The sequence below is a fragment of the Polypterus senegalus genome, chromosome 12, assembly GCF_016835505.1.
Source record: "Polypterus senegalus isolate Bchr_013 chromosome 12, ASM1683550v1, whole genome shotgun sequence".
Taxonomy (NCBI): domain Eukaryota; kingdom Metazoa; phylum Chordata; class Cladistia; order Polypteriformes; family Polypteridae; genus Polypterus; species Polypterus senegalus.
Genome location: NC_053165.1, coordinates 115,295,122 through 115,583,479, shown reverse-complemented (window position 1 = coordinate 115,583,479; position 288,358 = coordinate 115,295,122).

Below are 288,358 nucleotides of genomic sequence, written 5' to 3'. Positions count from 1 at the left end.
TGTTCACTTGTGTGTGTGAGGTGCCATGGAGAGGCTACAAGTATGGGCACCATCATGAAAGGGATTGAAGTGAAAATTGGATGGTTATATGCTATAGTATATTCCAGCAAAGCGGCCAGATATCTCTCTATTGATGGAGTTGCCTGACCCAATGCCAAATAGAAGCTATATGTCTTTAAAGTTTACAGAAGGCAAGGGTGAAGGGACACTTGTGATAATCCAGGTCAGCTCCATGGTCCCTGGAAGCTAAAACTCAGATCCGTTGGTAACGTAACCAGGATGAGCAGGCCAAATGAGGACACACCATAGTCCATATATGGTTGTTTCAGGGTGGCATCCAGACAGAGTTCATGGCACGTTCACATATGCACATTTAAAAGATTGTTGTGATTTATAAACTGTAAATTGCATAGAAATTAAAGCAAATACCTCAGGAACCTCCACAGTAGCTAGGAAGGAAGATAGTATCCTCATTGGCACACCTAACAGAGGCACACTTAATTTGGCCAGGTCTCTAATGTCATTTGCTGACTACAGGGGAAGCAGTCCTTAAAAATGAAACTGGACACACAATTATAAATCAAAAAATACTATAGCAAATGTCTCCAAAAGAGAAAAGTAACAGTCAACCTTTAGAAAATGAAAGATTTTTTCAAAATTCTCTGTAATCCATAATTGCTCAAAAGAGCACAAAGGCCACAAATGGATATACCTGAAGGCAGTCCAATAGCAAACAAGTTCCAAAATAAAATCCAATAGTCGTGGTCAAAAACAGCAGAAGTCAAACATTCAATAATCAATATATCAAGAAAGCAATAGTTGGAAACAGAACAGAACTCACCAACATCAAGCGTACAAGGCAATGACCCACATTAAATCTGTAGCTTTCAAACATAGGGATAGACCGGTGGCCCCACCTGTCAGGGGACCACCTATAAAGCACAAGGGATCTGATAGAACACATCATAACACAAGAAACACAACTAAATAATAATGCAAAATTAGACACACCACATAAATCACTATAATAAACATATAGAAAATACTTGAAATGAATCAAAGAGGGCGTAAAAAGGGAACTCAGATATAGAGAATACAGAACATAAAAAAGCAGAACAATGACAAGACTAAAAATACAGATACAAAAATAAAATAAAGGAAATATACTTAAGCGTAAGATCATGGTTTTTACTTATCAAGCATCTGAGATTTACTCCTAGGAACTGCACTAAAAGTCAGACTAGGATAAGAATTTGTCCTGCCTCAGAGTAGGACTGTGACAGTGTGGGCTGGCTCCTTGCTCCCTCTTCATTTTTAGGAGACTCTTGTATCCAACACCATCAGTACTGTAACTGAGAAGAGCTTGGCAGATGAGGACAAACACACATGAAGCAAGGGCATGGTGAAAAGTGCACAAGTGCTTTTATTTAAATAGTCAAATAAAAGTGTTCAAAAAGTGCAGTGCTCTATATGTTCCATAAATAAATAATCCATAAAAACAAAGGTGAGGTGAAGGTTCAAATTCAAATAAATAAATCCATTAAAATCAGAGGTTAAAACACAGGCAGGGAACTTCTGTAAAAACACTAGCCACGGTGCTCCTTTAAAACTGACTTCTCCTTGTCTAACCCCTTTACAGATCTTGCACACAATGGAGAAGTCTACCAGTAGACACAGACAACTTTTGTTCCATGGGGAGACAATGAGCCCTGTTTCGCTCCTACCACTGGCAGTCCGTCGATTCCTCCTGGCACGAGCGCCCTGTCCTCCCATAGCTTTCAGTCTGTCGGCTCTTCCCAGCAAGAGCACATTCCTAAGTCCAATGGTCGCTCCTGCTACTTGCGTTCAGCCTCCTTTGAGCACTGGCCATACACGCTCCTCCCTGGGGATCCATACCAGTCTGTCTGCTTCCTTTCCACACACGGGCTCTCTCTTGCACTCCTGTCCCTCTTCTTCTCCCTTTAACCTCAATTCTCTTTTCTTTAGTTCGTTCCTTTTTCTCTCCCCTCTCAACTTGCATTTCCTTTTTTAAACGTGGGGACATGACACAGCAGCGTCAATTGGGGTGCTTCTGATCCTGCACCTGTGCACTAAGTGCAGTGACATCCACTCCCACATCGGACACGGGAACTGATCTCGCTATGCTACCATACCTCCCCATACAAAGACGTGAATATAGCAATTATTTATTTAAAACACCAATCAGCTGCGGACCTCACTTTACCACAAGGACATGAGGAACTGATACGAAGCATCCTGCTCTTACGCCAAGCTAGGGTTATGAGTTTGTGTTTGAAAATGAATAAAGTCATAATTTTATGGCAGCTCATGCCACCAAGCAGTACTCGTGATGCCTTTTTGTAGTTTTTTGATACCAATTCTATCATAAAGATAACAATAATAATATAAAAAGAAGAATACTGTAGGGTATTGTGCTGTAAATGCACATAAATTTTGCAATTTTGAAAACGACATCATAAATAATACTGTAACAAGCACTGAGATAGAAAAACCAACACACCAAAGCCCAATAATGGGCACTTTTATAAAATAATTATTTACAGTTCTGCCTTCAGAAGAATTGTCTTCCTGTTGTTAATGGCCACAGGAAGTACCTCGTAAAGTACCAGTTATACTGATACTAGCCACAGCTATAAGTCGTACTCTCTTTTCCAGTATACTGTGGTATTCTGTGCCACTCAAGTCAGGTCAAGTTGGGGATCATGCACTGGTACAGTGCGTTGCCACATTCACCACACAACGAAACAGCTCGGGATCCCGGTTGGCAACCCCCCAGGCAGACACACGGTCTAGTCCCTCCTTCTGGAACTTACCTACTATTTGCTGCAGCCAGGTGTTACGTGAGTGACCCCTTGGCCTGGTCTAGCCTCTCTGGTCCCCAACAATGAGGATACTACGAGCTGGATTATCCTTCAAGGAATCGCGCCACATGGCCGTAGTGCCGTAACTGACACTCCCTCACAATGCAGGCAATATGCCTCATTCAGGACTCAATGAGCAACTGCTCATTCGAGACAAAGTCAAACCAGTGGTACGCTAGGATTTTTAAGAGACACAGTACTGAAGGATTCCAGTCTGCATCTCAGGTCACTGGATAGTGTCCATGTCTCGCAACCATATAGCAAGACAGAAAGCACCAGGACTCTAAAGAGTTGGACCTTCGTTCTTTTGCATTGATATCAGGAGCACCACACACCCCTTTCCAGTGACCTCATAACCCCCAGTGCTCTCCCAATCTGTCTATTGACTTCATAGGAAGAGTCACCAGAGACATAAATGTCACTGCCAAGGTAAGTAAACCTCTCAACAAGGTCGACACTCTCACCGCAAACAGATACACTGCTGATGGCTGTGCCTAAGAGGTCACTAAAGGCCTTGATCCTTGTATTTATCCAAGACACTTGCAAGCCCAGACACTCAGACTGTGCCTCTGATTCCCCCTTATTTTCTACAGAGCTTGCAAACAGTAATGTGAATGTCCCAGGACTTCAGAGCTTACCATGACATTTCATTGCCAGTCCTTCCTTGTTTATTTTAAGGATACTACAATACAGCTTGCATCCATGATCACCTGTGTATTGATAATGTGATATCACTTGCGATTCATATATGGTACTCGGATACTCATCCACACTTGGGACAATGATCTCTATATGTGATTTGCATGAATGTGGTTATTTTTAACATTATTTCACTTAGATCATTGGGAAATGTATGAATCTACGTATTACTTCATGTGTTTAAAGGGCATTCAAAGTTCCAACACTTGAATAGTAACTGGTTGTGACATACCAGAATCATGCTTATTGCAAAGGTGAATTTTAATTGAAACATTACCAACACTTTTATTTTGGCAAACAGCACATGTCTTCTATGCGCAGATGGAGTGATCACCTAATGTTGAAGATTTTTTATGAATACTATTACATCTCAGTAAAACCGATATGAGTTCATTGTTGTCCAGCATTTACAAATCATTTTGACTTTCCCAGGATGTGTGTGGCAATATCTTCCTGAATGCCATCTTCTGGCATAGTTAGGTAAGACAGCCTAAATCCTGATGAAGATTAGGAAAACTGATGAAATGTTTTTACTCCTATTCATAACAGCAGGACCAAATTTGCGTCACTCTGAGCTAGATTTCCTACTCTGAGACTCTTGACAAATATGGGCATCGACCTTGGCAGAAACATAACACATGTATTCCCATTCAGCAACTAGAGAACAGGACCCAAGAGTGATTATTTGCTGCCAGCTCACATCTGCAGGGCTGATTTTTGCCACAGTTTCTCTGGGTCTATGTAGGTACCTTAAGCTCTCTCACATTCCTCGGAGGTGCTAGTTAGGTTTACTTTTCATTGTTTCAGAATGAGTGGGTGTGTCCTGTGATGAATTAATGTCCTACCCAAGATTATACTATACATTTAGATTAGGCTTTACCTTTAGAGTTGCTCTAAATGATTACAAAGTAGATGGATGTTTTTTAAAAAAATGCCCCCATGTCTATCCCATCTTCCTTTTTTTACCCTAATTGTCACTATCAATGTCAAAGAAAAGCACAGCACTTCTTGTTGAATATTACTACAGCTAGGACTTGTTTTCCTGAATTTCATTCTCCTGCCGCCAAGTGGTTACTGTAGCCCTGTTTCAAATTACATGTTTGACATTCCCTCAATTATGGCACTTATCATGGTTAATCATTCACTTATCACTAATACACACTTAATCAATTAGGTCTACAGCATCAATGACAGCAATGTTCATGTCTTTTGACATTTACCATGTGTTAGGCTGAAATGTGAATATTAGTAAAAAAAAGGGCTGCAGAAAAAATGTTAGAAAAAGTTCAGTTCTTCAAATGTGGAATTTAGCTCTTGATGTTTACCCAAGAGCTATTCTGGGACACAATAACAACTTAGTCTTCAGGTTTGCTGAGTTTAAGGAGCTCCTGTAACACAAGAGAAAAGTTCAATTCAATTTATTCTTCTACAATATAGTGTTCTTCACTGTGTATTAACTCAGAGTTCTGTAACAAGTATACAAGTACAATGCAAATTAAATCATTTACATACATAAAAATACAAATTAGTTTAAACATAAAACAAGTAAAGCACAGCAAATTGAATTTGTTTAACATAACCCATACAAGTCCATTAACATTACAACTGAAATAAATCTTTATCTTTACAAGTTTGTAATTGTTTAGTATTATTTTTGTACATGTATTGGGCATTTGTATTGTTCTGTTGGTGACATCATTTCTCCACCATTTTGAAATCATTATTGGTCATCAGTCCCTACTGTTTGTTTCTGTCTTTGCACGGCAGGGGCATGTTGCTTATGGTTGCTATACCTGAGGAACCCATCAGCATTTATGGACTGAAGATTAAAGAAGAACCATCAATTGCTAGCATGAATTAAGGGCAAAGAAAAAAAAAACTATCATTAGGAAATGTTGCCGTGTTATCCATGATTACGACTTTGTTTTGGTGATTTGCTTTTGGTGCATGGCTTTGACAATTTTGTTTGTTCTGATCCAGCAAGACATTCGATTGTGCTTCTGTCAGATCCTTCTGTCATTATTTGTCTCCAGATCCTTCTTTCTCTCTTACCATGAACTCCAACTATGTGCACAGTGCTCATAACAAAAGTGCAAAGCAAAGAAACAAACACTCCAGTGGATAGGAAAGGAAACCTTTTGGTGGGGTCCACAATCAATTATAATGGACATAGTTACAGTCAAGGTCAGATGAGTTACATTTTTCATGACCTAAGCTCTGTGGCCTCTCACCCCTTGCAGCAGAATTCTAGAATTTTATATACATTCATGCTAAGCAGTCTAATAAGCAGATCAAATTATTTCATCCTTGGCTTCCAAGGCTGCTAATATCTCTGGTGTCTATTCCCCTGGGCAGGAATAGCAGCTTGGCACAAGAGTGCTACAGCAGAATAATGAGGAGAGAAACAAACTAGAGGGGAGTCAGTAACAGTTCATAATAATGATCATGCTGGCGTTTTTGTGCAAATGACTAACATACAGAGTTCTAATATGAATAGCTAATCATCTGCTCTAATCAGAGTATGCCAGACTAAAGTAGTGAGTCTTCAACCTTTATTTAAATGGTGAGACCAAAGGGACATCTTTTATAAAAGCAGGCAATCATTACACAGCTTTGGAGGTCTGCAGTTAAAAGCCTGACCTCCCACTGTTTTTTTTTTTAGTAATTCTTGGAAATTTTAGTAGACAAGCATCTTCACGTCATAATGTGTACTCCCAACTTCTGAACTCATAAGTAAGAAGGTCTGAGCCATTTAAAGTTGTATATAGAAAAGGGAGTTTGAAATCAGTTCAAAACATGTCGAGTGTAAATTCCGAGGACAGGAGTTTCTATATAAGGTCATCCTTCCTAGTTAAAGCAAGGATTCTTGCAACTCTGTTTTGAAATCACAGAAAGCTACAAAAATATTGGAATAAAGTGTCACAAACACAATGTACTAGTCAGCTCTAACTCCATATTTCGTCCTAATTGGCACAGTGTTTCAGATGGAAAAAGCAGGTTTTAGGAAGTGCTGTAATTTATTTTAGAGGCATCATAGATAATGGCTAAATTGTGTGCTGATTCAATAAAAGTGATATTAAGGCTTCCTGAGTTAAAAACTGACAGGATTTTGTTGCTTTCTTTATCTTTTTTGCCAGTTCATAATGTTTTTTTTTTTTTCATTTCAAAGACAAGTAGTTATCATCTATGTACTCTTTATACTTACTGATACAATGAATTACCAAAACATTATGAAAAATGTCATTTGGTCTGATGGAACGATACAGCGCAGTATTGCCTGCATACGAGTGGAAGCAGATATGTTGGACATTTTTTGGAAAATGATGTGCAAAAGAGAGTTACTTAGGGCAGGATGGATTACAGCATTTGTTGATATATTCATTTTTCAAACTTGATTACCAGGGCAGGTTGACAGTGCTGCTGGACCCTATCCGAGCAACCAAGGGGAGCTGACAGGAACAACCCCTGAACCTATCACAGGCCAATTTAGAATCACTAATTCATCTAACATGTATGACTTTAGATGTGTAAACTCTGCACAGCTAGCATCCAGGACGTGAACCACAGACTCTGAGGCATCAGCACGAACACTGCATCAACATAATGTGTATTTGTTAATTATTTAAATATTTAAATTAGTTGTGGTGGGTGTGGCAACATACTGTATCAGTGCTCCCAACCTGTGGCCTTAAAAAATGGGAGGAAAAAAAATGTCCCTTTTTGAGATTTATTTTAGTAACATAGTGCATCTCTTGGGGAATACAGCCCCCCTGGTAACCTTAACCCTTAAACTGACACATACTTGGGGGATAATGCACCCCTGGACGTCGAATACTTTTTTGCTCCACTTTTTAAATAAACGTCACAATTCACAAAGAAAGTTTGAAATTTTAATGGAACACACATTTTATTTCATGCAAAGAGCATCACATTTACTGCAACACTGATCATTTTACACACTGCCAATAAACTGTAACAACTATTAAACAACTACTGGAACAGTCTATTATTATATGTACAACTGATGCCATGGATGAAACTCAGTAAATCACCAAGCCAACTGTGCTTGAACTAGCTGCACACAAGCACACAGAGGTAAATGCTGATGCTTGCATTCTACCCTATAGCAGCGGCTGAATCACAGGGACAATGATGCTGCAGTTCTGCCGGCTGCTCAATGAATATACAGCACTGACTGATCAGCTCCGGCATGCTGGCAAGTTGCACTGGGAAACAACTTTAGCTGGTTGCGCCGTTCCATGAATGTACGTCAACTAATGTATGTCGCCGAATATACTCGGCATTGGCGTGCTGGCAAATTGCAGTGGAAACCGACTTTAGCCGGTTGCGGTGTTCAACGATTGTATGTTTCCGAATATACTCGGCTCCGGCATGCTGGCAAATTGTATTGGGAACTGACTATAGCCAGTTCCGGGGGTTTAAGGGTTAAATTCCACCTATGGGTCTGAGTACTATTCACTGAGGGAGACCATTTTTTTATATACTGGAACTAATTTGGAAAGTATGAAATAAACCACACAAGCACAGTGCCTGGAAACCCAATGTATTGTTAAATCTAAGAATAGAATATTCAATGGTGTTGAACACGGCTCTTAAATGTAATAACATACTAACTAGTATTTATGTTCATCAGAAGAAATTACAATGTCATTCATAGCACAAATTAGCACTGCTTGGAATAATCAGCATCTTTCGTAAAGTATTGTAGCTTTTATCTTTAAGGAAATTAGCACTGCTTCTCTTCTGTGTCCAGTGCAAAAGCCAAATTGTAGTGAGGATGGTAGGGCTGAATCTGAGCACTACTTTTTCAGATACTTTAGAGAGAAAAGATTCATTTCTAGAATGGATTTTAATGCTTAAGTATATTTGGAGTCTAGTGCTATTTTTTTTCAATGGCCTGACACTTTTAATGGACTAGGAACCATGCCAGTTATTTGATAATTAGGTTGATTAGGTCAAGTGATGACCCTAAACTTGCTTAGTATGGGTGCATACATGGATGCATCCTACTATAGAACAGCAGCATATCAAGTTGCCAAGTCGACATCCATTCTCAAAAGACAGGCTCTAGATTTCCAACATCATACAACTGAAATGTTCCAAATGCATGATTGTAATTATAGTAGTTGGGTGTGTTTAAGGCAATTAATGATAACGTAATTTACACCTGTAATATGTGATCACAATTTCACCATCACAGGTTTTTTAGACAAATGATTCTGACTACAGTTGACAATTTATTGTGACTTAGATGTGGCACAGATAAAGTGCTGCTTCTGTTTGCGAGACAACTTCTCCACATCCCAATGCATAATACATGATCTCTTTCTTTTTACTGTGGGTCAGTAGCTGTTGTAAGGAAGGGAAAAAAGAAGAAAAACAAAGCAGCAGGATATAAGTAGGTAGATAGACAATTTATTTTCTGGATAGATGAACCCTAGTTTAAAGAAGCATTTACCATCTGAATAAAAAGGCGGATTGGAGGCCTGCGAGTAAAGACGTGAGTAAACAGTACAGGCAGCAGAGTGAGCAGCACAACAGGGCCGATGGAGATAAATCCCTTTTTCATGTCACATTGACCTTTTGAACAAAGATGAAATCAGTCTCGGTTTAAAACAAATAGCCACATTTCATCTGCAGTTACCCTTCAGACCGAGCGGCATGACCTTTGAACTTAATCTTCTATCCGAAACCATTTTCATACACCACCTCTCCCCCTACTTGCTGATAAGAAAGCCCAGTGCATGAGTAGAACCTGATTAGAAATATATTTTATTTTGGTCTCCTTAAGTCTAAACAAACAGTAATTTCCTTCATATGTTCATGTTCATTTACCAAATAAGCACTGCATTTAAACTTTGGAATAATCAGCATCTTTTTGTAAAGTACTTTAGTTTTTTCTTCAAGGTAAAAAAAAAATCCTAACATGTAAATGAAACCAATTACATTACAGGACATGGTAATTTAAATGCAAAAATAATAATGGAATTAAATGAAATTATTAATACATCCAAAAGTGTGTATGTTAACTGCTTCTCTTTAGAGTTGGCAATCCACAACAAATTTGTCCCGATTAATTTAAAAAATTATGTGACCTTAATGTATTTAGTAACATAATGAGTTGTAGACGTATGAAATATAATGAAATGAAAATCAGTTACTTCAATGAAAATGAGAATGGAATTGTTTAATAATAGAGCAAAAACACTTAAACACACTCAAAGGGAGTAGGAGAAAAAGAAGAAGGAGCAAGGAAGGAGCTTTTCTTTCTCTGGAGATTATTATACTCTCAGGTTGGTTCAACATGAGAGGCAAAATGATGCTGAGACAAGGATTCAGAAGCTTGTATAGGAAAAACTAAATAACAAAAAAAAATAAATAAATAAAAACAAGATATTTCCAAACGTGTGGGAGATTAGACCAGTCAGGTCACCTGAAAGGGTAATTATCGTAAAATGTCAGGTTAACTCTGAAGGCCTCCGCTCAGCCAACTGAGAGCAGATTAGCCCAGATGGAGACATTTTCAACACGAGCCCCCGGTCGGCCAATCGGGAGGCTGCTGGGATTATCCAAGCACCTTGTCTCATCTTCCTGCCCGTGCGCACACACAAAAAAAGGTCATTTCACACTCATTTCCTCCTGCTCTCCTTCTCCCTCTGTTCTTCTCCTTAAGATGTGTCATTTTAAATATATTTGCACAGACACACAGGAAATCAGGATCCTTTTTATCAGTCACTTAAATATTCAGGACCCAAAAGACATTTTATTTATCCGCTGTGTGGATCAGAAGAACAAGCTTTCATTCTCTCCTTCTTTCTTTCTTGAGCAGTTTGGGAAGGTTTGGGAAGGGCTGTGCATCCTGTTGAAAAAATGAAAAGAGCTCTCATGTGCAGTAGGCATATTTTGTTACTTCACACATTTAGGGAGAATATATTTACAAAGTATTTATCCAACGCTATTACTTCTTATGCAGTCAAGCAAAATGACACCTTTTATTGGCTAACTAAAAAATGTACAATATGCAAGCTTTTGAGGCAACTCAGGGCCTTTCTTCGGTTTATATATTGATTCTGATCATTTTTAGAAAACCGTGCACTGTGAAAAACTGAATTATTAAAAGATCTCTTTCCTTAAGTGTTGTAAATTGAACGAATATGCTTTAGACAATATATCAATTGTTTCACCCACCTTTTTATTCAGATCAATTGTAAACTTTGCGTGTTTGCAAGAATGCAGATAAAAGAAGAATGCTCCACTTGTAGTGAGGTCATCAGTGGAGCCCCTCAGGGGTCTGTTAATTCTTTTGATTTACATTAATCACATTGATTTCACTATACTTAGAAAACTTGTGAAATTTACACATGATACTAAAATTGGAGCAATGGTAGCCACTGAGGAGGGAGCAGAAACAATTCAGAATTATTTGGACAAGCTTCAGGATTGGGCAAACAAATGGAAAGTGCACTTTAATGTAGAAAAGTACAAAGTGGTGCACAAAATTTAAGGGTTTATGTTGACAGTCTATTGCATTTTTTGAGCAGGCTACTGGAATAGTTGACAGAAGCAAAGCATCATTTACTTAGACTTTCAAAACAGTTTTAATATGGTCCTACACCACAGATTAATTGTGAAACTAAAAGCTGTTGGCTTCAGAGATAATCTACAAAACTGGATAGCAAGTTGGTTAACTGGTAGGAGTCAAGAATACAAATAAGAGAAGAATGAAACATGGATTGAGGTCATCGGTGGAGTCCCCCAGGCGTCTTTCCTGTCATTAATTTATATTAATGACATACAGTCTGGTGAAGTTAATACATTTGTGAAATTTGCAGAAGTTACTAAAAGTGGAGGGATAACAGATATTGAAGAAGCAACAAAAAAAATTCAAAACAATAATTCTGAACAACATACAGAACTGAGCAAATACTTGGAAAGTACAGTTTAAAGTAGAAAAGTACACAGTTCTACAAATGGGCAAAAGGAACATCAATTATAAATACACAAAGAAAGACTGTCCAACAGAAAGCAATCTCCGAAAAAAAGATTTAGGGGTTTGCACAGTGTCCTTATCATCAAATCAATATGAAGAAGTGATTAAAAAGGCAAATAAAATATTAGGTTATAGCATTACAAACTGTTCACTATAAATCAAGGGACATTATTTTCATACTATATAATGGACAAGTGACACTGCATCTGAAGAATTGTGCTCAGTTTTCGTCATCATGTTGCAAGACAGACATACCAGCACTTGAAGCTGTGCAGAGAAGAGCGGCCAAGTGCAAACCAGGACTTAAGGACATGTGGTACTCTGACGGACTCAGAAACCCATTTAGTCTCAAGCAAAATTCTCAAAGGCATTAATAAAGCAGATCTAGCAGAATTCTTTCAACTTAACAGTGAAATACGTATGCTGGGCCACCAGTGGAAATTAAAGTGAAATACATTTATGACTGAAGCAGAAAAGAATTAGTTTACACAAAGAATTGTGAGAATCTGGAGAAAACTACCAAGAGATGTAGTTGAAGGAAACAACCTTGACAGCCTTTAAGAAGTATTGGGATGAGTTATTGGAAAAGCTTACCTATCAGCTAAACAAGAAAGCTGGATGGACTGAATGGTCTCCTCTTGTCTGTCAAAGACCTTATGGTCTAAGGTTGGATTTTCTCATCAGTCTGAGGGTTCTTCTGGTCCCACCAGACTATTAAGCATAACTAGCAATGGACTGGGGCTCCATAAATGGCAAATGCCTTCACATTATGAAAGGTGTGTTAAGCTTTCACTTTTTAATCTTTGTTAGAGTTTCTTGTTACCATTAAACATTTAAAGTCTGGTGATTTAAAATATATTTTGTTTGCACTGTAATTATAGGGTACAATCCATCCACCCCTCATTGACCTTGCCTAATCCATTTTGGTCACACAGGACAGAGCCTAACCAGACTGCCATTAGCACAAAGTAGGAATAAACTGTGCATCACCCACCACAGCAGAGCATACCTCTAAACTATAAAGTCTCCTTTTAACCTACCATGAGCATCTTTTGAATGTGGGAGAAAAAATAATACATATTTATTTATATATACATATATATATGTATTCTATAATTACTGTTTTCTAAAATGCATTATACTGGGGAAGTTCTCCATTCATCTCAAAATGTATGCATAAGTCAATTATGAGGAAAGCAAACGTAAAAACTGCTGTATTATGATTTTTGTCATGAAACATATGTAAGGTACAAAAGAATAAATAATTCCTAATGTAAGGCATATATGTAAAACAACTGCCTTTTCTTTCCTTCCAAAGATTATTTTAGGCATTAAGGAAGTTTACAATTGTCAAAGTTTGTAGAGCAACCTAACATATGTTTCAAAAATTATTACTTTTTTACTCAACTTTGCGAATCTCTGTGCTAAAAGCTTAAAATATCAGAAAGAAATAGTTAGAAAAAACTAATTAACATCCTTGAAGGGTCTTATTAATTTCAAATGCTCCACATGACATGCAATATATGTCTAAACCCACAGATTAAAAAATGGTTTTATTTTCTTTCAAGAAAGATTCCATTAAAGGTTAAGAAAATAAGCCCAAGAAGAAAAAAAAAAAGTTTTTCACAGCAAAAAAAGCAGCATTTGCCAAACCTCCCAAGCTGTAAGATGTGTTCAGAGAGAAATGAATTTATTACAGTTCTAATTCAATAAATATAAATATTACGGAAGGTGACCTTTCCTGTTGTGTGAAAATAAATCTGAGAATCCACTGTCCAAAATAATGTGGGAAACAATTTTTTGTATGTTTGTTTAAATGTAATTTTCTCTGTAGAAATCACATTAGTTTGTTGCTGACTGTTTAACCTTTTGAGGGTAACAAGATGTTCAGTTTCATCGGACATCTCTGCTACTCCATTATTCACTGAGGGAAAATGGTACAATAATAAAGCCGTTTTCCTTCTTTCATTGACAGAGCTTTCTATTAAAATCAATAACTAATAGTTACATTGTAACACTTGTATTATGCAACATATAATTTTTAATCTAAATTCTGTTCGCCACTGGTTGCCAATGTCTTGTTTTTCACTCGTCAGATTTAGGTCACACAGGTTAAACATGCCTGTTTTGTTATGAATTCAAAAAAAATTAACAGTTGTTTTCTTTTCTGTTCTTGCTAACCTTTTCTTCAAGTCCTTTTAGTTTCAATGTTCATTCCAACTAATAAGATATTTGCTGAAATTCATATAAGATAAGATCTTGTCTTTCAACTTTATGTGGAGCATCAATGTACTGTAATTTTCAATGGAATCAGCTTTTCTTTGTAGTTATTCTATAGTTACTATGGTAAATTACTTTTCAGACTTTCTGATTATTGTCCCTGAGGAGGGGAGTGGTTTGAACAAATTGACTTGCTTGGTTTTTACTTTTATTCTTTCAATTTATAATTTAATGCACATTCTACCTAAACTCAGTATTTGTCTAGTGTCACGCATGTGAGTTTGGGAAATAGCTTAAGAACCCTGTGGATGGTAGTTATTCGTACTGCTTGCTAATGCCTTCCCTCTTCCCACCTCTGCAGAACAGAAGACTGACAGACATTTCACCTGTGATGTCACTTCCATTTTCTGCCCTATTGGATCCGTGTCTTCCTGCCTGGAAGCCATATGACCAGGTGTTAGTTCTGTTTGGAGCCAAACATAAAAGATGTATTTCTTTTCTTTGTGCAAACCTTCAGTTATACAGGTTACTAGGGTGGTGCCCCAACCCTCTCACATTGTTGTGTCTCCTTTTACAATAGATAGATAGATTGATAAGAACCACACTATTTGATAGATAGATAGATAGATAGATAGATAGATAGATAGATAGATAGATAGATAGATAGATAGATAGATAGATAGATAGATAGATAGATAGATAGATAGATATTTGTGACACTATTAAATGTATAGATAGATACTTTTCACATCATAATCTCTGATTTTTATAAGGCAGTAAGCATTCCTTCTTCACTACCTTGTACTCTAAAACATTTTATACCTACAGTACTGTAATAAAATCTACTTTGAAAACAAACCATCTCCTTTCTCAATGAAATAAATGTTTGCACCTTCTGCAAGTGACATGCAGCATGTACTGCATGTGTATCTCTCAATGCTGAAACCCAGCACTAGCCTCAGATGTCCTTATTTTAGGATTATGAATTGTTCACATGTAATAAATTCAACATTAAATTGTTTCAATAATTTTTTTTATGAGTTGTAGTTCTCATTATCCTTTTGTGGAAGTGACAGCTTCACCAAAAAGCTGCTTTTACAATATACACACCAAGATGGAATGAAGGAAAGCTGTAGCCCATTGAAGCCAAATATGCACATGTTGGGCCTCAGTCATTCTGCATTCATGTCTACATCTCATGCACACATTTTACTAAATCCTAACACTTCTTAGAGTGCCATATTCAGATTGGGTATGAGCTGTATTAAATAATATTCAAAGGCATTAACGTGATACATTCATTGTTTGATTAGGAGTAAGGTAGGGGTCAACTGTATTTGCTCTTTCCAAGTCAATTTAGTTTTTATGTATTTACTTGACTGCTTTATATTTGCTATAATCTTTGTAACAGATTTGTTCAACTGTGTGAATTAATTTTTTATACATTTATGTTGGTCATTGCTATAATGTATAATGTACTATTAACATTGATTGATTCATAATTTTATACAAGCATTTTTTATGCTTTTCAATGAATAATAATGGTCAGTTCTACCTATTGATTTTAGTTTAAAATATAAATATTTTGGCACATAAACTGTTAAAGCATTAAAAATAGTATAGTTCAAAAGCACTTTCTAAATGTACAGTGACATTCTTATTTAAAATGTTACATACAGCAGCTCTAATAATGAACCTCTCATCATTAGGTTTTTTCCAATATGGAATAAGTAAGCTGTCAGTGTTTATTAAAAATCCCAGTCAATATTAATAGAGTTGATGATGTTTTTCATCAAGCAATAATCCAAAAATAATGAATAAACCTTGAATCTTAATGTCAAAATATCACCTTGAAGAAAACACTATGCTAAAAAATAAAATCAATCTGGAGCACAGGGTCTTTTTGCCAGAAGCATTGCATTTTCTTTAAATAACATTTCTACAGTTCTGTTCAAGCCACCTGCCATTCCTTTATGGAGTGTGCAATACAAACAATACACAAAATGAAATGCAATCTGTTTCGATAGAGGAGCTGTGATGACCTCCGCCAGCCGCCAGTGTTCCGCTCCTGTGATGTTCGCAGTATTCAGACACCTTCACTCGTCCAAAAAAACAACCCCTTTATTTATTCAGAATAACCTGTTAATAAAAACTCAATCTACTGGTCCATGGAGAAGCCTTTTGTATTTTGATAAAATATGATTTTTATACCTTGAGGGTCAACACCCTCATGTGTGCTTGTGCATTTAGTCTGCCAGGAAGCCAATTAGTGGAAATGTGAGTTCTATGGTTCAGAACCAATGTATATCTATGAATCTGGTTTGATGTGATTTTTTTTTCCTTTCTAAGGCGTAACTCTGCAGCCTTATGAGATTAAAAGTACAAGGATCAGATTCTGGTTGCTTTAATCGAGCACCTTGCTATCAACCTTATAATTTTCTGCCTTCATGCACAGCCACTTTCAACGAATTTAAATTAGAATGACTCTGATAATTTCACTTCATAGCTTGGGTAATTGTTATTGGACTCAATTATCTTTTTCAAGATTGGGTAGCTTGTGTTTTGTGTGTGTGTGTGTTTGAGGTGTGTGTGTGGCATGTCTATATCTGTGTGTTTGATTGTTTTTGTTTTTTTTCCTATTTGAGTATTTTTTTCCTTCTGTCTTCTATCCTATTTACAATTTGGTATTCTTCTTTAGTGTTTTCTTCCTGTTTCTTTTAAACCTACATTGCTCCTGGACTATGAATTAGGGATAAAGTATGATGTTTAAAAATTTGCTTGATTAGTTTTCAAGCTGAATTTTATAATGTTTCCTTTACAATTTAGTGTTAAATAGTATGTTCAATAATGATTGCACACACAAATGTAAATTATTTTGGTAATTTAAAATTATATAAAGTTTCTGAAACCCAAGAATGTAAAACATGTAAAATATGCACATTCTTATCAAGATAATGTTTATCTCAACAGTACAGAAGAATGGATATGTTGATATTTGATGTGAAAACTAAGAAGAGTTTAGCAAGTATAAAACACAAAAGTATGTTGCTTTTTCTATGTATTTTAATTTAATTTAACAGTTCTAAAGGCATACAACAAAAACTATATATGTGGTTCAGTGGGTAATTATTATCACTGGGAGAGATAGTATATATATTTATTTATTACAAGATAAAATGTTACAAATATATTCAAATTAACATATTTAGAAGCAATCTGTTAATGAGTAAATATAATTTACAATCCATTGACTCATTACTCGACACACAGTATTTTTCAATATACTTAATCATATTTTAAAAAGTACATTCAAAACTGGAGGTGCATCCATCTTGAACAGACTCCATGAATTTTCAACGAAGCCCCAACTAACTTTTTTTTTGGAATTTTTGGAATATTTCAATGTACTGGGTTTCCCTTTGAGGTTCACCATACCCTTTGTAATTGTCTGTTTTCTTATTTTAATGGCATAGTCGGCAGGATCAATCAGGGAAAAGAGAGAACCCCAGGAAGTCACAGACTTGCTCCAGAAGATGGCTGCTCTTCCGGTTTTGATGGCTCCTAGGAGGAAGAGACGGGTCCAGGTGGAATGACCCCAGAAGTGACGTCATGGTTGGAAACACATCAATCTTCCTTTCTGCAGAGGGGAGAGGAGAAGAGAAATTGTTATTGCTTAGTGCCCTTGTGTGTTCCTGGGGAGTAATACAATCAACCAAGCCCTTAAGTTGTTCCCCAAGCATGCACGTCATCCATCCACCCATCTATCCATTCAAGTCTCCACCATTTCTATTTTCTGACAAGCAGCTCCATTGATAATTATGCTTCATTTATAAATTTTACTGATATTTTTGTTTTCAAAGATTTAACAGAGGAACATTCTCTATAGGATTCAAATTTATTTTGTAGGTGCAGTGGGTTGCAGTGCTGCCTTATACATGTCTAACATCCTGGGTTTAAATCTTGTCATTCTTTACATGTTAATGTAGAGTCTGCATGTTCTTTCCATGTCTGCATAACGTTCCTTCCAGATACTCCCATTTTCCCAAACGTGAGCAGGTTAGGGTAATTGATAACAGTCTGGCTGCAGTGTGAGCATGAGTGTGCATGTATGCTTGATTGAACCCTGTGATGGAGTGATGGCCTGTGTAGGGTGATTTCCTACCTTGTGCCCTATGCTGTAGCACCTCCATTAAAGTGAATGAAGCAGTCTTAAGATTGAGATTTTTAAAGTCATACTTGCATTTATACATACAGGCTAACAAAAGAGCTACCGCTGAAGTTGAATTTACAGTAAATATGTTAGTTTTGATAAAATACTAATGTAATTCAGATTTGACTTCTTAACAATATAATAAAATGTCCAGTGCATTTTTTAATAATTCTGGCCCAGTTGTTTTGAATGCATTTCACATAAATAACATCTCCATTCGAAATGTTTTTGCATTTTGGTATGTATGGAGTTGAGTTTGCATGTTTACTCTGTAATCTTGAGAATTAGACTGGTGTGCAATATTTAGACTTTTTTTGTGAATAAGAGACAGTCCTGTGTTTCTCAGGGAGAAATGAGCTTACATGAGACTTAGTCTAGAAAATACCCAATAAAATGGATTGGTTGGGTGAAATATGTTTTGTTTTCCAAAAAAGCTCATAGAATTCCTCCATGTATTAATGCAAAGGTTATCATTGATTATCACTTTGTTTGAATTGTACAGCAGTTGATATATTTTTATTTGCACTGTCCTGATTTAGTTTGGTAATGATTAAACTTAAAGCTACCCAGGAGAATGGTCATTAAAACATATAATTGTGTAATTGATGTGATAATTACTTCTGTTTGCATAAGGCTTGGGTTTCTAGCATAGCTGACACAAAGACAACAATTTGTTAATAGCTAAAGAAGTCAGGTGTACAGTTTGCATCTTAGTTTTAAGTAAATACAAAGACATTGTGTATGTAAATCTGTCTTTTATCAACTGCATAAATCTATTCTTAACTAGCTTCCACCTTTGCCCTCACGCTTTTATCAGCTGTTCCTGTTTTTGCATCAGAAAGCAATCGAGAAGGAGAATTATTATTTTCTGAATGAAAAGAGTGTAGTGTCGTTGTAAAATATTTATCTTAATTACATCTGTACTGCTGTAAAATTAATGTATGTACCTGATACAGCTTTAATTTTCACATATCCCTATAAGACAAAAATATAATTTGGGAATCTTTCACTCGACAGTGATTTGAAAAAATGCAGTTAATGATCCTCATCATGATGTGGAAATCCACCCTACTCATCTGAAAGTAGTGGTATTGTAGTCAAATATATGATTGAATCATAGTAGAAAATAACCCTTTAAATTCAAAATACATACAGTAAGATTCATTAAAAGAAATGCAAACTGCATTTTAAATGTTGTTGTTAAGACTGAACTACCAAACACATCTACCTCTGTCATTTTCTTTTTTCTAAATGGCACACTTTGCTTTCTTCTTTGTTATCTGTCTTTCCAGATTGTTTCAATCCTTTACATATTTATTATTTTGTATTGGGCTGATGCCTGTATCTAACATGACTTACAAAATCCAGGTATACTACAACATCTTTGCCTGGGTAGTGACTTCCTTAGGGTATCTCAGGATCTTACAAGGTGCATTGAACTGACAACACTGGGGTTTAAAGCCCAGTGCACTAGCCGCTGTGTAACACTGCTAACCCTTACTTTTAAAAGATAAACACTGAGCTGACAACTGTATTGCCAGTTTTGATATATACACTGTATATACTCATCTTGTCAGCTTGCCCTCATTATAATGTAGTGTAGCTATGATTTTACTATTTCCTTCCCAGGACACCCACCAACATCTCCCCAGTCCCCCAGGGCTCCTTTCATGTGGCTACTGGTACTGTCATCTGCTTTATGTACTGTTACTGCACATTCACACCACTGGCTCTGTCTGACATCACTCATTTGTAGTCAAAAGGTAACACCATCTGTGCTCAGTTTCCCCAACAATCCAAGCCAAGATCCTTCAGGAGGCTCACTGGTGACCACATATGTACTGAATGCACAAAATGGCAGCAGTCAGAAATAAAAAAAAAAGAATCAGGAAATAAAGAATGGAATCATGAATTAGCCAAAGTCAAAAACCAAGAATTAAATAATGTAGAAAACAAGCTTTATATGCAAAAAAAAACCCAACTTTACCCAGGAGGTGAGGCAAGAGAATCAAAAACGAAAGAACTAACCCAAATGCACAATATGTGAAAAGGACAGAAAATGAGTCATAACTAGAGATCAGAAAATAACACTATGGGCTTTGGAGCTGTATCCACAAACTTGGACAAACCAGGAAGTGTTATACAATTGTGGCAATGACGTCACACATCACACACATTAGGTTGGCAAGCCTAGAAACCTTCTGGTAACTAAGAAAACACAAGTCATACAATAGCAGCACTCACATCAAAAACAAAATGTTGCCACGGGAGAGCATTATCCACTTTCAACTTAGTTACAACATATTTAACTTATAAAAAAAAATTAAAACCACTGGATTTGTAAAGTTCTAAACTCCCCATAATGATATTTAAACAATTCTTTGAGGCCAAGAAAAACTATAAAAATTTAAAAACAGAAGTCCAATCATGACATACCCAGGCCCGTGGATTTAAGCAGCAGAGATGGGCCTTTAAAGAACTTGCTGGTTAAAGGCTCTATGTCCATGCCCCCCTTTCTATGCTCTACACCAGAATGAATGGAGAAAAGGGTTGCTCATGAAAATTTAAGTACTAATGATGATGTGTCACAAAAACGAGACATAAACAGATAAAGGTTTGAGGCAGCCACCCGTATAATATGGTATCCGGCTGCAAAAGTCGTTTTTATCAGATAAACAGCACTGAAGTGCATACAACTGAGTCTAGAACAAGACTGAGGTAAAAGGGAAAAGGGGCAGGCTTTTAACGGGGAAGACAGGAAGTGAGGTCATAAGGATCGGGCACGTGTTCTTCATTCATTGGATCGAGCCCGGACGTGACGTCAGAGGGGCCGGAGCTGGTAAGGTCTAGTTCCATTGGCTCGGTCCCGGAAGTGACATCAAGAGAGCCAGGTGGAATCTCCCGGGAATGGTCTACAGGAAAGGGAGAAAAAGAGTCAGTGCACTCTGCCACATCCCGGCATGCCTCAGAACTGCCTTCACTCAAGCCCTTTAGCTGCCTCCCATGCACACATGTGTGACAGCTGATTTTGTTTGTGGTGAAACACAATTTGCTTCACAAACTTTCAAACTTATGGAAATTGTTTTGCTTATTACTATTTAAATTGTAATATCAGTTCTAAAGGCTATTCAGGACATTGCAAAAAATCTAAACAAATGCTAACATGTCAGTCTAATGCTAAATGGTGAAAGAGGTAAGCATGGATGTCCTCATTAATGAAGTTTGGGAAAAATTAATTCTTTCACTCATAACTACACCAAAAGCCCTACTCCTTCAATCCTTCCCCAAAAGCAATGATCCATGCAGTTTAACTTTTAACACTGTTTTAACACACAAATCAGGTAAAATCACAACAAGGGTCTCTGGTTCACTTTAATGAAGGCAGGAATAGACAATCCTCTTATCCATGCTGAATTCCTCAGGCTGTCCAGATAAATAAATGTACTGTTCTGCTGAAACCACAAATAGCCGGGTATCATCCAACAAAGGTCAAGCCAGTGTGTAATGGCCTTGGCATACCCTTTTCCCAATGTTATGTTCTAAAAAAGTTAATCTTATTGCTAAACACACGCATTGATTACACACAGGTAAGTAACTTCTGTTCCCTGAAGTTTTTAGCAATTCACTCTTCCTTTTGTTTATGGCAGGTTATTTCTTTCAAATTATTTAATTTAATGACTGACTTTGGCCTTAACTTCCATCCATCCATTATCCAACCTGCTATATCCTAACTACAGGGTCACGGGGGTCTGCTAGCGCCAATCTCAGCCAACACAAGGCAGGAAACGAACCCCAGGCAGGGCACCAGCCCACCGCAGGGCACACACCAAGCACACATTAAGGACAATTTAGAATCACCAATGCACCTAACCTGCATATCTTTGGACTGTGGGAGGAAACCAGAGTACCCAGAGGAAACCCATGCAGACACAGGGAGAACATGCAAACTCCACGCAGGGAGGACCCAGGAAGTGAACCCAGGTCTCCTAACAGCAAGGCAGCAGCGCTACACTGCGTCATCGTGCTGCCCTGGCCTTAACTTACTTAATAATAATAATAATCATAATAATAATAATAATAATAATAATAAAGTTGCACTTACAAAGTGCCTTTCACAAACCTAAGGTCGTTTTACACACAGAGTAAAAAAAAATATCGCACAGAGGACAAAAGTTTGTAGAAGAGGAAAGGTTTGAGTTGAGATTTAAAGGCGGAGGAAGAGGAGCAATCTCAGAGAGATTGAGGAAGAGAGTTCCAGAGTTGAGGGGCCATAACACTGAAGGACCTGCCTCCCAGGGTAAAGAGTCTAGTGTGTGGGACAATAAGGAGATTACTATTCGAGGACCTGAGAGAGCAACAAGGAGTGTAAGGAGCTAGGAGCTGAGTGTGGTAGAGAGGGGCAAGGTTATGTAGGGCTTTGAAGGTGAGAAGCAGAATCTTGAATTTAATTCTTGATGGAACAGGTAACCAGTGCAGTTGGGAAAGAACAGGTAAGATGTGAGCAAAATGCTTTGTGTGGGTGAGGACTCTTGCTGCCGAGTTCTGAATGTACTGTAGCTTCTATATAGATTTTGCAGGGAGACCAATGAAGAGGGAATTACAGTAATCAATACAAGATATTATGAAACAATGAACCAGAGTTTGATCATCATTAAAGGACAGAAATGGACGTAGGTGGGCAATGTTATGGAGATAACAGAATTAAACTTTGGAATGAGACCTAATGAGACTTCTGCTCTTCTGCTTTCTGCTGTGATTTCAGCCATATGAACAACTGTATTTTTGTTAAAAACAGTATATACTACTGTATTTATACCATGTTTATAGCAAATTAAACAGCAAATCATAATGACATACTAATCACTGAATGTTTTAACTCAAACCTAGATGCAGTACTGCTTTATAAAAGGTTTTATCCTCAGACGGACCTACAGTAAAATCAATTTAGTAGTAATGAAGCAATTCTGTATTTCCACCCACGAAACTTGTAACATATTTTTTAAGCATACTTGTATTTCATTTGACTGATTTGTTGGTGGCCTCACATAAGGCCTCCTGGTGTTTACTTGTCCTCTCATGATTCATTGTCAGATTCTTTTCCAATATTCTGTTGAAAATAAGAGCCATGTTACTTCATTTTCCCGATCACCAAATTTTATTAGTCTGAAGAAAATCATAAGAAGTTTCTGAAGGATGGCAGCATAGTCTAAAATCAAAGGTCGTCTTAATTGTTACCGTGCAGTATAATGGAATCTCATAGAGTATGTGTGCTTACATTCAGAAATGACTTTTTATCTTTTTATGAAAATAAATAAGTAATTGGTTCCATCTAAAGAACACAGGAAACACATCACCTGAGGCAGCTTTAATTTTAGATGATGTAAATCTACATTTGTGGTGATGTAAATGTTTGTGGAAAGGAGCAGAGTTTAGAAATGATAGAGCACCGAGCAACACAGCATTGATGCAGCCCTGGGGGTGATCTGTGGCATGGCTTGTTTAGTATAATTACAAAATTACTTTAATGAATATCAGTCTGATGTTATTTTTGACACTAATCACTGAGTCAAAAAAGAGCATCGGGTTCTTATCACAATAACTCTTTGTGCTTTAATATCATCCATTTTCTGCAATGGGCCATATAGACCTGTTCAAAGATGCTTCCTGACTTGTGTTCAGTGCTGAAAAGTAGGCTGCATGAACCTGTAGTGGAGTAAGTGGTTTTAGAAAATGAATAAGTAATTCAGGTAAATTGATTTGTATTTGGTTTAAAATAAAATTAAGCTATATACTTTAACATGTTCTTGTTTATCATGGCGCTGGAGAGTTGAGACAAGTTACATACTGGGACATGAAAATTTAAGAATTTTGATGTGCTCAGTATACATGACAATCCGATTACTACTACTACTACAACTATGAATCCCTCTTTTTGAAATAGCCATTTCAGTCTGTCTGTCCGTGTGTCAGTCACATGAATCAACTTGGTATGGTGTGATTCAATTTTGATTAAATTTGGCGCATTAATTATTCAAAGAAATTTTTTGAGACTATTCAATTTCTGTTGAGATATCTCAAACAAAATCTCCCATTGAATCTGCAAACTCGCATGTCTTAAAACAGAGAAACATTCTTCACAACTTCAGTTTCAATTTTATCTTAAGAGTGATTACACCAACTTGTATTTTTTCCTCTTCTTCACCTCCAGTAGTCACTAGTGACAGCAAACAGATCCCCATTACAAGTTAATATAACACCAACTGACATCATGCATGGGGTAGGAAGTTACTCTCTGTTATGAGCTGCTTACGCACACAGGGGTGGGTGGCCAATCCTCTGGCAGCAAGTCCAACTGGCTTGGAACGTGGAAAACTCTGCATTAGCAAATTGTTTCTACTTTATGATGTCTTCCAGGCTGATTCAGCACAAATGGAAGAGAACCAATGCATTAGCATCTCACTCCTTCCAATGCTTTAAGTCATATCAGATAAGTTAAATGATCTTCCTAACAATAAAATGTATAAAATGCAAGCAATTAAAATAAAAGGTTATCTTAATGAAGTCTATGAATGAAGTACCCTATGGCATGTAAGATCAATCATTACATAGAGTAAATAAATCAACTATTGCTTAGATTTTACTGTACACTAAACCAGCCTAATTATAATGATTTACTACAGTTTACAATCAGAGTGCCACATTTACCTGGTATCCATAATGGTCAGATGCTGTGATAAACTTTGCCCTTCACTTTTGTTCTTCCTCAAAATTTTGTCATAACGTCCCATTTCCAAGAAAATTACTATGACCAGACATGCTCAAGAAAAAAAGGAATTAATTAAAAAAGAATTACATAAGGTTTTTAATTAATTTATTTAGGTTATGTTAATTGGCAATTGCAGTTTGTCACTGTGTATGAATATGATGCATTTGTGTGTGAGTGTGAGTTGTCCCTGTGATGGAGGAAACTCCTTTCCAGGCCAGTATTCAGCAATTTGCCCAATCCTAGTTGGACAGCCTGTAGCCCCTGGACCAGTAAAACGGATTAAGAAGGTTCCAGAACCTTTGTACTGAACTCAGTCCTCTGAGAACTACAGATTTCACAGTCCTCGAACATGTGTGAATGTAACCCCATATGTACAGTCTAATTTGTTGATAAAATGGGCTCTCATTAAACTGAAAAAAAATGTTCTTGGATTAACTTTATTGACCACTTTGTCTTTTACACAGAGGAGGTTTAATTCCCTGATCTGTCAAAGTGGGACATGCATTTCAGTCCCATAATGTACTTTCTTGCTCTTTGCAGCACATCTGCATACCTTTGCATACCACTTCTTTTTATTAAATGCACATATCAGAAGTGTCATTTCAGTTTTAAAAATATATTTTTAATTTTACACACATAAAGTGATTGAACTGTAGTATGTTGTAGTAACCCTTTGTACCTGTTGTATAACCTTTTGACTAAACTTAAATCTACTGTGAGACCTTTCCCATCAAAGAGTCCTTGCCATGGTCGTTCCCAGATATTGAGGGTATCTTTGTATTCCGTTTAACAAAACACCAGATGAAGTTAGCCATGCAAACCTCCTGGTCAAGGGCAAATTCCAGTTGAGTCCTGTTGATATCATTGGAAAAGTGAAGAAACCTAGAAATGTGAAAGCACTGTGTTTAGAATTAGAACAATTTTGCAGAAATTTAATTAAGCATAGATATATGTTAATGTGTATTTCTTAAATTCTAAAAGGTTTGCATTTGAATTTTGGTACCCAATTTAAGTTTTTAAGGTTTTCTAATCTAATGTATCAAAAAATGAGTGAGGGTGGCAGTTGTCAGTTTTTCCAATTTGTTTTGGTTATGAAGAATGGAAAGATGGCTATTTACACAGCAGAAATAATATGCAATGACATTAGTTATTATGAAAAATTTTGCATTAAAACATTTAGAATGATTGGCTTATATGTCCTACATTTTAATTAAAACAGAATTTTATTGAAAACATTGTAGGTGATTAAAAACTTCACTTGTGGATACCTTCATACAGTACAGTGTATTTAGGGTCTTTATACTTCTCTGACGTATACAGCGGGACAGACTTAAAAAGCTGATAGAATACTTGATTGGCTTTATAATTATTTTAACATGTATTAAAACACTACTCCTTGAGTCATATTTTTCCAACCAAACATTTAACTGGAGCATCTCGCAAAAATCTTCATGTAACAATGACAGACTGGTTTTGTGAACAAGTTTTTCTTCATACTAACACTTCCAAAACCTGAAATCTTGTACAAGATAAATTTATTATTAATTAATTAATATTAATATGGTGGAGGTTTATTACTGTATTTGAAATCAAGAACCACTACTTTTGGGAATGATTTATTTTGCCCTAAAGAAAGAATTGTGTTTTTGACGGAAATATAAAAAAATAAATTTGAAAACATCCTGTATCAATTTAAACCATTTTACATATGAAACCTACATTTCCATTGCCTGACCCTGAAGTGGATTAATGAGGACTGAGAATATTTTGTTGTGCAACATTTCCGGATCTATCTGAGCTGTCCCAACCTTGTCACAGAGTTTAACTTTGATAATTTTCCCCCTGCCAAGGCCAAAGAGCAGTTGCTGCTGAAAAAGAACATCACAGGCAATAATGCAAAGAATGTCCTGCTCTTCCTCCGAAGGGTTAATTCAATCACACTGAAGCTCTTTGCTCTGTTGCCTGCTCTCCCATCACACTTTGGGCTCAGTCGTGCATCCCTTCATTCATGGCACCTTTGGCTTCTCAATAGAAGCCAATTTGTTAGAATCTTTCACAGGTCAGGGACTGTCTGAAAGCAAGGAGGGAGCTTTGGCCACCAGAAAAATAAAGCCATCTTCTCACGGGCAAATTAAATGTCTGCCACTCTTTATGACCAAAGCTATATAATATATAAATATCTGTTTCTTCCTATCTGGAGAGTGCACTTGAGATATTGTCACCCAGCCCAGTTAACACAGGTTAATAGATTGATTCCGGTGACACGACTCATAATGAACAGTAAATTGTTTTATCTCTTAAGTCTTATTTGGTCAGCCAGGAAAACATATGAGGTAATATGGCTGGGACTAAATGGAGCGTATAATAGATCTCTCGCTAAAGCATAAGGATAGAGGTGACGGCAGTGCTATGATTAATGAAAATAATAATGGTCTTGAAATTGAAATTTTTCTAATTTTTCCTCTCTCTTGTTCCCTCTATGTCAAATATATCCTCTATGTTCAGGTAGATGATGATTTGTGCCTGATTGTTGGGGTCAAGCTTTTCTTTCCATTATCAGCTTCTTGATGCAGAGAAGGAAAGAAAGAAAGAAAGAAAGAAAGAAAGAAAGAAAGAAAGAAAAATACAGTCCATATACCATTTTCACAGTTTTAAATTTTTAAATGTCCAACTAGTCACTTTGTTCTTAGAATGTATAATAATGCCTTAGAAGTGTTGCATCTGTTAATTGAAAAACACTCATCCAGCCTTTCAATATGTCCAGAACATTTATATGCCATAGATGTGACATACACTACATGTCAGATCTAATATAAATATGTAAAACTCAAGTGTGAAAACCCCATTAAAGGGCACAGTCAACCAGCCTAAAGCCTTAAACTGAGCTGGTTGATTCTGCTTTCTAAGATATTTCCAATTAAAAGTGTTATTTTAGGTCAAGAGAGAGTGGGGTGAGGTGTACAATACCTTAATCACTAGTTATGCTATACAATGAAAAACCATGACCAATAGTTTAAGAAATAAATGTTATGCAAAAAACATTAAAGATTAAATAATCTGAAATATTTAAACTGAAGATGTTGGTTGTACATTGTACTGCATTGTATTATTTATTTATATGTTTTCTTTTCAGCATTGAATGAGCCTGGCTTATGGTTCTCTCTTTCTCTTCCCTGGATTGCCAGCAGAATGCCCTTAAGTAATGCAGATTTTGTGTTTTCTTAAGTGTGTGTTTGTTTTTCTGGCACAAATAAAACTCTTGAATCTTTTATCTTAAGAAGTATTCCTGTTTAATTATCACAGATTTAGGTCACATATCAATTTATCAGTTTATTGTGCCTCTACATATAGTATTTACCCACTTGAAAGTTTTCACATCTTATTGTTATACAACATTGTATCACAATGGATTTAATTTGGCTTTTTTAATACTGATGGACAGGAAAAGACTCATTCATGTCAAAGTGAAAACAGATCACTAACAAATTTTCTAATTTAATTACAAATGTAAAACACAAAAAACTTAATTCACACCTTTCAAGTCAGTTGGCAGCTATGACAGCCTTAAGTCAGTGTGCCCAGCTTTCTATCAGGTCGGCACATCTGGACACTACACTTTGTTCCTCATTCTTCTTTGCAAAACTGCTCAGAAACTTTGTCAGGTAGCATGGGGCTCACAAGTGAAAAGCCTTTTTCAAGTCCAGCCACTTCTTGTCAATTAGACTGAGATCTGGACTCTGACTCGGCCACTCCAGGTCATTAATATTATTGTTTTGAAGCCATCCCTGTGTAGCAATATATTTGGAGTCATTTTCTTCCTGGAAAACATATCTTCTCCCAAGGTACAGGTTTTCTGCAGGCTACATCAGGTTTTCTCTGAGCATTTCCCTATATTTTGCTGAATTCATTTTACCTTCACAAGCTTTTCAGGGCCTGCTGCAGAGAAGCATCCTCACAGCATGATGCTGCCACCACCGTGCTTCACAGTGGGGATGGTCTGTTTCTGATAATATATAGTGTTCAAACACAGAGTTTTGTCTTAATACCAAAAAAGTCAATTTTGGTCTCCTCAGACAATAGAATCTTCTTCCAGCTGACAGCAGAATTTCCCATGTGCCTTCTGTCAAGGCTTTTTTTTTTAACAGAGTCTTTGTTTTTGCCGTTCTCCCATAAACCTACAACCTGTGATACATGCAGGCAACAACAGTTGTCGTCTGCACAGGCTTTCCAATCTCTGCCAGTGTAGCTTGTAAATCTTTATGAATTGTCATTGGTTTCTTGGTGGTCTCTTCACTTAGTGTTTGTGAATGGCCTGCTTTACACAGATTTACAGCTATGCCATACTCTTTCCACTTCTTAATGATTGCTTTAACTGGACTCCAGAACATTTTCAGTCACGTGAATATTTTGTTGTTTCCATCTTGCTTTTCAATCATCTTTTCATGGAGTTGCTTGGAGTGTTCTTTTATCTTCACTGTGTAGGTTAGGCCACCATACTGACTCACCACTAGTTGGACCTTCCACATAAGGTGCATTTATACTACAGTCATTTGAAACCACAGACAGATGAACTCCATTGAACTAATCACATGACCTCTAAAACCAATTGGCTGCACCAGTGATGACTTTGGTGTGTCAAGAGAGTGAATACTAATTTGATCAATTATTTTATGTTTTATATTTAACATTAAAGAGTACTTTTCTGATGATTAGTGTCAAAAAGCAAAATTAAATCAACTGTGATTAAATAATTTATAACAACAACACATCATAAACAACTTATTAAGAGGGTGAATACTTTCTGTAGGTATTGTATCATAATATTCAAACATGCTTAATCCAATTCAGTTCCTAGAAGACCAAGTCTGTTCTGAAAGCTTTGACCATAAAGCATTAACTAGCCCTGAAGATGACATTGGTCAGTCACAGGCAAACTCACAAAAAGACAAATTGAAGATGGAGCCAATTTAAAATTGCTACACATCTGTCACAAAAAAAATGTGGGAGTGTCTAAATTGCTCTGACATGGATTGTACAGGCAGGGAAAGACAAGACTGTTGCACCATCCTTAACTAAACCCCTTTTGTTTTCCACCATAGGACAATGTGGGCATTGCTCATTCTGCCAGGCCTTTGTAGCATACCAGCCCTGTTAAGGCAGCAGATTTAACAGAAACCCATCGGGGCCTTCCCCCACTTACATTCCAAACGTAGTGACTGAACCCTAGCTATTACCAGCATCTGCCTGGACTTCATCTGATAACAAAGGTGTAAATCAGTGTTGAACTGGCATCTTTCCAGAGGCCCCTTTGCAGACTTTCAGGCTAGAAGTTGCAAAATGAACTCAAGCAAGAACACAGACCTATAATTCAAGGAATGATAACTGGGATTGACAGAATAACTAGCCTATGAGAAGACACTGCCTTTCTAATTGGAAGTGACTTTAATCCAATCACAAGGTGATTGAATTTCTTCCTAAAACATAGCTGCACACATACTCCTGGGGAAAACACTCTGACACTCTTGCTGATTCTTGAGGAGAATTCTGAGGAAACTCTCAGGAGAGCACTCTGTCCCCACTCTCTAAAATGGTCTTCTAAAATCTCTCTGAAACTAAAGGCAGATAGGCCTGCCTTTGGGAAACTAACAATATCCTTTCTCTTTGTGGACCAGTCTGCCAAGTCAACACTGTGTGCAATTAGCTGGAAAAGGCTGAGAAATAGTCTTTACTTCAAGAATGGAACTTCAGTATCTAAATTCTTGTGCCAAAAAGAGTAATGACTTTCCCTATGAGGTTGCAGATGCCACAAAGGGCCTAACTGAGGAAAGAGCTATGCACACTACAGACAAAGGATCATACAGCAAAGAGGAAGAGCTCACTTCAACACAAGAAAAATCCTCCACTTGAACCTGGAGCAGCAACAAACCAATAACTTAAAGACATGGTATTGTAAAATTAAAATTTATTTGTGCCAAGATAAATTAGAACCCTAAAAAGCAAGTAAACAGTAAACCTCTCAGTGTTACAGTAAATATTTATCTGTGTAGCCTGTCTATATATATATATATATATATATATATATATATATATATATATATATATATATATATTAGCAAAATACCAGGCAGCGGAGAAGTAGTGTGTTAAAGAAGTTATGAAAAGAAAAGGAAACATTTTAAAAATAACGTAACATGATTGTCAATGTAATTGTTTTGTCACTGTTATGAGTGTTGCTGTCATATATATATATATATATATATATATATATATATATATATATATATATATACACACACACACATATAAACATATATACATATGTTTATATGTATATATTGTGGTCCCCGGCCGGGCAGAGGAGGGCTTGTGCCTCCTCCAGACCGCAAGGGGGCATCCGTCCTGGTTATGTTGGGGGCCACCGCCAGGCGGCACCCCGGTGCTGGAATATCCCGTGTGGTCCCCGGCCGGGGCTGGAGCCCAGCCAGGACGCCCAGGAGGACCAGAGGAGGGCTTGTGCCTCCTCCAGACCGCAAGGGGGCAATCGCCCTGGTTGTATTGGGGGCCAGGCGGCGCCCAGGTGCCTGAGGAACCCTGGAGCCCAGCACTTCCGCCACACCAGGAAGTGCTGGGGGGAAGAGAACAGGGGAAACCCGGACGGCTTCCGGGTGCACAGCCGGCAGTTCCGCCACACAGGGGTGTGTCCAAGGGGGAGTGCCAGGAAACAGCTGGAGCCCATCCGGGTTCCTACTTAAGGGGCCGCCTCCCTCCAGTCATTAGTGGATGTCGGGTGGAAGAGGACAGAGCTGGAGAGAGGACGGGAGGTGGTCGAGAGAGAGGCACAGTGACTGAGAGTGTGGCCTGGATAGTTGGGGGAACGGTGCGAGAGGCACTGGGGTGCGTGAGCACAGTATTGTAAATATTATTATAAATAAATAGTGTGTGGTGGAACTATGTTGTCCGTCTGCCTGTGTCCGGGTCCCAGTCCACACTATATATATATATATATATATATATATATATATATATATATATATATATATATCTATATATATATATATATATATATATACACATACATATACACACATATATATATATATATACATATACACATACATACATACATACATACACACACACACACACACACACACACACACACATATATATATATATATATATATATATAATGGAAACCGTTCCCCCAAACACAGACAGACTGACACCAGGATGTCCTAAACACACTCCTTTATTTTATCTTTGAGCACCACAATACCTTCTCTCACCAACTCTCTTGCTTTCTTCCTCTTTCTCTTTCTGTTCTTCTTTCTCTTCTTCTTTCTCTCTTTCTTTCTTTCTTTCTCTTTGACCTCCTTCCTCCTCCTCACAAGCTTCGTCTCCTTCCTCCCAACTCTGGCTCGTCTACTAGAAGGAGGCGGCCCCTTTTATCATGACCCGGATGAGCCCCAGGTGCTCCCCTTGACGTCATTTCCTGGTGTGGCGGAAGTCTTAGGAAAGCACCTGGAAGCACTCTGGGTCTTCTTGGAATTATTTCCGGCAGCACTTCCTGGTGTGGCAGAAGTGCTGCCATCCAGGATTCCCTCACTGTCCGGGCACCCCCTGGCAGTGCCCACGTCCTCTCACAAGTGTCCCAGGTCACTCCTTGTGGCCCCCAAATAGGCCCGGGCGGCTGCCCTCTCGTGGCCGAGGAGTAATAGTGTCCACATCGGGGACTATCCAGGCGTCCCGGCCGGGTTGTGGCCCCTGGCATCCTCGCTTTGCTCTTACTTTTTTACTGTTCATTTAATCATGGCTAGTCGCGAAAAAATTAGAACATGGAAGGAGGATTACACTGAGTATGGCTTTACCAAAACAATTATTGATGGCGAATAAAGTATCAATTATTCATAAAGTTTCAATTGGTAATCTGTTTTTCTGCGTTAACCTCATATTATTTCATAGTTGTTCTCAGACCAAGGGGGTGCGAGGGTATAGTGAATCGGGAAGTGCTGATATATATATATATATATATATATTGAATATATTGAAATAGTTTTACTCTCAAATAATGCAAACAGTACGCGGCACGTGTTTCGCCCCAATTCTGGGCTCATGACACATACACACTCACTGCACCCCCTCTCGGGAATCGAACCTTGGACGTCAGCGCTAGAGGCGAAGCCTGTCATATATATATATATGCCTCTCTATATATATATATAAATACTCTCCTGTAGCCACAATAAATGCCTTTATTTTATAGAGAAAGCAGGGATGAACAAGTTCCTTTCCGCTGCAGGCACAGCCGCGACACACATAAAAAACATCAATAATAACTCATACACGTGCAGTATTATTTAGGAAAATCGCAACATTTTACTCACCAAAAATTTCGGATCATTTGTAAACAAAATCCATCGTCCTCTGTTTCCTCAAAAACAGTTCAATTACTCTGTTGTACAGATTATCCGAGCGCTTCAGTTCCATCAAAACGTCACTTTCTATCACCATCAAAGCTAATTCTGAAACGTGACCCCGCCCTATGGTATTCCTGGCATAAGTTTGATTTCGCTTTAGGGCTGAAAATGTCCGCTCGACAGAAGCAGCGTACACAGGAATGCTTACTGCCAAATACCAATGTGAACAGCCGCCCCATGCTCTAATTCAGATTTTTCTGATGAAGGAAGTCAAGGAGATCAGTGGGAGATTCTCCTGCAAAATCATCCATGGCATACATTATAGTCAGTTTTGTTTTTAGCCAAGACAGATTCAATTTTTTTGTATTCCCGAAACATTTGGGGCTCGAGGAGCGTGACAAACATCAGATTTTCATGGTCTTGAAATCTGGTCTGTGTCTGGCAAATACTATTGTCCAGAATCCTGCCATGGAGTTGGCCGTAGTGCACGCGACGACAATCTTTCGCTCGGAGCGGTTGTGGTGCATTCAATGGCCTCGTAGAGTTCCTCATATCGGCTTCTATCCAATCAATGGGTCTGAATACAGTGACATTGCCGTACACCTGCTAAAGGGCCCTACTGACACCAACTTAAAATCTGATTGGTTGAAGCAACAGGTTAATCGACATTCATTCTGTGTTAGAATGCCTCCACAACAGATTGTGAAAGCCTCTCTGCATCCCCTGCGATCGAGGAGGGATTACTATATATATATATTTATGCAGTTATCATATTTCTATAATCCTTACATTTATCAATAAGTTAAATATTAAAATGAGTGGGCTGTAGCTGCCACACTTCTTCCTGGTCGAAACATCTATAGTCATAGACTGAGGATAGGCTGGGCAATAAGGACACATAACACAATAAGAAATGGTGCAAAGTGACATGTGCTTTTATTACAAAGAGTGTTCATCAATAAAATGCAATGCAGTCTTCTTTGAATAAACAAATAATCAAATAAAAACAAGTGCTCATTATGGGAGATAAAAAAAGAGTCCAATAAATAATCCAAAGGAATACTAAAATTTAAGAATAAAATCCTTAAGGTAGTTCCTCATCTGCTCAACCCTTTGGGTCTTGCAACAGAGGCATTGACAGCTGCACTCCCCCTCTCTGGTTCTTATCCAAGCTACCATCCTTTGGCATCCATCAGGAGGCTTGGAGCCGGGCCTCCATGTTCCACATGCCCTCCTCAGTACCTGCAGGAACCCAAGCTTACTCCCTTCTCCTCCATTGCAGTCAGTGGGGAACAATCCACCCCTTGGCCGCTGTTCCTCTTACTCCGTCACAGGGTTACTGCCTTTTCAACGCAGTGCTGGCTTATACTCCCAGTTTTTCCCTTTTTTGTACTCTCCTCTTCTACCATCTAAGACTCCTTTTTATACTTCTGTGTGCAGCTACATTAATTGCAAACCCCAGAGTGCTAACAAGGAATCCAACTGAACTGCATGTCTAGCCAATCTCACTATAAACACCCAAGGGCTGCCCTGTTTTTATTTAAAACTTGCACAATGCCATGGTCCCCTAACATGCCTCTGTCCCTGTTATTGGCAAGGATATTAGTAAGTGATTATGTGAAGAGTATCTAATGGGCCATTGCTCCCATCTTTTGTTTTGTTTAGTGCCCTTGTGGGGAAACTTTTTATTGCCAGCTGAACAGGGTGCTAGCAAACATCCTGAATTGCTGATGTTGTCTTTTGATTGTCTCCTATCGTAATTATGTGGAAGGAAAATAGAGTACCTATAAAAAAACAAACTGATAGCAACTGGGCTTTCCATGTGAAATCCATATTGTCAATCTGCAGATGCTGGTCTGAAAAAATGTTTGTCCAGTGCATTTTTTGGGCTAAAAGGTTTGCAGACTGGAAGGGGAGAGATGTAATTTTCAGAAGAGTTTCACCACGTCAGTGTCGTTACAGTTGCAGAAGGAAGAAACAAACTGGTAAGTGGAATGCAACCACCAATTACTTTCATCTAGATCAGACCTGCTTTGGTTCTGTAAAGTATCCCGCACTTGAGAATATGTAATTCATACATTCCTTTCTTATTTAACTGTTAACATTTATACCTTACAAGAAAAAATAATATCTGGTTGAATGTTTGAAATTGTTATTGGACAGTTTTATTCCATGAAATCATGGAATGGGGCTGTGAACACAACTTAAAAGAGCGTCTACCTATGGTGCCTGCTGCTGCTTTGTGTTAAATGATCATAGTCACGTTATTCATAATATTGCTATAGCTATGAAAAATCCAAGTGAATATGACTCCTAATGACTTTTCTCTCCAGACTGAATTCTGTTTCTTGTCATTTTTTGATTATGTTTTTCCATTTTATTCCAATTTAAGAAACTGCCCACCAAAATTCTGACGCTGACCAAGATCAATTAGCACACCTGCTTTCTTTCAGCTCAACTATACTTGCTACCTGTATATTAATCAGCTATATTTAAAGTTCTCCTTCTAAATTTGAAACATATTAATTTTGATAGTCCCAGATTAACTGTCATCATTGCTTGCATCTTAAAGACCTCTCAGACAACTGGAAACATTTGACACCAGCCTTCTTGCAATTCCACAAAAATTACTTTACAATTCTTTGTGAATGCCTATTTAACCTTGTGTCTAATATTCTCTGAAGCCCTTTACTTTGACTTCTTTGTAAATCCCTGATGGTGGATCACACAATACATTATTGGTTGCCAGAAAAAGGGGTAAGCAAAACTGTGCTGGGAAGTCTTCACTCAGTTGTTAAATTTGACATGCCCAGTTTTCAGGCGTGTAAACTGACATGGTCCTGACATGAGATCAGTACCTACAACTGGAAATCTTGATATTTCCTTCAACTATAAAGTCACCTGATGTGGGATCGGCTTAATTATATTCTTATTCCATTCTTCTGCAACAATAGTGCTAATTCCCATATTGCCACTGCCTGTTATCTCAGGGTGTCCATCTACTTCATTGTACTGATCTTTTGTTATTTGCATATGTGCAGCTTAAGACAATAACTGTAACTTATATATGAATGATATTTTATTTACTGTATCCTTGCTTGTATGTAAAGTATGTTCTGATGGTATACTCCATAAATGTGGTTATGTAATAAAAGAATTGATTGATGCATGTGCAAGAGTTGACTGCTGAGCAATCAAAATTAATCCTCTGTTCATGTGATGTTGTAGAAATGGCCTTTCAAACAAATAGGAAAGGCCAAGTAAAGGAGATGTGCATCTATGAAATTCATCTGTTGCCATTAGAGAAGAGCTTTTAATTTATATCATTGGACACTGAACGATTAATCAAAATAGAAATGTACCATTAATACACTACCAGCCGTTTGTCAGGTCAATTGCCTCCTGGTAGCTAGTCCTCTACTCTTTAAGCTAGGACACTTCTATTTGCAAAACTGCCTTGAACTTTCTGACAGACATTCTGAAATATATTCATAATCTATCATTGCATGTTTTATCTTCTGATCACATATGCATGTACTTGTTGCTTTTAAAGTCTGGAGTGAGTATAATATTTCTTTATATTTGTTCTTTTCAAAATTGAAAGTATGGAAGGTTAACCACTGCTACAGCAGCAAGTCATGGATTTTTTTGAAAAGCTTAAAAAAATCAGTTTGGTCATAATGAAGGAGTGTTGTGTCACAGAATCAGATAGGACAGTGGTTGAAATTGGGGAGTTCAGTACATTGCCACTTGGTATCTATTACGATTGGTTGCAGTGATTGTGTGTTTTTTGCTGAAATAGGCATGTAAATTGACTCAGAGCATCGTGAAGAATCCTAAGACTAAAATAGAAGGATTTTCAAATTAATTCCTTATTACAGAGAATCCCTCAACCCATTTCCATTACTAACTTTACTGTAAGTGTGTCAAACATATAGCATTAGCTGCACGGATGGGCCAGGTTCAATGCTAGAAGAGGCTTTGTAGGAATGTCATTACACTTATAGTGCCACCTTAAGGCCAGTGACAAAATAACCATAATAAGAACACTAATCAGTCATGATGCAAAGAATAATTTTCCACTTCACACGTGTTGAAGAATTTTCAGCATGCAAGTCAATAATCAGCCTCTTCCAGAAGACTTCCAGTAAAAGTGAACAGAAGTAAATGCAGCATGTAGCTGAGGTGCACTGGCACTTATCTTCAGCAGATGCTATTAGAATGTGCAGGAGTTTGGAAGATTTAAAATTATGGAGGGCTGCAATTCAAATGTCCCTGGGTTGAGCAAGTCAGAAGTTATGGCGATGTAGCCTGTCCAAAGTTCAGAGATGATTGGATCTGAAATAAAAGTGGGTGTGGTAACAAGTTTTTATAACCTTAAGATAATACTGTTAACACAAAAATGTGTAATAAAAAGGAAAAGCAAGAACATAATAACATAACATAATACTAAGTAGAAATAAAATAAATATGGTACATGAAAAAATAATATGTAATTGGCAGGTTGTGTAAGTGCAAAATGCATAGAATTCACAGACCACAGAGACACATTTAATATTGAATATTGGTTGAATATGGCTACCTACATTAGGAAATGTCAAAATAATTAATGTCTGGTCTGCACTGTTATCTGACAGATCTACTGCTATGGGTTAGAACACTATGCCTTGTTATTGTCTGCATGGAGTGCCCTTTATCCCCTTGGCTACACACGTTTTTCTCCAGGTCCTGTGGTTTTCATTTTACATTCCAGAGATATCCATCCATCCTTTTTTCAAATTGGCTTATCCTTAGCAGTGTCGAGGGCAAGGCTGGATCAAGACCCCCACAGGCCTCTGGAGGACTTTATTTCTTAACAGCGAGTTGATTATACTTTTAACTTAGCTGCACGCGGACACCAAGTCGCTTAATGCAGTGCAAAATTTATCACTTTTGATTTTGGCCCGGTCCTCTTTGATCATTTTGACTCACGAAGGCAAGAATAATTCCTGGACAGGGTGCGGGTTCAAAAAACTCTCACAGTGACATACACTAGGGCAGCGTTTCTCAACTTTTAAGTATTTGCGACCCGAGTTTTAATAACAGTTTTAATCGTGCCCCCTTAACCTTTTTTTTGAAAAGAGCCCACTAATACCAATTTGTTCTTTAATAATAATTTAATAAATGATATATCATAGATGCATATTTTATTATACCTACTTAACTTTTATCGACATTTATCTAACTCTATATTTATTTTTCTAGTATCAGAATGTAGTTTAAGTTAATTTGTTTTGGTTTCAATAGATGTATTTTTCATATTTTTGATTTTTGTTTTCTTTTTTTCACATCTTCGTGCCCCCCGTTTGTTGACCCCCTAGGGGGGTCCACCCTACAGTTTGAGAACCACCGCACTAGGACCAATTTATCAATACCAGTTCACCAAACCTGCTTGTCTTTGGACTGTGGGATGAAACAAAACGATTCTATTCTTTAAGGATTCTAAATTAGGCCTGTATATATGTGTACATAAGTAGGCCCTACAATGGACTGGTTTCCTTCACAGGTTTGCTACCAGCCTTGCTTGTGTTTCTGCAGACATTGGCTCAAACCCAGGCTACTGCATCCATGAGGCAAAAAGCTTGGAGGTAGACAGTCATCAATTAAGGACATCATTTTAAAGTAGTAATGAGTCAGTTTAAAGTAATGAGTAAAATAGGCAAGTTTTAATACACGTACAGTTTTGTGAAACAAACTCTAAAATTCACTTTCCTGTCAATTTTGTAATTGTGAAACACAAAATTCAATATAGAGTTTGTCACACACATGCGCATGGGGGACAGTTTACAGGCTCAAACAGTGTTATTCATCAGCAAGACCAGGGGTTGGTACTCTCAAATGATCCTCTCTTCTCTTGTTCCCCTGCAGTTCAGCTGAAGGCCCCGCCTCTCAGTGACATCACCACCACTCCACCCACTAACATCACTTCTGGTAAACCCTGATGACATCACTTCTGATATCCAGAATTCACTTTCTTGCCACATCACTTCATGTTCGGGATGCCCTAACTCCACCTCTTCCTCCTGTCCACCATACTAATAGAATAGAAGCACCCTGTTAGTTCAGTTCACTTGTAAACTCTGATCTGTAATGACATGCTTCTTTTATTTTGCTGATTTTTTCATATACCGGGTTGACATCCCCAAACTTTTGTCTTGTCTGCTGCCTTATTTTTTACCACAACTTTTTTCTTTGTTTTGAATTTTCTTTGGGGTGGAAAACAGAGAATATTGCTCCCAAAGGCCTTGTTTAAACTTCAATGTTTACTTGCGTTCTTTTCTTCAGTTGTGTAAAGCATGGAATCCATACCACACAAGAAAATTATGTTTATAGCTCAAGTATGTTTTTTTTTTTAATATGTATTCTCCATGTATTGCATGCTTACACACTTTACACATGCTTACAAAATGCACCGTTGTGCACATTGCTATGTTTTCTCCACAGTAAAACTCAGTGCATTTAAAGTCGCCTCTCCAAATCCACCCTAACCCACCTCCAAGAACTTACCTACTAGCCACCTCAACTGAGCTGAGAATAAAAAAATACCTATTGATTTATTTTTTTAATCTATATGTACATACTAAATGAAAACATTTCCAGACATAAGCTAGACAACTTTATTCTTCTATTAACAGGGGATGATCTACTATGAAATTAATGAAACTTAAGCTTCAGAGCCTTTAATTTTCATCCCCTAAAAATTCAAAAACTTAAAGGCATAGGAAATTTTTATTCACATGACTTTGACATATGAAATAATTAAGTACTGAAATGTTATTCAAAATCTAGGATGTGTGGTGATGTGTCATGAAGCAACCCATCTGAAAAACATAACATAAGTTATCCAGACCTCATTGATACTTGTAAAGGGGCCCCAAAACATTTCAAACTACAGGGCCCTAAAAGTACAGGTCTGCCACTGTGTATGAATGGTACAAATGCAACTTATTTTGTGAATTAAAGTGAAAAACTGAGTTTTGATGTGAATCTAATTTTGCTGAAATAATTTTGCTCATCTCTGCATGGTGGCTTTCCAAAAGAGAAATAATTGGTCAACGAGGGATGCTACCGAGACTGAGACAACAGCCAAGACCTTTCATTATAAAAATATGAAAAACTTATAAAAACTTCATATTTTTTCTAGAGATAAATCATTTATTTCAAGGTAACAGGTCCTAAAACACAAGTTAGAACACCACCTTCAAACACGAGCTCTGGTAAGACTGAGGAGATTAGAAGGTTTAGTGTGTGACTTGGTGTAGGACAGAGTGCCATAGGTTTATGTTATTATGTAAGAAAGACATAAATTGTCTCCAATTATTTCAGAATTCAGCAGCCAGAATCTTAAATCTAAAAATTTGAGCACATCTCACCAGTTTTAGCGTTGTTACATTGGTTACTTGTATCATTCTGAATTTACTTCTACTGGTATATAAAGCCTTAAATAATCTATCCCCCTACACTCCTTGTTATAACCTTGGATTTTCAGATGGAGGTCTGCTTATAATTGCAAGAGCTAAACTTAAAAGTGGTGAGGCATTGTTTTGCTCTTATGTATGTAAAATCTGGAATACTTTACCAATAGAAATTCACTAAGCTAATACTGTGGAACATTTTGAAAAAACTGCTAAAAACACATTATTTTAATCTAGCTTTTTCGTGGATACATTTTAGTTGTATTCCTGATAGACTGTAGGGGCATAGAATCATCATTATTTTTCAGGGATCTGCAATCTATACTAATCTGTACTCTTCTCGGCTATATTTTCCGGTTCATCCCCGATGGCGATCTTTACCACCACCACCTGATCAAAGCATCGTGCAGCCCCCTGTGCTAATGACGGGTGTCCCAGTTGTCCACAAGACAAACACTATCAAATATTATAATGTAAAGCTTGAAAACAATGAAGATTAATTTAAGAACATGCATGTTAGGTAGAATGCTCAGTGGGGGCCTTGTGGTCTTTTTGGCCTTGGAACCCCTGTAGATTTTGCTTTGTTCTCCAGCCTAACTGGAGATTTTTTTGGTTCTTTTCTTTGTCCTCCCGGCCATCTGACCTTATCTTTTTTTGGTTACTTATTCTTTAATATCATTGCCTAATCTTATTTGTTTTTCTTTTCTTGTAACTTTTCTCTTTGATGTCTTGTAATTAACATTGAGCTACATTGTTTGTATGAAAATTTTCTATAAAAGTAAATGCTGTTGTTGTTGTTATTGAACTTTGAAATTCATTCTGGAACAGATGGGACCTGTTATTGCATTACAGGTTACATTTAAACAGGAGGGACACCAATGAATTGGAAAAGTGTACAACTGTGTTAGTTGACAATTTTTTAAACTAGGGAATGGGGGACATTGGGAGTTTAGGACATGCCAAGTTTAGAACTGTTCATGAAGGAATAAATAATAGAGGAACAAATATGCAAGTTCATTTGGAAAGTTCTTAATGTTAAAAAAATTAAAGTGAAATACAGTAAGTAATGCATAAAATACTTGCCCTAATGCTAAGACTATTAAGAATACAGTAAGTGAGTGGATATGTATGTAGCTGCACATAACTATGATATAATTGAAACAGCGGAAATCTGGCTAAATATTAGAGATGGGCAGGTGTATAGCATATATGGGTACACATTATTTATGAAAGACAGGAAAAAACAAAGAACAACAGAGATCTAGGCTTTATATTAATAGTGTGTTTTAGACCCCTAATACAGAGTAAAGTTAGAATCATTATGTTTTTAATCTATACTAATATAAGGCAAAGCCCTCACTCACTCACTGACTCACTCACTCACTCACTCACTCATCACTAATTCTCCAACTTCCCGTGTAGATAGAAGGCTGAAATTTGACAGGCTTATTCCTTACAGCTTACTTACAAAATTTAAGCATGTTTCATTTCAAAATTCTACACCTGACGGTCATAACGGTCGACAACATCCGCCATGTTGAACTTTCTTATTTATGGCCCCATCTTCACGAAATTTGGTAGGCGGCTTCCCTGCGCTAACCGAAACTGATGTACGTACTTATTTCGATGGTATGATGCCACTGTCGGCCGCCATATTGAACTTTCCAACGTCACTAATTTTCCAACTTCCCATGTAGGTAGAAGGCTGACCCCATCTTCACGAAATTTGGTAGGTGGCTTCCCTGCGCTAACCAAAACCGATGTACGTATTGTGGAGGATGGCCGGTCGTTTATCCCGGCCAATACCCCCAAGCCGCCAGGTGGAGTCCTCCTTGCAGCATGGAGGTCTCCAGAAGACCAGCAGGGCATCATGGACAATGGAGTTTTTATGCACCGCCCTGCTGGATGCCATGGGGGCCACAAGAGGGAGCTGCAGGGAGAACCGAAGAATCTTCGTGCCCTATGACCCGGAAGTTCGTCATAGGAAGAGCGACGGGCTTCCGGGTTGAAGAAAAGAACTTTTGAGAATTGAGAATCACATGGACTGGGGATTGAGAATACTTCCGGGTCAGGGAATATAAAAGGACTGTGGGAGCTCCCAGACAGGACCTGAGCTGGGTGGAAGGATGGCAACGCGTCTGGGAGCTGGAGGATTGTTTATTGTGTATTATTGTGATTTATATGAGTATTGTGGTGGAGAGTGTGCTTTGTGCACTGTGGAAGAGTAATAAAGTCGATTTGAGGACTTTTACCTGGTGTCTGGAGTTGTAGACAGGGGTTCAAGGGAACGAGAGCACCCCCTATCTACCACAGTATTTATTTCGGTGGTATGACGCCACTGTCGGCCGCCATATTGAACTTTCCAACATCACTAATTCTCCAACTTCCCGTGTAGGTAGAAGGCTGAAATTTGGCAGGCTCATTCCTTACAGCTTACTTACAAAAGTTAAGCAGGTTTCATTTCGAAATTCTACACGTAATGATCATAACGGTTGACAATGTTTGCCATGTTGAATTTTCTTATTTATGGCCCCATCTTCACGAAATTTGGTAGGCGGCTTCCCTGCGCTAACCGAAACCAATGTACGTACTTATTTCGGTGGTATGACGTCACTGTCAGCCGCCATATTGAACTTTCCAACGTCACTAATTCTCCAACTTCCCGTGTAGGTAGAAGGCTGAAATTTGGCAGGCTCATTCCTTACAGCTTACTTACAAAAGTTAAGCAGGTTTCATTTAGAAATTCTACGTGTAACGGTCATAATGGTCAACAACGTCCGCCATGTTAAACTTTCTTATTCATGGCCCCATCTTCACGAAATTTGGTAGGCGGCTTCCCTGTGCTAACTGAAACCAATGTACGTACTTATTTTGGTGGTATGACGCCACTGTCAGCAGCCATATTGAACTTTCCAACATCACTAATTCTCCAACTTCCCATGTAGGTAGAAGGCTGAAATTTGGTACTTATTTCGGTGGTATGATGCCACTGTCGGCCGCCATATTGAACTTTTCAATGGTCTTTGTTACTTATGGGCCCATCTTGAAGAAATTTGGTACACGGGTTCCCAACGCTAACTGAATCCTACTTACGTACATATATATGTCCAAAGCCTGCAGCTCGGTCACTGTGTGAGGCGGCATTGGGTCCCTCATCCCAACACCTCCCACGTTGTTGGCTGCCTGCCTATATAAGGCCGTCTGTCACTCCAGTCTCTACATTCCCTTCCTTGCTTCGCCACGGGATTCACGTCTCCCTGCTGATAACTACAGCCTTTTTATTTAGTCCACGGCTTCTCCGCTGTTTTATTGTTTGTTTATTATGATTATAGTTATTGTGTAGGTATTTTAGACTTACTTTACATTGTTCAGGTACCCATTTCCTTTATCATTCCAACCGTACCCCCATTACCATGTCTATCGAGGTGATCACCATCAATCAAAGAACTGTCACCTAGCGAGTGGTTTCCATGCCCGGAGATGGCACCTGCCTTTTCCATTCTCTTTATTACATATTGCACGGCCATATCAGGCTCACTCTTGATATCCGGAGGAACATTGTGTCTTATGTATTGAATGACTGGGACAGGTTCAAGGTGTGGACCGATGACGGTACAGGAGATAATTATACTACACAGGAGCACTAGAAGAGTGAAATGCTTAAGCCCTTCACCTGTGGTTCTGCATGTGAATTGATGGCTTCCGCTGAATTGTTCGTTTGTCGCTTTCAAGTGTACCGAAATGGCGAAATAATTTACACTTTTCGACAACCGTCAATGCCTCTTAAACATCTTAGATTCACAGGTGACGATTTCAGTAGTGGACACTTTGATGTTTATGGATGTTTAAACTCTCAAAAGCTGGATGTGAAGTTATCGATGAAACCGCTTGTATGCTTACAACGCTTGACAGTTGCCGAATGTCACTTCAACACAAGTCCTGCAAATAGCGTTGTCATTGAAGCAAACCATGAAACTCAAACCGATTATGACAGCAGCAATCCAAGCTGTGAGATTTGAAACAAGATTACTGTTCACATAGCCAACTGTACATTGCATGCTCAAGAGTAAGCTCAGCGCACAGCTTGGTCATATTACAACAGGAGGGCCGATCTGACAATATGGTATACAAAGAGATCCTTAACAAATAATTATTGGCATATTTTTCCTCAGTTTAAAAAGGTTTAATTTTCTTCTTAAGAAAAATTTTAAGGCAGTACTTCGCCGCTGCGAAGCGCGGGTATTTTGCTAGTAACATTATAAAAGCAAGTTAAGTGGAGGATATTAAAGCCATGGGCAAGTCTCACAAATAGGGTAGAACAAAAACACAAGTTTTTAGATATAGTCAATAACAGTTGTTTAACACAGTAAATGAAAGCACTAATGTGGGATTGGGGGGTAGCCTGTTTATATTTAGCATTCTGTAATAAACATCCCAACTGACTGGAAAACGGCATTAGTCGTCCCTATCTGGAAAGGGAAGGGAAGGATTGCAGCAACTACACGGGGATAACACTGCTCTCTGTGCCGGGTAAGGTCCTTGCTAGGATCGTCTTCAATAGGATCTGTGAACAATTGCTCACCTACCATCGACCGGAACAGCATCAACACCAAAGAAGTCTACCATCAACCGCATCCGGCACTGAGGGTTCTCATGGAGTGCAAACTCGAATATCAGCAGAGTTTCTTTGCAGCCTTTGTCGATTTTCACAAAGCGTTCGACTCAGTTGATCCCCTCAAGGTTCCTGGATATCATGGCCGGCCTATACACTGGTACTGTGAGTGCTTTGCAGAATGGAGGCAGAACCTCTGTATTTTTTCCCAGTTAATTCTGGGGTTTGTCAGGGGTGTGTTCTTGCTCCTACTCAATGCTCAATGCTTGTATGGACTGGGTGTTGGGCAAGGTCATGGGGTCCAGCGGCTGTGGGGCATCTGTTAGTGAAGAAAGATTCACGGATCTTGACTTTGCTGACGATGCTGTGATCTTCGCAGAGTCAATGGAGGCTCTGATCGGGGCGCTCGAGAGACTGATAAAGAGCCTGAGTGTCTGGCCTTGCGAGTGTCCTGGACAAAAACCAAGATCCAGACCATTAATGACCTCTTGGGCACAGCCATCAGCAGTGTGTCTGTTTGCAGAGAGAGTGTCGATCCATGTCAAGAGCTTTACTTACCTTGGCAGTGACATTCATGTCTCTGGTGACTCTTCCTATGAAGTCAATAGATGGATTGGGAGAGCATGGGGGGGGTCATGCGGTTGCTGGAAGGGGTGTGTGGCGCTCCCGATATCTATGCAAAAGGACGAAGGTCCAAGTCTTTACTGTCCTGGTGCTTATTGTCTTGCTATATGGTTGTGAGACATGGACGCTATCCAGTGACATGAGATGAAGACTGGACTCCTTTGGTGCTGTGTCTCTCCGGAAAATCCTTGGGTACCATTGGTTTGACTTTGTGTCGAATGAGCGGTTGCTCATGTAGTCCCGAATGAGGCACATTGCCTGCATTGTGAGGAATCATCAGTTACGGCACTACAGCCATGTGGTGCGTTTCCCAGGGGGTGATCAGGCTCGTAAGATCCTCATAGCTGAGGACCCGAGTGACTGGACCAGGCCAAAGGGTCGCCCACGTAACACCTGGCTGCGGCAGATAGAGGGTCATTTCCTGAAGGTGGGACTGGACCGCGTGTCTGATTTGGGTGTTGCAAACCGTGATCCTGAGTTGTTTCGTCGTGTAGTGGGTGCGGCAACGCACTGTACCAGTGCATGTTCCCCAACTTGAACTTGACTTGACTTGCAATAAACAGGATAGAATTCAGGGGTGCCCCAAATCCCAATGCAAACACAATGCAGTTCTAGATATGGAACCATCTCCTATGGCAGGGAAGTCCATCCATCCATTAGGGCAGCCTTGTCCTGTTGCGACATCCTTCCCTCTCTTGCTGGGATGCCTTTCTGTTCACACAGGGCAGCCATCTGGGTAAGGGATCTTTCCAACTCCTTGCCAGGATTCCTGTCTATCCCATATGTCACAAACAGGAGTAATATGTGATTGAACTTTCAGGATCTAGTGCTCATAATATAAAATGTTTTACAGTATATCTGCAGAACACATATTCATCAACTAAAACAATTAAGAGTTTAGATGCCTTATTTTGAGAAAAAAAAACAGTAACTAGTGAACCATGTAGAAATCCTAACAAGGGAAAATTCTAAGATCATAACCCCATTATATGACTTATCAAGAAAGCTTCCATCAGTTTTCTAACGTGAATATCCAGGTCATTGAGATGTTGCCTGTCCTGGATCCATATGGCGTAAATGAGTCACACACCCCAGATAGGTGTGCCAGTGTCTCGCAGGGCCCTCTCACACACCACATGTACTGATCTAATTACAAGAAGAACTTCCAGTTAGGTTCCAGTTCTATAATAATATCAAAAGAACAAATTAACTTTATTAAAGGCAGCTATCTTTTGTCTAATTTTCACTGCTTGTTGGATGTACTACACACCCCATTAGCAACTGAGCTTGCAGAAGTTTTACTGACTGTAGATGCAGAAAAAGCTTCTAAAACAGGAGTATGAGGATATCTTTGTACTGTTTTCTACAAATACAGGTTTGGTCCAGATATTGTTGGCTGGATCAAGTTTCTTTACTTAAGCCCAGAAGCCACTGAGCAATAAAACAATATAAATTCTGATTATTTTCTATTAGAACGTTGAACCCGACAAGGCTATCATCTATCTTCAGTGCTATTTGCAATTGCAATTGAATTGCAGGTCACTTCACTTCTAAAAAAGGGAATTATATGGGAAGGAATGGTACAAAAATATCTCTCTATGTGGATGAGATTGTTCTCCTTATCAGTGGTCCAAATGTATCATCTTAATAAATACATTAAATAACAGATCTTTGGATTTAACATTAGAAACAAGTGTGATTTTTTCCAGTAAATGTATAGGAGGTAATCACATATTAGAAGGCCATACTCTGATTGCATCAGAACATTTCAGGTATTGGGGGTTACAGTTACAAGGAAAGTTTAAGATTTTGTTAAACACAGTATGATTGGATGGTCAGCTCTTCAGCTTTCTCTAATTGGTGGAGTTACAGTAATATATGTAGCACAAATATCCTCGTCATATTTATTTTCTTCATTTGGATTATTCTTTAATTGTTAACAAATCCTTTCTTAAACAGCTTGACTCAGTTATAATCTAATTTATACAGAAGGCGAAAAAGCCAACACATTAAAAAGTCAACATTAGAATGATTGAAGTTAGATGTGAAATTAGATGGTGGCTTGATGCTAGTTGACTTACTACTGCTATTAGGTTGCAATTATTTGCAATTTGAGACAATGGAAAAAAGAAGAATGTGCTGAACAGACACCTACTTTGTTTGATCTGGAAAAGAAAATCTCATACAGTCTTCTCTGTGTGTTCTTCACTGTGCTCTGATCACTAATAGTTATCACCAGTTTACTATTAATCAGATTGTGCTTCATTCACTTAAAATATTTACCCAATGTAGAAAACACTTAAGGAAAAGACACTGCTGCTCCATTACAGGATAAATTTTGAATTTGAGCCAATTACACATGTTGAAATCATAGAAAACACATTTCAACCTTCAGATATCTTTCCATTGGTAATGTGTTTGTACTTTTTAATCAACTGTGGTGTAAATATGGTTTCTGTCAAAACACTTATTTTTCTATTTACAAATTTGACACTTTGTAAAAAAGATTTTGCCTAGCTTAACTAATCCTCCACCACTGCTCATACTCAAAAATATTTTAACTGATAATGAGAAAAATAATGGCAGCATTTCTGGACTGTAGAATAGACTTTAGAATTTGATAATTCATCATGTCAATTCTTCAAAAATTAGAACTTCCAACTTAGTTGGAAATTTCACATTTCACACACCTCTCTAAATTGACTTTTTAAAAATTTATTAGGAATGGGACCCTAATTGTGAATAGTGAATGTGTGTCCGGTTGGGCAAAATTTTTGGAACCATTCAAAATGAAAACCCTTTTTTTCTTATCTTAGAGCATTGCAAATCCACCTATAGCAGCATTCATAGCAGTGGTTCTTTAACTTTTTTTCCAAGGCAATTTTGCCATTTTTGTGTTTTTGAGAAACAAAATCGCCCCCGACAGTCATCCTTGCCCCTTCAAGAACTGCCACCTATAATTTATTCCTATTGAAGAATCACTGCCGACAGGTGTTGGGGTCCCCCTTAGAAAATGGCTGACACTGATTAAAGCCAAAACTTACCACGATGACCTATCACAAGACAACTATGCCAATCGTACGCGACTCTTTCACATTGATTACAATTGTGAAACCCATAATTTAAGAACCTTTAGTTTATGGTTATTTTTTTCAGACAGGTTTAGGTTTACTGATAATAAATTGAGCTTTATTTCCTACATCACACTGTTAACGCATTAATTAAGCAGAAAAAAACATCTAATTTTCTCTTCATGGAACTGTGCAGGACATCTTTATGTTACCATATTCACTTCAGAAGAGGTCATCCACCTGCAGCTACACATGTTCAGGGCCAGTGCTTGGATGGAAGACCATCTTGGGAAAGCTTGGGCTGCTGTTGGAAGAGGTGTTGGTGAAGCCAGCAGGGGGTGCTTACCCAATGGTCTGACTGTGGATCCCAATGCCCAAGTGCAGTAACAAGGGGCACTGTAAAAATAGCACCGCCCTTCGGATGAGACATAAAACCTCTCTAATTAGCTTTCTCTCTCTCACCCCTTCACAACCTCACCATCTTATGTGTGGTGAGCATACTGGCGCAAAAATGGCTGCCTTCACATCATCGAGGTCGGTGCTGCACATTAGTGGTAGCTGAAGTGGCTCCCCACTCACTTGTGCTTTGAGTAGTGAGAAAAGTGCTATATAAATGTAAAGAGTTATTATTATTATTTAAAAAAGACTGCTGGGCTCCTGTATGTGTCTCTGTTAAACTCCTACTGTTTTAATTAATATCAGGTGGTATAACATAGTGGGCCTCTTCTTTATTACTAATTACCGCTCAGTCCTGAGTAAGTGTAGTTTATGGTTACAAATTATAATTGTTTTTGGTATATATGGAATTGATTATGTTTATGATTGAACAGACTTTTAAATCTCATAACTTTGTTTCAATGAAACTTATTGTATGCCTGATTGTCATACTTATTTTCTAATGCATATTTTTGGAACAAGTAAAACATGAATTTATTTAATTAAAAAAATATCTGACAATTAACCATAAGATTTGTGTACCCACAGCAGCTGTAATGTAGCAATGGGAAGAATATGAAAAGTCAGGAAGAGCTGTTGAAGTACCACTGTGAAACTCAAGAAAGCTTTTTTTTTTTTTGTTAAAATATAAAGAAAGAAAGCTTTTTTTTTTCTTTTTTTTTTATTAAACAAGCAAGAAATGTGGACTTTAGGTCGAGCAGTGTGCGGACTGTCAGCAGTAATATTGTCCAGTATGACTGTGTCCCTTACAGGTCAGGATACACTCTATGATAGAGTCACAGAAAATTTGACATTGGAGCTTATAATCACAAAGTGAAAATGTCTTTCAATTGGCAAACGTAGTTTCAATATGATTTACTGAGTCTGTAGTTTATAATGCCTGTCTTTTTGTAGAATGACCAATGTAGAATTCACACATCGTCCAATCCTTCCTGTCAAATTTAAGATCTGAAACACTATTTTACAGCCCATTAAAAACAGAAAAAGACTGCCTTATAGGAAACTGTATTTAAAGTTCTGACAGGGACATGCTGCTTTGAGAATTTTTCATATTTTTACACCTTTTTGAAGTTGACCCAGACGACTGTGTTCTCCCAGATTTGCACAGCACACAATTTATCTTTCAGAACTCAGCTCAAAAAGAAAAAAGAGAATGAGCAGAGCACCACGCAGTTTGCAGCTTCAGTAATCCCTCTGAGCTATTACTCATGCATTTACTTTCCCACTGACCTCTTAGGCTGTAAATGACAATAAGCGGTTGACGTAAGCACATGTTACTTGCATGATCACTTTAGGAAAGGAAACTTTGAAAACCCATCCTTTTTAGTGGCCCCTTGTGATTTGAATGGTTTTATTAGGCCCATATTAGGAGGTTTTGCTGTCCACTAGTGTTGTACATATCAGCCTTCACTTGCAATTTATTCTTTTGTTGAATTAAAGGTGAAGCCTTTCTTTTTATCTCTCTCTCTACTGGCTATAGTAAAATGACAGCCTATAAAAGTAACGCAGATTAAAGTAAAAATGTAAGTTGATATGAACTGTGGTTTGGTGTCAATGTTTTGTTTATTTGCCATTTAATGTCAGAAGTCATTCAGAAATGATATAAACGGATAAACTGAGCCTTTTGCATATTTACTGTAAATATATTTGTTATGTTATCCTATATCATATCGTAACTTAACATGTATTTACTGTGCATTCAGAAAGCATTCACACCCCTTCACTTTTTAAAATTTTGCTGTGCTGCAGCCTTATGCTAAAATCCTGTAGATATGTTTTCCCCAACTTTAAGCAACATTCAGTACCCCCGAATGACAAAGCAAAAACAGAGTATCAGGAATATTTACAAATTAATTAAAAATAAAAAACTGAAATATCACTTTGACAGAAGTTTTCAGACCCTTTAGTCAGTACTTTGTTGAAGCACTTTAGGCACTAATTCCAGCCTGGAGTCTTCTTGGATATGGCGAGGAGAGTTTCGCATATCTGGATTTTTCTCAAGCTCTTTCAGGCTGGGTTGAGTCTGTCAGTAGATAGCTGTTTTTCAGGTAACACCAGAGGTGTTTTATTGGGTTCAAGTCCTGGTTCCTGCTGGGCCACTTATGAATATTCACGGAGTTGTCAATAAGCCCCTTCTGTGTTGCCTTTTTTTTCTGTGCTTAGGGTCCCTGTCCTGTTAGACGGTGAGGTCCAGACTGCTCTGGAGCAGGTCTTGTTTAAAGATATCTCTGTACTTTGCTCCATTCAGCTTTCCCTCATCCTTGACTACTCTCCAAGCCCTGGCCACTAACAAACTACCTCACAGCACAATGCTGCCACCACCATGTTTCACCATTTGGATGGTATTGCGCTGTCAATGAGCAATGCCTGTTTTCCTCCAGGCATGATGCTTAGAAATGAAGCCAAAGAGTTCATTCTTGGTTTAGTCAGACCAGAGAATCTTGCTTCTTGCAGTGTGAGAGTCCTTTAGGTCCATTTGTGCAAACTCCTCTTTTACTGAGGAGTGCTTTCTATCTGGCCACTTTGCCATGAAGCCCAGGTCAGTAGAGTGCTGCAGTGACGGTTGACCTTGTGAAAAAATTACAGGTTCTCTGTTGCTTAGCCAGATCTATCTTACAAAGGCTCTTCCCCTCAATTGCTCAGTTTGGATGGGATGCCTTGCTTTAGAAGGTGTTGTAGTTGTCCTAAACGTCTTCCATTTAAGAATTCTGGAGGCTCAGGTGGGCTCTTGATGACTTGTGACCCTTTAATTGAAAATGTAAATGAATATGTGGCTGATAATAAACCGACAGGCTAGTGCATTGAGAAAGAAAGAAAGAAAGAAAGAAAAAGTTCATTAGGGTTAAGTTATTTTACAGTTTGGTTCATCCTCACGTTTTAGAGTTTAGTAGTTCTTTATTTTATTCAAGTCCTGTGAATTATCCTCATGTATAAATAAAACCAATATCAGGATTCAATTCTGTCTGCTCAGCCCTCTGATGCTGTTCAAATTGCCAACACTTCACACAATCATAATGATGTAGAAAAAGTTTATTAAAACCACTCTTTTGTTTTTTATTGCAAAAAAAAAAAATCTTGTATTTTTCCTAAACGAAATCTTCATGTGAAAAACATAACAATTCAAAATCCATCCTGGTCTTCACATAAGGATATTATGACTTTCTGTTACTTACATTATGAAAGCTTTGTGTGGGAAGGAAGGAAACAAAACTGTTATAAAACCTGAACTGTTTTCTATCTTTTAAAAAGAGTTACAAATGCTGATTATCTTTACAAACTCTGTGCAGGTTTTTGCTGTTTATTAAAGCTTTTTGTGAGTTGAGCTGTGGGAACACATATATGAGTCAGATCCTTGGGTCAATATAATACTAGCCTTTAAAACAAAGGCAAAAATGCTGAAACTTTGTAAGGACTCCTGGGACTTGATTTCTTCTTTCTGTGATAAAATTTTAAACTACTTTGAATTAAATGCAACTTTAGTTAAACTTCCATTACCTATATTTGAAAAGAATCCTAAATGGTATCATTTTTCTCTTCCAAAAATATTGAATTCTTTATGGAAATAAAGCTAGAACAGTCTATTGCCTTTTGAATTCCAAGTGACAGTAAAGATGGATAAACAGTTTTCTACTTCCATCAGATTTGTCTTCTCTTTGCACTGATGTGTACTTTGGAGTAACAGAAGCTAGCATCTTTTTTGATTTTTGCATTTAAAACTTAGTTGTCTTGTATTCATTTTGAAGTATGATAGTTGCTCCTTTATTTGCAGAAATGGCAGATGTTAAATATACCAGAAGATACACAACATTAAACCACCAGATGCAAGTATTTCTCTTTTTTATGTTTTAGAGTAAGTGGCTCAATGGCTAAGCAGCACATAACAAAGACCTTTTAGAAATAAAAATATTTATAGGATTGCACGGTACTGGATTGTCTGGTACTGATGCCTCACAGTTTTAGAGCTCTAAATCCAAGTCCAGGCACTTTCTTCATGGAGTCAACACATCGTATCTGCTTTCTTGTGTACTTTGTTTTCTTTCATGTACCAAAGAGGTATATGGTAGGTTAGCTGTCTATAATAAAACGGCCTCATATGTGACACTTCATGTGTTAAGAATATGAAAATCCTTGCATTCTCGTTAGTAACTTTTTTTTTGCCTTATATAAATTTTGTGATTTCAATATTTAGAAAGGCGGATTTGTAAGCTTCCTTTCCTCCTCTAAGCTTCCATTCCTGCTTTCCTCCAGGCATGATGATCAGAAATGAAGCCAAAGAATTCAATCTTTGCAGAGTAACTTAGGAGCCTTTTTGTAAACTTTTCATTTACTGAGGAGTGCCTTCTGTCTGGCCACTTTGCCAAGAAGCCCAGGTCAGTAGAGTGCTGCAGTGACGGTTGTCCTTCTGAAAAATTTACAGGTTCTCTGTAGTATAGCCAGATCTATATTTCAGAGGCTCTTTCCCCCAATTGCTCAGTTTGGACGGGACACGTCACTCTAGAAAGTTTTGTAGTTGTCCTAAACTTCTACCATTTAAGAATTATGGAAGCTCAGATGGGCTCTTGTTTGAGTTCATGTCCATGTTTTTGTTTTTATGTAACATGTTTGAGAAAGAAATTTAATTTTCCTTTCCTTCATTAATTTGCATTTACTTCTTTGGCTGATGCCTTCATCCAATGTTACTTACAATATCTGAGATACAATTGTTAACATTTCTTTTATTTTTTCCAGTTGGAGCACAGACAAGTGAAGTGACTCAATCATGGTCACGCAGAGTCATTAACGGGATTTGAATGCCACAAAGCACCGTCAGTACTTTGTTTATTTGAACTGTTAACAAATGTTTGCATACCGCTTTAGGTACTGATTTTCTACTAATGACTAATAACTTTCTATTTCTCGATTCTATTCTCAGTCTTACTGTTTTGGCTCCAGTTTATGGCTCATGGCAATTTTTGTTTGAAAACAACTATGTCCTTGAGTTTTTGATCACAAATTTAAGCTTATGTAGAATCCTGAATGTCCCAGTTTCTGTCTCAAAAACACACACATCTCCCGGTCTGTTGCTACTAACATCTAGCAGTTGCTGTCTCTCATTTTCTCAACAGACTATTTGAAGAGGGTAGGTAGAAATTAAAATGCAGGTGGAAATGATTTGTGCCACAGTCAACCTGAGCCATTCGTAGTACTTGTGTCTGATGGAAAAACATGAATCAGTGCCTGGCTGGGGGTGTTTAGTGCCTTACACCCTGTGGAACAGAAATATCCTCTGGTACCCTTGAGCCTGTACTAAATTAAACAGAGTGATGGATGTATATATTATTACTTTGTATTCACCCTAATACTATAAATTCCTTTAAACCACTCATGCAATAAGAATTACAGTATATAGCAAGTTCATAGCAATGTCCCCAAAAGCATTTACCTCAACTCAATGTACTCGAATAAAGCACATCAACTATAAACATATTATGAGGGGTAGTAGTATAGTACACAAAAATAAAAATGCGTATAATACAAATCCCAATGCTGAACACAACAATGACACAATTCAATATATATTCAGAAATATGTTTATATCATATCTTCAGATTGCATGCAGTAACAATATGTCTCCAGTGATTAAATGTGTGGTTAAGACTTTGGACTTCAAACCCTAAGGCTTCTGACATCTTGTGACCATTAACGAGTTATTTCACCTGTCTGTGCCCCAATTGAAAAAAAAAAATTATAATAATAATCTCTCAGATTTTGGAAGTCACCTTGGATAAAGGCATCAGCCTGATAATGAATGTCTCTGTCACTCTGTACAAATAACTTTGTTTATTTATTATTTGGCTTTAAAATACTGCTTATGGTTTACAGAGCCTTAAATAATCTCACTCCATCTTATGTTTCGGAATGCCTTTCCACTTTACATTCTAAAACCTTAGATCTTCAATGAGTGTCTGCTAATAATTCCAAGAGCTAAACTTAAAAGAAGTGGTGAGATAGCCTAAATCTGAAATAGTTTACCGATAGAAATTTGTCAGGCTGATATGGTGGAGTACTTTAAAAAACTGCTAAAAAAACATTATTTTAACATGGCTTTCTCATAGCTTCATTTTAATGTAACCCTGATATTCTGTATATGCATTTAATATTTTTTTCTTTGCTCCGAAATCTGTACTAACCCCTACTTTCTCTGCAGCTCTTATTCCAGTTTTCTGTGGTGGCCACCACCACCTGTTCAAAGCACTGTTATGTCCCTACATCGATGGATTGAAGGCCAGTGGTCCACATGACCATCATAGTCTAATTCTTCCACGTGAAGCCTGAAAACCATGAGGAATGATTTAGATCATTTATGTTAGGTAGAATACTTATAGGGGGCTGGGTGGTCTTGTGGCCTTGGAACCCCTGCAGATTTTGTTTTTTTCTGAAGCCGTCTGGAATTTTTTTTCTGTCCTTCCTGGCCATTGGACCATTGGCCACTGTTAATTAGTATTGCTTAATTTTATTTTATTTTTTTTTATTTTTTCTTTCTTCATCTTATAAAGCACTTTGAGCTACATCATTTGTATGAAAATGTGCTATATACTGTAAATAAATGTTATTGTTGTTGTTATTTATCATAAAAACTGGAGGTCCCCAAACAAAGAGAAGAGTAAATTAGCAAACAAAGGCAACATAAAACACAAATCTGTGGCACTCTTTACACCAAGTTGAGGGTGAACTAGTTGGGCGGCTCACCCACTTTAACACTCCTCAATAGCAACCAAATGTCAACCTAATCTTCCTTTCTATCCCACTCTTTTTTTCCCCACATCTCTCTCACCATTTCCCTGCCCGTAAGCATTTACCATTTCAACACCTAACTCTTGACTCAGTAACCTTTAAACTCAACTTTGGGGGTTATTTATAAAGTCAGTAATACTCCTACAAGATGTCTGGGCCAATCAGCCTACTTGCCATTCCAAAAACTGCATTCACCTGAATCCATTATTCTATTCTGGACTGCACATTGCTTGATAATGTCTCATGTGGTTCTTCACTAGCTTGACCAGAAGTGACCCTGGGAGATCTGGATCTCAAGTCAGATGTTCAAGTTGTCCTAAAGTTAGATAGAGAGTTGGGACTAAGGGTTACTGGTGGGATAAAGATGCCTGGGTTATGATAAGAATGTGATAAAGGGAATACTATAGAGTACTTGAGAGCTAGTAAGGAACAAAAGTTCAGAACTGTGTAGCTAGACCCAGAGGTTGCAAGGCTTCTTATTTTATCTAAAACTTTTATACTTTATCTTACCTCCTTTCCACACTCTTTTATTATTATTATTACAAAATATTTCAATACATTTAAGTACATGACATTATTCTGGTAATCATGAGACCAAAAAAAAAGTTGCTACTGTGAAAAACAGGCATTAATAAATTACACCTAGTTAAAACCACTCATGTCTGTTTGAAAAGAGGATGTTAAAATCAGCCATAAATTTAACTGGAAGCCAATCAGAAATGTTAAAAATTGGCACTATATGGTTGTAAATCTTAGGAAGGTTTTTTTAGTAATAGGCTTTATGACCATTTCTGCAGTAACAAATCAATAAATCAAAAGTTGTTTTTTCCAGTAGAATTTGTAATGGACCAATCAATGGGAGGATGGGGACTATGTGCCCTGTCAACAGTTTGCAGCCGAATGGAGATAAAAGACATAACCAACACCTTTCATGACAAACTAGACACTAATATAAATGTCCCATTTCAAAGAAGACTTGAGAGGCCAGTCATGCTTCTACATGTTGCAGGGTATAGTGAGCAGCAAGTGGTGCAAGGATGAAATTGAGACTGAGAGCCTGCTGCTGTAAAACAGGCACCCTTGGATATATATATATATATATACTTCCTGGCTTATGTTTATTTTCCTTATTTTTTTTTGTCATTTTTTAATTATCACATTTCATATTTTTTTGTTTTTATGTAATTTCTGATACTATTGTTTTGTGTCAAATTGTTTAATTGTTATGTATTGTGTGTTTTTGCTGTTTGCTTGTGTTCTCTGGGTGAGAGTCAAGGCTGCCACTACGTCACTACTAAGGTACCATCCTCAGCCTTTATAATTCAAGCAGAGGCATAGGACTCTCAGAGGTGCAATGATGGTAATGGAGTGTAATTCTTTACTAGGTATTATCTATAAAATGCATTTACTTATTGGGCAGATACCTTTATCCAAGACAACGTACAACATTTATGATGCAATTGGTTACACATCTTTTGGTTTGGAGCAAATGCTGGTAGAGTGACTTGTGCATGGTCACATGGTGCCAGTAGGGGTGTTTGAACCCACAACCTCAGGGTTTGAAATCCACCACTACACCACACTGCCTACAATTTTTATGACTTTCTGATTTTTGCTTTATTCTGGTTAGTGGATGGCAGATTTGCTATTGTTTGCCTTTGGCTGTTCTTTAAAGCAGATACTTTCTGCCTTATGTTGTCTTTTTTCCCTGTTTTATTCTCTCTCTCTCTTTTTTGTTAATGAACACTTTATTTATAAATATTTTGTATTCATAGCTGTCTTATCAAACTATAGGTTTCTGGTCAACCTATCCCCTGAAGTCCATGTTTGCGTAGTATATTGAATATTTGAATATTTTACCTGTTTTTTTTTTTACTTTTTAATCCAGTGCCCTGTTTTCTGCCTGTGCATGTTGAAAGCCTGCCAGCCTGTCATCCCTTTTTTAGATTACTAGATTGGTTTTGGGGACTTGAAACTATAAAGTTCAAATCTTTGGTGTTTGCCTGCAGAGTAATCAATGGATCAGCACCTGTATACATGGAGACACTGGTGTGGTCCAATGCACCTTCTCAATCACTCTGGCCAGCTGATGAAAGCATCTTGTGATGCCAAGCAGTTCAGGAGCTTCATCTATAGCTCCAAGCTGGTGGAACGAGCTTCCCACCTCCATTAGAAATTCTGACTTCCTCAGTGTGTTTAAGAAACATTTGAAAACTCTCATGTTTGGTGAATTTTGGCTGTTTTGTAACCTAGGACTTGTAACTTGCCTGTGTTTTGCTCTGAGCTCTTCATTTTTGATAATCAATTTCATAACCTCTCTTGTTCCCAAACAGTTCCCCAGACTGATGTTTACTCAGTTACTTTGAAGTCTTCTAAAAGTCGATTTAGATAAAAGTGTCTGTTAAACAATTCAATGTAAATGTCAGAAGTCCACTATGGAAGAATGAGGACTGCCCCTTCCAGTCACATGACCACGGCAGACTATAATACAGTCGGACCTCGCTAAGTCGACCTTCCCTAAGTCAAAAACCTCCCTATGTCGAATTACTCGTTAGTCCCCGGCCGAATTCCCATAAGACCAATGTATTTTAGATCTCCTCAACTCGAAAGCTCCATTAGTCGAATTTTCTATGGCCTTTGGGTTATTATTCTGAGGCTACATTTCAGAACACATGGTCCGGAAAATCAAGAAAAGGGACGCAAAGTCTTATCTTAATGCATTCTACAAGGGGTTAAGAGACTCTCTGAGGGTAGAACATCTATTTTGAGACAAAAAATGTCAGAAAACTAAAGGGAGTGGCTGGAATAATCCGCGTCCCTTCGGTGCTCCATGGGTCATAACTAACCGTGTGGTATCTGGAATTTCCAAATTGTCTCAAGAAAGACGTTTTTAACCCATTTTCCCTTCACCTTTGTCAGTTTCTTGTCGGGAGGAGCCTTGAAAAGTGTTTGTGTCTGTGTGCTTCTCCATAGTCTCCCGCATGGTACGTGCCCTGAAAATGGCAACTGGTAAGCGTAAGCTTAAAACGTTGTCAATCACGGAAAAAGTTACCATCATCAGTGCCGTCGTAAAGGGCAACAAGAAGAAAGTGTAAATTGCAAAGCAATTCGGCATTCCCACAAGTACGCTCTCCACTTTTCTGAAAGAAAAAGAAAAGATTTTGAAACTGTACAGTGAGAAGTCATGTAGCCATCAGAAGAGGATGAGGGAATGTGAGTATCCCGTCATTGAACAATGCATTTTGAAGTGGTTTGTGCAAGCGAGGGATAGGAACGTTCCTATTGATGGGAAGCTTTTGCAAGCAAAAGCAGAAGAATTTGCCAAAGAGTTGGGCCATTCAGAATTTAAAGCCAGCAATGGTTTACTGGACAAATTCAAGAAAAGACATGGAATTGTGCTTAATAGGCTATGTAGCGAAAGTGTGCAAGTGCCAGAAGAAGATTGTAGTCATTGGATACAGAAACTGACAGAAATTGTTCAAGATTGCAGTCCTAATGACGTCTTCAATGCAGACGAAACTGGTTTATTCTTCAAATGCACTCCAGACAAAACAATGACTTTCAAAGGTAAACCTTGCCACGGCAGAAAGAAAAGTAAGGAGCACGTGACTGGAATAGAAAAATTGCCCACATTGTTGATTGGGAAATCATTGAAACCCAGATGCTTCAAAAATGTGAAATCACTACCTATGCATTACAAGACCAATAAGAAAGCTTGGATGACATCAGAGCTTTTCTCCAAGTGGCTGAAGAAAGTGGATGCAGCGATAGTCCGGAAGAAAAGAAGAATCATTCTTTTCATCGACAATTGCACAGCACATAACCATATCCCTGTCATGAAAGCTGTGACAATCAAATTTTTGCTGCCGAACACGACATCTAAGCTTCAACCTCTCGACCAGGGTATCATTAACAATTTCAAGTTGCGATAACACAAACTCGTTGTAAGAAAATTGGTGCGGGATATTGAAGATAAACGCCCACTAGGAATTGACCTGCTAGAAGCGATGCGAATGGCCCGGAGAGCTTGGGATGAAGTTCCGGAGGAAACAATCAAGAATTGCTTCAAAAAAGCAGGTTTTGGACATCAAACTGTTGACGATTCAGAGGAGCACTTGGAGGGAATGTCAATGGAAACAGACAACGCAGAAGGGTCCATGGTTCTGACAGCTACTGGCGCCAATAAGGAAGTGTCCTTTTAAGATTTTCTAGAAGTTGACAGTGCGGTGAATGTTTGTGGAGAACTAACGGACGCTGACATTATTGCTAGCGTGGAAAACAGGGGAACAAAAGGAAAATGAGAGTGGGGATGAGGAAGAATACGGCAGCAATGTCAATACTCAGCCTGTCCCCAGCCGAAAAGAAGCAACGCAAGCTATTGACATACTGCGCAGATTCTTGGAATCTACGCTGGATCTTGAGGAAAATGTGTTTCGGTCCATTAACGAGATTGAGGAGATTGTCAAGCGAGATACATCGGCACATCGACGTCAAACGAAGTTAGCAGACTTTTTTCTCTAAAGATAACCTGTTTCATTGCACTGTTCGATAGTACATACTGTAGATGCATGTACCGGTATGTAGCCTACATGTATATGTATAAAATGTCAATATAATAAACGGTTATATAATAATTAAGCCGGAAAAATAATGTCCTTGATTAACCCGCACCTATTATTCTGTTTTCCATAACTCGAAAACTCCGTAAGTCAAATTTTTTTCGGGTCCCTTTTAGTTCGATTTAGCGAGGTCTGACTGTAGTGGTTGAGTGAGGAGTAGGAAGGAGGGGTTCACCACTAAAACTGAGTCTCTGTTGGAGGAAATCCCTACTCTGCTAACTGGGGGAAGACAACCTCCTACTCAATTCTCTCTGATTAACTGACCGTAAGAGCATTTACATTAGTGAGAAAATAAAAAAACAAGTTGGCAATGAAAAGAACTGATAAGACAGCATCTCTGAAGTTAAAAATAAATTTGCTGATCATCCCCTAACAGGCACAAGGATTAAAGTCAGGCCAGATCCATTTCAGCCTCCCCAGATTTAAGGGTAGTAAATGGGGAAAGATAAGAGGTTTTTTCTTTTAATTTATTACTATGTCCATGCTATCCACTACACATATTGCTATATTCTCTTCACTCTTTGTAGATAATTTAATGAAGTTTTCCTGGTGTTGTCATGTCAAAGGTTTTTAAGAGCAAAGATCCTAAATTGTCTGCATATTTGCCTTGTGGCCTCTCTCCCATAGACGTCTTCACCACTGAAGTCCTCTTTAGCACTTGTTTATTATTCAGTGCAGCATGAGTTGAGCATTTTCAGCTCTTGTATTAATCTTCACAGACGACAAAGGCAATTGTCCACTGCCATTTACACATGTAATGTGGAGGAGAGGCAACAGAGAAGGAAAAGAGACAGACAAGCATTTGGATGAGCCATTTGTGGGTTTGTACCCCAGCCAAGGTTTAATGAGGAAAAACATGGAGGAACACAGATAAATGGTTTTAATTCCAGTTTACAAGTTTAAAACATCACATTGAGGTTAGTAAAAAATTTTCTCGAAGATCTGAAAAGCAGAGCCACAGGCCACAAATACAAAACCTAACTGCTACAGGCAAGCAATTCAAGAAGAAAAAAAAATCCATCTTAAGGTAAAGTAATCATCTGTCAGCTATTTCAGATTTACCAAACAAGGTGGAATGAGAGTGCCTCCCCCCACCAAAAATAAATTAAAAAGAACACAAAAGCTTGTAGTAGGTTTGCGTATATTAATCATCATCTAATATTACGTGTATTCAATTGGAGTGTGATAAATTGGAGCCTGGGGTTGACACTATTATACAGAAATTAATAACAATTAGACTTGTCTTTCAGTTACAAATTGTTGGCTGTCCTTGTTAAGTACCTCTTGTGTAACTATGCCAGCCCAAAAGATTTTTATACTTGGCAAAGCAGCTGCAGGGAAAATAAGAGGCTTTGTAATAATTTGTAATAGAAAAACATTCGACACTGAGCTGGCTTTTTGTACTATTATCCGTTTTTTATGAAAAGAATATAAAGGGTGAAAAATACATGATGCTTTTGCTAACATGGACAGATTCCCTTTGTTTTTTATTGCAAAAAATATTGCCGCTGAAATTCCTGCAGAGAGAAGAACATGGAACTGTTCTTCATTATGCTGCTCCATATTGAGATTTGAAAAGAATAAAAAAAAGCCAACAGCGCCGGCTTTGCAGTTTGCAGTTTGTCAAAGGGCAACACCTAGTAGAGTGCAGACTGGCTGCCAGCCCAGCTGGCCACCCTGACATATCCTGACTTTTACCATCCAGCATGTCAAAAATACTTTTGTTTAAAAGCACTGAAAACTCTAATTTAATATACTGAAAGCCCCTTTATGGAATTTGTTCCCATCATTATTTTAAAAAGTGCCTCCACGACGTGCTTTTTTTTTCCTTCCTGTTAACGGAAAACTGAGTTTAAAACATATCAGGAAAAAGCAGGCAAGAAAAGTCTTCTTATTGACAGGCACTGAAGAACTGCTATCTCAGCGAAGGCGGCCTGTCACTCAGGCTGCTTACTCCACTTTAATTCCCTTTCAACAACACACTCTTGCCAAGAAGCTTGCTGATATATATGGTGCAACACATTTGAGAGTTAGAATCATTTTCAGAAGCGCAGCAATTTTCTCAAACATTTCTAATTTATTATGTCAACACTCTGGTAAACTTATTATGACTCCTGTGGACACTTATGAATTGTGATGTGCACTTCTTAACACAAAGAACGGAAAAGTAAAAAATAAAAACACATTTTTAGTGAAAAGACAAACCTCACTTTATTATATGCCAAATTTCCCTCAAGGACGAATAAAGTTCTATCTATCTATCTATCTATCTATCTATCTATCTATCTATCTATCTATCTATCTATCTATCTATCTATCTATCTATCTATCTATCTATCTATCTATCTATCTATATTGCACAGGATGAGTTCTGTTTCATCAAGCACTCATCCTCTTGGGTTCAAGTTCTGCACCTGTCTATGAGATGTTTTCCCTTGGCCACTGTTGATTTTGTTCTCCCATGACCCAAAGCATGTATTAGGTTAATTTGTCGCTCTCTATTGGCCCCCCTCTTTTTTAGTGTAGGTGGTGCCTTGTCAAGCACAGGTTCCTAACTGGAGAGGTACTGGCCCCTGCCAACCTGAATTGGATTATGGCAAATTAAAAATGTTATGTCATCTTTCAATACCTTTATGAATGCTGCACCCTGCAACAACTGCTTCCATATATTTTTTTCCATTTTGCATTTCACAGGATTTCCAGTTTATATTCCACAGGATTACACAGTTCATCAGGTCTGAAGTTAAGCTTTCCTGTGCATCACCTTGCACCAATCTTACCTTGGGGCATCTTGCAGTTTATGACTCTGGGTAAGCCAGGGTTAGTGAGTGTGGTCTTTGGAAGGAACTGCAGGACCTGTTAGGGTGCCAATCCGGTTGTTCCCATTTAAGTGAAACAAAATATCAGCTCAGTGGTGCCAAACAAATCAGGGTCCTTGCTTCAGGAACCTTTCTTGGCTTATAAAGCCTCTCAAAGGCACAGGTGGGAAAGGAGTTACATCCTGTGGTGCATTCTCTTAACGAGAAATGCCTCCTTCCACAGGATATGTAGTACCAGAATGGGCAGAATCACTTGCCATCACAGGGCATCTTTTCAGCACTGTGGAGGGAACAAAGAGGATAAGGTTGGCACCAGTGTCCGATTTCAGCCCAGGGTGGAAGTACGTACTTCAGAAGAGCCCAGAGGATGATCCACTGACATGCATGTGTGACAACAGACACAGACAAAATGAAAGATGGCAAAAAGAAAATGACAGTTCTTTAATTAAAAAGAAGTGATATTAAAAATATCAAAATTAATGTTCTGTGTAAAACATTCATGCAAGTCACTTAAATCATTTCCCATGTTGAATGAGTACAAATATTATAAAATAAGGCTCAAAAAGTAGAATGATAAACAACAATAACTCAAATCCTCTAGCTTCTTCATTCTACAGGATATTTATGAAAACAAAAGGGTTTCCAAAATGAAAAAGTTGTTTAAACAAAAATAAACCAATGTCCAGCTTGCCAGATAATCCCTACTCTCACCATTAAGGGTTTAAGTTTCTGACACCATGCGCTCAACTTCTCTTGTTCAGAAGGGCTCCAAGGTTCCATCCTCTGACAACAGACTCAAAGCAAAACGATAAAGTCTACTGTCAATTTTTCCATTTTATATGACTGCTGGATTTTGACCTCCAATCCTTGGTGCCACATCCTAAGCCCCTTCCAATGAGCGCACAATCCTTCACAGTTGGATCAGGAAGGAACTCTATATATCTTTGAACGTATGCTTGCACATGCGTGCATATCCACTAATATTCAAACTTCAGTCGCTCTCTGGTAAGTATATGTGCTCTTGGTACAGTGAAGTATGTGCAAACTATAAATGTACTGTAACTAGCGCCGTGGAGCTGTGAAGCAATAGATCAAAACACCAAACCACCCTAATGTACAAACTCAGCCATCCATTTAATCCAATTTCAGTGTCATTGTGGTAGGATCATATCTCAACAGCACTTGGGAAAGTGCCAATCCTGGATAAATTGTCTGTCAATCACATAACATGCTCACTCACTATGTAAATTAATATTTACCAATTTGGGATGTAGAAGAAAATAGGGAAAAAATGAAGTCAATTTGGCAGCTTATGCAATCCTCATCCAGAGTGTAACCAAATTATAAGATTCAGAGATCCAGGTAGGAGCATCCACATGGTAACCAATTCATACTGGGCCAATTTAAAAGCTACCAGTTAGGCATGACATACATGTGTTTGAACTGTGTGATGGAACCAAACTACTTGGTGTACAAACTCTATGCAGATTCCAGCCCAGGCATCAAATGCATCTACTGGAGACGTGAGGCAGCAGCATCAAATCACTGCACCACCAAGCTTCCCATCACGCATTTAATTCCATTTACTTCATTTTTGATTGGCACTCCTAACAAAACAAGGTTCACCCAAGATGATAAAAAAATAAAGAATCTCATTGGCATTTAGGAATCTGAATATGCAATATTTTAGACAGACAGACAGACAGACAGATAGATAGATAGATAGATAGATAGATAGATAATGCTTTATTTGTCCGAAGCAGAATTTTAACTTTTAAAGAAGCTCAAAAAATATAGTTAAGCTCCTCAAGCCTCCAATGAAGACTTTGCCATCAATGATTACTTCTCCAATTAAAAAATAAAGTCAGATCTTTGAAGTCTGAAATGAATATTTTACGTGTTGAAAACAAACCCTTCATGTTTCCAATTTGTGCTTCAAGCGTCAATGAAGCCAATCAGCATAACCCAAAAGCACTTTAACATTCTAACAAATCCCCGACAACTCCAGCTTAAACATCCAAATTAGGAGCAAGAAATTGTTTCCCGTTTCCAACACCCATTTCAAGATTCTAATTGCAGGATTCTGCCGAGTTCTTTAACGTTCAAATGCCTACTTCAAGAATTTGAGATTCTAATGAGCTTTTCAAAGCTTTTCAAGAATCCTTCAAGGGCTATCCGACTCTGATAAGCACTCTCAGATGGCGGAGTCTTTTAGGATAATACAGAGCGCACAGAGACTCCAACAAGCCCCTCCAGATTTCAGAAAAGAAAGCATCAAAAGTCTCAGTTTGGGTCTTTCAGATACTTTAAATGATTAATGACTGTTATGCTGCAGTATTATGATGCCATAAACACCCCCAGCTACTCAATATGCACAAATCATAAAAAGGATTAATTTTATTGGTTATTTTCATTATAAGAAAAACAAAAGTCATTCTTTTAATGTTGAATTTCTCAGCAAGTGACTTTGATTCTATTAACTGGGCTCACCAGCAGATAGCACCACAGCTTTACAATCTCTAGACATTGTGGCCTCCTCCTGGACACAAAAAGAATCCTCTGGCTGTGTTCTGACAATTAAAAAGGGTAAGAAAAGGCATTTAAGGAATGGATGTACACCTAATAACATGGTATTACATGTCATTATGTTTCTGTGAATAATCAGGATGAATTCTGCACTTGTGACTGAAATGAGAGACTGCAGCAGATGAGCAGTTTTCTGACCTAATAGAGCTGTGACCGGCCCGTCACCCAAGTCCGCGCTGATGCTGCCTTCATGAGAGCCCGAGACCTTCTCCTGCAGCTCACTGTGGCAAGGTGATAAATTACTGTTCTTAACTAACATTGATTACTTTGTGCTTCTCCACTTCATGTGACAATTGTTCAGTCACTCTGAATAGACCTTAATAGCACATTAGGAGTAAAAGAGAAAAAAAAAGCAGGCAGCATGCATTTGGTGATTAAGACTGCTTGTTGCTTAATAAAGACAAACTATTTTTTCTTCTTTCTGCTATCATATGTGGCCAGAATTAAACAAAATTAGGCCATTGTTTCTCATATGATTACTAACCCCTGGGTAATTTCAACAAAGTATTACTGCTAATAATTGTATTTATATCAAATAAAACGATTTTGGTGACATGCTTTAAGTGATGAAATGTGGCATGTCACAAGAGATGAAAAGAAAGTTGAAATTGCATCTAATATAAAAAAATTAATGAAAGTCTCAACTAATAAAGCACTGAGTATATTACAGTAGATGCCTGGTATAGTCATTAGCTGAGTGTATAATCTAGGGTTCAAGTCCTGGGCTCAGTTGTTGTGTGATAATTTTGCATGCTCTCTCAGGATTTTCTGTGTATTTGAGTACAGGTACTATGATTTTTCTTCCATATCCCCAACTTTGTGCACATTTGCTTCATTGTTAATTCCAAGCTGATTCCCTGTGGTTGTGGTTGTGTTTTTCATTCAATAGACTCTTGTGCCACCCAGGTTTGGTTCCTGCTTTGCTCTTGGGGCTTTTAGAATAGGCTCCAGCCACCAGTGACACTGATTTGGGTAAAGTGTGTTTAAGAATATCACAGTAGATGGACTGTGTATTTTGCCCATTGCTGCTGAAGTTGCTTTGTATCCAACCATCCAATATCTTAACCAGCTTGTTAAAACATGCGGTCAGCTCAGCCCATAAATATTAACAACACATGCATAGCCAATTTAGAGATAACCAATCAACTTGTGCAAATTATGGGATGGGTCAGATAAAGGTATGTGAGTACTGAGAAAATATGCAAACTCCACACTAACAGTGTTCAGGCCAGCTTTTGAATCCAGGACTCTGGAGCTGAGAGGAAGCAGTAGTGATAGGAATTTGATTCACTTTACTGAAACGATTCTTTTGAACTACCTGTTTATGTCAATTGATTCTTTTGATTTGTCACAAATATGTAATTAAGTAATTAATACCATTTGTGTGTGCGTATACTGTATATATATGTGTGTGAAGAGGGGGTGCTCACATTGTGTAGAGGGGGGCTGAACACACCCCAAGGAGACACGGTCACTCCTTCGAAACCCCCTCTTAAATGGTGATACAATGGGAAGCAAATACAGTTTTTTTTTTTACCTCCTCTTTGCTCGATTAGCTGCTGGCTTGCTGCTGTGCCGTGTGATCTGCATCTCGCGCAGCGCTTCAAACATTTAAAAGCCTGTACAGCAGCTGTCCTACTCTTTGTCTTTTATTTCTGGCCTCGGGCGTGGTTAAATCTCTTGGCACTCTTGGTTAAATCTAACAACATCTATATATATATATATATATATATATATATATATATATATATATATATATATATATATATATATATATATATATATATATATTATTGAAAAGCACACAACAAGATGAGGATAAGGTCCTTTCAGGGAGGAGCCCAGAAATGAACTGATCTCAAAATGGACACATTTCTAGTCATATGGGTTTCAGACAGGAAGGAGCAGGTCCAGGGGGGCTGATAACAAAACTGATGTCAGTGACAGAACGGCCATTAATGCTACCCATTCTGCAGAGGGAAGAAAAGAGAAGGCATTGGAACACAGTTCAGTTGGTTTTTACTGTCACCCAGAGAACTTCAGCAATTTCCCAAGCACATTCATGGATATAAAGAGAGAATGACTATTAGTGGGTGTTGTAGCACCCCAAACCCTCAACCATAATGACACAAGCCCTGGGTTTAAATAAAAGTTTTATTATAATAGGGTACCTCTACAACATGCTTTTTCATAATAATAATCACAAGCACAACTCTCTTTTTTTCTCTTTTTCTTCTCCTTCCACTACTCCAGGGGATATTTGTCTGTCTTCCACCCAACTCCAACTCCCCTGGACGAGGTAGAGTGGCTCCTTTTATCTAAATACGTCCAGTGTGAGGTTATTGCCCATACTAAGCAGTTCTGGGTCAGATGTAAGTCCGTGAAAGTAGGGATTACACCTTACAGCACCTCCTGGCCCACAGAACCCAACAAGGCTATCCCTTGAGTCTACAATTCCCAGCATGCCTTGTGGGTATCCACAATTCCCAGCATGCCTTGTGGGTGGCTGTAAAGGTTATGTCAACTCATTCCCAATCTCCCTAATCCACTTGGCATCTGGGCATCCTGGTCAGATAAGGAAATAGAGTCCATCCTGGCAGGAATGCCCTGCATGCCATCCAGTACTACATAAATAAATTGTTTCAAGATTCAAAGAATGAAAACACATTTAAGATCCATAATTACATTTCATTACAGCATTACAAGTGAATGAGAACTTATTGGATAATGATTGGTTGATTTTAAACTCTTAATCCACCTGTTTTTATTTTATATGGTGCATTTCATAGCAGCCCATCAAAAGATTTTTTCAAGGTGTAAAGGATAGCTCAGCCACAGACAGACACGACAACGCAATGTCCACCACACACATGTTTATTTACACAAATATTATATTTACAGTGCAGTCCTTGGTTCCTTCGGCTGCCTCCACTCCTGTCCCACAAGCTTCGTCTTTCTTCCACCCAACTCCAGCTCCCTGATTGGAGTGAGGTGGCCTCTTTTATCCCATCCTGGATGTGCTCCAGGTGCCTGACGATGTACTTCTGGCAGCACTCCCCAGTGTGGCGAAAGTGCTGCCCTTGCACCCGGAAGCACTCCGGGCATAAACCATCCCTGGTCTGTCAGCACTTCCTGGTGTCCCGGAAGTGCTGTCCCCCAGGGAGCAAGGACCGGCCGAGTGCCCTGGGAAAAGAAGCGCAGCTCTCCCAGTTTCTCCTTCCTCCAGGCATCCCGATGGGGCAGGGTTCTTGGCCATCTATCACAAAGGTAATAATAATAATAAAAATAATAATAATTCATTACATTTATATAGTATTTAAAGCATTTAAAGCAAGGATAGATAGATAGATAGATAGATAGATAGATAGATAGATAGATAGATAGATAGATAGATAGATAGATAGATAGATAGATAGATAGATAGAACTTTATTTTTCTCTAGGGCAGGAAATGTGGCTTTTTACAGACATTCTTTAAATAAATAAACAAACACACCTTTTTGTGAACAAAGAAAAAAATTAAAAAGAAAGAATACTTATGACTTGTCTAAAGTTCAAACATAAAATACAAAAATATTCAATAAATAATGATGGGATAAACTTAAGACTGCATAACAAAGGATTAATTTGTGAGCTGTTGTAGATCTTTTGCTGGATTTGTAGATTTTGGTGCTGGTTGACACTGGTATAGCAAAGTCGGGTTTAGAAATAACACTAAAACAATAATGAACAATAATACTACTAAATACAGTCAATTGTGAATTGATTGAACAGTGCTCAAGGAAAGATGTTAAACATTTAGAGACACAAACAACAAACAGGAAAGATGCATTTGGTAACAAATCCCATCCCATTTAGTCACTCTTGTTTGATCAAGATGACTATTGTCAGACAGCATGACTTAGTGACGAAGGTTTTGAACTAGAAAGTACGAAGCTGTCAGTTCTGGCTTCAACACTAAGTCACAGAGTGACACTGAGCCATCCTCTTGACCTGCCAATGTTGCTTTTGTACAAATGTCGAAACCATTGATCTTTTGTAACTTGTATGTTGTGCTAAATAAAAAACAACCCTCCATTTCATGAACCTGCATGCTCAGTTCCAGCAGTTGTTCTTAGACTCAGCCCTGATAGGCTGAAGGGGTTGCAGGAGCTCACACCATCAGATGCCAGCTATTGCTACTCATTTAACATCCTTTTATGGGTTTTATTATTTAGGTCTTTATTTTACTGTAGGGTTTTTATTTTAAGGTCACAGATCTTAATCACTTCTTTATTCATACACAGTGTCTTCACATTTTTAATTGATTCTTATGTTCTCAACTATCTATCAATTAACAATGCAAAATTAACACAAGTGAACCAACTGTCCACTACCCAGTGTATTTTCATTGTAAAGTACATTATTTAAATGTTTGGGAAGAAGTAAGAGTTAAAACTGAAGAATGGAGGAGGACTAATCATACACTTACCATACTTTACAATTTTGAATCTTCAGTTAACCTAAACTGCATGTTCAGGGACAGGGGAGGAAAACTGAAACTCGCTGAAAAAAATCCAAACAGACATGGGCTGAACATAGTTGGTGATTCTAAACTGGCATCTGAGTGTGTGTGGCTGTTTTCATGAGTTGGCTACTGCTTTGCTCCTGATGTAAGACAAAGTAGACTCCACTCCTGCTGCATCCTCAGTCTGGATTAACTGGTTCTGAAGTATTTTGTTACATTACTACTGTATGACTTGTCTGCTATTTACAGAGCGTTGTTGCCTCCAATTGTATGTTTAGAAAGGATCTACGATAGCACAAAAGGAAAATATTATTTTGAGAAATAAAAAGAAAACAATTGCACTGTCCATACTAATGCATTAAGTTCTAGTAAAATACCTATGGATGCCTCATGGTGCTTGAACCCTGCATCACCAAGGTGTCTTCTATTTGGAGCTTGTATGTTCTCCTTTTGCTTCTTCCAGCACCTTGTCTTTCTTCCTAAAGTCCACTAGTATGTTTTCTAAAATTTAACCAGTGCTGGTGCAGCTGTTCAGGACTGGTTTTTGCCAACCTGCTGTTGATGCCAGTATTGAGCCAAGGTCTCTACAATCATCTACTTGAAAAGTGGGTTTAGAAAATGAATGGATGTATAAGATGATTATTATTGCATGGATCAAAAACTGTTGTGGTATTTTTTATAATATATAACATATGTGGCAGATGGCCGGGGTCCATGCCCGGCGGGGACGCCCCTTCACTGTTTATTCAGGGGGAGCAGCCATGGATTGTGCAACACCTCCCCCTGGATGCTAGTTGGCCACCCAGCTGGGTTGGAGTGGTGCCTCGGTTTCCCGCAGGGCTCCATGGGAATTAGAGTTGGGTGCAGCCCTGTTGGGTCCTGCAGGCACCGCCAGGGGGTGCTGCAGCTGGGACTTCTGAGCCCGTATGGGCAGCGTAATCACCACACCCAGACTATAAAAGGGCCCAGCAACTACCACTCAATGGCCAGAGTCGGGAGGAGGAGGACTATGCTTGGAGGAGGAGGAGGAGTGGTGGTGCAAAGGAGAAGAGGGTTTTGGGTACTTTATTTGTACTAGGGACTGTGTTGTGCCTGTGGGGATTACGGGGAAGATGTGCCCCACAGGTGAAGAAAAATAAAAGTTTTTTTTATTTTTATACGTGCCTCCGGTGTGAGTCTGTGTTGGGTCAGGCACCCATATAGCACCTTTCTTACACATAATTGATTGAGGTCTGTGTTCATACAACTGCTTAGAAACATTTATTACTTGGTAATAACAGTGAAAGTTACAATACATTTTTATTCCTCATTGCCTCCAAAATATCAGAGCAAAAGAACAAAAGAGGTTTTGAATTCTGTTAGTGAATGTGCTGCCCAAGTCTTTAACCACCACCCTGCTAGGCCCAGCCATGCGATGAGGTCATCAAGGGTTAAACCACATGAGCAGGAAACAAAGAGTGGGTCGGGAAGTGTGAGGAAAGGGTGAAAGTGTGGGCCTTGCTGACACTGAGTCCTCCCAAGGCTTCCCTTTAATGGACGGCCAAGCAAGGATCCTCAATCATCCGCAGGCCAAACCACAATGATTAAGACAAGCTCTGTACAAGTGAGTGTGAGACAGTGATTAACAGCAAATTTGTATGTTTTTCCCCACAGTTCAGGGCCTAAAGGACTTTTGTAAGTCCTCCTGTTTGCTCTGAACTAGTAATTGCAAGAGAAAAAGTGAACATTTCCTGTCAGCTGCTAACAATTAGCATTCATTCTTTGTTTATTTTATTTATCTTTTATAGTCATTCTTTAAACAGTGTGTTTGTTCTTCAGCAGACAATGCCTCCCACTGCTTGAACAGGGTAGCATTTTTTTTTTTGCCATTACTCCAAAAAATGATATCAATAACACAATACATTCACAACCATCTGATTTAAGACAATAATATTTAAATAGAATACATCCAACTTTCATCAAATACTTCATCAATAAGTTAATGTATTAAACCCAGTTGAAATCTCCCTTTGTCTTAGAAGGTGTCTTTCAAGTGTTGCTGTTTCTAAATACATCCTAAGAACAGTTAGTTGGTATCTCTAATATAAACTGGTGGCACACAGTGTTGTATAAAGTACCCAGCAACCACCCTTGCGCTTGAAAGTGACAGAAGTAAAAGTTAAAGTTGCCCCTGAGAAAACTACTCTAGTAGAAGTGTTGTAGTATCAGATATTACATATCAAGAGTACAAGTAAATGTAGGATCTTTTCCTGCTTTATATCTTGTCAAAAAAAGTCCTTATAAGCTTAAAATAATTCTTTTTGTGTGTGAGTCATATTACAATCACTAAAGTATGGGCTAAGTCATAGCAATTTACACCAGCTACATTCAGTCGAGTGGACGGACATCTTAAAGAGTGTATCCTAATTCATTGGATAGGTGCTAAAAGGAGAGGCGTGAAGGGTTATTCCCACTTTAAGAAAGAGCTAATCCATCCCGGAAAACCCCTTTGTAAAGTGAATTTTCGTAATACTAACACCCAAATACTTTACATGGAAAACATTTTTAAGCATTCCCTGGCCACAAAAATGTCCCTACGTTTTTGTTCAAATTAAACTACGTGAAGCTTGGCAGTATTAGCTTTATTAATAATAACATTATTCATCAAAGCAAACATTAACAAGGCATTGTTAGACTAGATTATTTCTAGTTTCACATTCAAATGTTTAGCCTTTGGATTTTTTTGGACTTTTCCAACTAGCTAACAATACATTTTGGAGCTGTGATCCCGACGATAATGCAGGAAGACATGTGAGCCAGACACTTGACATCGTGAGTAAACCTTAGCATGTGAACACACAAGCGCATCTCACTGGAGCCTGCTGATTGGCCCCTTCCTTGTTTGTCATGGGAACAGCATCTGAATGTGGCAGTATCACTTGTGGAAATAACAGAGATTTTATTTGTGCATCTGTCTTCAACATCCAGCCCCGCCCTGTTCTGCAGAATAGATGGAATGAAATCTTTATTTGATGTTACAGTTGTATACAACAAAATTTGCTTTGACATCTCTCATAAAAGCAGCAATATTTTAAATGAAAATAACTCTAACTGTAGCAGACATGTATACAAAAGTAAGAGCAAGAAAATACTAACTAGCAATAAATTGATAAATCATTTCAGCCATATGGGGCTGTGTGTATAAAATAGCAGTCCAGGCTAGGGTTTAAATCAAATCTTATCAATTGGACATGGTGGTGATGGATGTCACTGCTCCTTGTTAAAAACAATTTTCCAGTCTGTTTGTATGAGATTGGATCACCCTATACTGGCTACCAGATGGTAGTGGGCAAAACAGGTAGGGTCTAGGGTGTGTAGTGTGTCTGCTAATGCTGCTGTCCTTCTTCAGTCAGGTAACATAGATATTGTCCAAATGTGTGAGATCCGTCCTGATGAATCCTTTCATCACATGATGCAGACTCTCCCACTCAGCGGCATTGTAACATGCATACCACATAGTCACATATTGGGAGAGGATGCTCTCGATTGTGTTGTGCTAGAAGTTCACCAGGACTTTGTTGAGAAAGTTGGGTCTGTTTCAGTCCCTGTTGAACATTTTTCACCAGGTGATAGGTGTTCAGGGACAATTACGGCTGTTTTGTTATATAAATTCCAAGGAACTTGGCACTCTGTACACATTCCACTACTTCTCCTTATGGAGGGGGAGATGGTCTGTCTTCTTCATTCATCTGAAGTCTACAATGATCTCCTTTGTTTCTGTGGTATTTCAACAAAGGTTGTTGTCCTTATACCACTCAGCCAGGTATTCCACCTCATTGCTGTAGACCACTTCTTCCTCGTCTGAAATTAATCCACTTATTGTGGTGACATCAGTGAATACAGCTACTGTATTGGACAAGTAAATGGAGTGTAGTCATGAGAAAAGAGATTTAAGAGCAGTGGAGCACAGCTCTGTGGGGATCCCATGTTCAGGATGAGAGTAGATGTGTGGTTTCCGACTGTGATGCACTGTGGTCTGTTCAACAGGAAACGGAAAGAAGTATATAGACCCTGGTTGTCCAATTTATTGACAAACAAGATGTACTTGGAATGACTATGTAGATAATCAAGTTTTAGTGAGAACATCATACATTTGAAAATCATCCCATAATTTTTCCTAAAGCAGTTGTTGCTAAAGTTGGGGAAGCTTTAGATAAGTGAGCAAAGCTTTGTGTGAATTTGCATAGCCCATTTATTTTCTGGTTTAACATTACAAAAATGCATGTGTTTATCAAAAAATGTAAGAGTGAAAGTAGTCATTTGTGTTTGAAAATGCATTGAAGTAAAAGCAATCAGAGAATTTTATACTCGAAAAGTTGAAATATTTGCAAGACATACTCAAGTACAGTAATTCTAGTTCAAGTACTGTATTTCTACTTTGTTAATACAACACTTTTGGCACCCAATTCAACCTTGGTTCTTACTTGGCACAGGCACCAGCCGCTCATACGTTTGAAAAAGGATGGCTACAAGGCTCTACAACCTCTAGATTTTTTTGGTTTGTAAAATCGATAAACTCCCAGTCCTTGTGACTCTGAAATGGATTGAGGGAGTTTATTGCATATGTATGCATGCTTGTACAGTGTCACACATAATATGCACTACAGTTGTTCCTTTCCCCATATTCCTGAAGAAACAAAGGTGTTGGTTTTACAGATTGCACAAGAGTTACAAACTATAAGGTTTTCTGTCTGTTTTTCCTATGATATATGATTTTTTGTGATTGTCACAATTTATGCTATCCATCCATACATCCATTTTCCTAACAAACTTATCCAGGACAGGTTCAAGGTACAGTTGGAGCCTATCCCAGCATTTTTAAACCCACTTAGTTTAACAATTGTGCAACATATCCTATAATTACAGGGCATAAGATGGGTACCCACTCTGGTGGGGTTGACAGTCCATCACAGAGTAAACACTAAATGTATTTCTCGTTATTATTTACATGTTCTGCTCCAAGAGGCCACATAATGACCTTGTATGTATTTTGTTTCGGGCAACTTTTTTCACCTGTTTGTTTTTGTGCAGAGTAAATTTAAATCTCAAGGGTGAATAGAGCAGCCAAAAATAAAAACTACTTAAAATAGGAGCTGGCTGAGGGACTGACCAGTACTTTTGAATTTGGTCCATTTTACTCTGTCTGGTTTTCTCCTAAATTCTGATAAGTTTCCTAACCTCATGATATGCAATGAGACTACCTTAGTAAGGAAAGCCTTGGTCAATTTATGATTCATGTCAACTCATCAGTTAAAGCAATAAAAAGATTAAAGAGTAAAGAAATGAACCAGTTGTTTTATCCATTTTTCCGCACAGGCAGGCAGGATAGCCTTTATCACTAAAGCACTTGTCTCAGAAACACAGGCTTGCCAGTTCAGTGTTCATCAATGACTCACAGTGTGACTCTCAGCAAATCACTTAGGTCCAGAATTATGAGAAAACTGGATCACCTTCTTTTTTAAAATAAGAAGTATTTGTTTCATTCTAGTAATAAAAGTGCTATGTTGAAAAAGTGTCAAGATAAGAGGAAAGTTGGTTGTCTTCAATAAATCAATTAGTGCTTTTTGTGGACTTTGCATTTATGTAAGCATACATTGTGCAAAGACCAAGTCATGACCCTCAAAAAGGTCAGCCTTCAATGTTTTAAATAAGAGAGAAAAGACATTAAAAAACACTTGGCATACTAGGATTTATTAAGCGTGGCCACATTCTTGAGAATGGGGGATGAAAGCACAGAGGTTAAAGTTTTGAAAAGAAGATGCCTAAGACAGTTAATTATTATTGGGGGAATAATTGCTAGAATTGTGAGTAAACCAACAAATGAAAAATATTAAAAGGCGCCAGAAAGTAAAAACTTGTAGAACACCCTGGAAAGATACAGACAATCCCTTAGAAAATAGAATTGTCTGTTTTTGGTTTGCATTCTGCGTCTGGCATTTGATCCACAGGTCAGTGTACCATTCATCCATCCATTTTCTGAACCCATTTGGTCTTTTACCATTGATTGTTTATGTCAGTCAGTCAGTCAGTCAGTCATTTCCCAACCTGCTGTATCCTAACACAGGGTCACGGGGGTCTGCTGCAGCCAATCCCAGCCAACACAGGGCACAATCAATCAATCAATCAATCAACATTTATTTATATAGCACATATTCATACAAAAAAATGTAGCTCAAAGTGCTTTACAAAATTAATAGAAAAATAGACACATTAAAAAATAAACATAAGTCAACATTAATTAACATAGAATAAGTAAGGTCCGATGGCCAGGGTGGACAGAAAAAACAAAAAAAACTCCAAAGGCTGGAGAAAAAAATAAAATCTGTAGGGGTTCCAGACCAAGAGACCGCCCAGTCCCCTCTGGGCAATCTACCTAACATAAGTCAAACAGTCCTCTTTGTATTTAGGGTTTTCATGGAAGGACCTGATGATGATGGTCACGTAGACTTTTGGCTTTCAGTCCATCAATGTTGGAGAATCAGGATGCTTTGAGTAGGTGCTGGTGGCGCAGGTCGCCACCACAAAGAAACCGGAAAAAGAAACAGAAGAGAGAGTTGGGGTCAGTACGGATTTTAGAGCCACTATGAATAGTTATTATGATGAATTGAACATGCAGAGTATCAGTATTAAGTTAAAGTGAAGTTAGGAGAAGGCCATGTTAAAGTAATGTGTTTTCAGCAGTGTTTTAAAGTGCTCTACTGTATTTGCCTGGCGAATTCCTATTGGCAGGCTATTCCAGATTTTAGGTGCATAACAGCAGAAGGCCGCCTCACCACTTCTTTTAAGTTTAGCTTTTGGAATTCTAAGGAGACACTCATTTGAAGATCTAAGGTTACGATTTGGAATATAACGTTTCAGGCATTCCGATATATAAGATGGAACGAGATTATTTAAGGCTTTATAAACCATAAGCAGTATTTTAAAGTCAATCCTGAATGACACAGGCAACCATTGTAGTGGCATCAAAACTGGAGAAATGTGTTCGGATTTTCTTTTCCCAGTTAGGATTCTAGCAGCTGCATTCTGCACTCGTTGCAAATGATTTATGTCTTTTTTGGGTAGTCCTGAGAGGAGTGCGTTACAGTAATCTAGTCGACTGAAAACAAAAGCGTGTTTTCAAGGCAGGAACAAATCCCTGGGCAGGGTGCCAGCCCACCGCAGGACACACACACACACCAAGCACACACTAGGGGCAATTTAGGATCGCCAATGCACCTAACCTGCATGTCTTTGGACTGTTGGAGGAAACCGGAGCACCTGGAGGAAACCCACACAGACACAGGGAGAAAATGCAAACTCCACGCAGGGAGGACCCAGGAAGCGAACCCAGGTGGCATGATGATATTGAATGCCAGGTATAAATGCAATACAATACATCCATCCATTATCCATCCTGCTATATCCTAACTACAGGGTCATGGGGGTCTGCTGGAGCCAATCCCAGCCAACACAGGCCACAAGGCAGGAAACAAACCCCAGGCAGGGTGCCAGCACACCGCAGGCAATACAATACAATACAATTTATTTTTGTATAGCCCAAAATCACCCAAGAAGTGCCACAATGGGCTTTAATTGGCTCTACCTTTTGAAGCTTTTAGGTTGAGTTCTTTCACAGGGGCACTTTGGAGCAGCTCTTGCTCTTGTTATACTTCAGCTCATAAAATAAGATTTTAAATGAGAGGAACAGAAGGGCAAAATTCCACTGGAAGTTTAAAAAAGAAAGGGAGGGTGTGTGTGAACGATAGCAAATGTGAGTGTCATAAAAGGGCCATGGACTGTCATGAATATGGGATCCTTGGAGAGGATGAAGCTCGAAGCCCCAGTATGCACACAAGGCTCACACTTACACCCGCTCTCCCGTCTCTCGTCAGTGCAGGAAATGTTTGTCTTCTTTAACATGTTACTCACTGCCTGGAAAAAAACTCAACTTTTGGAGAGTGTCCCAGAACTCCTGCCAAAAATGCGTGGGAATCATCAGGATGGGAAAAAAGTATTAAAAAATGTTTTTCAACTGTTAGTGGTAAATGGAAAAATACAATAATTATTAAATGATTAATTTTTTTGCAAAAGGGAATGAAAATGTTGCATTACTCTAAAGAAACAATAAATATGTACATAAAGCAGAGAGTGATCCTTTTCTAGTTATTCCAACTAAAATACATTCTTGTTATAAAACAGCCAAAATAAACTGGATATTTTGATTGGCCTTTGTGGTGCATTTTTTGATTATTTTCTAAATTAAATGAATCACTCCATACACAACTCTTGTTCCGCTGCAGAGACCCATTCTTTGAAAGACTAACTGTGGCAGTGACAGAAATCATATTATTTTTATATTCCATCAGCAAAGTCCATCTGAACTTGTTTGAATGCCCAGATGCAGTAGGAAATGAACGACTGACCATTGAAAATGGAGTATTCAAAGGTTTCAAGATGTGTTGCTGTCATTGTATTACTTTGACCAACAATACACCTCCCAGTTACGAGTGGGAAGCGCACTATAAAGGCTGAGGAAAATCCAAAGTCCCTTGAGGTTCATTGAATGCACTGGCATTGGTGAGTCCTCAGGTATTTATTGCTTCTCTTGTGATTTTTGCTCATCACTGCAATTGACTGTCCTAATCCCTATAAAGGCTGAGGAAAACCCACAGTTATAAAGATTCTGCATTTTCCCTCTCATTCCAAGCCTAGGTTTGATGGTAAAGAATCCCAAGTCCTTGTTTCACTTCTCTTCAGTGATTAAGTGGTTATTAGATTAGTTCACAAAAAATAGCAAATGGTTGTGAGGCCCCCAAAGGACCTACAAAATCAGGCAATAATCTTCACTGCCCTGCCTGAAGCTAGCAACCTGAGCCCATACACTACAGGCAGGCTTTGTTCTGCCCAGGTCCCCAAAATGGGCAACAAGCTCTTAAAGTTTAGATTATTTTAATGATTGAATTCATAACTCAGTTTCTATTAACCCATGATGTTAGGTTAAATGATATAGTGCGGATGCAGTTTCCAAAGTATGCCTCATACTTTTCATCCAAAACAATTTAGTACCAAAATGTAACAAAATAGTTCAAAATATTTTTATTATGATTATTTATTTGCCTAAAACGAATTGGGTCACTAACAACCCAAATGTGGTAAAGCATATGTATTTATACTTGTACATTTTAAATGATGCATTTGTAAACAATGCTTGAATAAAAAATACTTTTTGCATGATTTCTTTGTATCTATATATGTTTATTAAAGTTGAGTTCCTATCTTGTTGCTTATTGTTTATGTAGGTATGTACAAGTTTAGAGAATGCAATGACAAGTAAGTATATCTTGCCTGAAGAAGGGGGCTTAGCTGCATTGAAAGCCTGCATATTGTCCATCCATCCATTATCCAACCCACTATATTCTAACTACAGGGTCTTCTGGAGCCAATCCCAGCCAGGAAACAAACCCTGGCCAGAGCGCCAGCCCATCGCAGGGCACACACACATCCCAAGCACACACTAGGGACAATTTAGGATCACCAATTCACCTAACCTGCATCTTTGGACTGTGGGAGGAAACCGGAGCACCCGGAGAAAACCCACACAGACACGGGGAGAACATGCAAACTCCATGCAGGGAGGACCCAGGAAGCGAACCCAGGTGTCCTTACTGTGAGGCAGCAGCACTACCACTGCTCCACCATGCTGCCCCTTGCATATTATAATCTGTTCAATTAGCCAATAAAAGGTGTAATTTTTCTTGACTTTTTACTGCATTTATAATGGCTGTCACAGAACAACACCCTACTACTACAAGTTTAGAGAAATAAAAAATAAGGGAAGAAATGTCACAACACTTATCAGTACTGCAAGCCCTTGAAACAGTCTGCCATTAATGTCAGATGACAAGTCAGAGTGACTCAGAAGAAAGAAATAGAGAAACAAACAATGAACAACAGAGTGAGACTGTGCAGAGTGGCACTTCTGATGTATCAGATCATGGTTCCATATATGTGCACTTTTACTTGACTGCAAAAAAGTTGACTGCTGCAGTGTCTGCAAGGAGTCATGTGGTTTGTGGTAATTGTACTGAGTAGCACAATATAACTGTGTAATTTGTTTTTTATGGGTTTTAAGGTAATATTAAAAAGTAGCTATGCTTACCTATCGAAGAGAGGTAACAGAATAAGCTGAAAATACTTGATACCCTCAGCGTTCCTCCTACACCTTGCCTCAGTATCCTCCTGCGTCTCAACCTGTCTTGCCCGGCTCTTCATCTCTCTGTTGAGTTCCCATGAAACCTGCTTCTCAGACTCATTTCAAGTCTCCTCGCTGTCCTTTTCTCCATGTTTTGAGTACTAGCAGTGGTAGAAGGGCTCCTATTATCCACTGTGAAAACATCACTTATATTTTTTGCAAATACTTCCCATCCTTAAAGAGTGTCTCATTAGTATTATGCACCCAATGCTGCACAGTAAGTTTTTTTACTTTTGTCTCATTGAAATGCTCCATATTAACTTCTTTTTTGTAAGAATATTAAAAAAGTCATAGTCAAGAATTGGACTTCATACTGCTAAAGAATTGTGTCATCATCTCTACCACTGAGCGACCAAAAACAAACTGATCCATCAGACCAAAGCCAAACTGACCAATCAGAATGCTTGGAGGGACTGAACACACACACACACACACACACACACAAAAAGACAATAGTGTTTTATTATATACTAGCTGCAGTTTTACTATATTGGTGTTCTTGCATAGGCGTCAACTAAGTGGGCCATGATAGCTCATATCTTGTCTGAGACAAACATCTAGTCGAGTGCATCTGTGGCACAAATTGAGCGGGACAGGCTATCTCAGGCAAACATACAGAAGGTCGTTGTGTACAAGTACAATACGCATGTACCACAAAGATTAGTTTGTCTGCTTGGGTTGAATGAGAAGTGAAGTGCATGCAAGGGCTGAAAAAGTTTAAAAGGGCATGCATGTGCCATCTCACCAAGAGCAAGTCATATTTGTATAAGCTTCTACATCTTCCATAGAATTCACAACAACTCCCCTGACTGTGGTTGAGCATGAGCAGAGCGGTTCGCGCCATACACATGCCTGCAAACGCACACGCGCACACACACACACCTTCATAGTGAGAACTGAGGTGCATGCAAGCACTGGAAAAAAGTTAAAGTGCATGCATTGTGCCATCTAGTAGCTGTGGTTGAGTGTGACCAGAGTTGACTACTTCATATACTGTACACCCACACACACACACACACGCTCAAACACACAAACACACACAGAGATCTTTCATTTATATATATATCTATTAGTTTAAAAAGATGTAAGGGATTTGGAAGATAGGGGGTAAAAATAAATAGGAAGAAGATAGACAATGAATATGTTAGCAAAATAGTGATGGAAACCCAAGTACATGGAAAGAGATAGTAAGGGAGGCCAAAACAGAGGTAGACGGATAAAGTTAATGAATATCTTAAGGAAAAGGGCTTGACTGGCAAGGAGGTGTAGGACTGAGCAGGATAGAGAAGGGTGATCATGCAAATCAAAATGGGAAAAGACAAAGAGGTTTAAAAAGATGTTTCTTGTCAAGGGAAGAAGTATTCAATCAAATTTTGCAATGTTATTGTTATTTGTGGCTTGATTGCTATATATGTTGTGACAGATGTCCGGGGACATTGCCCCACTGGGACGCCAAAAAAGATGGGAAGGACCGGGAGAGGGACAGTATTTTCTCCTGAATGTGAGAGGCCAGCCTTCCTGGGTTCCATGGGGCCACAGAGCCGGGACGCTCAACCCTGTGGGAGGATGTGGCCACCGCCAGGGAGTGCCTGGACAGCTCCAGAGCGGATGTCGACAGCACTTCCTCCACAACAGGGTGCAGTGTGAGTTGGGTGGTGGCCAAAGGTGGGGACCTTGGCGGTCCAAATCTACAGCTACAGAAGCTTGCTCTTCGGACGTGGAATATCGCCTCTCTGAAGGGGAAAAAGCCTGAGCTAGTGCTCGAGGTCGAGAGGTTCTGGCTAGATATAGTTGGACTCACCTCGATGCACAGCTTGGACTCTGGAACCAATCTCCTTGAGAGGGGCTGGACTCTCTACCACTCTGGAGTTGGGTGTGGGCATATTTATTGTCCCCCGACTTGGAGCCTGTTCATTGGGGGTATGGGTCCTAACTGTTATTTGCGCGTATGTGGTGTCCCTGGAGGGGTGCTAGAGGGCATATCTTCTGGGGACTCCCTTGTTCTGCCGGGAGACTTTAATGCTCACGTGGGCAATGTCAATGAGACCTGGAAGGGTGTGACTCGGAGGAATGACCAAACCGATCTGAACCCAGCTGGTGTTTGGTTATTGGACTTCTGTGCTCATCACGGATTGTCCATAACGAACACCATGTTCAAGCATAGGGGTGTTCATATGTGCACTTGGGACCAGGACACCCTAGGCCTCAGTTCGATGGTCGACTTTGTGATTGTGTCGTCGAACCTGCGGCCACATGTCTTGGACACTCGGGTGAAGAGAGGGGCGGAGCTGTCAACTGATCACCACCTGGTGGTGAGTTTGCTTCGATGGTTGGGGAGGATGCCGGTCAGGCCTGGTAGGCCCAAACGTGTTGTGAGGGTCTGCTGGGAACGTCTGGCAGAGTCCTTGGTCAGAAGCAGCTTTAACTCAAGGGAGTTGAGTTAAACCCAAGGGAGGTGGGGCACATTGAGTCCAAAAGGGCCATGTTCCGTGCCTCTATTATTGAGGCGGCTGACCGGAGCTGTTGCTGTAAGGTGGTCGGTGCCTGTCGTGGAAGCAATCCCCGGACCCGTTGGTGGACACCGGCAGTGAGGGATGCCGTCAAGCTGAAGAAGGAGTCTTACAGGACCCTTTTGTACTGTCAGTGAGCCCTGTGAAGAATTCTCTTCCTATCTGCCTACAATGTTATCAATACTGCTACATCTGTCATCCCTTTAGTTTAGGGTCAATGTCAAATGTATTGTAAGGGGTGCTTACTGTGTTACAGTACAGTAACATTTTTACTTACACATCTGACTAACATGCAGCAGGTCCCAACTCTCCCTCACCTTGATTCATAATTGTTACTAATAGTCTTACCTTTCCTTAACATAATGTAAGTGTTTTGGAAAGGTTTTACTGTATAGATAAATCATATTCTGAAAATGAGTGGATCAATATAAAAGTGGATGAGAATTATTCTGTCCTTATTTCAGGACATATTACCATCAACTGAAAATGCTAACTAAATTATGATTTAAAGAAACTAAGCTAAGAAACTTTTGTTTTCCAATTAAATTTCACTGTGCACACAGGGTTCCTGTTTTCAGACTTAGAGACTTTAGCATGTTGAAAAAGTTTGTTATCCCCTCCAAAAAAACTCATGTAGTGAAATCTAATTTTCAGTTTTTTACTAGTTAAACAGAAAAAATATGGAATGACTAGAGTTTTCATTTTATTTTATATATGCTTTCCGGTAACCTCAGAGAAAAAAAGTAGTTTAATTGTGGTTCTTTTTAGACAGCAGAGTGGGGCAAGGCCTAGTAGGCTGCTACAACTTAACTCCAGTGAGCTAGGTTTGATTCTTGGCACAGTCATGGTGTGCCAAATTTGCACGCACTTTCAGTGTCCACGTGGCTTTTTGCAGTTTCCTCTATATTCAAATGACATGCAGATTAGGCTGATCAGTTTTAACCCTGCAATGGAAAATGCAATTGACTGATGCTACTTACAATGTTGGGTACCTCTTTCAAATCCCCTGATGCTTCCAAGAAAGATATTATTAAACCTGCAGTACAATAAGTAAAATCAAAAAATAAATGATCTAATTTAACATCATGGAGGGCTAGTAATATAGGCTGTAACTGGTTCTGGATGGGTCACCGGTCCATCACAGGGCTCATTCACATGGGGAAATTTAGAATATGCCCTGAGAAGAATATGCACAATTCATGAAGCTAACAGGATGCAGAGACTACTGTGCCACAATGTCACCCCATTGTTCTTATTAATATTAATATTATTACATAAGAGATAAGAAGCAAATGCTTTAATTAGATTTCTTTTATTTAAAACATTACAAAGAGTTTTGCTTTACACATTCCGAACCAGATTTTACCAGTAGCATATCAGGGACATTGCAGACACCCTACATATCATATACATTTTTCACTGTGATGAAAAGTGAATTAGAGCAGCTTTACTTCAAAAATTTTTCAGAAGATACTTGTGGAGATCCAGAAGATAGGAAGCTTCTCACACATTTTCACTTGAAAATTGGACCCAACTTATGATGGATCCAACAGGGACCATTTACTGCAGTTATTAGCTGGCTACTGGGGATAGATGAGCTGAATGGTTTCCTGCAATTTGTAATCATTCTTATTTTTGTTTTTTTTTTATTTTCTGAATACTGTGAACCATACTAATAGCACCTTAGTCAGCAAACCCCATACTGGAATTAATGCAAAACTACAAGAGGAAGCAGTACTGCCTTCAATCATTCTGGCGGACAGATGCTCAGCCATGTTTAACAGCCACCACATGAGGCACCGCCAAATAATGTGGCCTTCTGGAAGTCATTAGAATAATTTCCAACACTGAGACCAAACTGCACCCAATACTGCTGCCACCCATAAAGCTGATTAAGGACATGGATGGAAGGGAAGGGGGTCTCTTCCCTTTCGCCTTTTCAGTGAAATGATCAGTAAAAAGTGGAAACTTTATTAATAAGTCTAGGCTTTAATTGATTAATTAGAAACCATAATAACATTCACTTTTGTCTATAAAATCATTTACACTCAACTACTAATGATATACAAAAGAGAGTTGATGTACTTTATAATAATTATTCAAATAAATTGTACAAGCGATGGTTGAAACTACAACAATTTATATTAACAAATACATAAACAAGTCAATCATATCACAAAGTAGTTTAAAGTGCTTAAATTACAAAAGAAAATTCTAAGTCTTTATATCAGTCCCCTGGGAAAAAAAATTAAAAGTGAACTGGAGAAATCCATCTCAATACATAAGTTGTTTCAGAGGTGTTTTATCATGAGCTAATGGAACAATATTGGACAAAACTGGCAGCACTGTGAGAATTATGTTTTTTGATTTCTCCAGTGCCTGCAACACCGTCCAGTCATGTTATAGGTAAACTAAGAGATATACAGGTCGATGAGCTTGTGGTGCTCTGGATAATGGACTATGTATTGAGCTAACTGCAGTTTGTGAGACTCGAGGACTGTGTTTCTGATATGGACATGAGCAGCACTGGAGCACCACAAGGGACAGGCTTGTCTCCTTTTCTCTTCACATTGTACACCTCAGATTATAAATATAACACCAGGTCATGTCACCAGCAGAAATTCTCAGATGACCCCACACTTATGGGGTGTATTGCTAAATTGGCAGAGTTGAGGAGTCAGATGGAGAAATTTGTTTCTTGGTGCAAAGTGAATTGTCTGCAGCTTAACATGTAAAAAAAAACAAGGAACGGGTTACTGACTTTTACCACACCAAAGAGCCAGTCGCTATTCATGGAGTGGATGTAGAGGTGGTATACTCATACACACACTTGGTGGTCCACATTAATGACAGATTGCACTGGTCTTGGAACACAGTGGAACTATATGCAAAAAGGGCAGAGGAGGCTCTTCGTCCTTAGGAGACTGTGTTCCTTTAATGTGAGAAGTGACATCCTTCACATCTTCTATAACTCTGTGATGAGTTTCTACACTTTGGTGTTACTGGGCTGGTAACATCACCTGAAAAAAGACCTACCAAATTAACAAGTTAATTAAAAGGGTAGGCTTAGTTATGGGTACAGACTGTCATAGCAAAGGAGAGAATAAACACAAAACTGAGTGCCATTATGAACAATGCTGCACATCCTCTCTCTGTCACACCAACATTGAGGACTTTCACCAAACAAATTTTTCAGCAGAAGTGTGTCAGGAAATGCTACAGGGACACCTTTATAGCAATACACCTGCATTATACTTCAATGTGAATGTAACTACCAAGTCAGAAATCTTATATTATGTTTTGTGTATGTATTATTCTATTTATTTAAGTATTTAAAGTGCTTCTGTAAAAAGTCAAACTTCCATCTGGGGATAGGTAAAGTTCTATCTATCTATCTATCTAGCTATCTATTGTCACACACGTGTGAGTAGGAGGCAGCTAAAGGGTCAGAGTAATTGTAATAAAACATCCGATCAAGGGGAGGCAGAGTGCTCTGACTGTCTTTCTCAGTTCCCTACAGACCATTCCCGTGAAATCCTGCAAGGTTCCGGCGCCTCAGAAGACATTACTTCCGGAGCCGGCCCCTTTGCTGATGTCACTTCCGAAGCCGACCCCTTTGCTGACGTGACTTCCAGTCCAGACAACATCACTTCTGGTTCCGGCCATTTTAGTGACGTCATTTCCTCTACGGGCCTTTAAAGCCTTCATCTTTGGCTATTGTAATCAATTCTGTTTTGGACTCTGTTCTATGCACATCGTGCTACTTATTTCAACCTTTTTGCAGCCGAGAAAAACAATATATGGATGGCTGTCCCAAACCTTTATGATGTCTTGTACATAGAAAAAGAAAATTAAACAATAAATAGTCATAGTTTCATCTATAAAACACCTCATGTTGAAATGTAGAAAATAGACCTTGAAATAGAAGAATTTTGTACAAGAAAGGTACGAAAGGTAAGACAAATTATGTGAAAATTATATTAATAATTAATAAAGTATCTATCTATCTATCTATCTATCTATCTATCTATCTATCTATCTATCTATCTATCTATCTATCTATCTAAAACTTTTGCAAGGAAATTAATTAGCAGCTCGTTGATCTATAGTTTTCCACAGTTCTTCAAATCATGCCACCATTGGATGAACATGGTTGTTCTATGCTAAAATTCGGAATAGTCCTAATCACAGACATAATTTTGTTAACAAATATTGGGGTATACTAGTATCATTACAAGGAATTAATTCACAACATCTGCCTCAGCTAATTTTGCAATGAAGTGTATGTGCCTTCATATTGATTTTAAAGCTACTGCAGACATTAATAATCTTCATTCTGTATATGGAACATTCTTTGAATAAATCAAGGGCATGGGTGTTTGCATGCCACATGCTTTTGTACTTTACAAAATGTTGATGGCACAGCATTTCAAAAAGTGTGGAGGTATTTTCCCCATGTGAATTAGACATTCTTTCAATTTTAGTATTTTACACATAATCACTTAATAATTATAATCTACATTTTGAGATCTTTGTGTCCTATTTTTGCACTTTTTTGAATTTATGGATTGTTTTTTTATCCCTCAGATTATTTTATCATTTTTGACTTCAGCATTATCTTTTTGTTAGTTTTTCTTACGGACATCAATGGCATTTGCCTGTTATGCATGTTCACGGCTATGCTCAGTGGTATCATTGGGGGTGGCATCAGAGGCTATAGACCCATATTTACTATGCCCAGACCCTGATCTTTTTTTAGAAATGTACAAGAAGCCCCTGATCTTTTTGTCTATCCATTTTGATTGTGTATATTAGGCAGACAATCGCAAAACTTCAAGGAAGATACCACTCTTCGATTCTTTAATGGAGTAACCTGAGTAAGACTGCATGCAAAAATCAAAGAGGAGACCAAGTCCTCAACTGTGGAAGATGTAACAACACACCTGGCTGTGCTGTTTATGCCAGCAATGCATGTTCCTATTCAAATAATAAGATATTGTCATTTTATTGATTAATTTGTTATTTAGTTTCCAGGACTTGAGAAATGTTTGTACAGTACCATCCCTCTTAAGTGGTCTCGCATTAACCGGTCGACAGATTAACCGGCCTGTTAAAATAAAATATTTTTTTTTTTAAAGCCTGGGTTCTTCTTTATATTATATGTATGCACTTCCTTCTTTCCTGGAAGGTGAGAGGTATTTTAAAATCAGCAAACAACAAAACAGTATTCAAATTAAATAAAGTGCAGTGTATCAAAAGTCTTATTTAAATAAATAATCCATTAAAATGAGTTAATTAATGGAGGTTAAAATCCATTAGTAAAAAAACAAATCCTTTAAAAACAACGCAAACAAGGTTTAAACAATGGCTGGAAGCAGTCTGTTTAAATCCAAAACATGGCGCCTTCTTCATTCTACCTGATGGCTCCCCTGCTTCTCCCACCTGGCTTGCAACAGGGGAGTCGCACTACCTGCAGGTGCAGCTGCCTTCCACACCGGTCCGGTAGCCCACCAATCCCTGGCTATGTCGGGCTCCACCGGACCGAGACTTGATATCTTTCCCCAGAGGCCAGGGTGCTCACGCTGGGGCTAAACCAGCCCAAAGCCTCCACAACTGCCGCTGCCTTTCGACAGGCAGTCGTCTTCAATACCGGTCACTCCAGCTCCATGATCGCTCAGCTGGAGCAACTGCTTTCTTCAGCATTGTTCCTCGGGAACGATCGACCACACATACCACGCCAACTCGCTAAGCTGCAAGTGTGCCGATTATTTATTTAAAAAGTGGCCTTTTTGACTTGAGCTGTGGACCCACTACACCACACTGTGCGAAATCATGGATGAAGCCTTGTGGATATGGTTTCTTCAGGAACGTCGAAGAGGTACAGTACATACCTTAGAAATATTTTTCTACATGAAAATAGGTATGCGTTGGATTAACCAGCCAAAACAGCAACCGGCCATGGGTCCAGTTCGAGGTAGCCGGTTAAGAGGCATTGTACTGTATTAAGAACAGTGTATTTTTTCTCATGGTTTTGTTTTCTGCCTTGATTTTCATTTAACACTTGGTATTTTATTTTTCCATTATACCGTGTAATGTTTTATTGATGGTCGCAGCTGTTATGAAAGTACTTTAGGTTACTAATATCCAGCAACCCAATCCATAGAACATAGTCTCAGAATTTAAGCTACATGTTGACATTGCCATGATGATACTTAAACCAGCATCATGCATTATTCATTAGAATGTTAGAACAATCTGGATGAGAACAGGTCATTCAGCACAACAAAGCTTGCCAGTCCTATCTACTTAATTCTTCTAAAAAAACATCAAGTCTAGTTTTGAAAGTCCCTAAAATCTTACTGTCTATCACGCTACTTGGTAGGTTAATCCAAGGGTCTATGGTTCTTTCTAACGTTTGTCTGAAATTTTCCCTTAACAAGTTTCCAACTGTGTCCCTATGTTCTTGATGAACTCATTTTAAAATAACAGTCTTGATCCACTGGACTAATTCCCTTCATAATTTTGAACACTTCAATCATGTATCTTCTTAATCTTATTTTGCTGTCCAGGCTTGTGGATATTTTGTGTAATAAACCTTCAATAATGTTCTATTTGAAATTATCTGTTGCTAAATGTTTGACTAGGAAATTTCATGTGTCGGTTTAGCTTTGGCACATGAATATTCCTGATATTTAAGTTCAAGTTCAATTTCAAAGTTTATTGTCATGTGCACAGTAAGTAATTACGTTTCCGTGTACAATGAAATTCTTTCTTTGCTGTCCACACCAAATGACAAATCCAACATATAAAGATAAACATATATAATAAGTAGCAGATAGATAATAAGTAACAGAGGCAGTATAAAGTATAAAAAACAGAATAGAAATATAAAATGCAATGTGCAGGTAGATGTGTGATGGACAAGTCAAAAACAGTTGTATGAGGTTGACGAAATGAGGCGAACCATGGTTATAAACTCCAGTCAGTTATTTAGGAGTCTAATGGCTTTGGGAAAGAAAGAGTTCTTTAGCCTGGAAGTCCTGCATTTTATACCTCTGTATCTTCTGCCTGAGGGTAGAAGTGTGAACAGTTTGTGGTGGGATCAAGGTAGTTCTCCTGCGGCCTCTGCAGTTGTAGATGCTCTGCAGAGAGGGCAGTGGGGTCCTGGTGATCTTCTCTGTAGTCTTTACCACTCTCTACAGGCGTTTGCCGTACCACATGGTGATGCAGCTGGTCAAGATGCTCTCAACAATGCAGCTGTAAAAGTTGCAGAGGATCTTAGTCAACCTACCAAACTTCCTCAGTCTCCTCAGAAAGCACAGCCGCTGTTAAGCCCTCTTGACCAACTGTGTGTTGTTAAGTGTTCAAGTGAGGTCCTCACTGATGTAGACGCCCAGGTATTTAATGCTGATCATCATCTCCACTTCAAGCCCTCAGATGAACAGTGGCCAGTGAGGTCTCCTCTCCTTCCTCATGTCTACTATTATCTCCTTCGTCTTGTCTATGTCGAGGGTGCGGTTGTTGCCCTCACACCATGACGCCAGACTGTCCACCTCCCTCTTGTAGGCCACCTTATCCCCACCAGTGATGCGTCCAATCACTGCGGTGTCATCTGCGAACTTTAGGATGATGTTATCTTTGTGGGAGGCGACACAGTCATGGGTGAACAGGGTGTAGAATATAGGGCTGAGGACGTATCCCTGTGAGGTGCCTGTGTTTGTGATAATGGTGGCTTAATTCCTATTACCAATCCTGATGGACTGGGGCCTGCCAGTCAGAAAGTCTAGGAGCCAGTCACATGGGTGGGGTGCAGACCAAGTGCAGACAGTTTATGGGTGAGTTTATGGGGGATAACCGTGTTAAAGGCAGAGCTGTAGTCAACAAAGAGCATCCTGATGTAGGAGTCTTTGTTCTCCAGATAGGAGATTGAATAATGTATTGCGGCCGCAATGGCATCTGAGGTGGACCTGTTGGGCCGGTAGGCATAGTGCAGGGGGTCCAGAGTGTCCAGTATGCTGCTCTGAATGTGGGCCAGCACCACTCTCTCAAAACACTTCATAATGATTGGAGTGAGTGCTACTGGCCTGCAATCATTCAGGCAGGTGTGTGGGCTTTTTTTTAGCAAGGGAGACAATGATCGTAGTCTTAAAGCAGAACGTAACGATGTACTGACTGTGGGAAAGGAACATCAGCCAGCTCGTTGGCATATGCTTTGAGAGCCCACCCAGGGATGTTGTCTGGTCCTGCTGCCTTACAGGGGTTGATCTTCCTTAGTGCTTTGTGTACCTGACCTGAAGAGACCTTTGGGGGAGGGGAGGGGGGTTGTGTGGTCCAGGTGTGTGTGTGCCTCCACTCTGTGCTGTTGCTGGATGTCTCAAAACGGGTGTAGAAAGTGTTGAGATCATCCAAGTGACTGTTGGACTCCTGCTTTGTATTTCTGAGTTAAGACTCATCTCCTGGTACATTTTGATCACCTTTAACTGTCCGTTTCCATCTTGTGCAGTGCAGTCACAGTATGTTTCATCATTGCATTTTCACTGCTTTAGCTGGCTGCACAGCATTATCTTAATATATTTATTGGACTCATTCAAATTTAGGACTAAAATTAACTTATTTATAGAAAATTTGGCTTAATTCTTGACCACGAGTGTTTGATTTATTCTTTTTGATTTTGGCACACATTTTCCTCATTTCTCATTCAGTATTCTAAAATGCTACCCGTCTTGATGACTTTTTTATTCTGTCATGTTTTTTATTTTTTTATTTTTTATCATTAGTGAAAGCTAACATATTTTTCTAAAAGAATGTTAGTATTGAGTTTGTGGTTAATCTGCTTGTTTTCTCCTTTCTCTAGGTTGCATTGATTCTTTGATCTCGCTCCAACATCATAAAAGTAATGTCTGACAATGCCTTCAAGAGCAGATAAACTTAAATTTAAGCACAAAGGAGATTCTACTTTGCCAATACTTGTTCAACAAAGAATAAGCCAAAAAAATATGTCCTCCTTCTTGATGACACTTTAATGAACACTTTAGGATTTAAACAGGTCAGAAAATATGTGCATGGTATGACATTCAGGTGCATTTGGGGATTTAGTGAACTGATGTGATAATTGGAGCATGTTAGATTTCTTAAGTTACTTCATCAAGGAGTTAGTCATCACATTTTTGTCTATTATACTGTATATTTTTATAACAATGAGTCATGTTCAAAAGTAATAGAGCTAATAGAAAGAAATATAATGCGTTAGTAGATTATATTAAATACATGCTTTGTAATTTCACTTTACAATGTTATGTAGTTACAAATTTCATTGAAATTGCAGTGTGGTGGCTCAATATTTTTAACAGACACCAGATTCCATTTTTGCTTTTTTCTTGTTTTTTTTACTTTTGTGGTTAATTTAAGCCACTGCATAAGCAGCTTGCACATGAGCCACTCTGGGTGTTTGACTAATTTGCTTTGGTAATCCATGTTAAGGTGAGAAACAGCTGTCAGATGAGTAAACAATGAAAAGCTGAAATATGTACATGTTGAAATGGTCCCTCTTAAAGTAACTCTTGAAATTGTAAACTAATCCATAATTGAAGTCACATAGAAAGTTTAGCTGTTTTAAGACAGATGAGTTCACAAAATCTCCTAATGCTTTTTAAATGAAGATTTAAAATTTTCAAAAATGTGTACAGTGCACTCTATTCAAAATACATCAATGAAAATTCAACTTCTGTGAGAAATTTCCTTGAAGAACAAGTGTGCCAAATGTCAGTAATATCAGCTCACTGGAAACTAAGTTGCTTCATGCAGACCACAGATGGAGAGATAGACAACTATGGCAACTGCAGTAGGTGCTTTTCACATTATATGGGAATATGCCTAAGTAGAAAGTGTTATTGTAGTAACATTCATTATTTTATCCCAAAATTGCCCCATTCTTCTGTCTATAGGAAAGAAATTTGAATAGCCCTGGCCTATACCTTCAGAGTGCTTGAATCCCCATAGGCCCAGCCAGTGTATATCTTATAACAATAAGGCAGAACAACAATGAAGGGTTGGGAAGCCACAAGGGTATGTCCTGTATATTGCGGAAAGAAAAATAAATAAATAATTGAAGTTAGCAATTTAAACAGGCCTCATAGGCCATTACAAAGGAATGAATGCTTCTGGCACACCACAGTTGTCACTCAGACGTGGGTTACACAAATTAACACCTACTTCAAGTGAAAGTGTTACTATTATCCCATGTGAGGCAGAAGGGGCAGAACTTCTGGGAGGAGGGCTGAGTAGATGATATCACTAGTCCTGAGCTGGATCAGTCCTGGAGGTAAAAGAGGAGTTGCTGAGAACTCCCTCTAATGCTCAGGAGTGGTTATTACCTCTAGCTTTGAAGTTGTATCCTGTTTGCACATGTTTGACAAACGGTACACCCATAACTACAAACTCCCCTTCAGATAAAGAGAAAAGGAGAAAACATAACCAACGGATCCAAGAAGAGACTTGTGAATAGTTATAAGCCATTAAACTAAAGAGCAGTAAGGATGTACCTACTGTGTTTTCTTGTTCCAGATCACTTAGCAACTACAGGAATCATTCATTCACTGGTATCACAAAACATTCAAGATGCTGAGCAGATTGCGATCCAAGAGATTGAGCTGTAAGCATTACCCAGCAATAGGAGGAACAAGATGGAATTAATAAGCAACCAATTAGGAATGCTAAGCTTTCCTTGCACACTTCAAACTCAGCATTCCCCATTCATATCCCCTTAGGAGACCAGAAAGTCACAAGTGCCAAAGGCAACATTTATACTGGACTGCAATAAACATAAATGACTTTCTAACGCCACACGGGGGGCAAAAAGGAAAAAATGTCTGCATTAAAGTAGGAACAAAAAAAAAAAGAATTTGGTCATTAGGAGGCCCCAGCAGGCTTTCTTTTAATGAGAGCTTCCAGCCCCAACAATGCACTCTAATCCTAACCTGTTCTATTGGCATCCACCAGTGAAATGACCTATTGAAAGCAATAATCATTCCACAAGCAAAGGAAAAAAACTACAAGGGTTCAATCAGATGGGATAACAAGGGCAGGTGTTGTGGATCATTAGAAGTAAAATCGGACAACTTCTTATTTGGAGATGAGTTTCTCTACTAAGGTGAAGAGGGCAATCAAGAGGGAAGGGGGAGCTTATTTAACACTTCCGGTGATAATGTTGTGCAAATGTCTTCCTCTGTTGGTAGTAGACTTTTCCAGCTCTTTGATGGATATCATATTAATGCTTTAGCTGCATAATTCAATTCAATTCATTCTTATTACATGCAGTTCTACTTAGGAGCCCAGCATGTTGCATAATAGTAATAAATAAAGTCTGAAAAATAAAATGCACATAAACATGAAACAAAATGTAGTAACATTGACATACAATCCTTGCATTGTACTGTATATACAAATATATATATTGTATATACATATATACATATATCTATATCTTGTCACACACTTGCGAGTAGGAGGCAGCTAAAGGGCTCGAGTAATTGTAATAAAACATCCAACCAGGGGGCGGCGGAGTGCGCTGACTGTCTTTCTCAGTTCCCTACAGACCTTTCCCGGGAAATCCTGCAAGGCGCCTCTGATGATGTCACTTCCGAAGCCGGCCCCTCTGATGGCGTCACTTCCGAAGCCAGCCCCTTTGATGACATCAGTTCCTCTCAAGGCCTTTAAAGTCTCTTAGGCTACTATAGCCAGTTCTGTTTTGGACTCTCTGATATGCACATCCTTTGTTTGAAAAGAAAACCCTTTTGCAGCTGGGAAGAACAATATACGGGTGGCTGCCCCAAACCTTTATAATGTCTTGGACTCGTTTTTATGACAATCTATATCTATATATATATATATATAGTGACAGATAGGGGGCACTATCGCTCCCTTGAACCTCTGTCCAAGACTCCAGACACCAGGAAAAAGTCCAAATGTTGACCTCCACTATATTCATAAACAAATCACAATACTAACAATAAACTAATCCTCCACTCCCAGACGCATTGCCACCCTTCCACACAGCTCAGCTCGCCGTCTGGGAGCTCCCACAGTCCTTTTATACACCCTGACCCAGAAGTGTTCCCAATCCCCAGTCCATGTGATTCTTTATCACTTCCGGGTCAGGTACAAGTCCTTTTCTGCACCCCGGAAGTACGTCACTTCTGTTGTCGCTCTTCCTATGACGCACTTCCGAGTTATAGTGCACAAATGATTCTTCGGTCCTCCCTGCAGCTCCCTCTTGCGGCCCCTGTGGTATCCAGCAGGGTCATGTATAAAAACTACATAGTCCATGATTCCCTGCTGGTCTTCGGGGCACCTCCATACTGCAGGGAGGGCTCCATCTGGCAGCCTGGGGTTATTGGCCGGGATGACAAGCTGGCCATAAACCACAATATATGCACATATAAGTATACAATGTCCATTTTCCAACTACGCTTGGTCAGCAGAATTCTGCAAAAAGTATACTATGGACAAATAATGACACTTTTATTTGGAGAGAAGATGGCTAAAAAGAGATCCATCGTTTGTGAAAGCGCACCCATCATAAGGCAGACCAAATGCCAACATGGACACAGAAAAGAGGAATGTATTTCAGGTTTTTCTTCAATGGTGCTCTTCAATGAGAACAGGCTCAGATCGCATGCTCATAAACCTAACACAACATTTTGAAATCTGCTTAATCTGATTCAGGGTCTGCTTGCAGTTATGTATTTCCATTTATTAAGAATAAATGACTACATCACAAAACATCTAAACACATCAACATACTCTCAATAACAGAAACAATTCACAGCATTAAGCACCATTAACATAATTATTGTGATATAGTAATAGTGGCCAATGCCTTTAAATGGTGGATGTGATGACAATGCTGTTCAACACACTGTTATTCTATTGTTCAGGGTTCTGGGGACCGGGGCCCACACTCTGCCCTGGAAGCAGCACCGGACAGTCTGTGTACTAGTGGATATATCCCAATTAAAAAAATGCATTCAGGGACATTCTTTGGCTGTGGTCTCCTTGCCTCCTCCGGGGTCTTTATGCTTTATTGCATTCAGCGCACTTCACCTTTCATCTTAGCATGTGGTCGATGCGAAAAAGTGCCGTGCTGCCTCGCTGCCATTTCTGATTTATTTATCTATTTTTTCTATTTTTAGTGCATCTTCTGTGAGCAAATGATAGAAAGAAATTAAACAGATTTCATTTAAGGACTATTTAAACCGCACAGCTGGAGTAGAAAGCGCACAGAGGTTGAGAAACTTTGTTCGGGGTCAGGCATACTGTTCAGGCAAGGGCTGAGACAGAAAGCATTTGGAACATATGGTGCTGCCTTGTGTGAAAGACGAAGTGAAGAATACTGAGGCGGAAGGACAGCATGGTGATGCAGTGGCCTCACAACTCTAGGGACCTGTGTTTAATTCTGGGTTCACTCACACCATGTGGGAGAAGTTGGGGTGCTTCTCTAATCACAAAGTTATTTTAACTGGCATCATGTAGTGTGGGAAAGTGAGATTGTTCCCTGAGATGCATTGTTATCCCACACACATTTGGTTCCATCTGCTGTACTTCTGAATGATTCTGATCTCTACCCTCATCTGATAAGCACAAGGAGATAAGTGACCTGCCTTTGGTCAGACTTCATCAGAAATGTTGTATGTCATTAGACAAAGAACATTCTGCAAAAAATGTAATATTAATCAGTATATTATTGTCCTATAAGTTTGTAACATATTCTGAGTACCCATGATCTACAGGGTTTAAGATAACCAATCAATAAATCCACTAATCCTGTCAATGTAAACTGTAATTAATACCCAGTGTTAGCATCCAGTTTTAAAATCTGATCCAGTGGAAGCTGAACTCAGTGTTCTCAGGTTAAATATTTCTCTTTGATGTTATATAAATACAACAGGCTGCCAAACATTTCCAGACTAATGAAACAATGTCAAATATGGGGCGGGGGTGCATCTGTGTCATTTGCCTCTGCATCTTTCTGGCATTCAAGAGCACTGTCTTTATTTCAGCCTTTTAAACATTGTACATTTTCAAATTCTTTAGGAAGGAATTTGAAGATACCACAAAATGTTACTGAGTGTGGCCCAAAGGAAAGACGTGTACAACTGGCTGAGTGGGAACGGCTTACCCTTCAGCTCTCACTTTTCATTTTGTAAAACTTTCCATCATTTATTTTAATCTGTCCTTAATAGATGACCTATTTTTACACTGAGAAGCATTCTCACAAGTTTGGTTCAAGCCCAGAGGCTAGAGAGCTGTGTGCTCACAAGAATATGGTTTTTAATTTCCTAGAGTCTGAATTTTCAGTGAGTAGTTTTAATGCTTTTTTATTCTAATTTATGAGCATATTCGATTTATGTTTCATTATTGATTATTGAGGCTGATAATTTAGAGCAGCTCTGGACTGTAACCTGCCCCTCCACCATTGGGATCAAAATAGAAACTAACACTGGCACCACTCCATCATACAGCAAGTGCTGAGGAAAAAGCTGAGTGAAGAGACGGAACCTTACTGAGCTAACATAGAAAACAAACTCACTCAGAATAACATGAAATATATCTATGGATGGTCTGGCCATAATTACTGGACTCAAGCAAGCCAATGCTCAGGTGCTAGAAGGGGATGTGGACAAAGCTAATGCCCACAACCATTTTTTAAATGCATTCCACCACCATCATCTTCTTCCAATGGTCAGTCTACACCTCCATCATCCCTACTTCTTCAACAACTCCTCCCACATCAACTGGTGTAAATAGTATTGAGTCCACCTTTGGCCATCAGTATGAGCTATCCATAACTGATGACTAAGTCAGGAGACAGCCGAGGAGGCCACACACAGTAAAAGCCACAGAAGTAGTCAGTCATTGAGTACTTACAGCCTGTACTGAATAATGCGTGATAAACCCAACTTCCTGTTCAGTACAGTACTAAAGTGCCTGAAAGTGCTACTGGTGTGAAAAACATTATGTATTGTTCCAGCTCCAAAGAAGGCAAGCACTTCTTCACCTAATGATTATGGCCTAGAATCTCTTAAATCTCACCTCATGAAGACATTTGAAAGACTGGATTTGATGTGTCCCCTTGTGAAAGACCAAGCCATTGGACCCACTGAAGCTTGCCTGATGGACTGATTGAAGTGGAAGATGTAATTATCTCCACAAAGCTTCTTTCCACCTGGACAATGGTGAGGGAACTGTGAGAATAATATTTTTGGATTCCTATGGTGTCCCAGATAGTGGATAAAGGACTGTGTCACTGATGAGGATATAAGCAACACTGAGCACTACAAGGAACAGCCCTGTCTCTTTTCTTCTTCATTCTGTACACCTCAAACTAGAAATTTAACACCAGATCATGTTACTCACAGAAATTCTCAAATGATTCTGCACCAATGGGGTGTATGAGACAGGGTATAGGTGTCAGTTGGGGAACTGTGTTTCTTGGTACAAAGAGAATTGTCTTCATCAACAAAACTTGGAACTGATTATAGACTTTTGTCACATCAAAGAGCCTCTATGTCCTGTCACTATGCAGGAGATGGATGTGGGGTGCTGCACTGCTTCAAGTACTTTAGGATCCAGATCAGTGACAAGTTGGACTGGTCAGAGGAACAGATGAACAATATAAGAAAGTGCAGAGCAGGCTCTTTTCTTAGGGGACCGTGTTCCTTTACATATTCTACAACTTTGTGATGACCAGCGCACTCTTCTGTGCTGTGGTGTACTGGTCCAGTCACATCACCTGAAGAGTCTCATTGAATCAACACACCGATTAGGAAGACAAGGCTCAGTTATGGAATCTGCTCTCAACCTGTTGGTGGTAGTGGTGGAGAAGATAATAAAGACAAAACTGATGGCCATTATGAACAATGCTGCACATTCTCTCTCACACCACACCATCATTGAGCACTTTCAGCCAAAGAATTATATAGCAGGTGTGTCAAGAAACTCTACTTCATAACTTCAGCAATATACCTTTATAATACCACATGCTGACTGATCTTTTGTCAGACATTTTCTTCTTTTTAGTAGTTCTACTGTTTGTGTTTGAGGAAGGTTGTTGTTGTTTGTTATAATATTTCTTGAGCCTGTGTAACAAGCTGTTTTCCCTTCTTCAAACAAATAAAATACTATCTACTGTATGTACTGTATCTGTCTATCTGTTGGGGGGCACATTGACACACAAATAAATAGGCAGCACGAGGCCAAAAAGTAAGACACAAGACTGGATTTGGTGCAAGTCTATGTAAGGAACATACATACAGCAGCAGTCATTCATTCATCTGTCCATTTTTAAAGCCATTTATCACCTGAAGGGTTATGGGAAACTGGCACCTATTGCCAAAGAAGTAGGCCACACTGGATAGGGAACCAATCCAAATAGGGCACAGAGAGTAATATACAACTACACTAATTCATCCATGCATCTAGCCATTTTGACTTATTATTGAGTTCAGGATTGCAGGGTAGTGTTGCCGATTGTGACAGCTGGCAACCAATGGATGGAAGAGTAGCCCCTTCAGGACAGACTCATAGCCACACTCATTCATCTATTGAGCCAGAAAATCTTTAATCCTGTTAAAGGTAGTAGGGAGCAAGTGCATAATACGACAAGACCAACCATGGATAGAATGGGAGTTCAGCAGAGGGCACAGTTATTTATATTAGGTGAAATTAGTGTTGTCAATAAGCCAGCATATGTGTTTATTCCAAAACATTACCATATATTGCACTGTATTTCCTATTGTTGAAATTGTTAACGCAACATTTACTTTATAGTAGACATATCCACTCTTAAATTGTATTATCTCCAACAATTATCCTCTTCTATTAACATCTTTATTCTTCTTTATTCCAATAATTACAGAGAATCACATTTCCATGAAACAGTTTCCCAGTTTGTGCTCTTTCTGTTTTCTTACTACTGTTGGAGATCATACGGAGCTATATAAAAGCTTTGCCTTTGTGGAAGCATTTATTTCACACCTGTTTTTGGTCATTTCCTGCGTCGATATTTGGTACAACACAGAGAACACATACATCTTTCAATTAAAAGAGGTAATAGAAACGACAAGAGTGCTTTACTGCATCCATTTAATTGACTACCTTTGTGCATTTGAAAAAAGGGAATTGATTAAGCATAATTTTTAAGTGTTCAGTGGCTTACAGACCTATATTTGTCTTAATTACAGAGCTATAAACAAATCCCATGATGTGGCAATTCCAATAGTTCATTAACGTCAACGGAAATAAATAAATAAAACCACAGAACAAGCATTTAAAATGTGCTGTAGCAAGGCTGTCTGCTGTCTAAAGCTTAAAACAAAAAGGTAATGGCTGGGCAACTTCAGACTTCTGGCTTTGAATTCAAACCCAGCACTTATTTTCACCCTAGCCCACACTGTTGGTGTCGAGTTTGCATGTTCTCCCAATGGGTGGGTTTTTAATTCCATTTTTCTTACATTACAAGAATGAACTGACAACCCACCCAGGACTGGTTTCTGATTTCATCTAATGCTGTCCAGATAGACACCAACTTTCTGAGACCCTGAGGTGGATAAATGGGATAAAAAGTTGGTGGATATATTAAATAAAATATAAGGAATGTGTAAAACATAAGGCAAAATTACAAATACACGAGTTAGGAATTTTTCAGCAACACTGTTATTACCTTCCTGCATAAACCTTATTGAAACTGGTTGGTAAACATACAGTATATGGTGATGCCTGACATCTAAGAGTGCTGTCTGGAGCTGAGCAAACTTCTGCAACACCAAGCCCCCAGAATGTAACAAAAAAACATCCATCCATCTTCCTAACCCACTTATCCAATGCAGGGTGGCAGGGCAGCTGTAGCCTGTCCAACCAATCATAGGGAGAAAGCCCATTCTATGATCTCAAAAGGACCTGCAGAAATGCTGCATTGTGCTTTGTATCAGGTGTAGAGTTCTCAGCAGAATACATTTAATTCCTAGCAAAGAATAAATACAAATTCAGATTGACAAGTTGTTTGAACTAATTGCTACTTTTGGATATTCACATCATTTGTAAATGGACACATAGAAAAGAAACTAAGAATTGCTTTACTTATAATCATAAAGACACTAAGTACATCAAGATATCCATTATTCTATCCTTCCCATGAAACCGCTTTTGCATTACAGGTGTCACAGTCTTGACAGCTTTGGGATGTGGAAGATTAACTGGAGATTAACTCCATCCATCTTCCAACCCTCTGAATCCGAACACAGGGTCACGGGGGTCCGCTGGAGCCAATCCCAGCCAACACAGGAACCAATCCCAGCCAGGGTGCCAACCCACAGCAGGACACACACAAACATACCCACACACCAAGGCCAATTTAGAATCACCAATCCACAATGTCTTTGGACTGTGGGAGGAAACCAGAGCGCCCGGAGGAAACCCACGCAGACACAGGGAGAACATGCAAACTCCACGCAGGGAGTACCCGGGAAGTGAACCCAGGTCTCCTTACTGCGAGGCAGCAGCGCCACCATGCCACTGGAGATTAACTCATCTGTGGAAAATATGCAAACTCCATTAGATGCACACAATGCCATATATACTATACAGTGCCTTAAAAAAGTTTGGACTGCTTTATTATTATTATTATTATTATTATTAATGTGATGCTACTGATAATAATAATAACAATAATAATAATAATAATAATTCTTTGCATTTATATAGCATTTTTCTATTATTGCATTAACTTGAATGTTTTCAGGTCATCAGTTAGTATCTAATGTTAGATAAACAGCAACTGAGTGAACACATTGTATATTCTTACTCATTTCATTTATTGAATTCACAAAGTTATCTAACATGGATGTCACTGTGTGTAAGTATTTGATCCATTTAATTTAATAACTGGCTGCACCCTTTTAGTTACAATGAGCACATCCAGCTGCTTACATTAATGCCATATGAATCCTTGGAGCACGGTGGAGGAATTTTAGCCCATTTCCTTGCAGAACCTCTTTAAATCAGAAACAATGGTAGGTTTTCAAGTATGAAGTCCTCATTTCAGGTCCTGCTACAGCATTATTAATAGTTTTGGTCTGAACTCTAATTTTACTTCTTTTCAGGTATAGACTGTTTTTTGTGTTTTGGATCTTTGTATTGCTGTTTGACCTAATTCTCTGTCTACTTCAGCTCATGGACAGACGGCTGGATAATTGGGTGGGGTTGGGTGCTTTCAAGCAAACACTGCCCTCAGAATGACTCACATACACATAAATAGGTTGGTAAAAATCGATTTATTAAAATTTAAAAGGTCTCAGGGAAGCACAGGTGCAGGGTATACATCAAAGAAAACAATAATCACCAAACCACTGTGGAGCCTGACTCCATAATACACAATACTTTGTCCTCCCTTGTCTACCTTACTCCTCCTCTTTCTTGTCTCGCTGATAATGCTTGTCTTCCTTTATCTTTTATGCTTTGCCAGGCAAACTCTTGCCTCCACATCACTCCTGACTCTAATCTCATCTGGCTGAGGGAAGGAGACTTCTTTTAAATTGTAGCCCTTAAGTACTTTTGGGGTCACTGCCAACTGGAGGAGAAATGGTTCTGGGTCATCCTTGAACCTCTGTGAGATGTACAGCTGTCTACTTAAAGGGCCAGGGCACCTGTAGTTGGCTGCAGTCTAGGAGTAGGTGGCCTCTTATCCTCCTTTGGACACCTTTCTTATATCTTTGCACAGTGAATGAGAGAATGTACCCTTTTCATGTCCCATTAGAAAATCAGTCCTAACCACGTCCTGGATGGCACATTGGTGTCCTATCTAGGCAGAGGTCCACACAGATAAGAGGAAGAAACCCTTACAGCACATTTTCACACTCTAAGTCTTTTGTAATACAGAGGAGAATGCAGGGTTCCATTCAGGTCCAGAGATGTCCCCACATGATCACACTACAGCTACCATGTTTAACTGCTGGTACAATGCAATTATAGTGGAGGGCTGTATTGGTTTCATACCAGACATAATGGGACTTGTGTCATTCAAAGAACTTCACTTTTACTTCATCTGTCCATAGAATATGCCCCCATAAGGCCTGGGGATCATTCACATTTTCCTAGTAACTGGGAAATGATTATTTACAGTGTGTTTTTCTTGGTTAGCAGTAGTTATAGCCTTGCTATTCTCCAGTGATGCCCATTTTTGCCAAATGTTTTTCTGATTGTGTAATCAGAAAGTTTTTTGAAAGACCTTTCGTGACTCTCTGGATGATTTTGTGCTGTGCCTTTGGAGTAATGATGGCAGGCCAGCTCCTCCTGGGAAGATCTGATACTTTTTCAAGTGTTTTACATTTGGAGAGTATGGGTCTCATTTTGGTTCGGTGGAGTCACTGAGCTTTAGGGCTCTTTCCCAACTTTTTATTTCTGAAATCTTGTTGAAGCTTTGGGCTGGAAACTTGAATTGAACAGTAAGATTTGTCGCAAATAAGATTATATTGAGCAGGGATGCCTGTAATCAGCCTTGATGGTGTTCAATCAACTGACCTAAATTGTTGCTTTTTTTGATTAATCTAACCAGGGGGTTTGCACAGATATACTGTAATGTATATAATCTAATATTATTTTAATTTAATATTTGATTTTTGCTGAAGACCTGAAAAAAATCAAGAACATTTTGCAATACCAAATAACACTGGCATGTAAAAAGAAAATTCACTTCCTTCAACAATTTTAGGTGTTCTTTATAGATTTGAGGGTAGTGAATTCAGATCTGGTAACAGAATTGCTTTATCACATCCAGTTTTTGAGATTAAATTATATTAGATAAAGTTTATTAATCCCATGGGGAAATTCGAGATGAATTTCAGATAGAGATTTAAAATAAAAAGCACTATTTTAGAGTAAAAACATAATATATTTTAAAAATTATCATTTAGACTTAAAAAAATATTACAAATATTATTGTTTAAATATAACTATTACTTATAGTAAGTAGTTATCTGGCACATTGTTTTCCTCTTGTTAGTCCCTGAAGGTGTTTCACAGCGAATTGACCAACAGAAGTCTGCTAACATACAGTAGACTCACTCGACTGTGTTTTATATTCTATCTACCTGTATCAATAGCTTCTAAAACCAGTGACTTCTGCTGTCCCAGTAAACAAAGGTCGTGGATTCTTTTACCATTTGCTTACCTGTTATTTGGATCAAACCCAACTTTACCTATTTTTGTAGTACTAGGGTGTTGTACCGTGTTAGCCATTATGAATGTAGTGAGAAGTCAAGTAAAAGTACACCTTTTATTGGCTAACTAAAAGAGATTACAATATGCACACTTTCAAGGCAAGTCAGACCCCTTCTTCAGGCAAGATGTAAACCATTTAACCTCGTTACTGTTATGTTTACCCCAGGAAAAATGAGGCAAAAACATTAATTTTTTTTCAACAAGAAATAATGTTATTAAGTTAAACAGAAACATGCAAGTACAAAAACTTCAACATAAATAGAAATGATATGTCTAGTGTCAACTGCAGTAATGATTCAGAGTTAGTGAACATCCTTTATGTAAAACAGTCACTAATGCACAGCCTAATGGTGCACTCAGAACAGTAAAAGAGTGTTTCTTTACATACTTATAATATTTTTCTGCTGCTTGTACATGAGAAAGTAGAATATCAGTACCTGACATGCACGATTGATGCACCCCTTGTGTTGTGCATTGCAGTACAAAGCTTAGTGACTTCCCCATTCCCCCAGACATGAACATTGAGAGTTGCCATATTGTAAACAGTGCTTAGGGGGATAATACCTTGCTTGTCTTTGCACTTGATTATAATTATTTTGATTTTCATTACACAGGTACTGTTGCATCATAGTGAATCCTCACATGACCAAATTCATTGGGCATATCATGGGGGTTTAGTTGTGCAGGGCCATATCATTTATCAGTTTCACTTTCTGTGTCGATATCTGAATACTGATTTACATCATCATCGCTATCGCTCCATTTGAGCAATTGCTCAGTTTCATTTCATTCTAAAATATTGTTTTACATGCTTTTGATTTGCCATTGTGTTTCAGCCCCGCTCCACTCATTATTATTGTTCAGTAATGATAAAATGACAGAACGCATAGATATCTTCATGGTTTTGCTTTGCAGCATGACATTAGTTCATCTTCAAAACTGCCCTAAGAGTTATCTGGGCATAACACTTGTAAAGCATATCATTACATGTTACCCCAAGCCTGACTCAGGTTTAACTGTAATTGCAAGGAATTCCGAGCCCAAGTCTTGCTTGTGGTTAACGTCAAGAAGATTAAACAACAACTTTCTCTTTTAAGGACAATACAATTCTTCTTTGTATTCTTCTAATAGTAAATTTCAGGCTATTTTGAAGGAATAAGAACTGAAAAAAAGTACTGATTGCAAACAAAACATGTATGGCAAATATTTGATTCTAGGTTGTTCCTATTTTAAATAACATTAAGAATAAGGAAGACTGTCATTGTTTTAGCTCAAAATATACTTTAAATATTATTTGGAGCATGAAAATTACTAAAACAAATATAACTTAATTAGAACAACAAATTTGTTTTTCAAAATACCATTTTTCATTACATCTGTGGAACTTGTGGTAGAGACATTCCGATTCCAGAAATGGATTCAACCCACCTAAATCTATAAAGTGCACCAAGTTTCTTGCAAGTTTCCAAAAATGCAGATATGATAGTTGACAATACCACTAATTATTTAAAAGAAAACAAACCCCTATTGCTTCTCTGGGCCACCCTACATTTAAGATTAATCTCATGTCTAAGTAGTTGGGTGGCAAGTTAAAACAGTAAGCATTCATTCGTCACTTCTTTACTTTGTGTTTACTGATGTGCTTATTAAAAAGAGCTGTTAAGTCCCAGCCCAGAACTAGAAGACATCCAAGTAAGCAGCCACAGCGTCAGGAATGGCTCCTGTAACTCATGGGTTCATCCTCCTATACTCACCCTGCCAAACTCATGTATGCTTTTGGTAATGAATACCCCAATAATGGCCACAATACTGCAAAGCAGAGGGCAATATACACTGACAGGCCTTCTTGGCACCACTTATCAGACTGGGAAGTTCTTCTTCCAAATCATCACATGTTCATTCTATTGCTCTGATGCTACTTCTGTCCTGTGCCTCCCTGAGACCTCTGTAATTATTTATATAAACAAATGATAAACCACTTACTCGTATGATTTCAGCTCTCTTCTTGGCACTTTGTTGGATGAAATGCTGGTCTTGATCTAGCATCCCTTTACAATTTATACATATGGTACAATAGAATGGTGTCACAAGTTAACACAGCTGCCTCACAGATTAAGTGTTCACAATTCCTGCCTAGGTATTGTCAATATGAGTTTTTTTTTTTTTTTCAGAAATTCCAGTTTTTCTCCTTCATTAAAAATCGTTGTGTTGGATTAATTGGCTCTGTGTGGGGGTATTCATGGAATTGCTGGCACCCTATCCATGGTGGGCTCTTATCTTGTCTCTGCCAGGAAAAACTGCCGCCTCCTAAATTGGATTAGGCTGGTATGGAAATGAAAATGTACATTATATTTATAGTGTGAGTGACTGCCATACTGACAAGTTGGAGTTAGAATTAGAAAGAGATAGTGCCAAGAGTAATGAGGGTCAAAAACCTTGTGATGATTCTGTGCCTCATTAGTTTAGAGAGTGAAATGGAAGTTTAAATGTGTGTAATAAAAGATAATGGAAGTTGTGCAGGAGGCCCAGAAGTGTTTCCATAGACTGGTTCACGGGCCTACAGGGAATCTGCATTTAGAGATATTGGGACTTTAACACCTGCATTAATTCAAGAAACTTTTGTGTGGTCTCCTCTTAACTCAGCCATGGGAATCAGAGATGCAGGAATACCTGGGCCTGCCAGAGGACCACTGAGAAGCCAGCCAAAGGACTTTCTGGATAGATTACTGAACACACTAGTGGTCAGAGAATTGAGTAGAACGTAATACCGAGATGAATTACGAAGCCAGCTTGTCCTGATTGTCCTGTTGAAGTGGCTTCACTGGCATGGATGTAGTGCTACCAGTGTACTCAGAGAGAGCAGACAGATTACAGAGGTGATTTTTCATGGCTTGTGGCATGGTATTGGTGCAGAAGGCATTATATTATATATAGTAAGAGCCTATAAACTATAGCTCTAGGTGCAGGGTGGCAGATATCTGTCTATTGAGTTGTACATCCTCTATTTATCCCTCCTATGTATGTCTTTTGGATAAAAAAATAATTAGTTTACAGGTTAGAGCGACTCACAGGAGCACCATTACATTACGTATTCATCAAGTACCACCATCATATTTCATACAGTTTATTCATTTGAATTTCATCAATAAACACACTGTTCAGTGGTCTATTACTACTTATTGTATGCTTCTTTTTCCACACCGTCCAAAGTTGACAATTCAATTTACTGTCATATCTAATGTGCACAATAAGAAACATTTAAATGGTCACACTTGTAGTCCAATGTGTAGCTGTCAAAACGAAGATATATTGTCATGCTCAAGGATGGAAGAAAGATGTATTCTTTACAGCACTTGTCCTGCAGCCTTTCTCAGCAAGACAAGGAATGAACCTCCACCCGGGTCCAGCCGAAAGGTTACAAAGGTCAGGCTTTTGTATTTATTGTAACACTTAGCATCTTTGTTCAGAGCCAGACTTGAAAGTGCCTTTATAGTCACTGAACACTGTTGTGCCATTCTGACAGTGGAAATCAGATGACAAGCATTCATTTAAGAAAGCAAAGTACAATCAGGTTTAATAAACTTCAGCGATAACTTTCAAATATAACTTTTGACAGTGGAAGAAGGCTTTGTGTTCAAGGCTGATTATACTGTACCTTTAAGAAAATGTTCTTATTTATTAGAAGCATGACGAAAGAAAATTTTGTTAAGGTCTATGATAAATACAGTATATACATGGATAAATACTTTTCAAAACCATCTGTTTGTCTCTAACAAGTACAGTAGTTTTTAGTCTTAAATGATGACCTCTACAATCTACCCCGAAAGATAATCTCATTAATAGTTTTCTTCATATGGCACATAGCTCAACCACACTTGAAATATAAAAAATGTTTTCTTTAATAAAAAAACGAGAAAACTACCTTTTGATAATTTTTTTCTTTCTACAGGCTTGTTTAATTTTATTTTTCTCCACATAATTCATGCATTTAGTTACCAGATAACTTTACACATTTCTTCATCTAAACGAGATGAGTTTATGAGTTCTATACTCATTTTCTTATACCACATGTAACCTGGATTAAAGTTTCCAAAATAAGAAAAAAATTGTGATACACCACATGATGTACAAAAAGCCACATCCTTTAGTCACAAGATGTAAATTGTGTCTTATGAATATTATTAATGTCTGTCATAGAATTCTTATTGTAAAATTATGTTTACTTGTAAGTGTATTTCATCCACCTTGGGCTTGTAGGTTAAATTCTGGTTCAACACCAACCTTGACTTTATACAGAAATGGATTCAATTCATGCCATCAGGAAGATGATGGTGATCATGCAAGAAGAAGACTACAAGAGAAGCCAACAAGAGATCTCTGATAAATCTAAAGGAGTTACAAGCTACAGCAGTTCCATTTGGAGAGAATGCAAACAATAACCATTGTCCAGGTGCTTCCCTATTCACACCTTTATGGTGTGGGCATTCTACCTAACATAACATAACATGTGACATAACATTTCACAGTGCAACCTGACAGAGCTTAAGCAGTTTTGTTGAAAAGAATATGGAAACATTGCAGTGTCCACAAATGAAAAGCTTATAGGCCGATCTAGGCAAACAGACTCAAGGCTATTATGGCTGACAATGGTTCATCTACTGAAAGCTGACTTGAAGGAAATGAATAGTTATAGGATGAATTATTTTGTTTTTCATATTTATAATTCATTTAGATGAATTAGTACATTCATATAGCCTTACTTGGCTGAGGCAATGAACTACAATTCCCAGTGTGCCCTGTTGGAAACCATGGTGGCACCATAACCCAGGAGGATACAACCTAGAGTTGTCTCCCCACTGCCCTTTCATATTGTAGGCATCCTGGCTGCGCTGTCAGTTCCTGCATGGTGTTCCCCACAATATATATAATGTGAATTAGGTCTTTGTAGATATTTAAAGTTTTAACCAGGGTGGTGTTCTATCTACAGTAGCATGCGCTTCAGAGTATATTTGATGATCGGAAAGTATATGAATGGAAAAGCTTAAGGTTAAAATCAAAACATACAGGTAAAAAATACACTTTATGGTATAATTTTGGAGTCTTTTGCCACAGATGATAGAAATTAATAATAAAGCAATTAATGGCAGTACATTGTTCTCTATCCTAAGAAGAGAAAATGTAGCATTGTTACAGCTTAAACTTTGCATGTCAGTCTACCACCATCCTATGAATCACTCTGAAACAACTCACAGAGTCTAATTATAATTTTCCTAACCCTGAGGAACTGAGTGTTGATTCACCGTGCCCTTCGAGACAAGGGGTGTGATAATCTGATTAATAAAACACCACTCCACATTGTTTCGATAACAGCTCTGCCCTGGCATTGTCCAAAAGGCCCAGACTTGCTAATAATCTTAATAATACTAATAATAATAATAATAAAAGAGGAAAGCTGGCCATTGCAAACAATGAGAGGTGCGGCACGGGCCTTTTTGGAGAACTGTCTACAGGTTTACAAAATAAGATGAGAATCTTCATTAATCTGAAGAAAGGGGGGAAACGCCTGCACGTGTTTGGACAGCGGTGTGAGTTCAGAATGTAGGAACTATTGCATTAACGGTGGCAGGGAGCCCAATCACCTCTCTGCAGGAAGCTGGTCTGGGTGGTTTGTTTAACTTGAAGCAAAGAGAAGGGGGAGTTGTTTAATTGTCTAAACACAATTGACTGTACTTTCAAAACTCAGTCTAATGGGCAATAATGATGTGCCCAGGAACTGAGCCAACACTTAAAGGGCTCTCAAGATTAAGTTATTGCCCCTCCTCTCCCCTACTGCTGAGACTCTCAGGTGACCACGTCCCTGTCACTTTTCGCTCATAGCTTTCAATAGTTTTACATCACCAAACATTAAACACATCATACTTTTGATAAATTAAATTCAAACTTTAATTAGATCAAAATGTTATTCTTGGAGCGTTTCAAAATATTTAGGCTTTGACTCACTCTGGTAAATTAACATAGCCATAAAAATCTATTTTATTGTCAAAACTGTTTTCCTGATACAGATTAAATATTATAAACATAGCCTTTCTGTGTTCACTCCTGTTGTATTCATTTGAGTATGACACCACTGATGAAAATACCTGATACGTATACTGTATAAATTAATGGATATTGCCTTTGTGAGAGAAAAGACCTCTGCTTAACATGTCTTCTGTATAAAGAGAGTTCAGTAAAACTCACATACTACATATAAAGTGCAGTATAAGTGGCACAAAACATCAAATGGCTTTACCTAAGAAAGAAAGCAGCAGACATAGTAGAGATTGAACATCTCTAGAAGGACAGATCCTAAACTGTACTAAACAGCTCAGAATTTCTCACTATATGCATTTAAATATATATGATGGCAAGGTGGTACCCTGAGGTTTATCTATTCCACAATCCCCATTACTCTGTACTGTTGATCCAAAGTATTTAAATGCATCCACCTTTGCCAACTCTACTCCTTGCATCCCCACCACTGACCTCCCTCTCATTTACACACATGTATTCTGTCCTTTTCCTACTGACCATCATTCCTATCCTAACAGATTCGTTTTAAAATCTGTTTTTTTTTCCCATAAACAAAGGAAAACAGATGGAAGCAGGTCAATGACTTATTTCATACACATTTTTTATACAACAGATTACTGGGAATAAATCACTATTGTCTAAAAATAATCCATAAAAGAGATGATTCAACTGTAAGTTTTAAAGTACTGTACAACAGAAAACCAAAATTCTGAGTACAAGTCAAAACTAAATTGAGCAGTAATAGACTTTGAAACCTAGAAAGGTTTAAAGGAGAATAATCTAACATAAAACAAGCTGTAATTAAATCCTGTCAAAACCTGTCTTTAATTTTTTAACCTATGTCTTTTTTTTGTTCTGTAGTAAACAATGGATTTTCCCCCTTTAATTAGTGTTTACTTTAAATTGCATCAGATGAAACATGAAGGCAGCTGTCATCCTTACATAAGAAGGTGTATGTGTCTCCCACAATGACGATGGAATACTTAGAAACCACAGTGAAGTAACTGCCAGCAAAGAGATGGTCAAATTCACAACGTAAATAAACATTTCACAAAAACTAAGTAACAGGAAATGGTAAGAATAACACCAAAATGATAGTAAAAGTAACTAGAGGGAGGCTGGTAATGTAATTAAAAGTGGAACATTGGTGGTCTTGAAATGTTGACTGTTATAATTTGATTCTGTTTTGATGTTTTTGCCACGTTCCTCCTTTTTTATTTTTGTGGTTCCCATCGCTGTTTTCTTTTACGATTCTGGATTTTGCTATCAGTTGTTACTTTTGACTTTGTGTGGATGAAGGTCAAATATTTTCATGTCTTCCTGCATTGCCATTTTGTTTCTTCATGGTTGTCACCACTTTGAGTTACCACGTCAATGACTCAAAGTTGTCCTGGACCTTGCATTGCATGAGGTCATCAGTATTATACTATTTAAGTCAGGACTGCACTTCAGATGGTTTTGAAGATTGTGGATGCAAAAGCAAATCAATTCATGTGTGTTAGTAATAGCTGTTCAGTGTTTGGTGTTTTGAAATTTTGATTGCAAGTTTTGATTTATATATAGTGTTTGGTATTAGGTAACAGTGACTCACTGGTTCAGATGTTAGCTAGGTTATGTTTTTAACAAACATTTATTTCCCCTTCCATCTCCCATTTGACCTAGTGGTCGTGGCATGTTTCCATTCTTTGGTAGAACATTGACTTTATGTAAACACTCAACAAGAATTCCCCTCAAAAACTGCATACCACCCTAATAAACTTTATTTTTAATATATAGCCACCATCCCATAATAGTCTCATACTAACATATGGCTGTTCTACAGCACAGCTTGAATAGCTGTGATTTACAAATTATTATATTACCTTCTGTTTTGTCTTGATTAACCCTTTTGCCTTACTAGGTTAGAACGCCATATTATTGGATGCATTTTCCAACACATAAGACCAATTTGTCTGTAAAGCCCTCAGTTTCCATTGTATCCACTAATTTTGCTCTTTTTTGTCTCAGTTGTTCAGGTTTGAAAAGTAACAATTTACTTTGCTGGGGTTTTTCTTGTACAAATTACCTTTAAGTACTAAAATACTTTTGTTCTAGTGGCTTAAACACATTTAGCATAACTAGAGGAAGCAAACCTATTTTGAACATTTCTGATCGTAATTTTATTTACTATTATTTTTAAAGTTTGTACAGGCTAACATAAATAGACTTCATGGTAATCTCTGGCCAGGTTCAGCATATAATATGTGTGACCTGCCTTAGATTTCTCTCATGTCCATTAGACTTTCATCGAGTGGATTTACTGACATTTTAACAAGGTTCCAATGATACCCATGACAACTCTGTACTGTATAAACAGAAGGCAGCAAGATGGCACATTGAGTAGCTAGCATTGCTGTTTCCTGGCATTTTGTTTCAGGTTCAATTACTGAGGTGACTTCTACGCCCAGCTTAGACACTTACCGACCCCTAGAAGACATTATGCTGATTGAAGAATTTTAAATGGCTCAGTGGAAGTGTAACATGCTGTTGGGATAAGCTTTAGCTCTTTAAAAAATAAAGCAGGTTCAAAAACTGGAAGGATATTCCCAATTAGTAAATTGAACACGGGGTATGAACTGGCCAGTGTGTTGAATCCACTTCCTTAAAGGGTACACTCAAGCACAAATCTATAGTGACCTACATTGGCTCAGAATATAGTTACTGTACCAATTAACATCTCACTAAAGACATGCTTGTCTTTTAGTATGGAGGAAAACAAAATAAAGAAGGAGAAAAAGGTAGAAAGTTTGGTCATAGGTTTCGAAGTAATGGGTTCTTATAAAATATGAATTCCCATCTAAATTTTTCAAGTATTCACAAAAGTGCCTTATGATGGATAAGTGGACTGTCTAGGGTTGGTTTAGGCATTGTGAGCAGTGCTGAGACCTTGAACTGCAATGACTGTCCAGAAAATATAAAGAGAATTCAGAAAGTATGTTGAACCCTTCACTTCCTGCACATTTGATTGAGTTGTAGATGTAATTTTAAATGGATAAATTTGCCATTTTCACCTTTCAATCTGAACATATCCTATAATGACAACACAAAAATATGTTTTCAAAAAGCTTTGCAAATTTATTAATAATCAAAATCTGAAACCTCAAATATATATACAGCAAGTATTCAGATCCTTTGCTGTGGCACTCCAAATTGTGGTTGGGGCATACTGCTTGCTTTAGTTATCATTTTTGTGTCTAAATCCTTTGGAGTCCACCCTTGGCAAATTAAATGTATTGGGCATCACACACACCTATATGTATAAGTTCCTGAAATTCGCACTGTATGTCAGAACAAAAACCAAGCCATGAAGTCCAAGAGACTCTCTGTAGACCTCCATCATCAAATGATGGTGAGGCATAGATCAGGGCAAAGGTATAAGGACATTTCAAAAGGCTTGAATGGTTCCAGGAGTTGTCTCAATAATTGTAAAAATGCAAGAAGTTTGGAAGCACCAGGACTCCTAGAGTCAAACTGAGTAACCAGGTAAGCTTTGGTTTGGGAAATGACCAAGGACCCAATGGTCATCCTAACATAGCTTCAAAGGTCCTCTGCTGAGATGGGAGGACTTTTCTGAAAATTGACCATATCATCTGCACAGGCAGAGTTGCTAGATGGAAGCCATTCTTGAGTAAAAGGCATACAACAGTTTAAGGGATGCTGATAGCAACAGGAAACAGATTCCCTGATCTGAAGAGACAAAAATTGAACACTTTGGACAGAATGCTAAGCACTATGTGCCAAATGCCATCCCAGTGGTGGTAGTATCATTCTATGGGGTGCTTCTCAACAGCAGGCACAGGGGAAATAATCAGAATTGAAGAAAGGATGAATGCAGCAAAATTCAGAGAGGTCCTTGAAAAAGGCTGGGGTTTCAGTACGACAACATACCCAAAGCATACAGCCAAGACAAAGCTGGAGTGTAGTTGGGACAATTCTCTGACTTGTGCCAAGTGGCCCAGACTTAAACCCCATGGAACATCTTTGGAAAGACCAATAAAGATGACAGTTTATGGACACTTCCTATTCAATCTAACGCAACTTAAGAGGATCTGCCCAGAAGATTGGAATAAACTGCTCAAATCCATGTATGCAAAACTTGTAGAGATTTACCCAAGCTGACTCAATGCTGTAATTGTTGCCATAGAGACTTTCTCAAATTACTGAGTTTAAGGGTCTGAATGCATATGTGAGTTTTTGATTTTTATTTAATTTTCAAAACCTTCATAAAAATCATGTTTTCACTTTGTCATTATGGGGTTATTAGTGTAGCCAAAACTGAAAGTGGTTGAATACTTTTTGAATACACTGTCTGAACAAATACTTTAAGTCTTTGGTGATAAGGCAATATTAATAAAATGAACTTAATATTGGCAACTAGCCTGCCTTTCTTTTTTTAACTGAATTACATTTTTTTCTTAATATGACAACATATTTCCATGGATTAATACTGCAAAGCTGATAGCAATAGCAAAGGAAAAATGCTTAATATGTTGCAATTTCTTTTTATGACTAAGCCTTGAAGAAGCTGTAAATTTGCCTTTCAAATTGTCAAATCATTTTGTATCTCGCTTATCTTGTGTCCAATTGTCCTGTTAACATATTGTGCATAAAAGGGCAGGAGAAACCCAGGACTATCATATTACAGGAAATAACTCTCAGTAACCGATTCCAAGTAGAAAAAAAAAAAAAAAAAGCAAGAAAGACAGGCCTGAGACTTTGAACACTGAACAAGATAAATTCTTCAAAAGTCTAATTGGAGAACAGTTGATTTAATTGGTATCCATTTGGCGGACAATGGGAGCAGGTCTGTAGGCAGGCTCAATGGGTCCTTGGGGGGATATGAACTTGTTTCAGGTCAGGGGCGCTAGGGGACGGATTATTTCCACAGACAAACCGTGGGAGCTTGCCTGGACAGATTGCAGTGGGGGGAAGAACAGATCCCCAGGAATAAAAAAGAGCTTTCAAAGAGGAGGTATCTTTGTTCTACATACTGAGGCTGTTTCTTTAGCTCTGCATTATTCCTCAGTACTGGGTTTAAAGCATCACTTAAGCTACAGAAAAATAAGGTATTGGAGCACTGACCTCTGCGATGCCAAGATAAAGAGATATGGGTCATTGTGTCCTGTTGGATGTTTTACTGTGTAGAGGACAGCAGCAGTACTGGCTGTGCTGCAAAGAAACCAATGTCACTAATTGTGCTCGGCAATCCAAGATCACAGCCACTGTGACTGTAATGAAATACGTTCAAAGTTCAAATCAAGGCAATTACTGTGTTAAAGTGGCAATGCAGCGTTTGGTTGGAATGAAATCTCAGGGCACAGGAAATTGCTATAAAGAAAAAGGAAGTATTTATGTAAATAGCAGCTCAATTTAACTAAGAGCCAGTTCAAAATTCTCAGTTCTTTTTTTTTAAGGAGAAATTCTGTGGTGTAAATGTTTGAAAAGATTTTGCACTGCACTGAACAGTTAATTTTAATACTTTCCTCATGCAACAAGAAAAGGTTATCATATAATGACAACCAAGGCACATTTTAACACATACTTGTCATCTTTAATATATTTAAAAAAAAAATAAACAAAGCCATTATGAGTAGCGTACACAAAATTAATATTTTTCATGTCAATAAATTATTTTACTTGACCCACAAACTTTTGATGAGAAATAAATGCACCCTTGAAATACTTGATGTGCTATTAATAAGCCGTAGAGTCAGACTACCCCAGATCTATATTAGGAAGCAGCTTGTTCAACATACTATATCATACATGAACATATGCAATAAAGAGTTAACAACTGTGTAGCATGAAAGAAAATCTAAGGTTGTGCAGTGCGGTATGATGAGCATTGGCTACAATTAACAAGTACTGAACAGGGCTTTATGTTTATATATATATATATATATATATATATATATATATATATATATATATATATATATATATATATATATATATATATATATATATACGTGGAAGGAAGATGATGGAAGGTTATCTTTAGCAAACCTGAGTAGAAGGATACTAGAACAGCTTTCATGGAATTTCAGGAGTAATGACACGAGGTTACAAGATCATTTTTTTCTATCAGACAAGAATCAGTGGAATTCTATTTGTTGTTTTGCTGGATCATTTACCTCCTTTATACAAGGTCAGATACTGATAGAAAAGCTGATTCTGCACTACCCTGCAGACAAGGTAACTGTAAGCGTTTAAAGTAATTTTATGTATCACCTCAGATGACCTACTCATATCAGCCAAGCTACAAACGGCATATTGGCTGACATATTCAGACAACCTAAAAGAAAAGAAATTAAATTTCAATATGTTCCCTTTTTTCACAATGCATTTTTTTTATTTGTCTACCTTGTATTTGATTGATAAGAGAACTTTTTTTTTTTCTTTTTTCACATCTTGGAATTCGGGAGACTTGTCATATGGCGCCCTTTTCCCAAAGGATTGAATTTGTTTTCTTAACAAAAAAGAAGTGGATTGATTTATTTTGTGAATAAACCACCTACTGAATAAGATGTGCCTGGAGACTAGATGAAAAGATAATTGAGCCAATTGGGAAAGTTTCCGAGGAAGAAAATGGGAGGAAGAATGTACAATACCTGGGAATGGCACCGAGACCAATCAAGCTGATCGCCCTCACACTGGGTTCAATAGCTTTTTGACGTCTGTGTCTGGCAGCACGCCAGACTGCGCACAAGAGAGCAAGCCCTTGTGAACCCTGGCACTCTGTAATATGCAGCAGGGTTGTATAGGTGATGTGACAGTAGCCTTTCCAAATTAAGGAGCAAGCAAGACACTCTCACAAAGAACAATTATAATAATAATTAGATGCTCACAGGGAGGGACAGGGCTTATTTTGAGATGTTTCTAAATGAAGAGAATTGAGTTCCTATTGTTATATCAACCTTACCAGGATAAGTAGGTTAGCGTATAGATGACTGGATTGTTACATCAACATCTGAATCGATGACAGCTTTTGAGAATACCAGGCTTTGTGAGGCTGCTCAGTATTTTTTTCCAGACATCTGAAGGCAATTTGGAACGTGACACATGTAACATCATAATTGAACACCACAACATGTCTTGCAAATCATAATGAAGAGCCCTGGAAAATAAATATAAAGAAGTGTTTTTAGTATGGTAACCACTCAGAGAGTGAATTTTGAAACGGATAAATTGCAAAAGCTTTAAAAGAAACACAATTTTCAAATGGACTGAGAGAAATTCCAGGGATGATTGCTTTTTTTTTTGGAAGATGGATGCAAAAAGAGATATTCTGATTTGCAGAATACAATCAATTTTGGTCTAATAATCAATAATCATCATGAATAAGGGATACAAGATTAATTATCAAAGCCACCCTCAGCTCTTGATTCCACCAAATTATACAGTTTCAACATAATTAGCTTTCTTGGGGTACTACTTTTTTCTCAGAATAAGTACACATTTATGTAACTCAAGTATAAATAATATTATCATCACTAATACATTTTTAAATGATGCTTCACTTATCAATACATTCAACCTCTCTACCTCTCTGGGTATATATATATTATATTGTGGCATGATGGATACAGACATCTTCCTGACATCTCTAGGAATATTTTCCCCTCTAGGTATTGTGATGGCTGTGCAGTATTTATTTTTTGTACAATTTCCTGAGGAGTATTTGCAACTTTTTGATGGCCATTCTGTGGTTTCTGAGGTTGAGGACTTCATTTAAGGCATGTAGTTTGTCCTGTCTTGGTTTCTGACTAAGTTGTAATTTTTAGTGTCTTATCATAGTGAGATTTTGAGTATTGAAGGACTGTGACATTTCGTGACTGTTGACTAGGCATCCTCCGAAAAGTCCCAGGGAGCGTACTTGCATGATATCATTGGCAAGACCCTTTAAAAAGGTCATTTATGTGCTGTTTGGGTATCTGTGTTTTGGATAAGGCTAAAACACTTACTGTATGTGTCTCAGTATTTTCATTCTCTGTTTTCTGAATTACTTTTCTGTTTACAATTCTGATTCTTGTGTCACATTTCTGCCTTGGTGAAGATTTGGTTTGTCTTTTTGTTTTGACCCCAGCATGTACTCCATTGTCTTCTTGTTTCATCTTCTTGTCAAAAAATAAATCATTCTGCTGTGGCAGAACACCAGGGGTGTCATGCATAACGCAGTGCGTAGAATTTGCACTTTAACATGACGTAAGCACAGAAGTGGAAATGTGCTTACGCACAAAAAAATCCAGATGCATAAATCTATGCGAACGCCAGCTTCTACACTCTTCTGCGACATAAATCCCGGTCAGTGTGAAAATTAACGCACGTGCACGCGCCTGCTGCCCCACCCCAACTCTTCCCAGAATTACACCTCTTTCAATATGCAAATTAATATAAATAGCCCTTAAGCTCAGTGTTCTGTGAAAAGGCAATGGCAGAAGCACAAGAGAAAATATAATTTCAGCAAATACCAAGTGGAGGCAAGGAAAAACGTACTATCTGTTGGTTTAAACAGTGGTATAAACAACAAAAGGAAGTTGATCAAGTGACATAGAGTTTCGGAGAAACTCGAAATCTCAAGTTCACAAAGTCGCACAGTGCCTGAAATAAAAAAGAAGTTGTCAGATATCAAAGTTGCCATGAAAAGGCAAGTTTTAACCTTAGGGTACAGAGAAAAAAAAGGCACACAGTGGGAAAAAAACAGGAAATGTCAACTTTAATCTCAAATTTTTTCACTTTAATCACAGTTTATTTTGTCATTAAAGTAGAACATCATAAACTTCATCTTAAAATTGTTTAATATACTAGTTTCTCAAATCCCATTGTAACTAAAGTAGCACGTTAAATAAATGTTTTGTATTTGATCTTCTATGTGCTCTATGTGTGTGTATCACTACGTGCTTCCGGGCTTTCTCTTCCTCCGACAGGACACATAATCCATTAAATTCATGATATTACAGCTCTCTGAATAATTAAAATACTGAGATGTATACGTCATATCATTTTCATGATGATAAGAGTTAAAGCATGTTATTAAACATGGGAACACGGTGGCGCAGTGATTGTTCAATGAAATACTTTATTGTAGCAGTACTGTCTCTATCAAACACACTAACCTCCAATTCCTGTCCTTACTTACCCAATCGCCATAAAATCAGCTCTGTAATAGACGTTAAGCATCTGTAAGCTTAGAACGCAGATTCTTCAAAACATTTGAAATATCTTCGTAGTACGTGTTTAATTATTCTATTTATCTATCCTTTCAGTGTCGCGTCAGCACCAGCAAGAATACAGTGTAAGGCAGGAACAATCCATGAATGGAGCGCCAGCGACTCGCTAGCTCTGCGGAAACGTGTCCTCACATGTTTAATTATTAACAATATAGATTATTTAAATGAAGTTAAAGTTTTATCTGTATAATATAATAAACATATTTTGCTGCATTTCATCTTAAAAATGATATCGTCATCATATGTAAATATGCGCTTTATAAAGTGGCTCAGGTTGTGCAATATTATAAATGTATCGCAAGTTTACAGTGAGGTAATTGTACTTATAAGTACAAACAGGTCTACAAGGAGCACTTGATGGACTGATTGAGTACGTTTATAGGTCTTAGGATGAAACTGTTTCTGAACCGCGAGGTCAGTAAAGGAAAGGCTCTGAAGCGTTTGCCGTATGAGAGCAGTTCAATAGACAGCATGGCTGAGGCAGCGTGTGCTTGATGCTGAATACCAATAATTCTCTTTCCAATCAGCTACAGTACAGCTGTGATTCACACTCAGATACAGTAATATAAATGCTCAGAGTGATGCAGTGAGAGTAATATGGAAAAAGATGATCCAATGTGGCAACCCCTAACGGGAGCAGTTGAAAGAAAAAAAAGAAGGTGCAGTGAGTATTTGGAATAGTTTGACCATTCCGTGGACCAATATATTGTTACTGGTTAATTACAATCAGATGCATTAAACGAATAAACAATATGCGGTGTCACAAGAACGAGACATGGACAGATAAAGAGTTGGGGCAGCCACCCGTATATTGTGGTATCCTGGCTGTAAAAGGTCGTTTTAACAAACAATCAGCACTGAAGTGCATTCAATCGAGTCCAGTACAAGACTGAGGAAACAAAGGAAAAGGGGCAGGTTTTAAAGGGGGAGACAGGAAGTGAGGTCATATGGATCTGGCACGTGGTCTTCCACCATTGGTTCGTAGCCGGAGGTGACATCAGAGGGACTGGAGCTGGTGTGGCCGACTTCCATTGGCTCAGTCCCGGAAGTGATGTCAGGAGAGCCAGGTGAAATCCCCAAAGGATGGTCTACAGGCAAGGGAGAAAAAGAGTCAGTGCACTCTGCCACACCCCGGCATGCCTCCGAACTGCCTTCACTCAAGCCCTTTAGCTGCCTCCCATGCGCACGTGTGTGACAAGGCCCCCCCCTTAGCCCAGACCCGGCGGGTCGGGCGACCCTAACCGAGAGGTCGTGAACCCGAAAGAGCATCAGCGTTGGCGTGGAGCGCCCGACGAGGAACGAGCGAAAACTTGTATGCGGCTGCAGGTCAAGAAACCACCGGGTGACCCGCGGATTCGACTCCTTGTGGAGGGCTATCCACTGTAGAGGTGCATGGTTCGTGACAAGGGTGAATTCCCGGCCCAACAGGTAGTACCTAAGCTGAGTAATCGCCCATTTAATCGCCAGAGCCTCCCTCTCCACCGCCGCATACCTGGTCTCCCGGTCCAACAGTTTCCGGCTCAGGAACATGATGGGGTGTTCCACACCATCGACGCTTTGGCTCAGCACGGCGCCCAGGCCTGTGTCCGAAGCGTCCGTCTGGAGGATGAAAGGCAAAGAAAAGTTAGGTGCCATCAAAATAGGTGTGGACGTAAGGGCCTGCTTTAAGTCACCAAATGCAGCGCCTGTTTTTTCAGTCCATGCCACAATGTTCGGGGCCCTCTTCTTTGTTAAATCAGTCAAGGGCGCCGCTCTCTCCGAAAACCGGGTACAAACCGGCGTAGTACCCGCTAACCCGAAAGGCTTGGACCTGCCGCTTGGTTCATGGACGGGCCATTTCAGAATGGCATCAATTTTGGAGCACTGTGGCCTTACGGTACCCGACCCACCAGGTAGCCTAAATATTTGGCCTGCTTAATCCAAGAAGCATTTCTTGGGATTAATCCGAGCCCGCCTCACCAAGTGTCCGTAATACCGCTTGGACATGCTGTAGGTGTTCCTTCCATGTGCTGGAATAGATGACCACGTCATCCAGGTAGGCAGCACTGTATGAGTTATGAGGCCGAAGCACTTTGTCCACCAGACGCTGAAAGGTTGCTGGAGCCCGTGTAACCCAAATGGAAGGACACGATACTGCCAGTGTCCGCTAGGGGTACTAAACGCGTTTTTCCTTCGGAGTCCGTTAAAGGAACCTGCCAGTACCCTTTGTCATGTCAAGTGTGGTCAGGTATTGAGCCTGTCCAAGCCTCTCGAGGAGGTCGTCCACGCGTGGCATTGGATAGGCATCAAATTGGGAGACTTGGTTAAGCCGACGGAAGTCATTGCAGAACCTCCAACTCCCGTCAGGCTTACCGAGAGCACAATGGGGCTGGACCAGGGACTATAACTTTCCTCAATTACACCTAGCTCCAGCATGCGCTTGATCTCAAGCTCCACTTCAGCCTTTTTTGCCTCGGGAAGACAATATGGGCGTTCTTGGACAACAACCCCGGGCTCTGTCACGATGTTGTGCTCAATCAGAGAGGTCCTTCCGGGGTTCTCACTGACTACCTCCCGAACGGTTCGGATAACTGTTTCCAGCTCCTGCCGCTGTCTGGGACTTAAGTCCGTGCCGAAGTTAAGGTCGTGTGTGTGAGCGAAGAGTGAGCGGGCTGGCGGAGGAGGGATCGGGGTCCCTGTCCTTCCACGGTTTTAGCAGGTTCACATGATAAACCCGCTCCTTTGGCCGACGATTGGGTTGACTCACCAAATAGTCGACCAGTCTCTTCCTCTCCTTAACTTCGTAGGGGCCCTGCCAGTGGGCAAGCAATTTAGAGTGGGAGGTAGGCACTAGGACCATGACCCGATCTCCCGGGCGGAACTCCTGAAGAGACGTGCCACGGTTGTAGTACCGGGCCTGTGCTGCTTGAGCCTCCTCCATGTGACTTTTAAGGACAGGCCGAATCTTTCCAAATCTATCGCGTACAGTAGATCAAAAGGGGAGAACCCCGTGGAGGCTTGTGGGACTTCCCGATAGGCAAAAAGGACGAGGGGGAGGAGCTGATCCCAGTTCCTTCCATCCTCGCTGACCACCTTACGCAGCATTTGCTTGAGAGTTTGATTAAACCTCTCTACTAATCCGTCGGTTTGAGGATGATACACCGAGGTCTTTAAATGCTTTATTTTCAGTAACCTGGCAGTCTCCTTGAACGTCTCCGAGGTGAAGGGGGTCCCCTGGTCTGTCAAGACTTCTTTGGGGATCCCCACGCGCGCGAATACCCCTAGTAATTCCCGTGCGATGGCTTTAGAGGTAGCTGAGCAACGGAACAGCTTGGGGTATCGTGTAGCATAATCCACGAGGACTAAAATGTACTTGTGTCCTCGGGCTGAGGGCTCTAGGGGTCCCACCAGGTCGACCCCGATTCTGTGGAAGGGAACGTCAATCAGTGGAATAGGAACAAGAGGAGCACGGTCCCTCCTAGGAATTTGTCGCTGTTGACACTCCGGGCAGGAAGCGCAAAAGTGACGAACCTCCTCATTAATTCCTGGCCAGTAGAAACGGAGCTTGATCCGCTCCAGAGTTTTTCGGTGCCCAGGTGGCCACCTAGGAGGTGGGCGTGTGCTAGCTCGCATACCTGCCGCCGGAAGGCACGCGGCACTAGCAGCAGCCTCGTCTCCTGCCCGTCATGCATTGCTACACGGTAAAGGAGGTCATTATCTAGCACAAAGTAGGGGCCTTGTGGCATCGACTGACTAGTGCGCTGGCCATTGACAAGGACCACTGCATTTTTTACAAACTTCAGGGAGTAGTCATTCCATTGCTCCCTTCTAAAAGAAGCCGGTGTTTCTTTAAATTGGAACCGCAACATGGAGAGAGGGTCAGCGTCGACCTCAATGGGCGTGGTTTCCTCCCGCTCCGCCGCGGCGTCGGTGGATGACGTGTTAGCCCACGACGGCCCGGGAGTTGCCACGTCAGTCAGGGCGACGCCTCTCTCTCTGCCGGCTGATTACACGGCGTGGAGGCAGCTTGAGACGGGTTATCTCCGTCCATAACGAGGCCCAAATTAACCCCGGGAGTGGTATGTGTCTCACCGCTTTTGATTTTAGACCAGTCCCGCCCTAGTATCACCGGGTGTGGAGGAGCAGGGAGGACCGCTAAGGTGAGTTTCTGAACTGACCCTCCGTAACTGATGACACAGCGGCGGACCTGTACCAGCGGATGTCTCCGTGGACACAGGTTATACCGGTCTTAAATTTTAGCCACTGTTGCGGTTGCACAAAGCGACGGGCAACAATGGAAATGTTGCTGCCGAGTCGAACAAACCTGTGGTCTTGTGTCCGTTGGCGATCACCACGCCAGTATGTGGGACCGCCAACGGATTAGCCAAAGCACACCAACCCCTCCTCGCCCTCCACCTGCATTCCTCCTTGCCTCCAAGCGGTTTGCGCGCCCGCGGCACCGCGGACGCCGATACGAGCTCCGGATTGTACAGGGAGGGGCTAGGCCTTGGAAGTACCCCGGCTGAGTTTGACATGAGGACGGTTCTGCTCCCCCAGAGTGTGAGGCCGCCCTCTGCGTCTCCATAAGCTCTATGAGCTCAGACATGTTCTTAAACTGCTTGCCCCAAACCGGCTGGGTGAAGCCACGGGGAAGCGCTTCCAGGAGCAGATAGCAAGCTACCTGCTCTATTATTTGGTAGGGCGTGTTTTCAAATGGCCGTAGCCAATGCCCTACCATTGCCCATAAGGACCAGGCTTGTTTGTTGGTCGGCGCTCAGGGTCCAACCTCCATTTTTATTTTATTCACCTGCCAGTCTGGGGCACCCCTAGGTGGTAAATGGGGCTTTGGTTTCGCAGGGAGGCAGGCACTCTCCCCCAAGAGGGCATACTGAGTCCCTTTTGCCTCCCCCCTCCAGGGCAGCCCAATTCTGTGAGCCCCACCCGCACACTCCCTGGCCTCTCCAGATGGCCTAGTTATGAGTGCTGGGAGCGGAGCCCGCACCGGGTCACGCCGAACCACGGGGCACCCTCCCCGCCTGAATACTCGGCCCCGGTACGCTCCCACCTGGGTATATTGCAGGTCCTGTCCCCTTCTCTTCCGGGACTTCTCCATCCTGCCGACTACGCCACTGTCACAAGAACGAGACATGGACAGATAAAGAGTTGGGGTAGCCACCCGTATATTGCGGTATCCTGGCTGTAAAAGGTCGTTTTAAGAAACAATCAGCACTGAAGTGCATTCAATCGAGTCCAGTACAAGACTGAGGAAACAAAGGAAAAGGGGCAGGTTTCAAAGGGGGAGACAGGAAGTGAGGTTATATGGATCTGGCACGTGGTCTTCCACCATTGGTTCGTAGCCAGAGGTGACATCAGAGGGACTGGAGCTGGTGTGGCCGACTTCCATTGCCTCAGTCCCGGAAGTGATGTCAGGAGAGCCTGGTGAAATCCCCCAGGGATGGTCTACAGGCAAGGGAGAAAAAGAGTCAGTGCACTCTGCCACACCCCGGCATGCCTCCAAACTGCCTTCACTCAAGCCCTTTAGCTGCCTCCCATGCGCACGTGTGTGACAGCAGTTAATTTCAGTGTATTTATAAAGCCGTGTCAGGGATCTGAATCTAAAAAAGAAAGGGTAACCATACAGGAACAGTAGCAGTAGCTTTGACGCTGGGTGCTGGCAGTCTGCAAAACCGAGAGTGTGGCTTTACGGCAAGTTTAGGTTTTATACATCATGATTTGAACGTGGAAACGTTCTTACGCAACATTTTTGTGCGTACACACCGCTTATACATGAGGCCTCAGGTGTTTGCATATTCTTATTTTTTTTGCATTTAAGATTGTTTGTAAATATGGAAGATTATCATGCATTTATAGTTCGACTGAATACTGCAGTGTGTTATTTACTGGATGTTCAAATTATTCTTTATACAACTTTTAGTTAATTCAGAATGCTACTTTAAGGATCATTACAAGAACTAGAAAGTATGACCACATAACTTCCGTTTTTAAGTCATTACACTGGCTTCCAGTTAAGCTGAGGGTTGATTTTAAAATTCTCCTTCTTTCATTTAAAGCCTTGAAAAGCCAAGGTTCCGCTTACATATCTGAACATTACATTTATTACTTAAAAACTAGAGCAAACATTAGAATCTCAGAGTCCTGGCCTACAAAAAGTTCCAAGAATTAGCAGAATAACAGTGGGAAGTCTATCTTTTAAGCACAGGGCTTCAAAGCTAAAGACTGATTTGCCTGCTGAAATAAAAGATGCTACTTTGGTCTCACCTTTTAAATCCAGGTTAACTTCCTCTACTATTCCCTGATTATAGGTACTAATGAGCTGTGCATATTGCATATCTGTTTGTTAGCCCTTTGTACTAAAATATAAGTAATACAATAATTATGAACCATAACTCTAACCCTACTCTATTTTGTTCTCTTCTTGATATCCTGTTAAGCCACTTGGTGCCATTGCTCCACAGCCAAGTTGTTTTTCTGACCACCTGAGATACTGAGAGCCTTGGCATCAACAGACTGAAAGATCTTCTCATCAGATTAGACAGCCCAGTATATGCTAAATTATGAAATGGACAGGAGAGCGTAGGTGGCCAGTAGGCCTAGGCCATTGGTGCTGTAACTATGCCTGACTTTTACTTCTGATTTTGTTTGGTATAACTGACCATGGACCCACCCTAACTGCCCCTACCTGAGGTTTACTTTTTTACTGGGACGCTTCTGACTGGAATCTTTGTTTTCTTCGCCACCATTGTTAACTGACCAATGTTTGAGAATTAATTAATGAACAGATTTCATTAGGTTTGATTTATGTTAGTTCATGGTCTTGTCTTTTAAACAAATCCATGTTTTTTATGCCTATTCTTTCTATAATTAGCAACTTGCTTGTAATTACATTTACCTGTGAACTTGTGACAGCACTCTGAGCTTGCACTCAGTGAAGAGTATTATACAAAATTAAACCAAATTGAATGGGATTTTCTTTCCAGATCCCCACAAATGGGTATGTTAAGTTAATTGACAATTCTAAGCAGGGCTGGTGGAGTGATAGTTGGTGCATGTGTGTCCAGGTTTGTTTCCTGCCTTCTACTTGATGGTTCTACGATATACCACAGAACTTTGTAGAGGTAATTGTTGTAAAGAAAAAAACAACGTAAATGTTTAGGGGTACTTTGCGGCCAACCCTATATAATTGAAAAAATGATTTTAAATTGAAGAGACAACTTTTAACTTTTAATTTTTAAGTACTTGAAATGATATTTTTAAAATTCTTTTTGCAGAATGTTGGTTGTTATATTACTGATGGTCAATTGCTGGACATCTCAGAAATCTGAATATTTTACATTTTTGTAAAAAATAGGAAAAAAATGTACTTAGCAGGTTTTGACGTTAAATCCATAAACCTATAAGTAGAAACTTTCATCAAAAGTGTTCTGGATATTGAAATATTTTTTATTATATAACAAATGAAATACAGAGCTTTTAGTCTCTAAACTATTTAGCCAAAAAGTAATGCTAGAAGTCATGAATTACTGTTAAGCATTGTTTAAGTAGTAAATTAAAAAAGTTATAAGCAATCTCTAGAATGTCAATATTCTGCATCCTCTTCATCATATATTTTGGTATCACTGTCTGCCATTGGTTTAGTGTTTTTGTTGGCTGTTCCAATGATTGGGAGGTAGAACTCATTAACTTTTTTTTTGATTGCGGATTGTCCATATTGACTCCCATTTTGCTAAGCAACATTTTGACATCCTTTGCTTTTGCTGGATTAACACAACAATTCAGTGTGAGTGGGTCAGCTGACAAGTTTTTTATTTTACTGCCACGTTTCACAATAGTGTGACTGCAAAAGTCGCCCGAATACGTGGTCTTTATGTTTATGTTGCTTCTTGTTATTTCCGCCACTAGAACTTTTGTCAAGTGAAATGGGAACTTTTTCGTCCAGACTTTTGCAGTTGCAGACTTGTAGTTAAGCACCTGCCAGTCTCTTCCTAAAACTCTGAGTGTGGCATATTCCGATACCATGTTGTGGTATTCGATAGGATGAAGAATAGTTTTGTATTGGCGAAGCCTTTGTTCAATACGCCCAAAAACTCTGTCCGGAGGCATGTACGAATGTCCTCGTACAGGATAGTACTGCTGAATGGTAATGTTTGGGCGACTACAAACAAAATGCTGCAGTGCTGCCAGCAAGTTGATATTTTTGTTCTGTGCAGCACAGTTATCTGAAAATAACCTTTACAGCTGCACATCCTCTGGGACTTCTTTTGATAAAAAGTCCAAGATGGTACTGGTGCATTCATTTGAGCTTTGTACTTAGCAGCTTTTGGAACTAAGCTGGTTATGTATTTAACAGGTTTTGGAACTTACATCAAAATTTATAGCACTATATTTTGGTACTTAGCAGGTTTTGAAGCCTACTTCAATACCAAGCACATAACCGACCCTTTGATGAGTCACAACCATGCTTCACCTAAAGTTTGCCAAAAAATGTACTTGGCAGGTTTTGGAACTCACCCCTTCAATTTTTTAAAGAAAACACATGTATAACGCAAAACAAGTCTTGCGTGTCATTAAGATTGACTGCCCAAGACAGTCACTCTTCCTTTTATGAGGCATTCTGTTGGGAAGAGGTGGGTCCAGGTGGACGGACCCAGGAAATGACATGAAAAGTGGAAAAGCTGTCAATCTTCCTTTCTGCAAAGGGAGTAAAAGAGACACAGTTATTACCCTGCATCACCTCCTGTCTTGGTGAAAAATTGTCATCACCCAAGCAGTTAAGCTGTCTTCCAAGCATGTGTATGACATAGTAGTAGCTTTGTCATGTGTTCTTACTTGCATGTCTGGCCAACACTGAGCACATTGACATTCTCTTGTACCATGATTATCAAAAATCTGTTAAAGCACGTAATGTCATTTATGGTACACTTTACACTTGTGATGCCTGGATTGCCCACACCTGACATTGCCTCCTTGAACTATGGACATCAAGACTGAACTAGGTGCAAATGAGAAAACAGAACAAGAAGAGTAAGGTGCAATTCAGTGCATAGTGCCTTTATTCCACAATTCAACAAGTGTCCAACAATAAAGTGCAATGCAAAGTCTTCTGTACAGGTGCCGGTCATAAAATTAGAATATCATGACAAAGTTGATTTATTTCAGTAATTCCATTCAAAAAGTGAAACTTGTATATTAGATTCATTCATTACACACAGGCTGATGTATTTCAAATGTTTATTTCTTTTAATTTTGATGATTATAACTGACAACTAATGAAAGTCCCAAATTCAGTATCTCGGAAAATTAGAATATCAATTAAGACCAATGCAAAAAAATGATTTTTAGAAATGTTGGCCAACTGAAAGGTATGAACATGAAAAGTATGAGCATGTACAGCACTCAATATTTAGTTGGGGCTCCTTTGGCCTGGATTACTGCAGCAATGCCGTATGGCATGGAGTCGATCAGTCTGTGGTACTGCTCAGGTGTTATGAAAGCCCATGTTGCTCTGATAGTGGCCTTCAGCTCTTCTGAATTGTTGGGTCTGGCATATTGCATCTTCCTCTTCACAATACCCCATAGATTTTCTATGGGGTTAAGGTCAGGTAAGTTTGCTGGCCAATCAAGAACAGGGATACCATGGTCCTTAAACCAGGTACTGGTAGTTTTGGCACTTTGTACAGGAGCCAGGTCCTGTTGGAAAATGAAATCTGCATCTCCATAAAGTTTGTCAGCAGCAGGAAGCATGAAGTGCTCTAAAACTTCCTGGTAGACGGCTGCATTGACCTTGGACCTCAGAAAACACAATGGACCAACACCAGCAGATGACATGGCACCCCAAACCATCACTGACAGTGGAAACATTACACTGGACCTCAAGCAACATGATTTCTGTGCCTCTCCTCTCTTCCTCCAGACTCTGGGACCTTGATTTCCAAAGGAAATGCAAAATCTACTTTCATCAGAGAACATAACTTTGGACCACACAGCAGCAGTCCAGTCAAGACGCTTCTGACGCTGTCTCTTGTTCAAGAGTGGCTTGACACAAGGAATGCGACAGCTGAAACCCATGTCTTGCATACGTCTGTGCGTGGTGGTTCTTGAAGCACTGACTCCAGCTGCATTCCATTCTTTGTGAATCTCCACCACAGTTTTGAATGGGTTTTGTTACACAATCCTCTCCAGGGTGTGGTTATCCCTATTGCTTGTACACTTTTTTCTACCATATCTTGTCCTTCCCTTCGCCTCTCTATTAATGTGCTTGGACACAGAGCTCTGTGAACAGCCAGCCTCTTTAGCAATGACCTTTTGTGTCTTGCCCTCCTTGTGCAAGGTGTCAATGGACGTCTTTTGGACAACTGTCAAGTCAGCAGTCTTCCCCATGATTGTGTAGCCTACAGAACTAGACTGAGAGACCATTTAAAGGCTTTTGCAAGTGTTTTGAGTTAATTAGCTGATTAGAGTGTGGCACCAGGTATCTTCAATATTGAACCTTTTCACAATATTCTAATTTTCCAAGATACTGAATTTGGGAGTTTCATTAGTTGTCAGTTATAATCATCAAAATTAAAAGAAATAAATATTTGAAATACATCAGTCTGTGTGTAATGAATGAATCTAATATACAAGTTTCACTTTTTGAATGGAATTACTGAAATAAATCAACTTTGTCATGATATCCTAATTTTATGACCGGCACCTGTATATAAATAAATAAATATTTCATAATTAAAAACTGCCTCAGTGAACATAATAATGTAAATATACTAAAAATAAAACAGCTTAAAATGGAAGGTTAAAATACAGTCAAGAGGATCCATTCATTAAAGCCAGGAGCCTCTGTGCCTTCAGTCTATATACGTATCTCTGCTGCTCACTTTCACAGTCTGCTCTGCAGCAACAGTCCCCTTCCAGCCTTCCACAACTTGCCTCCAAATGTTTCCTCCAGAGTTTCTTACAATACAAGCCCAGCACATCTTTCTCCCTTGTCTCTCCCGCTCACCCTTCTCAGGTCCTGCAGCCAACAGCTGCAGTCTCACTTACTCATCCTAGCCACAAGTACCTGCTGGGGTGCGCAGTGCCAGACCTTTATCATCCTGCCGCCTGATGTCAGTCCGGCAGGGCATCAGGGAAACTTGAACATACCTGCTCCTCCAGAATATTCAGTGGGAACACCGTTCCTCTTCCTTCTTTTTAGGGCCACTGACTGCTCTGCTTTCATTCCACCAATCCAGCTCGTACTCCAAAAACTTTTTTTCTTTCTCAAATCTTCACCCTGATCTAACCACCACAGGCTCTTTTTAACCTATTGCAGGTGCAGATGCCTTGATTACACCTGTCGTGGAAAAAACTTTTCTCTGTCTTCAAAGAAGGCAGTTGCTGATGCCAGATGAGAATGCACAACACTTCTTTATTTGCACAAATATATGCACAAATGTCTCAGTCCATGGAGTGAGCAGCAAATTAAACAATTCATCCCTTTATACTTTTTTGTAATTACATCAACTTACCTAATACATCACATCATCTGACTCTTCATATACAGAACTTCATTACCTCACCCAGTCAACTAGCACCACCAGTAATTTCTGACTCTGTCGGTTCTCCTGTTATTCTGAACACTGTTTCGTAAAGAGGGTTATTTAGAAGATTCTCCTGTTGATCTTAGCACTGATTCATAGGAGGGGGTATGGACTTTACATTCAGTTTATCCCCACCTGTTGGACGGGTGGTCATTTACCCCATTCTAACCTTAGAAAATTACATTGGTAGCTTCTCTAAGACGAGGCTGAGACTTCATGTGCTTAAGTTTACGTTTACGAACAAAGCGACGCTGCCATGAATTTACCTGGACTCCTAAAGAAACCAGCCACTTCCGAGTTCCTTCTTTTCCTCTGGTCCCCTCCTGATGACGTTATTTCTCCCATCCACCACCACGATTTCTTTCCAGTATCCCATCTGTTAACTTCCACGTCTTTTGTGTTTTGTATGAGAACCTGACTGACCATATTCTTTGCAGTATATGGTGACGGAACCCCAAAACTTTATGCTTGTATTTGTGTCTTTCTTACAGTGGCGTAGTCAGCAGGATAAACAGCCCAAAGAATGTCAGAAGGCCAGGACCTGAATACAGTCCTTACTACGATGATGAATGAGCTCCTGTCCATCAAGCTGGAGCTGACAGCCACAAGGGTGGAGATGGCAGAGATCAAGACCGAGTCGGACGATATTGAATCCTATCTGTCGGTTTTTGAGAGGACCAATGGCCGAGGAAGGAATATGCGTCCATACTGGCGCCGTACTTGAAGGTTGTCACGAAGCGGGCCTATCATGATCTACCTTCCTTCCTTCCCTCTGGTCCCCTCCCGATGACATCATTTCTCCCATCCACCACCATGATTTCTTCCCAGCATCCCATCTGTTCACTTCCATTACCACCTCATAAATTGTACGCCTGTCAAATCTTCTATGTCTGTTGTGTTGTACAAGAAACAGACTGACCATATTATTTGCAGTATATGGGGACGGAACCCCAAAACTTTATGCTTGTTTTTGTGTCTTTCAACATATATATCCATCCATCCATCCATTTTCCAGCCCGCTGAATCCAAACACAGGGTCACGGGGGTCTGCTGGAGCCAATCCCAGCCAACACAGGGCACAAGGCAGGAGCCAATCCCGGGCAGGGTGCCAACCCACCGCAGGACACACACAAACACACCCACACACCAAGCACACACTAGGGCCAATTTAGAATCGCCAATCCACCTAACCTGCATGTCTTTGGACTGTGGGAGGAAACCCACGCAGGCACAGGGAGAACATGCAAACTCCACGCAGGGAGGACCTGGGAAGCGAACCCGGGTCTCCTAACTCAAAAGCAGCAGCGCTACCACCATGCCGCCCTATATGTATTGTAGCAGTAGGGGGTGCTATAGCTAGATCATGAACCCTCAGGTACCATGCCAAACACCAGGTAAAAGTGCTACAATAATTATTTTTATTATAATAATGTGCACTAAGCACCCTCCACTCCACACTACTCATAAATAACCAATCACAATAACAAATCCAATAAATCACAATCCTCCACTCCCAGATGCATTGCCCTCCTACCACCCAGCTCAGCTCGCCATCTGGGAGCTCCCACAGTTCTTTTATATTCCCTGACCCGGAAGTGTTCCCAATCCCCAGTCCATGTGATCCTGTATCACTTCCGGGTCAGGTAAAAAGTTCTTTTCTACACCCCAGAAGCCTGTCGCTCTTCCTCTGACGAACTTCCGGGTTATAGGTCAAATAAGACTCCCCAAGCCTCCCTAGAGCAGCTCCTGGTGGCCCCCACGGTATCCAGCAGGGCTGTCCATAAAAACTACAATGTCCATGAGGCTCTGCTGGAAATCAAAGACCTTCCATGCTGCTGGGAGGGCTCCTTCTGGCGGCCTGGGGGTATTGGCCGGGATACAAAGCCGGCCATGGACCACAGTATATATATATATATATATATATATATATATATATATATATATATATATATATATATATATATATATATATATATATATATATATATATATATATATTGACACACGTGTGTATGGTAGGCAGTTAAATGGACCAATAGAAGGTGATTTCATGCCAGGCCAGAGGGTGGCAGGGTGCATTAAACCTTCCTCTTTTATCACTGCAGACCAAGCACAGGAAATTCTGCCTGATCACTGTGGAAGTGATGTCACTTCTGGTCACCCTTGGAATACATGGCTACCACAGGAACCCACACCTACTTAGCCTGAGAACAGTTTTTTACTTTAAAAGCACAACTTGCCACAGACCCTATGCACTTCATCACAGTGAACCTGAACTGGATTGTGTTCATAAATTGGAGGAAGCTTACATCTTCTATATAGTTGATTCTTATATATAAGCAGAACATATTGTCCAGTTATTATTAGACAGCTATATAAATCTGTGTGGGACAATGAGAAATATTTACCCAAAAATTAACAATATACTACACAAAGCAGCAGTTAAAACTAAGCAACTACAGAGATTTTTAAAATGCTTTTCTCTTTATAATAGTGACATAAATGCAACAGGTATCATCATTTAGGCAAACACCCATAAAAAATTAACCAAGAGGAATTTTACTATCAGAATGCATTGCATGCTAGAGCTTACAGCGTGCTGTTTGCCAGCCAAACGTCCCACTCACTGAGTTGTAAATTGAAGAGCTTGAGTTTTAAATCCAGCATAACTAATTTCATCTGTTGGCACACTCTATTTAAAGTATGTTGCTTATTAAGGAACAGTGACAAGTAAAATACAGAAAATATGTAACATTGTTTACAGATGGTGAAAAACCCCTCATTGATGTGTCAGTTATCTTTTCCTTTCACAAAATGTATGTGCCTATTGTAAATACACTGAACACAGCATCATTGTCCAATGGCTCGGTGACTGCCAATTTAATACTCAAAATCAATAGATGGTCAAGTGAAGCTATGAACATGAATGCTCTTGAAACTGTCTTGATGGTATTACTAATGGAAAAAAAACTCCCTCTTCATCTTGTATAATTTAATTAGATAATCAACAATTGCATTTATCACAGTATTGAATTTGATAATGAGAAACATGTATGCATGACAAATTTGTTTCACTCCAGCAGCATCAACCATCAGCTTCCAACAGTGAAGTCTGCTTCATCAGAAGTTGCCCAATAAGGAGGAGAGGCAGGGTGTAGTATTTCTCTTTGTAACTTTTGATTCCATCTTGAAAATTAGTTTACAGTCTGTACAAAATGTCATAATGACATAAAATCAAAATTAATTTCCGTCCTTGTTGAAATACTCAATGTTAACACCATGGGTGGTTTGCTAAGTTTAGCTCCTGTTGCAGCTTTCTTGTGTCAGGCATGAACAAGCCTCTCTTCTCATGTCATTCCTTTGCACTGAGTGCTCCTCTAAATAAACCAGCTTTGTAAAAGTTTATCTTGTGAAAATGCCTTCCATTGCCAAATGCCCACTTTATACAAAACAATATTTGATAATGAAAATCTTTGATCTTCAGGAATGAAAAAGGAAGTTGCAAAAATGTATGTGCTGTAAAAGCTACTTCAGTCTGACTGCATTGTTTTAACAATCATGGAATGCTAGCAGCTTATTCTTTATCTTACAAATGAGCAAGGAACTTACACATTCCAACACTGCTTTTTGTTAAAGCCTCATTTTTCAGAAGTTTGTCCTGGCAATTTCAGCCTTATAACGATTTTGTTCATTAAAATTAAATTTCAAGTATTGCCTTTATTTAGAACCTCATGTCATTTTCCTGTGCTCACACAATGGAACCACTAGCCTTGAACAAAACAGTAAAATAGCTAAGATTGTATTATCTGCATTACAAAAACAGCAGATGTAACTCCCTTATCAAGCTATGAAAAGTAACTCTGAATAGTTCGGAGATACTTTGATGGCAAAGAATGTTTTGCCCCTGATATGCTATAATGAAAGTGTGTTGGCAAATATGAGTGGGTACAGGCAGGCAGGCAGATAGATAGATAGATAGATAGATAGATAGATAGATAGATAGATAGATAGATAGATAGATAGATAGATAGATAGATAGATAGATAGATAGATAATGTAATTTGTTTTAATAATATGTGCACCATGTTTTTCATTTTTGGCCTCATTGTGCTACCTTCTCCATACAATATATCTACTATACTACACTATACCTACTGTATATACGGTATAAATACAGATTAGTGTAGATTAGACTATTTTAGATTAGATAAACTTTACTAATCCCATGGTGATGTTCAGATTCATACAGCAGCAGAAACATAGAAAAATAAGGAGACAGACTCAGAGGACAAGTAATGTAGCTAATCAGTCAATCCATAAATAAATACAAGTAAAAAAATCTATATTGTGCAGATATTTCAAATTTACCTTAAATAGTGCATCAGGAGAAAGCAATGAATTGCCTGATAGCAGTGGGTAGAAAAGACCCCCAGAGGCATATTTTTAGCATGCTGTGGCTGAATTAACCTACCACAGCTTGGAACACCACACTGGCTACTATAGACCAAGAGAACATTTCCAGCAGCTTGCTGTATAAATCAAAGGGCCTGAGTCTCCTTGGCAATTACAGCCTTCTCTGGCCCTTCTTGTACAGTGCAAGTGTGTTGTCAGACCAGTCCAGTTTGTTGTTCATGTGAACCCTCAGGTATTTGTAGCTTTTTACCATTTCCACATTCTCCCCCTGAATGATGACTGGCCTCAGTGGCTCCTTGAAGCCTGTGGTCCACTACCAGCTCTTTTGTTTTGCTGATGTTAAGTTGTAGGTTGTTGTCCCTGCACACCAAGATGAAGTCCTTCACAGACTTCCTATATTCTGACTTGTCTCCATTATTAATGCAGCCTCTGATGGAGGGGTCATCTGAACATTTCTGTAGATGACAAGTGCTGGTATTGTGCAGAAGTTTGTTGTGCACAGTGGTAAACATGAAGGGAGACAGGACAGTTCCCTGAGGTGCTCCAGTATTACACACCACTATTTCTGACACAATTCCTCAGCCTCACAAACTCTCTATATATCAGGTAGTCCATGATCTAGGATATTTTGTAGGTATCAAGATTCAAAGCAACCTCAAGAGCTTTTTCTCCAGTTGATGAGCCATTATAGTGTTATAGTCACTGGAAAAAATCAAAGAACATTATCCTCACTGTGGTGCCAGCTTTGCCCAATCGGGAGCAGGCTCTGTGGAGCATGTAAATCAAAGCATCTTCCACTCCTATATGTATCTGATAGGCAAATTACAGAGGATCCAGATGTTCTGAAACCATGGGCCACAACTCTTTTAGGACCAGCCTTTCAAAGATCTTCAACTGGTCTGAAGTCCTTGGGAACACTGGCATGCCTTTTCTTTAGCACTGGGACAACACAAGATGTTTTCCACAGCTGTGGAACCTTCTGCAAATTCAGGGAAAAGGAGAACAGGTGCTGAGGCTGCCCTCTTGGGATTTTCTCAAAGTCTCTAGAGCTTACAGAGAATAATGTGATAAACAGAAAACATTTCTGGTGAGTAATGGTTCTGTGGGTAATAACACCTAGTTAATGAGAAAGGTTTGAGGACAATAGCCACCCTCATTAAAGCTAACTGAATGACCACAGCAACTCCTTACAACAGTGCTGAGAATAAGGTCAGCTTTAAATCCACAGTAGATGGGCAATGGCAGCAGAAGAATACAGTCCCATCCACTCTACTATGTTTTTATTTAAAAAATGCAGACATTGGTTTCTGTTTTCACCTTTCATTCACACTACCCCTGCATTTTCAACTCCCAAAAAAGAGACTTCTGAAAATGTTCTCCAGGGCTGTGTACTTCTGAAAATGAAGCCTCTGTGTTGTGTTGTGTTGTGGATGGGAAAAGAATGTTTGTTTTTTGAAAATGCAGACTTTAACCATACTTTGACTTGTTTGCACTTTAGTGTTGACAGAGATACTGTACTTTCATAAAAAATCGGGAGTCTGCTCCTCTCGACTTTCTCATATACTGAGATAGAGGAAAAGGACATCAGAACCACTTCCAGTTGAGCAATAATTCTCAAATATCATGTGTTTGTTTCTCATTGTAACTAATTTTTAAAACTAATACACATTCATTTATCTCTATTTATAATCAACCCCCTTAGGGAGGTTGAAAAAGGTGGTGGAATTTTTTCATGATTACATATGCATTACCTAGATTACGTGCAAAGTGAAAAGAGTTATAGTCACCTAAAAACACAGAAAATGTATTAGAATTATATAATATTTGTTGCAATAAATGGTTATAGGTAAAACTGCATTTAGCTACATTTAATTATGATAATGATGGTGGAAATAAAAAAAAATCATAAAATTAAATGTATTACCAGAAACACGACAGGGACATAGCAGCTTATTGTCCCCATTACATCTTTTTCTTATTGTTAAACAGGAGATGTATAAATTAAAATAAAATTAATAATAGTTATTAAAAGAATATACATTATATTGAATACAGTTTTTACACATTTATATTTTCATGATACAAAAAATTCAGATGGTTGTTTAAATAAAATACTAATTCCGATTGAGTAATTTTTCTCAAATTTCATATCTGTTTGATTTTTATCATTCTAAATATCTATACAAAATCTGAATCATCTTATCTGTAATTATAACCATAGCTAACTTGAAAATTTACAAAAGTATTCAGTTAAAGTACCCGGAAGTGGCCCAAAAGTTGCGAGGATTTATATTTTTGATATAAAGCAGGTGTACAAAATCTCATTAACTGAGGTGTACAAAATCTCATAGACTGAGGCCAAAGCTTTTGAGTTATCGTGTTTACACACAGTCACACAGACAGACATAATTTCAAAAATGGTATTTTCAGGTCTAAAACGTCAAGATTCATCAAAATCTCGAGATTACATTTTTTTTACAATTCCTATACTTTCTCATTACTATGTATACGAGAAAGTACAAATGTGAAAATGCTAGTGTGGTTGGAGATTGTTTTTGTTTACAAACACCATTTTAAAATTAAAACGTAGTTGTGTGGACATAGCCTATGCCTGGTTCCGCTACTTTAAGGTAAGAACAGGAAAATGAGGCTACAGTAGGTGTCACTGGTTAATAATGATTTTGTCACAGAACAACTTAAGGGTGTTTTAAAAGTATTTTTATGTACATTTCAGAAGTGTATTCATATTTTTTCTATGTCCCATAATTTTTGAGTTATGTCTTTTTTAAGCTTTATATTTAACAAACAAATCCTTACTAAGGTGCACAAGCTTTTAAAAGTTAAATTTAAGATTAAAATGTTTTAAATGACGTTTGTTAAAATTTTATAACTTTCCAGAAAGGCATAAAATACTTTAAGACTGTAGTGCCAGAGTCTGCAGGCTCTAACTCATTTGGACACGTGGAGACTGGAGTCTAAGGCACAGCTCCATGCCAGTTTTAGTGATCAGATTTCAAAGAGTAAATGTCTATTTGTTTGGATCTTTAGAAATACATTTTCATCCAGACATTTTTGCTGGGAACTTTGGAGTGGTTAGTGATGAGCATAGCAAACAGTTTCATCAAGACATTTTTGAAATGGGAAAGGGATTCCCAGGTAAGTGTCGAATCCCAGTATGCTTGCTGACTATTGCTTGTCCCTTAACAGGGATATTCCTGAGGTTAAGTACAGCAGAAAATTGTATGTATCTATATTTTAGGTGAGATGTTCCCAGCATGTGTATACAGTTCAGGTAAACCTTCTGACTGGTGGCAAAGAGGCAGTTGTGAACAGAGGAGAGGTTGGGTTACCACCCCGGTAATCCTGTTTAATCGAACTAAAAGTTCAAGAAAAAACAGATAGTTACAAAATAATAAGAATGACTCAAAATATGCTGAAACCAAGTCAGCCTGATGTCAATCGTGCTATGCTCTGCTTCTAATCATCACAAAGCCACTACCTTTCTGTCTCATTGCTATTTATAGCGAAATGACCATAAGGGGTGGGACTCATTAATGGCATCATGGCTGGTTATACGTGCCCTCAATGGGCACTTCTCTGTGCTGTGGATAAAGAAAAGGATACCATTAGCTGCAGTGCTGCCTCTAGCTCCAAAGTGGTATAACTTACCTCGCTTGTTAGGTGAAACCCAGGCACACAACGTTTACAGTAATTATTAATCGGAGGTCACATAAAATCCTTGCATGATAGGGAAAGTCTGATGAGATATTTGCATTTAGCATGTAAAATACTGTAAGATTCACCTATATTGCTTCATGTGACAAAACACTGGACTGGACTATTAAAAATTAGAAAAATGTTTCCTGGGCTGCTGTGACAAAGGGGCTGGAAGGGTAAGAATTTGGCAAAAAATTATGGATCCATTCTGACTTCTGTCAATGATACAGGCTGTTGCTGGTAGTATAACAGTGTAAGAGGTGTAGCTGCAGTATCCATAAAGCCTTCAAAAGTAGTGATCACATTTTCACAAGGTACAGAACTTATATCCTAATATTATTTAGACATATTTGCAAGTTGTTGCACATAATGTGGCACTATAAATGGTGCTGTACATTTAATTCTTAACTAACATGTTTTGTGTTGTCTCTCCATTTGTGTACGGCCCTTCTCCTCACACTATTGTTTCATTTTGCAAATTGCATTCATGGTGCTTTAAATTGCACAGTACAGTGATCATTACTCGCTGCACATATTTTTCACTGCATTTAAAAACAGTGCTTTTTTCTCATTCACGCTTTTGTCTTGCCGTCCATACCCATATATACACACACAGATACACATATACTCTGTATACAACATGCATACATTTATTGTATGTTTATTTAAAATAGATTTGGGATGAAAAGAATGTAATGTAAAAGTACAGACAGATAATAATAATACCACTTTGTGTTCCTTCCCTACATCTCAGATCTGAAGTTCTTATGACTAAGTACAAAAAGCAATATTGATTTTACTAATCCAGTATTTGTTATGCAGTGAACGTTTTCCTTCAAAATAAATCACTTACTTATTGCCCTTTGCATGCATAAACTTTTTTAATTTGCCACATTGCACTGTATATAGGATGTTGTGTGTACTGAAAAGAGATTGAATTCAATATTAAATGACTTCAAATATATTCAATAAATATTCAATATATATTCAATATTAAACATTAAAATAATTCATTATTTCAAAGTAAATAACAGTATTATTGTGAATAATAATAAACAGTAAAAACCTTCACTGCTGTTATCCATATGCAGCTCCCCAATCCAATACTGGGCCACCGGCATTTGAGTGGTGTCACGCAAGCGGACTTGGGAGGCAGCTTAAGGTATCTGGTAATGTTAGTTACCCAACGAACCAGGGGATGGTGCTGTATGCTAATGCCTTCTGTCTTCCTCCCCCAGCAGGAGAATGGTAGCCATTCTACCTCTGACATCACTTCTGTTGTTTGCCCTCCTAGACCTGCCCCTTCTTGCCTGGATGCCACATGACCAACAGTTCAGCAGTTTTTGAGTGAGTTCAATATCGGGCTCCTGTCTGAAAAGATGTCAACCTTATCTTTGTGAAAAGTTCATTTTCTTTTCAATTTATTTTCATTATATGGGATCACAGACCCAAACCTTTTTCTGTATCTGCTTCTTGTTTTCCAGTGTTAAAAAAAATCAAAACCGATTCTGTTTTGAATTCACCATTTCTCTAGATCATCCACCTGATGTGACAATAGTCTCTTCTCATCTCACTGTGTTGGGCACTGATTAAGGTTGCGGGGGCTGGAGCCTGTCCTTTAGAAAATGCTGTTCATCGGGTGTGGTTTCTCATTTGAGAAATCTGTTTGAACCAAAGTAAAAGACTTTATTATATGAAATGTGTTCTAATCAGATCCATCACGTGAAAAATATGTATGGGTGTAGGCAGCATGGTGGCACACAAGTTATAGCAGTACTGCCTCATGGCTCCAGGAGACTGAGTGTGGGTCCATGTGTGAGTGGGCCCTACAATGAACTGGCACGCCATCCAGGGCTGGTTCCTACTTTGTGCTTGATGTTGCCAGGATAGCCCCAGGCCCTTTTGACCCTGAATTTGACAAAGTGGGTATTGGTAATGAAGGGATAGAATGATGGAAAACATTCTGTTTTCAAGTAAGCAAATAAATAAATAAATAAATAAACCACCTAATTAAAAACATATGTTAAAAGACATTTGCATTTTTATGCCATGTTTTCCCCTAGTGAATATAAAAAGTGATAATAATACTAACATTGTTAACGATATGCATGTGAACTGCTTTTCTCCCATGGTAAATTCTCTCTCTGTCCAGTTTTGTCCTGCAGGCTGGAAGTCCAGGTGATGGGAATTTTGAAGTTTATGACTGCATTCACGTTATCCCAGAGGAGGAACATTGAGTGTTATTTGCCACCTGACCTGGGGAGCACAGAGGAAGGGACCCCATAAATTCCTGCCAGCAATGCAGTGATCCCCCCTTCTGTCTCTTCCCTTACATGCACTCATTATTCATTGACAATTCTGCCAGTCCTTTGTTTAAACTAAATTCCATGTGGGCTCTCAGGCTCTCTATTAAAATGCACATCTTCAGTGACTATTTCTGAAGATATGTTAATCAGGACCACTGGGCTCACTTTTATTACATTGGGATATATTTTACAATGCAATCAACTGAGAGAACTAATCTAAGACTGTGGATGTGTGTTGATGGCATATAACTCTCAGTTCAGATGGCCGATCTGAAAAAGTTTGGGAACTCTATCATATGTTTAGGACACCAAAATAGATTACAATAGATGCAAATAGATTACAGAACAGGAACAAACTTTAAAATATCTTCAGTTGCTAATATTGTTTTCTACAGGATTTCTTTATCCAAGTTTTTGCATTGCATAGTTGGCATGATAAGGTGCTTGATCCTAGCTTAAAATCCTATCTATTCACTGAGAACTTGACTTTTTTAGCAAATCAACAGAATTTTAACCTTTTAAAGAACACAATTAATAAATTAATAGATTCAGTTTCACACATCATGAATTTAAACCACTTAGGCATATGGCTTTGGCTACCTGGGTCGTTGAAAACTTTTGTCATAGGTAAATTCAATCAGGGCACCGAACATCTAGCTATAAAGTCAAGATGGCAATGCTAACTTATGATAAAGGCCTAACTCATTTTTAGAGTTTGGTTATGTTAAAAACAGGAGGAAACAGGCAAATAAAAAGTTATCTGAAACTGTAAATACTGTTAAATACCCATTAAATCAATTGAAACACATGAGGTTCTGTGTGCTGTTCTTTCCACTACCAATAAGACAAAAAACAGCAGCACTAGAGACATCACTGGACTGAAGGGCAGTACTAATACCCTAACATTTAAAAATGTCTAGATGAGATGCAGCTATTAACTAACCGCACTTTGAGCCATGCATTTTGTGAATTTGTTTATTTTACTGTAATTCTTATAATGCAGAGTTACAAAGTCGAGCCAATAAACTGTATTTGACCCCTTGAAAGTTTTCACATTTTCTTACTACACAACATTGAAACACAATAGAGTTAATTTGGATTTTTTGATAAATAACAACAGTAAAAGAGTCCTAAATGTCAAAGTGAAAACCTCTGCAAAGTGATCAGTAAATTAACTACACATCAGTCATGTCATTTTCAAACCTGCTTTGTCCTGAAGGGGGTCACGGAGGTCTGCTGGAGCCTGTCCAGGCTATCAGTGGGAACAAGTCAGAAAAAAAGAGTGGACAGGGCACCAGTTCATCACAGTGCGAACACACACACACACCAACCAAAAACTATGCCCAATTTAGGATCGCCAATTCATCTAACCTGCATTTCTTTGGAATGTGGGAGAAAACCAAAGCACAGGGAGAATATGCAAACTTCACACAGGGAGAACCAAGGATGTGAACCCTGGTCTCCTTACTGCGAGGCAGCAGCACTATCACTGCACCTCCGTGTCAGCCTTAACAACACATATAACACACAATATAAGTTATTCATAAGTACTCACCCCTATTAGTATGACTCACTGAAATCATCACTAATGCACCCAGTTAGCTTTAGAAGTCCCATAACTAGTTCAATGTATATTGCCTGTCTGGGGTTTCAGGTGATTGCAATCTAAATGCACCTTACCTGGAAATCCCATCTTGTCGTGAGTCAGTATAGTTTGGTTTAACCTAAGCAATAAAGACAAAAGAACACTCTAAGCAACTCTGTGAAACAGTGCTAGAAAAGCATGACTAGGAATGGAGGTGAGAAGATATCCAAGTCACTGAATATCTCTTGGAGTCCAGTTAAATTAATTATGAAGAAATGAGAAGTGTATGATACAACTGTAAATCTGCCTAGAGCAGGATGTTTACAAAAACCAAGTGGAGAGTAGTAAGGGCTGGACACAAAGACCTCTGTAAACTCTGAAGACAATACAAGCTACAGTAGCTGAGATTAGAACAGTGTAGATAACAGTTGATCCCGGGGAACTTCGTGGAAGAGTGGCAAAAAGAAAGCCACTGTTAAAAAAACACCCTTGACATGTCAGTTAGAGTTTGCAAAAGGGCACATGGGAGACTCAGAAGTCAGCTAGAAGAAGAAGAGTCTATGGTCTGACAAAGAGTAAAATTGAGAATTTTGGCCATCAGAATAGTTGCCCTGTATGACACTGGTGAAATACTGTTTATTATGAAAAGCACACTATCACCAGCGTGAGGCATGGTGGCGGCTGTATTATGCTGAGAGGATGCTTTAGGACCTATAATGCTTATAAGGATAGAGATTAAAATTATCCTCAAGGAAAACTGCATGCAGTCTGCAAGAAACAAGCACCTTGTGAGAAGATTTGTTTTGCAGCAAGAATAAAGCCAAAGCTTCATGGGGATGGCTTTAAAACAACAACATTGTGAACACTACCCGCTGTAGCATTTTAGAACTGTAACTATAGTCTCCTTTTCAACAATTTTGAAAAACAAAAATTTGGATTCATAAATGTAACATTTTATTATATGATGTTAAACCTCAATATTATACCAATAGACTTATACTAAAGGACAAACCTTTTCACTTCCATTCTTGCAGTTTTCGTTATTTTGTTCCTTCCATTGTACAGACCTTAAGTGCACCTTTGGAGTGATATGCTTCAACACAGTTTTTAAAGCCAGAAGCAACACACAAAAATAGTTCACATGATTTGCACCACCCTCCGATCAGTATCCTCCTGTCAGCACTTCTCCCACTGTCAGGACTTCACCCACTCCAGGGACAGTGGCAGATGGAGAGTTTGACTGGGGTGGTACACCTGTCACACCATAATGCAAGTGTCCTAAGACAAACTCCGAGAGGCTAGAAACCTCTTGTGGTACAGAAAGCCAAATGCTCTCTTTGCCTGCTTGAACTTCTCAGCACACGCTACGCATCAATTGTTTTGAGTTGCTCCCTTGATAAAGTACAACTGAAATCCTTTCCATTTCCTTCGGGAAACCTACAAGCAAAAACAAAACTGACTTGCAGTGAAAACATAACAGCACTTCTTGTATAAGTAGTGTAACAGCGTAACTAGACAGCAGTATATTATATGTGTATTTTAATTTAGCGAAGCCCCACGTGCTGGCCAGACAGGTTATGATGGTAGATAGGTGTAGCAATCTTTTCAGAACATGCCTCTATGGCAGTGGACTGCAAGAGTTAGAGAGTAGTGTAGCATAACAGCTTTGTATAGGCCATTACTTGGGCCATATGATGATAAATAGGTGGGCCATCATGCAGGGCTTTCAGGAATATAACTTGTGGTTGCTCTGCAAACCAGCCTATCAGGTTGAAAGGGTCCTGGAGATGCCAAGTCAGAGTCCAGTTCTCAATCTAATAGAGAACTGATGGCTGGGCTTAAAAAATGCTGTCCCTTCAAGGATGTAACCTGATAGAGCTGGAGCAGTTTTGCAAAGGAGGATGGGGAAAATTGGTATTGTCAAGACATACAAAGCTGACATTGGCCTGTGCACACAGACTAGAGACTGTAATGGCTGCCAAAGGTGTTTCTACTAAATATTGAATTGAAAGGGTTCAATAGTCATGAAATCAATTATTTTCTGTTTATCATTTGTACTAGGGTGTTGTACTGTGTTAGCCATTATGAATGTAGAGAAAAGTCAAGCAAAATGACATCTTTTAATGACACCTTTAGATCTTGCCTGAAGAAGGTGCCTGAGTTGCCTCGAAAGCTTGCATATTGTAATCTTTTTAGTTAGCCAATAAAAGGTGTCATTTTGCTTGCCTTTTCTCTGTTTATCATTTGTAATTCATTTAGATAACCTTTACATTAAAGAGTTTTTTTTCTTCTGAGCAACTTCAAAAATGTTAAATTAACTCCACTGTGATTCAAAGTTACATAATAATAAAATGTTCCAAGGATGTGACTACTTTTTACAGGTGTTGCAACCTGCATGTTCTGAAACATTCCTAACTGGCCTATTTGCATAAGGTAATAAGTTCTTATGAATTGTATTTTCATTTAACCATCCATCCATCCATCTTCCAATCCACTTACCTAATTCTAGGTTATGGATAACTGGTGGTTATACTGGCAGCATTGGAGTCAGTTTGAGAACCAACCCTACGTGAGCCCTCCTTCTATCACAGCATACAGTACATTCACCCACGCCCACATTTACTGTACTCATTCTCAATCAGTTTTAATAGGATATGAGAGGTTCCGTTGTTTTAACATAAACATTTGCAAATGAAATGTTAAGCTCTGCGGATGGTATTGTGTAATGTTTTGGTATGTCACCAATATGGGCAAACATTTTATATTCAGATTGTTTTACCACTTAGAGAGGAACAATATGTTACCTTCAGACAGCCTTTTAAAACATGATTTATGCCACATTAGAGCACATGATCCTTGTGAACTGACATTGTTTTTCCTCTTGAGAAAAAAGAATTAAGAGCAAAATGGTTCTGAAACTTCAAAAATCCCCCACTTGACATTTAGGTTTTATTGCTTGATTTTAATTGATTACTGGGACAACCACTGACTGTGTTAATCCTGAACAATGAACTACAGGGGGTAGCCTCACCTTGCTAAGTGCTTTGAAAAAGCATCTTAAAAAATAAGGAGGACAATTTCAGCTTTCATGCAGCAAGTGTGTGTATAAGGAAGGGAAAGAGTAAGAGGGAGAGAGAGAGAGAGAGACAGAGAGATGATAAAAAATGCCCATTCGTCATGTAAATTAAGAGATGCTTATCTCTATTAATCCATTGCTTTGTAGTCATGTCCATACCTATAGTGTTTCTAATTTCTCCAGCAAGGCGCTTCGCTTTGCTGGCAGGAGTGTATCGACCGGCAGTAATTGAAGCATTCTTGATAATCCACAAAACAAAAAGGAGAAAAAAAAATTAAAAAGGCAATAGGGAGACCCTCTCCGGGACATGACAAGGGGGAGGGGTGAGGTGTGGAGAAGTGGGACGACGCCCTTTCACAGATATCTCTCAGCTGATTAAACTCATTCAAGCCCAGGCAACTGGAACACAGCCGCAAAAAGCGCGGCCTGGCAAATTGCAGCAATTCATAGTCTTTTGTTCAGACATTAGGTGGCAAAAGCCTGGAAAGAAAAGGGTTTTAAGATGCTGAGAAGCAGCATAAGAGTCTCATCTCAATGTAACTCAGAATGTTGACAATTATATTACTGTCTTATTTATCTTATATATATTATATTTTTCATCTTTCGAAACCAAGACAGTGAGATAAAAAGGTCAACTGTAGTTATGAAATTACCAATCACTAAAAATACTGTAACAATTAAAATGATATCACTTATTATTAAAGAAATTCTTAAAAACAGGGGTTCCACTGTGTGGGCAAGGAATTTTTAAACACTGCTGGAGATCTTTCTTGTCCTAAGACCAATGCATATAAAGTCATCATTGCATTTTTTTTTCCATGCAGCAATGAAATGTCTTTATTCTTCAAATGACATTGTGTCACAACTCCAGTCTCATCCTCTTAAGGCAGGCAGGCTCTTTATATCGTCACTAGATGCAGGCATTAAAAAAAGGTTTAATCAGAATCAGGAGGTAGTGCATATCATGAAGTGCTATTCCCTGACATCCTTCACTTTTCCTGCTTTGTTGGTGTGTAGTGGAAGCAAAATGCTATTTTAATGGGTACATTGAAGAAACCTTAAACAATGGTCTCTAATCTGTCAGCCTCTGTCTGACAGAAGTTAAAACATTGTAAATGATTAACTAGTAAGGTAAGGTTGCTCGATTTAGAAGGGGCATGAAATTAGCACAGGACAGAAGACCATGATGATGATCATTACCCATCACCACCTAAAAATAGTTTAACAACATCCATGAGGTTATTCCTGTACAACTGTGAAAGTAGATTCAACTAGCAAGGAATTTGTGTATTCGTTAAGTGAAAATGTTCATCACAGTAGTTTGATATCTGAGATGGCGAAAGGAGAAAGACATCTGGTTTGATTATATTTTGTTATATTTTTTATTACACTTTTTAGTGTTATTTAGAAAACTATATAAGGTAGAAAAATGTATGCATGGCATGAAATTCAGGTGCATCCCGGGCTATGTAGATACTTTAGCCCTCAAAGGACTGAGTTCAGTAGTTTAGTCCTACAACCTTCTCAATCCATTGCACTGTTGAGTGGGGGCAAAGGCTATCTTATCATGATTAGGCAAAAGACCGAAAACAGGCTCAAACAGTCTAGTCCATCACAAAGACCACTCTTACTCACACTCACATAAACACACACACACCTTATTCACACACAGTGACATTTTACAGTTGGCAGTTAACATAACTTTAATAAAACAATCTAAATAAAAACCCTTGTAAATAATTCCTTTGTTGCTTGAGCATGTCTGGTCATTGTAATTTTCATGAAATGGGACTTGCAAAGCTATTCAGCAATGACAAATGCTAGAGAATGACAAGCGAAATGCAAACTTTATTACAGTGACTGACCATTATGGATATCAGGTGAATCTGACAATCTGATGGTAAATCATAAGGTAATGAGATTTTCAAAGTGTCAAACCAGGACACTTTTGTAGCCAAGTATGTCCACACACCAAACTCATTGTCATTTGTTTAATACCTGCTTTAACTTATTATCAGAGAGGATCAGGGTACAGAAGAAAAAAAAAACTTATTCAAATTAACATATATGATTCCATACAGTGCTTGAAGTGGAAACAAACAAATGGCAGTACTCTCTCAGTTTTGTCTGCTTCTTAGACGTCTTGGTAATGCTGTTCAAATTTAACACAAGTTCTTAAATAAGCTTTCCTTGTCAGAGTTTTAACAATGCTGTTATACGTAGCGAACTGGCATCTGGGGTGTGGGATGGTGTCCCTTGGAATTTTTTATTCACTATTCTAAATATATGGCGAGTCCATGGAGTGAGTGACAATTAAACAATTAATCTCCCTTTTATACTTTTTCAATTACTATTACCCCATTTAAAACATAATGTCGTCTGACTGTTAATAGGCAGAACTTCCTCCAATCAACTAATGTCACCAGTAATTTCTGACTCATGTCAGTTCTCTCATTATTCTGAATGCCGCTTTCTTAAGAGGGGTGTTTGCAGATCGTTCCAGTGATCTTATCACCACTTCAGAGAAGGGATTTTTGGGCTTTTCCATTAGTTTATCCTCGCTTGCTAAAGGGGTGTTTTTTACTCATTTACCTCATTTTAACATTGGAAAATCCAACTGGTAGTTTCTCTAATATGAGGCAGAGACCTCACATGCTTAACCTTTAAGCTACATTTAGTTAACCCTTGAGTTACATTCAATCCTTTTCTTGCTGGTAGAAGACTCCTGTGTTTGAAGACAGTTCAGAAATGACCAAAAAGTGCTTCCTGGGTGCAATCTTCTGGCACTGGTAATACTCCTGGATTCAGTATAAAAAGGAGGCATATCACCTCACTCTGGGAGTAGAAGTCCAGGGACAAAGATTGTCTGGAAGGAGTGGAGGAAGGAAAAAGAAAGAAGAGAACCTGCTGGATAAAAGCATAGACGTCTAGGAGAAAAAAATAGTTTGATTTGAAAAATTAATATTAACAGTGGGAATATATGACAGAAAGAATGACACAACAGATCAAAAAGTAGAATCTGGTAGACAATTAAAAAAAAAATACGAAAAAAATGTGCCACAGAAATTTAAAGGACACATGTAACAAATAAGTTTGCTGCCAAATTTTTTAAGGAATAACATATATGTAATGTACAAATCTAAACTGAATATGATAATTTGGGTTTTAAGAGGGTGCAGAGGTGTTATTAAATATACTATCCCATGAAATAGAGGAAAAACACAGGAAATGTCATTGCCAGAGTTGAAATAATGGGATAGGTCTAGAATAAGCCTTAAGTAAACTTGCATATAAGGATGCTACTGGATTTATGTTTTAAGATAACAAACACGAAGAGTTACAAAGTGGGTGGGAAGGGATTAAAGGGGACATTGGGACAGTGTTTGCTTTAAGCACTTAATTGAGCTGGAGATGGATAAAGAAGAAAGGAGGTGGGACATAAAACCTGGGCTTCACTAATTGGAGTGTTCTGAGTCTCCAGTTATTATAAATGTCACCAAGTATTATTGTCTGCTCAGAGTGGAAAACTGATAGGTTTGACAGCATTATGAAGATAATGATCATGGAAGATGGGGGTATTGGTTGTACCAAAACAGGATGTTTCTAAACTTTTTGGCAAATCTTGAAAGCATATGAAACAAAGTAGTAGGACACAATTTTAATTTCAAGAATGTGAAGGGGAGAACATAAAATGGTTTGCAGCTGACCATTGAGTTCAGTAAGAAAACCAAGAAGATGAATTATTGGGATGGATTAACAAACTCCACACTGGTCAAATGGTACACATTGTGAACTTGGACCCGGACACAGACAGACGGACAACATAGTTCCACCCAACACACTGTTTATTTACAAGTTATTTACAATAAATACGTGCACTCACAACCCCAGTGCCTCCAGCACCGATTCCCCCCATGTCCAGGCCACACAGTCCTGTGCCTCTTTTCCTCCTGGCCGCCTCCAGTCCGCACTCCAGCTCCGTCCTCTTCCACCCGACTTCCACTAATGACCGGAGGGAGGCGGCCCCTTTTATAGGAACCCGGATGGGCTCCAGCTGCTTCCCGGCAATCTTCCGTGGACACACTCCCGTTGTGGCGGAAGTGCTGGCTCCCGGGATAATAAGGCACTGGGGCGCCACCTGGCGGTGGCCACGGGTCCCTACAGGGCTGGGCTTCCAAGCCCTCTACCCGAGGCCCCCAACATAACCAGGACGGACGCCCCCTCGCGGTCTGGAGGAGGCACAAGCCCTCCTCTCGTCCTCCAGCCCCAGCCGGGGACCACAACATCCAATGATAAAATTAATAAATCAGGCAGGGGCATCTCGCTTCCACTATCACGAATCAGAGCAGAGTACTTAATGGATGCTCTCCTTCCATTTAAAAGAAAGTCAGACAGAAGAAATATAAATTCTGATCAATATAATTTTATGGAGAGTGGGAGAGTGAAGGGAGCATGGAACAAACAAAATGAACACCCAGAACTATGCTTATATTGATAATTGGCAATGTAGAAAAGAACCATAAGAAGATTCTTTCATATTCTTAAAGGTTGGGAGCATGCTCTGATAGCAAGTTCTTAAAGGCACAAGGATAATTAGATGTTAACATATCCTATAAGAAAGGAATATATAGGAGTGAAACTGATTGATGAAACAGAGAATTTAATTTAAGGAGAGCATATTGAGACTAATTAATTTTAAAGCCAGGAATGATCTCAAAATCACTAAACAAAGGTATGTTGTGAGGGAGAGTCAAAGGAGCATATTTGAGAAAAGACAAAATATTATTGGCATTAAAAGAAATTTTATAATAAGAACCATAAAATGCAATGTGCGTAATCAAGTCAAGATTGCGGAGAGTGATAGTGAGAGTCTCAAATAAGATGCTGAAATGTCAATTTTTCTCAGTGTTTCTGCTTTGAAGACCCAATCGTGATATTCCTGGGATGAAATCTAATACAATGTATTGTTCTCTTACACAGTTTGACCAATGTGTCATACATTCTACCATTTATAAACAGAGTGCAAAAGCAAACATATGGAGTCACTTTTTCATTGGCCAATAGGAATTAAAATACAGATTTAGCTCTCAGGATCACTCACACTTGATAAACTCAAGTCAACTGTGTCCAGACTTTTCTGGCACATCAATGGCTTGTAAGCCATTTAGATCAGGTTGAAAGTTGTCTCTTGCTTTTTAAATAGTGACATTATGACTTTGAGCCACTTTGAAAAGCTACTTGAGAGCTCACAACTCCTGCTAAAACTGTAAATATACGCCTGCGCTCAGTACAAAATGACTGAAAGCATGTTTCAGATGGTACCAGATGACTAAAATATATTCCATAAGAAGGTTGAAATATTTTTAAATCTGTTCCATTTGATATTCCAGAATAAATTATATGATTTACAGTTAGCAACTTTACGATGAATGTCTCTCACCATGCCATCACAATGATCTTTAAGTATCTAACTGTGAACATTAAATGGTGCCTCCACAAATCAGAAAAAAGCAGTTATTTGTAAGTTTCTTTGACTGTCAAAACCTTATAAATGAGAACCTTGATCCACAAATTCCTAAAGTAATATTCACCAATATTTAACCTGAGCCACATGCTTGTAAATGCCATTGCCGGAGATTCATCAATGTGCAATCCAAGCCACAATTGTAAAAATGCACTTCACCTGAGTTTTTGATAAACATTTATTCTCTTTTCTAATCATAGCAGTCATCTGCTAAACAGCCAATCACATAGTTCTGTTTATTTCACAAAGCTGATTTGTGAAATGTACTAAATCTCTTTGCTTAAAATTATTAGATCTCTCCCAGAAATGCAAACCAATCTGGCTTAAACACACTTGTTTAGTATTACAGATAATTCCATTTTTAAAGCAAAGTTGAAAACTTGCATTACCTCCTAAATTCATTTAGTATTTAGGTTGTTCACAATATTTGAAGTTTAAAGCTAATGGTACTTTGATAATATTTAGCATTACTAACAGTGTTACAGAAGCTCACTGTGCCTTTTTACTGTTGTTTTATAATTTTTAAGACTTGCAAGAAGGCTTATTTTTAACACAACATTCTCATATCCGCTGAATCCAATTCAGGGTTAACAAAGCACTGTTTTGGTTGCATTGAACATATGACTTTAGTAAAACTGATAGAGAAGATACTGTATAGAAGTATTTGGGTGGGGTGACAAAGCAAAAACAGATAAAGATTTAGAAGGCCAGAGTGACTGAGAAGACAGAAGGTGGCAGAACACATACAGATCAACATAGCTATGAAGACAACTGTATTGATGAAGCCATAGTTAGAAGAAATGTAATGTGAATAGCAGGAAAACATAGGTAAGCAAGATTACTATACATTTTGGGGACAGTTTTTTGCCATTTCTAAAACCAAGAAGGATTGAAAGGACAGTTCTTTGAATGTGAAACTAGAAGTAATAAACTCAAGGTAAAGTAGACAATATTTGAAGGGCAGTGTCTGATTAGGGTTTAATTTGATGACTAACGTTATTTTTAATCTAATTCTGTTCATTTTCACATTATTTCAGGGTTAATTTTTGGCTGCAGAAAACTGCTAAAATGTTTTCCATTGAAATTAATGGTAGTGTGTTTGCTATACAAAGAAGTACCTTATGAAGGGATTTTCAGGAATGAGTAAACGTTGTAAAGTGTTGTAAGCCTGTACATATTCTGATTCTGCTCCTGGCTTGACTGAGTGTTGTGGGGCGGTTATATACTGTTGTTGAAAAGCCTGGCTTTTAGTGAATGAATGTCAATCTTACTTAATACAAAAGTTATGCAGTATGGGCAAATGTGAACAAGGAAGAGTTTTAAGTGAGCATTAAAATGAATAACTTCATTATAGAAAACTGTGTGAGTCAGAAGGTTTGTAGCAAATAGTTTCTTCGGTTTTGATAGTTGATGGAGAGACTTGTTTCAAAAAGTGTTGGTGAAAGAGACTGAATAAAGCTAATGCCACGAGTTATACTTTGTGGAGCTAACTTATAGATCAGGACATGGCATAAATACAATTATTTGTATATCTCATATTTAGCACAGGTGTAAACCCTGGTCTAAATGAAACAAATGGCATAAACTGCAATATCTTCAACTGTCTCTGTATTATAATATAATATAATATAATATAACATAATATAATATAATATAATATAATTCACTAAGGGCATGCAAGACAGTGAGCGCAAGCAAGACAGAGAGCCACACTCACCTATTCACAGTGCCCCACCCGCCAACTCTAAGACAATGGGATACGCTCGACAGAGCCCCGCCCACCACCTGTAACCGTCCTCCCGCATCCAGCACCGCTCTCGAGGCATGTCCACTGCCTGCTCATGTGCCCTCACGCAACAACTCACCAAACATAGCCTCAGTCGTTTTCGCCTGTGCAAAAGTCCACATGCACCTCTGAGCCACATTGACTTTTCACCGCATGCAAGACAGGGAGCCACGACCACCAACTCACAGAGCCCCACCCACCAACTCTAACAGAGCCTCACCCATGGGTTACGCACGAAAAAGCCACAAACGCCCACTCTAACCCTCCTCCCATGTCATGGGGAATGCACGAAAAGGCCCCACCCGCCAACTCTCACTCTCCGCAGGCTTCCAACATCACTCTTGAGGCAATTATATGGCGACATCGACTTCTCAACTGTCACTCTGGAACAACTCAGTACGCGAGCTATATTAAGCGTCACCAATGAAGACTCACTACACCTTAGTGGACAGGTGCTGAAACTTATCCCTAATGACAAAGTAAATTTCACCAGCGTTGACTCCATCGTCACAGATGATCCTGCAGATCAACTTGCATTCCCCGAAGAATTTCTCAATAGTCTTACTCCCACTGGCATGCCTCCATATAAACTCAAAATTAAAATTGGTTCAGTCACCATGCTTCTCAGGAACCTCGTGCCAGCAAAAGGTCTCTGTAATGGCATTAGACTTTCTGTTACCAGCATTCTCCGCAGTGTACTGGATTGTAAGACTATCACATCTGCTACCTCACAAACTGTCCTTATTCCCCGGATTTCCCTGACACCATCAGATTCTAATTTGCCTTTTACTTTTACATGCAGACAATTTCCTGTTAGATTGGCGTTTTCAATGACTATTAATAAGGCACATGGACAAACTTTCAAAAAAATATGCCTGTATCTGCCAAAACCTGTTTTCACTCATGGACAATTGTATGTTGCTCTCTCCAGAGTTCCATCTTTTCATTCACTGACAGTTGTATCCTCAAACTCTCCCCATTTGGACAACTGTGTCTTTCAGGAAGTGTTCACTCATCAATAAATAATTATATGCAGCGTATGCTACGCCACGGGTTGGCTAGTATAATATAATACACTAAAAGTCTGTGTGTTCAGTCCCTCTAAGCAATCTGATTGGTTGGTTTGGTTTTGGTGATGCAATGAATGAGGAAGAAAGTGTGAGAAATACAAGGAAGAGAAATGGCATGGGAGGCATGTGGAGAATCACTTTTAAAGACGGCAAATATAAAAGCAGTAAGGTTCTTCGAGTCTGAGAAACAGGCTCTATGGGATCATGCTTGAGAGACGGAGTGCCAGTGAAGACAGGCTCAGACACAAACAAATGAAGAGAATGGGAATTGAAGGTACTACTTAGGAAAGAGACAGAAAATATTTTTAAATTATTGTATTACCTTTCTTCAACAGGTAGAATGGCTAGTATAACATAAAACAATAAGACGCTCATCCTGCCCAGATGTAATGTGTTCCGGTGTCCACTAGAGGTCAGGAATATCCGATGAAAAAAGACAAGTGGCTGGCGTAAGAAAGTAAACTGTGTGGCATATGACCGTGTTCTTGGACATCATATTATCCGGTATAACAATAGGGGTAAAATGCCAGAAGAAAAAGGCAACATGATGTACAAAGAAAGAGGGATGTAAAGAATATCTGGTTAACAGAGGTTTGTAAATGCATGACATTACTGAAACAGATGGACTTATCATTGTACCATTAAGTCTGTTTTGATAAATGGGTGTTTGGCTATGATAATATAATATAATATAATATAATATAATATAATATAATATAATATAATATAATATAATATAATATAATATATAACACATAAAAAGGCATAATGGTGCAGTGGTTATCAAGGATGTCTTGGGTTTAATTTCAAGCCTTGTAAATCCTTGTGTAGAGGGGACTGGGCTGCCCAGAGAGGACTGGGCAGTCTAATGGTCTGGAATCCCTACAGATTTTATTTTTTTCTCCAGCCGTCTGGAGTTTTTTTCTGTCCACCCTGGCCATTGGACCTTACTCTTATTCTATGTTAATTAATGTTGACTTATTTTATTTTCTTACTGTGTCTTTTATTTTTCTATTGTTCATTATGTAAAGCACTTTGAGCTACTGTTTGTATGAAAATGTGTTTTATAAATAAATGTTGTTGTACCCCTTTCATGCGTTGCCTGTCCTGGCAGGCAGTGTGTTGTAATGGTTAAGGTTTTGGACATCATTCCTTGACGTTATGGGTTCAAATCCCACTCCTGACTCTGTGTGACCCTGGGCAAGTCAATTGACCTGCCTGTACCCCATTTGGAAAGCCAAAAGAAATGTAACTAATTGTTTCAGAAATGTTTTAAGTCACCTTGGATAAAGATATCAGCCAAATAAGTAAATGTCCATGTCTGCGAAAGTTTTTCTATTGGTACTATGGTTTTCTATATCACAAATGTATTAACTGGAAACCTCTGATTTGTCATGGTGTGTGTATTCCCTGCAGTAGAACCTTCAAGAGGTGTATTATGTCTTTTGCCCAGTGTTGCCAGGAACCCTGAACCATGAATTGAAAGTGATTAGAAAGTGGATGGATAAGGCACCAGTCCATTACACACAAGACTACAATCTCTCAAATTGTAATAACTTTGAATATTAATTTAATAAAATGGTACTGGGAGAGTACTGATCCCTGCGACCTTGTAATAGAATAAATGGTTTCAGAAAATGAATGGATAGATAGTTTAATATAATATAATATGCAAAGGCAATGAGAGTATAATATTTGCCATCAGCTTTTTTGTCTAACTGTTCTATTCTGTATTTGACATATGCATTATGTATCATAGTTTAAATTTTCTCACATACTGAATTTGCTTGCTTTACCTAGAAATGATTGTTTTATATCCTTAACTCTTGAATATTTTGGCTTTGGCAGTTTTACTGTAGTAAACAAAATTAAATGCTTCAATTCACTACATTCATTTTCATTTATTTTTTTCTATACTTATGCACTTTGAGGAATTTGAGGAAAATATATTTTCTTACTTAACTATAAATAAGTGCTCTGTATCTAAAAAAACCTGGAGTAATAAACATAGCTAATATATCTTTTATTTTCTGAAATATTTCTTTATTGAGTGCCTCTGTAGTGACTTCATTAAATAACAGAATAGGTAATTATAAACTAGAAAGGTTAAAACTGGGAGAAGGAGCTTCAAGGAAACAAGTTCAGAACAAGAAACTAACATTGTAGTTAAGGGGCATACCATTACAGTTGACAACTGCTGAAGTACTTTGTGAACAGAGCCAAGATGCAAACTGAAGGATGTAATCAAAATGCAGAAAAAGTCTGAAACCGGAAATCAATATAAAAGTCAAGGAAAATTAAGCAAGAGTTTCACATTGAATCCACAAACTTAGACAACCAGGAAGCGCATGACGCTGACCTTTATACCATCAAGCTGGTGATATCATGCTTCACACACTGCTGGTTGACCTTGTAATGGCTGTCTCATGTATCTGCTGTCAGTGTCTGTTTTTTACCTCTCATTGTTTTTTTTTTATATAATGATACATAATTCAGTCTCAAGGGGTTGTCAAACCTTGGGACTTCTTTGGAAAGAACACCTGACTCAGAGGCCCAGTGAGAACCATAAATAAGAGAGGACAGCGCCAGAGGGACTGGGGAGAAAGTGCTGGCATTCAAGGAAATACAACACACGCAGGAAGCCATTAGATAACCTGGGTCCGTCGATACAGAAGGGAAAAGTTTTATGAATGGTTGAATGATGAATGGTGAATCAGGAAGAGGGCCTGGTGGACTTGTGGAAAGGGACTGTGGGTCTTATTTTTGACTGGTCTTAAAGTTTGGCTCAGCAAAACCCCTCGCAAGCTTAAACTTTAAGAGAATAGCAATCAACTTTATAGACATTTCAAGGACTTTTTGTGCATTGTATGTTAACACTTTTTCTATAATTGTTATTTGTGCATTAGAGGTTTATTTATTGAGGGTTTTTGTAAAGAGTGAAGGGGTTGTGTAAATATCAGATTATTGTTTGCATGTGTTTAATTCTTTTGTTTAACAATAACACCTTTATTTCCTTGTTTAAATTCATCTTTGTTGGTTTGTTCTGTACTTGTGTTGTGTGGCTAGTAGGAAAGTAGTATTGGTCACTCATGCTTCGATTCATTCATTGGCTGCTGCTCTAGGGGTCGGCAGTGTATGTTATAATCATAATCATGCTGTCTTGGGTGGTAAAGGGGGCTTGAGGAGAGGTACAACCTTGCCAAAGAATGGTATAGCAACTGTCAACAGAATGGTCTTAAAAATGGCAGCACACACAAGTTAAACAAGATGATGCCACAAGAAAACACATTTGATTTGCAACATTGCTAAAAACATGTTGAGACCAGAAATAAACTTCACCACTGGAATCTCTGACCTGCAGAATCCCCAAAATGATGTTTCAAATATGCCAAGAATACCCAGAAAACATTTTGAAAAATGAAATACAACAGACAGATTATGACAGTCTCTTTTTGTGACACTCTAATTTACATGCATACTGTATATGAATTACGCTTTACATTCATAACTCATTAAATTCTACTACTGCACCCAAATTAAAGTATAGCATATTGTGGCACTCCTGTTATGGCCTTCCTGTCCATTAATACACTCTCCTCCTGTCACATTCATACCAAATGTCCAATGTAAAATGAACTAGAGATAGAAGGTGCAAAGTGGCTCACTTATCCTTTGCTTCCAACGCCAGCCAAGAAGACCTTGAAAGAGAACAGCACCAGAAAGAAGATGTTATTTTGGGACCACAGCAGGTGCAAAAATGTCCATAGTTCCTGTTCTCCTTTTTAGCAACAAGCAAAGAAAAACTTCTTTATTAAGCAGGGTGTCCCATGGTGCCTCAACCCTTCTTATGTCCCTCGTCTTTTGTGCACTGGACACTTACAACCCAAAGTCAAATGTAAGCTTTATTTTAACGTTCTTTACCAGGGTCTGCAAAGTCAGTCCTGGAGGGTTGTAGTGACTGCAGTTTTTTGCTCCAACCCGATTGTTTAATTCAAACCCAGTCCTTGCTAATGAGAGATGTTATTTAATTTCATGGCTTCTTAGAGTTTTCATTCTGTCATGTCATGTCATTCTCATCCTTTACAAAGACATCATCCAAATGTTCTGCAGTCTAAAGAAGACGAGTCATTTTTATTTCTTCAGTTTCCTTTCAGATATTTTATTAAACCATCTCATGTTAAATACACAGAGGTGTAAATGGAAACCAGTTAGATGGAGGACTGTTGGCTCCTTTGCCATTTTGCATTTTGCTGCTAATAAAGAGCAATAAAAAAACAGTGAATGCAGCTATTTGAGACTAAAATAGTGAATTACAGGTGGGGAATCTTAACAAAAGAGACAACTGAAATGAAGCATGAAAATGTTGCTTGAGCAATAAGCACTTGAACAGCAGTAATCGACTTTGCATTAAAGAATTGGGTTGGAAAAAAAAAAGCTGCAGCCAACGCGGCCCTCAAGGATTGGCTTTGCAGACCACTGCTCTATACCATAGTATTTAACAATTCAATTAACTAGATTTATAACACATCCTATAAACACCTAAAACTATAAAACTATTCTGCTGGCAACTGAAAAAACAAATTTTAAGTTCTTGCATCCTAACAATAATTAGAATATGCTTAGCTTACACTTTGTAAAAATATCTGTCCTTAATACTGTGATACCACAGTTGATGTAGTATCATACCACAGTAATACAACATTACATTTGTTAATCTCTGTTGTCAATTTCAGTATTCAACATTAGACCATATGGAATTCTACACTATCACTGCCATAAGCAGCATTATTTTTAACATCTTCAATAAAAACTAGAAAAAAGTTGAAAGATTTCCTCACTTAAGAGGACACTTTTCTAGGATTTACATTGACAAATGCACCTGTCTCACCATTTCAGAAATTTGAACAGTTCTTGTCAGACAACCCTTATAATCGACTTAGTGGCTCGTGTTTCACTTGGCAATCTAACATTGCTTTGTAAAATAGATACTGCTTTTCATAATTTGTCTGACTTGAGCCATTTGTCAAAGTCTGACTACAAGAGAACAGCCTTCAAAACATTGGAAGGGAGGAATTTTGGGAAATGATTAAAAACCTTCCTCGCCGTGTGTGACAAAAAAATTAAAGCAACTGTATAATGACACCAAGACGTTCCAATATCCCCCTGTAAATTATATCTCAGTAGCATGTGATGTCACTTCATTATTTGTGTCATCAGATATAAGACCTGTTAATACTTTGGATACTGCTGAAATCTCAGCTTTCTATAAATAAGGCCTTTCCTTTTATCACTGTCCGTCAAAAAAAAAAAGAAAAAAAAAAAAGAATGTTAAGCTTGAAGTATGTGAACAAAGATGAATATAGACAATGAAATTCACAATATTCAGAAGCTTTAGGCTTTTATGAGGAACTGAATTCTACATTTAGGAGACAGGTGAGCAAATACCATCCATTTTCTTTTGTATTACAACTCCCACCCTGTATATAGTCAGTTCTAATGGTGTGGGGTAAGTACTGTATACACACTTAATTGGGTGAATTTACTACATAACGTATAAACAACAGGAAAGGATGGTTGAAGGGGGAATACAATACAAAACAAAACAAAAAATTACACCCTGCTGCCTTTCCATGTTTTCCTACACAGGCCTCCACATCTGGCTATCAGGTGTGGTGATCTGCATATTTAACCATCTCAAATAGTAAACCCTATGATTTCTAACTCACTTTCTCTAAACCCTGATCACTTTTCTAATCATCAGTTATGCATTTGTCCAACAACACTTGCCAACTCCATACTCCAGCAGAATCTCAGATTTTTTTGCTTACCATGGTGTCAGTTCTGGGATCATAGCTTGAGTCACTCTGGCACTTAGAAAAACTCTCCATAAGTCTTACTTTCGGTTTCCCCACAGCTCCACGTTTCCCTGCATTTCCATACAAAGGGTTGGGTACTCCAAAAAATCCCTGTCCTCAAATATATGAAGCAGGGGTCTCAATTGCCTCCCTAAGGACAACCTGTGGCTACTTAGTGATGAGGGGAATTTTTCCCTCTGACCATCCTTTTAGTCCTGTGCTTCTATAATTATTAGTTTTCTAGCACTCTTTTAATTAATATAGTCTACTGTATTTACCAAACTGGAATAACGTGGTAGCTTTATGTAACTGCAGGCTTCCCTTTGCAAATGAGAATTTTCCAGAGCCCTTTCTCCATCTGACACAGCTTCTTCTAAGTCTGCAAAACCCCGATTCACCAGCATGACCCTCACTACTTTTTTTAAAATATATATTAAGAACAAGAGAAAGTATATTTGTCTACCTGTGCCTATGGCACTGATAATTCACTTTAAAATGTTAGATATTAGATACTCATCATCTGAAAACTTTGTCAAACTTAAGCTATTTTTGGATATACACTTTTGTCCTCAAACATTGCACTGCACTATCCACAGCCTTCTTATATATAAAAAGAGAGAACTGTGATATTTGTCAAAGTTGTTTGTTGAGTTGAATTGACATTGTCATATTCAAAATTATACATCTCTAAGATTTTGAAAATATCAGGATTTCAAATGTATAGAGGTAATTACTAGGTTTAAAATATTGCTTTTAAATATATTTTTCCTAGAAATACTAAAGTTTTAAATGTACAAGTTAGGCAAGGGCTCAACTGCTGGGAGGAAGAGAAGTCAGGAAAAATATACAGGTTTTAAAAAGTTATGGGGATTGAGGAGGTGGGATTCAGAGGGTGTTGGTCATAAAATCTTATTTATTATGTGTATGTTCTTCATTTCAAGCCTGCATATGCTGGGTTCATGTCCAAATGTCTGTTAATGGAGATGTCATTAGAATGCCACGTTTCAGCCAGTTCTCTGGCACTTTTAGTATTAGTCTTGAATTTTACTTGCACTGAGTCTCATTTCAGTGTGTGTCAGGTCGAATTTATATGTGTGTGACCGTGGGTCCTTTCTTCTGACTGCATTGCGATGCACCTGTATATGTTTTGCAATAGTTTTTGATGTCTGTCCCATGTATACAGCTGAGCGTGAATTAAATGGTTCTGTGCCACTCCTGGCAATTTCTTACTTTTAGTATTAAATAGGACTGTGTGCAGAGTGTTTGTTGGCTTGTGTGCTATTTTGATACCTGATCTAGACAGGATACAGTATGTGTTGTACCTTCTGATACCCCGTGATGATAAGGGACTGTGTGCAAGGTGGATGGTGGGTCAGGTTGGAGTTGATTGTTTGCCGGGGTCTCTGGAGTGTCCTAAGTAAGCATTGTCTAATGAATGTCTTTGGGTATCCGTTTGACATGAACGGTTGAAAAAGATAACACCTTTCATTATTTTAATCTCCTTGGTATTACAATGGGTGTGAACTCTTCTCAATAGTGTCTTAACAAAGCTCTGTTTATATGATGAGGGGTGATTTGTATCAAAGTGGAATATTTTGTCTGCATAACATTCCTTACGATAAACACCTGTAATCAGGGAGGCATTGTTACTTCTTTCAATGGATATATCAGTTTAGTTCTTTTTCTGTAGTAAACTAGATGGCATGGAGTATTGTGTTGATGTGGTTATGGAAATCAGTCAGCCGGTCACTTTTTAATATGACGAATGTGTCATCGACATAGCAAATCCAAAGTTTAGATGTGTACTGAGTTAGAGCAACACTTTCAAATCACTGCATTACCAGTTCAGCCAAGAGTCCTGATAATGGAGATCCCATTGGGATGCCTTCTTTCTGTCTGTAGTATTTTCTATTAAAATGGAAGTGAGATTCTGGCATAAATGATATTAAATGCATTATGTCCTTCATGGTCAGCTTTGTTTGTGTTGTTATGGTGGGGTAGTTGTTTAGCTTTGTTTGTAGAGTTTCTGTGGCCAGATGAATTGGAATCATGGTGTACAGCAAAACAATATCAAACATGATGATGTCATCATCAGCAATGAATACATTTTTCAAACGTTGCAATGCCATCTTGGCACTATTAACAGAATATTCCAAATTATATGTTAATCATTTATATATATATATATATATATATATATATATATGTCACACATGCACATCTGTGGATCACCCTCCAGGCTCACCTGAAGCTGGTATTACCACCCTGGGCAGAGAGGGGGCACTCGCACTAACCAACTCCTCTTCTTTTTCTTCAGCAGCACCGAGAAGATGCCCAGTGAGGACAACTGACTGCCTATTTCCAGTCTGAGGCGGTCTGTATTGAAATGACGGGATCAGAGAAGAGAGCTCAAAAACCAGAAGGATTGATTGGGAAAAAACGTCTTATTTGTCATGCCTTAGATGTATGCATAGTGGATGGTTTTTTTTGTTACATGTGAATTTTTGAATGAATTTAATGGTATCTTGATGAAGAAAAGTTATCAGTTTCCATTAAAAATATTAAAATTTCTGGGTTATTCAAAACTTTTTGATGGCTACTGTATACTGTATATAGTAAATAAATTAAATGTCATGAATCCCTCATTCATTCATGGTGTCTGCATCTATTCATTTTGGAAGCCTGCTTCATCCTGCCTACATTAGTGGCCTCGTATATAAGGCAGAAATTAACCTTAAATCACAACATTGATGAAAAATCAACCTGCCCCTGATTAAAAGTGCAAACTTGCTGTTATAGAAAATAGGCCCCTTCAAGAGGCTCAACAGAAAATTAAAACTTACCAGAATTGCTAACTTCATTAGAAAAATTAAAAATAGTTTTGAAATTTGCCAGTCTAGCAATTACTCTTGGCCCTTGAAGAACATTTAGACTCATGCAGGCATTTTCTAGACTACAGGTCAGTTTCTCCCTCCATTAATGTGAATGAATGTGTAACCAATGTCATCTTATCAAAACTATTCACATATTTTAGACTTATTGAAAACAGCTAGTGGGTTTGTTTAGACAGTTTCTTGGACTACATTTCTTAACATTAACAAGTTTATTAAAAGTCTGTAAGATTGTGTAATTCTCTGTGCCCGCAGCCCAGGGGCATTCTCTGCTTTTCTGGGCATCTAATAGTTTACAATTGAGGATGGCCTAGGGCAAGTGAAGACATAACAACAAGTTTGTGTACAAAATGTAAAAGTGTAATTTTCAGTTCAGGTAAAAAAGTCTTTAATAAATAATAATCCATAAAACAGTGAGTAAGAGGTGTTCAGTAAATCCAGTGTGGAAACCAGGGGTGCTGAAGCCAGACACAGACAGGCAAAGACACAAGTTCCAGCACAGTATGGCATTCTGGCCGGGTAATGGTGATGGCCACCCATCAGACCAGTTAATAAAAAACAAGTCATTCTTCCCCCACAAACATCCTGTCCAAAGAACCTCTTGTCTTCTTTACTCCCTAAATGCTCAAAAGACTTGGCACACACCTTTGTCGGGTCTCCCTGACTTCATTCCTCCAATACTCACTAGCAACCACTACAGCTGTCTAATCACTTGTTCACCCTCTCTGGATCTCTCCTTCTCTTTTTCTTTTTAGAATCAATATATTCATATCTATTTACTTCTCTTCTTTCTGCGTTTACTCAGTCTTTACAGATCTCTCAGTGTGGCTGCCTCACTCACTGACACACAGAGCTGCTAATGCTAGAGATGCTAATGTCACACTACAAAGAGTAGCATGCGAAACAATACCTTACAGGTTTTCATTCGGCTTCTTCATTAAATAAACACCAAATAGCAATGTCAATTGCAAAACAGAGAAATGACTGTGACGTATGCTGACGTAAGAGGCAGAGTGGCTATGCAAACCACTCACCCATACATGATTAATGAACCCATTGCCCATTTGTACTCCATGGCTGCGCATCTTTCCTCTATACCAATATACCTAGACGTAGTGCATCTGAGGAACACAGATTCAAATAATAACTACACCTCACCATGCTGTCACAGACCTATAACATGCTGTGCCAAAAATTGGCAACCGTCTGATAAAAATTCATATCTCATTGTATATTTTTCAGTCTTTGGGACATTCAAAAGGTTGTTTCAAACTTTGAAAGCCAACTCCTCATTTGGGGCTTGAGTGTGCCAAATCTTCCCTGTGAAGGTCGGAGGTAAGATTACCTGGGGTGTGCCTATTCTAGGCAGTCTGGGAAGGCCTACCCTGTCTTGTGGAGCTTTTAAGATGTCTCACACACTTTGTGCTAGTAGAGTACATGCGATTCATAAAACACACATTGCCATGTCAGCCAGACTGCCTCAAAAAACAGAAGCTGTCACTCTGCTGTTCAGTTTAGCATTTGGCAATATTTATTGTTGCTATGTGCCACATACTAGAGTAGTCTCATGTCTTTTAATAAATTAGCAAATGCAAATTACAGTTCACTGCTATAAGTTGCTTAATGTGGAAAGAAAAAACTGTTCATTCAAGACAAAGAATTAAACCTTGATGGGAATATACAAACACACAGTCGCTCATAAAGTGCCAGTAAAAAGTGATCAGTTAGCCTAGCATGCATAATGTATTTGGAGTGAAACAAAAACACTCAGAGAAATTCCAAGCAGACATAACAGAACATGCAATCAAGATGGGAAATTCCAAGGGATGCTCACTTATTATAATAAACATACTGTACACATTAACATCTAAAAGCATTATTTTATTTTTTTTTTATGTCAATAAGACTCTTGAACCTGAAAATTTAAGTAAATGTCTAGGGGGAGTTGGTCCAGATAGGTAAAGAATGAAACTCCTGTCTACACAGATACCACCTGGCTGCCCTTCATGGTCATTCTACAATGTACTACAGTGGAGGCTAATGAAAACATAAGACTTTCTTTCAGTGCCAGACAGTGCTTAAAATTCAACTGTAATAAGCTCAAGTCATTTATTTTTATAATTCATTAGATAATCACTCTCAACATTCCACCTCTTTATAGTTTTGCTTTTCTATTTCTATTACAACAAAAGCTAAAACAAGCAACTATGAACATGAGATGAGACCAACGTATGCCAATAATAATAACAAAATAGTTTTACAAAGTTATTTATACATTTTATTTTTCTTTTGTTAACAAATGAGCCATAATGGATATGAATTGACTGCTTTCTGACACTGACTAAAGGTTTTAGCTTCCCCTATAATGTGGCTACACGTCATGTCCATGGAAGCGAAAAAAAGTGGGGAACTTATCACTTTGACTTTATAATGTTAAAGACAAAGTCATCTGGGGATCGGTTGAGTCAGCAAGCAGATTGTTAAGAGGGCTCTGTCCACCGGACTGAAGTTGGAATTTATTTCTAACCTGTGTTTTGACCTCAGTCTTATGCATTTTAAATAAAATTGTTCTTACTCACTGTCTTGAAACCAAAGCACATATTAATACTGAACACCCCAGTAGTTCATGAACTTCTGGACAATTGCAGCAGTTTTAGTACAACAGGCAACATAAAGAGTCAGAAATTGAAACAGAGACAAAGGATGAATTCAATACATTTGAGGTCACATTAAAATCTGCTTCTCCTCATGCCCAGAATGTGTTCTACACTGGCAGCATTCTTTTCTTCCTCTGTGTTCATTTTGTGATCTATCACTGTTATTTAAACCAAGACCCCCAAATGACACTTCACTGACATGGTAAAGTGAGCAGGTAATAAGGAACAATTATTCCCTAGGTCACTCCTGACACAGAATTGTTTAAGGAAAAAAAAGCTTTACAACTGCCAACGATTAAAAAAAATGGCTATTGTAGTTCAGTGGGCTTTTCAGCAAGTCTTTCTTTATGTAGGAACTCCTTTGTTTATAGTTGTGTTCTTTATTTTATTTTAAAAGCATCCTACATTCCAGTGTAACACTAGCTGGACGATTAAGGTGGGGACCCTGAATGTCCTTGCTCTTCTTATCTAGGGCGGCAAATACTTGACTAGGTTCCAGAGGGTGGATGCTAGAAAGACCCAAGCCAGAAGTATAAAAAAATAGCGACCTTGTGACATGGTCAAGTGGGAACATCCCTAATAATTTATGTCTAGACACTAATAAATAGGGCCATCATTTCTAAATGAAGACATCCCTTCCTTCAACAATCACAGAAGAAGCAGCTGGTTTCCTTTTATTATGTAAATATTAACTTTTTAAAAGTGAGAGAGAGAAAAAAAAATCACAATCCTACATTAAAACTGAACTTTTGGAAACTGGTGAGTCTGCACGTTGATATCCAAAATTTTGAACGTTTAAGATAAAAATTTGGAATGCAAACACAATGTGTGTGTTTATCAGTTTTTTAGTTTAAATTCAATGACAGAAAAAAAAAAAAGTGGCAACAGTTAAATGTTGAATCCCTGGAGGTTGTGCAAGACCCCACAAGGAAATTGCTTGTAAATTCTATTTAAATATTTCATACTGTACAGGACATTCCAGTTTTCCTCCCACATCCCCAAGGCGTTCACTAGTAACTATAAATCGGTGGCTCTGGTCTCCTTTTATGTAGTCCTTCCTCCTCCTCTCTTTATTTTTTGACTTACCAGCATATCCGATCTGCCTTTATGGTTTGTCCCCAAGACACTCTTTTGTTCCCCACTGAAAAGACAGCATAACAGACTTTGACGTATTCCAGTCGACTTTCTAGTGGTTTTTCCAGTGCTCTCAGTATATGATCCCTGAGGAGGTGACATAACCTTTGACCATATAAATACAGTACTACCAGGGGTATCTAGTGATGCCTGTGGTAGAATAAACTGTAGATGTGGTTACTAAACAAATTCTCTAGGGGAAAAACTTTGTCCCCAAACCAAAACTTCACTGACTAAACCCAACAACTTTGCATACCTGTGCCAAGTCCTGAAAATGCCTCCTAGGAGCAATTCCTTAATGAAACGCAAATGCGGTCACTACGTAAAGTTCTCTTTTGGAATGAAATACAGCCTATGGCCTTCCCCTGTACAAATGGGGAATGAGTTCAAAAGTTGACGAATAGGTTTAACAGTATGGATTTACACATTGGACACATTCAGCTTTATACATTAGATAAGCAACTAACAAAAATGGAGACAAATTCTATTGCTCTAGAACAGGAGTGTCAAACTCTGGGCCTGGAGGGCCACAGTGAACCTTTTCCTAATCAGTGACCAGTTTTCACTGCTAATTAACTTATTTTCCCTTCCTTTTAATAGCCCTGTTTTTAATGATTCAGTACCCTGAATTTATTTGTTTCTTCATTTAATGGCAGCCAAACAGAAATGAGAAGTGAAATGAGCTAACAGATGACCAGCTAAACCAATTTCACTCCAACCAATCTCTTAATGAGAAGTCGATTCTTGCTGTTAATTAAACCCGTTATTTAATTCCATGGCTTGTTGCTGCTCTCATTCTGCCACAGCAGACATTTCCAAAACTGTTGATTTTTCTGTTTTTTCTAAGAAAACCATCAGAATGTTTTGGTGACCTGAGAAATCAGCCTTACTGAGACCTTCACCTTTCTTTATTTTCAGATATCATGTGATAGGCACCAGTGAGCTGGTCATGTGGCGGCTTGTTTTGTTTCTCATTATTGTTTGGCTGCTAATTAAGGAAAAAGACACAACTAAGGGGCTTGAGTCAAGTTAATTAAAACTAAAACAAAAGAAGTTAATTAGCAGCAAAAACTGGTCACTAATAAAGAAGATGGTTAGAATGAAAACCTGCAGCCTCTGCAGCCCTCCAGGGCTGGAGTTTGACACCCGTGCTCTAGAACTTTTTATAAATGGTCAGTTTGGTTGATATTTCCTGACTAGGTTAGCTATGCTATTTGAGTAACATCATTGTTGCCTCTTTCAGCTATTCATGTACCATTCATGCCCTGTAGGCATGGAAGATTCCAGTACCATCTTAATAGAAATGCTGCAGTACACAATGAATGTGAACTTTTTGGCACCCTGACCCCACTTTGGAAAATATGGGCTTAGGCCTATAGACATCTTGTATGCATAATAAATTTTGTTTTCTATAAGTCGTCAACTGTTCAGAAATCCACAGCAGAATCATTTCATCCTTGGGTTTTACAACATCTCAGGTGTTTTTCCTATTGGAAGAAAAACATTTCGGAAGTAGGGTAGAGAAATGAATCAAAATAGAGGAGGCATGCTAACAGTTCTTAGGAATTGTAATACTTATGTTTTTGTACAAATGACTAACAACAGATGCAATATGCACACTAATTAGCAGCTGTAATCATGGTATACTCTTTTAAAGTAGTGAATGCCCAGATTTAAAAGGTAAACCAAAGGGGCATTTCTTATATGAGCAATGTGAACCATGGGGGCACGTACAGCCACCCCAACCCAACACAGACAGGGAGAGACAATAATTGCCACACAACATGCATTTGTTTACAGCCAGGGAAGTGTTTCTTCTTTGCTCTCCCAAAGTACAGCACAGTCCATGCAGCACCACAACACAGTCCTTTCTTCAGCTGCCAATTCACAGTCCTGCCTCCTCCACTCCTCCCTCGCAAGCGTCATCCTTCTTCCTTCCAACTCTGGCTCTCTGAATGGAGTGAGGCGGATCCTTTTAAGCTGTTCCTGGGTGTGTTCCAGGTGGCTCATTAATCAGGCCTGGAATCACTTCCAGCTGTGGTGAGAGCCCACTATAGGGCTCTGCAGTTCCCCTTGGTGGCCCCCACAGAACCCAGCAGGGACTCCAACTCCCAGCGTGCCCTATGGGAATCTGTGGTGCCTCAGCCATCCAGAAAAGCTACCCTCTAATGTCCCAGGGGAGGTAATGTTTTGCAAGTGCTCTCTCCCCTGGTCCTTCCATCCAGCTGGGGTAACCACCCATTACAGCAGGCAGATCCTTTCAGAGCTTTGAAGGCCTGCATCGAAAAGGTCAACCTACCAATGTTATTTTAGTGGTCCTCGGAATCTTAAGTAGACCAGCATCTTGCGTCATTTATGCACACTCTGGTTTGTGTATAATGATGCGTTCAGATAGGCAAGTAAGGCCCTAGGCCATTTAAAGCTTTAGTCAGCCTAAGAGTAACTGGAAGCCAATGCAAAGACTTAAGGACAGGAGTTATGATTCCTACAGCAGCATTTTGAATTAACTGAAAGCTGCATAAAGAACAATTTGGACAACGTATGAAAATGCATTGCAGCAATCAATCCTACTTAAAGTAAAGGTATGAATTAATTTCATAGCATTTTAAATATTTAGATACCATAAGCCAGAAAATAACAGGTTTCAAATAGTGTTGTAATGTGCATTTTAAAAGACACACTGGTGTCAAAGACAACACCTAAGTTGCGTGCCAATTCAGTAGAACGAATGTTTAAACCTACTGAGTTAAAGAGTAACAGAATATTGTGGTGCTCTGAATTTCTCCCTCCTATAAATACCAGTTATTTTATTCAAGTTTTCAGTTTACAGAATTGGCAGCTGAACTCAGCTGATGATCTCTACTGCCTTCTTTCATTCCAACATCGTCTTAATCACTGTTTCTCAAAATACATTAGCAAGCTTTGAACAAACAGGCATACAGTATCTACATAAAGACTACTATAATATTATGTCTAAAAATGCACCTAAAGAAACAATGTTCAACATGTTCATATACATATAAAGTTTAATCAAAACTCAAGATCATTATGAAGAGATATGTTTATAGGAGATCTTTGAGTGGCTGAGGCCTGGAAGTAACTAGTGATGAGTAAACCCTGCTAAATTCACTTTGCCTTGAGTTTGGCAAAAACGTGGAAATGTTCAGGAATTTCAGCAAACTCTGCAAAATGCAATGAAAATGGGGAAGAAGAAACAAGTTTCATGCACAATGTAAATTATGCAGGTAGTGCAGACTGGGAAGTGATGTCCCAATCCAACATGGCTGCCGCAGCTTATGAGGTTATGCTGACCTCACAAAGTATCATGAGGGTTGCCTAAGGTGGCTGCATGGTATATTTTCAATGAACATTTAGCAAGCAAGGACATAATTGATATCAGCAAATTGGCTGCCAATTTTGCCAATCAACACTAGTATTAGTAAACCCATCTCAATAAAGACTACAGCGCTTTTCTGATTCAGAATAATTCTATATATTTTAATGCAGCGGTTTCTTAATCAGGCTCATTTCACAATAAGACTTTTTTTAGTTTAATTTCCATAGTTTTGACTTTTTCACTGTTCTCAGGCAATATTGGTGGAAATAAAAATGGACAATCAGCAGGTGACTGTGGTAAGAGACACCACTCAGGATCAGCTATGTGTGAGCAGTACAGTACATTTTTATACCCAAAAAATTTTGAGCATAATTTTATACATTGAATTTAATTGTATTAACTGTATACATTGCCTTCATATTTCTTTTTCTGTGTGTGTGTGCTATTTCATTGGTGTTGTATCACTGTCTCCATTCTGAGGAGATATGCAAATAAACATTTAATTATATTGAGTACACATAACAATAAACTTGAACTTGGGAAACTAGTGCAACATCAAGACTGCCAAAATAACATAGAACTAGGTATCATTTTCATGAAATACATGTCAAAGCAGAACTGACAAGTTTGGATGGTGTACCTAATGGGCGGCACATCAAGTATGCCATTCTAGTGACCAATATAATTTGAATCATTTTAACAAATCAGACAATTCAGAAATTAGCCCAGGATACTGAAATCCAAAGGTCTGGATGCTATTAATGATAATGGAGCTGAAGAAAAAGATAAATTTATAATTATATATGTCACATAATTAGAGAAACACATTTTAGTATGGTTTTATTTTAGCACTGAAAGTAACAGATTTACTATTATTTAGTTTTAGTAATTTAAAAATTTCTTACCTGAGTTAACATTCCCTGTAACATTTTAAACAATAGCCACAATGGTGACCCCTAAGGAGTGGTGTAAAATGTCATTCATCATATGGCAACACAAGATGCAAGACTGCATTACTATTATAAGTCAAGCAAATGCAATGCAAAAGTTAGGTTTTTTTTAACCCAATATTTTCATACAGACAATTTATTTAAATAGTAGAATTATGCCCTCTATTGAAATGAAGCCATATCAGTGTAAATGTTATATAAATATATCATTTAACCATAAGAAGCATTGCATTTACGATTAATCATGGCGTGAAGTCATTTAAACCTGCCAAATATAAACAGTTGGGTTTATAACAGTCTCCTTTACTGTACCAGAGCATATGGGTGCAACCCTGCCATTTTTAAATCACAGGTCAGTTAGGTTTGGTCCCTGTCTTTCTTTTTGTGTCCTTTTTCATAACTTTATTAAACTGAGTGCCTGTATACTGTAAGAGAGATCGATATACTTGGCTTTCCCTCAGCATGTGACTGCCAATGTGCCTGTTCTGTTTATTATATTTCTCTATCTCAGCTGCCATCTGTAGGTGCTATAAAGATTATGAATCTAAACCCCATTCTTATTAAATAATGGACCAGTGGTTGAGGGTCATGTAGAGATAAACAGCAACCAGACATAACCTTCTATTTCTCCTCCAATTCTCTTGAAACATCAGAAAAATCCCCACAAAGAAAAAAGGTTATAACCCCCGTAAGGTGCCTCTTGTTGTGGCTGACCTTCAAGATTTCATCATCAGCACTCCTGACAACTTAATAATTCTGAGATCTGGGTCTCATCTCTCTCTCTCTCTCTCTCTCTCCATTCTGAGAGGCGAGTGTGCGGACACCCTTCTGCTTGATTATCCTGCATTCTATTCCAGCTGCCCTTTATAGACCAGGCAAACCTCCATCAATCATGACACCCCCCCACCTTTCATTCCCTACTTCGCTTTGAACACAGGGTTCTTGTGGCTTTGCACTGCAAAACACACCACGGCACCATGGGCAAAAGCAATTATGCATATTGGATCCTTAAAGGCTTGGCTCGCAGCAGCAGAAGAGCATACTTTCAACATTTCAACCTTGAGAACAGAAAGCAGGTATGAGATGGGAGATGTCAGTGAATCTCACTGGTGCAGAGTTGGAAGTTAGCCGTTTTTGAAAAGTAGTTGGAATTCCATGCAAATAAAACTCTTTAAAAAGGAGCTGCAAAAAAAAAATTTGTGACTGGTGAAAGGTCATCACGGGACCTTGGTCTGTTTCCCAAAAATGCCTCTCAGAATCGATATTACTATAGGTACTAATAATTTCATATTCCATATATGTCAAGTGTTTTGAAAGTGTTAATGCTACTTCATGCATTCCCTGAAATATTTTTGAACTGATTGATTTATACAGTTTCCAGTCAGTAGAATCTCGAAAATCTCTGTGTAATTCCTATAAAGAAAAAAAAAACATTTAGTATATAGCTTTCATGGACTAAATGGCCTGTTCTTGCCAAATTTATCCTTTAGGGAAAGTTTTATTATAATGTTACAAGTATACTGAAATAAAAGTGCAATGCAAAAAAAAAAAAAGTGTGAAAAAAGAATGTGTATGCATTTAGCGGTGTAGGTCCCTTTCACACATTTGACACAAAACATATTGCACAAAGGAAACATATATATGTGGCACTGCTACATGATTAATAAAAGACTACTCTGTATCACCAGGCTTATACCTACATTCTATTTTGATGACCAGTAATTTCTGATTTCAAAGTCTGTTCAGGAACAAGAACTGATGGAAAATATATGCTCACTCATGCATCTTACCAGAGCTTGAGAAAAGTGGTGCTGCAACAGCAATACATGAATCCTCCATTTCCCAGTAATATGATATTCAGCTTATTTAAGGTTTAATCTTATGGTGGCCAAACAAAGCATGGCACTGCCAGATCTAAACACTAGAATGGCAAACTGCTTGCATACTAAAGTGACTATAGCTGTAGGTGGAAGTTCCTGTCGCACTTTATGGTGCCAAGCAGAGTTGTGTTATGGTTCAGCAGTCTATTAGCCAGTGAAAATGCTGTGAAGAAGCTGTCTGTTGTTATGGTCCTGCCTTTGTCCAGTCTGATAGCGGTGACGGGACATTATACTGTATGTTTGATTGCTGGTACAACAAATAGTTCTGAAAAGGTATCAGCCACAGTACCAACTGTGGTCATCACTGCTCATGTGCAAAGAATGGAGATAAATGCCACCAACTCATAGAGGGAGAGGCAAGTTCATTGTACCACGTGAACGTCACTGACAGAATAAAACTGAATAATAAAAAAAACACAAACTTTAACAAGTAGCCAACATTTACACCGGCTGTTACAGACTCAAATCAAATGTATGTTTTTATTATAGTAATAATAATAATAGCAGCTCTTTACTCAAAACGTGGTGTGCCAGAGCTCGAACCACCAACCATTTGGTTACAAGGTAGCAGTACTTACCTCTGCACCATCTAAGAATATGTAATAACTCTCTGTCGATTGACATTTAAGCTTGGGTTTGTAACTCATTGACAGCAACATGTAAATCAAATTATTTATTTTTTTTACTTTGGTTATATACTTGAATAAAAGCGCATGTGTTTATTTGATATTTGGACTAAAGTCTTCACACATTATACACTTCACATTATCATTAGTATAACATGGAAACATTTCTGTTTCAGCATTTCTTGTCTCTCACTTCCTTTCATCCTACACTTACCAAGATCTTTGTAGACATGGAACACACATGAAATGCATGTGTTCCTAATAACGATATACTGTATTATTTATCCTATACAACTCCAGGCACCTCACATGCAGGTAAGGAGCCTTAAGCTGGGAGAACCTTTTGCCCGAGTTGAGCTGTGGCAGTGGAGGGGGGTGGGATAGCAGGCTGCTTGCTGCTTGTGCTGATCAACACATTTGCAAAACAAAAGACGCTGACGAGGAGAGGTGCAAAAGAATTTAAGGTGGCCCGGGATTACGAGTTCTTACGTAGGCTTCAGGGATTCTAGTGTTAAACCTTGTCTTCCAATCATCACCCTCTCATAAACATATTATATCACACACACTCCTCAAAGAAGTCTTTGATTTTGACAGAGATGATGAGGGAATAAGGAGGGGATAAGTATTTTTCACTTTAGTCTTACTCAATTCCCAGTCAATACAAAGATGTAGGGAACTGTCTTTGTTTTCTTTGAAAAAGAACCCTGCTCCAACAGAGCCATTGAGAAGGTATTATAAGCCATTTCCAGATTCTCCTTAATGTAAGAGATATTAATCTCCAGACAAAGACAACATAAATACATATCTTTCGATAAACATGTACCAGGCAAGATACGTATGGTAGAGTGGAACATGTTCTGACTGTAAAAGTAATAGCTTTTGTTTGCTAATACATGTTAAAAGTGTGCATATTCTTGTGGGAAGTTTGCTATGAAAAACAATGGAAAAATCAAGTAGTTTTGCTTATTGAAATCTTTGTTAAACAGTGAACAAAATAGTCTCTCCCAAGCCTCTGATTCCTTATTTTTCCTGCTACCCTCAAATGTATGGCATCTGTCCCATGAATATCCTAGAATGACTTTAGGAATGGAATGGTTACAAATTCAATAAATCAATTATCTTTAATGATCAGCTGTTTATATTCTGATTCAACATTTTCATAGAATTTTTTTAAAACATAATTCTTCAAACAAGGTCGAACTAATACAATTTTCTGATTCATACGAGTCGATAACTAGGTTTTGGAATTGGAAACAGTCATTCACCCTTGGTACCCGAGTATTGTGTGATCATGCTTGTTTACTTGAAGATTTGGCCGTTTGCTCACTAAATGGACAATACCCCCACAAGAAAACCAAAAATCCTACACCTCCTTTTACTCAATACTATGCTGACATCCTTAACTTCCTATGATTCTCCTCTCCTTTTTTTGTGGTAAGGTTCTTAAGCTGAATTTCCTATTCTCCTCTGATAGTTGTGATCCATTTTCCAAGCCAAGCTTATACACTCTTCTATATCATGACTCACCATGTCACCTTTCAAGGCTTCCAATAGGCTATTTATGAACACTGAAAATAGAGGTGTGTTGTTTCACCTGGAATCCACTGCTAGTGCCTTCAAATTTATGATATAGCCACAAATCTACATCACAGAGAACACTAAAAATACTTCTGAAGACAAATGTGTCTGTTATTACTGAGCCAAAAGACATTAAATAAGAATATAAAGCATTGGTGAATTGTGTGAATGCAGCACATGGAATGATCTAGTTGGCCATAAAAAAAACAATTATCCTTTTATAGCTACTAGATTGTTTATTTTATTTTGAATGGGAGAATTAGGTAACCTGTTCACCAAATAAAAACTTGGTATTGGTAAACAATTACTTTGTAGAAGCAAAACAAAAATGTTAAAAAAGAAGACCCAGATTTGAAATTAATATTATGCTAAGGTCACAACCAAGCTAAACTAAGTGGTAACTAAGCTAAAAAGTAAGATTTCCTTTGAAACATCAAAGGCAATGTCTCCCAGCTGATAGTGGCCCAAAATTAAATCCACCCACTCTATTCCTGGAAAAAAATGTAAGAAAATTAAGTTTTCCTTTTCTTACATTTTATTAAAGATGTACCAGAGTCACCCAAATGCCTAAGAGGTGTATTTTACTCAGCACTTGCATAATACTAGATTATACTCGTGACACGCTGCGACACCTACAGTATAGCAAGACTCGCCTTGTGGTGCACCCTCAGTGCAGGACACAATTAGTATCAGAACACAAGAAAGGGAAAGGAAAAAAAGACTGAAACAGTGAAAAATGTGCCCACAAATCAATTCAAATGCCACCAGATGCGGAAAACAGGCAGATTGCCAAAAGATATTCAGACTAATGTAAGAAAACTGGCAGCTTTACATTGGATTACATGTGGTTATAAGTTAAAGTGAGTTAGACAATTTTAGAAAGTACAATTGTAAATACGCATACTGCTTGAGCAAAAAAAAAAAAAAAGAAACGAAGGTGAATGATTTTGTATATTGCAAGTATCAAGGAAAAATATTTAAATGAAGTAGAACTAGCATTACATATCAGAAGCAAATAATAAATTGGTTCTTGTGTTTTTTTATGGCTGTAAAAAAGTTAGAAAATGTAGGTACTGCATTCAGGGATATAGTTAACTGTTTTGAAAATTGGAGCATTTTTTAAATAAAAAGACAGATATCATATATTTGCCTATTGAATATTTTTGTGACAATAAATCATCTCCAAACATAACTATTATTATATAATGCTATTACTTGCGTCAGTAGAGTACTAAATCACATTTTTAATATCATTTTACGATATTTTGTAGCTGTAAACTAAGGTCAAATAGACATATGATGGCTGAAATAGCTCTTACAGACACCAGATTCCAACTCAAGTGTTATAAGAATTGCATTTTTTGTAGTATTGGGTAAAATGTTAGTTTGGGTACTGCAAAAATGCATCTATTTCTCATGTACTCTTATGTAACAAGACTAACAAACATATATTTCTGTGTTTTTAACACTTACAAAGCATCAGTAAAGTATTTATTCACGTCTGCAATGTGACCTACCAACAATATTTCACTTTGGAGTGGTCTAATGTCACTTAATTGAGACACATTTCCCTTTGTGGACTGGGACCCGGACACAGGCAGACGGACAACATAGTTCCACCACACACTGTTTATTTACACTACTATTTACACAAATTACGTGCACTCACAACCCCAGTGCCTCCAGCACCGATTCCCCCAATGTCCAGGCCACACTCTTCCAGTCACTGTGCCTCTCTTTCGACTGCCTCCCGTCCTCTCCCGAGCTCTGTCCTCTTCCACCCGACATCCACTGTTGACTGGAGGCGGCTATAAATGGGAACCCGGATGGGCTCCAGCTGCTTCCCGGCAATCAGTCCTGACCACACCCCAGTGTGGTGGAAGTGCCGGCTGCGCACCCGGCAGCCGTCCGGGTGTCCCCTGTCGTTTTCCCCCCGGCACTTCCTGGTGTGGCTGAAGTGCTGGGCTCCAGGGTTCCTCAGGCACCAGTGCGCCGCCTGCCGGTGGCCACGGGCCCCTACAGGGTTGGGCTTCCAAGCCCCCTACCCGTGGCCTCCAATACAACCAGGGCGATCGCCCCCATGCGGTCTGGAGGAGGCACAAGCCCTCCTCTGGTCCTCCTGGGCGTCCGGGGACCACACCTTGATATATCCCACACGGGATACTCCAGCATCGGGGCGCCGCCTGGCGGTGGCCACGGGTCCCTACAGGGCTGGGCTTTCAAGCCCTGTACCCGAGACCTCCAACATAACCAGGACGGACGCCCCCTCGCGGTCTGGAGGAGGCACAAGCCCTCCTCTGGTCCTCCTGGGCGTCCGGGGACCACACCTTGATATTACATATTTAGTGTAAGACCAGTGAATCCTTCATATTAATTAACAAGTCATTTTCTCATCATGTCAATATGCCACACTGCACAGAAATAAATAAATAATCTACTGATGTTTGATAAGTGTTATGAAGATCAGAAGAAGCCTTAGTTAAGTTCTAGTTACATGAGAGTAAATGAGCAATAGATGCATTTTTGCAGTGCCTCAGCTAAAATGTTACTTCCTATTGTAATTTGTTGGCTATTTGTAGATCAAATTTCTTATAATATAAAAATTTCCATATAAAAGGTACCCAATAGAGAGTTAAAAGCTATGTTGAAGTCACAAACTAATATTTTTTTCTGCAGTGAACCATGGTGGAGAGTAGATCATTCTGAAACAGCATCATAGAAGTACTGAATCCTTATAATCTAAAGATAATGTAGCCATGGGGATGGTTTTAGTGTGATATAAATAGAGTACATGTTTGTTTGCTGTATACACAATAGCTTAGTGAACTTCTTTCTTGATCAGTTCATCAAATGACATGTTGCTTTCCTTGTTTGCAGTTGTTTTACTTCCATGTTTATGAATATTGTTAACATACCTGGTACAACTTCAAGCGGCAGGAAAAATGAGATGGTTTGGTAGAGGTTAGAACAAAGAGCACACAGCATATGTGGTGTTCCCTGCTATGTGTGTGGATTTACCGATGTCTCAATAACTTTCATGAGTAAAACAAGAAAATATACAAAATATGCAACAGTACAGTTGAAAGAGTAAATTAATCAGTTACTGAAGCAATAGAATGTTTCCCTGTTTTAAGATAGGCGGTTTCAAAAATTAATTGATCCTTTTAAATTTCATAAATAATAACGTTGCCAAATGTCAACAATATATATCCACTGGGAGCCCAGTTCTTTCATGTGGGCAGACAGAGGGACAGATTTAAAGACATACAGTACATGACAGCAACTGTAGATGCAAAATCAACTAAAATGAATTTTTGGAAAAAAATTAACAGAAAAAATTAGGAAATTGAAAAACAACATAATATCATTGTATTAAATAACAAAACACAAGTAATTCAAGCAGTTGTCTGTTATTGTAAATGAATAAATACTGTTGCATGTGCATATGTATATAGTGCATGTATTGTAAGCAAACATTGCACAGAGGAGACCCACTATAAAGAGGCTTGAGAACTTCACAGGCTTCAGAACCTGTCCACTTCTAATTGTAGGAAGCCAGCAGGGCACCAGAACAGCTACAGAAACTAAAAAACAGAGAGATCTTCACACCATCCAAGGAGGTCATGAGGGAAATATGAGACCCATTGCTTCCAGTCACATCTCTCTTAGAGTAGAGATACAGTAAAGTTAAATTGTTATGGCAAAAAAACATTTACTTTACTTCAGTTACATGTTTTAAAATAAAGCATCAAAGGTAAGCCAAGTTATGTAATGTTATTGAAGAAAATGAAGTGGGTGCCTTTTCTAGAAACTTCTTTGAAACCTTTCTCATACTGGCCACGGATTGGACCTGGTAAACTTAACCAGTGGTTCACTTATAGCTTATGAAATGTGCAGCCGTCATAGTTGTTACTTATACTGAGCAACTACCTAATATGTAACTACAAGACCTCAGGTTTTCAGAATTCTGTCACAATGGGTGCTTGTGATGTAGTGTGATGAAGAAAAGCATAAAAGCAATACATTAAGAAAATTTGCTTGAAAAAAGTTGATTTCTATTAATTTTATTGTTTGTGTTTAAAACATAATTCATATCAGTCCCCTCAACATTTTAAGACATCGCATGTTTAAAGTATTTAGTGCTCATTAATGAGGTTTTCCATTAAGTTGTTCTTAGGCACTGTAACAGCATTTACTAAAAAGGTTATTTTCTTATTTATTTATTTATTTATTTTCCTTTTCACTCACAATGAAGTGTTTATGTCAAGTTGATCTTCTCAAAAATGATTTTGAAAAAAAGAAGAGTGGAATTAAAAGTAAAGGGAAGAGAAGAGAAGACAAAAATAAAAAGCAGATGCTGAGGAGTAAAGAGTTTGCTGAATATTCTCAGTTAAGCAAAAGAAAGAAAAAAATTAACAATCAGCAGCACTGGCACTATTGGTGATCATTGCTTTGATACAGGGTTACTATCTTAAGTCTAACCTTATCTCTCCAAATGGTCTATAGAAAAAAATAAGGAAATATCTTGTTTTGTGCTAGTATTGTCAGAAGCTCAGTTACCCAATTGAGCTGAAACAGGTCTCATATGACTCGGCAGACTAAGATGGTTTCTTTGTGTTCTCCACATAGGGTGAGGACCTGATTTCATTCTCTGGGAGTACAGTGGCATGGCTTATGTCCAGAGTACAGATCATGCAAAGAAAAGGTGGTTACATTTGTGCCAAATAGATTTGCCAAACAGAGGCAGTGTGAGAATCCCGACATTGGAGAGGTAATGTGTTGCAAGGGGAAAATGTAGTAAAGCCCAAGTAGAGCCCAAGTAGTAACCTGCAACAGAGAAAACACGCTCAGAGTCAGAAGCCCAAGTTCTTATTCCAGGATCTAATGGAGATGACTCATAACAAGACTGTCACCAAGGAAAAGTGAACCCCAATTAAACTTGTTTGCCATTTCTAATGTCTAAGTGTTGATGAAGCCACCATTCTGCATGCTGAGAGACCAATATTGAGAAAAAGAATACTACATTTCAGTGTGAAACTGCAAAAAGCAGCTATCTTGTACCATACATTGTATGACAGATTTGTGTCACACAAGCTATAGTTTGTTCCCCTTCTAACCCAAAACATATTTTCCTATCCAAATTTTATTAAAATGATGAAACAACTTTAAAAAGCATTTTTTTTCAACTTTGCAAGCTAACCTTGCACTTCTTCCATATAGAGCAGGTCACACAGCCTTAGGGACAAAGCCTACAGATGTGGGTAAGTAGACCATCCATTCTACTTAGTAATCAAAGACATGAACCCAATAGCATTAGAAGGACTGGAATGACACTAGGTATTTGTTGCATTCACTCCATTGTGATGTTCTGTTTTTAACTCTTTGTTTGTTCTCCCATATTAGTGCATCCTTAATGTTGTTCAACTTTCAGGAGCACTATAAGACCATTCCTTAACACTCACAATATTTAATTCACTAATAGAAATAAAAAAACAATACCTTCAGCATGAAACACACAATTACTAGCACAATTACCTGTTTCTCAATGAATTTAAGTGCTCATACTGCACAGCATGTGCCCCTCGGGAGTAGAGCATAACGTGAAATGTTTGCCCGTGTTAGACTGTAATGAAGAAGAAGGACTGAAAGGCTGTTCTCTTATGATGGGACTGAGGCTGTGCCTGTCCATGGTACACGCTTTTGAGATCATATGTTGTGTTTAATTATGAAATCCTGCATCAGTGTGAATATTAGAGTGGGTGTATGTTTGAGTGGGCTCTGTAATGGAATCGTGCCCAGTCCAGGGCTGGTTCCTACCTTGTGCTGAAAACTGCTGGGATATAATCCTGCCCCCATGATTTTTAATTGGATTGAGCTGTTTTAGAAATGTCATTTATTATTATGGGTTTTAGCCTGTTCTGTCTATGGTGTTGAACAGTGTTATTTATACAATGTAATTTGTGTTCAAAATGAGAATCAGTGCAGGGGAGAAAGGGTTCTAACAAATCACATTAACGTTAAATCTTATTCCAAAGATATCACTGTTCAGCTCTTTAGCAGTGCTTGAAATCTATCCATGCTGATGTACAGTAGATCACACAGAAAATGAAATAAAAAGAAACACTTGTCAAACATGATCATTTACCTGTGTTGTCATGGTCAAGGTCCATTGCAATATTTCTGGAAGAAAGCCTAATAATATGTCAAGGCTATGCATTCTATATTCAGGTAAGAAGCTTTCTCATGACCATGCTCTATGCAGCTCTATAAGTGAATACCATCTAAAATAATGCATATTTTTTCATTGATTTCTGTTATTCTTGGTCTTAACAAATGAATTTATATGTTTTCATTGGTTAAACATTACTGTATTTCTGACATGCTGAATATGTTCAATTCTTCATCTAATTTGCTGTCCCTGACTATATAAAGGTTTGTAGACCTTCTGCAGATGACTTAAGATTTGCAAAGAGGCCCATGGAAAAAAACACACTACTAATTAATCAACTGCATTTTTTTTCCAAGTAGCATTTTTTCCCACACAAGCAAATTTCAGGGCAAGAGGGAGAGCTCAGCGGCCGCAAATGACTCGTAAATCCCACTCTGAGGAGATTCAGATTGCTGCCAGGTTTCCTTTAAGGCTGCACTTCCCATGTTGAGCTCTAGGACCAACAAAAAAGCTTTTCTTATAAGAAAGAAAGAAAGAAAGAAAGAAAGAAAGAAAGAAAGAAAGAATTATTTTCAAACTAGCCCCACTAATTACAAATGTTTACTTACCTTACATGTGCATTCAGCACATGTGTTTTCAGCCACATTCCTCATGGCCATTAAACTCTGTGCACTGCAGGATCGTCAGGGTTAATGCTCAATGAGTGATCTTCATTCCTTGCTCTCTTCAGCACATACATCCGCCTCTTTATTAAACACTTGATCAGTTGGCTTAAAAGGGAACCATATGGCATTGCTTGTAGGCTGTGGATGGGGAGGGTGCTCAGGCAGGCTACGGTCTAATGAATCTGTCTTGAACAAGCGCTTAAAGAAGTGACATCATAACCTGCCAGCTGGCTTGGCCAGTTTCACTGAAGCCAAAGAGAGTGCCCACCTTAATGTTGGTAACACTATTAAAGATAAAAATAAAAGGTGGCTGGGCATGCCAGATACCCATAAAGTGGCCCAAATGGAATGGCACTCGCAGTTGGAAAAAGAATTAGTTGGGCAAATTATCTAATCACCCTGTTATTTTATACAATTAAAAATACTTTTAAGCTTTACTGCAATATGAAAGCAACAAAGCAATAGTGACGACAGGAAATAAAGCTTAATGGAAACACCAGAGAAGGAGTAAAAAGAACGCATTCAGCCCAGAATGTTGAAAAATTGGAAAATGGATATAGTTCACCAGTTTGATTGTTTTGCTTTGTAATACTTATGCTAATCTGAAAAGGAGATATAGCAAGCAATAACTGGTCTAATTATCTAAATAATGTTAATAGCATTTTATTTTGAAGTACTTAAGAATGTTAATATTCTTTAGGTCCTGCATAATAAGAAAATAACAAAAGGCATTTGTGACATTTAATTATAAACAAAGTGACTGTAAAATATCTATCCTTAGGTGTCTCCACCCTACTGCAAATTCATTGTTTAAATTATTAAATCTTTGTGCAGATTTGGCACCCTGGAAAATATGGGCTTTTATATTTCTTTTTGTAGGATTGACGTATATAAAAATAAAACAATAAACTCTTCATTATTATTTAATGTGAGTGCAAATCAATTTTAACTAACATGGCAGTGCGCCTCAGTGTTGGTTGCATATTTACAGTAACACAACAGCAGGGTGCCTCATGGAAACCATGGCACAGCTTATTGAGTCCAAGTCAGAGAACAGATAGAACAAAATCTCCTTTAGTTAAAGTCTAAAAAGAAAAGGGTACATTGGGGTGAGGCTAAACATTCTGTTCTCTGGAGAACAGGGAGAGAACAGAGTCTTCGGATATTTGCAATCGTGGCTGGCACACTAGCTCCATTCAAAATATTGCTTTTTCTTTTTCATTAGTTCCTTTCCCTTGTCTAATTTTTTTAACTTTGTAAATCTTTAGGAGTTTTTAGGGGGCCTTCTTCACTAGGGGGTAGCAACCCTTGAACACCTGACAAAAAGCACTTCTGTATAATGGAGTTTTTTAGGCTATGCTCCTCTCTTGCCTACTGCTGCCTCTTGCATTACTTCTTGGGCAGTTCCGCCCAGCTAATAATAGCAGAGTTAATTATTCACATAACTTAGCAATTTCCCCTTAATTTAAGCAATTCTAATTCCTCACTAGACCCCAGCCAGAAGAGCCAAGCAGTTATGGAGTTAATAATTTTTGCCAACTATTTGGAACGTCTGACCATAGTGTGATCTTATTTTCTTTACTCACAAGCTGAACTACAGTGTGGACTAAAATAAAATGTCTACAAGGGATTCAAATGCCATCTGTGCCTAGAAATTTGGAAGCTCTTTGATGGCAACAAATTGGGTGAACTCTGCCAGAAGAGAAAGAGACATGCCAACAGAGGTTACTTAGCTTGACGTGGTACAGCAGGCATTACGGCTGGCTAAACGTCTGTGGCAAAATTTTGCAGTGGTGCCATTAAATTTGTGCATCACTGTTGATTAAGTACATGTACAGTATGTTAGGTATTTATGAGTTGAGATGTTTAATGGCTTTGTTAACTAGCTTAGGTTTGCTTCCTCTCAATATTTGCTCCTGTTCCAGCACTGAACCAGAGAAAATTCTGTGAGGAGAATGATTTAGAGTACCACCCAGTAACAAAAAGACAAAACGGGTAATGTACATAAATGAAACATAAATCTTTGCAACTCCAGTGATTTTATCTAAACAGACCTCCTGGTTTCCCTCTCCTTCTGTCCCATTAACAACACCATTCCAAGGGACCTTTTGATTCCAGGCTCAGCTGGACTGTGCTGAGAATGACACTTTTAACCTCCAACCAGCTCATGTGACCTTAGAAGTGGATTTAGGGTCACAGATTTCAATTACACATTGCCTTTTGCTGATTACTGGAGGCCCTTAAGCCCAATTGTACTCTTAGAGGAACTGATTCAACCTTCCCCATTGCTTCTAAGGTAGTAGGCTGCCTAGGGTCACTCTTCCCAAGGAACTTCCTGCTGGTTTTATGGACTGCCTTCTTGTCCATTAAAAGAGAAAAACATGTACATCGATTGTGTGAGTGAGACACTTCACAGCCCTCCGCTTCATTAACCGTCACAAGGCATGCCATCGTCTAAGTGTCCCAATGTGAGGAGTCAGTGGTTTGCTACAAATGCTATACTCAGTGTATGTTTTCTTTTTATTCATCGCAGCCCTGTTTCTGCAAATTACACATCAGTGGACAAACAATGGATCTCTCATGGGTGCCTAACCTCTAGAATGAATTTTTGTGAATTCTCTTCACCCTAGATCGAACCTTGTTACCTAGTGAAATTTTGTTTTGCTTGTGGAAAGCAAAAGCTGCTGTCTTTTGCTTGGTTTCTCAAGTGTCATCAGTATGACTCAAAAAAAGCACTAAATCACAAATCTGAGTGCTTCACATGCAGCCACGGATGGCAGAGCAGCTCCGACTGGAGAAAGCTGAGTGAAAGTTAGGCCTGGATAACTAATGTTCAGAGCGCAGCCCCCTGAGAGCTGAGATAAAAGCCCTGCGAGTTCTGAGAAGTGTGTACGATGACGTACGGAACAGTGGCCGGTTTGTAGTTAAGATGTATCTAGCTGTCTCCCGGCATGTTTAGTATTCGGAGAGCAGACTGTATGAAGATAAAGAGAGAAATGTCTATCTCTGAGGCCCAGGCAATCCAGAATAAGCTATCAAGCAGCTAACATACAAGTCTGAATGGACTCCTTTGGCAGCCGTGAGATGTTATCTGCCTCGACATGTGAATTCTTTACTGATGTCAGCCCAGCAAGGTATTGAGGAAAAATAAATCTCTTGTAAAATGAATCTGGCACTCTACAAAGACTAGTGGGCCATTCTTTTTTTATTATTCTTTGTTTCCCCTTCATCTCTCCTCTTCCGACCTCAGTCTTGCCTAAAAATCAATTGCTGGAATGCAAATTCAGGGAACATCAGGTGGACCACATGAAAGCACTAATTATTTCTTTATTAGTTGTTTACTGAGATCATAAATTGTATCTCTAATTAGTAACCACCATCATCTCACAAGTATAATGCAGAATTTCTTTTTTAAAACACTGATGAACTCAGGGTTGTGATCAAATTTGGTAAAGTTATTTTATTTTAGAATTATAATAGTAAATTATGAAACTCTGCCTATCTGAGGTTGTTGATAACAGTGAAACAAAAATCTATAAGAAATAATACCTAGTGAACCAACTAAGTGATGCTGTATTTATGTCATTGATAACAGAAAGTACATTAGGCTCTTTAAACAAGTCTTTATGAAATGAAATCTACCTTTATTGTTGTTTAGAGGTTTTTCTTAATGGGTGAAGTATCTTTTACTGTATTTACAAACTGAATGAATAATATTGAATATAAATCCCCTCCCACTTTACCTATAGCCAAGAGTGTAAATGGGAACCAACAATGGAACAGACACATCAGACAATGGTGTATGGGAATAATACAGACTATTCACATGGCATCATCATTGAGTTTGAAATCAATGATACAGACAGCAATTGTTGGCTAACAATCAAGCCAAGTATATTCTACTTCTTACAGCATCTGTCACTGAAAAAAATCATTTATGGAGAACATTCTTTTCTCTCTTGTTTCCTTTAATTAATTGAGTCATTAGTGATATTCTACTTTAATTCCTCTCAAAACTAAGCAAATAGCTGATTTCTAGTATATCACAGTGCAGTATAGGAAATGCAAGTGTGTTATTGTCATGTACAAAAGAGTAACAACAAACAGCTTACTCGTACAGTAGATGATACACTGTGATGCACAACACTGGTGCATTACTGCTGAGTATGGCGGGCCCAAGGTAACACTAAACAGGATTGGCACTGCCCATGGAGAAGCACTATAATGTACGACAGTGTTGTGGTGCTACTACAGGAAGGACAGGAGGTGCAGTGAAGTGACACTGAGTATCACAAATGCAACCTTTGAAATTTAACTGAGAAGCAATTTTTTTGCTTTGGTGGTAGTGTTTTTATTTGGTAATAATAAAAAAGTGTACTTTATTAATAATAATAATAATAATTCTTCATATTTATATAGCATTTTTCTCACTACTTAAAGCTCCTTAAAAAATTAAGTGGGAAGGCACTACAGCCGCCACCAATGTGCAGCATCCACCTGGATGATGTGCAGGCAGCCATTTTTGTACCAGTACGCTCACTACACATTAGTTATTACTTGGTAAGAGAGAGAGAGAGTAACCATTTAGAGACATGAGAGAGAGGATCACTAGAGGGTCACAATGAAAATGCCAAGGTGGACAAGGACATTGAGATAAACCCTACTTTTTACAAAGGATGCTTACAGATCTTTTATGACCATGCAGAGTCAGGACCTTACTTTTACTTCTCATCCAAAAGGACGGCACCAGTTTTTACAGCAAAATGTACTTGGGGTGTTGGGGCCCAAAAACAAACCACAGGATAATCACCCCCTGTTGATCTCTCCATTACCTTTAACAGCAGTAACCCAAACCTTTCCTAGATGGATTCCAATCCAACTACTGACCAGGCCCAAACATGCTTAGCTTCAGGTGGATGCCTGTTATGAAGTACATGTAGTACAGCTGACCTTTCTAATCAGTTTCAATCAGTATTATATATCTTATATGCTATTGCTATTCACCAAGAGCAATGTAAGGAAGCAAACAAGAATTTAAAGTGAGAAGATAAAGAAGATCATTCAATACAAGATCAAGTATAGGGAAACAAAAGTAAATTGAATTATGATCCTGTAGAATCAAAATCAGTGCTGGAAGAGTCAATAATATAACACCAATTAAAAGTGGGAGGACATGAGATTTTATGCATTACCAAAATGTCATCACAGATGGAGCATCACAGATACACCTAGGGAGAGATCCCAGAGACTGGAAACTGTAAAGCAAATTACTGTAGTTGCATATCAAGACTTTGGAATAGTGAGAAGACTGACATCATTGGATCTTATTTGTTTGTGTAAGATATCAGGCACAAAAAGGTGCTAGGAGGTCTGGGGTGTTGGGACTAACCGCTTTATATGTACAGTATGTTAGTTACAGAATTTTGAAGATAATGCAGTACTGTATCATGTAGTTGTGTAATCATACTAACTGAGGTAGCTGTAGTTGCTTTTAAATAGCATAACTTAACCTTCTAAAATCTGATTAATCCAGTTTTTGGTCAGAAGGAGCCAGAAATCAAAACGCTATCTAGCACTTAATCGTTGTAGGGTTTTACCATAAACCATAAACCCATATAGGATCACTAGAATGCCTTTGAGCAGTGAAAGCTAAAACAACATATCACTTAAGCATTTCTGTACTGCGTGTAGTTATTCTTACTAATCAGATCTCAGATTTACTCATCATGTAAACCTTCACATTAGACTACCTGCACATTTTAATCCTACCTAATCTCTTTATTTTTTGGATCAAAGTTTATCACTTTTTATTTTATCTATTTATATTTATCTTTTGTCTTCTGTGTTGTCCTTGTATGTTGCACTAATACTATTGTGACAAATTCCTAGTACACATTAGTGTACCTGGCCAATAAAGTGAATTCTGATTCTAATGTAAGTTGTAATTAGAAGGTCCCTTGGAATGGTGTTGTTGCTGGTAACTCCTTTTAATAAAAGGAACCAAAAAGACAGCCATCAAAATGACTCAAAACAAACAAAAAAAAAGTAATGTTCCCGTCTCCTTTTGTGGAAGAAAGAAAGTACTAGGAGGACTATCTTTGTCAACTGTCCGTTGAACAACTCAGGCCACCATCCGAGAGCAGGCCAGCTTTATAGGGCAAGTACTGGCAGGAACGGGGCCATCTCTGGGCATCAAGGTGGAGTTAGGCATTCTCATTTAGCATCTTTTCTTGGCTGCAGAAGAAGAAGGAGAAGACAATGTTAGTGTTAGAGCTCCCTCTTGCCATGTGGTGGAAATGCTTGCCTTACCAGGGCCAGGAAGGTGGTCCCCAGGTGCATATGTATGACATTGTCTTTGGTAATATGAAAGGAACCCAGAGAAAAACCCATATGGACAGCATTGTATTCTATACTATTCTATTCTGTGTGATTTTCTATGAGTTCTCTGCTGTTCCTCCCACAATTTCAAAGCTGCAACTGTTACTGTAGGTTACTTGGTGATTTTAAAGTGACTGTAGGTGTATGCACGAGTTGCTTCTTATGTTGGACTGGCTTTCTATCCAAGGCTGTTTCTTATCATATATCTGATGGTGCTGCCTCCATGGCCCTTAATTAGATTAAGAGGGTTAGAGAATGTTATGTATGATATTATACTCTGCACATTAGAAGTTTTATACTATCCATATTTATTTAAGTTAGATCAGATAATCCAGGAAAGTCACACCTATCCAGACACTGCACTAAACAAACAGTGACCTGCTGTCAACTACAAAGATTTTATCATGCTAGTTCTCTGCATTATAGAAGAGAACATAACAGGTTAGTATCAGGAACAAAGAATGGATTAACTGTGAATGAGACACCACTGAATTTCAAGGCACGCTCCAGAGTATCTTTACCTAAACATACTGTACCATTCTACAATTGCTAAGTAATTTAATATTGTTATCTTTGGAATCTGATCTAATGCACATCTCACAAAACTATTAGCCTAGAGTTAAAGAATTTGTGTATATTTTGCATGATTTACATTTATGTAGCAGTATGTACTGGAAAATATAAGTGAAAATTTGTTTAAAATTTCTATTTATTTAAGTAACTGAACTATAAAGTATTATAAAATTAATGAATTTAACCAAATAAAAATGCTTATTTACAAAAAGTATCCATTCACACATTTGTTTTCTATCTTAGACCAATACAGAGTTAAGAGAAGCTGGTAAAACTGGGTGCAAGGTGGAAATCAGCCCTGCATAAGGTTACAGCCCATTAAAAAGACTCACACTTGTGCCACACCTTTAGGATATCAGAAGAAGAACACACAAATCATCAGAGAAATCCTGACATAGATATGCAGTGAATATGGCAGTGAATAGCATACAGCCAACTTGGGATTCAAAGCCAAGTCTCCAGGAAGTGAAGAGTGGTCAGCTTGAGCTATGTGGTACTAGTAGAGCAAAGCACGACTACCTCCATGCTAACATTTTCAGGCTTTATTACTGTAATGCTTCTAACTACATATATGCATTTATTCTGAAATAGTTTCATTTTTTGGGGAAAGACAATATATGGGCATAGACTTTATTTTGTGCGTGTTTTGCCAATGCATTATATGCCCCTTATTGTTATTGCTGATGCAGCTTTAGCCATGTAAGTGTTCATCTTTTCCAGACATGACTAGCTGTACTGTACAATAAAAAGGAGTTGTCTTGCTCCCACTCAGTAGCCAAGCTGTGGCTTACTGTTGTTCAAGTGAAAATTAAAATTCAGCCACTTCATAGCGAAGTTACCACCTCCTGAAATTTCACATTTGTCAGCCGATATTAATTTGATGGCAGAGGCTGACCTCTAACAGGGATGTAGGAAAGGCCCTTTGAAAATGATAGATTTATCTGCCATGCTTATTATCACCATGGGTTACTTGAGGCCACGGAGACAAGGTCCTCTGGTAAAACAAGGCTTACAAATTATTTTGCATTCTTTCCATACACATGATTGAGCCAAGTTGATTATTTTTGTGCTCCAGGAAGTACCCTACAGTTTTATTAACAATCTGCACCCCAGGGGAAGGCTTGGGTCTTTAACTGCTTCTGCCCACGCTCAAATGCCGTGGACACTTAAATATATAATAATATATAAATATAGATATTTAGACTTTTTTGAGAGACTATGTTGGCCTTTTTAGCAAATCCATTACCTAACAATAGTTTGAGTTGGCTTTGTGTCAAAACGTTTCACTGAAGGAGATTACATTACAATGGCAAATTATTAATTTGTATCCACTTTTCTCCAATTAACCCAGTTGGTACAAAAAAAAGAAAACATATTCTTTTCAATTTCATTTTTGTAAAGCCTCTGAGCTTCTGTCATACCTGCTTCAAGGGTCCTGGGTGTCAAATGTCAGACCTTGTAGTGAATTGTCAAAGAGCAAAAAAGGCTGGGATGATTGATGACTGGAGAATATGAAACCCAAACCTCAACTGCCAAAGTTACCTTGCAAAATGCGTCCACCCTTCCATTAGCTATTCAAGGTCAGCTCACATACCATTACACCCAATGCACTGGAGGCCTAAAAGCAAAGAATAGCCTTTTTTAACTAAGTATCCCTATAGTCTCAGACCAGCTTTCAAACAGCTGATTTCTATATTAAAAAAAGGACGCTTTTATCCACTTTGTTTTATCTCCTGTTGTTCTTGACAGGAAATGGTAGAAATTAAAGCGGGAGTGGGGGTGGCTGCTAGAGGCTGAGACAATTTAAATTTAAAGGTGGGGGGTGTGGTGTGCAAATTACTTTAAATGCTCAAGTCAGATGACAAGATTATTAATGGTGCAGGCAATGTCATATCTGATTCCATGAATATGCATGCAGGAGCTGTACAGATGGGACTGTAGGGCTGTGAAAAGTTTCTGCCCTCCATAGTGAAGAGGTCAATTGGTTTTACAGTAAAGGATTGTTATGCCTCGCATCACCTAACATGGCTGTCTGCTGCCTTGATAGGAGAAGAGATGTTTTAATCTCACAATATTTGGCTCCTTGTATAAAAATAAAGAGGGAGAAAGATCACATCGGTTATATGACACTAATTACTAATGCTGATGACGGTGGCTTTAGAAGTTCCCATACTAAAATGTACAGTGTTACGGGGGTTCAAATCTTTTAGTGCAAATTACTACAAAGGAAATTGATGTTGTATATCAAATTATAATATATTCATTTCATCCATCCATGCTTAACCTGCTTGAGGGTCACTCCTGGCAAAACTGAACAGGATGCCTATCCTTTACAAATCACTGGGGCAATTTAGAGTCACCAAACACAGCTGTAATATCTGAAAGTACACTGACACAGGAAGAACTTGCAAACTTCACAGAAATAATGACTGAGCTTGAAATTCAAATGCCGCCTCCTAGAACATTGAGATAGCAATGTCAACTATTACACCACACATTTTCAAAACTTTCTCTTTTTCAGCAAATGCCAGCAATCACTACACACAACCACCTACATTCACTGATACGGTCCTGATTTAGAGTCACCAATAAACCTTATCTGCACATCTTTAGGATGCACAAGGAAGACTAAGAATGTGTAGAAAAACAATACAGATGTGAAAAGTATGTGCACACAGGCAGTGTTTGGCTTGAACCTGGATAAATGAAGCTAACAAAATATAGTGGAATATATAGAATAATTGGAGCTTACATGTAAAAAAAAACCAGAAGAGAGCACTAAGCATCCTGTACTTCCAGTGGCATATAAAAGCTCTGTTTAGCATAAAGAAATATGAAAGACATTATATTAGATAGATAGATAGATAGATAGATAGATAGATAGATAGATAGATAGATAGATAGATAGATAGATAGATAGATAGATAGATAGATAGATTTTATCTATATAATGCCTTTCCTGTATTCAAAGTGCTTCTAGATATACAGATGTTAAACTTAATTATTTAAACTTCACTCTTTGATAATCTTTTTGTGAAATGTCAATGTGATAAGATTGTTAATGGAAACATATCTGCCTTCAGACATCCATCCATCCATGTCCCAACCCGCTGAATCCGAACACAGGGTCACGGGGGTCTGCTGGAGCCAATCGCAGCCAACACAGGGCACAAGGCAGGAACCAATCCTGGGCAGGGTGCCAACCCACCGCAGGACACACACAAACACTCCCACACACCAAGCACACACTAGAGCCAATTTAGAATCGCCAATCCACCTAACCTGCATGTCTTTGGACTGTGGGAGGAAACCAGAGCGCCCGTAAGGAAACCCACGCAGACACGGGGAGAACATGCAAGCTCCACGCAGGGAGGACCCGGGAAGCAAACCCAGGTCTCCTAACTGCGAGGCAGCAGCGCTACCACTGTGCCACCGTGCCGCTGCCTTCAGACATTCCCTCTTAAAAGTTACAATAACTATTCTGCTCACAAGGTGTGTACAGTACCTATTACTAGTTTAATTCAACTTTGTTTTCTTCACTGTAATAATAATGGACATCATATAATTTAGTGTTATCCTTAATGTCATCTAATTATGTAAATAATAGTTTTGTTTTATTTTCATCTGTGAATTAAATTTAAGTTTAAGAAAATTCTTGGACAAACCATCTGTACTTTGTGTGTCGGGCTGAAATTCAATAATAAATTATTATATATCAAATACCAACCAGATCAAAGTAATGACCAAGGCTAATGTTATCAGATGTAAAGCAAGATATTGCAGGTCACATTTATATCAGATTCCACAAACCCCCTGTTATTGTGTGGTTTGTAATTTAATCAAATTGAATCCTGATCTGCCTCAGTCTGGCTCCGAGTCAAATATGAGTTAAGCAGCTTAATTTTAAAGTGCTTGATCCTAGTATGCATCATTGCATAAATGCAAAACAATGCCATATTTAGAAACTTGTAAAGGTTTATTGGAGAAAAGAACAGAAAGGTTTGCCACTTGCATTGCTTTATTAGCACAGAGACAGGGGTGACTGATATTACAGCTACTGTTAATCCATAAACAAAGAGAATTCATCCACCCATTTACCAATACCAGAAATTTTGCTAAAAGTGTTTTATTATCCTTTTTCTAAATGTAGGAAATCTAAGTTTGTTAATTCAATTGTGAACACACTCAAACTTAACATGAATGTAGGTGCCGAACGATGCGTTTGTGATGTGTTACTGAGTGGGTGTGCATAATTGTATGGGCTGCTGTTTACCTATCCAAGTCATTCTATGAATATCTGTGATTACAGTATGTTTGCTGCAGATGTGGCTTTATATGTGATTATAAAATTATACATCTCTTTATGCAGATTTAATTAACAGGCATCTACAAATATCATTTGGTATTGGTAGCAGTTTTACTTTTCACTGTATTTCTTTTGATTTAGACTGCTTCCGTGTGCAATTTCCTTCTAAGGTCTACTCCTTTACTTCTATTTTTTTGCACATAGAATCACTCCAGAAAAATAACATAAATCAAATAATCTGGTTATTAATTTCTGCTTTTAAACTGTGTCAATTAATCTTCAGAGTGTTATCTTTTTTGCATATTCCTTTGCATAATCCATTGCAATTGCTTGTAATGGCTATTACATTTTTAACAATGTATTTACAAATTTAAAATTTCAATTATTATAATTAATCTCTTGCTTATTTTCCAATAGAAGGATTTATTAGAGCAGAAGAGAACGTCTCCAGCTATTCACTCAGGTTCTTTCAGGCTGACAAAGGTAATCCTTCCAGAGTCAAATGTGTCTACGCATGAGTCTCATTCAAATTAAGCCTTGCTTGGGCCACCTTTTGTGGGAGATGCACTTGAAGAATACTCAGTACACACTCATGCCACCTCTATTGGCTTTTGACGTTTTAAGAGAAGCAGTAGCTTGCTCTGATGCCATTCTGGATTGCCATGCTCTTTAGATTACATCAGGTGGGAAAATCGGAATCTCAGGAGCTTTATGTCTGCTGATTTTATTACAAACTCATTCTTTTTTTCACAACCTAAAACTTGTATTCAATTTTCAAAGTTTATTATGCAGATGAACAGGTAATTCAAGATCACAATTTCAGGACTGCATCACAATTGTCTAATTCAAACAATACTGCTGTAACAGTGCTGATTACTTATTCAAACTTCTCAGAACTCCAAGGTGCTAAAATGTTTCACCGGGGGCCTCATGTGTAAATTGTGTGTACACACAAAAATGTTGTGTACGCCCATTTCCATGCTCACATTGCGATGTATAAAAACTAAACTTGGCATAAAGCCACGCTCATTTTCATGCCAGCTCAGTCCCTTGTGTATGCAAATTCTCTGCTCTGTTTTGTAAACTGTCAGCACCAAGCATCAAAGCAGTGCTATTGTTCCTGTGTTATTCCCTTTATTTTTTAGATTTCCATCCCTGACATGGCTTTATGAAATACACTGAAATTAACCGCATATCATTTATTAGTTTAAGGCATCTGATTGTAATCAACCTATAACCATATAATGGTGCACAGAATAGCCAAACTATTCGAAATACCATAGCCGCTTTAGTGTTGTTACTATCAGTGCTCCACTCTGAGTATTTTAACCCACTGTATCTGAGTGTGGAATCACAGCTCTACAGCAGCTAATAGGAAAGCTCTACCGCAGATTGTGTCAAAAGTGGGGTGAAATATCAGGATAGAGCTTCTAGCACACGCTGCCTCAGCCATGCGCACAGTCAATTTGAACTTCTCCCATTCGGCAAACACTTCAGAGCCTTTCCTGTACATACCTTGCGGTTCAGAAACAGTTTCATCCCAAGACATAAAAATGCACTCAATCAGTCCATCAACTGCTCCTGGTAGAACTGTTTGTACTTATAAATACAATCACCAAACTGTAAACTTGCATTACAGTTGTAATATTGCACAACCTGAGCCACTTATACTTTCATATTGTATATTTTTCACTGTGTTTTATCCTATTATAATTATTATTGTTGTTATTTTACCATTTTATAGAAAAATACATTATGGAGGATTTTCATATTGAATCTCATTGTACCATACAATAACATTAAAGAAATTCAATTCAATTGACAGCGCTTATTTACAGATGATGACAAATGGCTTCTAAGTCGATTTAGATTTCCAGGCGCTACCATCGTGGAGCTCTTGATATCATTTTAAAGATGAAATACATTAAAGTATGTATATTACATTATACAGATACATTTTAAAATTCATTTAAATAATGTATATAGTTAATAATAAAATATGTGAGGACTTGGTGGCGCAGCATTAGTGATGAGCTGGTGCCCCGTTCAGGGATTGTTCCTGTCTTGCGCTGTATGCTTGCTGGGGCTGTTGCGACCCTGGATGGATAGATGGAAGGAATAATTAAAAATGTACTACGAAAATATTTTAATGTTCCTTAAAAGTTTTGAAGAATCTGTGTTCTAAGCTTACACATGGATTAACATTTATTAAAGAGCTGATTATTTGGTGATTGGTTTTTTAAAGAAAGAAAAAAAGGGCAGGAATCGGGGGTTAGTACATTTCAAAGAGAAAGTACTGCTGCAATAAATTATTTTATTGAGGTTCGTGCACGGGGCAGAGAGCATCTTGCAGGAGGCAGGAACAATCTCTGGAAGGGGCACCAGCTCATCGCTACCACTGTGCCAGCGTGCCTCAATGTTTAATACATGCTTTAATTTCTATCATCATGAAAGTGATATTAATAATGCCTCTTAGTATTTAAATTGTTCAGAGAGCTGTAACATCATGAATGTAATGTATTCTGTGTATTGTCAATGTAATAGAAAGCCTGTTTAACAGGCACGTACTGATTCACACACATAAGAGTACTTAGAATACAAAACATTTAACGTGCTACTTTAGTTATGATGGGATTAGAGAAACTATTAAATTAAACGATTTTAAGATGAAGTTTATGACATTCTACTTTAATGACAAAATAATCTATGTGATTAAAGTGGAAATTTCTACCTTTTTTTCACACTGTGTCTCAGTTTTTTTTTCTTTTCTCTGTACCCTAATACGCTTCCATATGACACTCAGACAGTGGGCTACACCTTGCCTTTTCACTGCCACTTTGATATCTGACCACTTATTTATTTCGGGCACTGTGCGACTTTCTGAAGTTGAACTTTTAGTTTCTCCGCCACTCTGTCACTCAATCAACTTCCTTTTGTTATTTATACCACTGCTTAAACCAACAAATACTACTTTTTTCCTTGTCTCTACTTGGTATACGCTGAAATTCTTCTTTTTCCCCGTGCTTTTGCCATTGTCTTTTCACAGAACGAAAATCATAATGGGCTATTTATATTAATTTGCATATTCAAAGAGGCGTAATTCTGGGAGGAGTCAGGCAGTAGCAACAGGCACAAATGTTACTTTTCACGCTGACCGAGATTTATGGAGCAGAAGCATGTGGAAGTTAGTGTACGCACAGATTTATGCATCTGGATTTTTTTGTGCATACTCACATTTCCACTTTTGTCCACACGCCATGTTTTAGTGTGAATTCTATGTATAGCGTTATACATGAGGCCCCTGGGGTTGCTCTTCTTCCCTAACTGAAGCAAAGCACTCTTTTCCATGAGAGGACTGTGATCTCAGATTTGAAAGTGTTTATTCTCGTCCTTTACCACTTTGCACTTGTCATGATTTGGAGCTAGAACCATAACAAGTGTTAGGTCTCTGAAAAGTTTCACCGGTCACTCAATGTCTATTTACCTGCCTGGAAAAGGCCACAACCCTGTGAGCTCAATCCCAGCTCCACTAACCTGCCTCAAGCTTTGCAAGCCCAAGAGGGAATTAACCCTCAAAATAAACCTAAACATCCCAAAATATCAAAAGTGCCTCTCAAAGGAAGGTAACTGGTAGACCTTTGGTTGAGGAGACCAACTGAAAAATAGCCTTTGTAAATCAAAAATATTTAACAAAGGCAAATTAACAAAAACACATAAAAGAGCAAAAAGGAGTTGTGTAAAAGGTAATTCACAGCAAACATCTCAATACACTTAATACAAAAAATAATCCAAGAAACTGAGAAGAAAAAATAACAAAAAGCCTGTAGATCCAGTATTAAAGAAAAACATGAGCTGTAAATCCAAACAACTTCAATGTGCCTTGTCTGAGCTCTCTGTGTGCTTTGACCTAAATAGTCAGAGGGAGGGCTCAAGTGTGGTGGCATCAGAGTGGCCTCGCCTCTTGGGGTTCCAGCCACAAGGAAAATAGAATATAAATAAATTTGCAGACATCGTATATAATTATCCAATAATAAACAAAAAAAACCAACAGAAATTACATAACAAAGACAACAAGAACAACAATAAAACATCTAAACATACGTTAATATGACAGCCAAGAATTGTGTGTGATCAAAGGAATTCGCTTAGAGTGAGGAGCCATTCTATTTCGAGGTCCATCATGCACTGATTCACACAGTACACATTCAGAGCCATCTTTAACTCATAGGATTTTTTTGTTAGTTGAAGGAATGCTTTTACAAATCAAAATAGTGGATAGCATTGTTATGGCCAAATTGGATAAAAAAATAGCTAGTACAAATGGATTAAAGGAAAAACTTAACAGATAAAAAATAAAAATTCAAAGAATAGTTATTTTAAGAAGTAGTGTTCATAGCCAAATCTAAAAGATCAGAAAGGGCAGAAACTTGAAACAATCATTGGCAAAAACTGAAGTCAAGAAAACAAAAGTAACAGGTCAAAACTAAATCAGCCTTTCTCTAACAAAATCTGAGTTTAGTAAAGTAGATTATAAATCAAAAATTTTGAAAGCTAAACACTGCACAGCAACGACTTTTATAAATGTGGCACTGTGGCATCACTGGTCATGCCCACATGATGACACACACTATGCCCATGTGAATGGCAATGGGTGACATAACTATAAACTACTGACTACCACCATGAAAAACATTATGGTGATTGCAAGAAGATTAGTAAACAAAATGCTTTTGTGATCACATTACCAGTATAACATGACACTTTATAACAATAATAAAACCTAAAAGCTGTATACTGTATGCTGGTTAGGCAAAAATAATTGTTCAGCATTTCCAACAACAAATAACAAGCATACACCAGTGGACCTGGAATTCCCTACTCTTGCTAAACATCCCAGCAAATACTGGGTTCCTATGAAATTCTGGAAATATTCTGAACAGCAGTGGGAGGTTTACAGTAATATCAGAAGATAAGACAGGATGTAACATTAGATCAGAAACCAAACTGAACTAAAATGTTAAGCAAAAATCAATGTCAAAAGTATAAAAGGTAAGACTGAAACCAGAGTTAAAAGAAATTATAAAAAAGCAGAAATGTACACAACAGGTAGGATTTATCTGCAAATACAGATGTGGAAGTATGGCAAAGGTGACCTTTAAACCCTCCGCAATTTATTATTAGAGTCACGACCTTGGTAACTCCACCCCCAGCAAGTACAACCGTGTTCAAAACAACAAGTATACAAAATGCCAATGTCCACAACAAACAAGTTGGTTCAAAAGGTTCAAAATAAAATTATAAAATCAAAAACTATTCATTGTAGCAAGAAACTGATCAGAAAAATGGTGTCAAGGGTAAGGGTCTGTATTAATGTGTATTTTAGGTTTTCTTGTAGTTTCTGAATGATTATTTTTTGTATTTTTATGTTTTCTTGTTACATTCATAATTTTGCATTGTTGTTTTAACTGTTCTTGTGCACTGTGGTTGGAGCCAGAAGAGGCAGGCCCACCCTGACATCACTCCGTGAAATCCCTCACTCTCGCTATTTAAGGCCACAGCTGAGTGTGTGCTAATCAGGAGAATATCGTTTTTTAGAAGGAATTTAGCGATTATTGCTGATTTGTTGTATTTTCTGTTTTACTTGTGTGATGAAATTAAGATCACAAATGAACATACAAATTTGGGGATTAGCCCCTTATATTGTTTTACAGCGATTTGTTGATCCAAAATGAGTTGAATAAAGATCAAAACATTTGACAGACAGGTTCAGTATGGCTGGGATTTTATACAGTAGGTAAAATGGCCTTCGGAGGTGATGTGGCAGGAAGTGACGTCATCATCGTGTGACCGGAAGTGACATCATTCTGGCTGGGCGGAAGTGACGTCATCATCGTGGGGCCGAAAGTGACGTCATTCAGGTTGGACGGAAGTGACGTCATCATTACGAGCCCGGAAAAGTTACGTCATTCGGGCTGGACGGAAGTGACGTCATCATGGATGGACTGGAAGTTGGATTTTTTGTGCCATTGGTTTTCCAGGAAATGGTTTGTTGATGATGGTACTGGCTTATTTATCTTCATTTGTTCTACAAAATCAGAGAGAGGCATTATTACCACAAAACAACCCCCCATCTGATGATAATTCACTCACCTCAGGGCTGGTTGACTGTCTCCTAAGCGCACGTGTGTGACATTTGAGATATTTTGCTTCTGTGCCTTGTTTTCTCTTCTGGACAGTGGATTTGGACTAGTTTTTTGGGATTGCCTTTAAGCATCTCATTTTAACGTAGTAAGCATTTTTCTATTTATTAAGGTTTATGGTTATCCTTCTTCTGTCATGTTTTTTATTATATTTTGGGAATTTAATCCAGCTTCCATTTTCAAGGTCTTCTAGGACAAAAGCCTGCAGCTAGCAGTTTTGATCCTAACTGGATTTGGGGTGAGTCTCCTTGGGCATGCTGTTTATTTTGTGGTCTTGCCTTTTTTGAGACTAATCACAACAAATAGATTCTGTGACTCAAAAAAGAGTTTTAAAGTTTCAAAAACGTATGAGACAGCAACCAAATAAAAAGCAAATGGTTTTGGATTCTGGGTCTATCAAAATAATTCTACCGAGTCAAAGCACCACCAGGTCTTGATCAGTGGATGGTTCAACACTTGTATTTATCCAAATGTTAACAATACCAGTTCTCTAAATTCAAAACAAGTAACTGATTTTTGGAGCAAGTTACTACATTGTACTCCAGGTACAATTATAGATAACATTTTAGTCTCAGGGCGGCACAGTGGCGCAGTGGGTAGCACTGCTGCCTCGCAATTAGGAGACCCGGGTCCTCCCTGCATGGAGTTTGCATGTTCTCCCTGTGTCTGCGTGGGTTTCCTCCGGGTACTCTGGTTTCCTCCCACAGTCCAAAGACATGCAGGTTAGGTGCATTGGCGATCATAAATTGTCCCTGGTGTGTGTGTGCACGCCCTGCGGTGGGCCGTCGTCCTGCCTGGGGTTTGTTTCCTGCCTTGCGCCCTGTGTTGGCTGCGATTGGCTCCAGTGACCCTGTAGTTGGGATATAGTGAGTTGGATAATGGATGGATGGACTTTAGTCTCTCAACAATCCTTTACTACATTGAAATCCAATACCAGTTCAGATTATGCATTCCTTAAGGAAGCCCGAACACTCAGGCTTTGCACAAACTACAATCAGAGTCACACTGATGCACCATAGTTAATCACTGGTGCAAACTCTAGCTGTACAGTGCCTATGCTGGGTACTTCAAGCACCACGGAGCCCCTCCTGTTAGGCATGTCAAGAACTGAAAAAGCCTCTTAATAAGAAGCCTGAATTCAGAGCTAATTCTGTGTATAAACTTAATGCTGAATTTATCAAGCAAGTACTTTTTAAGTCTAATCTGGCCAGTTTGGTCCTGTTCATGCATATTATGTGAGAGCAATTTCACCTAACTTCTAATTTTCGTTTAACAGATATTAAACATGTAATGAGAAGTCAAGTAAAATGACATCTTTTATTGGCTAACTAAAAAGATTACAGTACAAGCTTTTGTGCAACTCAGGCCCCTTCTTCAGGCAAGATGTAATACAGAGACTGGAATTCCCTGTGTTTATATAAACATTAGGACAGATACAGTAATGGAAAACATTTAAGGGAGATATCTTAGATGTAAAAAATTAATAGACCTCTCCAGGCAAAGATTCATTTAGCAAGAGAGGAGAACAAACACAAACAGCAACACTTTACAACTTCTTCAATGTGAACCTGACCATGCCACCCTGATCTGGATCTAGAACTAGATCTTTAAACTCCTTTTCCAACTGAGGGTCATTTTAAACATCAGGAGATCAATTTGTTTAGACTTTTCTATGTTTGACTGCCACCATTGCACCAATTTGTTTAGCAATGGTTGAAGGCTTTAAGGATCTATTGGAATACTAAGCCCTCTTACCAGTGGGAAAGACACAGTTCTAGAAAGGGGTTCAAATAATTATTTGTCTGCTTGAGATAGCTCATATCTGGACTCTTTAAAATTATTTTAGCCTTTTTGTTGTTTTAGTTGCATTTGGTTTCTTGACTTTTGAATTTGCAGATGCTATATTTTACTAATTGCATTGTTGCTATTACTTCAGTGTTGCATGTTTTGCTTTGCTACTATTACTAAAAAGCTTTACTGTGTTACTTTTGTTCTTTTATGCCTAGGCTGTTCTGGACATTTTGATGTTCGCTTTGTTATTAGGTGGATCTTATTCTTCTTATTATTAAGTACTAGTCATAGTACCCAGGGGTTGCCCAGGTATATTAATATAAAGGAAATATTTATGTGTTTTTAAAATGTGGACTCTTTTGATCATTGGCTGAAATACAAGTGTCTCATCTGTCATCTAAGATAACTGTAATATCTAGCAATTTGTCTGCTCTCATGAGTCCAAAATATGTTCTTTTTGAGTGCAAAAAAGCCGGATGAGGTGACTGTTTCTGGTCTGCAAGGTGGACTGGGATGCAGCAGGCTGTGTAATGTGAATCTTATCAGACACCCTAAAGGAGAATACCATCCTTCAATGGACGCAGATGGTTTTAAACATGCTTATTTATTAGGACTTGGTTTTGGTAATCACTCTGAGACACTGGTTTTGTTTGAAGGCACAGATTTTAATTTAGGAAATTATTTATTAAATTATTTATTGGATTTATGCAATGTATGCACATGTCTGAAAGAACTTTAAATTCTCATGGTTTTAATAAACTCTGCTTTGTTTTTGACAAGTAAGTCTTGCCTGCCTGCCTCACTCGTCCCGGTGTATCCTGGTCATTACTACCAATGTCTTAGATAAAGAAAGGTAACCTTGGCTGCAAGTCTGAGGTGTCACAAGACCTTTTTGTTTAACTCTGAAATTCCATTATTTTTCAGGTTTTGGTAAGCAGTTTACTGCTTGCATTTGTACCATTTCAGGTTATTCACTGGACTTGAACGTATTAAATTAAAAAAAAGGAAAAATGGGGCGTTCTAAAACTTTTGACTGGCATTATATGTGCAAACATTCATGAATATCTACTCAGCTGGTTGTTGTGGTCTTGGTCCTCCAATTACCCAATAAAATCCTTGGAAGTCCATGAAGCCTATCTTTTAAATTGCATGAACAATAATGTAAATACAAAAATTAATTAAAGTAGACATAGTCGTTTTTGAGTGATGTATGATTTTTGTGTTTGCCCCCATCCTACCACAATGTCCTGCACACCGTCGTTTCTGATAAATCACTGCTGTAGAATGTAGTGTCATGCATGTGTGCCAGAGGAACTCCTCATAGGCTTCACCAAGGTATGTAGTAACCCATCAGGGCAAAAGAGGGTGCTGTTGCTAACATTTTTTCCATCTCCACTTCTCACAGATCTGAGAAACCACACAGTGAGGACACTTAGCCCTGCTTCTTCTGGTTCATGGACCCTTATTTCTGCAGCTAATAGATGAATATATTTGTTTGTACTTCACCTGAGGGCTGGCAAAATAACATCAAAAGGCGTTTCTTTTGTTGGACGTTTTTTAGTTGATTAAATGGTTCAATCCGGTTGGCATCCCAACTTTTATCCTTCTGTGACCTGTCGTTCCTGCACCCAGGCACATTAGCCGTCTATGTAAGCTGGGTCAAACCTAAATAATATGAAAAATTAATTTCCATTGGCTGAACCATTTTGGCATTATCATGCAGTTTTGGCCATATATTTTAAGTTGAATCAATAATAATAAGCATGCAAAATTTAAAGAACTTCAGCTTAGCCATTTTGGAGTGATGCATTTTTTTCACCCCCTGATTACAACCCCCTTCCCAAACAAAGTTTAGAAATGCCATGTATCTTGGATTTTAAATTAATTCAGTGTTATTTTACGTGCAATCTTTCATTAAAGTCAACTCTATTTGGAATAATTTGGGTTGTCCTCGAATTAAATCCCCTTCACCAACGAAATGTTTTAAACTTCTCATCGCCGATATCTTAAGCTGGACCACTGGCAAAATCAGTTCCACCATTTTTGCATTGTTGTTGAACAAACAAACAACATGCAATCTGTGGGTTGAAATGATGTCCTAAGTGTGCAAGATTGATAAATAACATCAAACAAAGCTGAAAAATTCAAAAGAGAGACAGAGGGTAATAAGATTTTAATTGTATATATTATTCATTCCATTAATTTCTGTTCTACTCTATTCTGTTTCTATATTCAACTATAGCTTTTCTGGGAGTTGCTGGAAAAACTATGAGTAAGACATCAGCCAGCACTGAATGGGACACTAGTCTGTTGTACGACTTGTCCATACTCACTGACTGTATGTTTAGCCAATTTAGAAACCCCAAATAAACCAAAAATACATGTCTTTAGCATGTGCCAGGAAGCCACAATATCTAGATAAAATCTGCAAACTTCATACAGAGAATTATAAAGTAGGAATCAAATTTGGGCACTAGATCAGCAATGGCAGCATAAAAAGACAGAAGCAAGCCATATCTCAGCAGGATACCCTCAGCTGTTTGCTTGGACTAGTGCTAATGACGACATTGTACAATATTTTCATGTGACCCACCCCTCCAATTTTTATTTACTCCTCCCTGAATCTAACCACATAATATTCTTTTAAAGGGAAGCAGCAGTGCTGTAAACTACCATCTGGAAAGGCATACATTAAAAAGGTTGTCCTGCTCACTCAATCACGCATTTTTTTTTTGTTTGTTTGGTGGACCAATGCCTGCTCCTGGTTAATCACAGAAAGTTGCAGTTGTATCCATCATCTGAACCAGAGAATCTTTTACTGAAAGGGGTATGCTGGTCAGAGCTCACTCGCTCTTTTCCTAAAGTCAAAAAGATGGTTATCAGCTTTCCTTAAAGCACTGCCTGTTCTAAAGATCAAAGGAGGTCACCCCCACCAACTCCCTCTAACAGCTCCCTTCAATCTTGCTCTAGCTGATTCCTGATAATTAAATACAATACACACTCTTTGGTGCTTCTCATAGGCCAGGAAACCTCTTCCAATAAAAGAAATGGGATTCAAGCCTTGGGTCTGTCAGTTTTAAAGCCATTACAAGAGCACTGTTCAAAGTCTGGGCCTTTCAATAAGTTACACACTGCATTTTGCTTGAGTAGCCCTAGTGACAATATGAATCAGTTTTGAGGATGGAACAAAATCCGTGGCTTTACATCAGTTTACCGCCTGCTAAAGAACCCTCTTGTAATAGAAGCCTTCAGCAAAATAAGTAACTCCGGCCATAAACATAAAGCTAAATCTAATTTGACATTCAGGCTGGATAAGTGGATTTAGTGACTTGGAACTTTTGTGGTGAGTGTCTGCATGGGGGGAGTTGGTAAGTGGATTGGAGGACTGGTGGAGCATGCGCATTTTTAATTTTGTAATGATGACTCTTCTTCTTAGAAAGAAATAGATAAATCCACAATATATGTAAGGCACATACAAATTCAATGGAATGAATATGTGAAAGAGGCAAGTAGATCATGATAATAAAAAAAAAGGGTAATTACAGAACTTTAACTGACTTGAGTAGGCAGCTACAATTCTGTGTTGTAGTGACTGTCCTTTAAATCATTTTATCATGCAGCAGACTTTTGCCACACATTGTAAAATCAGTACTTCAGCATTCAAACTACCGTATATACTCGCGGATAAGTTCTCCTGCGGATAAGTTGTGACTTGATTTTACAGTATAATTTCTGGTATTTTATAATGTCGACCGTATAAGTTGAATGCGGAAAACTCACGCTATTGGTACAAGGGACTATTATAATGCTAACACCCACCTGAGAGAGTAACCACAGAGCACACTGCCTTTTTTTTTCTATGTGGGTGCGGCAATGCCTCTGTATCAGCTTGTGCTAATAACCTCTCTCTCTCTCCCTCTCTAACTATTCTGAAGCAACATTTACACTGTTTCGTGTTTTTTGTATCTCACACCCTCATACACCTTTATCATAAGAGCATCCCTTAGCTACGATGAAGCGTTCGATCAGAAGAAAATATAAAGGTGGTTTTTTAATTAAATGTTGATGAAGTTGCGAAAGAAATTGGTAACTGCGCTGCTGCAACAAAATTCGATGCTTCTGAGAAATTGATGCGAGATTGGAGGAGGCAAGAAGATGTAAAAAAAAAAATGTGTCACATTTTTGAACAGGCATATGAGTCGGGGTCTGATTTCAAGACCCGACTTATACGTGAGCATATACGGTAGTAGTTCAACAGGGTAGAAATATTCATTTTGTTTAGCTCCTTTTGCAAGCTTTTTACGTGAGCAAGTATATGTGAGCTGCTGAGGGGGTTAGAACTTTCAACTTTGTGGTTTCAAGCCCATCTCCTTAACTACTAAAATCTGATAAGCCATCCCGCTGTGAATTTCAGCCCTCCTGTAATTACCTTAATACTTCAGCATAGCCCTGTGGTCAAATAAATAGTATAAAGGGATGAAAATGAAGTATGCTGTAATTACTGTAAAACCAGTGATGAACATGCAGTGGCTGAATAATTGGATTTTTGTCTTGGTAACTCAAAAATATGCAGTGCACTTCCTGCTTGCCTTAGTATTTATACAAGTCAAGGGACTGACCCAAAGCCATTGACCAAAAAAGCTTACAAATCTGCGACTACATTTATCTTATAGATCTGAAAATGGCTCCTACAAAACCTGAAGAAACACACTTGAAAATTAGTCCATAGAAATCTATTTTTAATGAACACTTCCTTAATCCTAAAGGGAAATGCAGTCACTTCACTGCAAGAATTTCATTACTTAATTAAAGGAATTCATTAAGGAATATAGCAGTTGGAATCGGATTTTGCTAAAAACAGACATAAGAAAATGTTTTGCAGTTTCTTACACAATAAGCTCTGTACCAGGCAGTTGAAAGAATTTGGTTGTCAGAAATTGATTGAGTTGCCCTCTCACTCACTCCCACGTACAAAATCTTGATTCCATCTACTTTCAATATCTGTGTACAAATACAAGCTTAACCCAAAAGGACCCACATCAACAGGAATATGCATTTTTTAATCCATACACTTTTACTTTGAGATATTGTCAACATATGTACTAATCAGCAGTGGGGCTTCTTTTTTATTTTATCTCATACTATCTGAGCCAGATTCCTTCCTAATCTGTGTTTCCAGTGGACAACCCCATTCACGTAAAAAAATGGATTAAAGCTTTAGACACATAACACTACTTAGTGGTGGACACTGGGACAGGCCTCTATAGCTGCAATAAAGTTAGATTTGAAACCAATTAATGTATGTTGTCTCTCATTTATTACTCTTTTCCATACAAGGACATAACTCTACCATACCATAGCATTGATCTTAAGAAGATGCAGACATTTAGATGCCCTATAAATATCTACTGCATGTATCCAACAATTAATATTTACAAAAAAAAAACCAGTTAATTTCAAAACTCTCTGGGGCAGGGGAGCAGCAGTGGTGTAAGTTAAAAGCAAAAATTGGAGACAAATGTCTGTGTTTTTAAACAAAAACTTACTAGAGTAGATGGGACCTTAGACAAAACCTAAATGGACACCTGTACAATGGCTGGGCTATGAATCAAACAAGACACTAGCTACTGTGGGGTGGGTGCACTAAACGCCAAACCACTGTATATCAATCACTAAAGTGTACTAACATAGGCCCCTGCCACTCTAATACATTTTCATTTAAAAATGAAGACAAATTATCCACACAAACTTGTCTGAAGTAGGAGCCCAAGTTGCCTTGAAAACCTGCATATTGTAATCTGTTCAGTTATCCCATAAAATGGGTCATTTTGCTTCAGTTCTCATTAAATCCATAATAGCTAACAAGGTACAACACCCTAAAGCAACCCCCAAAAATGAATGCTTCTAAAAGCATTCTTCAGAGCTACAGACTTCTCAAAAAGGAGTTTTAGTGTTTGAGCCTATAGATGCCTTAGATAAAGGTATACAAAAGTAGGCATTAAACTACAAAAAGCACAAATTTAAAAGTAGTCTTTAAAATAGGAGAAGCATAATTACTATTTAAAAGTTCCATATATACACAGAGTAAATGAAAAAGTATGAAGTAAAAATAAAGGTAAATATGTAAGCAAAACTAAATAATAAATGAAGTCACAAATATATGTTTTCGTGGTGAGGATTACAGTCAATGTAATGGTCATGATTTCCACATGGTTTATGCATAAGTGCGTGACTATGTGTGGGTGATGGAGAAGTTCAGTTCAGTTCAATCAGTGGTGGTTCTATCCTATAAGGTCCTGAAACTGTGAACTGTGTTCACCCTCTTGCCGTTAATGCTGTTGGGATGGTGACCACTGTAGTTCAGTCTCCTTAAGTCCAGAATCAGCTCCTTTGTTTTCTTGGAATTTAATTCAAGGTTGTTGTTCTGGCTCCAGCTCACCAGATTTTCAACCTCCTCTCCACAGGCTGTTTCCTCATTATTAGAGATCAGGCTCATCACAGTAGCATTGTCTGCAAACTTTATTATGATGTTAGTGACATTGATAGATTTGCAGTCGTTTGTGAAGTGGGATTAAAGTAGAGGACAGCCCTGCAGTACCCCAGTGTTCAGTATTATGGATAAAGAGAAGTGCTTACCTGATTAGATTCTGCGCATTAGGAAATATCATTCCCTGATTGGTCACCCTTAATAGTTGAAAAACATGCTCCAACATAACAGGAATAGAATAGTTATTTTCCATTGCACTTATGGAGCTGCTTACCCATACGCATCTCGTAAATTGCATTTTCTACAGTTTGAATGCTGCTTCAAAAAATGCCAAAATACCCAATTCATTAACTTTGTTTATATATATATAAATATATATATATATATATATACAGTGCATCCGGAAAGTATTCACAGAGCATCACTTTTTCCACATTTTGTTATGTTACAGCCTTATTCCAAAATGGATTAAATTAATTTTTTTCATCAGAATTCTACACACAACACCCCATAATGACAACGTGAAAAAAGTTTACTTGAGGTTTTTGCAAATTTATTAAAAATAAAAAATCTGAGAAATCACATGTACATAAGTATTCACAGCCTTTGCCATGGAGCTCTAAATTGAGCTCAGGTGCATCCTGTTTCCCCTGATCATCCTTGAGATGTTTCTGCAGCTTAATTGGAGTCCACCTGTGGTAAATTCAGTTGATAGGACATGATTTGGAAAGGCACACACCTGTCTATATAAGGTCCTACAGTTGACAGTTCATGTCAGAGCACAAACCAAGCATGAAGTCAAAGGAATTGTCTGTAGACCTCTGAGACAGGATTGTCTCTAGGCACAAATCTGGGGGTTACAGAAAAATTTCTGCTGCTTTGAAGGTCCCAATGAGCACAGTGGCCTCCATCATCCGTAAGTGGAAGAAGTTCAAAACCACCAGGACTCTTCCTAGAGCTGGCCGGCCATCTAAACTGAGCGATTGGCGGAAAAGGGCCTTAGTCAGGTAGGTGACCAAGAACCCGATGGTCACTCTGTCAGAACTCCAGAGGTCCTCTGTGGAGAGAGGAGAACCTTCCAGAAGGACAACCATCTCTGCAGCAATCCACCAATCAGGCCTGTATGGTAGAGTGGCCAGACGGAAGCCACTCCTTAGTAAAAGGCACATGGCAGCCCACCTGGAGTTTGCCAAAAGGCAGCTGAAGGACTCTCAGACCATGAGAAACAAAATTCTCTGGTCTGATGAGACAAAGATTGAACTCTTTGGTGTAAATGCCAGGCGTCACGTTTGGAGGAAACCAGGCACTGCTCATCACCAGGCCAATACCATCCCTACAGTGAAGCATGGTGGTGGCAGCATCATGCTGTGGGGATGTTTTTCAGCGTCAGGAACTGGGAGAGTAGTCAGGATAAAGGGAAAGATGACTGCAGCAATGTACAGAGACATCCTGGATGAAAACCTGCGCCAGAGCGCTCTTGACCTCAGACTGGGGTGACAGTTCATCTTTCAGCAGGAGAACGACCCTAAGCACACAGCCAAGATATCAAAGGAGTGGCTTCAGGACAACTCTGTGAATGTCCTTGAGTGGCCCAGCCAGAGCCCAGACTTCAATCCGATTGAACTTCTCTGTAGAGATCTTAAAATGGCTGTGCACCGACGCTTCCCATCCAACCTGATGGAGCTTGAGAGGTGCTGCAAAGAGGAATGGGTGAAACTGGCCAAGGATAGGTGTGCCAAGCTTGTGGCATCATATTCAAAAAGACTTGAGGCTGTGATTGCTGCCAAAGGTGCATCGACAAAGTATTGAGCAAAGGCTGTGAATACTTATGCACATGTGATTTCTCAATTTTTTTATTTTTAATAAATTTGCAAAAACCTCAAGTAAACTTTTTTCACATTGTCATTATGGGGTGTTATGTGTAGAATTCTGATGAAAAAAATGAATTTAATCCATTTTGGAATAAGGCTGTAACATAAAAAAATGTGGAAAAAGTGATGCGCTCTGAATACTTTCTGGATGCACTGTACATATATATATATATATATATATATATATATACAGTATATATATATATATATATATATATATATATATATATATATATGATACAGTATAATTGGGGCTCATCAGGTGTATGCATCTTTCCTTCCTCTTATGAGGATCGAACCTTGGAAGTCACTTTCTCCTGAAAAATTAATAACAAAGTGGAAGGGTGTAGAATTTTAGCCAAGCTCACAAGAATGCCAGACAGAGACAAGAAAACACAACGCAGGAAATTGAAGAGATAAAAACACAAGGGTACACATTTATTTATTTATTTTCTTGAAAGAGTTTGCTTTACAAGTGTGATCAGCACATTAAAATGACATGGGGCAATTTGATGCATATCATTAAAGAATTTCTTTCCTTTTCTATGCTGTGAAAGTGCTTTCAGAGTCCTGCGCATTTTGGTCCTTTTGAAAGCGTATAAAGCACAGGGGAGATCTGATTTTCACAGGGCTCAGAGTTTTTCACTGCAAAGTCCCTTAACAGATTTTGCTGTTGATGTTCTCATGCCCATTGTAGGTGAAGTTCTATGTTATACATGCTTCAACATAGACTGGAGTACTTTCAAAAATGATATAAAAACTTCAATGCGGACAGAGATTATTTCCGCTTAAAACTCTGTTTTTAAATGAAAACATAGTGTTGATGTAGCTTAGCTTTTGGAAACACAAACTTCACACAATAAAAAGAGCAAACACAAACTCAAGGGCCCAGTTTGAATTCTAGTACTAGGTCATGATTTGTGTGGATTTTGCTGATTCTCCCTGTTTCTGCATGGACTGTTTTCCAGGTGTTGAAAGTTTCCCTTCCAGTTAGGTACAGATTTGGTCATTTGGTGACACTAAACTTAGCTCAGTTAACAATTTTGTCTGATATTTCAAAGACCTAAATTAGATGAATAGGTTGTAGGTGTGTTTATGACAATGCCCTGTGATAAACTGGTGTCCCGTCCAGGGTGGCTTCATGCCTTGCAGTGCTGCCAGGATAGAACTTTGCTCTCTGCAAACTGATAAAAGAAAAAGTAGGGAAATGGATGGATGTACAGACAAAATACTCTTTCATACTTTTAACTGAGTGAATGTTTACATTCTGTCTTCTTTCCCCATTTGCAAGAACAGTGAATTTTACAAATGATAAATTGGCAGAAAAATAAATAAATACACACATTCCATAAACAAATAAATGAGTCCTGTCTCAGGATGAAAAGCAACAACAAATGGTGTTGGGCTAAGTTTTCTAGAGCCGCACTTCTCTGTGTCATCGGACACTCCAGCAGTCTGATTGTTTTAACAGCTTTATCAGATATAATGCCCACAGTTCAAACTCATTACCTGTTTGGCTTCTGTGTCACTTTCTGGATGTATTTATGAGCAGGAAGCGAGGATGTGGCCACTTTGAAAGAAAAGGAATCGGTCACCAAAGGGAGGGAAGTGGGCAGACGTCTGCAAATGTTTGTTTGCCAGGCGCTTGCTGTGTCACACTTCCTTGCATTCTTTGTTTTTATCTCTTTTCTTCTCTGTTGAGCTGAAGGCTGTTTAGGGAATACAGCAGATCTTAAGTCATTGTTTAGCAATCCCTGCATTGCAAAAAAAAATGTGAAGAAAAGAAAAAAAACGAGCCATGTCCTCTGAGGAAAGGATGTGATCAGCACAGGATCTGAAAGATTAGCAAAGGAGCAGGCCAAAGGCTGCAGAGGGCACTGTAGGCCAGAGCAGGTTACAATGGTCAGTTTATCTCTCATGCTTGTTGTTGACAAAAAGGCACAAGTCCAGCTCAGCAGAGTGGTGTAAAAAAAACGTGTTTACCAAGTGGGAGGTCAAGGACTTGAGGACAGATAACCATTAACAGAGTGGCTTAGCGGCAGTGATTTACAAAGCATGGGCAAGGAGACATTTGTGTGATAGAGGAGTTTCTTCTCTGAGTTATACACTTTCCCTAGCATAATGCCACCTTTGACCTTCCACATGCACCTGCATACAACAGGGATGCAAAAACGAAAAAAACTGCATTGTTTGCAGCCAGCTATCTGGTGGCCTGCTAGTTGTCAGAACTTGACTACAGAAGTCTGCAGCATTTAGCCAGAATGTGTTGCTCGAGCCTGTCTACACACTGTAACACATGCAATCCCCTTTTTTTCTCATACAGTACACTATAAGAAATGTCTGCATCAGAAGATTGTAGAAAGCTGGATCCTATCCAACAGCATTGAGTGCAATGAATCAGGGAGCCAACTCTATCACAAAGCATGAGCTCTCTCACAAACTATCCAAACTTGTCTTTTCAAAGGGGGTGCAAACCAGAAAAACTACAGATAATTTAAGAAGTCAGGAGAACATGATATATACACTAAAAACAACTGGGCCATCAGTTTGGAGGCAGTAGGACTAACTGCTGTGCCCCTCTGCTGCCATATACCATCACCATAATGAAATACACTCCATAAGAGTAACCAAAGAGGTCTGTCATGCTCCTGCTTACATTTCTGTTTAACTTCTAACATTTTAATTAATGTGAAGGATTACAATATGATGGGATTTTTAGTATCAAAATTCTCTTTACACTGTATAATGGTGGGTTTTCACATATGTATTGTGAGTAATGCATCTTCAGCCTGTCTTTGATATGTCTCATTAATGGACTGCTTTATTTATTCATATAGCAATGTGTGTTTGTTGTTTTATTAACAATAAAGCAAAATTAAATTAAAAAAAACCATTACAAATCACTGATAACGAACCTTGCTTAATACTGCAAGTAACAGAGAAGAGATTGGGAGCATTTGCTGTGTCCACCACTTAACAGACCACCTGATCTGGGACCTGAGTGCAGCGGGTGACACCTCAGCACCACACTGGAACAGTGAGAGGCTTTTTTACTGTGGCTAGAGTGCCAATCTTGCTACCAACACCCAAGTTTTCCCGTTAAGTACAATATGTGTAAATGTTATTTAAACAATCCGAATTGAAACAAACAGACTTTTCTACAACTTAAAAGCTGAATTAAATAGGTTTTGACAGCAGGCGGGCAGACTTTGTAAAGAACGTAAAAAGGAGACACAACAAAGTGAAAGAGCTGAGGTACCACTTTGGTGACCCCGTATAATTTAAAAGAATGCACAAAAATTAGACACACAGTAATTTGTGGAGATGTCTTTCCAGGTGCAAATTCAGAAAAGAACTAAGAATAAGACGGCTGGTTCCCGAGTTATATAGCCACTCAGCAGGAAGGGGCGGATGACGGAACTGACGTCAGCAACTGAGTGACAGTCTTTCATTCTGCAGACGAAGGAGTAAAGAAGGCATTAGACGAAGTAATTAAAACCACCAGAACCTTTAAGCTGTCTCCCATGTGCACGTGTGTATAGTTACATTTATTATGAAAGATGCCATATGAAATACATTTTGATTGATAGGATAGCTTAACTGCTCAATGGAGATAGAAAATAAAAATATAAAATAGCAAAAAAAAAATATGAAGTGATATTCAGCATACTAGTTCATGGCCAAAACTCAATGGGCATGTCATGGAGCAATAGATGGTCTACTATTAATATCAGGGTGGGCATGAGAGGAAGGGAAACAAGTGAACATTTGTGTATTGGTAGTGAATATGCATTTGTTACCTGTGAACAAAGCCTCCTTGTATAGAACTGGTCAGTACATGCGTTAAGCTCAAGAAAAGATACTAGTATCTCATTTTTCACACTTTCTGCTAATAATGACATTTAGTCATCCATCCAGTCTATCATCAAATGTGCTTTATCTTGAGTAGAGTTGTGGGGAAGCAGCAGCCTATTCCAGAAAGCATAGGGCACAAGGCACAGGGCACCTGTCCATCTTAGGGTGAAAACACACACAGACACACACCCCTACACACACAGACACAAACTCACTCATTAGGGCCAATTAAGCATCTGCAATCCATGTAACCTGTCTGTGTTTGGACTATGGGTGGAAACCTGGAGCACCTGAAATAACCCCACACAGACACAGGAAAAGTATGCAAGCTCCACAGGATTGTATTATTACTATTATTATTATTATTACTATTATTATTATTATTATTACTGCACAGTTGGATGTTGCCATTTCTGAAGTCAACTTACCAGGATATGGTACAAGTGTTAACTGGTATTTTTCATTGTTACACCATTTAGGGCCACAGATTTAGATAAATGTGGGAATTCAACTGCCAACCTTGATACCACTGTGATATAAACAGAGCTCTTTATTGACCATGCTCTGATATTTTCTGTGTTCATAAAATGTGCACTTGCTAACTGCTATACCATAGCGACTAAACATGTGTAATGTGGTCATTTATAAACCCCTGTCCACACAGAATCTTACTGTGATACAGTCTGACGTTGGAAGGTGGGCTTTTCTCATTGTGTAGTGTACTGATGCACTAGTGCTGTATAAGAGCTATAAGCAATGCAGAAGGCCAGAGTGGATACCCAATGTGCTACTGCATGTTTATCTACAGTAACATTCAATTGTGAATGTGTTACACTTTTCAAGGACATATGCTATAGCTATGTGACAGCAGGATTATATAAATGAACACAGGAAAGCCTGGCAAATATTAATGGTGACAGTGTAATGTGGCACAGGAAATATACTTTACCATCAGTGGCTTACCCAGCAGGTGGCTGCTCTGTTAATACAGTATTCTCACTCATGCATGTCTGTAGTGGAAGAACTTTAAAGCAGTGTTACAGATTCTTCCCCCTGCTGTTGAACTGAAAGAAATGACTCCTGTATGAAACTGCAGTTTCGTTCATCTAAGAATACATTTAATATGAACACCTAAACATCTTGCTTCGACAAGAAGTGACTTAGATTATGCTTATGCCATCAATATAAACTTTCTATTCATTAACTGATGTTCACTGGCCATGTCTAGCATACCGACTGTATGTCTATGCTTGCCCATTTTCTGACAGCCAATAATGTGCTACCTGAAGGAGGAGGTGCTACACAAAAGGTTAACAGGTACAGCAAGTTCAGCTGCAATCTCAGTCCTTTTTTTCTTTTGTTCATTCTGCCATAACACATACAACACAAGATGGACAAGCTTCTCTTCAGTTTGTGATGTCCAAAACACCCGTGTTCCTTGTTCCTCATAGCTTCACTCCATGCAGTGGACTTCTGGATGAGCAGCCATTGGTTGCCAGCTCTCTTGCAGACAAAATCAGAGTGAGCTGCGGACTAGTTGGAGTGAGTCGCTAGGCATGTCCCATTACATGACTGCCTCCAACTTCCTAAGATTATGCAAATGAAACCTGAAAATTGCCCAGAAATGTCACACACTGTGACATGGTTTTAACTGGTCAAGTATTATCAGTCTTCATCAAACTAACAAATCAGACAGAGAACTTTTTAACAAAACTATGCTGATTTCATTTCCAGCATACTGAACAAGATCAATATCATCTCAGTGTTTGTTAAATGTTCTTTCTCTTGCAAATATGAATAAACCCTTTACTCAAACACAAAGGGTAGAAACGTGAAACACATATAATTTTAAACCTGCACCACTCTGAAACAACAAATATGATGATAAACCCTTCTTGACACTCCACACTAGTTTAGACTAGAATTACCAAATCCTACAAAAACATGTAAACCTGGGCCACCTTAAATCCATTCATACCTCTCCATCAGTGTCTTTTGTTTAGCAAATGTGTTGATCAGCAAAGAAACAAGCAGCCTGTTTCTGTTATCCTACATTTACATATATCTTTGTAGACATGTGTTCCAAATAACTATACATTATTTACCCTATACCTCTCCTGGTACATCACTCCCAGATAAACAAGGCTTGAGCTGAGAGAGCTTTTTGCCGTTTCTGCGGCAGTGGGAGGGATGTGATAGTAGGCTGGTTGCTGCTTATGCTTATCGACACATTTACAAAACAAAAGATGCTGACGGAGAGGTGAGAACGTTTTTAAGGTGGCTGGGTTTACGAGTTTTTTCATAGGCTTTGGTAATTCTAGTGTTAATCTTCAGAGGACACAGGTGACAATCACAAACATGCATTAGATGGGGTAAAGAGGTCTAAACAAAGGGAGCTACAATGAGAAGCTGGTGGTCATCATACTGACTCCTGTAAAGGACTTAGCCCAGTTATTATGAAATGGCAAACAAAGAAGGAACACTAGTCAGCCTTATCAGACTCACCGAGGACTGGACTTATAGAAAGCAGCCTACTATTCCATTCCCCACCAACGCAGCTTTAGTCGTTTACCAAGTTCTCCCAGCTCAAGTCTGTTTATCTGGGTGTGAGGTGCCTGTAATTGTATAGGGTAAATAATATATTGTTATTTAGAACACATACATTTCATGTGTGTTACATGTCTACAACGATCTATGTAAATGTAGGATGATACGAAATGCTAGGCAAGAAATGTTGAACACATAACTAGAACAGAAACCTTTTTCATGTTCTACTAATAATTGGCAAAAACTTAAGTCCAAATATCAAATAAACACTTTCATAAAAGACACAGATATAACAAAACAAGTATTTAAAAACTTACATTTAATTTATTTGAGAGTGTAACAGCCAGTGTAAATTTATGGTACTTGTAAAAGTTAGTGTTTCGTTTCATTATTTACTTTTATTCTCTCAGTCACATTCACATTCCCCCCAATCTGACAATGTTAGTTTTCAAATAAAGACGTGCTATAACAAAGGTGAACTCAGATGAGGATGAGGGTTCTACGTCAAAGAAAGAGAACTGAAGCCTCCCAGCAAGAAATGTCCACTCACACATATAAACAATAGAACTGCACCAGGCATAAAGGCGAAAGATGGCACGGTTTGGATGAGGCAAGAGGCTGGGCATAATCCTGTCAGTGAATCTGCCACACGCATGTCCTTCAACAAAACAGCATGGCTTAGAGGTCCGGCATTATCCTGCCAGTCAGTCTGCCCCGCACCTGACCTTCAAAGATAAAGCACGGCTTACAGAGCTCGCCAAGGTATCATGCAAAGTCCTGCTTGTGATTATGTTTTGTGATGGTCTTTATATGAAAACCATTTATATGTTACTTATATAAATGCCAGATGGAATGTTATTTACCTTGAATTATTTATTTATCTCTTGTGGAGCATGGCCTGGACACAGACAGGCAGACACCGATAGTTCACCCAACATACTTTTATTATACATTATTTACAAAGATGACACACATAACCCCAGTACTTCCCCAAAGTCCAGGCTTTCCTTCACACTGCCTTTCTTTTTCAGGTCCGCCTCCACTCCTCTCCTCCCGATTCCAGCCATCGAATGAAGGGAGTCGGCCCCTTTTATATCCACCCGGATGTGCTCCAGGTGCCCCCCAATAAGTGACTGCCGACACTCCCTGGTGTGGTGGAAGTGCCGACTATGCACCCGGAAGCACTCCGGGTGTCCCTGGTCGTCTTCCCGACAGCACTGGCGGTGACCATGGGCCCCTATAGGGTTGAGCTTCTAAGCTCTGTTCCTGTGGTCCCCAAAGCCACCAGGGCGGTCGCCCTCTCGTAGTCTGGAGGAGGCGTAAGCCCTCCTCCGGTCCTTCCGAGTATCCCGGCTGGGTGCCACCCCCAGCCGTTTGCCACACTCTCTACACTGTAAGTCACCAGCAGACTGCAGAGCTTGCTGTGTTTAATCCACATTTGCAAAACAAAAGACGTTGATGAGGAGATGCGAAGGAATTTAAGGTGGCCCGAAATTATGAGTTTTTTATAGGCTTCAGGGATTCTAGTGTTAAAAGTGGGCCGTACCTGGACTTTTCTGATTTAGTGAATGTAAGGAGATTATGTATTCTAGTTTAAGTCAAGGTGCGTGACTAATATATTATCAAAGATTCATTTTCAGTCATTCCATTCCTGAACTGGTTTGATTGGAGTATGCCATAATTGTTTTGCCTATTATGTATTTGGATAAGCAGAGACTTTAGTTTATGTAATTTTTTGAGTCAAGGAATCAGTTTTTTAGGTGTACTCCTTGCTAAAACCTTTAGCTTAAGTTTTGTAAATTTAATATAAGCCTATTAAGTTGACATTTTGTTTATGTTATGATCGCCACTAATTTTATTTACTCATTGTTACAAAACCGATGCAGTTACTAGTGTTGAATTCACAGCAGGTCACGATTCTTATGGTAACTGTGTGATGGGTTAAAAGGTCACCCTTTAACACAGTCCTCATCCGAGTTTGTGGATATCTCCAACCTTTAAATTCCTTTTTGCTCAAAAATATTTACATTTCAAATGCCTTTTTAGGCTTAGACCCTTGCTTGATTTTTTTTCAACTTGGATTGGCTTCGATGCCAGTTTCTTTCAATATCCCAGTTTTGACCTTAGTTTGGTTTTAATTACATCTTCTTCACCTAATTACCCTAAAAAAATCTTTAATAGCAAATCAGCCTTGGCATAACAATATCTTAAAAAGTCAGTCATGTGCTTATTAATTCTTTATTATACTTAAACATGGGTAAAATGTTTATAGCATCTTTTTTTTATTCCATTCCTACTGTCTCACAGCTCCAGTGACCTATGTTCAAATGCCACTTTGGGCACTGTCTGGGTCAAGTTGCATGTTTTCCTCATGTTAGTCAGGGCTTTTACCAAATTTTTCCTTCAAGTCCCAAAAACAAGCAGATTAAGACAAGCGAAAATTCTGCATTGGCCCTGCATGTGTGTGTGTATGACTGAGCCCTGCAGTGTACTGGCAACCCATCCATGGGTTGGTCCAAGGCTACAGCAGAATTAAACACATTTGATGGCAGATGGATGGATATTTTATGAATGAGCGTAAATGTAAAACTTTGAGCATAAGAATGTAAGCCAAAGCTCCAGTTTACGAGAAATGCTAAAACGCATGTTTTAATTCTCATTGGGTTTATTCAGCTATCACTCGAAGATTTAATTATACACCACAATGACAATTTCACTTTCAAAGGATGCTTACGCGTCAATTTTAATACAATTAGCAGTTGTGGCCTGCTCATATTTCAAGGGGAATCAAATTGAGCAGTTTGATGCATTAGAATTTTATTTAAGTGACATTTTCTCAAGTCTAATGTTTGCTCTACAGGGTTATAATACATTTAAATGTTTAATGCGCTAAACAGCAATTCCTTTAATTGTCTCCCACTGTTGATTTTCACTTGGTCTAACTGCTTTGCAGCCAGTAACGCAGAGACCCAGGGGAGATGTGTTGTGTGCAGTTTTTTTTTTTTTTGCCTGTATACAGAATACCTAAGTATGTAAATCCTGGCATTTGCTTCTTGACTTATCTGACCTGCTCTTTTTTTAAAATGGTATGGTCAGTTTCATGTTTTGCCTGGGGTCAAAGATCAAGCCTGAAAACACAGCTCTCGTTCAGTTTGGCTGCTCCACTCATGCAAGATAATGCTTCAATTAAATGAAGGCCAATAAACCTTTGTAGATTTCAAATGCTTCGAACTAAGCCTTTTTATTTATTGATTCATTGAGATATTTCAGTATTTTTGCAAGCAACCTGACCTGTAGTGATCTCGGAGTATACATTTTTATGTTTTTTTTATTTATCATGAAAGACATAAAAAGGCAGAGAGTTTTTATTTTTCTTAGTTAAAAGTTGCCATCTGCAGTAAGTTTTTTAAGAGCACTCATTAATATGTGCCTGCTAATACAAGCCTGCACAACTAGAGGAATATTTGAAAAGCAGGGTGATAGTGGGTGTGGGCATGCATGTGCCCATTGATGGACTCGCACCATATAGAGAGTTGGTTCCTGCCTTAATCCTAAGAATTTCAGCAGTTAGATGCAAGTGCCCAAAAAGAGACATCCAAAAGACAGTCCCCTTTTATTTAGTTTGGCATGGCTAGATCTGAAACTGAAATACACGAAGAAGGAGTCGGGGGCCAGTTGGAGATTGGCGCATTGATGGTTGCAGATGAAACTGATGAAAATTTATTTCTAAAATTTTTTGAGGGTTCATTAATCTGGAATTCTTACCTGTGTGCTTTGTGTGGAATTTGGAAATAATTCAAAATGCTGTTGATAGAATTGGAAAATTTTGATTGTTTAATGTATTGGTTGGTTTGTAAAATTATATCTTTAGTGAAGATGTTCCAATTTAATTAATGATAATTACTTAATTGGCTTTATATCTTACTCTTAAAAACTGTTAATAAGTATTATGAAAATGTATTGTTGCCCTTATATAATTTAAATTAAGGTATGAAATAAAATTGCATCTATTTCCGATCTTTTGTGCTTTACAAGTGGTAAAATACAATTTATGGTGGAAGTATTATTTCATAAGTAGGGCTGGTAGGTCATTTGAATCGTACACCCATCTGTTCAGGAGGCAGAATGACTGCATGCAAGTAGACATGTACAGTAATACTAATGACTAAAATAAAGTTTCCTCTGTGTATTGTATTTTATAGTAATGAAATAATTCTTTCCCTCATTGCCCTGCTTTCTCCCAAAAAGGGACAAGCCACCAAGACTCAAATGTAAGTTCTGGAATGTTTAGGCCCTTCCAGTTCAGTCTTATACACCACTAGGAAAATACCTGCACTTTGAAGCGGATAAGTAGTGTGTTAAAGAAGTAATGAAAAAGAAAAGGAAACATTTTGAAAATAATATAACATGATTGTCAATGTAATTGTTTTGTCATTGTTATGAGTGTTGCTGTCATATATATATATATATATTATATATACTGTATATATATATATATCTAGTGAAATGATGAGTCTCAACACACTAAAAAAAGGTTTGGGGCAGCCACCCGTATATTGTCCCTAGCTGCAAAAGGATCTTTATTGCACAATCGATGTTGCTGGTTTGAGTTCCAACATGAACTGACTCGGTTTGGCAATATGGCAGATTTATAGTCCGTAACTTGGAAGTGAATTCCATTTGGGAGCCGGAACTGGAAGTGATGTCATTCTGGGAGCCGGAACTGGAAGTGACATTGAATCAGGCATGTTTTCCCATATTTGATCTGCAGAATTAACAGAAACAGGTTTAAAACACCCTGCCACCCCCTGGCCCGGCGGGTAATCACCTCCACATGGTCCATTCAGCTCACTCCTAGTCGCACGTGTGTGACAATATATATATATATATATATATATATATATATATATATATATATATATATATATATATACTAGGCTGACCCGCCTTTAAAGGCGACCGACTTTTAAGTTGACCACTTCTTAAGGCAATTCAATATGTAGATTAATTTGATATTTTATACAAACTCATAAATTTGGTTATATTGCATTTGAGCGGTATTACTTTAATACTCGTAGTTTCTGTTATTTTTGTGATGAAATTTAAACTTTTTTTCTATATTGAGGTCGCCCTTTTGAACCCCCCTGATATTTACTACGCGTTGAGGCATTTATACTCCATCAACATTAATTATTTCCAGAGACATAATTTTGTCTATTCTTCCATCGCATCGCGCACAAAAGCAAGGGTACGATGGGAGCACCAGAACTCTGCTCACATCATGTCGCATCGTACTGCAAGCTGCAAGTAGTAAGTCTGTGATAAGCGGAATAACGCTACGCTTTCCACTCATGGGACAGAAGGACAATCCCGACCGCTTTTATATAGTAAGAAAGAAGAAGAAGATATCGTACAGTCTGGAGTAGAAAATCATCTTTACCTGGAAAACGAAACTACAAATCCCATCGTGCATTGCAAAATGGACGGGGCGTGTGTGAAACTCCGCGGTGGCGTAGCACTCACGGGACGGAAGGACAATCCCGACTGCTTTTATATAGAAGGATATACACACACACACACATATAAACACACACATATATATATATATATATTGTCACACACGTGCGCATGGGAGGCAGCTAAAGGGCTTGAGTGAAGGCAGTTCGGAGGCATGCCGGGTGTGGCAGAGTGCACTGACTCTTTTTCTCCCTTGCCTGTAGACCATCCCCGGGGGATTTCACCTGGATCACCTGACATCACTTCCGGGACTGAGCCAATGGAAGTCGGCCACACCAGCTCCAGTCCCTCTGATGTCCCCTCCGGCTACGAGCCAATGGTGGAAGACTACGTGCCGGATCCATACGACCTCACTTCCTGTCTCCCCCTTTAAAACCTGCCCCTTTTCCTTTGTTTCTTTAGTCTTGTTTTGGACTCGGTTGTGTGCACTTCAGTGCTCTGTATTTTGTTAAAAGAAAACGACTTTTGCAGCCAGGATACCACAATATACGGGTGGCTGCCCCAACTCTTTATCTGTCAATGTCTCGTTCTTGTGACATATATATATATATATATATATATATATATATATATATATATATATATATACATACATATATACATATACATATACATACATACATATATATATACACTGTGACGGACAGCCAGGTCCCATGCCCGGCTGGGACGCCCCTGCTGCATATGTTCCGGGGGAGCCACCATGGACAGCTCAATACCTCCCCCGGGACGCTTGGTGGCAGCCTCCCCGGCCGTTATTCGTTTCCCCGTCTCGAACGTGGCTCCATGGGACATGGAGTCCTCCACAGCCTGGTTGGGAGATAGGGTGGCCGCTAGGGGGTGCTGCCGAGAGCCAACAACCCGGTTGGACAAGTTATCATCCCTACCCGGAGGTGCAATCAGAGCCAGCTGGTCAAGCACCTGGAACACTTCCGGGTGGGCTATAAAACGGAAGAGGAAGAGGACGAGGTTGCCTGGGAGAAGTGGTGATGCCAGGAAAGGTTGTTTGAGTTGTGTTTTGTGCTTTTGAGACTGTGTTGTGGCTGGGGGGAGTACGGGGAAGACGTGCCCTCAAGCTAAAGAAAACTAATAAAAGCCTGTTTGTTTGACACATGCCTCTGCGTAAGTCTGTGCTGGGTCGGGCGCTATATAGCACCTTTTACAACACATACATATATATATATATATATTTATATATATATACATATACTTATATATACGTATATATATATACACACACATACATCCACATATATATATATATATTGTGAACGGCACCCGGGCACAGACAGGCGGACATGTTGTTTCTCAAACCACCACACGTTTATTTACTACAATATTTACAACTAATTGGTCACAAAGACCCAGTCCAATGGTCACACAGACCCAGTTTAGTGCACAAACAAACCCCAAACAGTCCTGGCCACAATGCCTTGTCTTCGGGCCGCCTCCACTCTCCTCCTGAGCTTCGTCCTGCTTCCACCCGACTCCAGCTCTGAATGAAGGGAGGCGGCCCCTTTTATAGCTGACCCGGATGAGCACCTGGTGTTCCCGGCATACCTTCGTTGCCGCCCCAGCGTGGCGGAAGTGCCGGCTGTCCTCCCGGCTGCTCTCCGGCGCCGTCATAATCTTCCCCAGCACTTCCTGGGGTGGCAGGAGTGCTGGGGAAACAAGTCCCCAAGGCATTGGGCGCCTCCTGGCGGTGACCACGGGCCCCTACAGGGAAGGGGTTCCATGCCCTTGACCCGTGGCCCCCAAAGCAACCCGGAAGGCAAACCCCACGTGGTCCAGGCAGGGCTCTGACCCTCTTCCGGTCCCTCCTGGCGTCCCGGCCGGGTCATGGCCCCTGGCATCCCTGACAATATATATACATATCTACTTATATACACATATACATATACACACATATATATATGTGTGCACCCTTTGGGGTGCGAGCAGCTGTTGCTGGGGGTGACAGAATCCATCGAGGAAGAAAAACTAAAAACATTATTTGTACAAAATCTTAATTTATCTATCCATTCCTAAATAATTAAATGGGCAGGCTATTTTGTATCAGTACAACACGCTGCTTGTTAAAACGGATGACTCACGCTCTTACGTGCACTTAGTGCTGCGTGGATATTATGATCTATAGTATCTGTTCAAGTTCTATTTAAATTTTAAATATAAGTAATTTTTATTTAGTCGACAGAAATATGTTTGGTAGGAATGTAAGTTAAATTTAGTCATAATTGCATACATTTTTCTTCACCATAGAAATTTAAAGGCTAAATTCAACTTGCATTCCTACCAAACATATTTCTGTCGACTAAATAGAACCTACTATTTATATTTTTTCGAATCTGATCGTGCATTTTAGATCAACTTGACGAGCACTAAATCGAGCCCGCATGCTATTGTGCTCTCGTCTGCCTGCCTCAATAAGTCACCGTCGCTTCTCTCTTACTTTTTTACCATTCATTTAATCATGGCTAGTGGCAAAAAAATTAGAAAATGGAAGGAGGATTACACTGAGTATGGCTTTACCAAAACAATTATTGATGGCGAATAAAGTATCCATTATTCGTAAAGCTTCAATTGGTGATCTGTTTTCCTGCGTTAACCTCATATTTTTTCATACTTCTTCTCAAACCAAAGGGGTGCGAAATCGGGATCGTCCGTCACAGGGGTTGCGAGGGTAAAATGAATCGGGAAGCGCTGATATATACGTATGTGTGTGTATATATAATATATGTGTACATATATATGTATTGAAATAGTTTTACTGTCAAATAATGCAAAGAGTACGCGGCATGTGTTTGGCCCTAATTCTGGGCTCATCAGGTGTACACACTCATTGCACCCCCTCTCGGGAATTGAACCTCGGATGTCAGCGTTGCGCCATGACATGTGGTTTGTTTATCTGACAAGATAACTCCTGTAGCCACAATAAATGCCTTTATTGAATAGACAAACCAGGGGTGAACAAGTTCCTTTCTACTGCAGCCACAGCCTCGACACACATAAAAAACATCAATAATAACTCATGAACTTGCAATATTACTGAGTAAAATCGCAACATTTTACTTACCAGAAATTCGGATTCTTTGTAAACAAAATCCATCCTCCTCTCTTTCCTCAAAAACAGTTCAATTACTCTGTCGTACGGATTATCTGTGCGCTTCAGTTCCATCAAAAAGTCCTTTTCTATCGCCATCAAAGCTAATGCTGAAAGTCGAACCTGCCCTGTTGTATTTTTGGCATAAGTTTTAACTCGCTTTAGGGCTGAAATTGTCCGCTTGACAGAAGCAGTGTACACGGGAATGGTCACCGCCAAATATACCAATGTGAACAGCTGCCCCATGCATACATGTGTACATATATACGCACACACATATACTATGGGGTGCCAAACAGGCAAATACATTGATTTTCTGAATATATAAAGTCGGCGTCAGAATATATAAAGTCAAAACTTGAATATATAAAGTCACTTTTGGAATATATAAAGTCAAAACTTGAATATATAAAGTCACTGTCGAAATATATAAAGTCAAAACTTGAATATATAAAGTCAGCGTCGGAATATATAAAGTCAGCGCTGGAATATATAAAGTCAAAACTTGAATATATAAAGTCATCGCTGGAATATATAAAGTCAAAACCTGAATATATAAAGTCAGCACTGGAATATATAAAGTCAAAACCTGAATATATAAAGTCACCGGGTTGGTAAATGGATGGATATTCCAGCGCTGACTTTGTATATTCCAACGCCGTCTTTATATACTCAGCTTTTGACTTTATATATTTGGGAATGACTTTATATATTCAAGTTTTGACTTTATATATTCCGACAGTGACTTTATATAATCAAGTTTTGACTTTATATATTCGGGAATGACTTTATACTGTATATACAAGTTTTGACTTTATATACTGTAGTTAAATTTAGTCATCATTGCATACATTTTTCTTCACCATAGAAATTTAAAGACTAAATTCAACTTCCATTCCTACCAAAGATATTTCTGGCGACTAAATAGAACCTACTTATATTCAAATTCAAGCTATTGAGCTGTCGCCTGCCTGCCTGAATAAGTCACCCTCGCTTCGCTCTTACTTTTATACCGTTCATTTAATCATGGCTAGTGGCAGAAAAATTATAAAATGGAAGGAGGATAACACTGAATATGGCTTTACTAAAACAATTATTGATGGTGAATAAAGTATCGATTATAACATAAAGCTTCAATTGGTTATCTGTTTTTCTGTGTTAACCTCATATTTTTTCATACTTCTTCTCAAACCAAGGGGGTGCGAGGGTAAAATGAATCGGGAACCGCTGATCAATGTAATTGGTGTACCAGGAAATCATGCATTGACAGAAGTTCCCCTTTGCTTGGAATGCAAAGTGTGATTAAATGCATTATTTTTTAACGCGTTATGGAGCACATGCATCGAAAGCTTCTCAGCTGTGCTTGTGCTAAGAAAAGGAAACATTTTAAAAATAACGTAACACGATTGTCAATGTAACCTTTTGTAAGTAGTGCCTGGAGGATTCAGTGTGGAGAAACTCTAGAGACAGCGTGTGTATTAACTTGTGGATTTTTCTGTGAGTATTTAGTGGCAGCGTCACAAAGTCGCTTCTGTAAGACTGCGTTAGCTGCGGAGCTCAGCTCAGAGCAAAATGAGGTGAATGGGAGGGGAGATGATGACGTGACTTCCCCACCAGCCTTAACTGTCAATCCCCCACAAACACAGTCTCTCGGAATTTGCATAAGCACAGCCCTTCACCTGCAATTTTATTTCTCATTAAACTTGTATCCCGCATTACCCGTGGGCATGACAAACGCCAGTGGCAGCCTGTCTATGAACTTAATTTAAACTTTAGGTTTACACCGTACTTTGTTTCCAAAGTATCAGCACTCATGAATATGGTTGTATATGTCACTCTCTCACTTCTTATTGTTTCGCTGCCTTCTCAATTATATAATGCATGTATAATAGATGGATCTCTTCCTTGTTTTCTACGTACTGCGTTGACAGTCAGTTCACGTGATTACGTGGGAGGCGTGATGATGTCACACGAAACTCCGTCCCCCCACGGCTTTCGAGCTCAACTCCATTAGAGTATATGGAGAAAAATAGCTTTCAGTTATGACCATTACGCGTAGAATTTTGAAATGAACCTGCCCAACTTTTGTAAGGAAGCTGTAAGGAATGAGCCTACCAAATTTCAGCCTTCCACCCACACGGGAAGTTGGAGAATTACTGATGAGTGAGTCAGTGAGTGAGTGAGTGAGTCAGTGAGGGCTTTGCCTTTTATTAGTATAGATATACACATCTACATATATATATACACATATCAACATATATACACACATACATATACATACATACATACATACACACATACATATATATACACATACATACATACACACACACACACATATATATATATATATATATATATATATATATATATATATATACTAGCAAAATACCCGTGCTTTGCAGCGGTGAAGTACTGCCTTAAACTTTTTATTAGGAAGAAAATTAAACCTTTTTAAACTGAAGGAAAATATACCAATAATTATTTGTTAAGGATCTTTTTGTATACCACATTGTGAGTTCGGCCCTCCGGTTGTAATATGACCAAGCTGTGCGCTGAGCTTACTCTTGAGCATGCAACATATAGTTGGTCACGTGAACAGTAATCTTGTTTCAAATCTCAAATCTGCTGTCATAATCGGTTTGAGTTTCATGGTTTGTTTCAATTACGACAGTATTTGTAGGACTTGTGTTGAAGAGACATTCGGCATCTGTCATGCGTTGTAAGTATACAACCTGCTTCATCGATAACTTCACATCCAGCTTTTGAGAGTTTAAACATTCCAGTGTCCACTACTGAAATCGTCACCTGTCAATCTAAGACGTTTAAGAGGCATTGGCGGTTGTCAAAAGGTGTAAATATTTGGCCATTTCGGTACACTTGAAAGCGACAACCGAACAATTCACCGGCAGCCATCAACTCACATGCAGATGCATAGGTGAAGCGCTTAAGCATTTCACTTTTCTAGTGCTCCTGTGTAGAATAATTATCTCCTGTACCGTCATCAGTCCACACCTTGAACCTGTCCCAATCATTCAATACAGAAGACACAATGTTCCTCAAGAGTGAGCCGTGCAATATGTAACAAAGAGAATGGAAAAGGTAGATGCCATCTCCGGGCATGGAAACCACTCGGTAAGTGACAGTTCTTTGATCGATGGTGATCACCTTGATAGACATGTTAATGGGGGTACGGTTGGAATGATAAAGGAAATGGGTACCTGAACAATGTAAAGTAAGTCTAAAATACCTACACAATAACTATAATCGTAAAAAATGAACAATAAAACAGCGGAGAAGCCGTGGATTAAATAAAAAGGCTGTAGCTATAAGCAGGGAGACGTGAATCCTGTGGCGAAGCAAGGAAGGGAATGTAGAGACTGGAGCGACAGACGACCTTATATAGGCAGGCAACCAACAACGTGGGAGGTGTTAGGATGGGGGACCCAACGCCGCCTCACACGGTGACCGAGCTGCAGGCTATGGACGTATATATGTACGTAAGTAGGATTCAGTTAGCATTGGGAACCCGCATACCAGATTTCTTGAAGATGGGCCAATAAGTAACAAAGACCGTTGAAAAGTTCAATATGGCGTTCGACAGTGGCATCATACCACTGAAATAAGTACGTACATTGGTTTCGGGTAGCGCAGGGAAGACGCCTACCAAATTTCATTAAGATGGGGCCGTAAATAAGAAAGTTCAACATGGTGGACGTTGTTGACCGTTATGACTGTTACGTGTAGAATTTCGAAATAAAACGTGCTTAACTTTTGTAAGTATGCTTTAAGGAATAAGCCTGCCAAATTTCAGTCTTCTACATACACGTGAATTTGGAGAATTAGTGACATTGAAAACTTCAATATGGCGGCCGACAGTGGCATCATACCACTGAAATAAGTACTTACATCAGTTTTGGTTAGCGCAGGGAAGCCACCTACCAAATTTCGTGAAGATGGGGCCATAAATAAGAAAGTTCAACATGGCGAACGTTGTCAACCGTTATGACCGTTACGCGTAGAATTTTGAAATGAAACCTGCTTAACTTTTGTAAGTAAGCTGTAAGGAATGAGCCTGCCAAATTTCAGCCTTCTACCTACATGGGAAGTTGGAGAATTAGTGACGTTGGAAAGTTCAATATGGCGGCTGTCAGTGGCGTCATACCACCGAACTAAGTACGTACATTGGTTTCAGTTAGCGCAGGGAAGCTGCCTACCAAATTTTGTGAAGATGGGGCCATGAATAAGAAAGTTCAACATGACGGACGTTGTTGACCGTTATGACCGTTACGCTTAGAATTTCGAAATGAGACCTGCTTAACTTTTGTAAGTAAGCTGTAAGGAATGAGCCTGCCAAATTTCAGCCTTCTACCTACACGGGAAGTTGGAGAATTAGTGACGTTGGAAAGTTCAATATGGCGGCTGTCAGTGGCGTCATACCACCGAACTAAGTACGTACATTGGTTTCAGTTAGCGCAGGGAAGCTGCCTACCAAATTTTGTGAAGATGGGGCCATGAATAAGAAAGTTCAACATGACGGACGTTGTTGACCGTTATGACCGTTACGCTTAGAATTTCGAAATGAGACCTGCTTAACTTTTGTAAGTAAGCTGTAAGGAATGAGCCTGCCAAATTTCAGCCTTCTACCTACACGGAGATTTGGAGAATTAGTGATGTTGGAAAGTTCAATATGGTGGCTGACAGTGGTGTCATACCACCGAAATAAGTACGTACATCGGTTTTGGTTAGCGCAGGGAAGCCACCTACCAAATTTCGTGAAGATGGGGCCATGAATAAGAAAGTTCAACATGGCGGACGTTGTTGACCGTTACGCGTAGAATTTCAAAATGAAACCTGCTTAACTTTTGTAAGTACGCTGTAAGGAATGCGCCTGCCAAATTTCAGCCTTCTGCCTACACGGAGATTTGGAGAATTAGTGACATTGGAAAGTTCAATATGGCGGCCGACAGTGGTGTCATACCACCGAAATAAGTACGTACATCGGTTTTGGTTAGTGCAGAGAAGCCGCCTACCAAATTTCGTGAAGACCGTTATCGACCGCTATGACCGTTACGTGTAGAATTACGAAATGAAACCTGCTTAACTTTTGTAAGTAAGCTGTAAGGGATGAGCCTGCCAAATTTCAGCCTTCTACCTACTCAGGAAGATGGAGAATTAGTGATGAGTGAGTGAGTGAGTGAGTGAGTGAGCGAGTGAGTGAGTCAGTGAGGGCTTTGCCTTTTATTAGTATAGAGTCAGGCGCACACTATTTGAGCCCACCTTAAATGGTGAGCCAATTCTTTTTAGGGGAATTTAGTGGAACAATGGAACAGTGAGTTTTTTTGTCACATTTCTATCATGAAACAAATATTGATTTATTAAAATAGATAGATAGATAGATAGATAGATAGATAGATAGATAGATAGATAGATAGATAGATAGATAGATAGATAGATACTTTATTAATCCCAAGGGGAAATTCACAATTACTACTAAATACTACAAGACAGCTGTTTACCATCCATAAACTGATGGCTCAGTTAATTTTTCAACAAAGTTTTACAACAAATGTTACAACATTTGGTGCAAGAAGACAGGAATGATTGGAATCATCTCCTGTGTCTCCTTCAAAATTACATATAGGGAAGTGTCATAGCTAAAGTTTGGTTTTCAACATTCAAATTATTATATGGGGCAACAGAAAAGACTTCTAGATATTGCAAAGTAGATCTGGGAAGAGAACCCTGACCTGAAGAATATCTCTAGTCATTAAACTTGCTTAAGTAAAGAAGAAACTGTTGGATGTATGCAGTTGCTTGCCCCCAGGTTTTAGCTGGGAAACCAAGATATGCTCTAAGTTTCTACTGTCCATTGTTAGCTGTTAGCATACTGACAGCGACCTACAAAATTAAAGATGTAAAGTATATTGTTTTTGTAACTTAATAAGTATTAGAAGAACATTTTTATCATGAAAACTGTTAGGAAACAATTTACATGTGTTTGGTATGTCAGTGTGGATGATAAACATTAGAAAACAATCTGAAAATGCTAGTGTGGATGGAAAACTTTTAAAAGAAAAGCAGCATTTTCCAATTTCTATTTGTTAGTGTGAACTGAGCCTAATCTTCTCACACACAATTTAACTTTATTACTAATGGAATAAAAAACTTACATAAAAATATGCTACAAAACTGAAATTGATTCCATAAATATGAAAATTTAATAATATTTTCTCCACCCTTTTTAATAACTAACTAAATATCCTTTACCAGACCAGTACTCACCTAATCTAGAATCCAAATTGTTTGCACCTTATTTAGTGCAGTAAATACAGAAATCATAGGCCCTAAATGTATTTGTGGATTTCTGCATTTGGGGGAGTCCTGTTCCTATAACCTCTGTAATCACAAGGGATGACTGTATTTCTAATAGTTTGTTAATTCAGACGTATCCAGTTTAAAAGCCATTGAGTTAAAGTCATAGCATGTGCCTCTGTTTTTAAGCCTAGCACTACACCATTTAGACCTAAGTGTACATATAAGGCCTCACACCAACAGTTAACTCAAACAACACTCTCACAATGTTGTCTACTGTTAAAGTAAATCGTCCTTTATTTCCAGTTTCAGATATTCCATGCATTTGCACAAAATCCAGGCAGGTTGGTGTAGGCGGCTACAGATGTTGAGCTTTAATTCCAAGGTTACTTCTTCAGTTCCTGTTGTGACTCCCTGTGTGATTCTGAGTATGTCACTTAACCTGCCTCTGGTGGCTTTTGGTGTATTATTGGTATGTATGGCAGGTTTCATTTAGTTTACAGCTACACCTGAAAATTTGGCAACTTAACATCAGAGAAAAAGTAAAATAATTCTAAAAACTCAGCATACATACACAGTAGTAAAGAACTTCTAATTCAAAGATGCTGCATTCATTAGAAATTATAATTATTATGATTTCACTCATACTCCTGTAAAAAATGTTTCTCTAAAATATTCTTTCTGTGCCGTCTTTAAAATAAAGAAAATATTTCAGAATTGCAATTATTTTGTTTTAAATGTACAATAATTTCTTTTCTTCGGTATTTCCATTTGTCTACGCACCCTGTTATAAATATCCAAGTATAGTAAATGTACCTTAAAATTGAATTTAATCTTCCATAAACCAACTACAGCACTTCACAAAAGCCCATAGCACGTTTATTTCTAATGTGTACTTCTTCCATGGGTTAAGGTTAGGGTCATGTATATTAACAGGCTCTTTTAACAACAATCTTGTTTCAACCAATCATGCTTCCCTGCTTTGACAAAAGCTTTTAGTAGGACCTTGGTTAAAGGAACTTCCATTTTAGCTGAAAGAATTATTTTTTTACTGCCATTTTCCATTTCAGCTTTCATTTTAGTTAACATTTTTAACATCTGAATACATTCTATGGTATTCCAACCTTATTACATATTATGTTTTATGGTATTATAAATGGAGATTGTCACATCTTAAATGGAAAAAAAGGAAAAGTTATCATTTTAGCAGCACAGAAATGCTTCTTTTAAAGGGGATATGAATAATAAAAATACACCTTTTAAATGATAGATATATTTGGTAACCTTAATATGAAAGATATAAAATCTACAACTATCACTCCATCCATTTCCTGGTCTTAGGGAGATGGAGCATGTTGTAGCTGCTTTGGGCTCAAAGCAGGCACCACCCCTGAATAAGGCATCAGTCGATCATGGGGTACACTGAAAGGTGGCTTTGTTATGAACTATTTAGAATACACATTGCAAAACTGCAAAAGTGCAGTTCATTTTATCAATACTGCCAAGTGGTAACATATACTAAAGTCTGTCAGTCTATGTTCAATAGGGCAAACACACTTATTTCATTAAGACTGAAATTCAAAAAATGTAGATCCATTGGCAATACAGACCCTTCATTGTACTTCTACAATTAAATTAGAAGTCCTATCATGTTCTCCATTATTCAAGGAATAAAAACTCAGTTGTAACTTAATTGTACATACATTTGGTTTCTTAAAAATCATTATTTCTGATTCAATAAATTAAAACCAATACATCTTTTTTTGTAAACAACTCATGCTTGTCACACAATAATTAAATACACTATGAAGGGAATGTGGAAGTAACAAATGTTCTGGAGTGCCATAGTCTTTTAAGAAAATGTAACTTAGGCACCAATTTTGCCATTGGACATATTTTCTAATGTTATTTATTAAACAAGATAATTTAAAAAGAAGTTTAACCCTCTGTGTGGTATTGTGTTGGGAGTCAATCTTAATATCTGAACTTTTAAGGGTTTTCTTTTTTGCTTCAATGACTTGCTGCCATATAAATTTAATTTAATTATCCTAATTGACTTAAACTTTACATACTGTACAAATGAAAGCAGAGTTTGTCATGTGACAAAACATTTTGAAGGACGCTCTCAAAAAGCCGGGTGTGCTCTGCAAATAAAGAGAGAAATGGCAGGTCACAAGATCACAATATTAGGATCAGGAGATGAAACAGAATACCAAAAAACTAGCCGGGCCGAAGGTCTGAATACCAAAATATTAGCCAATAAACTTTGTCGGAAAGGAAAAGCAGTCTCTTGAAACCAAGAGATTAGAAAATCAAGACAAAAGCAAAAGACAGATGTTTTTAGGTTTAACCATAATTTTGGATAACCATCAGCACAGGGCAGAGACTTGAAAACTGACAACATAAATAGTGTCAATATGTGCAACCTCCAGAGTCTTGCATCTAGTACCTAGTAAAGTCATAGTGATGGACACAAAATGATAGCGACATGGGAAAAAAACGACAAAACAAGAATGAAGAAAACTACTGATAGCAAAAACACTAAAAGTTACGCGTTCATTTTTGTGATTAATGTGGCCCGTTTAATGTGTTAAAAAATATTGTCACATCCAGGGCCGACCATGAGGCAAATGCCTCAGGCAGTACTTTGGTCACGGTGGCATTTTCATGTAATTTCTTTTTTTTTTATCATTATATATATATTGTTAGGAGCCTGTTCCATTTCTTTTTTTATTAATATATACTCACTTTATTATTTTACAGATTGTTTGTCTTTTGGCTGATCTTTGATCGTCGATTGGGAAGTTTATTTAGAAGGAGTACAGCTTGTCAGATCTAACGTCCTCAGCTTGCCAGGCTACGGGTCTTGGTGGTATAGCAGCTGGTTAGGGAGAGTGAGTCAGCCGTTACAACATTTTGTATTACGTGGTTCACATTGTACGCCATATGTCAATATGTAGCGTTCATTTTCTTGATTTATACATACTGACATAGGTGCAAGGGAAGCAACGGATTCTTTCAGTTGAATGAGTCTTTAGCAGTGCATTCAAAGTCTACAATTGTTTCAATCATTTTATTTTTACTCTGACATGTCTGTGTTTCATATGTCAACCTGAGAATTATTACTTTGGCCTTGTTTTTTTATTGCCCTCTTTTCAACATGCCTTTTACGAAGGTAATCAAATTCAGGCTATACTTGCTTAAGTTGTATTTTGTTAAAGCTCAGGTTGATTCTACATTAATTTGTATTGATTCTACATTAATTTTAGTGTGCGTTTACTTCATGATTTACGTATTAATTTTATAATTACATGTTTTTTAATTAAACACATTTATGCCATTAATTATTTAATCTGGGGCGGCACGGTGGCGCAGTGGTAGTGCTGTTGCCTCGCAGTTAGCAGACCCGGGTTCGCTTCCCGGGTCCTCCCTGCGTGGAGTTTGCATGTTCTCCCCGTGTCTGCGTGGGTTTCCTCCCACAATCTAAAGACATGCAGGTTAGGTGGATTGGCGATTCTAAATTGGCCCTAGTGTGTGCTTGGCGTGTGGGTGTGTTTGTGTGTGTCCTGCAGTGGGTTGGCACCCTGCCCAGGATTGGTTCCTGCCTTGTGCCCTGTGTTGGCTGGGATTAGCTCCAGCAGACCCCCGTGACCCTGTATTTGGATTCAGCGGGTTGGAAAATGGATGGATTATTTAATCTGTTTTAATTGTTTTCCAGACCTAATATTTTGGATATGTGTCAGGAAAAATACATTTTAAATGTGTTTGTTACTAGAGATATGTATCTGGTTTCCACCATATAAAGCTGGCCCATTCGCAGAAGGTGGGGTCAGATACTATACTAACTACCGCAGAAGACAGAGCTCCTAATAGACATTGCAAAGTTTTCCACAAAAGACAATTTTGTTTTGAGCCGTTATTGGCTGTCTTTTATGTTAATATTAAATGGGTTAAACCATAATGACAACAATAATTGGATCAAGCAGGTTCAGGAAATGTATGGGAAAACACATGATGTCGTCCCTCATTATGAACTTAGTACAAAAAGGAAGAATCAATATTTATAAAGATAGAGAGGCCTAAACCCACCTTGCTTTTCAGTCACACTTTACTTTCATATTTATGCAAGCACACATAAAGTGTATATCAGCACAAGTGTGTAATTTATTTAGTATGTTGCATGACCAGATATATTTCTTAGGCTGTGAGACCATACACAACCTCAGTGGTGCCACAAATATATAAAAAATATATATCAGTCACAATATAAAAATTCAAAGTAGTTGGTGAAATATTTCATCTGATTTTCTTTCTACCAATTCTTTCCAGATTGTATACTTTAAATAAACTAGGACAATGCCATGCTGTTCTGACCCTTGAATACAAATTATAGGTGTGGCGTTTCAGGGATGAAAGAAGGTGCTTGGTTAACACTAGAATTACCAGAGCCTACGAAAAAACTCGTAATTCCGTCCCACCTTAAACTGCTTCTTAAATCCCTTCACACCTCTCCGCCAGCCTTTGTCTTCTAAATGTGCTGATAAAGAGAAGCCGGCTATTCCATCCCCCCACCAATTTAGAACGTGCACGAACTTCTCTCAGCTCAGGCCTTGATTGAGTATCTGGGAGTGAAGTGGAGTTTTAGAGTGGAAATAATAGATCGTTGTTTGGAACACACGCATTTCATGTCTGTTCCGTTTCTACAGTAATCTGTGTCAACACATTGTTAAAACAGAAACTTTTTTATATTCTAGTAGTAGATGACAAAATGTAGGCATAAACTATATAATGTATGAAGCCTGAAGTCCAAATAGCAAAGAAACATTTTCACAAGAATAACACAATTGCACTTTTATTCAAACATATAACTGCAGAAAGAAAAAGCCGCCTTAACATGCGACATTGACACCAGTTTACTATAACTGACTCTATGGTTCAATAGATACAGCCCCCGCTTGGGATTCAAGGGGTCACGGGTTCGATCCTGTGCCCCTCCCTTTTGAGAAGTAAACTGTTCTTAGTCTTACTGTTTTAGAATAAAAACATACATTTGATTTCAGTCTGTAACAGTCGGTGCAATTTATGATCCTTGTAAAGGTTAGCTTTTTTTTTTTATTCACTTTTCACTCTCTCAGTCGCGTTCAGAATCAATCCATACAACCCCATCTGACACGGCTGTTTTCACTAAAGACGCGCTATAGCTCTGCAGTGTACCACGATGCATACTAACGCCCCCCGGTTCTGACACACAAACGCTGGCGAAGCTGCCTTCTTCGTATCTCACCGTCACTTGCTTTTCTTTTTATTCAGTTTTATTGAGTGTTCCTGCCAGTCCCGCATGTTGCTGTATGCTTTTTCTTTTGCACCCAGGACATGCAGAAGAAAGAATGGTAAAGACCAACTTCGGCGCTATATGCAATCATCAGACACTCCCCATCTGCCCGTGTCGTTCAAACACAGGAACATATATTGGTGTAAAAGTATAACAAAAGTGCACTTTTATTCAAGTGCACTTTTTCCATCGCCTTTTCCTGTAAGAAGCAGTGTACACACTTCTCTCTATGCTGTGGTTTCTATTACACACCTGAAAGAAAGACAATATATGTGAAAATATATCGCACTAATGCAATATTAGCAACAGCGCGGGACTGGCAGGAACACTCAATAAAACTGAATAAAAAGAAAATCAAGTGACGGTGAGATACGAAGAAGGCAGCTTCGCCAGCGTCTGTGTGTCAGAACCGGGTGGGGGGTGCGTTAGTATGCATCGTGGTACAACGCAGAGCTATAGCGCGTCTGTATTCTGTTTCTTTTGTACTCCAGGGCACGCAGAGGAGAGAATAGTAAAGAGCAGTAAGTTCGGCGCTATATGCAATCATCAGACACTCTCCATCTGCCCGTTGTTTTGTTATACTTTTCAATACTTTTTATACTGCTCAAACGGGCATGCTCAAAAAATACACGTGTAATGCCACGAAAAGTGCACGCAGACACTTCATTTCGCAAACAAAACAAGTGCACTTTTATTCAAAACTACCTGTATAACCGAAGAAAAAGAAAGCAAGATACAGTAGGCGATTGATACGACATCTTGCATGGTGCAATGCTAAGAAGTGAAGATTTTCATTCCGTGCTATATAAAATCATCACATTCAAATATTAACAGTTCCCACACACCCAAGGACCGTCCTTCCTACATTTACGACACGTGTACTTGTTGCCGTGTACACACCTCTCTGTGCTATGGTTTCTATTACACTGAATGAGCACCTGACACTGTACTTTCTTCCCTGGGGGAAGGTCCCGCATCAGAGAATTTCCAGTTCCTGCATTAATTTTACACCCGATCTGACGCTGTTCGTTTTCAAATAATATTGCATTAGTGCGATTATATTTTCACATATATTGTCTTTCTTTCAGGTGTGTAATAGAAACCACAGCATAGAGAGAAGTGTGTACACTGCTTCTTACAGGAAAAGGCGATGGAAAAAGTGCACTTGAATAAAAGTGCACTTTTGTTATACTTTTACACCAATATATGTTCCTGTGTTTGAACGACACGGGCAGATGGGGAGTGTCTGATGATTGCATATAGCGCCGAAGTTGGTCTTTACCATTCTTTCTTCTGCATGTCATGGGGTGCAAAAGAAAAAGCATACAGCAACATGCGGGGACTGGCAGGAACACTCAATAAAACTGAATAAAAAGAAAAGCAAGTGACGGTGAGAACAGTTTACTTCTCAAAAGGGAGGGGCGCAGGATCGAACCCGTGACCCCTTGATTCCCAAGCGGGGGCTGTATCTATTGAACCATAGAGTCAGTTATAGTAAACTGGTGTCAATGTCGCATGTTAAGGCGGCTTTTTCTTTCTGCAGTTATATGTTTGAATAAAAGTGCAATTGTGTTATTCTTGTGAAAATGTTTCTTTGCTATTTGGACTTCAGGCTTCATACATTATATAGTTTATACCTACATTTTGTCATCTACTACTAGAATATAAAAAAAGTTTCTGTTTTAACAATGTGTTGACACAGATTACTGTAGAAACGGAACAGACATGAAATGCGTGTGTTCCAAATAACGATCTATTATTTCACTCTAAAACTCCACTTCACTCCCAGACACTCAATCAAGCTGAAGTTCGTGCACGTTCTAAATTGGTGGGGGGATGGAATAGCCGGCTTCTCTTTATCAGCACATTTAGAAGACAAAGGGCGCTGGCGGAGAGGTGTGAAGGGATTTAAGAAGCAGTTTAAGGTGGGACGGAATTACGAGTTTTTTCGTAGGCTCTGGTAATTCTAGTGTTAAGCTCTAGCTTTGGTCTCACTGGTTCTCATGGATGCTAGCCCATGACCCAAAGTCATTTTTAGGAAACTGGGGGTTGACCCTAGTGCTAACACCTCTTCAATTTTAACATTTCTACATGTTTTCAAGATAAGAAATTTATTAAAAATCAAAAACTGAAGTGTCTCATATAAGTTTTCAGGCCTTTTGCTACGGATCTCCAAATTGTGGTATGGTGCATCCTGTTTGCTTTAATTACCCTTGAGATGTGTCCAAAACCTGATTGGAATAAAACTGTGGCAAATTGTACTGATTGGACATTGTTTAGAATGGCACAACCTGTCTATGTAAGGTTCCACAACTGACAATGCATGCTAGAACCAAAACCAAAGCGTGAAGTTCAACGAACTCTCTGTCGACCTTTGTGATAAAACTGTAGTGAGGCTTAGATCAGGGAAAAGTTATAAAACCATTTCTAATGCTTTTGAATGTTTCCACAAGCACAATGGCCTCAATAATTGTGAAATGGAAGGGGTTTCAAACAACCAGGGGCCTCATGTATAAACGTTGTGAACGCACAAAATTTTTTTTTCACGGTAGCTCAAACCCTGGTGTACACAAGTTCTCCGCTTGGTTTTACAAACTAGCGGCAGTGCTTTTGTTCCAGTGTGGTTTCCCTTTCTTTTTTAGATGCACATCCCTGACGCAGCTTTATCATATACACTGAAATTAACCACATACTGTTTATTAGTTTAAAGCATCTGATTGTTAATCTGTAACAATATAATGGTCCACGGAATAGCCAAACTATTCCAAATACAATAGCTGCTTAAGCGTTGTTACTTTCACTGCACCTTCTTCTTCTTTCAGCTGCTCCTATCCTAATAAGATAAGAAAATAAGTAACAAGAAGGAAAGATTAAAAGAGCAGAGCCTATACAGTTTAAGCAAAAGAAGATTAAGAGGTGACATGATTGAAGTGTTTAAAATTATGAATTGAATTAGTAAAGTGGAATGAGACTGTTATTTTAAAATTAGTTCATCAAAACACATGGACACAGTTGGAAACTTGCTAAGGGTAAATTTCGGACAAACATTAGGAATTTTTTCTTTACACAAAGAATGATAGGCACTTGCAATAAGCTACCACATAGTGTGGTAGACAGTAAGACTTTAGGGACTTTCAAAACTTGACTTGATGTTTTTTTGGAATGTTCTAAAAAGAAAGGCCAGGGACGGACGGTGTAAGTAGCATTTAGAAGGATTGCATTGTCAGGGAGGTAACCTTTTAAGGAAGGCTAAGTTTTGGCAGCTTTTGTTTGTACTTGGTGCCTATTCGTCTTTTAAACACTTTCTTATGTCTTTAAATTTTTACAAAAAAAAACAATCTGTCTGTCCCTTTTTTGGGTCCTTGACTTTGGGCTTCGAGATGGCTTGAGACTGCCCGCTACAGGCTACAATACTCATATACTATGATATTGTTTTCACTCTTAGCCTTGTTTCACATTTGTAATTACATAATTCTCACTGATCTCATGTGTGTAAACTGCAATAGCACAGCAGCTCCCATTTGTGAGATAAGGCTCAATATTCATCTGTTGCCTGAGGTGATGGAAACACTTCAAAGTGGCCACAGCCTTGAAGAAAATATGCAATTCACTTTAAACACAACCTAATTAAATAGTATTCAGTGTTTTTGCTTGTTTTTCCAATTTTTATTTCGATCTCATTGGTTTTCAGTTTTTAATTTTAATTTATTTGTGTTATGCTGTATTTTTATTTTCATACTATCTTTTATTTGTCAAAGCAATTTGAGTTTTGGCTCCATTTTACCACAGCTGACAGATACATAATACACTTTTAAATAAAATATTCAAAGCAAATATAAACACATTTGTTGCAGAATGTTAAAAAAGGGATTGTTTGGATATTGCAAAAATATAAAGTGTACTCTATCTACTGCCTAATAATTGCTTCTGGCATTTGAAAAAGTGTTAATGAATGCTTATAAATTTGTCAGATATACAGTAAATGTGAGGGCCTGTTTCCTAATTCAGGCATGAATTTCAAAATATCTGACTTTCACATTGTAAACTTTTCCCCTCCTCGACTGTGCCTAGCATATGGGTAAAACAAAGCAAAATGAAAAACAAACACACACACACACACACTATTAAATATAGGATTTTAATGAACTTTTGCAGTTTTTTTTTACATTCTTGCAATTTACAAATTTAGATGATTATTTAATGGTGAGTTATTTATCTGCCTTGAAAAAAAATAAGAGAAATACACATTAGTATAAACAGTGTATTTTTATTTTTTAAATAAAGTTTACACTCTCATAATAGAAATAATAAAATAAAAACCTTTCCTGATATCAAATTCGATTTGCGAACCCGAATGGGCTCTCTTATAGCACCACCAAAACCCAAAGGACATCAGAATAACTACAATGAAGAATCAATGAAATGTTCCGATTATGGAAAAACAAGGCCGAAAACAGTGATGCCAGCAACCTCTTTGATCCTTCTTGTCAACCTTCAGACTAAAGTGCAAGAAAGCACTCCCAAGACTTTCTCTTTCGGTCTTTGACCTCCCTACCTCCCATGAGTCAGGCTCTTGCAGGCTTGTTAGATCTTAAAACTTCATCTCACAGCTACTTCTAGACATACCTAAGAATCATTTTAGTGGCCAGGCTGGGTCTGCAAAGTCTCAGGGCCACCAGACCACAAAACCTTTAATGGCGTCTGAGGTTATTGCAACCTTGAGCCTTTTGAAGACCTTAATAGATCAAATTAAGGACTTCTCAATCACCTTACTTACAACAAAAACATAGCCCTCTTTTTCTCTAGGACTGACCTGCTCCCAGAAGAAAACTACTGACCCTGATTAGTCCTAACTAAGCTGACCCTTAAAAGAGCAACATAGTCTCATTCATAAATTGAGCCCATGTGTTGCTACCTGCTAGTGGGCAGCTATTTTGTTCTTTTGCCAGTCACCTGCAGCTTTACCTTATCTTTTAGCAACTACTGAATCAACTGTCTTCTGTCATGCTGGGGATTAATGTCCGCTTCTATCTCTTCTGTTCCAGTGCATTCAAAATGGTGGAGGGAAATGACACCCTAAAAGAGACCTATAAACCAGGCCCAGGGCCATTCCTAGAATGCCCAGAAATACTGTAGGCCCAACCCCTGGTGACTTCACCCCAATCAATATTGATAGGATTTGGCCTAAACAGACCAAAAAAGAGGAGTTGTATTTAAACTTCAAGAATAACTTGAATGTCCAAAATGCCCTTCAAGGAAGAGGGTAAACCATAAAAGCTCTCTGACCGAAGGACAGGGCCAATGTGGAATCATTATTAAATGGAGATATTTACTTCAGAGTTACAAAGAAGTACGGAAAAAAGTTAAATGACAATATTCTAAGATAAAGGATTTGACCTGAATACCAATCCACAGTAAAAAAAAGTCTGAATTAGTTTAAATTGCTCTAATTTGGAGTGTTCATAGGAAATGTAATGGTTCACTTCATGAGGTAGAAGTACATAATAAATAAGAATAGTTGCATCATATACTTGAAATATTACAATGTTTGCTTCAATTTAAATGTTTAAAGTCTAAACTATGGGTGTGGAACATCATATAATACCCTACATGATTATATTTATTACTTGTCATTTTTAACTTTCTGGGAGTCACTGTTAGAGGGCTAGGACCACCGGTCAACAATCAAATATTAACCTCAAAATAGCATAAAACAACACTCCACTTTATTACCAATTCCAGTTGTGTGAAAAGAAGTAACTTTGAACTCCCCCTCTTATCCCTTTATAGACTAAAGCCCTGGGGTAAGTTGATGTGGAATGTGCAACTTCAAGTCCTTGTGATGATTTGTATTGAAAACACCTATTGGTTTACTCTTTATCACAATGCTGTAATTACTAACTAAATAGGGTCCAGAAATGGCCTAAAAATTGTTTTTTTGGGTCTAGAGGGACATAAATTGGAGTGAACCCCAAAAAGTTTAATGTACCGTATAACCTGACATTAAGATGAGTGAAATGGTATATCATATATAGGGGTACCAATACATAATCCAGGAATCAGAATCCACAAACATAAGCATAAAATATAGAATCCAGAAAAACAATATTTAGAAGTAGTAGTAGTAATAATACGTTTTATTTATACATGCACCAATAATGTCAGTGAAACCCTGTAGGATACACTCCTAGCTTCAGTAATTAGTCTGAGGACAGTCCTTCTGCAGTGACATCTCAGTGGCCCCACCTCTTTGGGTTCCACTCACAAAACATAAGGAACACAGAAACACAATGCTTACAAATTAAATAATTAAAGAAGGCATAATCAAAGAAAAACATACTTTTACATTAATACAGAAACGAAAACCATATTAGCATAAAAAAAAATACTTTTTAAAATAACAAAACCACTAAATAAAAAAAGAATACATTTGAGCCAGAGCTACTACCATAGCTAAATCATAACACTAATTAGGCTGCACCTCACTCTCTGTAATGCTGATATCTCTGATTGTTGCCCCACAGCACATCACACTGCACATAACAACTGGGGCCTCATGCATTCACAGTAAAACATGGCGTATGGACATGCGGAAATGGGCGTACGCACAAAAAAATCCAGATGCACAAATCTGTGTCTGCGGTGGGCTGGCACCCTGCCCAGGATTGGTTCCTGCCTCGTGCCCTGTGTTGGCTGGGATTGGCTCCAGCGGACCCCCGTGAACCTGTGTTCGGATTCAGCGGGTTGGAAAATGGATGGATGGATGGATGGATAAATCTGTGTGTTTGCCAACTTCCACGTTCTTCCACTCCATAAATCCCGGTCAGTGTGAAAAGTAATGCACATGCCCATGCCTGCTACCTCTCACAAACTCCTCCCAGAATTACATCTCTTTGAATATGCAAATCAATATAAATAGCCCTTAATCTCATTGTTCTGTGAAAAGGCAATGGTAAAAACACCAAGGGCACCAAAGGCAGCGAACACCAAGTGGAGGCAAGGAAAAACGTACTATTAGTTGGTTTAAACAGTGGTATAAACAACAAAAGGAACTTCATCGAGTGACATAGAGTGTCAGAGAAACTCGAAAGCTCAAGTTCACAAAGTCGCACAGTGTCCAAAATAAAAAAAAGTTGTCAGATATCAAAGTTGCCGTGAAAAGGCAAGTTGTAGCCTACCATCTGAGTGTCTCTAAATTTCCACTTTAATGACGTAGTTTATTTTGTCATTAAATTAGAACATCATAAATTTCACCTTTAAATCATTTACTAGTTTCTCAAATAACATTGTAACTAAAGGAGCACATTAAATGCTTTGATTTGTATATGTTCTTCTATGTGTGTGAATCACTATGTGCTTCTTAAACAGGCTTTCTCTTCCTCTGACAGGACACAGAATCCATTAAATTCATAATATTACAGCTCTCTGAATAATTAAAATACTGAGATGTATACTTGATATAATTTTCATGATGATAGGAGTTAAAGCATGTTATTAAACATGGGAACACGGTGGTGCAGTGATAGCGACGAGCTGGCACCATGTCCAGAGATTGTTCCTGCACCGTGCGTGATTTTTGATGAAATAATTTATTGCAGCAGTACTGTCTCTTTCAAACATACTAACCTCCAATTCCTGTTCTTCATTTTCTTTCTCCAAGTAACCAATTGCCACACAATCACCTCTGTAATAGATGTTAAGCCATCTGTAAGCTTAGAATGCCGATTCTTCAAAACTTTTAAGGAACATTGAAATATCTTCGTAGTACATGTTTAATTATTCTATCCTTCTATCCTTCCAGTGTCGCGCCAGCCCCAGCAAAAATACAGCGCGAGGCAGGAACAATCCCTCAACAAGCAAACACTGTGACACCGTGTCCTCACATGTTTAATTATTAACAATATGGATTATTTAAATGAAGTTAAAAGTTTTATCTGTATAATCTATATATATAATTCACTAAGGCAAGACAACCATGGAAAGCAGGCCGGAAGGGGCGTGGATTCACTAAGCTGCAGACAAGTGAGACACCTATGGCGCACGCAGGAAGGAGCCATGCCCACCAACTCCAAGACCATTGGATACGACGACAACTCACACAGCCATGCCCACCAACTCGGACGCGACGACACAGAAAAACCGGCATCATTTATATTCGTCTGTCGTAGAGGTCACATGCAGCTCCGTCCCACGTTGACTGTTAATAGAGGCATGTTTCTCGTGGAGGTGAATCGCCATATACGGCATGTAAAACGGTTTGCGAGGGGTATCCCATGGGATCCTTAAAACGTTCCGTTACAACTGAGGTTAAAACACAATGAAGTGAGCAGTCTTTAAAAAACGAGTTTTCGGTTACGATGCACGACCGCGTGCACTATAGCAAACTGTTTTACACGCTACATACAGCAATTCGCATCGGCGACAAACAAGCGTCTTCTTAGATACTCCTGCACTTTGTACACACCCCCCTCCCACCGTGGTCGGGTGTCTTGGTGGATTATATATAGAAAGGCAGCCAAAAGTCTACGTGAGTCACAGGTGCATCTGGACTGTACAAAGACGACAACGACTCGAGTGACGAGTTGGAGGTGGGCACATGAGCAGGCAGTGTATACTGAACGAGAAATCAGCAGACTAGCATGACGGAGGGAGCGGAGTGGATGTCCTTCTCCTCTCCTCCCGTTCCACCCTGAGAGCTGCACGGACGATTGTGTGTTGGTTCGTTCCGTGCATTGGTTAAAACCCAATGAAGGAAGCAGTCTTTAAAAACCAATAAGCCCTGTGCCTCTGTTTCATTACCATCTCACTTGCTTCACCAATGCAGGCCCCGCAACAGGCGATCCGGCGGCGTCATTCCCATGACCAACCGGGTAACCAAAGTCTTTGGGTTCAGGGGGGAGTATGGTTACAAACCTGAAACTTAAAGGAATTGACGGAAGGGCACTACCAGGTGTGGAGCCTTTCGCTTCATTTGACTCAACACAGGAAACCTCACCCGGCCCGGACACGGACAGGATTGACAGATTGATAGCTCTTTCTCGATTCTGTGGGTGGTGGTGCATGGCAGTTCTTAGTTGGTGGAGCAATTTGGCTGGTTATTTCCGAAAACGAACGAGACTCCCGCCTGCTAAATTGTTACACGACCCAACAGCGGTCGGCGTCCAAATTCTTAGAGGGACAAGTGGTTTTCAGCCACGTGAGATTGAGCATTAACAGGTCTGTGATGCACTTGTATGTCCGGTACTGCACGCACGCTACACTGAATGGATCAACGTGTGTCTACCCGGCGAGAGGAGGCGTGGGTAAGCCGTTGTACCCCATTCGTGATGGAGACCGTGGCTTCCAATTGTTCCCTACGAGCAGGAAATTCCTAGTACGTGCGGGTCATACGCTCGCACTGATTACGTCCCTGCCTTTTGTAAAGCCCCCCATGGTCGGGTGACTTGGTGGATTATATATAAAAAAAAAAAAGGGCGAAACCGCAAAGAACAATGAAAAATCAACGTGGAAACCGACTGAGGCGGTGTTTGGAAAATTAACAGTCAACGTGACTCACAGGTGCGTGTGGACTGTACACAGACAAAGACTCAGGTAGGGAGTTGGGGGCGGGCACATAAGCGGGCAGTGCGTGCTGAATGAGCGCCGTTCAACCCCGTCCTTCACTTTGGAAGGAGAAAGCGCGACGGTGCTCCTCTGGTTTTCAGTCATGGACAATTGTATGTTGGTTCGTAGCGTGCATTGTTGCAATGTTACTTTTCTTGGTGGTTTATTAAATTACGGATTTTTCAAATGTTTATTTTTTCCTCTGTGCTTAAAAATCATTTAAAAAGCAGCCTGATTATGCGGTGTATGCTACGCCGCGGGTTGGCTAGTACAGTATAATAAACATATTTTGCTGCATTTCATCTTAAAAATAATATCATCATCATACAGTATGTAAATATGTGCTTTATAAAGTGCCTCGGGTTGTGCAATATTATAACTGTATCACAAGTTTATAGTATCACATGTTTACAGTGACGCAATTGTACTAGATAGATAGATAGATAGATAGATAGATAGATAGATACTTTATTAATCCCAAGGGGAAATTCACATAATTCAGCAGCAGTATACTGACACAAAGAAACAATATTAAATTAAATAGTGATAAAAATGAAAAAGCAAACAATAACTTTGAGTAATATTAGCATTTACTCCCCCGGGTGGAATTGAAGAGTCGCATAGTGTGGGGGAGGAACGATCTCCTCAGTCTGTCAGTGGAGGAAGACAGTGACAAAAGTCTGTCACTGAAGCTACTCCTCTGCCTGGAGATGACACTGTTCAGTGGATGCAGTGGATTATTCATGATTCACAGGAGTTTGCTTAGTGCCCGTCGCTCTGCCACAGATGTTAAACTGTCCAACTTTAATCCTACAATGGAGCCTGCCTTCTTAACAAGTTTGTCCAGGCGTGAGGCGTCTTTCATCTTTATGCTGCCACCCCAGCACACCACCGCATAGAAGAGGGCACTCGCCACAACCGTCTGGTAGAACATCTGCAGCATCTTACTGCAGATGTTGAAGGATGCCAACCTTCTCAGAAAGTATAGTCTGCTCTGACCTTTCTTACATAGAGCATCAGTATTGGCAGTCTAGTCCAATTTGTCATCCAGCTGCACTCCCAGATATTTATAGGTCTGCACCCTCTGCACGCAGTCACCTCTGATGATCACAGGGTCCATGAGGGGCCTGGGCCTCCTAAAATCCACCACCAGCTCCTTGGTTTCGCTGGTGTTAAGATGTAAGTGGTTAACAAAGTCTTTGATTAGCTTCCTGTACTCCTCCTCCTGATGCAGCCCACAATAGCAGTGTCATCAGCGAACTTTTGCACGTGGCAGGACTCCGAGTCATATTGGAAGTCTGATGTATATAGATTGAACAGGACCGGAGAAAGTACAGTCCCCTGCGGCGCCCCTGTATTGCTGAACACAATGTCATACCTGCAGTTCCCAAGACGCACATATTGAGGTCTGTCTGTAAGATAGTCCACAATCCATGCCACCAGGTGTGAGTCTACTCCCATCTCAGTCAGCTTGTCTCTAAGGAGCAGAGGTTGGATGGTGTTGAAGGTGCTAGAGAAGTCCAAAAATTCTTACAGCACCACTGCCTCTGTCCAGGTGGGAGAGGGATCGGTGTAGCATATAGATGATGGCATCCTCCGCTCCCACCTTCTCCTGGTATGCGAACTGCAGAGGATCGAGGGCGTGGCGGACCTGTGGCCTCAGGTGGTGAAGCAGCTGCTCCATGGTCTTCATCAGATGTGATGTCAGAGCAACAGGCCGGAAGTCATTCAGCTCACTAGGACGTGATACCTTTGGGACAGGGGTGATACAAGATGTTTTCCAAAGCCTTGGGACTCTCCCCTGTTCCAGTACTAATAAGTACAAACAGTTCTACAAGGAGCACTTGATGGACTGATTGAGTGCATTTATAGTTCTTGGGATGAAACTGTTTCTGAACTGTGAGGTCCGTACAGGAAAGGCTCTGAAGCGTTTGTTGTATGAGAGCAGTTCAAATAGCTCATGGCTGAGGCAGCGTGTGCTTGGTGCTGTATTCCAATAATTCTCTTTCCGATCAGCGGCTCATACAGTGGGATAAACACTATGAGTGGTGCACTGAGAGGAACAACGCTAAAGCAGCTATGGTATTTGAAATAGTTTGGCCATTCTGTGAACTATTATATTGTTACGGGTTAATTACAATCAGATGCCTTAAACTAATCAATAATATGTGGTTAATTTCAGTGTATATGATAAAGCCACATCAGGGATCTGACTTGAAAAAGAAAGGGAAACCACACTGGAACAAAAGCACTGCCTTGACGCTTGTTGCCACCAGTTTGCAAAACCAAGCAAAGAACTTACGTACGCCAAGCATTTAGCTGAAAATGTACGTGGCTTTACACCAATTTTATGTTTTATACATCACAATGTGAGTGTGGAAACGGGCTTGCGCAAAATTTTTGTGCGTACGCAGTGTTTATACATGAAGCCCCTGGAGTTGCCCTTCTTTGTGTACTGGCATGACAAAGTGCACTGCCAGTGCCAGTATATTTTTTTCTATCTCTATTAGGACCTTACTCCTATGCTGTGTCACATTTCCTTTCCTGCAATATCCCAGTCAACCATTCTAGTCTTCACACCTTCTCTCACTGACCAACAGCTTAAAGTCAAATCAAATCAAATTTTATTTGTCACATAAAAATTATATACACTAAAATGTGTATTGAAATACTCAGTTTCTCAACTCAGTACCTTTAAGAAGAATATAAAAGGACAACAACAATAATACAATAACTAGTATTTCAAATATGTGATAAGTAATAGTGGATGTGTATACGTTCATTAATAACTGGGAGGAAAGTCTGAAATCCTGGGGCATCTGATGTGGTAAAAATGTTGTCGTGCTTATTTTACCAAGTTGTCAGATGGTTTGGATTAGGCTAGGATCTCTGTGATGTGGAGACACCTAGGTTTCTGAAATTGTTCATCATTTCCACTAGAGTGATGTTAATACTGAGGGATCTGTAGTGTCTCTGGTATTTTTTTTTTTTCTAAAGTTCACAATCATCTTCTGAATGTCAGCCACACAAAGGAGTTGACTGTTGTTCTGACACCAGTGTGACAGCCTCTCCAATTCATCCAGGTAACTCTGCTCATTGTTAGATATCAGCTGTGTCAACAGCAAACTTGAAAATGATGTTAGAGTCATGTGCAGCCATGTGGTCATATATGTAGAGGGAGTACTGCAGAGGACTCAGAACACAGACCTGTGGAGCCCCTCTGTTGAGAGTGAGGTATGATGTGTGGGCATCCACTTAAACCACCCTGTAAGAAAGTTAAAAATCCAGCTGCACAATTAAGTGTTCAGACACAGGTTCCTGAGCTCGCTGATGAACTTATGGGGGATTATTGTGTTAAGTGCAAAACTATAGTCTATAAATAGCATTCCCTCATAATTACTCTGTCTTGTTGACTAGGTGGGTCAGTTCAGTGTTTTTAAAAAAAGTGTTTTTAAAACTTTTTTTCTTTTTTCTCGCGGCTCAATCTTGTCCTTCTTAGTGTCTTCAAGACCCAATCCATAACGATTGTCAGATCTGGTAGGGGTCCTTCTTGGACAGCCTCTGCTGACATTCATCCCTTATATAATCTTTGAAGAATATTATAACTTGAGAGAATCACCATCAACAGACATAGCCATCAACCACAATCAATGCATTCAGAAATTGTTCAAGACCCTTTCCTATTTAATACATTCAATGTGGTGGGAGTAGTTGCTTTAAACAGAGTATATCGAGTTATCCTAGCCTACACTCTCTCAAAGACATTTTATTTTTTCACTTAACATTCTTATACTCTTCCCTTTCCTCTATGATACATGTGTCTATGATGTGAGAAAGCATTTCAAATATCTCTAAATTCTGACACACGTTTTTAATTATTCATTTCCTTTCTACAGTCTAAATGTTTCAAAAATTAGTTGCCTCTTCAAAAGAAAATAGTTGCATGACTCTCGAATTTATGAAACACATAGCTGATCATCTCAGAAAATTCATCCACCCATCTCCTTACTGAACCCTATTTCAGGATTATAGGACAAAAGAGTCAGCAGTTGTGAATTTTCTTTTTCAAGTTTAGGAAATATGTCCAAAACTATTCCCAGTAAGAATGCGTGGAACCCCAAAATGAAATGAAAGGAAAAAATAAAGGGGATACTTTCTTCTGTACATTATATAATAAGCCCAGCACACAAGATATCAAGTATTGTGCATCCAACATGGGTAGTGCTCACCAGATATTAAATCATGCACACATGAGATATTACCCGGAGGGAAAAAAGAAACAATATCTTGTATGTATGGTGGAGTTTTATTACAGCAACAGAAGCAGAATAATATAGCTCTTTGTTCACTGGTGTTGCAATTCTTATATTAATGGCTCTTTAATGTACTGAGATATGTTTTGATCTAAGTCTTAAAAAGGCTCTTTGCTTGCTGTATGAATACAAATTTAAACATGAGGGTAAGTGTAATTGCAGGGAAAAACAATTGAGAGTAAAGGAAAATCAAGCTGCCTGAAGGTAAAGCACATTTTCTTTTTGGCAGAGTTAGTAGTACCGTGTCAAATATATTTTTAAATTGCACGTTAGCAATATACGTCTGCTGAATTTTCTGTTTCCTATATGTGATATACTTAATTAAGTCCTAGTATCTGACATTACAAAGCTACAAGTTAAATTTCAAGAGACAATAAACTTCAATAGAACCCCAATTTAGCGTTCTCTAGGGACCGACTAAAAAAAGCTAAAATGTAGGAAAATAGATGAAGGAAATTGTAATTGATTTGTCCCATTCATACAGGTCTGGGTTTGTTTTTTGTTTTTTTTTGTAATTGCACTGCAGTCATTTTTATGATTACTAGTTATGATCCAGTTTGAATGTGTCCTCATTTGTAATGTTCAATTTAATTAACTATTATTGTCCTTTTTGTTGTTTAAGATTGTGATTCCTTTTTTGTGATTCCTGGGGGGTATTTTCCGTACGTCGCTTAAATCATCCGAGATCAGATGCCTTATCTTGGATGAGTTAATGCCGGTGAAGCTCATCCATGATAAGTCAGTTTTTCAAACACAGCGGTGTAGTAGATTAGTTTAGCTGGATCTAATCATCCAAGATGACTGCGCGCGCCCGCGCTTCTGGAAAAGCCCCTATATATTGAGTCTAGAAAACATGATCAGCAAGTCTTTGATAGGCTGTAACAAAATGACGAAAGAACGGGTGTATTTTTTTTCACACAAGCGAAGCAGGACCTTTTATCCGAAGGATATGAAGAATTTCAAGATTTAATTTGCACAAGGGGTAACACTGCAAAAGCAACCCAAACCAGAAAAGACGGCTGGCAAAAATTGGCCCATAAATTCAACGCTAAGTATTGTGCATTGTACTTACTGAATGCAGTGTTTCATTTCCTGTCAGATTAATTATTATTTAATATGTCATAATTCCAGATCAAATGTGAGCACAAGGAGAACATGGGAACAGGTTAAAGTGAAGTACAAGAATATACTTCAAACTGGTAAATATTGGTATATAACTATTTATAGAATTATTGAAATGAAGAATAATATATAATATAAAAAACATTAATTTTAAAGCTAATAAGAAGGCAGACCAGCAAAAAACAGCTGGAGGTCCACACGGTCTAGACCTTACCCCTGTAGAAGAGTTGGCTCTTCAGCAAAATGTCCATCGCCCTATTTCTGAGGGCATTTTTTTTTTTTTTGTTGGTGCAGTTGCAGGGAATGTCATATCCCTAGAACTTGTGTCTGCCCAACGATATATTGACAAAGGTCAAATATTTGATGAAGACACTGTGTCTGATTATTCATCATGCGGAGAGGTACATTTTCCAAATAATGTTTGATCAAACTCTACTCTGATCAGTCCCATGTGCCCCAATCACATTTGGAAATCCTGGGTAATGAGAATGTTAGGCTGATTGTGTGATTCTTGAACTGTGGGTGTTTGTGCCTGTGTATTACCTACCTGCAATGGCATTAAACGCTTCTTTTATTGTCTGCACACGCAGGTGTCCAGGAAACCTATGAAAACCCGAAAGAAATATTTCAGAGTCAAACAGACTTTACGAATTGCCTGGAAAACTGCACTTTTAGATAGACTTTCTGCATCGCCTACAGTATATAAAAAAGTGCCACTTGCAAAAAACCTCAAAGTAAAGCACAATGTCTGTGTGGTTGTGAGAACCCGACTTCACCTAGTTTGACTTCGAATATAAGGTGCTAATAAATCTTTGAGGTACAATATTCCCCCTCGGCTAAAGAGATGACTGAATGACATAACATGCACGGAAACAGATTAAGTGTGTGAGCTAATCCTTGTTTACATGGAACAAACCTGCTCTGAGCAGGTTTGAGGATTTGGATGTGCTGCTATGACAACACATCCAGCAAGAGTTTCTATAAACCGACAGTTCCAGGATCATTTACATCCAGCTTAACGAGTAATCCACGTATGAAAAATACCCCCCTGTTGTTGACAGGAAATGCAGTGTTGTTAAACCACAAGGGCCTTAAGGCCATGAAGAACCTTAATCACCTTGCATTTGACTTTTTGAAAACAATAAAAAGTTATATTGACATGCAGCTTAATTCCAACATTTATACTCAGAGATCTGACTTTTTAGAGAAGTGTGATCGCCAAAAAATAACATTTCATAAAGGATTTATGCTACTTTCGTAACCACTGTTTCTCATCCAAAGTCCCAATGTTTTGCTTTCATCAGTCCTGGCTCCTCGGTCATAACCACAGGTTTCTATATACAGATATGGAAGTGATAAATGTGTTCAAAGCTACAGATATAATTTTCCATTTTTGTTTCTATTTCTTGCCATCACAAGCCGATAAACTCACAGATATCCCCCACTGAAATGATGTGAAGTAGAACAGCAACCATTTGTCTCTTAGGTTGAATTTGTAGAAAAAAAAATTGTTTTTATTCACTTTGCACATTCAGGACATATAATTATACGGACTCATATCAGGTTTGGATTACCTGCTAATTTAATTTGAGCAATTAAAAACAAAAAAATCAGATACAAGTCAAAAATCAAAACAAGTCACCATCAGCTGCAGTGTACAGGTAACCTTAGAAGACTTGTGCTTCTTCAAGCAAGAGCTTTTCTTTTGGTTTTTTTTAAATGCCAACAATAGTTACCAAAAAATGTTAAATGTAAGAAAGCATAAATGTTAAATTGGGGCTTCTACTGTACATGCAATATACTATGAGATTACTTTCAAATAAGTAGTTTTAAAAAAAAATAAAATAAGAAATTTGCAAGTGATGTAAACGGGAATATGAATGATTTATTAACATCATTACTTTGGATTACAAGACGTACTATTGAACGCAAAACAGCATTAAATCATATTAGATGTATAATTATAAAATTGATTTTTGTCATGCCCACAAACGTGAAGTCATTTCACATAAACTTTCTTTTTAGTTTGTGCCTTTTTTATTAGTTATGCTGTCCGTTGACAGTATTTATTTTTAACAGTTTGCTAAAAATGACCTTACACTAACAAAGAAACAGTTTTTAGTGAGTGCTGTAATGCTGAGTTATTGTTATATGTCAGGCTGTATCTGACCCTTGACTCAAATGTGTTTTCCTTTATTTTATAGTTTTTATCGTTTGTCATATATTTTGTAGGTTTTTTTATATATTATTGTTTTAATATTTTTTATTTTTTAATATAACATTGTTTGATTTTTGTCCTAAAAGCCTCAAGTTGACAGCCATTAACTCCCCTGATGGCCATTTCTGCTTTTTTAAGACTTTTGTTTTTAAAATCCTGTGCCTCATTTTGGTCTTGGGCATGCCATAAAACCTGCCAGCTGAATTTGGGGCCAGGCTTCCCAGAGTAAGGCCTGTTCCTGAGACCAAGACCAGGGGCCTCATGTATAAATGGTGCATATGCACAAAAATGTTGCATACGCCCGTTTCTACGTGCACATTGCAATTTATAAAATGTACATTCCCACGCCAGCTCAAACCATAGCATACGCAAGTTTTTGGCTCGGTTTTGCAAAATGGTGGCACCCAGCATCAAAGCAATGCTACTGTTTCTGTGTAGTTTCCCTTTATTTTTTAGATTCACATCCCTGATGCGACTTTATCAAATACCCTGAAATTAACCACATATCGTTTATTAGTTCAAGGCATCTGATTGTAATCAACCTGTAACCATATGATGGTGCACCAAATGGCCAAACTATTCCAAATACCATAGCTGCTTTAGCGTTGTTACTCTCAGTGCTGCACCACACGGAGTGTTTTAACCCACTGTATCTGAGTGTGGAATCACAGCTATACAGCAGCTAATAGGAAAGCTGTACGGCAGATTGTGTCAAGAGCGGGGAGAATTATTGGGGTATAGCTTCTACCACACGCTTCCTCAGCCATGGACACAGTCTATTTGAATTTCTTCCATTCAGCAAACGCTTCAGAGCCTTTGCTGTACGGACCTCGCGGTTCAGAAACAGTTTCATCACAAGAATTATAAATGCACTCAATCAGTCCATCAAGTGCTCCTGGTAGAACTGTTTGTACTTATAAGTACAATTGCCCCATTGTAAACTTACATTACAATTGTAATATTGCACAACCTGAGCCACTTATGCTTTAATTTTATATATTTTCACTGTTTTTTATCCTATTATTATTATTGTTGTTGTACAAATAGTTTGTTTTTCCTTGCCTCTACTTTGTATTCGCTGAAATTATTCTTTTTTACCCACTAGCTTTTGCCATTGTCTTTTCACAAAATGCAAAACATAAGGGGCTATTTATATTGATTTGCATATTCAAAGAGGCGTAATTCTCTGAGGAGTCAGGGTGGGGCGACAGGCGCGTGCACAAGCATTACTGTTCACACTGACCCGGATTTATGGAGCGGAAAAACGTGGAAGTTGACGGACATACACATTTATGCATCTGGATTTTTTTGTGCATATGCACATTTTCGCTTTTGTCCGTACACCATATTTTAGTGTGAATTTTATGCGTGGCATTATGTATGAGGCCCCAGGTAAGTCTCACTTTGACTTTTTTTTGGTTAGGTTAGGTAGACTTTATTATCCCAGAGACAAATGTGCGATGTGTAAAGATCAAAATTTTGTTTGTTACAAATAAATGTTCCCTGATATTTGTATTTAATTTAAAGTTGAGCCCTTAAATTAAAGTTGAGACAGTAAATGGTAGACAGCACCTAAAATCTACAACCTTGTCTTTTGAAATCTACAACCATACCATAATTGTTTGTGGCTTTATCGCCTGCTTTTTATCATTTTTAGTGTTGTGGAATCACAGTGGCCCTGGGGTTTCTTTTAGTCAATCTTCAAAATTATCATCAGTTCTGGTGATGGCTCTTTTTTTAGCTACAGGTACAATAAACTAGTGATCCCTCTAGAATCTGACTGTACCCCTGGATCTCTGTGTCCTCAGTAGCCCCTACATAATCTACAGGACTTGCTCTCAAAACCAGCCTTATAGCTACATTTTAACTTATGTAGTGGAGTTTTTGCCATTCCAGTAAAGGATCAGGCAGTGCCCCTGGTAGCTTGATAGAGAAGAAATGTTAATGTCCTGGCCTAACTTTTAATGGTGTTGCTTGTTACTACTTTTTCTGGCTAGCCACTATTTGGTCAGGTGCATCTGTGTTTTTTTTTCTTTCTCCTTCATCCCTGTGTCAGCACTTTAGCCTACCATTCAATGATGTTCAGAGCAGGTCAGATAAGGAAGCGTGGTCCGTCCTCTTTTTCGCCTATAAAATAATCAGGCACCCCTGGAATCTACTGTGTTGCCTGCCCACTAGCCTCCTGCAGCAACATTGTATATTTCCATCCTAGATGTTTCCTTTTCTTGAGTGCAAGTCTCACTTAAGTGTTCATTTCCAAGCACTACACAAGATACTCACCAGTGGCCTGGGTCTTCTCAAACTTAAAATCAGATAGTTCTATAATTAAGAAGTTATAAAGTGATGTTCTGCAAAGTATAAAAACAAAATCCTCATGACTGGTTAATATATATTCACAAATTCGCTAAGAACCTTAAGGTATTTATGGCTCTTTCATCTACCAGTTCAATCTTCAGTGTTCCTGGTCCTGTTTTTATCTATGATACAATGTCTTAGGCATATAGTATCAAGAAGTCATGCTGAACAGAGCCCCATTGCATCATAGGTAAATACAGATCCTGGAATACTTGTTTTTGAGAGATCACTATCAACAGGGAAGAATTCCTAAGAACTTGAAACCGATCATCTGTGTACCATATATAAAAACTGAAAGTAGGTTACTACTGCCAACTTACATTTACTGATAAGTGTAAATTCAAAGTACTGCTTTATCTTTACCTTATGAAAACAACTTGTGGATCCCACTAGAATCCACAGTGTCCACAAGAAGATTAAATACAGGACTGATATAAAGATGAAAGGTTACAAGGTACCAATAGAGTTTTTGGAGTACAAATTAATACTTCATCTGCAACAATGTATGCATTTTGGTTTCAATATGGCAAGAAAAAATGTAAAGCAATAAACAGCTTGTGAACTTAGGAATGTTCAGGACTTTAGCATTTAAACAGTGAGGGAGGATTTAATCATTACTAATACTAAAAAGTGACATAACATTATTAAATGAAAAAGTAAAACTGATGCTATCTACTATTTTGAAACAATTTTAACTTTATGAAGTTTTTCTTTGGTGGAATAATGGTGAGCTCCACTACATCACAAATCTTGGGATCAAATTCCATTATTAGCTTTGTTTGTGTTGATTTTAAATATTTGAATCATACTATATCTACATTGTTTTTTCACTGAGTACTTTTGTTTTTTGGGCAGAGTTTTTTTGCAGCTTTTGTCAATTTTCATCAAGTGTTTGACTCAGTTGATTAAGCTGCCCTGTGGGACATCCTGAGACTTTGCGGGATCCCTTCAGGGTTGCTGGCTGGCCTGTACACTGGTACTGTGAGTGCTGTGCAGCGTGGAGGCAGAACCTCTTCATTTTTCCCAGTTGAATTTAGGGTTTCATCATGGGTGTGTCCTTGCTCCTACTTTGTTCAGTGTTTGAATGGACTGGGTGTTGGGCAAGGTTGTGGAATCCAGTGGCTGTGGGGCATCTGTTGGTGAAGAGAAATTCACTGATCTTGACTTTGCCGACAATACTGTGATGTTCACAGAGTCAATAAAGGTTCTGATTAGGGCTCTTGAGAGACTAAGCGAGGTGTCTGGGCTTGTGAGGGTCTTGGATAAAAACCAAGATTCAGGCCTTTAATTACCTCTTGGGCACAGCCATCAGAAGAGTGTCTGTCTGTGGAGAGAATGTCAACCTTGTTGAGATGTTTACTTACCTTGGCAGTTACATTCTTGTCTCTGTAGACTCTTCCTATGCAGTCAGCAGATGGATTGGGAGAGAGTCTGGGGTCGTCAGGTTACTGGAAAGGGGTTTGTGGTGCTCACGATATCTTTGCAAAAGGACGAAGGTCCAAATCTTTAGAATCCCACTGCTTCCTGTTTTGCTATATGGTTGAGAGACCTGGATGTTATCCAGTGACTTGAGATGAAGACTGGACTCCTTCGGTACTGTATCTCTTCAGAGAATTGTTGGGTACAGCTGGTTTGACTTTGTGTTAAATGAGCAGTTGCTCATGGAGTCCCAAAAGAGGTACATTGCCTGCATTATGAGGGAGCATCAGTTATGGTGCTACAGCCATGAGGTGCAATTCCCCAAGGGTGTTCCGGCTCACAGGATCCTCACTGTTGAGTACCCAATTGGCTGGACCAGACTAAGGGGACGGCCACGTAACACCTGATAGATGGTCATTTCTGGAGGGTGGGACTGGACTGCATGTTTGCCTGGGGAGATGCTAACCAGAATCCCAGGCTGCCTTGTCATGTGGTGGGTGCGGCAACGTGCTATACCAGTGCATGCTCCCCAACCTGACCTGACCTGACTTTTGGTTTCCTTCTAAATCTCCAAAGATGTGTTTGTACAGTCATTTGGCAATTCTAAACTGGTTCCATGTCCATTGAGAAATAAAGTGGGCTTCCTAAAGTGCTGGTGTCTTGTTTAGGTTTGGTTCCTGCCTTGTGCTAGAAGTTGTAAATACAGGCCCCACTCCCTTATGACCCTGAACTGGATTAAGCAGGTTTGAAAATGTATGTCTGATTATTTCTACTCACAGTTAGCTTCAGAGTAGTTTACCAAGTTACGTAAGCGAGAGATACCTAAGCAATTACATTAAAAAATGCAAGTGCAGAATTTTAGAGGAGTCTGCAACATAAAAGCCCCCACAGAGAAAGAGGCAAAGAAGGAGATGACCACATTTGTCTGTATTGCTTCCACTACAGAATCTTGGCATCTGCTAGCCTGATATTGATGTCTGTATCTAAGGTTCAAAACCCCTCCTCAAGGAAGAAGACTGCATTTAATAGTCCTTCATCCTGCCATCAGGACTACTTAAAGAAATAAAAAATATATAATGTACAGATTCTTTGCCTCTTAATTTTAACATTATTATAAGCGATTTTGGACAAAGTAAATTGCAAGTTAGGCAAAATGAATATAATTCTATTAGAAAAATTGTAAAAATGCCAGAATTATAAATAAATATTTAATTCAGTGTATGGTCACCTGTTATTACTTTAATTGACTTGATGTTTTGTGCTTTGATGATTTAGTGTGGCACAGAAAGATCATCCCTAATTTTCAATTTCCATTTCACTTGTGTGCTCTTACAATAATCACCCACTGAAATATTTAAAAGGGCAAGATCATCTCGTCTTTATTCTCATATTTAAAATACCCACTAATATATGGGTCAAAGCAAAGTCAGTATGTAAATAAGTGCCGCTGGGTTTTGTTTGAATTTCTCCAGGCATCTCAGTTACCCTAGGCCAAACACCACAGAACAACTTTTGCGCTGCCATTGCTATTACAGGATTTAAATTTAGCAGAGGGCACATGCCGACCAGCTGACTAGAGTGCTAATCTCCAGACCTTGAGGTCTTTTTAAAAATAAATAAAAAAGGATCGACTACACATGGCTGAGTGATAAAAATGTACTACAGAGTAACACCTAGAGGCCTGGTAGGCAGCTGTTTAGGGTGAGGAATTATGTCAGGCAAATGGAGAGCAAAGGCTTTTCAATAACAGGACTGTGACAGTGACTTCAATTTGAACCTTTTGCAGATTCATTTAAATCCTTTCCTCTAGATATAATTCATTCTAGTTAGAAACAATAAATCTCTTTGTTCAATGATTTTGTGCATACTTTTCTCTCTTTTACACATCAAAAATTCGGACTCTGTACTAGCAGTCCAAATGATTATTTAGATATTGTCCAGAAGTCTACACCATCAATTTTGCATTATACAATACAAACTTGTCTATTGGCGTACCTGATTATATTCTTTTTGAAGCATTTAATTTTTTGTATCATATACTCAAATCTTGCGAAAAACATAAAGAAAATATGACAAAAATGTAATTTGTCTCCCCTAGTACCATTGTAAACTGTAAGGCAAAATGTTAGAAACAAATTAAAATATATAAAAGAAAAAAGATAGATAGTCCATCCATTTTGTTATCCCATTATTAATCCAATTCAGGTTTATAGAGCTTCTACTCTAGCATTAGGCACAAAGTAGGGCCCACCCCTCAATGGCTTTCATTTCTACCACTGGGCATAAAAACATTCTACTATAATGTACAGTACGTTAGAGTATATAATAATATTTAGATGACATTGAGACCTGGTTTGATATAGCATTAATTATTGTAGCTGTGCAAGAGGAATAATGACTTGTGACGCAAAATAAGTGCTTGGGTGCCAACCCGGTCATGCCTGTTTACTTCAGTAGTCCAAACAAAAATAAAGTGCAATGGCATAATAATCAACAAAAGTACTGCCTCTCAAGAGCTCTTCTAAAATGAAGGGTCAAAGCATGAAGGAGCTCCATCTCTTGGTTCTCCCAGTCAATAACTGGCGCCTCCTTCTCGGTTGCTGAGACTGAAAGGGATGGAGTCAGATGCCCTCACAGGGTGGTTTCTCGGCACTGAGGAGAAAAAGGAAAACCACACAGTTAGCTGTAATACCCCCTCTCAGCTGGAGGGTGACCCTGTGACATTCATGTGTGACATTATATGCAGTAACTTATTTACCTAAAGAGTTGGAACCTTTATTTACAGTATTTATATTTTTTTAAACCTGCTTGCTATAGCACAGGGTAGAGTTCTTGTAGCAAAAGAGAGAAGAAAGTAATTAGTCATTAATGGAGTGCCAGTCCCTCACAGAGTAGAGTGGCATGAATCACCACATTCGCTTAAAATGACACAGAGAACATGTACATTCCACACTGATAGTGATGGGACTGGAACTCAGTCCTAGGATCAGGAAGCTTAGTGTTTTTTTTCATTTCTTGCCTTATACATTATATATCTATTAATCTATGGGTTAGTATCATTTGTTGGGTTTGTTTTGGACACCAGTTTTTTGCAGGATGTTCCCACACATCCAATTTAGAGTCTTCAGTCATTATTAATCTCATATCCTTCAGCTGCAGGATTAAACATTCCCTTGTGGAAGACCTACATAAATAGCTGAAACCTGTGCAAATCTTATACAAGCGCCTACTTCCATGTGTGCAGTATGTACTGAACTATTAGGACATATCTTAATATTTGTTAGCTCCTTGTAATAATGACCACCAATAAAATGACACAGGCAATGATTTCTAGAAAGCCTTTCTAACTGTGCACCTTGTTATGTCACTGTTTGTGATTTGGCATGTTCTCCTGTTAAAAGTCAGACACTGTTTTTTTCCTTCTCTGTCTTTACCTTGTGTATATTGCTGTTGGATTGCTTTGTGGTTCTGTGTGACCCTGAATTGGATTATGTGAGTTTGAAAATGGACAAATAAAATGACACATAGTAATTGTTATTTTTGAATAAAGCTCTGGAACAAATTATCAGCACTAACCAAGGTCATACATAAAAAATAATATATATCTATCATTGGGAGCATCACTTGGCACCACTGAGCACTGGTAATAAATGGTGAAAACACATAATACGGACGGCAGTTTTTTACAGTTTCATTAAAGATTTATGGTATGTGCACTCACACAGATGTACAGTAGACCTTGGCTTGCATTTTAAGTCCGAGTTTAGTTTAAATGTTTATTTTCTTCCCCCATGCCCGTCCATTGTTCTGTTATTTCTGTCAGTCAGATAAGGTCCCCACATTGTAATTATTATTGTTGAAGCTATTTGATGTAATTATTTGGAGGAATAAACATCATCAGTAAAATACAAGGATATTGTCAGACCCCAAAGGCCCTACTGACAGTAAAGTAAAGGTTACTATTCTTCTCCCAGGCTAATGTAAATTATATTGCCACTCATGGTGTTGTTCCTCTTTTATTCATTTTGAAACACTCTTTTCTGCCTTGTTATTATCTTAATATTTTCCTATTTTTAAGAGTTACTCACTTTATTACTAAACAGCAGTTCTTTTCCGCTCCTCCTAACAAACTGTAGATTTTCTGTTTATTCAGTTCAGTTTATTCTTAAAAAATGAACTTTCACTCATAAGGCCAACATAATATATATTGTTACAAGAGTAATAATAATAAGTAGAATCAACCTGGCCAATGTGACGTCAGACATTTTGTTGCACCAGTACGCTCACCACACATTAGCTGTTAGGTGGTAAAGGGGTCAGAGACAATTAGCCAATTAGAGACAGATGATAAGGGCCCAGAATGACAAGGACATGGTGTGTAATCTAGCCAGGATATTGCGGTACACCCTACTCTTTACAAAGGATCTTTAATGACCACATGACCTCAATTTTAATTCTCATCTTAAGGATGCCACAATTTTTATAGCACAGTATCCCCATCACTGCATTGGGATCCACATAAAGACCACAGGGTAACAGGTTAAACACCCCCTGCTGGCCTTGCCAACACCTCTTCCAGTAACAATCCAAGCTTTTTCTAGATGGTTTAATGCAACAAAGACAATGCATAAGCCCCCAAACAACATGCAATATGGACTACGAAAAATACATGCATATATACAGTATATAAATATGCACATTTTAATGAAATTAAGATTCTAAAAGCACTATATATCAAAAAAGAAGAAAGCAAGAAAAATGCTTATCCAAAATGCCTGCTGTCCTAAGTTAGTTGGTTTTCAGTCTCACAGTTTTCCACAGTTCATGAGAGAAGTTCCAACATCAAGATCAAGAGGAATAATAGCCTGAATAGAGTGACATTGTCACCACAAGGTCAAACAATAAGCGAAGAAACTTTAAAACACAGACTTAATAAATGATTGATACAGTCATTTCAAAAGATGTACAATATTCAACCAGCTTTACCAGTATCCCTAACATGTGTATATATAACATTACACAACACCTTAAGCAATCCACATAATCCAGTTTGGATCATGGGGGCCAGAGCCTATCCAGGCAGTTTAAGGTGTAAGTCATGACCGAACCCTTAACAGGGTGCCAGTCCACTGCAGGAGAAATTCACACAGAACTCCACACAGGCTGGCTCACCTAACAAGCATATTTTTGTTATAGGGAAGAAAAATATGATAACCAGGAGAAAAATCCACACAGTCATCAAAACCATATGACCAGACAATGACCAGAACGTGGGATTCAGTGTGCTAAAGCCATGAGGCAGCAGCATTATTGCATATTACGCCACCATGAAGCCCTTTTAGATGTATGCTAAGTTATAAACAATGAGTCTCTAGCAGTGATTATCTGGTACATCATGAGGTGCCAGAGCTCATAGTGACTCCCCCAGGGGACAGAGTGGAGTTCTGAGAACAACAGCACCTGTGCACTGGAGTGCAGCACTGTTAACGTTGAGTTACGTCATTGGCCTTATGAATACCTGAAATTAGTACTATTCACGTATATAATTGCAACACGCATATAAATTAGCATTTTACTGGTTTATCTTGCAATTTTAAATTGTTCCGCTGTTTGTGCTTTGTTCAGCACACCCATATTGGAGTTTGTGCTCTCTTCAACCTCATCTAGCGCATCTCTGTCCCCATTGCCTTACTTCATTCCATTTACCTCATGACCTCCATGTCAGCTTTTTTTTTTTACTATATTGACATGATGATTTATTTTGATTTTGGCCATTGTCTGTATTTTTGGCGCACATTTTTCATTTTCACCTCAACCAATCACAAAACAAATAATGTTAAGTAGGCTACTTTTCTTAAATTTAAATAAAGTCTTTTTATTAAACTTTGATTGAAACATTATAAAAAGTAGAATACAAATGTTTTATGTAGACTTTGTGATCTGAGAGCATATTTGGAGGACCAGGGTGTAAAATCAGAGGTCAGTTCTAGCACAAATTAAGCATTGGTCTTGAGCCTTGATAGAAAGTCTGGACCCAACAGAGCCTCTGTAGTACTGACGGGTAGATGTTTGCTGACTGTGGGCCCTAATGCAAAAGGCTCTGTTTCCTACAGTAGTTTTTTTTATCGTGGGGATTTTGAACAGACCTGTCTTCTTATGCAATAAAAAATTCTGTGGGGACTAAGTCATCCGTACCTTTAGGATTGAAAATAAGGATTTTAAAATAAACTCCATGTTGCGTATGAACAAGTAGGTCCACAAAACCTTATAATTGCCACATCAACTTATGAGAACTTTCCATATGATCCAATATGGTTGATACCTACATTGTGGGAGAGAAGGTTTTCTTAGTTTTGGTGCTTTTCTCACAGAACATGTAGTATGCCACTTCTTCACCAATTGCTGAACTGTGTGTTTCACAGGAGCACTTGTAATGGGATATTGTTGTACAAATCTCTCACATGTCAGTTTATACAAACACAGCTCTAAAATCGAAATAAGTTTTTCCGATCAAAATGGAATGTATTCTCACTAGTATACCCACAAATAACAATTTTAAAAAGGGAGCAAAATATGCATGTGGACTTCCTTTCTAGGCTCACCTGCCTATATTTGCTAGTGGAGAACCAGGGTGGTGCTTCTATGCACAGGGCTAGTTTTTTGCATGCTACCCTGTATAACTGGAAGCTCAAGCATTGTAAGGTTGCTGAATAATCAATCATAAGAACAAACACTGTAAGAAAACAAATGACGTGTGTGTACATAATATCATGAATAATTTTATTATTCAGTCAGTTTTCTAGAAAATACTAAAAAGAGAAGTGATTTTACTGACATGCAGTTTCTGAAGGTCCTTCATCGGTCAGTTGTTCCAAGTCTTACTACAATACAGTACTGCAGACTTTGGCTGTTTTACTTACAACCAGATGCCTCTCTGATAGTATTGCTTGGTATATAAGAATCTGTACTTTTCAGCAGTGAGGGTGCCATCCAATTTGTTCAGATTACTAACACTGTTTGTAGCCCCAAACCTACAGAGAACCTTCACCATGCTTGATTGTTACCTGCACACATTCAGCTATGTACCATTTTCCAGCCTTTCGACGGATAAACTGCCTTCTGTTCTAATTTTGATTCATCAGTCCAAAGAACCTGATTCCATTTTTCAACACTCAAGTCCTTGTGTTTTTATGCATAGGTGAGTCATTTGTTTTTTTTTTCACATTGGAGGAATGGCTTTATCATTACAATTCTGCCATGAAGATTACTCCTGAAAAAAGCTCTCCAGATCATAGATGGGAGTACAGGGTCCCTGTGATTTCTGACAGTTCTGAGCTGAAAGTGGTGCTGAACATCTTTCAGTTACAAAGAGAGGTTGATGTAATGCTTCACACATTTCCAGTCCTTAGCTTTGCTCTTATGTTTGTGCATCTAAAGAAGAGCTCAGACAGCACATCTGGAAAAACCTGTCTGCCACAAAATTTTTGCTTTGGAGAGACCATCATGAAGTGGTTTGAACTCCTTGTGGCTTGTAGCTATACTCACTTTTCTTATGATGTAAGAATTGTAGAGGGTTGCGCAGTGGTGGTGCTGCTACCTTGCAGTTAGGAGACCTGGGTTCGTTTCCCGGGTCCTCCCTGCGTTGAGTCTGCATGTTCTCCCCTTGTCTGCATGGGTTTCCTCCATGTACTCCAGTTTCCTCCCACAGTCCAAAGACATGCAGATTAGGTGCATTGGCGATTCTAAATTGTCCGTAGTGTGTCTGTGCCCTGCGGTGGGCTGGCGTCCTACATGGGGTTTGTTTCCTGCCTTGTGCCCTGTGTTGGCTGGGATTGGCTCCAGCAGACCCCTGTGACCCTGTAGTTAGGATGTAGTGGGTTTGATAATGGATGGATGGATGGAATTGTAGATTAAAGCACCACATCTACCACAATCACACACGTTTTTAATATTTTCAGTTTTATTTAATTACATCTACACATGATGTCATTAATTATTAGCAACTGTTTGTTAAATTTTCTTAATCAAGCATTGGGTTGTATGCCTACTAATACCTCACTTGTTTTAACTGAAAAGTGATCTATTATTTTCTGTATTTCTTTCTTTAGGGGCATTCAAACATTTTATTATATTGTTTCATGTTTTCCAAAAGGAATGTTTGGACCTCTAAAGTACATTGTTTTCTATTGATACACTAATGCAGAAGACAAAAAAAAACATCTAACACAAATATTTTTTTGAATTATCTAAAATGCAGAAAACTTTTGCATAGTAGTATATATAAGGGGGAACCCAATAACTTCCAAAAATTAAAAAAAACAAAAAAACTTTGTTATACAACTTACAGCAATTCCGTTTTAGTCACCATCAAATACTCTTCTTGAGATGCAACTCATCCCAGCACTTTTTCCAATCCTGAAAATATTCCTTGTACTCATATTTTGTCTAGATTTATAAAATGGTAGCAAGTCATTTTCACTTCAGCCTCATTCTCAATTTCAGGAACACAGAGAAGTCACAGGGAATGAAAGCTGGAAAATGTGTGAAGCAACAACCATATTCTTTTTGGTCAAAAAATTCTTTGAACACTGTGGTAAGTACGCTGTTATTGTTGCAAAATGCAGTTTTGGATTCATTCCTGCTAAGGACCTATTTTTCCTGATGCTTACCTGCAGAATCCTCAATACTTTAGTGTAATGGTGTTAATTAACAGCCTGTTCATGGGAAATTATTAATGAATCTGTTATTGTTGAAAAACATGACCATCATTGCTCTAATGTTCGATGACTTGACATGCTTTTTCCGGCTTGTAAAAAACAAAATTGCGAAAATCACCTGAACAATGGCAGAATAAATGTTAGAAATATGCATCTTGATCAACTCAGCACAGTGCCACTTGGCAGACTGAATGACAAGACTTTAGGCATGTGATACCTAGTAGCATAAATGATAACTACACCCAAAACCGGTGCTATTGACCGATTTCAGGAATTTGTGGGCCCGCTCTTATGTATGTATATATATATATATATATATATATATATATATATATATATATTTCAATTTCAATTCTTTATTGTCATATGTACAAGTACCATGTACAATGAAATGTTTACTTGCATGTACTCCTGCAGACAGTTAACATAGACAAAAAACACACACAATAAATAAATTAATATAATAAGTAAATAAGTAAAACCAGAATCCTAGGAATAAATAGAGACAGTGGCAGAAGTATGTGTGCAGGTAGAAGTGGAGGTGACACAAGGAAACTGTTCCTGAACCTGGAGGTGCGGTCCGATGGGAGGAGGGTGAAAGTGACAGTGCAGGGTGGCTGAAGTCTCCCATGATACGGTTCACTTTCCTGAGGCAGCGTGTAGTGTGGATGTCATGGATCGTAGGAAGCTGTGTGCCCGTGATCTGCTGTGCTGTGTTCACCACACGCTGCAGAGCTCTGCAGTCCTGAACTGAGCAGTTGCTGTACCAGGATGTGATGCATCCTGTCAGGATGGATTCCACAGTACACCTGTAGAATCTGCACAGGGTTGTGCGGGACATCCAGGCTTTACTCAGTCTCCTGAGGAAGGAGAGGCGTTGTTGGGCTTTCTTGACTACTGCTGCAGTGTGACTTGACCATTTAAGCGCATAGGGAGCAACTTAAGGACCCGACGCGCACCGCAACATGTCATGCCAGGGGACAATGGTAGGGTACTAATCTATCTTTCTTTATTTTCTTAGAAAAAAAACGAAGCACTGCCGCTGTGACTTTACCTAAAGAAACCAGCCACTTCCGGGTTCCTTTCTACCCTCTGGTCCCCTTCTGATGACGTCATTTCTCCCATCCACCACCAAGATTTCTTCCCAGCATCACATCGCTTCAAATCCATTCCCACCTCATAAATTGTCCACCTGCCAAACCCTCATTTGTCTGATGTATGGTATATCACATACCTGTCTGACCTATTTGTTTTGCTCGACAGTATACAGAGACGGAACCCCCAAACCTTTATCGTTGTTTGTCTTCTCTTTACAATATGTATGTATGGTTATTATTCCTTTATTTATTCTTTTATGTTGCACTTTTGTCAACTCTTCTTAGGAGATATGCACGTAAGAATTAGATTTTACTACAAATGAGAGTTACCTTGACTTGAGAAAATTGAATGCAGGATCCATTACAATTGTTAATAGAAATATTAATATAATTAAAGCACAAGTAACTTGGTGTCACCCTGAGAATTGGAGACCAAGACTGAATAAGCAGTCTTGTGTTGTAAAGTCCAGTGCTCTAGCCATAGTATCATACTGCCTTTCATTGTGCTATAATCTATCTGATGACCAATCAGTAGCCCGCCTACTTCACCCATAGCTGTTATTGGCTATTTTCTCTGTCTATTCCAAAGAGGTGTGCTAATACACATTCCCTCTCTTCTTTATTTTATTACATAATACGTCTACACACTGATGACACATTTACCATATTCTGCTGTAAATTAAAACATGTCAGATAGAAGTCTTAGAGTTAATTTAGATTTTATTCTGCTTTGGGTAATGGGGCAAACACTCCACAGCATCAGCCCTGATGGTTGTGAATATTGCAGGTAGAAACCATTTAAGAGTTCTAAATGAGGGCTAATTTAACATTTTTCTGGACAATAAGACTGATTCATCACAAGTTAAAATCTTTGAGAGGTACTATGTTTATATTCCAATTTAAACTGTAAAAAACTGCATTGTATTTAAACCACAATGTATTTTAGTTGTTTTTCTTGTTCACTTTGATTTATACTGTATAACCTGAAACTAACATGATATGCTCAAGGCAACTAAACATCATGGACAGGACTCCTGCCTGTTATAGTGCAGCTCATAGCCTCAGGGGTTAATTTGGAGAGGTCAGATAGGGTCTGACATCAAGTGTCTGAAAATTAAAAGGAAGCCAGAAAAAATCCATACAAACAGGACGAGAAAGTCAAAAATTGAAAGAGACAATCCATCCGATGTTTAATGTTATATTAGGAATCTAGAGCTGTACAACACTTTGACTGCTGCATTATCCTTATTTTACTACAACTATTGTTAATTTTTATTCAGTCTCTGTATCAGTCAGTTACTTAACGCAGGTATTGATGTGGCAGCCTTACTTCATTTATCCCTTCATCTCTTTCTTCATCCATTTACCCTGCATTTATATTGATAACATAATAAATTAAAAGATGTACTGATGAGCCTTTTAAAATTATGAACACTGTGTGTATGAACAACAAAGTCCTTTTTTCAGGCGTCAACAGAATTAGATCTCTGCAATGTAGAACACCAACTTCCAGAAAGAAACTCTACACAAACCTAGGCAAAAAACAATGCTAGTGAAAGTTAGAGTTTGTACATTCTAAATGAAGACTTGTTTCACACCCTGTTTAATGATTTTTAGGCAGGAGACAACCATACTGCTCCTCATTTAATTCTGATTTAGCACCTCATTATACAGCAGCTCTAGCCAGACAAACTGCCAGTGAACTGGTTTTGCAGCTTGACACTACTTAGGTAAACTTTGTTCTTTCCAGCTCTGTCTCATTCAAGGATCTGCCACTCATTTCATTCCATCTACTTTCTGGCTTGTTTATCCAGTTCAGGGTCACTGGAAGCTGGAGCCAATACTAGCAGCATTGGGCACAAGGTGAGAAAAAGTCATTCCTTGGCTGGATACACTCATTCAAACACATACTCTTTAGTTGCCAGTTAACTTAATGAGCACATCCCAATATACCGGGAGAAAACTCATGCCTGGCACAAAGGAAAATTGAAGGAGTCAAAATCTCGGTTTTGGACTTCAAACTCGAGTCTGGAATAGGGAGGCATCGGTTCTAACCTGTACACCATGGTGACATCCCAGTCATTTCTTTCCATGTCTATTTTCTAATCATTCTAGAGCTGTCATTTTATTCTGTATATCCTTTACCCTGAATGGCTTTTGCCAAATATTCAAATAACAATTAGATTGATTATGAAGATAATAAAAAGTTGTGATATTTAAGAGTCAAGACAGATTGATATAACTCATTATTTCATAATAATTTTTACATCCAAAAACTATTGTTAGCCCTGTTACATTATGTTATTTAAATTATTATTTATTTAGTTATTATTTGTTAACTATCACATATTTAAAATTATTTTAATGATCTTTATATATGGTGGCGCAGTGGGTAGCGCTGCTGCCTCGCAGTTAGGAGACCCGGGTTCGCTTCCTGGGTCCTCCCTGCGTGGAGTTTGCATGTTCTCCTCGTGTCTGTATGGGTTTCCTCCAGACATGCAGGTTAGGTGCATTGGCGATTCTAAATTGTGCTGGTGTATGTGTGTGCGCCCTGTGGTGGGCTGGTGCCCTGCTGGTGGTTTGTTTCCTGTGTTGGCTGGGATTGGCTCCAGACGACCCCTGTGACCCTGTAGTTAGGATATAGTGGGTTGGATAATGGATGGATGGATCTTTATATATAATATGCTACCATGGCTGTTTGTTTGTCTGTCCAGGATTTTAAATCACCTGTAGCTCACAAACCGTTTGACCCATTGACCTGAAATTTGGGACACATATATTATGTGACGTCTACTATCCGCTTTTGGGGTGATGATTGACCTTATTGGTTATTACTCTTTTTATTTTTGTTTTATTTTATTGTAGAATGAAGTCTCTGCAGATGCCAGCAGGGCAGTCATGCGGCACATGTGTACAGGCGCCATTCTCATCCCTACCAACTTCGCCGTCCCTTCCCCTACCTCTTCATATCTTAAATCATTCTAGAGGCAGATTGAAGATTTAAGTGCCAGCTTAAGTGAAAAATTAAAGAAAACTTACTAAGTAATTGCAACACAAACACTGACTTAATCAGTTTTAACATGAAAAGATGCCGATGAAAGAAGAGAAGAAGCGGGTGGCTAAGGTGGAGAAAATAGCTGTTCAGGAAGCAGCAAGCACACCAACCTCTGAACAAACAAATGCTAAATGTACAGAGAAAGAGTATGAAAACTAGGAATTCTCAAGTCAAGTGTATTCACTGCATGTTATCGTGTAGTGCACCGTTATTGGTTTTTGAATATTTATAGTCATGCATTATTGTAATTTACCCTTAATATTCTTCTAAAAGGCGCAGTCAATGGAGTTGACAAACTAAGCATTTCATTACATATTGTACTGTATTTATAATTTTATGTGACAAATAAAATTTAATTTGGTTTAAGGCAAAAAAGAATTTGGCCAAAAGCCAAACCAAGCTAATCCAGGGAAACAAGTCCCAGTATGTAATCCAAACAGAATACACATAAATAGAAACAAAATCCAGAAAACAGAAAAATTCAATACTTACTACTAAATGCATTTTTGGAACTGCAATGAACCACAGAGGAATGTGCACCTAAACCCAACAATATTGAGGCTCAGGGTGGTCCCTCACCCATGATGTCAAAGTGGCATGGCCTTTTTTGGTTTCCATTCACAAAATAAGAAAACATAAAAGCACAATACTTACAAATTAAATAAATAAAATAAACATAAAAAAGGAAACTCAAAATTACAAACATAATCAACATAAACAGGCAAATGATACTTGAAAAGTAACAAAACCTTTAAATAAATAATTATTACACTTGAGCAAGGGCTACAACCATAACAATAGCAGGTAAGAAAGTAGTCAGCTTTCAACAATGGCCAAGCATGAATAAGTTTTTAATAGTTCTAAGCTCTAAGGTGCTGTGATGACAATAGTTTTAAAGACTTCTGCAAGTACTAAAGCTACTGTATATCATTCATTTTACACAAATGCATAATATTGTTCTGCTACTCTTCATGCATGATTGATAACTTATTCATGACACACATTTTGTAGCAGAAAAGTTCTCTAAATTGTGTATCGGAATAAATAAATAAGACCTTTTACATGTTATTTTCTTCCCGTGTTTGCAAGGGTGTCCTCCCACAGTCCAAAGATATGCAGGTTAGGTGCATTGGCGATTCCAAATTGTCCTTGGTGTGCGGTTGTGCCCTGCCCGGGGTTTGTTTTCTGTCTTGCGCCCTGTGTTGGCTGGGATTGGCTCCAGCAGACCCCCATGACCCTGTAGTTTGGATATAGCGGGTTGGATAATGGATGGACATGTTATTTTGATATTTGCTACTTCTACAATATCCAATCACTGCCTTGGTTTTTCTCTGTTTTTCTACTCATTTTTCACAGACTTGTGTGTTGACTGTGTGTGTGAGTGAGGCTAGTAGACAGGCATGTTATTGAGAACTGGCTCCTACCTTTGCACCCAATACAGCTATTACAGATCTGGCCCCCTACAGCCCTGATCAATATAAATGTTATGTGTCATGCACATGTGCATAGGGGAGAGTTTAAGGGCGCTGGCGATGGTAATTTCCTCCACTCTGTGTTGCATTATGTGATAACACTTTCTCTTTTCTTCCTCCTGCAGACTGGAAGATTAAAGGCATTTCTGCCACCAACATCACTTCCAGTGTCTATCCGCCTGGACCCGCCTCTTCCTGGCAGAATTCAACATAACTGGAAGCTCAGCCATTCTTTAACGTTTTTATTCACGTCTGTTTTCTTTTAAAAATCCAATTATATGAGGGTTGGGTACCTCGATTCTCTTAATTGTCTCTGTTTGTTACAACTACTGTAAATAAAGAAGAGGACTGAGGCATTAACAAATGGTTGGAGTCCTTAGGCTGATCAAACAGTGAAGCATTTAGCTTCTGTCATCTAATGGTCTCTTTAAGCAACAGTGTCTGTTTATTGTGGAGACACCATAAAGGGCACAACTGGGAGCAGGGCTTATGCTGTCATCACAGGTCTTGCTGTAGGTTGGCTTCTTCCAGACTGAGGGTGGAAAATGAAGATGTTTAAGCTGCTGAGTAACATTCAAATCCTTCTGCCATGTACCATTTAAATCAGTTCATGTAAAAGACAATACAAATGGCTTGCATGTGACCCCATATTCAACTGATAGGTAGAGCACTGACCACCCATAAGAAAAGTTCTCAGCATTATGAGTTTATATGGCTTTGTTTTAGGTATAATAAAACTTCTAAAACACAGATGTTTCATGATATTGAAAGCTTCTATATGTTTTGGAATGGGATGAGAGTGTTTGTACAATGCAGGTGCACTTTCTGAATGTGTCTCACTGTGTGACCATGTCCAAGTTGATTTAACCTGTCTAGGTTCCAACTGTAAAAAATACCTGTTAACATAATTTGATTTTGGAAAGTGTTAGGCATATACTGTATATAACACTAAAACGAATAATAGTGACAATAATATTAAAGAACGGGTCAGAAGTAGTGATGAGTAAACCTTGCTGAATTTGGTTCAACTTGAAGAAGTTTGGCAAAATTTGAGAAAAGTTCAAGAACTTTGCAAACTCAGTGAAAGTCATTGAAGTCAATGGGGAAGGAGGAAATGAACTAGTTTTGAGACCATTTAAATGATCCAACTATCTTTAAGTGTTTGTGACACCAGCGAAAACATCTGCCAACTATGGTGGACCAATCAATGTGGCCAAATAGGGACCTCATGTGTAAGGTGGCAGTGGTAACCACTGTGCCATTGACCGCCCTGAGATAAAATTAATGGAATCAAATATCAGAACATTAGAATTTCTGACAGACTGGAAATTTGAATCCACTAAGGCTTACCTCCTACAGATTCAATAGCAAGTACTCACCTCTCTTGCTTTTACCACTGCTGCCAGATGCTCCGCATGCCTGTGGATTCTTTACCCCTACCGGTTTGCATCAACTACTCAGCACTCTGGTCTATTTAATACTGTTAAAGGCTTTTGTATTACACACAGGTCACATACAAGTCCATGCAAAAATTACCTTTAGGACACAAATATACCAACACATTTCCAGTTTCCTTTTGCATGTTGTTTTGTGTTTAAATGTATTTCTGGTAACGTTTAGACAATTGCTGGGATTTGTGAAAGGATAAGACTTAGTGGTCACATAGTCACTTAGGATAAAGTGTTTTTATATGCTTTCCATATTAAAATATAGCATTTATCTTAAATAAATAGCATAAAAGATTAATAAATGTCACAAACTTGTTCAGACATATCAGGATATCAGATAAAGGTCAAGTGAACAACAAAGACAAAAGATATAATACACAAAATGTACTGAAAGAATGAATAAGAAATCAGCAGGTGTCCTGTAAAACAAACAGAATGGACAGAAATTTCAAGGGTGGTGGCTCAACCCAGTGGGTTTAAAAAGAACCAGAATATAATAAAATAGACTTTTATCTATACATATAAAGGAGAGTTGGGATCCGAGAGACTGTGTTTGTGTGTTTGTGGATCATCTCCCCTCCCATTTATGTCATTTCATTTACTTCATTTCGCTCCGCAGCTGATGCGGCCTTGCCGTTCTTTTTCCTTAGTGTTTAGTCCTCTCTCCTTTACTGATTTACTGTTTACTAGACGCAGTACTTACTGAATAGTATTTTTTCCTTTAGTGTTTCTTAGTGTTTAGTAGACACGGTGTGCCGGTGTTCCCGGCGGTGTTGCGGTTTACTGTTACTTTCTACTTCGTTTTTGTACTTTAGTGTTTAGTAGACTTTTACTTTATCTCATTTATTGTTGTTTTTTACTGTTGTTCCCGGCGCTGTTGCCCTTTTTTACTTTATCTAATTTAGTGTTTGGTATACTTTTACTTTATCTCATTTACTGTTGTTCTTGCCGGTGTTGTCGTTTTTCCTGTTTCTATTTTTTATGTAGCATGTTCACAAATTAGTCATAGAGAAAATATATATATTTTGGCTCCAGGAGGACAAACCAAAAATGTTGTATATAAAGAAGCTCTATAAGTCGCATATAGATACACAATTATTCCAACTACAGTGACTGCAGCGAAGCGCACGTGGTCTGTTAGTTTTAGATGTAAACCAAATGCACCAACCAGGGTAAAATGTATGCATTGATTCATACTGTATGTTGTGAAAAAGGAGCTTTATAGCGCCCGACCCGGCACAGACTACGCAGAGGCACGTGTTCACACTCAAGGGTCTTTTTTATTTTTAATTCTTCTTCCCCGTGTCCCACAGGCCCAACACAGTCCAAGCACAAAACCCACACAAACCAAACTTTTTCTGCTCCACCACTCCTCCCAGGCAACCTCGTCCTCTTCCTCCCGATTCTGACCCTGATTGCTGGGAGGCAGGCCCTTTTATACCCCGCCCGGAAGTGTTCCAGGTGCCTGACCAGCTGGTCTTAATTGCACCTCCGGGTGGGGCTGATAAACCGTCCAGTGTGGTGGTTGGTTCTCTGCAGCACCCCCTAGTGGCCACCCCATCTCCCAACCGGGCTGCTGTGGTGGACTCCATGTCCCATGGAGCCACGGGGGAGATTGAGGAGGGATCCACGGCCAGGGAGACTGCCCCCAAGCTCCCCGAGGAAGGTACTGCAATGTCCATGATGGCTCCCCCGGGACGTATGTAGCAGAGGCGTCCCAGCCGGGCATGGGACCCGGCTGTCCATCACAATGTAAATTCAATAGTTTATAAAATTAACCTTTATCCTTTGTTTCTCTGACCATTCTGATCATGCTGTTGAAGAATTCTCCCTGTTCAAGCATTAGCTGAAGAGTAATAAATAATACAGATGGAAAGCCTTTTCTCCTGCCTGATTACTGACTCAGAGGTTTTATCAAACATCCCAGTTGATGATGTTTTTTTCTTTAAGATGTCAATTTCTATCGCAGATCAAAAAATATTTTTATTCAAACAAAATGTGTATACAAGAAAACAATGCAAATCAATTAAGAAGGGACCACCAAATCCCCCAGTCCGAGCCTAAGAACAAAAACAATGACATATGGGTAAAGGATGTAAAAAACAAAAACTAATAGGAGACTACAGAAGGCCAGAAGAACGAAATGAACAGGATCAATGGGACCCAGAGCACCAGGTTCTAAGAGACTGAGCTCAGGCAGGCCAGTTCTCAATGGGATCAAAGTTAAATACTCGGGTGTGGTCCACCCAACCTTGGCTGCTACGCCATGTCACACTTGCTTCGCAAAGCATCATGGGGACCTGGGAAAAAATGTTTGTCAAATTTCCAGTAAAATATGAGCGTAACAAGGTCACCAGCGAACACAGCATATTCTCTAAGAAAAATGCTTTGGTGAATTCTGTAAATCACCACTAGTAAGAAATATTTAGAAATAATAAAATACTCCCAATAAAATACAACTTACCCTATCTGATAATAATAGCATTGCATCTGTTTGATTGGCCTAACCCTATGCTATTGTGATCCTTGTGACTCCTGTCACGGGTTGAATTAGATTTCCATTATACAACTTGCTTGCAGCCACCTAATTTGTGACTTCTCTTGACTTAGCAGTATACCAATGGGGTAGCTTTAATTTCTCAGACGGGAGTAATTGCCCTTTTTCAGGTCACATTTCTTTAAGGGAATTCATTAAATATATTACAATTAGTGTTAAAGTCAGCTTTAAATATTTCTGTGCAATGACGCAAGTTGAGATTGATACGTATATGACACTCATTTTGCAAAAAAGAAATGCAATAGCTAATCATTTTTACTTTTCCTTCTCATAAGCCCCTCAGCTGGGCTGCATAAAAATAGAGGGGGGAAGAAATTAAATTAGTTAGAAGGAAATGGAAAATTATGTTATTTTTCTGCCTCATTTCCAGTCTCTGAAATCTGCAGTAGACTTGTTCCTGTGAAAGCGCTGTGACCTCAGTCCCAGCCAAACCTGTCCAAACACATAGTAAATTCACATTGTCCCAGAGGTTAGCCATGTGGAGCAGCTGTTTCCCACTGCAGACTCGGACTCAGGGCATTTCCAAATCAGACTGTCACCACTCATTCCTCTCTGGCAGGCATTAGTGTGGATAAGAAACCATGCCCCTGGCTTACAAGGAACGGGGTGGGCTGCTTAATCAGCACTGAACTCTTTCAGCTATGCAAAGTCATTTTTATTTCTTTGTTGTCTTAATTAGCAATGGATGAGATAACTTGGATTCAAATCATACAGCTGCTCTCCAACTCCGACAGTTAACAAAGGTGCCCCAGGTCAGGTTGATTTTGATTTTGCAATAGTTTTTAAAGCTGCAGATATGTTTCTAATGACCACACCTAAAACAGAACTGAAACAATGTTATCTCAGCACACATAATATCTTTGACTCTTAAAACTTACCACATTCATTTGTGACAATATAAATGGGTAACAGTTGTCTTTATAATGAAACATTTAGACGTTAGGAGAAGAGTAGACATGCTATATACTTAATAGTTTCCAATTGTTGGTTTTTGTATGCATGCTCAGAATTGTTAACAGGCATTCACTTTAAATTCCTGTTACCCCATAATAAGTAAAAGTGGGCTCATCACATGGTCAATGAATTTGAAGGGATACTAATGCACATGCAGAATATTCTACAACATAGGCACAATCATAAGGCAATAAGTTAAACTAGATATCAAAACCTATTGTACAACTTTCAAAAAAAGAACACACTGATACGCAGAAACGTAGCATCAAGGAATCTATACCATCCCTGGCAGAATGTTCATCGAGATGAACCGACTAGTTTTCTGTTAAGGTTTTCAGTATGGCTGATTGATTTTGTGTCAGCTTTCTGTCACATCGAGCATAAAGCTTCATTTGACTTAATTAACATACTTAAAATATGCTATTCTCTGTGCATTCATTTGCTACACTTGAATTTAATTTGCATTTCTTTCTGATGATTATTTTCATATAACAGGGGATTATAGTGGGCGCTCAAGAGCAGTAATCAACCCAAATACCTGATAAGGAGGACAATGGTGTAAAAAAATATTTTAAAGAAATAATAAAAACAAAGGGAAGAACACAAAATATAAATAAAACAGTAAAACTAATAATAATTATAATAATAAAGACCAGCCTATACAAATAATTGACTCTGGGTACCATGTGAGGCAGCTTTTCCAAAATGTCACTTTCTGCTCACTTTCCACAAACATTTTCATTTTCACACCTTGGCCTTGACTTTCTTCTTCCAGCTGAGACATTGCTTTCTGGTCACCTCCCAACTCCAAATTCAACAGCCATAGTAGCCCCACCCATGAACCACTTGGTGTTCTCTGGGAATTATTCCTGGGGTCCTATGTGCTATGTAAATGTCCTGGGATTGTCTATGATGTACTCTATTCAGTGTCTGCAGAGGTTCATGCTTTAGCCACCATAGGATGTTGCTGGTTGTTCTCCTCAGAATCTTTGACGGGTGTAAAACTACCTCAGTGCTCGCTGCTAACTGAAGAGGGAGAGTCCTGTCATTATAATGGGAATTCTCGATGGCTTTACTTTAGTCAGTTCAAAGTCCTATATAACTCTGCTTTTGTTTATAAGCAACCCCGATAGACATAACTGGTGTTGCTACCCTGGATCCATTCACAATAATTGATGGACTGCTTAATGTCAGTTCTCCAATAATATGAACACTTGCATTGTCCTTGACATGAATGTATTTAAAATGTTATTTTAACAACCATTACTAATGTCATGTTGTGCCCAGGTTGTCCAATAATGGATAGGAATACAGATGCATGAATATTATTATCATTGTCAAAACAAAGCAGCAGTGATCTGAAGGCAGCTCTGGACAGAACACACATTTTCCCTTTAGGAGTGATTTTGCATTGTTTATACAGTTTTAACAATGTGGGAGATAGATAAAGGTGCATAACAAAAGCAAAATGTGAGCAGGTAACAGTGAAAAAATGTAGACTGTATAGGTCTACACTTCTTTTTCCAGCATTAATTGTCAAGATGTCATGTTTTAGCCAAGGCTCCTTCCCTGGCTGAGGTTCAAAGTCTTGTTTTGTGTCTATTTTGTTCATTTATTTGCAGTTTATTTATGTTAATGTTGTTTTTGAAGAGTCTTATTCTTTATATTTGATTTTGTATGTATGCTGCCTAGGTTATGTTCCATGTGTTTTGTGGGTGGTTCTCTAAGAGGCAAGGCTACCTGCCAATCACTGTCAAGAACTGCTTTCCACCCTATATACTGTACATTATATGGAGGGTCTTCCACAGTTTCATTGTGAAATTGCTCTTGGAGTTTTTGGTGACTTCTTGTACCTTTACTGTGCTTTATGAATTATTGGGATTTTTGAACACTCTTGCTGTTTTTTAAATCTGTTTATGGATTTTGCTTTGGCATGCTGTTTGCATGTATTGCCTTGTGTTTTTAGGCAATTCCATTTTGCCCACTGTTCTCCATGCAGCCTTCATTTGTTAAAGAGTATTTTGTGAAAATAAACTTTTTATTGTATTAAGATTCTTCAAAGCCTTTTTTTGTGTCTTGCTGGGAGTTTTGACTGTGTTTTCGCTCTCAGTGACCATTATTGGAAGTGCTTTTTTGGAACATATGTGCTTTTCGACACCTAGTTCACAACACAGGGATTGTGAATGAAACAAAATGTTGCTTAGAAATAAGCAACATCAATAGGTCCTAATGAAATAAAATTTGACATAACTTTGAAAATCACTCTGCTGTGAAATGAAACATTAAAAGTACCTAAACAAAAATTTAGTAGATGGAACTTCAGAAATGCACATCAGACCACATGGCATTTATTGGATCTTACAACACAAAATGCAAACTTTATAAAAGTAGATCAAATTTCTGAAATATATATAGATCACTTTATTTACTGTATCTTAAAACACAAAGTCAATGTCATCCATTCTTTATTCATTTTTTCATGATTTTAAAGGTCTGCTAAAAAGGTTGCATTTGTAAAAATCACAAAAAAGCTACCAGGAGCTCTTACTGCCCTAGGATTTATTATATAAGCAATACTAATTTATCCTATATATTTGGAGCTTGAAATCCTAAGAAATATATATTTTTGTGAGTAGCAGAGATTTCAAATACCTTTTGTTTTGGGATAACAAAAATAGAGAATATTCGGGGGTATCCGGGATTCATTATTAATGTTTTGCTGTGCCTCAACTAGAAATCCTTTAGTTGTTTTTTTTTTTTGATACATAATCTCCGGTCATTCATGAAGAATTTATTTTGAGTATTAATAGTTGCTGTGCACACTGCCTTCTTTAAACATGCAATTGTGTATGCATGGCCACAAAACCACAGTGCTTATTGAAAAAATGGAGACCAATAAATAAATCATTGACCAAGGAAATAAAATTTAATAACATACCCAAACAAAAAAAAAATCAAAAACCAAATACTAATTTTTTCCTGAAAATAATGTATCCATATAAACAAGAACAAGAAAACACATTGTACATACTCCACTTATAGTTCATGGAAATGCTGTGGAGTCAAGAAGAAGCATTGAGTTCCTGGGAGTGCAAATCACAGATGATCTGACATGGAGTACAAACATCACCTCCTTTGTCAAGAAGGTACAGCAGCACCTTCATTTTTTGTGACAGATGAGGAGAGTAAACCTTCCCCCTCCTGCCCTCACAACATTCTACATAGGTGCTATAGGGATCATCTTGAACAGCAGCCTCAAAGTCTGGTATGGGAAGTGGTCAGAATGACAGAGGAAATCATCGGAACCACCCATACTTCCATACAAGATCTGAACTTGTCCCACTGCCTTAGGAGAGCCACCAAGATAGCCAGAGACTATGGACCATTCAAACTTTTGCCCTCTGGCAAACGCTACCGGAGTATGTGGTGCAAAATTGCCAGACTCAGTAGGAGTTTCTACCCACAGACCACAACTCATCTCCCACTAACAGCAAACAAAATGCTGACCTATTGGGACTGTTAAATTCTTGAACACACACAGACTGTTTGAACGCATATATTCGGAAATCTACTAAAATGCTGTTATGTCTGGGCATTACGTTAATATTTTTTGTCAATTGAAAACTTTGTAGCTATTCACCAGTTTATCTATTGGATTATGCGTTCATGTTATTCTGTCTATGTTGTCTATTATGTCTATTTGTTGTTGTATAACGTGCACTTGTCTTTATGTTTGTGTTCACATACTAGGAAAAACACAATTTCATTCAGCTGTGCACTCTTTGTTGCATGGTTTGACAATATGGATTGTGGCCAGTGGCTTTGGATGGTACCCAGCTGGGACACCCGGGAGGACCAGAGGAGGTATTACGGCTCCTCCAGACCATGAGGGGGCGACAGCCCTGGTGGCTTTGGGGACCATGGGAAAGGAGCTTGGAAGCTCAACCCTATAGGGGCCCGTGGTCACCACCAGGGTCGCCCCAATGCCTGAGGAGCCCTGGCCCTCAGCACTTCTGCCACACCAAGGAGTGCTGGGGGGAAGAAGACCAGGCACACTCAGAGTGCTTCCAGGTACACAGCCGGCACTTCCACCACACCAGAGAGAGCCGGCAGGAGCTCATTGGGTGGCACTTCGAGCACATCCAGGTGTATATAAATGGGGCCGCCTCCCTCCATTCGATGGCTAGAGTCGGGAGGAAGAAGGACAGAGCTCGGGAGGAGAGGAGTGGAGGTGGACCTGAAGTGAGAAGGGGATTGTGAGAGGCCTGGACTTTGGGAGTGAAACTGGGTTGTGTGCTGTTTCACTGTAAATAGTATTGTGTAAATAAACGTCTGTGGTGCTTAAAGCAATGTCTACCTGTCTGTGTCTAGCAGTATGAATTACAATAAAGTAAATCTAATCCAATCCAATCCAAAATAAAATAAAAATAATACATTTTATTTATATAGAAGGTGAATAAAAAATTAGTAATACAATGAAACAAAGCCAGACCCCTTGTTATACTGCTGATCTCAAAAACACAAGTATTTTTAATGATGATCATTTATCTCTTTATTTATTATCTAAAGATGTAATGAATGTGCCTGCCTGAAAGGTTCTTGCCATTCATTCTCTGTATTTGGATTCTGTCCCAAAGTAAACATACCAAATTAAAGTGTCTCATTTACCACTGAGTAAGTTTGCTTGATCTCAGCTACGGACATCTCAGTGTTAGATATGTCTGCTGCCAGATCCTTACCAGGGAAACATGTAGACCAAGGCTGAGGTTGTGAGCAAGGTCTGAAAGTAACCATCGTTCTCTTCATGATGTGACACTCCTTTCTTTTACTCATTATATTTGTCATATATCATTGTGAACTTGATTTCCAATAAATTTTAAAGCAGCTATAGTTATGTTGTGTTTCAGATTCCAAATGTGTCACATCTCAAAGTTAAGTTGGACAGCAGAATGAAAGAGCACTAGTGCTACAGTTTTTTAGTATAAAATGAGAAACCATTTCTGTTTAAAGCTTGGCATTAGTCCAGAGTGTATTTTGGACAATATTTCTGCCGTCAGTTTATCTCTCTTCCCATCATTGTTCACATGCTAAGATGTGTAAGAAGCCAGCAGGGTAAGGTCTGATAAAACAGCATCTACTGGCACAAAGTGGAACTACAAACTGCTTATAATCAAATAACATGAGATAGTGTAAATAGCCTAGATTCACATTTGAAGCCAGATTATAGAGCTCTGGATTTGTCATTACAAAACCTAAATGTGATGAGAACCACTCTAAATAATATTTAAAAAAAAAACAATTAAAATGATTTTCCAGTAGTAGCGCAGCTGCCTCGCCTAGTGTGTGTTTGGTGTGCATGTGTATGGTTGATGTGTGTGTTTTTGCCCTGCAATGGACTGGTACCCTGTACATGGTTTGTTCCTATCTTGTGCAGTATGCTAGCTGGGAGAGGGTCCAGCACCCCCATGACCCTTTTCAGGACTATGACTATTTCGTTATAATAATTATCAATAGCCATTTATTTTATAAGTATATTATCACCTTCCCTTAAATAATTTCCATACAAGAAATTTAGATATAGATGGATATAGGCGGGGCGGCACGGTGGCGTGGTGGTAGCGCTGCTGCCTCGCAGTTGGAGACCCGGGTTCGCTTCCCGGGTCCTCCCTGCGTGGAGTTTGCATGTTCTCCCCGTCTCTGCATGGGTTTCCTCCGGGCGCTCCGGTTTCCTCCCACAATCCGAAGGCATGCAGGTTAGGTGGATTGGCGATTCTAAATTGGCCCTAGTGTGTGGGTGTGTTTGTGTGTGTCCTGCAGTGGGTTGGCACCCTGCCCAGGATTGGTTCCTGCCTTGTGCCCTGTGTTGGCTGGGATTGGCTCCAGCAGACCCCCGTGACCCTGTATTCGGATTCAGCGGGTTAGAAAATGGATGGCTGGATGGATGGATATAGGCTGCAAGTGTGGGCTACATGGCTGAAATGAAATCCATATTAAGGTCATAATTACTTAAGAAAATAATAATTTTATGGCTATTAAGACCTAAAGGTTGCTATGTTATAATTTTTAACTCTCAAAATCAAGGCATGACAGCACCCCTGAGGCTTTCTAGATAAGAATTGGGTATAAATTTAATGATATTGAGCACACGGGGCTCATTCATAAGCACTGAAGTCCAGTGTTTAGTCCCCGTTAGGATCCTGTGCTTTACACAGTAATGCACATTAGCAGTCCTCAAATTGCAATCATCTGCAACTAGTAGAGCAAAAAGAGTCAAGCCTGACCTGAGAAGCCTGAAACTAATGCAAACAGCTTTATCTCTATATATTTAAGCACTTTTGAGAGCTGTCAACGCTTAAACATGCTGCTGGGGTTTAAGCTGTGTTTTTAATCCAGATAGTGCATTACATTGCTCTTGCTCTTTTGTTCAAAGGTATTCATTTCTGAGCATTTTGCAGTGTTGACATTTAACGCTGATGTTGTGTCTTCTGCTGCAACCAGCAGGCGCTTCCCTCATAATTCCGCTTCTTTTAGGTCATTAAAGACATGGCTTATTTTTTTTTTTTTTCTTTTTTTTCCAGGACTTACTAAAACTGAACCACTGACAAGTAAGAGGAGAAAAAAATCCCTCATCTGTCAGCATGTTTTCTCCCAGGAGCAGGGATTACCTGTCTGAAAGGTCCTAGTCGCTCATTCACTGCATTTGGGGCCTGTCCCAAAGTAAACACAGCAAATCTAACTTACAGTGTCTCAATTATCACTGAATGAGTTTGTGTGATCTATGGCCCCTATTTAATTTCCCCCTCACTGGAAAGCAAAAGAAAACAAATCTACAGCTTTTAAAAGAAGTAGAGTAAAAGTGCTGAATGTGAAATGGGAATCACCTCACACACAAATTAACAATCTGGAAACCATTTTGTATTTTGAATTGATAGTTCCTGCATAGAGCGCGAATGAAACCCCCACTGAGTGCAGAGCGTGGAGGTCTGTGAATTAATACCACAAAAGAAGCACAATCTGGATGTGATTGAATGGCTGACTGATGGATTGATTGATTAAGAGACTAACAATGATGCAATATGGGGGCATCACTCTTCATTTTCTAAAATCCCTTAGGCAGTGCTGAAAATACAGTGATACTGACACTTACAAAACGGCAATGAAAACTCCACATTTATCAAAAAGTAAAATATTGTTCATTTCCTAGCTGTAAATTTGTCAATGTGTACAGTAGTGATGAAAAGATGGTTTTGTAAATTGGTCTTGGTAAATGAATAACCATGGCAAGAAAGGCATTTTCACTATTGCTTTGTTGGCACATACCTAAGAGAGCTCCTCTAAATTTAGAGGCAGTAAGCAGGGGGCAGGAGTAAGCAATGGTCACCAGCTCAGTGTGACGTCCTTAATGAAGCTGTGAGAATGGACAGCAGAGCTATGGCCAGTAATATTCCACATGCGAGTTATATACATTTTTGTAGAACAAAATGATTTGGAGTTAATTGAAAATCCGTAAACAGTAGAAAAGATGTGAAATAAAGACTCTTGGTTCTCTCACCTCTTATTCCTCCACAGCCCAGCCGAAGACAGACTCTTAATGACATCTTCATTGATCCACCTACTGTTAATATCACTTCCGGCCAACCTGGACGACATCATTTCCACTACCCTGAATTCTCCTTCCTGTCACATCAATTCCTGTTCCAGTTGTCCTGACTCCACCTCTTCCTCTTACCCACCATATTTAAAGAGGAGTCTCAATCTGTTAGTCAGCTGTGAACTCTGCTCCTGTAAAGATGTGTTTCTTTTCATTTGCTGATTTTTCAGTATACGTGGTGGGCATCCCCAAACCTTTTTCTTATTTAAGTCTATAAGCCCAAAACTAAGATCAAAAATGGACAACAAACACAAGTAAGCAATAAAACAGGCAGAGATATCCAAAAGCTGGGGTAAAAGAATACATTTCACAACCAGACACACAATTAAAAAATCTGAAAATCTATAAACCGAGATGAAATTCAGGTAAGGCTTTCACATGGAGAGAGTGAGGGATGAAAGTAACGATCCTTGTTTTATTTTAGTTATTTCCTCCATTATTTGACAACCATTGACCAGACAATTGAGATGTGAAACTCTGAGGGAAAATTTCATGTACAAGGAGGGGAGTCGTCTGAGACCAAACCTGAAAAGAGTCAGGTGCTGATCAAGGGTTCAGCTTAGCGAGCAATAAGGCTGAATAATGTCATGTTTGCAATTTTCTTTCTTATTTTTCTTATAGATTTTTCATGGCCGTTAAAAATCATCAGGATCTCTTTTTAGGGATTTTGTAAGTTATATTTATTTTTGTGCCTGATGTGTTTTTTTAATGAAATTGAAAATTATTATTGTCCCTGCTTAGATGCCATTTTGTTTTCGTATGGGCATTTCTGTTAACTGGTTGCTATGCTGTTTCTATTTTGGGTCAAGCAGAGGTGTATGACCTGTGACATCATCGGATCATAACCATAATTTCATTTATCCAGTGTCAGATTCTCCAGAAGACCTTTACTAGCATTTTTTTTTCTTAATCCCTGATTTCTAGATTCTTGTTCTGCTTTGTGAGTTGGCTCAGGTTACTTTTATTTTTTTATGTCTTTCAATCTCCCACAACTTTTCCTGAATCTGATTCTTCTATCATGTCCTGAACTACAGGGTGGGCCATTTATATGGGTACACCTTAATAAAATGGGAATGGTTGGTGATATTAACTTCCTGTTTGTGGCACATTAGTATATGTGAGGGGGGAAACTTTTCAAGATGGGTGGTGACCATGGTGGCCATTTTGAAGTCGCCCATTTTGGATCCAACTTTTGTTTTTTCAATAGGAAGAGGGACATTTGACACATCAAACTTATTGGGAATTTCACAAGAAAAACAATGGTGTGCTTGGTTTTAACGTAACTTTATTCTTTCATGAGTTATTTACAAGTTTCTCTTTGTGTACAGCCATTGACATGTCGCAGAGGTTAACACGAGAGGAGCGGATAGAAATTGTGTTGATGTCTGGTGAACGCAGTAACCGGGTCATTGCAGCAGATTTCAATGCAAGACATCCTACGAGACCACCCATCTCCCATGCTACAGTTAGCAAACTGCTTGCTAAGTTTCGTGAAACTGGTTCAGTGTTGGATTTGCCAAAATGTGGACGCATGAAAACTGTCACTAATGAAGAAACATCAGTGGTTGTCCTAGCTTCATTCAGCAAGAGCCCACAGCGTAGCACTCGCCGCATGTCACTGGAGAGTGGCATTAGTCAAACATCCCTTTGGCGGATATTAGCTACTCACAAATGGCACCCTTACAAACTCCAGCTACTGCAGCATCTCAACGAGGATTGATGGTATGGTGTGGTATATGGGGTACAAAGATAGTGGGGCCATTCTTCATCAATGGAAACCTCAAGGCCACTGGATATGCGAAATTGCTACATGATGATGTGTTTCCCTCTTTATGCACTGAAGCTGGCACGTTCCCTGAGTTTTTCCAGCAAGATGGTGCACCACCACATTATGGGTGTCAGGTCCGAGCATTCCTAGATGAACAGTTTCCTGGAAAGTGGATTGGTCGTCGTGGGCCAGTTGAATGGCCCCCAAGGTCTCCCGATCTGACCCCCTTAGACTTTTATCTTTGGGATCATCTGAAGGCAATTGTCTATGCTGTGAAGATACGAGATGTGCAGCACCTGAAACTACGGATACTGGAAGCCTGTGCTAGCATTTCTCCTGCGGTGTTGCTATCAGTGTGTGAAGAGTGGAAGAAGAGGGTTGCATTGACAATCCAACACAATGGGCAGCACATTGAACACATTTTATAAGATGTCAGAAACTTGTAAATAACTCATGAAAGAATAAAGATATGTTAAAACCAAGCACACCATTGTTTTTCCTGTGAAATTCCCAATAAGTTTGATGTGTCAAATGACCCTCTTCCTATTGAAAAACAAAAGTTGGATCCAAAATGGCCAACTTCAAAATGGCCACCATGGTCTCCACCCATCTTGAAAAGTTTCCCCCCTCACATATACTAATGTGCCACAAACAGGAAGTTAATATCACCAACCATTCCCATTTTATTAAGGTGTATCCATATAAATGGCCCACCCTGTAGTTTGTCAGTTCATTTGTCTGTGTGGTTTTGCTTGTTTTTTTGTTTTTTGACACCTACTGGTTCCATCTTTGTACAAAAAGCAGCTGCCATCTTGTACAGTCAGTTGTTTGTGAATGTACTGTATATTCACACATATCCTTTGTCTTTTTTATAAATCAAATAATTCAAGTAGCAAAATATACACAAAAAACATAACCCATATTGAGTCAATGTACTGTAAATTGAACCAAATAATGTCAGATTTTACCAAAATTTAAAATGGTAGTATGATCTAAATGGGAATTCAAGCATGTATCTTCAAGTCCCAAATTAAGAAGGCTTAAAAAACCAACATGATAAAACTAAAACTGTACAGTGTGCAGCAATGGGACATATACTCACATCTCATTGTCAGAATGCTTAGTCTTATTCCACTTCAGATGATTTTCCAGATATTCTGTTTACATGTACAGTATGAAGTGAATGGACATTTGGACATTTGTAATTCCAGTATACAGTATTATTCTGTACTTACAGTAGTTAATAGACTAATCTGTTTAAAACTCCTGAGGTGGCACAATTCCTTAACAGCATCATATCAGTAGTTATTTTTTTCTTTGCATTAATTCAAACAATTTCCTACTCATCCCATTGAGCAGAGTCTATCAACAGCACACACTTGCAGATACAGTACATTTTACAGGAATACACCATTTATTTCA